At 38.5% G+C, this 288358-nt stretch overlaps 5 protein-coding genes across 8 annotated transcripts; 3 read left to right on the forward strand and 2 right to left on the reverse strand.

Annotated features, from left to right (window-relative positions):
* Positions 1-13674: 13674 nt before the first annotated feature.
* On the reverse strand, positions 13675-160915 carry CDC73 (cell division cycle 73). The gene is made up of 17 exons (XM_063298401.1): positions 160552-160915; positions 149163-149268; positions 147122-147191; positions 145617-145679; positions 145476-145528; positions 144716-144804; positions 141713-141929; positions 127239-127337; positions 125448-125526; positions 101833-101897; positions 30864-30921; positions 27457-27492; positions 27162-27249; positions 21875-22036; positions 20449-20549; positions 16749-16890; positions 13675-15410 (listed from the first exon to the last, which is right to left on the reverse strand). Exons 1-17 carry the CDS (start codon positions 160680-160682, stop codon positions 15374-15376), a joined length of 1596 nt encoding a protein of 531 aa, XP_063154471.1. The 5' UTR covers positions 160683-160915; the 3' UTR covers positions 13675-15373.
* Positions 58255-65004, forward strand: B3GALT2 (beta-1,3-galactosyltransferase 2). Its single transcript, XM_063298400.1, has 2 exons — positions 58255-58860; positions 63300-65004. Exon 2 carries the CDS (start codon positions 63427-63429, stop codon positions 64693-64695), a length of 1269 nt encoding a protein of 422 aa, XP_063154470.1. The 5' UTR covers positions 58255-58860; positions 63300-63426; the 3' UTR covers positions 64696-65004.
* Positions 160916-161020: 105 nt separating the features above from the next.
* On the forward strand, positions 161021-166650 carry GLRX2 (glutaredoxin 2). The gene is made up of 4 exons (XM_063298402.1): positions 161021-161319; positions 163284-163347; positions 164729-164905; positions 166476-166650. Exons 1-4 carry the CDS (start codon positions 161282-161284, stop codon positions 166620-166622), a joined length of 426 nt encoding a protein of 141 aa, XP_063154472.1. The 5' UTR covers positions 161021-161281; the 3' UTR covers positions 166623-166650.
* Positions 166651-174299: 7649 nt separating this feature from the next.
* RO60 (Ro60, Y RNA binding protein) lies at positions 174300-190438 on the reverse strand. Its single transcript, XM_063298403.1, has 9 exons — positions 190301-190438; positions 187592-188195; positions 186412-186632; positions 185727-185873; positions 181320-181457; positions 180758-180874; positions 179973-180086; positions 178518-178664; positions 174300-177815 (listed from the first exon to the last, which is right to left on the reverse strand). The coding sequence occupies exons 2-9, from the start codon at positions 188169-188171 to the stop codon at positions 177663-177665; spliced, it is 1617 nt and encodes a 538-aa protein (XP_063154473.1). The 5' UTR covers positions 188172-188195; positions 190301-190438; the 3' UTR covers positions 174300-177662.
* Positions 190439-192012: 1574 nt separating this feature from the next.
* UCHL5 (ubiquitin C-terminal hydrolase L5) lies at positions 192013-208198 on the forward strand. Of its 4 annotated transcripts, XM_063298404.1 has the most exons (12): positions 192016-192309; positions 193484-193547; positions 194384-194489; positions 196025-196150; positions 196249-196310; positions 196399-196529; positions 197030-197093; positions 197813-197915; positions 199054-199167; positions 202920-202949; positions 204810-204908; positions 207526-208198. In XM_063298404.1, exons 1-12 carry the CDS (start codon positions 192228-192230, stop codon positions 207568-207570), a joined length of 1026 nt encoding a protein of 341 aa, XP_063154474.1. In that variant the 5' UTR covers positions 192016-192227; the 3' UTR covers positions 207571-208198. The 4 variants fall into 4 exon arrangements, with proteins under 4 accessions (XP_063154476.1, XP_063154474.1, XP_063154475.1 ...); XM_063298405.1 differs by lacking the exon at positions 202920-202949 and having other exon boundaries at positions 192017-192309; XM_063298406.1 differs by lacking the exons at positions 202920-202949; positions 204810-204908; positions 207526-208198 and adding an exon at positions 200078-200333 and having other exon boundaries at positions 192013-192309.
* The last annotated feature ends 80160 nt before the right edge of the window (positions 208199-288358 follow it).

The following is a 288358-nucleotide window of genomic DNA, read 5'->3' on the forward strand; positions in this document are numbered from 1 at the left end:
TATATAAAACGCATATTAGATCAGAGTTCCCAAACTGAACACCTTCCACATTAAAAGAGCAAATTTTGGATGCTAAAAGAAAAGAGCTGTCATGGTGGGGCATGTCTGTGCATGTGCATGTGTGTGTTTCTTACCCATTTACAGAAGGATTGCAATAGCGGTGTGACTAATCACAAAATACCAATTTATCAGAATGCAGAGTGGTAGAGAGGGTTGCTCCTTGCTGTCTTCTCTAGCCTGACAAGATACTTAGTTTCTTGATTACCTTTGTACTTTCCCTGTGTAGGTTGCCCCATTTACAAATAAAATAAGGAAGATATTTCAGACCTGGTTATTCTCCCAGGATCTGGAACAGAGTGAGGGCTGAGTCCCTGCCGGATGGGTGTTTTGGTTATATATTCATTTTGGGGGCATTCATTATTTATTTTTGTCTTTTTTTACCTTTTTAATTGTAAGCCACCCAGAGTCTTTGGGATTCAGGCAGCCTATGAAGTTTATAAATAAATAGACAAATAAACACCCCAACAAACTAACAAACCATCCTTCTCTGTGACATCTTAATTAAATCTTTTTACTTGCTCAGTCAACCACACTGAATTCCTGAAATTAGCCCTATTCCTGATTTCTCAAAGAGTAACAGGTCTCCAACAGAGCTTCTATTGCTTTAAAGGCTGAGAGCTATTTGTGAAAATTGGCAAATGCCTGGAAGTACTGTATCTTCCTGAATTTTAGTTCTGAGTGGAAACTATGGATGTACAAAAGCCTTTCTCTCCCCGCAAAACACAGGTAACATAACTTACAAGTAGTCCTCACTTAACAACCACAATTGGGACCAGAATTTCAGTCGCTAAGCAAAGCAGTCATGAAGTGAATCTGACCTGATTTTATCACCTTTTTTGTGGTGGTCATTAAACAAATCATGCAGTTCCCCATTGATTTTGCTTGCCAGAAGCTGGCCGGAAAGGTTGAAAATGGTGATCACATGACCACAGGATGCTGCAACAGTCGTAAGTGTGAGGACTGGTCGTAAATCATTTTTTCCAGCACTGTTGTAAGTCTGAACCAATACTAAACAAATGGTTGGTAAGTGAGGACTATTTGTATAGAATGCATCATTGATTCATTTTTTTTCATTCATTCAACTTTTATCCCATCTTTCTGTCTAAAGGATACTCAAGACAGTTAACCATAAGCAACATTAAGAGTTTTGGAAACTTGTGTTTATTTATTTTATTTACTGTGACTGGTAAGTCAATCTAGTCCAGCAAGATCTGATAGATATATGGTGCTTTAAGTTTTGGCCCATTGATTGTGATATTTCCAGGTTTTTGTTTTCGTTTTTTACAATTGTTTCCTCCCCCCCACTGCCCATATTGTGTTTATATTGATATGTTTAGATGGGAATTACATGCCATTCAGAGTTGGTTTGACACACACCCAGTTCATATCTGTACATGCATGCCAGTTATTATGTAGTCTAAAAGGCAGAGAAAGGAGATACTTAGATCCTGAAGAATCTTCAAGGGTTGCCAAAAAAAAGGTGGTGGGAGGACTAAAGCAGAGACAGCAGAACAATCTCAAATGGATTGGCTATAAAATGCTACCTTTGGGGATGAAATTTTGACACACAGAAGTAGTCAGGTGGAATGGAGCAGCTGGAATCCTGACCCCACTGTCTGTTGCAAGTCCTATTTCTAAGATAGACATGATTTGGTGCAATCATGCACTATGGAATAAGTCCCTCAAACAAAATGGGACTTCTGTTACAGGGTCACCGAGACAACGGTTTTTCGTTCTATGGTTCTACTATACTTCAGTCCCTAGGGAAAATGCAAGAGGAGGGAATATGCACCCAACACAAATAGGATTATCACCAGATGTACCACTATCACTTGCATTAATTGGCTCAGCTGAAGAATTAACAGAAACACCCAGCTTAGCAGAAGGCAATGACTAGAAAGAGGCTGACATTCTAAATAATACAGCAATATCAATTAAAGGTTTTATGACTTCCACTACACTATTGCACAAGAAAAGCAATTACAATGAGCAGTCTCTAAGAAGCGCAGCATTAATTTACTTTCCCCTTGAAAATGCTATTTCATGGGACAAATCTTGCATTTAAAATTAATTACAAAAAATAATTTAGCTGACCCTCTTGTCACTACTTTAAAACAATCTTTTTGATATTGTTTTTGCACCAGATCTGTATGGTTTTGCTAACTGACAATTAGTAAGAAACAGTCAGCTAATAAATGTGATTGCCAGATCCTGACAAACTTTAGTTTGCTCATAACTAAAATTATGCCATTAAATAAAACAATACCCTACTGCGGGGATAAGCTTAAATACTGAAAACTATGTGACTTCAGTGCTTGACAAGACAGCTGAATAAAGCTAAATAACAAAATATTTAAGTAAGCTTTGACATGAAGCAAGAATAAATTCTTCTTCCTCCCATCCCCCCAAAAAGAAAAGAAAACCACCACTTCCTTGAAGGTTGTGTGTGTGTGTGTGTGTGATGTGCATGCCTATCCTAGTTCCTTGGCTATATTCAAACATGCTTAATTATGGAAATAACCCCATTTCTAGGTTATAGAATTACTAAATGCTTACTGAATTAACTCCATTACTTGGTTCACACCACATTGAATTCTATACTAACCCAACAGGATAAGTCTCTCTCTCTCTCTCTTGCACACACACAAGCACACACACATTTAACATGTAATACAATTGCATCTATTAGGTTTTTCCTTCCCTGCTTTAAGTGGGTTCCATGAACACAGATGCTTTTTCCACAGGTATTGCCTTGTGTGACCAAATGGAATGATCTTTTGCTAAGACAGCATGGGTTGAGGTTTTCCACAGCTGTGAATTCTCCAGGCTCTGGTCTTATTTTTCAGAGATTGTTGCTGCCAAAGACCCTTTAAATCTGAGAAGCCAGAGACAGGATTCTTATCTCTGTTAAATATCTGAAATTGCTTTTTATCCTCCCTGAGCCACAATGTGTCAACCCCGCTAGGTAGACCAGACCAAGAAATCAACTCCACAGGAAAGCTAAAACTACTTTGATTGAGATTGGCTACTATAACAGAATCTTGCAATACTGATTGTGTTATACCTCCTTCTCCTTATAGTTCAGTGAATTAGGGCATCTATCTGAGCTGCTTCTGAGTGTTATCTGGATGTTCTGAACTTAAGAAAAGTTTTACCCCTTGTCACCTTGGCAATGGAGCTTGTATGTCTCCATCAAGGTCATCTTCCTTACTCTGTACACCAGGGGTCCCCAAACTCTTCAGCTCATTGACCCCTTCATGAAGTTTCAGATTGTTTAGTGACCCCCAAACATTTATTATATGAAATTAATTTAATAAATTAGTGATTGATTCATTCAAGATACATTTCTGGAAAAAAATAGTCAAATTATTGTAGATCTTAGGACATGTAAAGCAACAGTAGGATTTTTATTTTATCCCAGATCCCAATAATTTAGGTTAATCATCCACTTGAAAAACCACTTGTTTTAGAGTAACAGAACTCAAATGAAAGTAAAAGCACCTGTCCTTAAAATTCCACATCAATATAATTTCATTGTGTCTTACAAAAATAGCACTCCCCAATACCCTGAACCTCCCTACATGAGCCCCCCTTCCATAGTGTAGTCCCTGGTCACCAAGTCCCTTGCTCATTGATAAAATACAGCCACCAGTACTTCATACATAGATTTTTAGATCTGCTTCAGTCACAATACAGCCCATAAATCCTTTAGACACATTTTCATCTCTTGCGGCATATGGATTAGTCATAAAGACCAAGTCACACCACCCAACTGGTGTGTTCAAAATAAAGCTTAATGTGACTGAAGTATATTAGAGATCAGCGTATGATCAATTTGCAACTCAACAGACTTGTTCCTCCAACAGACTTAATCCAGAGATCTACTAATCTGATCAAATCTGTTTACAGAGGTTCTGGCAGCACACAATCAAACTAATTGGGTCAAAAGTTGTCCTTTGTACTCATCAACATTCTTCAGGAAATGCTTATTCCTTGATTTCTTGCACAAATAGAGTATTGGCAAGGCTTCATTACATCACAAACATTTTCTCATTGGATGACAGGTGGCAATAGATGGGTCTAGACTGTTGAAATCAGTGTATAGTGGTGTGCTGTCAAAACTTCAGTGAGTTCTGGAATGGAGAGGTTTGCTTCTGCAGGTGGGCTATGTCAGATTCCACAATCAAATGATTGCTGAATTGTCTGATTGTGTTTGTCTGCACTGATGAGTCAATGCGTGTCAAGAAGGGACATGGCATGGGGAAATGGCAAGGAGTGTGAATTACTGCTGTTTGGGCTAGAAAGGGAGAGTCAAGGTCGTCCTGCCGGAGACATCTGTGGCTGGTATGGCTGACTGTTAGAAACAGGGTGAGAAAGAGACAGGAAGGGGGGCATTGGGCACTGGAATGTTTTACTGAGGAGTTTAGGTGGGAACCTTTCAATCACAGCTTTCTTTTGTCCTGTGCACTTGTATTCAATAAACCTGATTTCTGCATATTCCAATTGTGCATGAGTTGGGTCAGTATTGGGACTAAGGGTGCCAGCTCTTACAGGTTAGTTGTTCTTTCCAGCCCTTTTTTGGAAAGTTAGATATGTAAAACAGGACAATTGACTGAATGTAGATGTTTCTGTAAGTTAAGTCACATACTTAACTGGTTTTTTTTTTACGTTAAATTTACCCTCTGGGGGTTGGTTGACTGGGTCAGTTGACTCCTTTTCTAATGGTTTCCATAGCACACTAATGCCTCCATTCAACCCAGGGCTACCAGTTGGCACTTAGTTAGCTGACTCTTTGGAGGCACTTTGGTGTGGCATGACTGAAGTATACAGGTTCAGTTGGGTTCAAATAGGATGCTGAAATGTGGGATTAAATGGCTCTGCACTTCATCTAAATTTTCACCTTGGCTTTTATATTGCACCCTTATTTAAATACGTAAAAACCTGTTGCCTTTTTGGTCTGTCAGTGTTCTCTCACATGGATAAATTGTGCTTCACAAACAGTATTTGCTGCCAGGAAGAATCTTCTATTCATTTCTAGTGTTTATATTCCGATTGCTGTTATGTAGCTAAAACAGGACCATCCATGCACACTTTGATATCAACAAATGATATCCAATGTTGGAAAACACCCAACATTGTCAGAAATATCCCTGGACAAACCCCCTCCCCCCACCCCCTCCCCCCAAAAAAGACTTTTAATGGAGAGAAGATTCTTTCAAATAACCCAACAAGGACTGACTCTCTTCAGTGGCTGTAGCATGATGAAAACTCAAGTATTTCAGCAAGGTGGTTTGAATCTCATACTGCAGTGCTCCATTACTACAACATTTTGTTGTAGGTCCCAGTTATTTTATTCATTATGAAACTGCACCTAGAAATAAACAGCTGTGAGGAAGGGTTTAGCGATGCTAGAATTGATTCAAAAAATAAGAAAGGAATTGCTTTAACATTACATAGGAAAACAAACAAACACCAGGGAACTCAGAGGCTGAAAGTAGCCTTTCTTGTGAGTTCAGATAATGGGAATACATGTCTACAGATTCCATAAACTTTAGTTCCCAAAGCAAGCTATAAGAAAACACAGTTGCCTTAAGCTACTGCAGACATTCATGGCTTCTTTGATGATTCCCAAACCACTTGAGTTCATGTCTCTCCACACCCTATTCTTATTCTTTTTGGCCATTCCATCTCAGGTCCTTGATGTCTTTGAGTTACTGCAGATTTTAAACGAGTCTTCAGGGTTTCAGAATAAGTCAGTCTCAAGATGTTAATATTCCAGCAGAGCATCAAAGCTAGGAGTAACTTTTTTTAGGAACTCTCCTTTTTTAGGGCCCTCAGCTATTTTGAGAGCTACAATCCTGGGTGAATTAAGCTCATTTAAGCCCCATTGATTTCAATGGCAGAGGTTAGAAGAGGTTTATGGTCTTAACTTTTATGAAAAAGGACTAACATATGTCTCCAAAATAGCAATATTGCATGAGGTGATTTATATTTTTAATACATACACAGCATCCAGCTGATGTTATTTTATATCAAGCTGCCCTAAAAATAAATGGAAGAAATAATGAAGACTAACTGAAATGCAAGTTATTGAAAATGAACTTTCTGATACTGGATTGTGATGAAAATCTGACATTCTAAAATACACGAAACTATAAGGACTGCACTGTACACTGTATGTATTATTGATTTATGTTTCCTTTTTAAAAAAAAAAAAACTCTCCTTTTGATTGGCTGTTATCTTTTGAGCTTTTATTTTATGTACTGTTTTTATTACATTGTTTTATGCACTGCTTATTATATTACTCTCAGTGACTTCATAGGAGCCAGTCTAGAAATTGAACAGACATGGTTTCAAGCTCCATGATGGAAGAAAGGCAGAATATACAGTCAGGACCAGAAATATTGGAACAAGGAAAACTACTTTGGCATTTGGCCTCTGTACACCACCACACTGAAGTTGAAAGGAAACACACCCAGATGGGAGCAAAGTCAGGACTTTTAGCTGTCATTCAAGGTGTTTGACAAAAGTGAGGCACTAACCATTCAGGAAGTACAGCCAGTGGTGTACACACACACCCATCGTTGGTGGCTCATAGGTAATGGAACGAATGGCTGACAAGCAGCTGCATGGCCAGGTGTGGCTTGTTTCCTGGGTACCCCATGACCAATCAAACAGATAAAAGGCCTGGAGGTGGTTCTGAGTGTTACATTTGCATCTGGTAGTTGTTCACTGGAACTCAACATGAGGTCCATGCAAGTGAAGGAGGCCATCATTAGGCTGAGAAAACAAAATAAACTCATCAGAGAGATAGCAAAAACATTGGGAGTGGCCAATGCAATAGTGTGGAACATCCTGAAAAAGAAGGAATTAACTGGCAAGCTCAGCAACAGCAAAAGGCCTGGAAGACCATGGAAGACAACTAAAGTGGATGACCGCAGAATTCTGCTCATGGTGAAGAGGAACCCTTTCACATCTAGCCAGGTCAAGAACGCTCTTGAGGAGGTGGGCATGTCATTGTCAACATCTGCAGTCAAGAAATGGCTTTATGAATGTAAATTCAGAGGCTTCACTTGAGCATTACCAGTGCAAACCACTGGTAATGCTCAAGAACAGAAAGGCCAGATTAGACTTTGCCAGCAAACACCTAAAATAGCCTGCCCAGTTCTGGAATAAGATTCTTTGGACTGATGAAACCAAGATTAACTTGCACCAGAATGATGGGAAGAGAAAAGTATGGAGAAGGAAAGGAACAGCTCATGATCCAAAGCATGCCGCATCATCTGTCAAACATGGTGGAGGCAGCGTTATGGCATGGGCATGTATGGCTGCCAATGGAACTGGGTTACTGGTGTTTATTGATGACCTGACTGTGGATAAAAGCAGCAAGATGAACTCTGAAGTGTACAGGGCTATACTTTCTGCTCAGATTCAGCCAAACACTGTCAAACTGATAGGACGCCGCTTCATATTGCAGATGGATGATGACCCAAAACATACAGCAAAAGCTACCCAAGAGTTTCTCAAGGCAAAGAAGTGGGATGTTCTTCAACGGCCAAGTCAGTCACCTGATCTCAATCCAAAAGAGCATTGCTTTTCACTTACTGAAGACAAGACTGAAGGCAGCTGCCGTAGAGGCCTGGCAAAGCATCTCGAGGGAGGAAACTCAGCATTTGGTCATGTCCATGGCTTCCAGACTTCAAGCAGTCATTGACTGCAAAGGATTTTCATCCAGGTATTAAAGGCAATCCTTGTTTGTAATGATGTTGGTTTGTTCCATTACTTATGAGCCACCAACGATGGGGGTGTGTGTACACCACTGGCTGTACTTCCTGAATGGTTAGTGCCCCACTTTTGTCAAACCCCTTGAATTACAGCTAAAAGTCCTGACTTTGCTCCCATCTGGGTGTGTTTCCTTTCAATTTCAATGTGGTGGTGTACAGAGGCCAAATGCCAAAACAGTTACCCTTGTTCCAATATTTCTGGTCCTGACTGTACATATACGTACTGAGTATCTTAACTGTAACAAAAGGAAAGAGGTCTTTTCTGGATATTGGAATAGCCAGTCCAGGATTTTAGGTGATATAAAAAATTAGCAATACAAATGAAATCTTGCAATAGCATATCCCCCCTGGCAATATGATTAATTACTTTTTCACTTAGGGATTAAAATATCTTCCAATTATTGGAACTAATTTGTAAGCATCATTTTGATGAATCTAAACTATCATGAAAATACTGCTTGACGAATAGTTGCTTTTTACCAATATGGGTTGTTCTCTATAGGCATATTTCATTTCTTTACAATTTCCGTCACTCATCATAGGAGCAAAACCAACATTACAAAATATGTCCAGAAGATTCAGTTCTGTTTCTTGCTACTTCCTGAGTAATGTTATGATGTTGATAAGGTCTTTGTAGCAAAGAGAATAGCCACAGGGAAAAACAAAAAATTCTAATCATCACTGATGACTGCAATTTTTAATGAAATCTGCAGTGTTCATTATAAGGGCATTAGAATAGCCAGAATTTGACATCCACTGAATTTGATTTACATGGTATATTGCACCATTGACAATTGCCGCTGGCATGCTGCGTGAACTTTAACCTGCTAGGCCAACAATTCCTCCAAGCGGGGCTATTTAATTTTTCATGAACACATTGCCTTAATAAAGTGCTTGGCATTAGTTATAGCTTCTGAATTAAAATGAGCACAGCCCCACAACATTAAATTTTAAAATCACTATCTAAGCCATTAATTTTGGCCAGCTTCTGTTTTGTGTATAGAGCGAGTACTAGCAAGTGGAGGCATATTTCATGGAGCAGGAGCCTGAGAAGCCCCACTGTAAAATTTGTTTCTTAGTTGCCACAGAGAGCAAGCGGTGTGTTTTAGGCATTGATTGAAAACAATTATCAAAGACAAAATTGCCATACACACACACATTCTACATACCCACAAGAATTAAAAAAATAAAAACAAAGAAATAGAAACAGGTATATAGACTCAAACATTTCTTTAAAAATGTGGATAAAAGCCATCTGGGGACTAGAGTGCTTTGATTGTTCTGTAGCCCAATTGATTATGTGCCATCAGGTAAGCATCAGCTCTTAGTGACCACATAGATTTTCTCCATGACGATCTGTTCCTAACCTGGTCCTTCAGATCTTCCAACAGAAGCCGAACTAGAGCTAAGATATGTTTCAGTAGTCTTCCCAAACTGTGCAAAAGAAATCTCTCTTGACTCATATACAGGTAGTCCTCAGATTACAATGGCAACTGGGACCAGGATTGCTGTCAGTAAGCAATGTGGTTGTAAAGCACAATGTCACATGAATGTATTGCTTAGTGATGACAAGCCCAGAAGTCCCAGTTGCCATTGTAACCCCAGGATGCACGGGTTGTTAAGTGGAAAGCAGTGGGAGTCCCAGGTAAGGCAGGCGGGGGTGCTGCGGTGGCAGGGGGGAGTGGAAGCCTGGTGCAGGCTGTGCATAAGCAAAGGGAGGCCGGGGGAAGCAGGTGCCATGCGAGCGCAGGGAGGCTGGGGAGACTTACCAAAGCTACTTGCGAGCTTCCCTGCCAGATTCCCCATTGACTTTGCTTGTGAGAAGCCAGCAGGGAAGATCACAAATGGCAATCAGGTGACCGCAGGGTGCTGCAACTGTTGTAAGTGCAAGCTGGTTGCCAAGTGCCTGAATCGCGATCAGGTCACCCCAGGGGTGGTGCAATGGCTGGAACTTTGAGGACTGGTTGTAAGTCTGAATGTGCTCCCCACAGGCCTCTTTATTTTAATTTGAACTAGGGAGGGGCTTGTCTGAGACATTTTCTTAAATTAGTTTCTTGGGCCGGGCTCAAGCCCCACTTATCTAAGCATTGCCTTGGTGGCAGCTCTTCCTTCTGTCCTTCAAGGCTGTTCCCTATTCATTCTGCAGATGGGGATTAAGTATCAACTTTACTTTTTAAAAAGAAACCCTGTTTTAAAACACAGGTATAAGGTGCATTGTCACTTTTAAAGTTTTATTTTAGGGTGACATGGTTTAGCTAGTTTGCTGGTTTTTATTACCAATTCTATTACAAAATGCTGTTGGTTTTTGTCATTTTGGTGCAGTATTGGATTGGTTGCAAATTTGTTACATACTCTTTTGGTGCTGGTCTTTCCTCCCTCCCTTCCCTGTGATATAGGTAGTGGAAGCCACCAGCTGAACTCACCCTATTTTGCTGAGGCAGATTTAATGTGACCTATACGTTCTACTAAACTGATCTAGATTTCTATTTTTTTTTTTTTTTTGAGAAATTATTCCACAGTTTTCCATTGACCAGATAAAATAAGGTAGTGGTTAAAATAATCTCTGAAATATTTACAAAGGTGAACCCCCCAGCACATTGGGAAGCCTTTTTATTTCTGTTCTTCCAATCCAGTGGAATGCCGGAAAGAAATTATCTAAAGAAAATTGCGTATCCTGTCAGTTAGCTAGGTAACAACTTTCCAAAAATAGAACAGAATGGGAACAAAACTGGTATGATGGGAGAAGTTAGCAAAGCAAAGATCAAATTAAAAAATGAACTGATTGTGGCTTGGGACTATGAAGAAAAACAGGGTCAGGGAGTTGGAATGTTGCTGACTGTTCCATTCTAAGCCCACCCACCCCTCTGCATTCTGGTCATGTGACTCCCAGTGGGGAATTGCAGCTTGCCCAGTGCTCACAAATTTATTATTTTTATCCCACCTTTTATTTTTTTTAAATAAATAACTCAAGGCAGTGAACATACCTAATACTCCTCCCTCCTCCTATTTTCCCCACAACAGCAACACTGTGAGGTGGGTTGGGCTGAGAGAGTGTGACTGTCCCAAGGTCACCCAGTTGGCTTTCATGCCTAAGGCGGGACTAGAACTCATGGACTCCTGAATTCTAGTCCAGCACCATTCAGATATATTCAGATGCATCACGTGGGGAAAGCAGAAAGACACACAAGCACACACAATTACACAGAAAAAAGACAGATGCTTCCTATGGCCACTGCTGGGCACCAGTTAAAAAGAATTCCAGAAACCATGCTCTGTCTTCCTTACCTTGAATTTTTACAGAAAGTTGACACACAAAGAGCTGTCTGTGAGAATGAGTTGGATCCTACTAGACATACCACATAATAAAGGTAACAAAATCAGATTCGTAAAATTTTAGCGTAACACTGAACATGTGTTTTAAGATTGGATAGAACTGAAGATGGATACAGCCTTCTCACCCTGCCCTTCTTCAGACTGTGTACTGGGCTACAGTTCCTAACAATGAGCACAAACTCTCATGGAACAAGAAAAATCATCCTGATCCTAAACTAGTGATGGTTGCACTATGAATCTGTAGGCTGAGATTTAAATAAAAGGAGGCCATAAGATGGGATCCTTATGCCACTGATATTCAATTTGGAATATTCTTGTGTTGGAGGGGATGAGTGGGCGATTATATGAGGAAGAAAAAAGGTGGTTTTTCCTTCAACATGAATTTTGTGCATATGGTCACAACTTGTGATTTCATTTTCTTTTTTCCGTTTTGAACCAACATCATAAAAGACTGAAAGCCTGCCAGAGCTTTAGGTAGTGCATCCATTATTGCCTTCATTGAACTCCTGCGCATAGCACAAAATGAAAGGAACTCTTCTGTGTTAAGTATTCCCTAACCTGGAACCCTGTAGATGTGTTAAGTACAAATCCCCAAGTATGGTTATGTTGGCTGGGGATGATGAGAGTTGTAGTCAAACACATCTAGAAGACAGCTGATTCTTGACTGCTGTTTTATACTTTCAGCTTATGTGGGATCTGGGCCAAGCGTATTCTTGTTGCCTAAAATGAATGGAAATTGCATTCTGAGACATGGCCAAACCCCCCCCCCCCAATAATTATATAGGGGGGAAGGGGGCACTAGGGAGATTAGGGGGCAATAGGTTGATGGGCTGCAGTGGTTGAAGGAAGAGAGGTAAGAAGGGGAGGAAGAAAGGGGCTTGGAAATCATGAGGTGAGTCAACAGGATATGCCATGTTGGAACATGGGCAGCAGCTGAAGGAAGTGTGGGAATATTAGGGGGCTGATGGACTATGCCACACAGGGAACCATGCACCAACCTTCAGCTACTTTCAAAGTCATTAGTATTTTCCACCTCCCCGCAAGCCCCTAGGGCAGACAGAATAGCAGGAACCATGGATTACAGCAGCAATGTTTTGGTTTTGCCATAGAAACCTACTCTTGCACATATAGAACATTTTGCACAACTCTCATTAAAATCCTTGTCCAGGTTACATTTGGGGAATTGCTACCTGTTCTGCTACCTTCTCACTATAGCAGCAGACTTTATATATGGACCTGCTGAAATATTCTTGTACAGGTATTTGCAGTTTGTGTGAGGAACCCCTCCCATCGCACTTTCCTTTGGTGGTTTTTAATGACGCAATACAATTCCTAACAAATGCAGAATTGCAGTAACACATTCAACCTATGATTAAACTTGAATGGTTGAATAACTGGCTTACTGTGTCAATGGAGCAGTAATGATTGCAACCACACAGCTTTATTTCATGTGATCACATGGGCCATGGCATATGCATGTATGCGTGCATGTGTATATGTATATATATGTATGTGAGTATATATACGTACATACATACATATGCGCACCAAGCTCGACCCAAGATTTGTTTCAGGGAGTGGCAAAGGCTATCACTCATTCTCAAAAAGAGACAGAAACTCAACGAGGAATGAATAATAGGATACCCTGATCTGAATTAGCTATTTATCCTATACTGACTGAAATGATAGGACAAAGTAATGTAACTCTTAAATGAGGGCCTATTAACAAACTCAACTGCAAGCAGTTTATGTCAGGAGAAAAAGCACTGCACTCTGCATGTGCAGAAATTTGTTTGCTATGGGAGTATATTTATGGCCCTGCCAGATCAAACTAAGGGTTCATCCACTGCAGCGTTCAGTTTCTGACTGCAGGCAGCCAGATGTCTCTGAGAAACTCATATGAAGGCAAAGGTTTCTAGTTTTCAGAGTCATACCAAGCTTAAAGCATAAAGGTTCTCTTTAGCTACCATAATTAAATGAGCGATGCTATCACCTCATCTTCTAATACTGACTTCTACATACTTGTTATAGTATGCAATATGTGAAACAGGGCTTTGCGCTTTTATAGTCTTAAACAGAGTCTTAGGGGCTACAGCTGACTCTTCTTTCTCAAACACAATCAGTTGATATGACTCATATGTGTGTACAGCCTACCCTACTGATTCTGATCACAGGCTATAGAAGTAGAAGTGATTCTTAGATGGATCTGCCTTTCCAATGATGTAACACACTACTTCACATGCTAAGCTCCAATAGCACTCTGAAAAATAACAGCAATAAACTATGGCCTTTTGAATTTCCATTCAGAGGAGTGACAGTTTTTGAAATTACAGTTCTATAAAATGTTAAAACCATCACATTATAGCTTTTTCCCCCATTTGCACAAAATATACTATATACAAACAACTGTTTCTACTGAACTCCAACATTTAAAAGTAAGAGCAATTTTAGTTCTTCATAGTGCTAAATGAAAGTGCTGGAAGACTCAATATTAAATTTGATTTCTGAAGCCCTTTTTTATTTTAAAGACATGTTGCATTCCTGATTTAGTCCATCTAACTAGTGATCTTCTTTCAAAAATAATCCTACTGTGGATTGTTATCACAGAAAAACCTTCCTGAAAAGCTGAAAATTTTATTCTTGCTGTAACTACAATAAAATTGAAATCACAGTCTCAGTGTACCAGAAATAAATATGAAAAGAATTTAGAGTATCCTAAAAATCATTAGAGGGAGATAATTTTAACAGTTCACATTTCATTAGGAAATGTTACATGATAAACCACTTAGAGAATGATCTAAAGCAAAACTAAAGAAGAATATATAGAATATTTTACTTTTGTCAGATACTCAGCATAAAAACATGGTTCTGGATTCAGCCCCCCACCCCCAAACTTTGCAATTTCTTCATCCCCCGCAATCCAAATCAAAGTAAACAATTAGGTTAATTCTGTCTGTGCACTGGTATGCAGCATTCAGCAACTATATTATAAAATACAAACACAGAGAAATAACATTTCCTTGCTCTCTTGTGCTCCTTCTTGATCAAGTAAACATGTTCTTTGGTTACTGATTTTTTTTTTTAAATGGAAATGCCAAGCAGTTATTCCTGGAACTGGTGAGAATCTACATTTTGCCAGCAACTGAGATGTTACATTGAGCAGGATCCTGCCTTATAACCAGATTCACAAAATAACCTGACAAGGAAAGTTCCTGCTGCATCTCCTTTTTATACCAGTGCTAAATCTGGAAAAGTATGTTAATAATGATTGGGTATACAGTAAAATAGGCTCCTTCCATGGAGCCAAGTCTGGTTCCCATACAGTCAAAATCATGTTATAATACCAATGGTAAAAACTATGTTGAACTTCTGGGATTAGAAGAATAGATTTTGCCAATTCTGTTTTTTAAAAATCCCAGATGCCCCAAATATAATATTCTTGTGTATACAGCATTTCATATACACTTCAATATGGGGTCATACGAAGACACAATTTTAAAAGAAATAATTTGCATGGAAAATGTTGTAATTCAAATGTATTCATAATGACTCTTTTTACAGTTTTGGTAAACTATCATAACAAAAGAAACATTTTGATTTTTTTTCCCTTTTTTCAAAGACGGAAAGAATATACAATACATATACAGGTTGACAATTTGATTAAGCTAAAGCGATCTTCACTTAGCTCAGTTCCTAGAGTTCTTTAGACTAGAAGATAATACCAATCAAAACAAAATGTTTTTCACAAATGAAACAATAAAACAAAGAACCAAGGACTATGCTTAGAAGCGAAGTGGTTTAGAACATCTATCTCTATTTCTATATATACAGACACACGTAAGTTTGTAACCTTCCATGAAAATCAACCTATATTCTATTGAAGAACAAAAAAGTAATTGTAAAAAGTTTGCTAATTTAACAAAATGGGAAAGAAATGGCTGCTATCAAAATATACAATTTGAATTGCAGGCTAAAAGGCTTATGTTATTAAAAAATAGTTTTAAGTAAAATCCCTTGCTTGTTATAGAGAAGAACTGTTGGCCTTTCATTGCAACATGGTGATCCAACAATGTCTTATAAAAGATTGAATTATGACTCCTTCTTTATCTGTAATAATGTTCTTGACAAATGCTGACAGGGAAATTTTTCCTTTCTGGATCACAATAGTTTTCAAAATGAAATGGCAGTCAAGAATTCAGAATCTCAAGTGGGATTTATGCTTGACCATATACCTGCAATGTAAAGGGGAGAAAACCCACATTACCAGAGCTGATATCTACATACATCTGCAAACTGAGGCATGAATTCTCAGAAGGTAAAAGTGACATATACAGTCCAAAACACAAACATTCAATTAAAACGATAAAATCAAGAAATTGCACGCATTTGTCTGAGGGAAGAGGAGTTATAATTGCATTCAGGTATCATCCATTCTACTTGTTTCTTTAGCTTCTTAGAATATTGTTTAGAAATGTTCTATCTGCTGAACTTTCTGCAACCAAAGACCTGTATTTCCCAACAAGTTTGTTATCAATTGCCATTTAACTGCATAACCTCTACTATTTTTACTGGCAGTCTGAAAACTGATAAAGAGGGCAGATAAGATGAACAGGAGTAGTAGTTTAACAGGGCTATTTATTTATTTAATAATATTTTTGCAGTTCTTCAACCAAAATTCTCGAAGTGGCTGCTCAACTAGCGATAACTACAACTACCTAGCACAAAAAACAGTGTTTCTATTTGTTACTTAAATGAAATTGCAGATGGCTCTCTAGGAAGGGATATCCAAAACCTGTATTCTATAATAGAAAATTCCATTTACAATCACCACTCTGAGACCAATCTTAATGGCTAAACAAATTCATTCAAGAAGAGGAATAGGTAGAGTGGGGCTTTGTAAGTTAAGCTATTTCTGGAAAAGGACTGGGAGCTAGTATTATGTTTTCCAAGAATGGTGAAACTTAGATAATATACACTGCTATATTTTACTACTAAATGTATTTATTTTTATCAGGAAATTTTGTACATTAGGGAAAAAAACTAGTAGATTCTTGCATAGGTTACTCTTGTATTTAGGATCTGGAATATGATGTGGAAGAGACACTTTTTTCAGATCTACTATTTTTTAAAAAATAGAGATTTAATATAATGCAAGTGAGAGTAACCTGATACAACATGCAACGTTCTACAGGTAGTCCTTGACTTACAACCACTTGTTCAGTGACCGTTTGAGGTTATGGTGGCGCTGAACAAAGGGACTTCTGACCAGACCCCTAAATTACATTACAAGCCACAAAACATTCAAAAATATTAAAATTATCCAAGTGTCATTTTTATTTATTAAATGTATAAAGCCACCTGACTCAATGATGAATCTGGGCAGCAATAAAACACAGCTGTTGTATACAGTTTATAAAGATTTTTCTTGTAAAATGAAAGTCTGGTCTATATGTTTGAAAAAAAAAATCTGTATTTTTAAATGGAAGTTTTTGCTTTCAAGAATCAGTTGGTGACTTCTGACCTTTAGAGAACTATACAGTTGTATTTTTCCCTTTCAAATGGATATTTACCTGTCCAATGTTTCCCAGAAACGCAGGAACACTGGTCTGTCCAAGTGCCGTTTATGATAACTGAGTTCTAAAACTGTTACATCCCATTTCTGGACATTTGGATCTAGACGAACCTCATCATACTTAAGATGAAAGGCTTTAACTATACAAAATGAGAGAGAAGGCAGAAGAATGAACCAATAATTTCCCAAATCCAAATACATTTTGGAGAATTATGACAGAGAAAATAGAACCTAGGGGAAAGATTTTGTTCATAAATAACATATTGCCTAAGCTATTGCTATGGGAGACTGTAGTGATATCACTGAGAAGGCAACCAGATTTGAATGGAAGCTCCATTTATGTAGCAGTAGTGAATTTTTGGCTATCCCACTGTCTGTGAGGGCAGAAGCATCCTAACTTCCATTCCACTGGAATCTAGACAGTTCATTACAGTCCACAAATAAGTAGTTCTTCACACAAATTAAATCCTGACACAGTCCCATTATGAATCTGTTTGTAGTCCCATATACTCCTCATTGTTCCCAAGGCCAGCACAGTATAATGGGTGCTATAGAAGAATAAGACTGGACATATCTAAGTTCAAACTCAAACATACCTTAAGCTTACTGGGCAAGCCACTAATTTCTGAGGAGATAAAGCTTGTCTGTAACAGATTAAAAATAAAACAAAAGGCCCCTATAAGGATTCTAGCTGTCTGTGAAGTCGTCCAGCTCCAATTCCTACATCTGGATTTTGAGAATACTCTGGTTGCTTCTTATGGGATCATCCTTTGATTGGGGCTTATATTTATTTTATCTTTTCATAAAGCAGTGTTCCTTTGTTTGTGAAAGGCTGTCTTTTATTATGGCGTTTGTTACAGATAGTTAAAATATTTACCTGAAGTAAAAGTTACGTAAAATCCTCTGCCCAACTGGGGACATCATTTTATTTAATCAAATTTTAAACAGTTGCATTAAGTGATGAATCGAACAAATACAGATGCTGTGTTCCTTTCAAACATGATCCTCCTTTTAACACAGATTTATTTTAAAAAATCAAATGTGTTTTATTATTAACTACATCCTATGGAAAAATATCCCAAGAAGTATCGTGTAATTCCTTGATCTTCATTAATGATCAATTAACATGAGAAAGTGATACATTGCCTGTAGTGGTTAAACTGTTCGACTAAGAGCAGGGGGAGCAAGGCTCAAGTCCACCCTCAGCCATGGAAATTTACTAGTTAACTTTGAGCTAGTCACTCTCTCTCAGCCCAACTTGCTTCACAGGATTGTTCTGATGAAAATTTGGGGAGACACAGCTATGAATGCAACCTTGAGAAATAAAAAAAACCCTAACACTAATATACATCAACAGTATATAGGGGACTCCTGATTTATGTGGCCATTTTTCACATTCCCATATAGCCAATGAAGGAGCACTGCTGGTACAGAAAATAGCAATGTCAATCAAGAAACATATGAATAATATTCAAATACTATGGCTATGCTATAGTCCAACAGAGGAGGAAGAAATAGCCAAAGACTGTCAGCCTCCTCCCTCCAGCAACAGGAGTATTGGGAGTAGACCTCTGCTTGGAAAGCTCCCACTGCTAGAATCCAAATTCTGGTTCCAGTCCACCTTTGTGAGATGGATCCTGCCCACATGGGAGAATCTGTTAAATGGCAGACTCACTACAGTAAGTTACCTGTGAACTGGATATTCAAGTCACCATGGCAAAACATTTTATCAAACATTTCTATACTTTATACACAGAACAAGAAATGCCTGGTAGCAGGTATAGGAAAAGTGGATTTTCTTCCATTCAAAACTTTGTAAATTGAGTACATCAACTTTATGTATTAAGAACATCCTTAGCATTTAAAAAAAAAAACCCCTAATCTCATATTCTATTATTAGACACCAATTTTTCTTTAAAAATATCTAAAGTATATTAACTATATCTAAATGGAGAATTTATGCAGTTAACAAAGACATCTATGAATGTCAAACAGACATTTTGAGTTAGGGAATTTTTTTTTTTTGAATAAGAATCAGTTCACAAAAAGTGACCTTCAAGTTGCATTAACATGTGATCGTAAGTAAACCTTTAAAAAGGTATTCAAATACAACATTCATGTTGGTTAAAATGCCAAAATATAAAAGTTTCCATTCCAAATGCTAACTTTCTCACAAACATCTGTGAACTGATGGGAGAAAAGAAATTATTCTTTACAGGAGCAAACAGTCCACAGATAGATGGATTAGAGGCTGCAGACTTTTGATCTAGCATAGGATTTTGGCTAGCATAAATGATAATATAAGATATTGCAGATGAAATCTAATCCAGGAGTTGTACAATACATTTAGACTTCTTGCATCTCATTGTAATCCTTGAGGAGTTTAACAGTTAAAATTTTTAAAAAAGATTGTCACAGTTAAGAATTTAATTTTTATGTTTAAATCATGTTTCCTGTGTCAGTAGAAAACTGTATACGACTACGAAAGTTGTTGGAATTCAGGATGCCTTTTGATACTGTAATTCAGTTTAAAGTGACCCTGAGGAATAAAGCAGAAGGAAGATAAAAAAGTAGAGACTTGCATTTCGAGGAAAAATATGAAAAAGTCATATTTTATCATAATATTAAAAACAATGTCTACTTTTTGGTTTAAAAACGTAGATCAGGGTTGACAGTAAAATTGAGGCATCAGCCTCAAGGCTAGATCTGCATGACTGCTTTATTTCTGATATAGAGTTGGGGATTCTTCATGACCGTTCATGAACCTTTTCCATCTACTATACAATTATTTGGCAATCTATTGTTGGGGCTCTTCTTCTGGTTGGCTGGTAGACCAGTGATCACTCCTTTAGGGTATTTCAATAAAGCAATTTTGTTTTAGATCTCCACTGCTTTCGTTCATCTTTCAGTGGATTTTTTTTTTCCCATGACTTCCCCCCCTCCCTTCCTCTTGTTTTTTGCTTGTTTTTTGAAGATATCAACCTACAATAAATTTTGTAGTTTGATATATGTAAACATGCTTTAAAACAATGTTAGTTATCACAGTGGAAAGAAGCCATTTGCCTTTGCTAACATTTGGCTTAATTTCTGAAGGTCAAGAGCTACATATTTCTAGCAGCAAACTGAAGAACTGGGACTGTATTTATATCATTATCCTTTAAACCTTATCTGTGCTCCTGTTTTCTAAAGATGCTTACTTGCTTATGACAAGCAGTGAGAAAGCCCACATAGGTCACCTAGACCTTGGTTCTTTTCTCAGCTCTTTGCCTGACTTGTGACTTCCAGTCCTATTATATTCAAGAGCTGGTCGAAGTCCAAGGTCAACTTCCTTCTCCATGAAAGCTTCCTAGATGGCTCTGGGCCAGTTACTCTCTTCCTCTCAGCCCAATCTACCCCACAGACTTGTAGTAAAAAATGTGAGAGACTGCTATCTACAATGCCTTACACTGATAGAAGAAATATAATATATCATAGTAGAATACAATATATAATATGTCTTAGTAGAATATAAAACCAATGAATGAATGAATGAATGAATGAATGAATGAATGAATGCTGGACTGCAGGCTGGGTTTGCTAATTAACTGAATATTTGATGAGACAACACCAGCTTTGACAGTATCAAAGACATAATACAATAAAGGTAATTTATGATTGAACACATAGCAGAAAATTAAATAAAAATAAAAAAAGCTTACTTTTTGCAAAAATATCAACAGGTGATCCATCAGGTAGTAACCATGGCCAGCCTTTGAATTGCCAAGCAGGACCCTGCACAAACACAGCCACAACACGGTCCCTAAAATATAGATATAAAAAGGGAGAGAAGCACTCACATTTCAGTTGCTAAAACTCATAACTGATTGAGAATAAAAGCAAAGCTGTTACCCTAAAATCATTAGTATTTGTCTTCAAATTTCAAACACAAAAGATTTGTTCATAATTCAGTGCACTTCTTGAATATCCAAATGTATCCTAGTTCTGTTAAAGTTCAGAACATGGCTGAACTACTGACTCAAAACCTTCTTGACAACAACAAAAAAACCCCACAACCAAACCTGTAATCTCAACCCATATGATAAGTGAATTGTTTTTTTTAAATCACTTTGAAATATTTTTGCCTTATTGGATGGGATAAAAATATTATAGACAAACTCTCATGAAAAGAGGGAAAAGTATTGATTTTGGAGTAGGGAAATAATCAGCAGAAACTTTTTTTTTTTTTTTGGTGCTTTTGCAAAAATGCAACCCAATGTATTCTGAAATTTGGGGAAAGAGAACCCAACTTTCTTTTTGCCAGTTAGCTCAAATTGCAGTTGAGGGACAATCTCTATTAATTCAAAGAGAGCCAACAAAATGCCATACATCTTTCAAATACTGTACTTATTTATTTTTATGTATTTAAACCAGGACCTTACAAAGCTCAAAGTTTAACGATACAATCTCTACCACGCTTTGGTATGCTTTTAACTTAGCCAAGTTCCCACTTGATATTGACAGAGGTTCTAGGTAGGTGCTATAAGAAAGCGGTATTATAGCAAAGAGCTAATATATGTTGTAGAAATATAGATTTAATTCACTATGTATTACCCACTTCCCCATATGGGAACTGAGATCTCCATATCTTTTGTTAACAAATGTTTGCATATATATCCCAGCTGACCTTACATGTTTTTGTTTGAGCAATTCCAGCACATGTTATAAAGTACCTGTTTATGATGAGCTGTAAGAAAAATCAAGGAAGAAATTCTCACAATTATTAAAGCAAACATTAAAAGTGGCCCAAACCATTTTCAACACTTCTTTTTTGAGTGGAGAAATGAACTCTGGCTACATAGTTTTTGTGATCTCCAAACAATATAGTGTGTTGCAGATTAGAGTCATCTTAAATAACATTACACTGTCAAGCCCATTGGACCATAAGCATAAGATTAATAAAATATCCAGTAAAAAGGTATTAAGATCAGAGTGATAATTTCACTTATGCAAGTGAGGGAGCAGTAGACGGCTCTGTATCAAAAGTGAAGACATTTAGGATAGTGGCTAAGATTATATACAACTATATTAATTTTATATTCTGGTTGAGGAAGACAACATCATTAGCAACAAAACACTCTCTCTTACCAATCCTGAGCCATGAGTTTAAGAGGCTGGTCAACTACACGGTATGGCACTGTAACACTGACTGTAGTTCCACCAGGCTGCATTTGGTCTTTCCTTCTCTGTATTAAAGTTTCGTTCTCCCGCTGACAGCCTTGCTTTTTCTTTTCATCAGATGGTACAAACCTTAAAAATAAAGATGGTGAAAGAATTATTACTGTAGACTGGTGCTGACTGACTTCATACAGTCAAAGTAAAAACAGACAGCACCTACTGTAGAAATAATTCAGAAATTGGATAGTATTAGACTATAAAAGTGAGCTTCTGAGGTTTTCAAAACATCCCTTGACCAGTATCAAAGAAATCAAGTTACATCATTTCAATTATCTACACCTTACAGAACAAGTAGATATGTTAAGTCTCCTGCAGTACAAGCAATGAAGAATCCAATGCATTGTGACATAGTTTATCAGGCTAAGTCTAGATTCAAGTGAGATTTGGCTTATAAATCTTATGTCACAATGTCTTTAAGATGGCACAAACCACTGTTCCAATAGGGAAAAGGAAGGCTAGGCAGCCCAGCAATAATCACGGTTTTAGGATCCTAATATTGGGGTTTAGTTCAGCAGTAGATTCTGCTCAATGTCTCCAAAAATAAAATCAATCCCTGCTAATGAATAAATATTAATTTATTTAAAGTTATTCAAACTCAGTATCATCCACATTGGCCAAAGTAGTGATAATGGGTCAAATTATAGTTGTTTGTTCCAACTTGGACATTTAAGTGTTCATGAAATTTGTTTAAAGTTGGATACATAGATACTTTATTGATTTAGCCTTTTGCCATATCAAATATGAAATAAAATAAAATAAAAGCCATTATAATCATACATGTAAAAACGAGTAGATACAAATAAAACTGTGATACAAAGTCATATCAAACCATCACCAACTCCAATCTGATCTAAGTAATCTGTCCTCTTTAAGACTGCCTTTGATATGAAGAGTGCTGTCTTGCTGGTAATGAGCTGGTTCAGACTAGGGAAGAAGATAAGCACTACAGTGACAAGGCACAGCCCACCTACGTAAGAATATCAATTATGGAAAGAGTGTGATTCTACTAAGACTTTTTATTGATATAAAATCTTTAGGATTGTATGTGTGCTAAAACAAAAACAAAAACAGCCCACTGCCAAACCTTTAGCTATATATTTAAGTGCAACAATACTAATGATTGAATACAAGCACTTAGAAACAGTCAATAGTATTATAACTAAATGCCCTGTTAATTTCCATCAGTTTGACTAAAGAAACTGAATTTACCACTATAGGTTAATGCTTGTGGACTGCTGGTAATGTTCCCAAACAAATATAAAGTTAAAATAAGAAAATTATATATTCCACACTGCCACTGTTATGATTTCATTCGATGAATGGCACTACTTTGCACTTTTTTAATCGCATTTTAGTATGTTTTAACCTGTAACAGACTTTTAACTGGGAACAAGTTATTTGTGTGCATGTCTAAGGCTCCAGGAAACATATGCCTCACGAAAGTTTGACAGTATACTTCAAAAACTCACAGTGCCTCTTCTAATAATGAACAAGTTTATGGATCAGCTAAAATAGACTTCTACTGGGAGATTTTTTTTTTAATATGGAGTAGTTGTCCTAACTGCCAGGAAACATGCTGAGACAAGGAACTGGTCTCTAATGTTTATTGCTAGTACATAACAGGAATCCTAACAAACTGAAGAAGCGTGGGAAAAACCCAGCCATATAAACCCCAAAGGTTAAGGCGGTCCCGATCTGTGTCTCTTTGAATGGCTGCCCAATTCCTCAGTGCTACACATGCGCTTGACAGTCTGGATGGGAGCCCCCTGCTCGCCATCCTTACTCATGACAGTAGTAGCTCACAAGCTCTTTTAAATCTTTGTGAGAGATTGCAGTGAGTCTGGAAAAGTAATGGAAGGAATATTGAACATAAATAACCAAGAGATAAGAAAGGAGTTCACTGGTGAACAGGAGTTCAGTCCAGGCTGCAAAAAGACCACCAAGAAGCAATTCAAATGGTTTCAAAAGACTCTTCCTTCACGAACTTGCTAATAATTGAGGGCTGGAAATTCTATCACAGCTTTCTATACTTTACTCCTAATCCTGACATTAAAAACTCCTTATAGAAATCTCTATAATTCTTGTTTCCTTGTTTGTGCCCTGCTGTGAGGGTATGAGAATCATCTGATAGAATATTTGCTGCTTTTAATGAATAATTATCCTTTTCTTTCTTAATCCTTCTTTGACAGATTTACAGAATCAAGGTAAGCACATATACATAGGAATGAAATGGAAAATAGTGACAGAGAATAGGAAATGAGGTTGGATTCATAATAAAACAGAATGTGGAATTAGGCTTCTTGTGTTGGTATATGAAGCAATCTAGGTAAATGAATGAAAATTACTCCACCAGAATATCAATCATGGCTGTACTGCACACAGATTCCTCTTACTACAGAGGAAGATTCCTCAATATCTCAAATTTTTAATGGGAAAACATGGTACTTATGGGGTGACAGAAGGACAGGAGTAACAGTAGACAATCAATACAGCCTCATGAGACCCATAAAAAAGATTAGAAATTCAACTGCAAACACTGCTTGATTTTTGATTTGCTTATTTCCCAACAACCAACATGTATTATGTCATTATTAAAAACATATTAAAAACAAAATATGATTTATTACTTTACTGCTTCAAAAGGAAGAGCTATATCATCTAACTAATCATGCAGGCAACTGCTCAGCTCCCTCTATATTCAAGCAAAGTAGTAATGAAAGAGCGTGATCTGCAGCAGAAAAGCAAAAAAGACAAGTATTTAACTCTTTTTCCACTGCCGCTTTTCCTTAATAATTCATTCTGCCCTGTCCTATACGCCCCTGACCAAAATCAAACCCTTATTTGTTACCAAAGTATCAGCCAAAAACCCAGCTAAAAGAAAGGTACATCATTAAAGTATATTTTAAAGTTTTTTTTTTCAGATAAACCAACAATTTTGCTGCTCGTCTAAATAAATAGAATAAAATACAAACAGAAAATGGCTATTATACAGAGACACAGGATAGTAGTTCGCAACCATTTACTTTATGCAGATCACTACACTATCTAAAACTTCTGGAGACCATTACATAAATGATGGCACATGTGTATGCCTATTCTTCTCTTAAAATCAAATTTAAAAAAAAATTGTGCTTAAAAAGAAATCTTGACAGAGAAATACCCCAAACCCAGAAAAAGTCAGCAATCTCAAACTTTGGGTGACCCGCGCCAGGGAGCAATTTCCTTATCCTCCTAGATTATCAGTGATCCCTGAAGTACAGCTAAGGAACAACTGATAAAGGACATTTTCCTAATGAAGAAAGCTAAATGTTTGGTTTGATTATAATTCCTATTTTTAAAAAGCCAGAGATCCCCCCCACCAGCTAATTAGAGATTCAAGCCATTACAATTCAGCAAGGCTAGAGGTCACAGGTCACTTTGCAACTGAAAAGGTAACAGGATAGCTGTCTTATTTTTTTCTTCTAATTAATGAGTTGGCAGTCAGTGAGAGAGATTTATGAAGTGGCATTGCAACAATAAATATGGACTGTTATACCACAGTTGTTAACAGTAAATTGATATCTATCTCTAAAACTCAAGGCAGTAAGCTTGTATTCCACCCTCAATTTTACTTTCACAATTCCACGGGTCAGCCAGTACAATTTTTGGCACAACGTACTACAATTTAGATCTGATAATTATAGTTAATCAGCATAGTACATATGCAGTACTCTTGTGTGTGTTGTTGGATTTGTCGCTAGCTCACTGGGATGCTTTAGGGAAAAAGCATCTGCGTAACACTGGTAATGCAGGTAAGAATGAAGACCCGACTACAGCCAGTACTGGAGTCGTACATATTCAGTTCTTAAGAGTCCCACAAACTCGCCCCCCACTTAAACTGCTTGTAACAAATCATTCCTGACTTTCCATGGTTTATTAAAAATGGTTAAATATGCATAGCATATCCCTTTTTTTTTTTGCTTCTGACACACATACACACACACACAAAGCATATTCTTTGAAAAATAAGGAGAAATCAGTTCAAATCTAATGGTTTCCGTGCTTATTATGGGGAATTATCTGCCAAACACAGAAGAGCAGTATGCAACTGACAATAGAAGAAAACTGTTTTAAACCAGTGAGCATGCTCCTCTTCAGTCTAGGTCAAAATTAGGACATAAATATACAACAGCAAGATGTTCTCAGCCAAAATTATATAGACGGTAGAAAATCTGGGTATAGAAACAAAGTAAATTGAATGTCCAAGAAGAGGATGCATTAGTGAACAAAAGCCACTACAATACATGTCTTACAAAAATAAATCTATATTTTTGTTCAAATTTGAGTGAATTTCTTCATTGTTTGGTTGAGATACAATTTTCATGTACAATAAAAAAAAATGTTATAAAATAGCATCTACTTCATTTGCATTTATTTAGCTACCTGTCTCGCATGAGTGACTCTGGGTGGCTTACATTAAAATAAAAACAATAAAATACATAATATGAAAAAGAAAAAAACAAAAACAAAAACAAAACCATAGCAGCCAAGCTTCATAAATAACCATCAACGAAGTCAAGAGATGGACTCTATCACACTCTTGGGGCCTCAGGCCTGGACACAGAACCAAGTTATTAGGGCCTTACAAAAGGCCTGCGGGGAAGGGGCTAACCTAATTTCAGGTGGAATGATGTTCCACGGGGTGGACACCATGGCAGAAAAGGTCCTCTTGCAGGGCCCACCAGCTGACACACCTTAGTTGATGGCATCCAGAGCATGCCCCTCCTGCCAGACTGAGTGGCATGGGTAGAAACAACATGGGGAGAAACATGGGGAGAGACACTCCAGTAAGTAGCCTGGTCCCAAGCCATGAAGGCTTTTAAGGTAACTACCAGCACCTTCAATTGCATCAGAACACACTGGAAGTCAATGAAGGTTTGGCGCATGCAACGCCATTAACTGCCTAAGCTGTCACATTCTGTATCAGTTGAAGTTTCCAAATGCTCCTCAAGAGCAACCCCATGTTTAGTGTGTTGCAATAATCTAATTTGGAGATTACAAGGGTGTGAGTGACTGTAAGCAGGGCCCCCCAGCCCAGGAATGGGTGCAACTGACACACAACCCAGAGCTGTAAAAAGGCCCTCCTAGCCACGGCTGCCACCTGCTTAATTTATACTTGAAGAGAGACTTTTATCATGTATATCTTTTAGTTACTTACTTGAGATCCTGCAAAAGGTCTTTTGCATTAAGCATAGTTATTAACGAGGTGGTTGCTGCTGGAATAATGATAATTGGTGTTCGAGATCCTATAGAAAGATATATATGTATATATATTTTAAAGCAAGCACGTACAATTTTAATAAAATGCAATTTTCATCATCACAAACCCTTCAAGCTCTGGCTGAACAATAATATAAAAAAATAAGAACTAATTAATACATTATCACAAAATCCATACTAGAAGATGTCAATTATATAAGATAAAAACACCTGTGAAATTAGAAGCAACTCACCTTTTTTTTGGTTTGGAGGAGGCCTTGCTTGGGAAACTATGGGAAAAAAGCACAGAATAACTTTTTATTTAATAAATTCTGTTTCACAGTGAAATTAATCAAATTTCCCTAGAATCTATTTGTCAATTCTCCCTGCACTTCCAACTATATAGGCCACTGAATCCAATCCCTGCTCAGTGCAGGAATCCAAATTAAAGCCACCAATTCAGCAAAGGAAGAACATATGGATAATGAATTCTACTGTCACTTTTATTGTTAAAATCCTTTTTCCAAAATACAATCAGAATTCAGCTTTCCTGTAGTTTATAGTTATTATTTCATGTCCTGAGCTATGGAATGTTGGAGAACCGGACTTAATCTTCTTGTGGTGTATCAGGAGTACTCTTCCCCCTCAGTGTTTATTTCTCTGAGTGAAACATTCCCATTTCCTTCAATCTGTCCCCATAGGCTATTCTTTCTAGGCCCCTGTTCATCCTCATTGCCCTTCCCAGAACTTTTTCACTTTGTTTGAATCATTCTAAAAGTGTGATGCCTAGTTCTGGAAACACTTGAGTGGAGTGCCACCAATGCAATATAAAATATGATTTCCAAATTACTTCCCATAATTTGGAAATTATACTTCTATTGAAGTACCCTAAAATTACATTTGCTTTTTTTTTTTTTACTGTCACGTCACACTGCTGACTCACAGTTCACAATCAACTACTACTCCAAGATAGTTTTCACAAGTACTACTACGTATAACTAGATGGGAATTAGAGTTGAAGTATTGAAAGGACTAGCTCATAATGAGCTGAGAATGGTGAAGGATGCTAAGGATATCAAAAAGGGTATCTTCATATATTCTAATTAAAAAGAAGAAAAAAGAATAAGTTATACCAGCTCATCAGTAAAGATAGAAAGACTAACCAGAAGAGGTGGAGCTACACAACTTTCACTTTAGCTTAGTCTTCTTTGGGAAATGTATGTGTCCTACCAGACAACTGTAAATAATGGATTGAAAGGGCAAAGCTGAAGCTTGAGACTGATAGAAACATTACCATGAAATATCGTTTTACTTTGAATAAATTTATCCCCAGGGACAGATGAGTTGTATCCAAAAATACTAAAGAAATCTATTGATTGTCTGGCTGAATCTTTATGTATTATGATAGGCTGGATGACTGGAAGAGGGTAAATGTATGCCAGTTTTCTAATCGTACCTCATCTTTTAATTGGGTAACTTCCTTAGTAGATTATGGGAATGCTATAAAGTTGATTCACCTTAATTTAAGCAAAAACATTTGAGAAACTACAGCATGGAATTCTGATTAGCAAGCTAGTAAGGTGTGGGCTTGATGAATTGACAATTAAGTGAATGCACAGACTCATCAACAGGTTGTCATCTACTAGGAGTGAAGTTTCAAGAGAGATGCCACAAGTTTCAGTCCTGGCCTCTCTATTTTTTCAACATTTTATTAATGACTTGGATAAAGAGGTAGGGGAATACTAATTACATTTATGGATGACTCAAACTGAGTAGGATAGTTGACTCTAGAAAACAAAAATAAAATCAGAATGACTGTAATAAGTTAGAAAAATAGACTAAAAATAATGGGGACTGGGTGGTGGTGGTCTTTCCAACACTATGTAATTATTCAATTTGCTAAATGGTTTGTGGATTGCATCCACACTAACTTCAAACAGTATGCTGTCTATGAAACTCTATTAAGAATTCATATTCTAAAATGATAGGGAATAAATAAATGAAAATACTAAAGAAGTTCAAGCATTTTTTTCTAGAGAAACCCTGAGGGAATACTTTCTCCAGGTGCTTTCTGGTACTTTGTTTATTTCTTTGTATCCTGCAATATGGAAGGTCAATCATGATACGGGCTTGCCTTTGTTCTGATGAAGCCTGTGAAGGGCTTTCAGTTAATGTGTGTGAAATCGCATCTGGCAGTGTGACCTCATGTGCGGCAGTTATCCAGATGTATTTCCGCTCTTGCTATTTCTACCCTTTTCATATCATTGCTTGTCAGTTCCAAGCACATTCTTATTCTCAACAGCCCTGGTAAGATAACTATGACAGGCAGTATGACCTTTCTAAGCACTTGCACACAACTGTAAAGATAACAAAACCAGTAAAGAAACCCAAGCTTATGCTACTTCAAATACATTAGCATTCTATCCTAAAATTCTTTTTAGAAGAAACTTTAGTAACGCAAGATAACTATTGTAGACTTGGTGTATAAATTTTTTCAGCAATGGCTATTTAACCAGCAGTTTTCCATTATTATTGGGAAAAAATCCTGCAAATACTTTTGTCTACAAAAACTGAAAAGAACGTTTGTTTTTTGGTTTTAATTGGGAAGGTATCAGGGGCTGTTGTCATTAAGACACTGTTATCTAACTCATATAGAACCCTCCTATTTAATTTTACTTTTTTACCATATTATATTACTTTTTAATAATCTATTAAAGGTATTTTCCCCTCAAGTGTTTATAAGCCTGAAGCCAGATAGTCATTCTTCAGCCTTGGAAGTACTTATATGGTATTCATTATTACATTATATAATGGCTATTACATACAACAGCCGCTATCTTCTGAAATGTATCACAAGGAATGAAATACAGTGGGGTCATACAAATATTTCCAGTACTGAAAGATGACTAAGCCTTGTTCAGAATATGCGTACATCATACTTCTTGCTCGGTTGACACGGCTCTTCTCAAGATCCTTGGTACTGCAGATAAGCAAACAATAATGTGATTTGGTAGAGATCCCTAGCATTTTTGCAGAAGTAGAACTTCCACTGTACATAGGAAATAAATGATTGTTAAAGTACCTGAAATTTACAGAATACATGCATTCCTACAATTATTGTATCATGTTATATGTACAGTCAGAAAGGTAGATGCATTCATTTGATTTTAGGAAAAAAAAAACATAATTTAAAGGTTAAGACTTCAGTAGTTTCCATAGCCAGTACCAGTACTATTCAAGTCAGAATGAATTTGAAGCTGGGTCTGCATTTTCAACATAGTACTTGGCACTGCGGGTTAAACCGCTGAGCTGCCGATCGGAAGGTCGGCGGTTCGAAACCGCGCGGCGGGGTGAGCTCCCGTTGCTTGTCCCAGCTCCTGCTCACCTAGCAGTTCGAAAACATGCAAATGTGAGTAGATCAATAGGTACCGCTTCGGCGGGAAGGTAACGGCGTTCCGAGTCGTCATGCTGGCCACATGACCCGGAAGTGTCTATGACAACGCCGGCTCCAAGGCTTAGAAACGGAGATGAGCACCGCCCCCTAGAGTCGGACACGACTGGACTTTACGTCAAGGGAAACCTTTACCTTTACCTTACTTTAAAAAAAAAGTTTATCTTTCATACTATGATAGATATAAAGTAATAAATCCATTGCTTTTACCTGGCCTTGCCACAGGCTGTGCTGCTGGAGTCTGAGTCTTTCGTGCTGAAGCTCCTTCCTATAGAAAGAGAAGACACACAAACACAAACAAACAAACCTGTCAAGAGCATAATGTTAAAACATTTTTTTTAAAGAGACCAAGGGATTTTTTTTTCAGCAAATCATGTATTATATCTTTTTTTGAAAGCCAGAAAGATGTTGCTTTTGTTTGTTAGAAGAGTTAGCTAAAGAAATTCAAAAGCAGTAAAGACATTGAAATGAAACACTGTAATACTCTTTTTAACAACAAGGGACAATATCCACATGTCTGTCTATGAATTTGATTATCAACTAGTGCTAGAATTTTTTTTTAAAAAAAAACCTCCTTATTTTGGTGTTTAAAAATAAGTACATGATTGCCTAAAGTCCAGCATGTGCATTACTCCAGGACACTGTTTACTACCTCAACTGCTGATGCCTGCCTGTGTCGAAAAATGGGGACTAAATGAAGAAAATAGGTGTTTTAGGGTATAATCCAATAATGAAAAGCTGCTGGTTGAGAGGCTATAATTAGTTATTTGATGGAAATCCAGCTTTGCTGCTAGAAAAAGTTCTGCTATAGTATCTGTATTGGCAAAACTCTTGACACAGTCTCAGGACAGCCAAAACAGTCCTGAGGTATGGATAGTGCAGGGGCATAGTAGACCTACTACAAAATCTGTGCCCTTGAAATCCATATCCATGCCTGTGCAAACAGTTGCACATCAAATCCAAAAATTGCAAGGAGGATTTCACTCTTATAACTTGGAGGGGGGGGGGGTGTTGGACACATCCCCTCAGAGTGATGAATATTTTGCCTATCTTGCATGATAGAGCATAACAAATATTACTGTACGTAGCACCCAAACACAGTTTTTGTTTAAGTTATACTTACTTACACATTATAATTTATATGCCACTCAATCCCCAAAGACTCAAAATGGCAAGTTTATGTATGAGATAACCCTTGATGACAGAGGAAGAATGGGGACTGTTTGAAGCCCAACTAGCATCCTCCATTCTGGCACTTTATACCCAGAGATTATCTAGTTATCCTTCACTGGAATGAGAAAGCTAGATTCCAACTCTGGCCCCTATCTACATTGACAACAATATTACAGGGCCCAGTAAAGTCACTCACTGTATCAGGGGAACATATATTTCTTCATTCTCCCATGCAACATATGCCACAATCTATATAGCAACATCCACTATATTCTACTCTGAATAAATGAACACAAGTAAGGAATCCAGCTCAAAACAGGTTCAACTGGTTAACTGCTGTCCCCCAGCCTGTGAGGCAGCACAAAGTATGCCAGCATAAACTTGCTCTGTCCCCATAGCCAAACTCGACTCTGCCTTTTGAATGAAATCAATGAGTACTGCTGTCCTAATAGTTTAGTGCAGGGAAAGTTAAGATGTAGATGTAGCAAGTACTTTCATACTTGCAAGATTCTGTTAATGTAGCTTTACAATAAAGGAGAATTAGCTTATCTGGTCGTGTTTCCTGCCTGGTCTACCTGGTAAGGCTGACATCAATCTTGCAAGTCTGATAATACAATTCTCCTGTCATCTTTAAAGCCCAAGAACCTACGGAGGATCCCTTCTGAGCCTCTTGCTCTACCCACTATGCAACTGTGGGCTATCCTCTCTCTTATCCAACCATTCCCTAGGCAGCATCTCTTCACCCCGTCTCACAAGGTCATTCTCACATACCATTACACTTTCTTCCCAATCTGGTCCTGAACAAAGGTGTCTGAATCATGTGCAATCAGGGATGGGGACTGAATCACTTGGATATTTGGTTCTTTTCCCTGTGATGGTGGCTTGTGTCTTGATGTGTGCAGTGAGGAACTGGGCAAGAAGCCTCTGAGAAGGAGGGGGTTGATAGGGAGCAATGGCATTTCCCTTCCCCCTCCTCATTCCCTTTTTGCCTACTTTTGCCACTATAGGGTGGCTGGTCATTGGTGTGAGCATAATCCACAGAGGCTGCAGCCCATTCAAGATGCTATGACCTTCCCCAACATTTCTGGAAAGCAGAAGGCAGTGGAAACTTTAAGAAAAGAAATTGCCTGGCAAAGCCAGTTAAAGTTTGGAGGAGGCCACGGGGGAGATGAAGCACTTGGCACTGCCAGTTTCTATTTCCTCCATTATCTGGCCATCAAGCATCCCAGAGGAGAGGAGACAGGCTCTCCAGTGATTAGGTAAGTCAAACAGCTTGTGGATGGCATCTCTTGAGATTATTTATTTATTCATTCAATTTCTATAGCTGCCCATCTCAGCAAGTGACTCTGGGTGGCTACGGCAGGAGGCAAAAGGACATGTGGGTATGCTACGGGGGTTAGCCACTGGCTTGGTCCCAAGGGTAGGAAAGATCCTCCAGCATTTCCAGGTTCATGTCAGAATGGCATGGGGGTAAAACAAAAGGAAAGGGAGAAGAAGCCAGATAGAATAGGTGGAGATCTGTAAAGGGAGAGCAGAGCTGACGGCCATACGTACACTTTGGCACAAAGCAAGGCCAAAACCAGGGATGGTGTTATACATTCCCTAGGAAGCATTTTCAGACTCTTCCTGCTTTGCCTCTGTAGCAAGTGGGAGATATTCCAATGCAGAATGTTCTGGCTTTACTGTAGGATAATCCATTAAAATGTCTACATCTATCTGATGGCCACAACTTTCAAAACCAGACAATCCTTGGTTTTGCTCTAAATCTTTCAAGTAATTTATTGGAGAAAGAAGAGAAATTATAGTATGTAGGGGAAAATTAGGGGATAAAAAAGAAATACTGTACATAAGAGATCAGATTCTCACTGTGAATTGCTAGGTACTCAATTGCTTTTTGCTTTTCTGCTGTTTACCTTTCGAATAAACTTTGCCACTGATTACTGTAAGCTTATTCAGAAAAAAATGATTTACACTTCAGGCAAATTTGTCATAAAGAACCAGAAAAAAAACCTTAAGCCATATTAAAAGCATTTGTACAGTATATGTACCTTTAATGAGGTAGGAGAGAGGATAGGTTTGTTTGTAACTGCTGGAAAGAAGACCTGAAATCACTTCTTTATATATCTTTTCTTTTTTTCTACTCATATTTCTTAATCACTTTTCTTAATTTCTCATCTCACACTTTATTTTTCTTTTCTATAATCTTACTTTATATTATTTCATGTTTATCTTTTATCTCTGTGAAAATTTCTAATACAAATTACATATAAAAAAGCATTTGTACAATATACATTTGGCATTTGGTGAGAAGGTGCTCTTCCATTAAACTATAATTATTTTCTTCTGACTTATATTATGCCACATGGTCCAAAACATATGGGAATAAAGGGCCACTTGAAAAATGCATTCTAGTGCCAAAGTCAATAGACAGATGAAAGCATTTGAATCTACACTGCTGCAGAAAATCAGTTACATTTACAAAGAATGGTATAACTCACTGGATTTTTCTAATAATGTCATGCCACTGATACAATGGCATCTAATGGATTTTTGCTTTCAATTCCTCTAATTTATCCCCAAAGACTAAGATATGGGGGGGAAAAAAAGTAAGTATACAAGAAGCACAGGGGCAGAGAGTGAGGGTAAATCCCACTGTGCAAGCTTAAATCTGTATAACACTGGATGTGGTCCACAATGTCTCTCCCCCTTAAAATGGCATTGAAAAAAGAAGGTACCTAGCAGTTGTAACAACCTTGGAGGAGATTTACAGATATAATTGGATTAGCCTGCCAGGTACTATCATGTTTTGGATTGTGACAAAAGCTATGAAGAGAAACCAAAGGAACACAAACTGATGTCAGATCCCAAGATTTAAGAAAAGCCCAAATGCTACCTATCACACTCTCCTAAACATCTTTGAAGAGGGATTACAGTAAAAGTGTGCTTTATTATTTGCATAGATTATGTAGTGATATAGTTTTAGACAGGCAGACAGACAGAGTTTGGGAACATGCATGCATACATATTCACTAGTATAAGTTAAGCATTATGAAGTATTTTAGCAATTGCCAATGTGCTCCATTTCTGGTCATATCAACCAGCTGAAAATTTCTCATTTGTGCAAGGCAAATACAGACAGGCATTCTGTCTGTCTGTCTGTCTGTCTGTCTGCTGCTATAATCTCCAAGGCATTTACCTCCAAAAAAAATTACAAACACCAAACTGGTTATTCTCCAAACACCTTCTGGAAAAGTTGCTTTTTAACCAACTTCCAGAATGTCCTCCAGGTGGATGCCAGCCTAACTTCAAAAGGGAGGCTGTTCCATAAAATAGAGAACAACACCAGAGAAGAACAGGGACTGTAGCACATGTATTACATGGCTATGGTGGTTCTCGTCCATCAATAAACAGGCAGCTGAATTTTGCACAAAGCAATTTCCAAGTTGTTTGCAAATGTGGTACCATACAGAATGCATTGCAGCAATCTACAGTAGTCATGCAGTGATATATGAGCTACCACTGCCAGGCCCTCTTGCTCCAAGTAGGGCTGCTACTGGTGCACCAACCAATACTGACCTCCCCAACCACAACCTCCACTTCTCCATCCAGCTGTTCAGCATCAGCCGCATGGTGTAGAGGAATGTGAACATAACTTTGGTGAAAGTCAATGGCAGAAGCCATTAAAGAAAATAAAAGTCAATTCCGTCCTGGGAAAGTGTGAGATAGAAACTCAAAATAACCCTCCCTTGATTCTATTTGGTATAAGAGGGGGCAGAGAGAAACTGCTATTATTGTCCTAACAAGCAGGAACCATGCTGAGACGAGGAGTAAGTCTCTAGTGTTTTATTACTGCTATATTAGACAGAAAATCCTAACAAACTGAAGAAGCGTGAGAAAACCCATACAGATAAACCCCAAAAGTCAAGGCGGGTCTGTTCTGTGTCTCTTTGAATGACTGCTCAATTCCTCGTTACTACGCATGCGTTTTCCCCCCTGGATAGGGGCCCCCTCCCGCTCACTATCAGTGCTCATGACAATTATACCCTATAACAATAAAATAACATTCCTCTAATCCTTGCAGTATCTGTTTCCTGTTTTAGCCTACCTCAAGGGGCTCGTATTATTAATACTCTCTAACCTCTCCTAGTGGTTTCATGTATATTTGGAAAGTGGGGGGAAGGACTAATCCCTGCAGCATGCCACAAACAGTGCCCACCAGGCTAACCTCTACTCCCCCCCCCCAAATCAACTGCTCAGGAAGGAACAAAACCCATCATGAAACAGTACCTCCAATCCCCAACCCTTGCAGAAGGTCCAGAAGGTTGCCATGGTCTATAGTGTTGAATGATTCCAAGGTATCTAAGAGAACCACAGGGATACACTCCCCCATTCAAGTTCTGATGTATACCCTGGCCTTAACTTGATAGGAAAGGGTCTAGAAAATCTAATTCCTCCAGGGTACTCTGCAACTAATGCCCCACTGCTGTTTCAACAATCTTATCCCAAAACAGGAAGTTGGAGACTGGGTGATAGGCATCTAATATGGCCAGGTCCAGGAAAGATTCCTTGGGAAGCAGGTATGTTGCTTGAAGGAAACATACCGGAGTCTCCTTCAAGGCTGTTGACATCATTCCCTCCTCTAATGAGATACTGACCATTACCTGTTCATTCCCTGAAGGAGTCAGGAGGGGCATAGTTCTAAGTCACAGGTCTTATCCATTTCATCAGAGTCTGCAGGCCAAAAGGAATCTCATTTAATAGTACAAGATTCTGCCACAGTCATCAATTCAGGCCCTGAATTCAAAACTCTGACAAAGGTTTCTGCTTGTAAAGTGTTATGCAAAAAGATAGCGTCACCTAAAAGAAGTGTGCAGCCTGATCAGTGCCACTGTATGACTTCTGTCTGACCCAATTACAATGGAGAAACACTGATGCTTCTCTGTCATCACTACACTGTAGGGCTGAATTTGTGCTCAGATTCACTTTTCATTCTCCTCCACTAGTGCTCCAGATGTCATTCTGTTGCTTTACCCTCAGAGTTTCTCAGAAAACAAAATGATCTCCAGAATTAACTGACAGAGGCCACTCAGAGGCAATTGTGTCAAGGGCCTGAACTGCCTTCCAATTCCAGAAGACAACCAAGCACTCAACAGAACTGCCCATTGGACCATTGAGAAAAGCATGCCTTGGAATTCATCTGAATCTGAGGAGATCTTAGGAGGCAGTAAATCTCACCTAGGCCAAGAACCAATATGCTAGAACAAGAAATTTAATTTAATGTCTTCATATCCAGAACATGTACCAGCAGATCCGAGACAAAGAAATCTAATTTGTGTCTCTACCTCTGTGTGTTGGATCTGAGATTACCTGGGAGAAGGCCATGGTTGCCATGGGGGCTGTGAAACCTGAGTCTTCCGAAATTATGTTCTAGGAGCGTGAAATGCCCATAGGAGAGGGAACTCCAATACCAGTCTGGCAGCATTTGTTTAAGAAAATATATTACAATGAACGTCTACTTCAGTGGCATATAAATCCAACAGATTGGATGTCTGGCAATATTTTTCCAAGTTTTTCTCAAGACACCTCTGCCAATGTAACTATAAGTTAAGAAGATAATCTGCATTAATGATCAATTATAGGGGATACAACATATAAGTTCTCCCAACATTTGTGTTAGATGCATAAATTCTATTCCTCTTAAAAAGTGTTGTTTTGAGAGGACTTCATGGTGCAGTTCATGAAACAGTAATACAGGTATCCAAAATCCAATCTTATTTTCTGTCCACTTGGTTCAGGTGCAGAAGAAGCCACATAAATTGCAACCAGTTTCCTTTTGTCATTAGACATTCAATATCAGTTTCTGGCAATGCTCACAGCAGTCTAGCTCCATCTCCATGGCACTGGCAGAATTATGGAAGGGAGGATGAATGGAAGCCTGAGGCTATTCTTTCAGCCAATGTTGCATGAACTGAACGAGGTGACAACTAAGTGCTCCTAAGCTAGACAGAAACTTATGCCAGCAGCAAGGAGGAAGAGTGTCACAATCATGAAGGCAAAGAGCTGTCTATAGAAATAAATGGAAATTGAGCATGAAGTTTCTAGTTCCCTTCAAGATCACAAAAGTAGAACATGTTTCTACTTCAAAACAGAATGGGAAAACTTAACAAGGGATATTAATTGACTGCTGATCAGCAGAAAGGAAAACCAGGAAAAGGATGGGAGGAGGGAATAGAAGGTAGAATGGAATGTCTAGAAACTTGAGAGAAAGTGCTTCAACATCTTATAGCACTACACTCCCTACAAAACAGAAACTGGTTTCTATATACATGCTGCTCAGATACATTTCTTGCAAGTTTGCTTTCTTTAAAAAGATAAAGACAGGATTCAGATCTTAGAAAGCCAATGTGCATCTAAGAAACCATAGGTTTTTGTTTGCTTAAATCTTTTTTTGGGGACAAAGCAGTAAAGCATACAGGAAATTATACTTTTAGAATATTGTCAGAGAGAATGTTTTTAAACGAAAACTCTCTCCAATATAACTAGTATGTATAATGGCTAAAATCAGTTTTTTCTTATAAAGATATGGAAGCAGCTTTTGTGGTTTTATAGTGCACCTTTGTTATTTCACTTCTTTGGCCCAATTTCACAGAACATGATTAAATAACATTCATTTCCCCTTGATACACTATTCACTTCATTTTACTCCAAAGAGGCAAAAATATCGTTATATTGTGTACTATGGGTATACAATAGTATTGAGAGGAACAATAATCTATGTCTAAAAAGCAGAGTTCAAAAATTGTTCAAATTTATTGACCTATCCCAGGAAGATATTAGCTTGGGGAGAAAGCAGGGAAGAAGGAAAAGAATATTTCACAGTTATAAAAGCTTTTTTTTATCCGATCAATCATGTTCGACTCTCGGAGACTGCCTGGACAAGTCCCTGCGGTTTTCTTGAAAAGGTATTTCAGAAGTGGTTTGCCAATGCCTCCTTCCTAGGGCTGAGAGAGAGTGACTGGCCCAAGGTCACCCAGCTGGCTTTGTGCCTAAGGCAGGACTAGAACTCACAGTCTCCCAGTTTCTAGCTGGATGCTTTAACCACTACACCAAACTGGCTCTCATATGAAAGCTATTCTCTAACATGTGAAGTAGTATGCAATCCATATTTATTCCAATATGTACTGCAAGGGCTTAATTCTTAAGGTTATATAAAATTTACATGGGGAGATGTGATTGCAATATAATTATACAGATATAAACATAATATAAGCTACAGAGTATTACACCAACAGGCCATCTAGTCCTCCATTTTGTTTCCATAGTGTCTAACCAGATGCCAGTGAAAAGGTCACGAGCAAGAGACCAGTTATTTCTGGTCATTTCTGGATTGCTCATTTCTGCCATTCTCTGCAATGTGAAATCAGGAGAAAAGTCACAGGATCTGAGCAATATTTTCTTCATTACCAACAGAACAACAAATTATGACTCTAAAGATTTATCCACTGCTTTATATATGTCATGAAAAGTTATGTATGATAAAAGTTCACTCTTAGTTTTAATCAGAGTGCAAAACAGATGTCAGAATACTACAATATAAATATTACACAGGGCAGTCCAGAAGAAGTATTTGGTTAAAAAAAACAGTTGAAGAATACTTATTATAACAAATTTACACTGGAAATGGGATGATGTTTCTACCATTAAAATAACAGAAATCTGTACCTCTCTGGTAAGACACAGAATTTTTCACTTGGTTAAACAGTTAACATTTTGGCTGCTTCTCTCATAAACACTATCTATAGTGTCCGTGATCTCTGCCAATGGCACACTGCAGTCTAGACCGTGTAGGCTGTTTTGGGAGATGCTACCCATCAGAACCTACGATGGTGTCCCAATGTCAACTATACCATGATTAAGAGACAAGAAGTGAATATGTGTGCGCAAACTCATTCTCTTCCCCCCTATATTTTGATTACTCCTATTAAAATACGGAGAGAGAACCAATTTGCTAAGTGCTTTCTAGTTACCACAGCATATTATTTGCAATGCTAGGTAAGATAGAGCACCAGGATATTTCATCTGCTTTAGAGATTTTAGAAGGCATCACAAATAGCAATCCTTAATTATACTAAAATGTCTTAATTGTGCAGGGCTAAGATTAAAAAAAAAATACACATAAACGATTTTGAGATAGAAACATATATATTTTGGGGACTTATAAAAAAACAAGGCTATTCCTTGCCAATACAGTTTTGCTTTGTTTTATTTACCACACAGGAGGCAAATCTTAATTAATAGAGGGAAGGCAGAGACTTGAAGATCTCCAAATAAAAGATTTAATTGATCCTTGATCTATTCAACTCCACAGCATGAATCTTCATAGTAAATACAGCTGTATTTGTTTGCAGCATATCAACAAATGCGAATGTGAACAATGCATTCAACTTGCTGGAAAGAAAATTAAAGACAACAGCGACACTTGTGGCCATCTTTAAACTGTCACTGTGTTTATATGTTGGGGAGGGAGTCAACTGTTTTATAGTGAAGTCAGCACGTTCTTGGACGAAAGCATAGACAAATCTTGTAATTATTTTGTACTATTGACCAAATGATACCCAAACAACCTAGAAGTTTAAATGCAGATTTCCCTGTTTACTTTTTAAACTCTCATAAAAGACGTATCAAACCAAACAATACAAAGGTTGCACCATTGCTTTTAGATGGCAGATACATTTTCATAACCAGGTTTTCAAGCAACAAACACAGAAGCAGGGATCCAGATGGGTCAGTATTTTGCTATCATGGTTGAGGTGTTGGGCAATGGGGAGGCCTAGGTTCTAGTTCACTCTCAGTCATAGAAGCTTACTGGACAACTTTGGGCCAGGCTCTCTCTCTCTCTACCCAGCCCAGCCCACAGGGTTGGTTTTTTTAGTGTAAAAAAGGGAGTGCAATGCCTTGAGCTCTGAATGAAAAGTGGATGTAAATCTGATGAACTAATAAAACAATCAAGGTTTAAATGCAAGTATTTAGTTTATGTTAATTTGGAAAAGATTCCAAATTACACAATTTTATGAGAGGGCAGTGTTAAACTATGAAAACTGCAACTAGTGGTTGGGAAATCAATCTCTGCAAGGTCAACATGATGCTTTCATCTTGCTTACTGGAAAAGCAATCCAGGTGTTTGCACACAATTACAAAGAATTCTGGAGAATCCTGGTTTATCATTTAGAAGCACTGTGCCTATGCAGAATGTGAAACCGACTGCTGCTTGGCTCCTTCTGCCATCTGGAACAACTACTAGAATAATTAGAAGTTAACCAGGAGGCAAAACTTTTATATTGTATCTGAATGAAGACTGCTGCTCCCAAGATCATATTAGACCATATTAGAGAGCCAGTCTGGTCTAGAGGTTAAGCCAATGGGCTAGAAACCAGGAGACTGAGAATTCTAGTCCCGCCTTAGGCATGAAAGCTGGCTGGGTGACCTTGGGCCAGTTGGTCTCTTTCAGCCCAACTCACCACACAGGGTTGTTGTTGTAGGGAAAATAGGAGGAGGAAGGTGCATTAGGTATGTTCGCCACCTAGAGGTATTTATAAAATACCTCTAAGGCGGAATAGAAAATAAATAAATAAATGAATGAATGAATCTCTCTCTCTCTCTCTCTCTCTCCCCCCTTTGTTGTTGTTCTAACAGTCAGGAATCACGCTGAGACGAGGAGTAGGTCTCTAGTGTTTATTACTGCTACATAAGACAGAATCCTAACAAACTGAAGAAGCGTGGGAAAACCCAGACAGATAACCCCCAGAAGTTAAGGCGGGCCTGATCTGTGTCTCTTTGAATGGCTGCTTAATTCCTCAGTACTACACATGAGTTTTCCCCCCTGGATAGAGGCCCCCTCCTGCTCGCCATCAGTACTCATGACAGTTTTCTTTTAATATCACCATAGATTTTAAGACCCATTGTTCTCAACAGGATGGAATACTCAGCAAAACAATGAAAATATTATACAGCTGTTTCTTGTCTCCTTAAAACCAAGAAATATACTGGGTTAAAGGAAGTCCCTCTTCTCTAAAAGGAAGTCACAACTTCATTTTAGTTTCTGTTATCCCAGTGGAAGAAAATTTCTCACCCCCCATTGCCTTATTCTCTGTGCATTAGCATTTAGGTGGCTTACTTTCTGTCTGGAAAAATGAAATCAATATGGAGAAATATGCTACCTACATCACTTAGCTGTAATTGTAAAAACAATTTATGAGACTACTTCCAATAGAATTAAAAGTGGGATAATTTTTTTTCTGGAGTGGGACTGAGTTCAGATCAGGTTGGGATGCAATTTGTTACTGCTCTAAAGAGAGAGACAGCAATCCTAGCTGATGTTAACAGTAATAATGGAGACACCTCAAGATCTCACTGGTCCCCTGGGACCCCCAAGCCTGATGACATAACCAGGTCTTGAGGGACTTCTTCACTTTGGGGGGGGGAGAATATTCCATAAGGTGGGTGCCACAGTGGAGAAGGCCCATCTTCTGGGACCTTTAAAGCGCTTTAAAGGACAAAAACAGCACCTTGAATTGGACCCAGAAGCAGACTGACAACTGTGCAGCTCACGGAGCAGAGGTGTTCTAGAGGCACATGTAACTGCCCACATCGCTGCATTCTGCATCAGCTGAAACTTCTGGATAGTCTTCAAGAGCACATTACTCTCCAACTGGGAGGTGACCAGGAGCGGGTGCAACTGGCACACAACACAAAGCTGTGCAAAGGCCCTCCTAGCTACGACTGCCACCTGCTCTTTGAGCAGGAATCATGAGTCCAAGAGGACCCCCAGATTGCACACCAGGTTGGTCTGGGGCAGTGCAACCCTATCCAGCACTAAAGATGGCATAGTCCTAGAATTGGCAGGCCCCAAAACGTAAAGCCATTCAATCTTGCCAGAGTTCAGTTGAAGCCTGTTGTTCCCCATCCAGACCCTCACAGCCTCCAGGCACCGGGATAAGCCATTCACAGCATTGCTAAATTTGGCAGAGATATATAAGCTCATCCTCATTCATCACCTCTCCCCACGGCGATGGATGAGCTCACTCAGAAGTCTCATGTAGATGTTGAATAGGAGGGGAAGGAGCACTGAACCCTGCGGCACCCCACATAGTAGGGGCCAAGGGAGGGATCTCTCCTCCCTGAACATGAACAACTGGAATCGAGCCTGAAGAAAGGAGGCGGGTCAGCACGATACAGTGCTGCCCACCCTAATTCCTAGACTTGCTGGAAAAGGAAACTGTCTTTGAGTTGAGCAATGAGGTTTCATATCAGGCAGATCCACTCTGGATCAGGGTTTAGTGCTTTACTATCTGAAAATATAGTCATCTAAAGCAGCTTTGTATGCTGCCTTCACAGATTTTAAACAACTTTCCAGTCTATATCTAGGGGAGCCCTTTGGCATAAATCCAAAGTCTCTCTACACAGATAATGTAGTCTCCCAGACCTCAGGAGATTAAAAGAGAGCAGTGATATACACTACACATCCATTTTGAGAAAACCAAGGCTGTGCATTTTGCCAAACAATTAGGAAAACTGACTTGGCATATCACAGGGCATAGCATTAAACAAGTGGCATACTTTGAATTGTTACGTTTTATGTTCCAATCACAGGTTTTACATCCCATATACCTCACAAAACATCCAAAGAATCTCATCCACTAACATGTTTTTTCTTCTATTCCAGAGGTGCAGAATACCTTCCAGCAGTTCTAAAACTATTCTGCAGCTTTCCATCATGAGGCCTAGCCTCTCTAACTCTGGCCAACAATTACTGATCTTCTTGGGAACAGTGCATGGTTGATGTTCTGCAATGCTTTGGAGCAAGGTCAGGTCAGCACCAGCCCTGTTCGCTACCAACATCTGGGCGTTTTAGAAAGCCTTTGGGAATTAACAGTATGGTGAGTCTCCATATAAACAATGGATCCAAATGGAAATTGTATCAGGCAACTTTACAAATCAATGGTTCTTCCATCCACATTTTTCCCTAAAAATACAAAGATTAATAACATGTTTTTATTAAAACAATACTTCAGCTTCAGAGAAATAAATATATAGCTTTGGGAAATAACACTTTCCCTTTAACACCTTTAATAACATACATAGAGCAGAAGAATCAATTTAGTTGAGGGTCAAATAAAACTTTTCAGAAGCTGTAACCTTAATAGAAGACTTTTATAGCAATATGCAACTTTTCAATAAAGAACAGATAGAGCAATGAATAGGAGACTAGCTACCATGGCTTTTCTGGTAAATCTTTGGTGAGAAAAGTGTTATTACCAACAAAGAACTAAATGCTCCCAGAGTCAGGGTTGTGGCATTTACTTGCACAATTTCAAGCTCAAAAATTATTTTAGTTGTGAACGTTAAGTATAAATTAAGAACACTGCCTACTTAATGTTCACAGCTAAAATAGTAATATCCAGCAATAAAAACCATAGGCAGTCTAGCAAGTGAATCAATACAGGTAGTCCCCAGTTAAGAATGAGTTCCGTTCCCAAGGTCTGTCTTTAAGTTGAATTTGTATGTAAGCTAGAACTTTATTGTATAATGCAGTATAAGTAGTATTGTGTAATGATTTTGTTTTCTATCCCGCCTTTTTAATTTTTTATAAATAACTCAAGGTGGTGAACGTACCTAATACTCCTTCCTCCTCCTATTTTCCCCAGAGCAACCACCCTGTGAGGTGAGTTGGGCTGAGAGAGAATGACTGGCCCAAGGTCACCCAGCCGGCTTTCATGCCTAAGGCGGGACTAGAACCCTCAGTCTCCTGGTTTCTAGCCTGGTGCCTTAACCACTAGACCAAACTTGAACAATTGTGTATTTAACTCAAATTTTGCTACAATAGGCTCTGTTCTTCAGCAAGGGTGTAAGGATTCCACAATTGCCATGCTAGAAAAGGTTATGGGTAAAGTTTAAAAAATGAAACTTAAGAGGCAGGAACCACAGTTCTAAATTCTGGGCAGATTTTATGAAATATCTTAATTATAACTATTGGCAATAATTATGATATATGGTAAATACAAGGGGGTTTATTATCTGTTTTTATTTTTTTTTTCTTTGCCTTCTAATGGATTTTATTTTTGTTTTTTTCACAAATTATGTTTATGTTATTCAGTTACTTGATAATGTTTACTAATTGCTATTCAATACCCACACATAAGGGTTTACTCTTGTGATTGCTTTGGGGGTTTTGATATGTTTTGTTATTATTTCATTTTTTTGTATTTTTTAAAGCTGTTTAGAAGCTTTCTGGAACTGAGTGGCTTATGAGTTGCAATAAAAAATAAATAATATAATATTTTCCTGTGGTGTTGCTAATCTTGAGTTACAAGAAGGTCATAGCAAAGTTTAAGCAAAAGATTCTGGACATGGAATTCCTAATTGAATTTAGCAGAATTATGTGGGTTGTTTTTGGGAAATCATAAGAACTATTTTAAACTCACAGTTCCTACATACCACAGGACTTTCACACTGATATGGACCAACATTTACTTATTGGATGTTCTTCAGAATTTAGTTTATCATTTCAGCATTGTTCAGACCAATTGTACACCAGGTATATAGAACATTTTTTAGGCCAAGGGCCTCACAAGGTCTTCGAGTAACAGTTCAAAGGTGGGTAATGGATGCAAACTAAGTTTTATTTATTTATTTTTTAAAAAAATATTTAGTATTAAATACAGGCAATTTTACTCTCCAGTCATGCATATAACAACTTTCTTCTTCTATCACATTAAAAAAAATGGAGGTCTCGGGATCTCACGTTGTATATCTTTGCTACAGAGCAACAGATATAAGCAATGAGGCTAAGAATTAGCAAAGAGAGGTTCACAGTTCATGGAAACCATGGATATTTGTTAGTATATTTTCAACAAAGTGAGGTATATGAATACAGTTTGAGCCACTTAGTTCACATTAAATTTTTTCTATGCATAGCACCTGTATCAGGGCATCTTTCTCAAAGTAGATGTCTTTTCATGCTCAAACAATTAACTTGTGGCTCTTTTTAAGAGTAAAATGTTATTGAAACTGTGAGAAAAAGGGGGGGGGTCGCAATGTTGTTTTTGCAAAAAGTTATTTCTACAATAGAAAAGAACTTGCTTTTTCAGTAAATTGCCAAATGAAGCTTGCTTTTCTCGTAACTTGCAAAACTAAGCTTGCTTGTCAGTATATTGAGGATGTGGGATATGTAGTCAGGGGGACAAGAGACTGTATCTCCGTAAGGGCAGGAATAAAGGAAATAAGCTGCCTAACCTATGCTGAAAATATGCTCAAAACCAGTTCTAGTGAACTTTGTCTATAAATGAGACTAAAGTGAGAAGTGAGGAGTTTAGATATGCTGCAGCATGGTTAGGAAAACAAACCAACTCAATCATGAAATTGTCAAAATGGGATCCCTTGGATGACTTGCCGCCCTACAATGTAGTGACGACAGCTCCTCCAATGGAACCCTGGTCTGAAAAGGATAATGGAATTCCAAAGGAAACCAGAAATCTCACAGAAGAAAATGAAGAGTTAATAAAGAAAATGGAAAATTGTTGTAGGGAAGGGACCTTTTCACCTATCGGCCAAAGGTTCACGCAGCCAGAAATCACTGCACCATTTAGATAGGTGCCTTTGGCTACTGGTGGTGTGGGTCTGATGACGGTTCCCTTGCATGCAATGGATGTTAGGAACTTTACGAAGAAATTACAAAATTAGAGGATTGGGAGAAGAGGAAGTTGAAGTGTCACCACCACCCTACAATCCAAGCCATGGGAGAGGTAGGTAAGGATGTGGGGGTTGTGGGGGAAAAAAAAAAGGTGGGACCTGGGGGGAGATCTAGTAAATTAGAATTGAAAATTAGTAGTTTTTATTTTATTTTTGAGTGTGTTTGTGCATGCACATGTCTTTTGTTTGTGTGTTTTGATTTTTATTGTCTCTTTGGAAAATAGCTTGGGCTGCCATAGGTGCACATTGGCCCCAAGTTTGTTTTGTTGATGGGAAAGCAACCAAAAACAGTTGCCGTGTTTATGTTTAAATTTTATAACCGTGTATGTCTTGTTTGTGAGAGAGCTGAGGATTGGCAACTGTATGTGGATCGAAGGTTGGATGAAGTGTCAAAGATTGTGATTTAGTTGAGAGTCTGTGGATTGGACTGATGCAAATCCACAATCCAATGTGGCAAGATATTCAGACTTTGTTATCAGTCTTCCTGACATTGGAGGAACAGAGGATGGTTATTGAAATAGGACAGAAAAGGGAAAAGTTGGGAGGATATTGAAAGAAAACTACAAAAGTTGGGGGGTTTGCTGGCAGAGCCCATAAATGAACAGGGTGTTTGCCAGGAAACCCCAGGAGGAAGAGAGGAAGGAGAGAGAGAGAAAAAAAAAGGAAAGATGAAATGCCTTGTTTTTAGCTCAAGGTTTGCGGCCCCAAAGAGGGGAAGGCAGGGGGAGTTCTCAGAAGATTGGGTCGAGGAGGTATTCCATGGAATAGAGGGCTAGGGAAACAATGGCGACAGGCAAGGTGCAGGCTGGACCCTGATCAAAGAAGAAACAGAGAAGAAAACTCACCGTGAAAAGGACCGGGAGAGACGCAGGCTCTCTGGGGAGGGGAGTTGAGTTAAATCACAATAGGGCAGTTGAGTGTGGATTGTCTCCAACAGGCATGGGAGCGGCTAGATTCATCTTGATGGGAGCTATCACCCTTTTAATAAAGCATTCCTTTCTCCTGGCTGAGAGGTAGGGAGGAAGAGCTTCTGTGTTCCTGCAGGGCTGTGATGGATTGCATGTGGCAACAGCCTGTTGAGGCGTTGGTGTGCGGTTTTCTTTTTGAGAGCATATGTCTGTCTGAATGTGTGCGTACATGTAAGGTTGAGAAACTGTTTTGAGTTGTGAAAAGAGAGTTGAGAGATTGTGTGAGTCTATTCCTTAGGAGGCTGCAGGTTCTGGCCATGCCTGCATCCACCATTTATTCTGGTTGTGTGTGTGTGTGTGTTGTGATTTGTGTAATTTGAATGCATATGATGGGAAAGTTGAAAGGTTTTTGTCGATTCTTTCCCATTTTTTTTAATTGTTTGAGGAGTATGTGTGTTTCATTATTTGCCCAGTCTCACCCAAACTCCCCCCTTCAGTCTGCCTCTTGCCTGCTTGTTACAGGCTTGAGGATCGAGATGAGGAGGGGCAGTGCTTTTACAGAAGATCCTTTACTCCCCCATCTTTTTAGGATTCTTCCTTTTGCAATACCTTTACACACATCAGAGAAAATCTTTTAAGTTTCAGAGATGTCTCTTTCTGCAGCTGCTGCTGTAGAAGGATATGATTACTCCAATTGTGAAAAGTGGGGGGGATCTGGGCGGCTTCAGAGAAGCAATGACTCAGAGAAGGGGGAGCACCCCTTTGGTCTCACAGCTCCACTCTGCTCTGCCCCTGGCATTCCAGTTTTAGAAAAGTGTGTGTTTTTATAAATTTTGTATGGATTAGATTTTAATAACTCCTCAATATGGCACATGATGATAAAAATGGAAGAGAGAGAGAGAGAGGAAAAAATTTGGACAATGTATGGTTTTAGTAGAGCTTCCATGGACTGGTATGATCTATCTGAATTTTGGGGGTTTTTTTGTTCTTGTTTTAACAATTTTGGCTATGGAAAGTCCAAACACTAGATAAACTCTTATGTCAATGCTTTCTTTCTCTTTCTTTCTTTCTTTCTTTCTTTCTTTCTTTCTTTCTTTCTTTTTTTTCTAGTTTTACAAGTTTTGATTTTAGGGAAGTTATTGGGGAATTAAATATTGGCAATATATATATATATTAGAGGTTTGGCTGTGAAAGTCTGAAAAAATGACTTTAAGTCATTATATATATATATATATATATATATATATATATATATATATATAATAAAATTAGTGGTCTGGCTGTGAAAGTCTTGACCCAATTTTGGGGGTTTTGGAAAAGACTTATTTTTTAAGCAATTGGGTCAGGTGGCAAAGAGATGGCCAGCCTACTTACTTAGGGTGGTATTTTGCTAGGGCAGGAAAATTAGTTTTATCCAAAGTAGTGCTTAGATATATCCAAAACTACACCTACCAATCTAGTCACATGGGACAAACGCTTTAGGGGATTGTGTGTCTAGAATATTTATTTGTCCTGGAATCTTGTTGAAAGCCAAACAGGTGTGTGTGAGAGGTGTGTGGTATGCCAAAAGGACAACCCAAAGACCAACCAAATTCAACTCCAGGGGAACCTCCAAAGGGGGGTGGCCCTGGGGTGAACTGTTTCTTAGAATGGGTGAAAGGCTTTCTTTATAGGCTGAAAAGACACTTGGAGAGGCTAGGACCAAAGGCAGGATTAGCATGGACACAAGCCTTTTTAGTGACAATACTAAGTCTCTGGATTGCTCCTAAGAAAAGACTAGGAGTCAGTCCATTTGAGATGGGTGACTATCTTGGAATTCTTAGTGGAGAAGTAGGAGACATGCATGCCATGGGGAAGAAATTTGTCTGCAAGTATTTGAAACAGTTCTCTGCGCAAGTCTTGTCCTTGTCTCCCCTATCTATAGGAACACAGAGCCCTACTGTTGGAACAGCAGGCACATCCTTTTAAGTCTGGAAATCGAGTTAAACCAGACGGAGGGAAGTTGGCAACTGAGTTGGGAGAAACCCTAAAGAAGGCACTGAGGTTGCCAAATACTACAGGACACTGGACTGTGCAGCCCCAGGAAGACCAAGAAATAGGGCGCACCATGAGCATGAACTTTTTTTCTAATACCTTGTAGTTTTGATGACCACAATAGTCCCTGGACCTGGAAAAGAGAGTCACAGGGTTCAAGGGAAGCTTTGAAGATGTACTCAACTTAGAACAATGGGGAATTTCTATTTTCATATGAAAAGGGATTAGGGTACAATTCTGAAATCCAGCCTACCTGTAGTATGGAACTATGGTTAATCCACCGGTTTGGATTTGTTAGCCTTATAGGCTGGTGCCTGAGTCACGAGTGGACTGATGAACAACTACTGAAGGGGGGTGAGGAATTTAACACCTTAATAGCTTTAACTCATGAATGATATTCTAGAGGTGACAGATTCGTCCCTGGGGGAGCTGGGGGTGTTGACGACCAACAGGAAGCTCTGGCGGGGACTGGTCCATGAAGCCACGAAGAGTTGGAAGCGACTGAACGAATAAACAACAAGCTTTAACGCAGAAAATAGCTTGTCAGGCTAAATATCTTAATTGCTGGTTGTGTGGGTTTACAACTCTTCATGGTGGACATGGATTTAGAAAAGGCTAATGGGCTCTTAAAGAGGGCAGTGGCAAAATTGGCCCAGGAGGCGAAACTGAGGTGGCCCCAGGCCTTGCCAACCGCTCTCCTGAGAATGCGTATTCAGCCACCCAGAGGACTGGGGCTCTCCCCTTGCAAGACAATATAAAGTCTCAAGGGGGAGGAGGAAGCTCCTCTCCGGTGGGCGGGGAAGGAGCAGCAGAATGCCTTTCAACAACTGAAAACAGCCTTGGTGGAGGCACCAACTTTGGGTTTGCCCGACCTGAGGAAGCCTCTTTTGTTTTGTTTTGTTCACTTCCGAAAACAAAGTGGTTGTAAATGGGGTACTAACTCGGAAATTGGGAATGGCCTGTGGCAAACTTCTCTAAGCAGCTACAGCGCAAGGCTGGCCGGCTTGCTTGAGAGCAGCAGCTGCAGCAGCACTCCTTTTAAAGGAGACAGAGAAAGTCACCCTCGGGGCAGAGATTACAACTGAAACCCCACACATGATTAAGGAAGCAACCGGTTTTATTGCTGTGGTAATAAATGTTCTCAATGGTTTCCTGTAGACGAGATGGGATGGTGTTACGTGACACGCATCATTCGCATCATTCCAGTGCTGAGAGCTGTAGAAGGAACACCCTCGATATCCCCTGATAATACGTTGGACGAGGGGAGTGAGATTGGTCAAAATGATGAAGGGAGGTGTGACTGGGAATGTGAGGTGTTGCTCCAACAGTTAGAAAATTCAGATGAGACCAAATTATAAAGTTGCAAAAAGCGACAGGATGTTAAAAAGAAAAAAGGGGGATTGTGAGAAAAAGGGGGGGGGTCGCAATGTTGTTTTTGCAAAAAGTTATTTCTACAATAGAAAAGAACTTGCTTTTTCAGTAAATTGCCAAATGAAGCTTGCTTTTCTCGTAGCTTGCAAAACTAAGCTTGCTTGTCAGTATATTGAGGATGTGGGATATGTAGTCAGGGGGACAAGAGACTGTATCTCCGTAAGGGCAGGAATAAAGGAAATAAGCTGCCTGATGCTGAAAATATGCTCAACACCAGTTCTAGCGAACTTTGTGGTCAGTCACGACCCCGGCCTACTTACTCCAAGGGGGCTAGCTGCCTTATAAGGAAAAGAATAAATAAGGGACTGGGGGAGGTAAAAAGTGAGGAATGGGAGATATAAACAAAGGCGGGACTTCCTGCAAAATCTAAGGCGTCTCGGATAGGCTGTGAACTCCCAAGTACCTATCCAATGGGGAACAGGAGGAGGGATTTCACCGGCCGGGGGTAGGGAATAAAACTGCATGCTTTGTGTGAAGGGGTGTGCCTATCTTGGCTGGGCACCCGTCCTTGCAAGAACGTTAATAAAATCTTTTTGCTGCTTCTCAAGACTTTGTCAAATTTATGCCGTGAGTGAGTATGATTCTCACAAAACTGCCCTGCAAAGAAATTAATAGACATCACACTTGCTAAACTGAAAGTTTTGCAAGTTGGTGATTCATTTTTTCCCTGAAATACAAATAAATTATGAAAACACTGTTTATATACTGCTTTTCAATCACATATTTCCCAATCCCTTTATATAATAAAACATGACTTGCAAGCATGTTTCAATAAAGGTCTCTCTGATCTCAGTAGGGATGAATTTCACATATAATTCCACCCTTGAGCAAAGGAACAAGCTCAACTCATTTTGTGCTCAATTGTCTATGCAGGTCCTGAATTCTACTCAGGTAACAGCTGCTCAGAAGGAGACAGTAGCTCATGCCAAACGATTCTTCTTGCAGCTGAGCTAGAATCATAATATGAAGAAACTTGAGTTGTCTCCTGTTGCTAACATCAGAGAAAGTTCCAATGGCCTTGGCCTCAGCAATCACAATCCCTCCCTGAAAACATATACCCTTCTCACCATAAATCTGGAAACAGAGCAGAACAAGAAGCAATGCCCAGGGCAAAAGTCAGGTAATCCTGCTCCTGCCAAGTATTTTTTTAATCAAGTAATTTACTAGGGTGAAATTTATTGCAGCCTATAACTTTCAGTATCTAATTAATACTGCAACACAGTACTAATCCTGGTTCATATAATACAGAATAGCTATACCTGTGCAATGATCCACACTGACAGAAGAAAACCCTAACCCATTCAAGGTATTCTTAATTGAGACACATGCTTCAGTTCAATGGCTTACATTAGGCCCATCTATTCAATGATCTGGTCATATTCATGACTATGCAGTCATTTTTCAGATTTTTCTCCTCCCTTTATAGTGGGCAGTATTAAACCTTAAAATAATGTTTTACCTATTTAAGTATACAAATGCATATGCCAAAAACGTTATTATTTTAATAAAAAAATATGGTATATATTACCATATGGTGTACTATGGAGTTTCATACAGAAAGCTACTTAATGAAACCTCAGAGCACTATAAATTTTGAGGCAATAAATACTCTGACTACTATTCAGGACAGTATTATCCCTTGAGTATCCCTAAAGTAATACATGTTTTGGTTACTAGCAAGAATGACCATCTGAAACTATTTTAAACTATTTCTAGGAAATATACTTTTTGGAAGCCATTCTTGACAAATCAGCAAAACCTTCAATCTCCAGTACTTTATCAAACTTCATACAAGAAATACTATCAGTCTGTGAATTCAAAAAAGAAAGTAAGCCAATCAAAGTGTCTGTCATGTTTTTCACATAATCTACTGATAAGCTTGGAAAGATGAGAATAATGTATTTCTCAGCAAGAATATAATCAGGTAATAAAAATATGAAGCTTCTTTAAATGCCTATTCTTATTTAGATATCATCTGAATGTTTTATCAGTGTTCTTTTACCAACATTCACCTCAATTATTTGTCAGAAAAGAACATGCAACTCTTGATTCATGTATATTTTAATATAAATTGTGTCTGATAATTTGTACTCATTCTTTAAAAAAAAAAAAACCCTTCACAATGAAAAAGTATATTACAAATTTAACTCCGCTATACATTTGGACACAGTGGCGCTGCAGGTTAAACTGCTGAGCTGCTGGGCTTGCCGATCGGAAGGTCGGCGGTTCGAATCCGCATGACGGGGTGAGCTCCCGTTGCTAGTCCCAGCTCCTGCCAACCTAGCAGTTTGAAAACATGCAAATGTGAGTAGATTAATAGGTACCACTTCGGTGGGCAGGTAACCGTGTTACGTTTAGTCATGCCGGCCGCATGACCACGGAAGTGTCTACGGACAAACGCCAGCTCTTCGGCTTTGAAACGGAGATGAACACCGCCCCCTAGAGTCAGACATGACTGGACTTAATGTCAAGGGAAACCTTTACCTTTACCTATACATTTGGAATAACGACTGATCTCAAAGATTATTAAGAGCATGAAAAACTTTTCCCCCAACCTTTGCCACTTCACAGTTCTCAATATTCATCTCCATTAATATGGTACTAGGGTGAATTAGAACTTAAACTGAAGGGAAGGGAAATGAAACACTTTACACACACAGCATTTTGATTTAAATGTCCGTGGTGTGATGAAAACCTGAAATTAACAGGACAATAGCTTCATTACCATTGCTGCAAAAGATAAGGCGTAGTTAACTACTTATTTATTCATTCATATGTTCAGAAGAGGGATGAATGAAAAGCTCATGAGTGAAGTAGTTAAATCTGTACAATGTAAGACACTATAAGTCATTATAAACACTAGATACTAAACTTATATTTGTAGTACTTGGCTATTAATAGCAACCCTTTTCTCCACAATCCTGCATTATATCGGATTACTAGTACATTTCATTACTAACCTTAACAATACAAGTTTGTCATTATTAATATGGCTCTACTGTTTATTCCTGTCTTTGCCAACATCAGAAACTAAGTGTGTTTGACCTTTCCTTAGAAAGTCCTGAAATGAATCTGCAAAGAACCCCTGTTCCTTGGAGAACCAAGAAAATAATGCTGCTGACCAGGAAAAGCTAAAAAGGCAAAGAGGTTTGTGTATAAGATATTCAGGAGACGCAATGGATGGATTCCATTTTCAGGTTGATAGTTCGTCTGTAGTCACAGAGAAATAATACGTCAATAAAGAAAAGTGTCATCCCCCCCCAAAAGTGGGGGAAAAACAACTTTTGGAAAGGACCAACTGGGGTTATCATCTTGAATCAAAGATATTTTACTGGGGACAGTAGACTCCTGGTACTGCATATGACCGCGATATAGAAGGATGAGTTTTCAGCAAGCATACAGTACAAACTGTACGTTGACTTATTTGCTTATGATTGCACCTTACACCTTCTGAACAGTCAAACAGATAATACTGGAGTGTAATCTACAGGTAGGGTGCATACTGGCAACAATGATGTAGAGAAATGGGTGAATGAGGTTATTTTGGAACAAGCCAAGTATGAAAGGATAGAGTTTCATCAGCCATGGTATTATAAGAAAAAGGCACAGGACCACTTCAAAAATGAACCCTGGGAAAAGGTACACCTGAGATCAAATCATTCCTAGTTTTGTCAATGTGAGGATTGGTAGAAATAGGCCACAAGCATACAACATGACAAAATAGCCAAAGGACAAAACAACCCAAAGGACCACTGGAAAAACTGTATAAACCAAAAACAGTTGAGAAGGGTTACCATAGACATGTTCTATGTTTTAGCCAAACTTAAAAGTCTACAGACCAAGGTGCAAATGTTGGAATAATTGGCCAATAAATTCCTACTGAATCAACTCAACAAAATGGAGGAAAAAAAAAAAACTTTGTCCCAGGCCAATGTACTATCCAGCTAGTGCCTGGACCACACTGAGTGGATGGGTGTAGGTCATCCTAGGGGGACAGCTGATGATGCCAATGCTGATTTTTTTTAAAAAAAATGTCCCAGAATGTTATTTTGGGACAGGAAGTGATGGAATTTGTAGCGCTAACTATTGGCAAAAATCACATATGAAATTTTAGACAGATAAATGTGAGTGTAGGTGCATGGGGGGGGGGAGTTATAAAGGAAAGAGATGTGCACAAGGAACAAAAATATTTATTTATTTAATTTATGTATTAAATTTCTCCACTGCCCATCTCATGCAACAATGACTCTGGGCGGTTTACAATGAATAAAAGACTAAAAATTCATTATAAAATATAGATAAATATAAAAATATAAAATATGAAGTCCAAGATGGTCTTACTAAAATTTACTGGGACCGCATCACAGTACCAGCCACCTCCACGATCGACTATCCCCTTTCTTGCCCCAAGTGAGGTGGCATAGCCAGGTCTTAATTCCCTTTCTGAAGTCTGGGGGGGGGGGGCTGCCTTACTTCTGGGGGTAAGTTGTTCCAGAGGGTGGGGGCCACAGCAGAGAAGGCCCTCTTCCTGGACCCTGCCAACTGGCAAGCCCTCATGGACAGGGTCTGTAACATGCCCTCTCTGCCTGACCAGGTGGGATGGGTTGATGTAATGGGGGTGAGGCGGTTCCTCAGGTAACCTGGATTTGTGACATGTAGGGCTTTAAAGGTGATAACCAACACCTTGAATTGGACCTGGAAGCAGACTGGCACCCAATGCAGCTCACGCAGCAATGGTGTTATGTGCCCTCCTTGGGATTCCTAAGACTGCTAGCGTGGCCACATTCTGCACCAGCTGTAGTTTCTGGATACTCTTCAAGGATAGCCCCATGTAGAGCGCATTGCAGTAGTCTATGCGGGAGATGACTACGGCATGAGTGACTGTTCAGAGGGACTCCCGATCGAGGAAGGGGTGTAGCTGGCGCACAACACAAAGCTGTGCAAAGGCTCCCCTGGCCACAACTGCCACCTGCTCTTTGAGTCCAGGAGAACCCCCAGGTTCCGCATTGGGTCTGTCTGAGGCAGTGCCCACAGCCACTCCATCTTACCAGCCTGTTGTTCCCCATTCAGACCCCTACAGCCTCCAGACAACAAGAAAGTGTGGTCACAGCATCACCTGGGATGGAGATGTATAGTTGAGTATCATCCGCTTATTGATGACCCTTCCTGAATGCAGTGAACTGATTTCAGCTAATATTAGGCAGAAATATAAAGCAAATCAGTTGCTGGACCATGTCCATAATTATTTAATACTGCATATAACACTGTGATATCACTGCTTGAGATGAAAGACTAGAAAAAAATGTGGGTGAATGGTAAAACATTGTATTTTATGTCTGTAGTGAACTTAGCTGTAAGAACATAATAAATAAAGCTACTGCTGCTACTACTACTATCACTACACAGTTTCTTTCTATATCCTCCCCTTCCTTCATAGTTCCATATTGATTTTCCCAACATGGTGGACCCTGCAGAAATGAATCAGGAATGGAGCTTGTGGAGAATTAAAACACAGTGGGTTCAGATGGTTTTGTTCCCCTTTGGGTAAATGAACATCTATTCTGAATTATCTCATTTCATCTTGTGATCTGGCCTTATGAAATCCAATGTACATACTTTGACATGACAATGCTATACTTTTGAATCCTGAAAATTTCACAAAACCTGGATGCCCATAGATACATGGAAATACATTTTCATGAAGGCCCTTAAATAAGTCCTTTTAGTATTTATTTTTAGCTTTCTTGTCATAGTAAATGAGCTCTAAAGCTATTCTCAGCAATCTGGATCTCCCATGATGACATGTGATTAGCCAGAATCAACCATCATTGTCAAGGAGTTCACTTTAAACCATTTCATTGGCTCAATTACAGAGAATTATTAAGCTTGCAGACTCCACAGAAGATGAATATATATTTCTCTCATTTTATCATGAATTATTTATTATATTTATATCCAGGAATTCAAAGTGGCACAAACATTTCTTTCTCCTAATTTTCCCTACAACAACAAACCTGTGAGGTAGGTTGGGCTGGGAATAACTGGTCCAAAATCACCCAGTGAGTTTCTGTGGCTGAGGTAGACTAGCACCTGGGTCTCCTCACTCTTAGGTCCACCTCCTTAATCACTACATTGGCACCCATAATGCATAACAGACAAAGTACATAACAGAGGAGGAGGAGGAGAAAGAGAAAACAACAAATCAATTTGTCTCTAATGCCAGCCTCTGTAATAGCAGAAAGCAGACAACACAAAGTCAATTTTTTGAAAAAGTGATCAGGAGTGGAGGAGGCTACCAAAGAAATTATAAATCTCTTACTTAAATATCTCTCCTGGGTACGCTGCTGGAAAGCATTATTAAATTTTAAAAAGTATCAGACATACAGCATATTGTTGTTGTTTTTTTAAAGGAATCAAAGTGGTTTCTGAAAAAGTTAAGTCCTGAATTTGTAATTTTTTAAAGCTTTGGGGAATGTCAATAAATGTGTAGAACGCTCTGGTAAACACTGTTTATTTGGACTTTCAAATGGTTTTCAACAAATTCCTTCACAAAAGACTCCTAAAGAAGTCACAAACAATTACATTTGGAGATTTTTAGCTCAGAAAGTGAATGAGGACCTCATTGTTAGAAATGTTTAACCACTAACAACTTAAATGTTAGAGGTGTTTTATGATGCCAATCTTAAATAAAGGCTGAGGGGAAAAAATGTTTCTCCTTCTAACAGCATAAGAACCATGGCTCATCCTCTGAAGCTGAATGGAGGGAGATTTGGAAAGTTTTTTTTTTTAAACTTATTTACATAATGTACAGTTAAATTATTCAATTTACTATCAAGGATATAATAACCCTAATAAAAAGGAAACAGAATTAAATTCATGGAAAACAAAGCTGTCAAGGGCTGCATGTCAAGGTGGTTATATATCATCTCCCTATCGAAGTCAATGTGCCTTTTAATCTTAGTTGAGATGAAGGAATCCAGTAGAGCTTGTATTTATATAATGCAGAACTGTGTTTGGATTAAGATAAGCTAATATCTGACATTAAGAAACATTTAGTAAGTGCTAATGTATAGCACTAAAGATAAAGACAGGCAATTGGGAAAAACATGCTCATAGTCAGTCCCCATCATCTCTCATTTTATTCATTCAATGCTATGCAGGATGCATATTCTCTGTTGAAGAGAAGCAAAAGCACTAAGCTTTCTGGCTGCTTTCAGATTTAGTCCAAATGAATGCAAACTGTCACGTGGGACACAGCCAAGCAATGACGTGAAATTCTGCTCTGTCAGAAGACAGCATCTGTCAAAAGCCCACATTTAAACTGCTGCCTGCCTGTGCAGCAGCTGAGGAACTACGGATTGGATTTTTCAGAACAAAACCTTCAGCTAAATCACTTTTCTTCCTCACATCTTTCAACTCATCCTTTTTGGTTACTGCCTAGCAACAATGAAGAAAGTGGGCTAAATCTTATGATCAAATGCCAGAGAATAGCTCCTGATTCTAGCTCTTGCTGTTTTGCCTCACATCGCCACTAGAAATATGGATACTGAAGAGAGAACACAGTACTGCATTGTCCAAGAAGGGAACCACCAACCGTAAAAGCTTCAATGCTTCTATTGTCAGCAGCAGACAACGTCTGCGAGAATGGAAACTAGAAGTGCTGCTTCCGTCTCTTGAGAGATGACCACAGAAAAATCAAGACAAGCACGCTGGTGATCAGGGAAGGTAGCGGAGCAGGAAGCATACAGATGGACACAGTGGATACCTTGAAAAGCAGTCTTGGGCAGCAGGCTGTTGGGGGGAGGGAGATGAAAGCATGGCTGATAGCATCTTTTTGGCTGAAGGGATGGTGTGCCAAAACTACTTGCAGTGGGCATAATCCTTTCATGCTACAAATGGCCTGAACAAGGAAGGTATGTCAAATTGCTGTATGATATTTCATTCAAGTGCATGATTTGTTAACAGAATAGAGAGCATTGCCATCCACTCACCTAGAAGTCAGAGTTAATGCTTTCATGGATGATTAACTGTGTATGTACATATATATGTATGTATGTATACGTATATGTAGGGCTTTTTGTGTGCACAGCTGGTAAGAATGTGACTGGATTAAAATTTCCTTGTTAACAAAACCATCACTTGTAGTCAAATGTTAAGACCGGGTAGGTTAATAAAACGACAAAGAAAGATGAGGAGAGATTAACAGCAGAGTTATATAAAAAAAATCTCCTTCATCCTCTCTTTGTCTTAAAAAAAATCAGTTAATCAAACTAGGCAAGATTTTTAACTCTTACCTACTGCACTGAAACCCCAAACACCAGTAACACAGCTATTATGTGACATATTCTGAAACCATCAAAGCAGATTAGGCAGTCCAATAAGTTCAACAGCATCTTCAACCTTTTCAAGGTTTAATTCACTCAGTCCCTAACACACAGTGCCATCTGATTATCATTAGCAGCCACACCTGGTTTGATATACACGATCCTCCAAAAAAGGCTCCAAAGAAAAGGATAGTGATTTGGGCTATGAGCATCAGCATCATCTGGATCTGATAAGTAATATCAATAACCATCAGAATCTCAGAAGGAAGCATCAATATACTGTTTCCTTCAAGATGGGAGAATATATCACAGCATTCCAAGTTTTGAGTAGAATGTGATGTTTTGGGCTGTTTAGTAATAAAAAGCTGCTATTAAACAACTAAATTGCCAGCATTTCCAGTGATTTAAACTTGATGGCTTTGTTTGAAATGATTATTGGTGAAAAACACAGGTTACTTATCTGCAATAAATATTTAGGACCTCAATCTATTGCAATTTTAATACCACTTTACTGCCTGGGTCCTTCTTTTCCAAAACCGAGCCAACAAACTATACTAAATCATTAAAGACTATTAAGAATAAATGTGCTTTCATTGCCCTAGGCAAAAGTATCTCATAATAAAAATAGGATGGAGAAAAAAAATGGAGAAAGCTGGTATTGAGAGAATAATATGACACAATCAGAGGTAAATAGAACAAACAGCCTGAGAACACATATTTTCAAACATCTATCATAGGAAACAAGCATGTATACTGCTAAAGAAACCTTAGTCAAAATAATTTGCTTTGCATTCCATGGATTTTTATTTAAGATATTAGGATTTTAAAATGACTAATGAAGATTCCCCCCACCCCTTAGTTTTTCTGGTAGAGTATTAATGCAGATATGTCAAAACTATTATCAGGCCCTGCATAATACAGACATTAAATAATTTGTTCTGTTTGATATATCAGATTCCATTCTCTCCTTTTTTTCTCCCCCCCCCCCCCAGTCTGATTACTGACTGGGGCTCTCAGGAAATAAAAATAAATTATGGACAACTTCAATATGCAACTCAATAACCAAAACAAAGCAACATCAATTTAGTATTCACTGTGAGCCTGAGCAACTGAAACTCAAGGAGGCATTCAGCATAGCTTTTTAATGTAGGCCATGATCCAAAGTGGCCCATTTATGATCAGAGAGCATGCACTAGCTTCCCCGGTTCCATTCTTGTTAATCTCACTTAGTGCCATGGAGTTTCCTGACCCTCAAGGGTAGCTTTTGGGGACCACCTGAAACTGAGAAAGGTCCAGAGTGCGTGTGATGCCACACGTAGTGTTTTGGATAAACACTTTCCATTCTGCTGAGAAACCAACTTTAAAATTTACATATACCTATGTACCTCGGCACCTTATGCTAACTATATTGTAGGCACATTAAATCTTAAAAAAAAAAAATAAGTACCCTCATTAGTTACAAAATTGTAACATGATACATGCAAAATATCAAGTTACTGATATAAGAGCACTTCCAAATTTTCTAACGAAAGCGATGAAATTGTTTTCAGTTAGGATAATGTTAAAGATTTTATGTACTATTTGACTGAAAAATAATATAATAGTAAAACTGGTTAAGGCTTAAATCACCTCACTATAATATAACTGTGTGACGAATGCTTTAAAGAAAAGATTAACCTTTTTTGTGCACTGTTAAGTGTATTGAGGACATAGATGTAATGGACAAATATCATATTTAAATACTTAAATACAGGAGACCTAGTCCAAATAAAATCTAGTTCTAAAAAGAATAGCTTAAAGGAAGTCCTTACAGTGTCCTCCACCTAGCTGTACCAATTAACTGTACCTCAAGTAGTTAATCCATACTTGCATGTACAAATAATTCATCTAAAAATATTATTTTAATTTTATTAAGTTTTTAATTTAAAAGTTTAAATTATACATCATAAATTATTAGAATATAATTTTACCTAACTTATCCAGGGTTTATCTCGTTAATGGTTAGGCTTGAAACCTTTTAAGTCCACAGGGGCTACTTCAATAGGATATATATTGTTCCAGAGAAAACAGCTTTGAGAATTTTAATTCATAGCTCAAGGATCATGTAAGTTTCTCAAAGATGTACAGCATCCTACAATTCAAAGCTAAGCCTACTACTTGCTCCTCCTAGTGGTAGTTTGTATGATTAACTGTAGTGTTTGTTCTGAATGACAGAAAATACTTCTTTTGAGACACTGAAAGATTTGCTATGTGTTCCACATTGTACTGAATTCATCTTAATGTGGTCTACTGGAAAAATTAAAAGACTGTATCCTCATTTATTTCATACTATTTTTGCTACTGTATATTTAAGTTCTAATTTGAGGCAACACCATGTTTAAGGCCAATATAACATCACAGTCCCTCTCAGTGACATTTTTTGAAATGAGAAACTGACATTGAATATGTCATCCATGCTAAACACAACTAACTCTTTTAAATAATTAATCCCAATATAGGCTTTAAGAGATAGCAAAGTCATTAAATATGTTATACATGTACATTTTAAAGTACTATTTCCTATTAAAAATATTCCTATGACTTTTATTCCTGCTCAGATTCCTAGGATTTTTAAACAAATGAGAGAGAGGGTGTGTGGAATCACAAATCAATTCATTTCATGTTCGAAGAGGCTCATTTGACAATGTGATTTGAGTTTTAATATGCAATATCGTGAAACTTCCCTATTAACTCTGTTCTAGAATGTGAAAGTGAAATAACAGTGATAAATGTTTTATAAAATTTTAGTTATAATCTACCAACAATATCTGAATGACTATTGCTTACAGTACCTTATTCATCAAAGTTATGAGCATCTTTTCTATGAAGGCTGATTTATTTTTAGGAAATACTAGTGGTGGACATTGGAAGTGGGTCTGTAACTGCATGTACGTAGTTCAAATCCGCAATGAATCACAACAGCTTTTAGAAATGAACAGGATTCTTATTAAATGTAACTTTTAGACTATAACACAATCATGTAAAGAAAATAATCTCCAGCTCTATTATAATTTTTAAAACATGTTCAAAAGGATCAAAAACACGTGTGAATCAAAATGTTCAATATCTGTTAATTCTGAAATATGTTTTTGTGAGATATCTGGATCCTGAAAATTAATTTTAACAAGTGCATCTTCTCATTGACTTTTTGAACACAGCAGGGGCCAATGGAAACAAGCCAAGCAACATACTGTGACTAACAGAACTCTGTTATAATCAATCTTTTATGTTTGTCCCTCTAACAATATATGACAATTTCCAAACAGACACTGAGACTAGATACTGTGAATCATACGAGCTAATGCATTCAAATTAGCTTTAATTAGTTCTCGTAATCCTTCCACTGGGTACCAAGTTCTTTACATTTGGTCTTTACCAAGAATGCTTCATTTGCAGTACCTTGAGACTTGGTTTGATTCAAGTCATTAATCATCTTGATCCAAGAAAACTTATTTTAAAACATACAGCCCAATAAGTAAGTATATGCAACTGTAACAGCCCTGTTATTAGAAAGTACCTTTTTTAAAAAAGGTATCATCTATACTCAAGAACTTCGAGGGCAGATGCAGAAGGGATTTTTGAGGATAGAAAGTTTGAAAACCACAGGGACATAATCTTCTTTTGTATCGGTGGTATATATTACTCTTGTAGCTTTTAAAATCTGCAGACAATATAAGCTCAAGAACAGCAAACTGGGCAAGTACTGGGATATGGATTTGAAGAATATGAGTTCAAAATCTGCTCTGTTTAGAACGAATCAAGTGACTTTGGGAGCTAACTTACTAACTGTAAAAAGGGAATAAATAACCAAGATGGTTTGGATGCCAGACCAATAAATAAGCAATAATTTGAAACATTGACAGTAGTGTATAATTTAAATGCTGTTTCCTCTTTCTGTAAAAATCCTCTTCTTTTTGCTATGTTCCTTAAAAGAATGGAAAGAGCAACCTTGAAAGCTTATTCACTTAAACCTCCTTTGATTTTTGCAGAGCTCGCCATTCACTAGCCATCTGCCTATAAACGACGTAAGATGAATTCCATGAAATAGCAGTGGATCCCAAACAAAGAAAGCACTTCCTTCAATCATTCTCATATCCATCATTGGATACTTACAACATGCTTCAGTGGAGAAGGCGGCACTGCTGCTTTGCCAAGATGACCTGGAATACCAAACGGTCCCTCTTTCGCACTCACTTCATTGGTCTACTCTCTCTTGTGTTCCTTTTTGCTATATTTCTGTTTTTTAATCACCACGATTGGCTGCCTGGGAGAGTTGGATACAAAGAAAACCCTGTGGCTTACACTACACGGGGATTTAGATCAACGAAAAGTGAAACAAACCACAGCTCTTTAAGGACCATTTGGAGAGATGCAGTTCCTCAAACCCCGAGGCCACAGATGATAACTAATTCCAACGATACAGGATTATCGCCTCAGGGAGTTACTGGTTTAGAGAACACGCTCAGTGCCAATGGGAGTATATACAATGCAAAAGGAACTGGGCACCCAGCTTCGTATTATTTCAAGTATATCATCAATGAGCCTGAAAAATGCCAGGGGTCAAGTCCATTCCTAATACTTCTTATAGCTGCAGAGCCAGGTCAAGTGGAGCCTCGGCAAGCTATCAGACAAACCTGGGGGAATGAAAGCCTGGCACCTGGGATTCAAATAGTTCGGATTTTTTTGCTAGGTTTAAGTATTAAATTAAATGGATACCTTCAGCAAGCCATCCTAGAAGAAAGCAGGCAATACCATGATATTATCCAACAAGAATACTTGGATACTTACTACAACTTAACAATTAAAACACTTATGGGGATGAACTGGGTGGCCACCTATTGCCCAAATGTTCCATATGTTATGAAAACTGACAGTGACATGTTTGTAAATACAGAATATTTAATACATAAGCTTTTGAAGCCAGAGCTGCCTCCCCGGCAAAAATACTTTACTGGCTATCTAATGAGGGGGTACGCACCTAATCGGAACAAAGACAGCAAGTGGTATATGCCACCTGATCTGTATCCAAGCGAACGCTACCCTGTATTCTGTTCTGGGACTGGCTATGTGTTTTCTGGAGACTTAGCAGAAAAAATTTTTAAGGTTTCACTGAGTATCAGACGGTTGCATTTAGAAGATGTATATGTAGGCATCTGTCTTGCCAAACTGAGAATTGACCCAATGCCCCCACCCAATGAGTTTGTCTTCAATCACTGGCGGGTTTCTTATTCCAGCTGTAAATATAGTCATCTAATTACCTCCCATCAGTTCCAGCCTAGCGAACTGATCAAATACTGGAACCACTTACAACAGAATAAGCACAATGCCTGTGCCAACACAGCAAAAGAAAAAGCGGGAAAATATCGTCATCGTAAACTGCACTAGACTCTTCTAAAAATACTGCAAAGTATAAAAAGAAAAATACAGTTGAAAGCATGTACAGTAAAAAAAAATGATGTGCTTAAGAGGGAGATATTTAAAATGAAGCACTTAATGTATGAAAATTATTTTTTTAATTTAAAAAATTATCTAAGTCTTTAAAATATTACAAGAGGAATATTAACCAAAAGGTTTTCAGTGGCAGGAAAGAGAAAGATGGTATCAAGGTATTTGTGTTAATGTGCAATAATAAGCATGCACAGCTTGGTGGTACAATTGCTATTTTATGTGCCAATAAAACTCACTACGCAAATATTGCATATCAATTTAATTTTTAAAATATTTTTTAAAGAAGAATGAAAGAGTGTGAAAAAACGTAATTTTCAAAATACAAATCCACTTCTTCCCACTGACTGATGTTTCATCTGAGTATACATAATTTTCAAATGTGATTTTATGTGGCACCAATGCTATCAGAAGATTTAAAGAATTCCCTTGTTCCAATAATGTCTTGGAATAAAACACTGGCAACTGGAATACAAATCTCATACTGATCACACCTTGTCTCATTAAAATATTCTTAGTAAACTGTTTCATTGTAGAACAAGCCCTTTCAATAGCGAAAACACTTAGATTGCCATATAAGACACACCATTATTTCTTGGCAATTTCTACCAAATATTTTAGTGATCTATCAAAATAGAGAGGAACTGCTTTTAGAGACCATAGCGGGAATATACTATGTTCAAAGGCTGTATTTATACATTTCATTTGGAAAATATGTAACAATGTTTATGTTATATAATGTTTATGTTATATAACATAATGTTTATATATATATATATATATATATATATATATATATATATATATATATAGGCATGTGTCAGTTTTCCTGTGATGCCATCTATTTTTGCAGTTCACACAACAGGACCCACTCAACAAGAATTAGTCTGGTAACTAAAGTATAAAAAAGGATCTGATCCTAAACTCCACTCACTGTTATTACATAGCTTTAGATTCAACTAACAATGTTCTCCATACTGACTCTCCTACTGCAGCTGACAGAATGGAAAATGGTTCATAAAACTATAAATTTAATCCTGACCTTTGGTGAATATGGAGCTTTTAAAACTTATCAATGACAGATGTAGAAGGATTCCTTAATAGTACTTTGCTGCAGCTTTAAATTGGTAAAATTCATTAATATTAATGCTAAATTGTTGAGATCATTGCTTTATTTTTATAACCACACTTGAGGCTTAGAGATGTTATGATCTTAAACTTCAAAGATCTGGCTCAAACAAAACAAGAGCCATCATCAGGAAATTCAACTCAGTCCTTCTAAGCACTAGTGAAAAGCAGATACTATATTTGTAAAATAGGTGAACATTCTCCAGAGGTTTCTCTTCAAGCAATGACACTAGGCTGCCATCAATTTGCATATTATTTTTTTTTCAAATTCTTTGTTTCAATCTGGAATACTATAAGTTTTACTCTATCAATATAATCTCATTGTTTTTGGCAGGGGTTGCCTATGTGCCACGGTTCAGTTGTTCTCAAACTGCAGTTCCTATATTTCTTTGCCACTGGCAATGATGGCTAGAGTGGATAGGAGTTATTGTTAAAAAACATCCAGAGGGCCATATGAGGCACCATCACTGATTTAGAAATGTATTTAACAAACTAGCAGATAAATGAAAACTGGAAGACAGAAAAAAATCGTATTTATCCCATCCAGTGCCTTTCTGAAGAACTGAAATATGCCCATATTTCTAATGTGAAATTGAAAAATTCCACTGGAATTTTGCAATTTCACATTATCAATAATGTGAAATGTGAAACCCATGATCAATCTAATTAATTATGTCTGCAGTATTCTTATTATCTACAAGCATTAAAAAACACAACTTCATGCCCAACTTGGGAGAAATTGCTTTACAGATTTACAGAGCACTTGTGCTGGCTGAAATATGAGCTCTTTAAAAGGAAACCAAGCCACAGAAAGTTGAAAAAGTATAAAACGGGAGCATTCAAAGTTCCTATACAGATGTAGAAGATTTAACAGAGAGTAACTCAGGGTACTATGTTGTCTGTCCCCACTCTCCATCAAATAAAGTACGTTCAGATGATATTCCTTTATAATGCACAAGGGCAAATGGGTTGAGTTTCTCTCTCACAGAAAAAAAAAATTGTACTAGAAAACAGGGAACAGGTGGATAGGCAGTTTCCTTTAAAACAAACAACAAAATCTGTCTGTAATCAGATTTATAGTCATAGATAACTGCTTCATTATAATCTGATTCTTATGTTTCTACAGTTAGCTATGCCACATTTTTGTAAGCATACTGAAAACAAAACAAACTGTTCAGAATCAAAATGTACATAATAGTGGGCAATTAAAAACTAAATCAATATACTTATAACAGTAAAAACGTATTTAGTTTGATGGACTTCTTCTGACAGCAAAAACGGTTAGCAGTACAATTCCAATGATGTTGCTCTCTTAATCTTAAAGAATTATCCTAAATGCAAAACAATGGAATAACAAACTTTGAAAATATAAGTGAAACCAACTGGGGTTTATTTACAACCAGCAGAGAGAAGTAGAAAAGTCACCATCTTTTTGAGTTACTGGGAATTGCCTCCTTTTATTCTCAATGGATTAGAGCCAGACAAAGCCAAAGTTGATTGCACTGAAGTTCCACTGAAATTAATCCGACTGGTCACACAAGAAGTCCCAATTGTTCCAATGGAAGCACAATAAAATTAAAGCAGTGGGGATAACATACAGCAACTTTAATAGGTACTGATTTTTCCAACTATGACTGTAATGACTACACAATTAAAATGTGCATTTTTAAACATTAATATATTTTTGTTTTATGGCATTATATTTTATGAAATGGAATAATTTAGCATTTTTGCCCACAATAAACAAAATGACTGTAGGTCTGAGCTATTAAAGCAGGAATGGACAAGTCATTGCCCATTGGGCCAGTCACTCTCTGTCAGCCCAACTCACCTCACAGGGTTGCTGTTGTGGGGAAAATAGGAGGAGGATGGGGTATTTGGTATGTTCTCTTCCTTGAGTTATTTATAAAAAAATAACAAAAGCGAGATAATAGATAGATAGATAGATAGATAGATAGATAGATAGATAGATAGATAGATAGATAGATAAATAAGTGGCTTCTCTGCATCCACAAATCATGCCACTGAACATCAGGCTTAGAGTGGTCACATTTCAGTTGAGTGTTTTCAGGCTTTTGGAACTGGTCACAGGGTCTGAGGATAAGGATGGGAGTGATTTGCCTCCTAAAGGCATTCCATTCGGATTCCTAACCCTGTAAACTTAAAAAAAAAGGTGGGCTCCAACCCTGCTTTTTTTTGTAATATCACAACATTACTGGACAGCCTCCTGCCACACTCAGTTGGTTAGGAAGCTGAATTGCAGTCCTGGCTCTTCAAGTATTAGAGAATTGGATTTCCAAGATGTAGATTCAATCTACATAAAAGTATTTTTAAAAATTGGGTTGAGGAAGCCTGAGCTTCTAGAATTAGAAAAATAGAATTAAAATAATAAAAGAGGCAGCAATCACAGTATTTGTGTGCTATAAATAATAGTTCATTTCCTGTAATCACTTATTAACTTAACCCAGTTACAGCAAAATCAAAGCCCAACTCTGAAGATTTTGAAAGAGACCCTTCACCAACTGCGTTAACCCAAGCAAAGCTCCAGTCCTCAAAGCCGCAAAACTACTGTGTATTTTGAAAGTACTGTTGGCCTCTTTAAGACTGTCCTCAGCATTCTGGGAGTGGCTGTGCCTACACAGATATTATACTTTCCTGGCGGTCCCAATGGGAGAGTTGTCTGTGCATGCCTATGCAGAAAATCAGGAATGGCCTTCAAAGGAACAATGTAAGCCTTGAAAGAATGCTGGTGCTCTAATGCTTTGAGGAGGGGTACTTCACCCATACCAACACACTTTGTGAAACAGTTTTTTTGCATGCTTTGCATAAACCCACCCAGCCACCCAGCCACATTTTGTACAGCAACCGTAAGCCAAGGCTGTTTTTATCTGTATTAGTAAAGATATAGTAATGGTATAACTATGGGAAGATTGTTGTATCAAGCAATGCATGTCATATGTAGCAGTGGCACTCTAGGTTAAGAACCTTGTAAATAAACCATAGAAACCATCTTAACATCTTCCATTAAAATACATATCCAGTAAACTGGAATTCTAGTTTGGGATACACCAAAATTTACCCTGTTTTTTCTTCTCTCTCAGCTTCCCCTTTGTTCTCCAATTTTTTGTTACTGCATATTCAGGTTTTTACACAGGGAATTTTCCCCTTTTATAAGAGGGAAACTATCCTTGTATTTGAAAAGAGATTTTTCACCAATTCTGTTTAGCCTTTTCCAGCATGGACTCTTCCAGTACTTTTTATGGGGACTGTATTTTATTCACTATGAACTAACCTTCATAACTACCTTGCAACTGAATACCATTTTGCAATCTTTCAGCTGTTATTAGTTATTGTAATATTTGGCAATATTTTCCACACACAAAAAAACCTCTTATATATATTAGATTACAGATGGCTGAAAAAAGAAAGCTGTTATTAACTTCAGCTGCTGTTTATTTCATTACGGCAATTCTGTTCCCAGAAAAAAGGAAGCAGATAAACAGAAGCAATAATGTTCTTAAATTAATTGGAATACAGAATTATGAAATGTTGTTTCTACATATCTATTATGTGTGATTAGTGATAAGGTAACTTATTCTTTAAGGCAACTTACTGAGTCTGATTTCAGCTCAAAAAGATTCTTTCAGTCCATTATAATACTGAGCTTTTACCTAGTAACTAGCATCACAAATACCAGTTTTCACATGAGGGATACTTAACTTTTTGATAGCCGAGAGCCATTTATGACATGAGTTGCAATGGGTGAAAAAATTATGCAAAATGAGTGGAGTGCATCACTTTATTTTTTAAATTGTACTGAAGCTTATTCTGCAATGGAACAGTGCTCAATTTTTTCACAAACCCACAAGTAAAAGGGGCAATTCAGAGTTGGTTTGAACTCATTCAAGACAGAATGGAGGCGTCCCCAATTCATAATTCTCCCTAGAACTCTGCCCCCAACATATAGGATAAGCCCAGCTCAGTATCCTGCATGGAAAGGACAGCGTGTTCTTTATATTCAACATTTAGTTGGTTTCAACTCTTTGTGACCTGATGAACAACAGTTATTTGTTCATACATACATATATACATACATACGTACATACATACATACATACAATTTATAGGCCATCTGGCTTCCAACAACTCTGGGCAACCCAAAGACAAACATACTGTAAACCCAAAATCCATCCAACAGAGTCTTAACCATCCCCTGACCCAAAGCTTGGCAGAATAGCCAGGCTTTTAACAGTGTCCTGAACATCATCAAGGTGGGAACCATCTGGATCCCTGGGGGGGGGGGGTATCATTCCAAATAGGCAGGCACTATGACATAGAAGACCTGCTTCCTGGGTTTGGCTGGATGACACTGACTGCCAGGACCTGAAGCACGCCCACTCTGCCTTACCACAATGGATGGGCAGAAACAACCAGAGACAGGTGGTCCCTCAAATGGTCCTATTCCATTAAGATTAAATTGCACCAAGAAGATAACAGTTTACCAGGATTCTCTATCAGCAATTGCTTCTCTGAATTTTTGTAAGCTCATGCATGTCATTAGTGATAATATCTTGCCTATCAAGTCAGCCTCTTTTGCAATTGCCTTTAATTTTTTCACATTACTGGGGTCTTCTCTAGTGACTTCTGCTTTGGATTTTATGTCCAAAACATTAAACTGTAGCTTCATTGACACATCCAGTGAGCAATCTACTACTGAATGATATGTTCTTCTTGTGGTCCAGTGTATTCTCAACGTTTTTTTCCAGCACCTCTATTCAAAAGTATCAATCTTTCTTCATGCAGCCTTCTGATGATCCAGCTCTGACAGCGATACTATATGTAATAACTGGGAAAAACATGACTTTGAAACTATGTATCTTCATTGTCAGTGATATGTCTCCACACTTGAATATTTTGTCTAGATGTGTTATAACTTCTCCATTTAGCTGGCATTGTTTTATTTCATGACTTCAGTCACTAACCCTATATATATTTAAGTCTAGGAAGATAATGACTTACTACATCAATTTTTTCTCCACATATATGCATTGGGTTGATGTTGCCTGTTGATACAATTTTAGTTTTTTAAATATAAGCACTGGATCAACTTTTTTACTCTCCTTGCTCACCTTCAACAAGAATTTTTTAAAGATCTTCCTTATTTCCAACCATCAAAGTGGTAACATCAGTATATCTGAAGTTGCTAATGCTTTGCCCAGCAATTTTAATTCCAATTTCTATTTCTTCTATCCCAAAATTATTGATGATATAAGTCAAATAAATAAAGTGACAATATACAATCTCTGTAAACTATTTCCCCAGTTTTGAACCATTTAGTTGCTCCATATTCCATTCTAATTGTTGGTTCCTGGTCATAATGCAAATCCTGAGTATACCAGTGCTACCCACAATCCACAGTCAACAGCTTTGTGTAATCAATAAAACAAAAATGGACATTTTTTTGCTTTTTGTATTATTCATTGTATGTTTGCAATGTAATCTTGTGTGCTTATGACTCTGCTGAATCCAGCTTGTACATTCAGCTTCTTTCATATATTGTTAAAGTCTGGATTGGAATATCTTATTTATTTATATGGTACTTATTGCCTAGCTCAATACCAGAGGACCCTGGGTGGATTACAACAAATAAAAACAAACAAATAAAAGAACTCCCACCACAAAAGCATAATCAAAAGCAAAAAGTAAAAACAAACAAAAAAAATCCCACCACTTAAGTATCCACAATTACCTGGCAAGTGCATTGCCCTTTTGTGATACAGGAAAATAAATGGATCTTTTCCAGTCCCCTGGCCATTATATTTTCTTACAAGCTGTAAGTAATCATGCAAGATATTAACAGTTTGGCCTGTAAATTGACTTGTTGGTCAGTGATATTACAATGTGTAATTTTAATACTATTACATTACTTTTAACTTTCTGGTTTTTCTGTGTATTCTATTCTAAGCCACTGGCATTAGAGCAGCATAGAAACATCAGAAAAAATGAATAAAATAAAAATAAAATAATAATCAATTCCTGCATCTTTGTTGTTATCAGTATTTTCTAGGGACCATTTTATTTCATTTTCCAAAATGTACCACCTCTTCCTTATATCTTTTTTATCCAATTTTGCCTTCTTTGTCTTCTATCATGTCCATTTCCCCCTTTATTTCTGTAATTTTTAAAAATACCTTGTTCTTCACATTCTATTGTTATCTTCAATTTCTTTTCATTGCTTATTTATGTACATCTTGTCTCTTGCTATCTTATGGAACTAGGTGTTAGGTTTAGCAATTTTTTATCTGTCATCTTTTGCTTTCTGCCTTTGTTCAGCTATTCTTGGCATATCAGCAGATAGCCATTTTGTCATGGTTTTAAGTTCCTCAGGCACTCTATCAAAACAAATATATTTAACTGATACTTTACCTATATAATACTACATAATCATATTGAATATTGCTAAGATTATATCATGTTGGCCTGATGATTTTGTTTTCTCTCATTCTGAGTGGTAACTTTGCATGAAGATATTTGTGACCTGGGCTATAGTCAGGACCAGATCATTCTATCATTTTTTAGGTTGTATACAATCACTGACTTTGACACCCTTTTTAAAATAATGATGGGTACCTCATTTCTTCCATTATTATCTTGTCAACAGTAGAAGATCTGATAATCCTCTGCTTTGAAGTGACCCAATTCATTCCACTTCAGTTTCCTTATTCCCTTAATGTCAATGTTCAACCTTGACATTTCTGCTCCAACAACCTTGTTTACTTTGGTTCATGGTTTTGACAATCCACATACCTTGGTGTACTTATGCTTGATACTTTTCAACATCAAATTTTCCTTCTGCATCAGCAGATGGACATACTTTTGGTTCTCATCTAGCCATGTCATAAACACTAGAACCACCCATACTTGCTCTCTGACTTTCCCCAGTAGTGTATTGGGTATCTTCTGATCTAATTCATGTTTTAGAATCTCATTAACAATGTCCTGGCTTTGATTATCCATTTGGTTTTCCTGGCAGAATACTGGACTGGGTTGCTACTTCCTTCTCCAGTGATTCACTTTTAAAAAAAAAAATACTGTATGAAGTATTATTTGTTATTATGCCTAGTTGTACCAGTCACAGAATTTAGATATGTGGATATATGGATAGAGAAACTGAGATAGAAGTAATCAGAACTCTTAATTAAATTCCTTGTGTTCACTGCCATTTTACCCCATCCTGAAAAGCTGTGAGAAGATAGCTCTGGCTATCTTAACTACAGTATCTAATTAGCTTAAGGACTAATTTTCTTTTTGAGAATCAGTATATCAATAAACTTACAGTGCTCCACACTATCCCAATACTCAGCGATAATCCATTGATACAGGATATCAATTTTCCTTGCCATTTTCTATTCCCTTTATATAAAATCCCATCCATTTAATTGACTGTAATCTGCGACAGATATTCCTCACTGAAGGATTCATTACACTCTGCATCAAAATCAGAATTTAAAGTTTATTAAATCTGACAGTCTCTACCCCCGATATGAAAAACATTTTGTCCCCTTCAATGAAATGTAGCTCAGAAGCAAACATCCTTTTCAGGGGCATGCTTTTCCATTGAAACAATAATTAGTTCCAATAAGCTTAACACATTTATTTTACTGAAAAATAAAAGCCCATAGTCATGGACATCTGGGGAGGGGGAAAAGGATAAAATATATGTCACAATGCAAACCTTGCCCCTTACATATTTGTGTGCAATGTCACAATGCAAATGCAAAATGGCAGAGCTTCTGTTGTATTATTACATGTTTCATCATGGCTAGCTGTGGACATTTATGCAAAGGGCTGAAAATTTTGCTTCTGCCCCCTCTAGTGATGTTACCACATTATTGCCACATTCTCTGCGGATCTAGGAAACATTCTGGTCCTTCACATATACAGTAGATCACACGTTTCTTCACCTAGAAGATCTACCAAAACTTGAAGATGGCAGAATACCAGGATCTGACTGATAGTCAGGAATAAACTATTATAAAGTAGATCTCCAAGAGAAAACAACAAAACAAGGTACTAGCAGATGTGCCTACCTAAGAGCTCTTCTCCATGAAGCTTGGCTTGTGGCTCATTTAGAGTTTACCAAGTTGTCTGAATCCAACATGCCAGATATTTTTGACCAATAGTGTTTTGATAATCAAATCTGATAATGTTCCCTGGCTCATTCTCACTGGGCTACATTCACTTGGCATCAACCATGAATAAGTCATGATTAGCAGTTTTTAAACCACATAACTATAAAGAAGGGAACGATCTAGCATTTACCAAAACTTTAAAAGTTCACAAATATTGTTTGTATGTATAAGTGTGATCACTAAAACAAAAATAACTGTATCTCATCTAGCCAATGTTGTCTTCATTTCATTTCTCTCTAATTGTTCATTTCATTGTTTTCCCTACTTCCCCAATCATGGTAGCATATGCATTTGTATCTTGGGACAATACTCCATTTATCTGATGAAGTGGACCAGAGTTGTTATTATTATCCATAATTATTATTATTATGGAAGGCTTTTTGGGGGGTAAGGTATCTAAAAACCTGAATAAGAGATTATGAAAACTTTCTTTTAATAAGATAAAATCCTGAAAATATGTATATCCATGTACATGTAAAAGTTCCAAATCCGCTAGGAGAAAAAGAAAAAAAAAAGACTTCTGTTTCAGATTTGGAAGAAACACTGCCATCAATACAAATAACCTGTTTAAATTTAAGAAAGTAATTCTATATTCTCTTGTAGTGATTACTCCAAGGGCCAGATTTGGGATAAAACTACAGATGCATGGCTCACATTTAGAATGGACGTTTGAAGAGGCTACATATAAGAACAACAGAATAAGCTGAAAAATATACTACAAATAAGTAGTTATCCTGATGGAGAGAATGTCCCTTAATATTTTATTTTAAGCCAGTCAGAATACTATGAATGCCAACGAAAACTGATTATAGCAAAAGAATATAGAAACTTTTTTCTTGTCAAAGTCAAATTTATGTTGCAGATTTCTAGTGGGGACATGGCGGACTGAACAGCTGTACCTGCGGGCTCAACAGGCAGAACTGACAATGCGGCAGGTTTTTGGGCTCAGGCAGGTTTTTCCTGAAGCCCAGGAGTGTTTTTACGGAAAAAGGAAAACACCTGGAATCACTCCATCTGTCCTCTGCTGCTTGCAGTCAGAAGATCACAAACAGCATTCACGTTCGACTGGTAAGAGCAGCCAGGAGGCTGCGATGTCACCATTTCCAAGCCACGCTGTAGCCTTAAAGGGACACTAAGACCTGCCACCCCACTTCTAAACCACCCAATTTATATTTCTTTTAAGTACAAGTACCCTAAGAGAGGCTTTCTACAGCAAGGAGAAGCGGATTCTCTTGGTGCTTATCGTTATTTTTGGGATCATTTTTTAAAAAAATCTTTTTAAAGTTTTGGCCTTTGTTTTCCCTCTAAATATTGAGGATTGTGAGTAAATAATTGTCTCCCTATTATTCTTTATGTACTAAATTTGAAGATATCAGCATTTTCCTACAACGTTGAATCACCTGTTTTGATCTTTCAGTTTTCTGCTTCTACGTTCCCTGGAGAACAGTCTGTTATCTTACTTCCACTTATGTAAACACATTCTGGAATTCTTTCATATCTTTGACTTTCTCTGGTTAAACTCCTAGGGAGCGCCATAATCTACTGCTTGAGCCATGGAGGAATGTCAGAGAAAGAGACTTTCTCTGATTTCCAACAAAATGTGTCATCTGGTTGGAGATGTCATGGGTGAACCTGAGGAATTTAACAGCGAAAGAAATATCTCTTCTAACAGGGAAATCGGGACTTCTGTTGAAATGCTAAAGATCTCATAGTCAAGTTGAAGAAATTAAAGGGACAGATTGAGTTGCAAGCCATAAGTGAAATTGATCTTCTGATGGAATGCCATGGAAAAGAAGGGGTTATTATGTATGGTGTTCTGGTTCACTAGTGTTTGACACACGAAGAGGTGGCATTATGTTCTTTATTACAATATTTACAGATATTTACATAATATAGACTGCAATCACCAAGGATCTTGCAATCTGAATTTGATGACTCAGGTTTTACAATTCCAGAAGGCCACTAGAACTAGTGGTTACCAGCTGACAGCAATTAGTAGGTTCTCAGACAAACAGATTAAGACTTAGCAAGACAAGGCAAGGCAAGCAAGACAATGAAAGGCAAAGCAAAGCAAAACAAGGCAAGACTAGGCAAATCAAGATAAAATGAAGTAAAACAAGGCAAGGCAAGGCTAGGTGAATAGGACTTCACGGTTGAAGGCAGATCACATCAAGGCAAGGATTTGGTGGTGACTTGGAAACGCGCAACAGTACAGTCCTCTGTAGATGATGATAGAAAGAAGAGATGGAAACTTGACTTGGTCAGTTGTGAGGGAGAAGTGACCTGACAGGACTCAAATGGCTGGGGTTGAGAAGTGACCAGACAGAACCTCGAAGAAATCTGCAAAGGAGTGGTGAGGCAGGATACAAGCTGCGATGCAGAAGGAATGGTGAGGTGAACTTCAAGCAGCGGTGGCGAAGATAAGGCAGGAAGGCAAAATGCAAGCAGCTGTGAAGGAGGTTCGACGGAGCAGGATTCAGGCAACGGCTGAGGAGAAGTGACAGGGCAAGATGCAAGCAGCAGCGGAGAAGATTTGGAGAGACAGGATTCAGGCAACAATGAAGGAGATTTGATGAGACAGGACCCTGACGACAACGAAGAAGAATCAACAAGGCAAGGATTGTCAGTCAGAGAAAGGTAGCAACGGGATCAGGTTCAATCAAGGGTGGCAGCTCCGACAACAGACCAAGCTGAGAAGGCGATTCCGATGAACAGTTGTCTCCGGCAACCCGTTCTTTCTCAGAGCACCCTTTTATTCTCCTCCCACCCTTTTCTGGCAGGATCCAATTGGGCAGCTTTTTGCTGAGCGCACTTTTCTGCCCTTCTTTCTCTGGCACTGATAGGCAGAGGTGAGTCTTCCCTGTGCCTATCACCAATCAGCTTGAATTTCCTGCCTTCAGCGCTGAGCTACCCCGTCTCCAATTCCACGTCAGACTCAATTCTGACATATGGGAGGTCTCCTGAAGAGAAGTTGGAGTTTTTGAGGGGTAAAGTTGAGCTGTTTGATTTTCTTAAGGAAAAGGCTCTGTGCGCATTGTGGGGATATGTAAATGCTCTGGTTTATGGTGAAGTGGGATAAGAGTTAAAGAACGTTTATCTGGATTCCTTTTAGGGTTTGGCTGATTTCATTTATCTTTAATGGTTTGGATTAAAATTATTAAGGTACAATAAAAAAATAAATGTCTGGTTTTGGGTTTAATATGATTAAGATTATTAATATTGCTGTATTATCAAGTATAATGGCAGACAATATATGTTTTTCAGTTTGATCTTTATTATAGTAGACAGGAATGTATAGAATAGTAGTAGGAAGGACATAATTAAATAAATGTTATCTTTGGGGGGAAGTTGATTAGGAGGTTTATTTATTTTATTTTAATATAAGGGGAGGGAACAACTGTATTTAATGATTTTTATAATGTGCCAATAGAATGATTTATAGAAATAATGTGCTTTGGGTAATATAGAGTAAGGGATTGATTATGGACAATTGTTGTATATCCTTGCTGTTAAAAGTCGGAAGTCACCTCTTTTTGTAATTTTGAAAAGAATTCTGTTGTGTTTCTATACTTTTTTAGTTTTTTCTCTTTTTTTCTTTGTAGTTTTTTGTTTCTTTGCTTGAAACTTAATAAAATACTTATTTTTAAAAAAAGGTCAGATTTATGTTGCTTCAACTGGAACCTGCTAGAATCTGCATTCTTGCAGTTGTCATAATCAGAAGCAAAGTGGGAGCAGACACAATAACTCTTACTAAATGTACATTAACAGTATAATCCTACAGAGACAGGCTGGTAGGCAAACTTGGGTGCTCAGAAAACTGACATTTTAAAGACATTTCAGTTACTGAATTTCAGGGGTGGTTATATGAATGTCACTATGGTTGTACATATCCTTTTTTGACTTGCAGTCAATATCTGTCTGTGAGAGGAAGAACACATCATGAAGAAAATACCCAAGCTTCTCCTCCTCCCATTGTTTTCTAAGGGACTTGCCCTTCCCTTTTTGGTGGGTCTCCCCTTTAAACAGGGTCTGGCAAAATGGGAAGTATGGCGGAGAAAGGAAGAAAAGACGTGGCAGTGATAAGGGACTGAAGAAGGGAGATGGGAAAAAATGAGAAGTGGTTACAGCACCTTCAGATACTCTTCTATATTCCATGGCTAGCTTTCTGAATTTACATGTTTTTGTGACAGAACACAGAGAAATTGGCAAGCAGACAAACATGGGAGTGCAGCAGCAAGAATGCCCTCAGGTGAGGGAAGGGAAAGGAAGGGAAATCTCCCACATTTGGATCACAATCCGGAAAAAACTAACTCTTATCGATGTATCCCATGGGCTGACTACATTATTTTGGCAAACAACCATTTATACCATCCCACTGTAGTGGTGTTGTTAGGTAAAAGTAGAAGACACATCACTGACCCCTAAATTTAACTACTGAAATATAGTTTATGAATGCTTAAACAAGTAAGATAAAATGTCGTATTTTCTGAATATTCATTGCATCCTAAAAAAAAAAAAAAAGCTGTGCGGTTGCTAATTCCAGTAAAGGGAAACACAGCAGACTGAGAGAGGTCAACTTCTATTGCCATGTCAAAATATGAAATGGCTTTGCAATTACCTTGATTGCAGCCATATTTAACAACACTCTGAGTAGATATAATACTAGAGGAGGAAACTGACATGAAAGCATAATAGTAGGTCGATAATTCTAAAGTAAATCTACATAGAAATCAGTCAATGAATATTAAACTACAAAAGAGGCAAGAACATACTAAATGTTGAAGTACATTTTCATTTGAAGGGGAAATGTTAATTGCGGAGTGCAGAGCAACTCAAAGAGATGTAAACTAACTAAAGAATGACACCACCCTTTTTCATAGTTAAAAAGAAGGCTCTGGCCAAACTACCATGTTGTCATCATGTTATCGCCATGGCAACAGTTGTAAGAGTACTCTTGTAAGTGTTTAATGTCTAATAGCTTCACAACAAAGCTAACTAAATGATGTTAGGGACAGAGCTGAGTTGAGGAACTGTAACTCAGAAGTATTGTGTATTAAAACCATTTCCCTGGGCTACTGTGGGAGTCAAGCCTTATGAGCAGAACAATTCACAAACGCCAATAACATGTATTCCTGCCAATTTTAAAAACTATTTATTTATTTATTTAATTTAAAGTCTGCCCTAATCTGTACAACATGGAGTGGTTAACAGAATACACTAGTAACAATAATAAAAATGCAGCCTATATAATAATAATAAAAAAAAAGTTTGGAAAAAAATAATTAAACCACCAAAACATCTCGCAAAGGGTTTACCATCCATTCTAACCCAGGGTCTGGAGACAGAGCTAAATCTTAAGGGCTCATTTAAACAGGGTGAAGGTAGGGACTGTATAAATCTCACAAGGGATGGTGTTCCAGATGGCAGGCACCATGACAAAGAAAACCAGCTTTCTGGGTCTCACCAGGTGACACCATTTAATTATAGGACTTTGACCATGCCAACTCTGTCAGACTGAAACCAAGTCCCATGCGATGAACGCTATTATGGGTGATTACCAGTAACTTGCACCCAGAAGCCTACTTTGCACTCAGAGCCTACTGCTCTCATGGAGCAGATGTGTTACATGTGCATGCTATGGCCTGCCCATAACTGCCCATGCCATAGCATTCTGGACCAGCTGTAGCTCCTGAGTGGTTTTCAAGGGCAGTCTCATGTATAGCACACTGCAATAGTCCAATTGTGACTTGACTAAAGCATGATGACTATCTTAAGGCTTCCTGGTGTAGGTAAGGACGCAAGTGGCACACTAGATGAATTTGTGCAAAAGCCCTCTGGGCCACAGCTGCCACCTGCTGCTCAAGCAAGAGTGATGAGTCCAAGAAAAAATCCATACTATGCACAGTCCTGAAGAGGGAAGTACAGTCTCATTCAGGATCAAAGATGGTTTATATTTTGTGGTTCAAAATTTCAATAATTATTCTATGGCTTATGTCAACCAAAGTGTTACACCATTATCAAGGAATTATTGAGAGGTTTTGGGACATGCTGTTCCAGATTAAAGTAATTTTGGGTGTTTTAATGGAAATATTTTAGAAACCAACTAAATTTATCTCTAGTTTTTAAATTTAATGGATTTTAAATTTCTGGCTCACAGGTGCTGCCCCTTCCTGCAAGGAGGTAGGACCTATTTGATTGCTCTGCCCCACATGACTGATGGACCCAGTTAAGTTTCTGAGGGAGTCTGAGGTTTCAGCAAAACACCAAGTATAGAGCACTGCAATAGTCCTAGTGAATAGGACTTTCAAGAATGTTTCCAGGTAAGGCTGCAACTGGCACACCAGCCAATGCTGGGTGAATGGACTCTGGCTATGGTCTCTACCTGCCCATCTAGCAATACCCTTAATTCCAGAAGATCTTTCAGGTCACAAACCTGTTCCTTCAGGTTTGTCTCCCACACCAAAATAGCTACCCCAGTTCATCCCTACTCCAGAACACATTTGAGATCTCACAGATCTCATAAGCACAGTGAATGGAATGCCTCTGATTCCAGCCTAGCTGGAAAGGATTGAAGAAGTTCCCTCAAAGGCACAACGTAATTCTGAATATGGTGAGATATACTCTTCCTCCTCCTTCTCTAAGATGGAGTCTGCTGGCCCTAGAGCTGTGCTATAATATGGTTGCTAAATGGCCTGGTTGCTCTCCATGCCTGAGCTACTGGAGCTTCCATCATTTGCCAGGAAACACAATAAAAAATTATTTGAGTTAACCACTTGTGAGTCCCAGAACTATGAGATCTTCAACCAGATCTAAACCACTTCTGATTTAATTATTCCCAGAAGGATGACTATATGATCTCCAACAGTGGCTTAGCAAACCCTCCTGCTTCAGTTTAGCAATAAATCCCTAACCCACTGGTCCTGAGACAGCCTAAATCAGTCTCCACTTGAGATAACCTGTCAACACAGAGGAGCCAGGGTCTTGTCCTACAATAGCAGTGCAGCAAGCTTCCCATTATCAGCTTCAAATGCTCCTGGCAGTGGTGCTGCAGCAATCAGCAATGCAATCTGGGGTAATCTTCTTTCTAGAGGGTACCATTCAAAAAGTCCTAATTCAGTTAGGTTGGCTGTACTTCCTGTTCTTCTGGACTACTATCCAAAATGGTTTCTCAGATGGCCAGCTTCCAACAGCAGCAGTAGCCTCCAGCAGCTGCCTCTGCAGCAGCCAGCTCCCAGCTGCAGAAAAAAGTGGCACCACTCTTGATCACCCACCTCCTGCACTGAATGTTCCTCTCCTCTGGAGCTGACTGATTTAGAAACGTTCTAAGAACAAGATCTCACTCTTTAATCCAGCTGCTACCTATGTCCCCAGGGCCAGAAAACTTTGCCTTCACCGCCTTGCCCATCTTCTTGCCACTCTTCACTTGTTAACGGCTATGGCAGCATTTCTACATCTCCCCACAGGTCCTCTTACTGATGGTGCCACCAGCAGAGCCTCCTCTCAGTCCACAAATCATTCACGTTACAAGGACACATGGCTCTTTCCATGGTTTCTGAGTAAAAACAGTCAAAGTCCTTGCCCTCACTTCTCTTCTTCCCAAGTTTTCATAGCCTCCATTTTCACGATCCAAGCAAACAAAATAACTGAACTGACTTAGTATTTTCCAAAGAGGTTGAAATCTTACTGTTGTACTTCTGGCTAAAAAACTTTATTAGACTCTTCTACACCACCCACAGATTCTGTTTAGCTGCTAATCTTCTGTTTAATGGATATCTTCTTTTTTCTTCTTCCCTTATCTCTTCTTCTTTATTCATTTCCTTTCAACTGGAGCTTTTTTAGCTGCTTCATGCACCCAATGGCTCCTTTCCTTCTATTGATTTCTTTTTTATTATTTCAACACTATGTAACTGCCAGGGCTTTTGCTACTAGATTCAACTCTGATCTGTAGGTCTTTCTCAAGGAGGTATCTCAGAATCAGGAGAACAAAACAAAACAAAAAACACCTTGCACTTATCTCAGGGCACTTACACATAGAATGAATTCTGCTCCTTAACCTCTCTTCTTGTGTAGACAGGAAAAATTCAAAAGTGTGCTTGAATGAAAAAAAAAAAGCTTCCTGAGAGATTAGAAGAGGTGTTAAGGCACAATCCAGCATGGCAGCAAGTTTCATGGAATTGGTAGAATCTAGATGAGTAGAGCAACCTAAATACTTCATTCTATGAAAACTATCATAATCATCAGCTCATAAATTCTTAACATAGAAACTAATGCCACATTTTCTTCTATGGTTATTTCTCTCAGTTCTCTGTATATCAGAACCAGCATCAGTAAAGGATACAGATATGGCAAAACAAATATTTAAACCCTGGTGAAAGATTAATAGCTTTAATATCCTGAAATAAATCCATTTGAACTGCCACTGAAACCTACCAAAACTCATTCTTAAACCAGCAAGGCCAAACATAGTGGTCACTACTTGTGTTTCTTTAAAAGCATAGTAGTAATAACAGAAGTATTAATATTCTACTTAAAATCAGATATTTCCCAGATGAAAGTTACCTTCAAAAATATAAACACACTACTATTGATTCCAACCAGAATTTAACAACAGTTGTGTATGAATTCAATTAAACTAAGGAGCCAAAATTAATGGAAAGTGTTAAATAAAGTTGTCGTCCCCACCGCCCCGCAATATTTTCTCATTCAGCAAGAGTAACAAACATGGGACCATAAAATTTTCCTTTCATATTTATAGTAAAAACTAATAATCATTGCAGGTTACGTGTTCGTGACATTTTAGATTGCTACAGCATAAATGGGATACATAAAAAACTAAAATACTTTTTAAGCTTCTTTGTAGAAATACAGAATGTAAGTGTTGGAAGGGAACATGGAGATCATCAAATTTTGCCCATGGCAGAAATCTACTACTGCATCATTCGCAACAGCTTCTGCTTAAATACTTCCAACAAAGGGGCCTCTACCATCTCCTAAAGCAGTCTGTTCCACTGCTGAATAGCTCTTAACATAAGGATGTTTTTCCTGATGCCCAACTGAAATTTACTTGCTTGTAATTTAAATCCATTAAGTTGGAGTCAGGTGGAAACCAAACTGAATAAAAATAATAAATTTCTTGCTTTGTCACATGGAACTATTCTGAAAAATCATTTCCCATTTTCTATATGCAGCCCTTCAGATACTTACAAGAGAGCTAACATGTCTTCCGACAGATTTCTCCAAGTTACACACACCTAGAGTCTCCAACTGTTCCTAGGTTTTTCCTCCCAGTCTCATCATTAGATTGGTTGCACTCACGTGAGCACACTGCAGTGTGTCAATCTCTTTTCTAGAACATGAAGCCTAAACTGGAACCAATATTTTAGGTGCACTCTGATCAATACAGAAAAGAATGGAACAATGACTTCTTTAGATCTTAACACTATATTTCTGTTGATGCAGCTTAGGAATGCATTTGCTTTTCTCAGATCATATTGTTGCCTCATGTTCAGTTTGTGAAACATTAAAAGATCCTGATGATTTTCATGTGTACTGCTGCAGAGTATGCACATCTTCCCCATCCTATACTGATACTTTTGATTTTTTTTTCCTTATCCAAATGTATTTGTATTTGCTTCTATTGAAATTCATCTTACTGGTTTTTGCTGAATGTTTCAACTTGTCAAGGCCCTCCTGAATTTTGCTACTGTCCTCTAAGGTGTTTGCTGTCCTCCCTATCTTTGGGTCATCTGCAAATTTCATCACCATATTCTTAATATCTCACCCAAATCATTTATTAATATGACACTACTTGACATTTCATTTTGGCTTAATGAAGAGCCATACACTCACTAGCTATGGTGGTTCAATCAAGCTGTTTCCATCCAATGTTGATATAATTCAGCCCATCTTCTCTAGTAGAAGCTCATGGGAAATGTTGTTATGAAACCAATACATGAATTCACTGTTTCCATACAAGCACGCAAAGCAAACCTTTAGCATACAAGTGACCCACTCTGTAGAAGTGACAACATCATAATGGAGATATTTGTACCTGCATTCTGACAACTGTGAAAAGAGGTTTGCCCATATAATTACATTTTTTCCACTAAAACAGTTTTAACTGCTTTCCTGCTCTTTCTAGGTTTATCACAGTTGCATGCACTCTTTATATCCAATATGAAATCTATAACGTCAAGTTCAAATCAAGCAGGGCTATTCAAAAAGGCTTCAAAAGGGCAACATAAAAACTGAAGTACAGTAGACTCTCACTTAACCAGAACGCAAGCAACCGGCACTCTCAAGCAACCAGAAAAAAATAGAAGAAATAATACTTTAAATAAAAATTAAAATGAAATCAATTTCTAGCAGAAATGTGAGGAGGAGGGAGGGCTCATGCCATAACCCCCTCCCTCTGTTCTCTGCCCTCACCCCTGCCATCTACAAAGAAAGAGGGGCAGATGCTGCCAGCTCGGCATGATGGGAAATTCAGCTCGTTGGGATGCATGCCTAGAAGGCGTAAGTCTTCTTCCCACCACCGGGTTTGTGAGGGGCTCCCGGGGCTGGGGGCAGGTGAGGGTGTGCTCCCCTGGCTCGGCTGAGCCAACTGCAGCACTGGTGTGCTGGCAGGCAGGCACGATTGGTGCACTCCATGCTCTGCTTGTGCAGCGTCTCCCTGTGCTCCACTGCGGCGCCCAGCTGGCGAAGGGGTGTGTGTGCCTGACATGAGTGTGTCCATGGGGAGTGAGCAAAGGTGGCACAAGTTCCTTGCACACTTTGGAGGCAACCCAGAAAGTGCAGGCTGGGAGGGGGGAGGGGTACAGGTGCAGGGTGGCTGAAGAAGTGCAGATGTAAGGCTTCGATGCTGGGTCGGGGGGGAGAGGGGGTCTGTGTTTTGCTCCTGCGGTGACAGCTGCATGCTTTTGGGGAGGGGGGAGGGATTGTGTGGGGTGAATCTTTCCTTCGCCAATGGAGAGATTCCCATCTCCCCCCCCTCCCTTTTCCTCTGGAGGTCCACGTGAAAAGGAGACACTGGCTTTTGGGGAAGGGTTGCCGCGAATGCCTCCTCCTCCTCCTCCACCACCACAAAAGGCACCAGCCAATGCTCCGGCTCCTTTCCTGGGTGGGCCGGCTTCCTAGGGAAGGAAGGATGTAAGTTTAAACCTGGCGTGCTGCGCGGCACCAATACATTTTTAGCAGAAATGTAAGTTTAAACTTGGCACGCCTGTTTTTAATAGAAACTCTCAAGCAACCGGAAACTACATTTATCTGGCATCTGCAAATCCCCATGGGGGAGTATTGTACAGAACAACTATCTGTTAACAAAACACATAATCTATTCAAAGACTGGTAGCTCAGAATTTTGGTAACTTGTACAAAGTGTACTATGAAGATCTAATGTGCAGTATGCTCTGTGATACTAAGAACTGATGCCATAGGGACACTGCATCTGTTACCCTACAGATTTCATCACCATTGCCCAGGAGTTCCACTAGCTCTACAAATTCAGGTAGATAACAGGTATAGATTCCAGATTTTAAATATCACAAACATTCAGTGCTTTTTGCATGGATAGACACATGTATCGGTTTCACTTCCTTTTATTTTAAGTTAATTTTTTTTAAAAAAAACTCCAAGATCTTTTTCTTCTGAACATGATGGAATTTGCAGAATGGGGTAAGTCATTTTTAAAGCACGCATACACACACCACAAACAAGGAGCAGACCTACATTAAGCACATTTTTGTAGATTAAGAAATGTGTTACATAGGGTCATCATTAATAGGTATAGGCAGGTAAACTGAGTCGGTAATCCTCAAGTTGTAATGCTTTAATATGTTTTGTATTTTATTGTTAGCCTACAGTAGAATGGTGGACTTGCATGTGTTTATGTGTGCAATGTGTTACATGTAGGTACTATATTATTTTTGTACTTTGGGGTTGAATAATTATAGCAAAATCAATGATTGTAGTGATGAGGAGGAGGAGGAGGAGGAGGAAGAGGCGGTGGAGGCTTTGTTAGGGGAAAAATATAAATACAGGAGATTCAAAATTTATGGGTGAAGTTTATCTCCATAAAATAAATTGTGTTCTCCAAGCAAACCAAAATTATAATGACATTAATACAGAATATTTATTTATTAGATTTGTTTCTGGCTTTTTTTTTAAACAGGATCTTGAAGTGATATACATAGTGTTCTCTCCTATTTTTTCCAACAACAATAAACCTGTAAGATAGACTGGCCTGAGATAGTGACTGCACAAAGCTATTCAGTGAACTTCCATGGCTGAGGGTGGAATAAACCTGGGTTGCCACACTTCTAGTCTAACACCTTAACCACAACACCTTTTTGAAGTACTAACTGGAATGTTCATTTTTCAACAATATTCAATATTTATTTAATGTTTAATACTCTAATTTGGGTGGATCATTACACTAACCTGGTCATATTTTTTATTTTGTTCCACATTGTTAATTTTTATTTGAAACAAAAGACCCCAAAAGCTTCAGGATTTCTTTACAGAAAAAACTGCTTCCTTTACTGCACTTTCATTTTCAACTCTTCCTTAATACAATGGCTCCATCAAATAAATACCACACAATGCACTGGGGGTGCTGACAAATGTATGATCAATTCACGTGGTACTGGGGCTGGGAAAACTGTGGATAAGTGACTGAATGTGAGAGAATGTCTGTTTCTAAATGAGAGGCAAAGAGATGTGAACTGGCTGCAGACATTCTACAGATATAAGGCCTCCCATGACTCTGATGTGGCGTAAAGGATCTGAAACCTGTAGGAATATCACCTATCTGTAAACTGGAATAACAGCCTTTTGTTTATAATTATTATATACACATAATGTAAGTCTCCAGTACTCCAAGCGAAAAACAAATCTAAGAACTACTGTAGTGATATCAGTAAAGGGAATTATATGCAGGAAGGGATATCTAATTTTCACTTGTTGATCTTAAAAGTATATAACATTTTCAGTATTGTAATTTCTTACTTTTAAGACTAAATAATCTGAATGGATGGTATCACCAAGTCTTAAAATATTTACAAATAACCCAATAAATATAATTTTCAACTAACACTTTGAACTTGCCTAAATATTTAACTTACAAAAGCGTGCTTTATTAAATTTTCTTATTTCAGCTCTGCCATTTTTGGTTGTTGGAAAAATTATTATAGTGTACTGTACTTAAAACATGGTAAAATCAGACTGATATCGAACAGCTAAAGTTTCCTAAGCTAAAACTTTCTGGAAAACTGTAACAGTGCATACATATACCAATATAAAAAGGTCAAACTGTTTCTCATTTCTGATACATTTCCAGACAAGCTGGAGAAATGCTTGTTTCAGTTGACCTTTTTAGACAGTATCAGAATGTTGATTTGTGCATCTGGTTACTCAATATTCCCCACACTCATTTTTTTTAACATTCTCTATGTTAATACTATAACTAAATAATAATAATAATAATAATAATAATAATAATAATAATAATAATAATAATAGCAGCAGCAGCAGCAGCAGCAGCAGCAGCACCAGATGCCACCAAATTCTCTATTTTAGAGATTCTGTTTCTAGTCAAGTCACACGTTCACCATCCCAGCAGATTTTTATAACAACTATTTGGAATATTTAACTATGGTATACTATAAAGATTTTCAAACAAAGGCTGGCTGCTCATCAGGAATGCTGAATTAGAGGATATTCTGCAACATGTTGCTTCATTGTGGCGGGGTGAGGGGGGTTGTTCTTGGAGGGATAAGGAAGAATGCTGGGAGGGTATGCCAAGAGTATATAATCCCAGCAAGGTCACCCAAGCCATGAAGGTCATCCCAGATGCCCAACTAAAGCAAGCAGCCACTTGTATTGGGCAGCAACAATATAGGAAGATGCTGGAGCCGAAGTCATTCTCACTTTAGTGACAATGACAAGGGCACCACTTCATACTGTGCAGAAGAAAGCAATGGTAAACCACTTCTATATTTTACCAAGAAAACCACATGGATAGACAATATAAAGTGACTGACTATACTGTTGGATGATGGACCTCTCAGGTCAGATGGCATTGAACATGCTACTGAGGAAGAGTTGAGGATTTTTTAGAGTACTAAAGTTGTCAATAATGATCATAATTATTAAGCTTACATTATGTAGCTAAATTAAAACCTTCAGGACATCTAATTCCCGATGTTGTTATGCAGGCAAAGAAAATCTGAAGTGCAAAGACAGAATTACAGTGGGAACATGAAGCATAAGAAGCATGAATGTGGGAAAGCTCAATACAGTGAAAGATGAAATGGAACAGACTACACACCAGTGAATTGAAAAGGACTAGAATTGGGTGCTTTCAGTCAAAAGATCATATTATTTACTGCTCAGGTCACACACACGCGCACACACACACACACAAAGGAATGGTGTTGCTTTCATAGTCAGGAAGGATGTAACAAAAGCAGTAATTAGGTACAATGCAATCAATGACTGGAGAATATCAACTAGACTTTGTCAACAACTTGTTAATATGACAGTTATCTATGCTCCACCACTGACACAGAAGAATAGCTGGTGAGTTAAATCTGAAATCGTCAGAACATGTAAGCAAGATTGGGGAGGATTACCTGTACGGTAATTAATGGCCTAGCTATATACCATACATACATACATGAGAAGAAACAAAAGAAGAATCACTAAAGGTGATCTTTTCCTGGTGCTTGGAGGATCTAGTTGGAGGAGAACAGGCTTTGACTCAACCCTGATAAGACTGAGTGGCTGTAGGTTTTAAGGCCCCCCTGGTTCTAGAGATTTTCCATCTTTAACTCTGCCTGGGGGGTGCATTTTCCCAGTCAGAATCACTGCACAAGCTGGGGGTTGTCCTAGATTCATGGCTCCTACTTGAAGAACAGGTGGCAGTAGTTCCTGGGAAGCCTTTGCGCAGGTTCAGCTTGTGTATTAACTACACACATTTCTGGATCGTGAGGCCTTGTTCATGGTGATTCATGCCTTAGTTACCTCCCATTTGGATTTCAGTAACACACTCTACATGGGACTGCTCTGAAAAAGCATTTGGAAGTTTCTGTTGGTTCAGAATGCAGCAGACAGGCAGTTTTTGGCATCTCTCACTATGTCCATGTAACACCACTGCTCCATCAGCTGCACTGAACCCCAGTAGGCTTCTGGGTGTGATTTAAGGTGCTGGTTCTTACCTTTAAGGACCTGCATGGCACGGGGCCAGGTTATCTGCAGGACTGCCTTTCTCCCATTGTTTCTGCTTGACCCATCAGATCTAGCAAAGAGGGTATGCTCCGGGTCCCCTCTATTAAATAATGTCATCTTTTTTGACCAGGAGTTGTGCCTTCTCTGTGGCCTGCCTTGTGAAACAGCATCCTCCCAGAGATCTGGATGGCCCCAACCATTTTGGCTCTTTGTAAGGCTCTGAAGACCTGACTGTTTCCCCAGGTGTTCAAGCCAGGAGGTTAGATTATCCCTGCTGTTGATAAGTTTTGATGAATGGAAGGTGTAATTTACCAGGGCACTATGGGTTGTTTTAATTGTTGGATTTAATCTTTGTACACTGCCCAGAGTGTTTGCTGTGAGAAGGGCAGCCACAAAAAATATTGAAATAAATAAATTTAATACATATTTTAACCAAATTATACCATCAAATCTAGAGAATGACACAGAAGCCAACAGACTGGAAGAGATCTGCTATCAATACCAAAGAAAGGAGATTTAGCTGACTGTGCAAATTATTGCACCCTATCCTTAATTTCACATGCTAACAAACCAATACTTATGATATCCAATGCAGATTAGAGCCTTATGTGGAAAGGGATAAGCCAGATGTTCAAGATGTCTTTAGAAAAGGCCAAGGAACAAAAGCCATTACTGCTGATGCACACTGGAAGATTGAGAAAGCCAAAGAATACCAAAAAGAAGTCACTATGGGCTTCATTTGCTATAGAAAAGCCTTTGACTGTATTGACCATCTCACTGTCCTTATGTTAAACTTTTGCACATGTCAGAAAACCACAGTCCAGACAGAACATGGTAAAACAGATTTGCTCCTGGTTTGCAAAGGAGTGAGACAAAGCTCTATACTCTCTTATTTATTCAACCTTTATACTGAGGGAAGATGGAATGGAAGAATATGAACGTAGTTTTAAAACTGGATGAAGAAACATCAATAACCTGTGCTATGTTGATGACACTACTCTGATAGCTGAAAATGCAAATGGTCTGCAAACTCTCGTAGTGGAAGTCAAGGAGCACAGTGAAAAAATGGGACTACAGTTAAATATAAAGAAAACCAAACTAATGACAACAGGTACAGCAACCAGCCTTAGAACTGACAATGAAGATGTTGAAGTGGTGAATACCTTCCGCTATTTAGGATTAACTATCAACAATAATGGAACCAGCAGTCAAGAAATACACCACAGATTAGCACTTGGAAGAGTAGCAACAAAGGCTCTGGAAAAGCTATTCAGATGCTATGACATCTCCACACTTACAAGGATCAGAATCATGCAGGCAATTGTTTTCTCTGTGACACTCTATGGAAACAAAAGTTGGCCTCTGAAGAAGCAGAAAAGAAAGTATATTGACACTTTTGAACTTTGATGTTGAAGAAACCTCTGAGAATATGATAGCCAAGAAAATAAACAAATGGATCATAAAACAAATCAATCCAGAGTTCTCATATGAGGCACAAATGACCAAGCTTCAATTAACATACAATATGTTAATTTAAAGTTGACTGTAACTTAAGTTTGGCCATTGTTAAGCAAGGACCACGCGGGTCATGAAGCGAGGCCTTCAAGTGACTGTGACTTCTGACTTCCTGCTGGCTTCCCCATTCCCGGAAATCACAATCAGGTGGCCACAGCTCACTGCAACTTCGTAATTGTAAGCTGGGTGCTGAGCGCCTGAATTGCAGTCATCTGACTGCAGGGATGCTGCGACCGCTGGAACGAGGACCCATTCTAAGTACCATTTGTTCAGAACTACTGTTTACAGTGGTAATGGTTGTCCCACTGGAAGACCAGAAGAGCCAGACTAGAGACACCTACTATAATCCTAGAGAAGGTTACCCAAGTTGCTAAAGAGTTAACACTAACTTGATGGCACATAATCATTCGACCCAATCAATCAATCTGCATCAATCTCAGACTGGGACAAGTTGATATTTGAGGACCCTTTCAAGTCTATGATTCTATGAAGTTTATTCTAAATTTCTCATGTGTCCTGAGATAATATAACAGATTGATTCTTGCAGACCGAAGGCTCTAGAATTAGCTATAATTTTAAAATATAATTGCCATTTACATTCACACACAACAGGAAAGCTAACATAAAAATTCACCCCATATATTTCTTGAATACTGTATCTTTAAACAAATACTCCGAGGCAAAAAAGGAGCTATTCTATATTTCAGTCATCAAAAGTAAAAAATAAATAAATTACAGAATGAGAGAAGAAAGATTTTAGATTTATTATATGAAAAACTGACCACAATGAGAATTCTGTTCTAGTTCCAAAAACCAATAATGCTGGTATACCACTGCTCTACTTACATCCTCCTGCCAGCAATATCAGCTAAACCATTAAAGGAGTTTCCATGGAACTTTTACTAATACATTTGAACCTGTGGTGTACTTTGCTCCAAGGCAACCACAGCTGGTTCCCATATTCTTCTCAGAATTCCAGCACACTGTGACAGCCAACATTTAGCCATTCTTTTAAGATGTAATAATAATTTATTAAACTTGTATACCACCTGACTCTGAATGACTCTGGGCAGCTCACAGAAATCAAACAATAAAATCAATGAAAGATAAAGATAAAAGTTGACAAGAGAGATGAAACGAGGGGTCTCATTCTCCTTTACCAAAGGCCTGGGTAAAGAGCCACATCTTAATGGCTCTTCTTCTTCTTCTTCTTCTTTTTTTACTGTAAAGTATTTTTACTGAACAGAGCAACAGTCCTTTTTTTAGAGTGTATTTTGTACGAGGGAGTAAAACTACTTGCATACAATATCATTAATGGTACAAATCTGACTTGAAAATGTTTTCAGTTGATAACATGAGAAAAATAGAGGAAAAGTATTATTTTATAATGCAAATAAGAACAAGGTGAAAAGAAAACTAATTATAAAATGCAAAAGTAAGTACTAGCTTTTCCCTGAATTCTAAAAAGCCATCTTCATGGATCTTCTAAAGAACAGCAAAGTGGGGGCCATCTGGATCTTAAGAGGGAACCTTATTCCAGATAGGTATTAACATACTTTTTCTAGTTTCCAGCTACAACCTACTTTATTTACACATGAAGAAATAAGGGAAACAAAAAGGAAAAATCAGTTATCATGTAGAAATCAGTTATCAGAAATAAAACTATTGTTGAGCAACAGAAATTCATTAAAATGTAGATTCATCTGACAAAAACTAAGCATGGCAATTAAATAAGAACAATTCCACAACAACCAAGTAAATGTAAATTAACATTACTTTTAAAAAGCCCACCCTTCACCATCTGCTGAGCGAACAAAAATATTTGTCGTGTGAGCTCACTACTGGTAACATACTGTATTAAATGTAGACATTTGCTTTCATAAAAGTGTTGTTTTTTTTTTACTGCAACATCCCATCTTTAAAATGTGAATTAAGTATAAGCATGTTGTTTCCTGGCTGCCATTAATCATAGAAGAGGATGGAGAACAGAAAGGAAAACAGTAGAGGCTTGGAAGAAGAGGAATTTCAAGATGTTAAACTGCCGAAGTGTCATGTTCACTGTTTCAATGTGCACTGTACATCGTAACGTTTCACATGCCATGGTGCTGACGCGCGTTTCTGTTTGGGAGGGGGCTGCTGTGAAACCTTGTGCCAAGCTCTGTATCTGTGTTCATTACAATGGGATGTGTTTGGGTTATGTGCTCTGCTCAAGGACTTTTCCTGCAGACCATCAGAAACCGTTAGGAGCACCTGGGATTGTGAGCTTGGGAAGATTCTATGGGGGGAGGGATCTCATTTGCACCAAGGGTTTTTAGTTTGCGTTTGGCGCACTTTTATCATTCTCAGCTTTCTTTGTGATCCTGCATACTATTCTTTAATAGATCAGATATCTTTGAATTCCTGCTCATGAGTCTGAGAGTGTTTTAGAATAGGCACTCATTACACAAAGATTACTTTGGAGTAATATAATACTACAATGAAGATGAAGAAAGTTGTCAGTGCTATATAGGGATTCTGAGTGGGAAGATCAGTGTCCATTGTAAGGGAGTGATTAGTACCTAAATCAGATTACACAACTCTTAGGAAGGAGAGTTATAGTAATAATGGGAGACTACAACTATCTGGACATCTGTTGTAAAACCAACCAGGAAAGACTACAAGGCCCCCCAAATTCCTCAGTGGTCTCGATGTCTGTTTCATTTTCCAGAATGTTGAAAGTAAGATCAGCTCTTCTAGATCTGATGTAACCAGGATGGAAGAACTGGTTTAAGAACAGCATACTGTAAAAACAGTGGAAACATTGGGAAACCAAGTCGACTTGTGGTTCAAGATGCTATAGGAAGAGAAATGGAGCAAAGTCATAAACACATACACTAGATTTCAGGAAAGCCAATTCCAACAAGCTTAGAAAAATATTAGGTAGGAATCCATTGACAAATATCCTCTGATCAAAGTGAGTTGAAGGCAGGATGGGAACTTCTTAAAAACAAGATATTGGAAACATAATCACACACCACTCCAGTGAGAGGAAGAAATGGTGGGGGGCACTTGGGAAGCTTCTATGGATAAACAGAAAGCTTTTGGCTGCGCTAAGGGTTAGTCATAAGGAACATGGGTAAGAAATGGAAAATGGGTGAAATCACCAAGGAGGCATGCCACCAAGTACCTAATATTCACAGAAAGGAAGTTAGAAACATTAAAGCACTAAAGAAACCTGGGCTTTCAAACGAAGCTAAAATCAACAAAAAAGGCCTTTTGGGCTATGTCAATAGTAAAAGGAAGAAAAAAGGTGGGCTTGATGCTTGAAGTAGATGCCAAAATGCCCAGGGTTTGTGTGGAGAGGTCAGAGTGCCCCAGTTCCTACTTTGCTTCAACATTTTATCCAGAAAGGGGAACTATATTCCACTGGACCAAAGAAAAAATGAGAAAAAGAGGCAGCAGTAAACAAAGATAAACAAAGACATAGTGACAAATTCCCTAGCTTAATGTCTTATAAGGCAACAGGCTAGAAATCAGGAGGCTGTGAGCTCTAGTCCTGCCTTAGCCATGAGAGCCAGCTGGGTAACCTTGGGCCAGTCCCTCTCTTTCACCCCAACTCACCTCACAGGGTGGTTGTTGTGGGGAAAATAGGAGGAGGAAGGAGTATTAGGTATGTTTGCTGCCTTGAGGTATTTATAAAAATAATAAAGGCAGGACATAAAATAAAATAAAAAAAATAAAATAAAATAAAATAAAATAAAATAAAATAAAATAAAATAAAATAAAATAAAATAAAATAAAATAAAATAAAATAAAATAAAATAAAATAAAATAAAATAAAATAAAGTCCCCAGGACCAAATAAGTTACATCCAAAAATCCTGAAGGAGCTTGTGGATGTCATTCTGGAGCCCTTTTCTCTGATCTTTGAGAAATCAAGCCAAACTTATTGCCAGAAAATTGTAGAATGGCAAATGTTGTTTTTATCCACAAAAAGGAGAAAAAGAGTAACTAAAGACTGGCTAACCTGACATCAGTACAGGGCAAAATGCTATAATAGATTATTAAAGACTTGGTATGCAAACATTTTAAAAAGAATAGAGTGCTTGGCAGAACCCATCTTGGACTTAACAAAAACAAGTCATGCCAAGTTAGCTTAATCTCCTTCTTGACAGAACAACCAATTTAGTTTATTACAGGAATGCCTGGACTTTAACAAAGCACCTGACAAGGTCTTCTGTGGATCCTAGTAGACAAGATGGAAAAATATGGGCTGGACTATATTACCATTAGATGAATACAGAGCAGATTGAACAATTGTACTCAGTGAGCATACATGAATGGCTCTGTATCAAACTGGAAGGAGATGATAAATAAATAGCAAACCATGTTCAAAATATTTACAAATGATTTTGATGAAGCACTAGAAAATGATTATCAAATATGTGGATGACGTAAAGATGTGGGGATAGCAAAGACCATGGGAGGACATTATGAAGATCTAGAAGGATTTTGAAAAGCGGGACACTGAGCAAAAACCAACAAGATGAATTTCAACAGGGACAAATGCAAAGTCCTATATTTGAGTAGGAAAAATCAGGCAGGGAACGTATGAAAAAGATCTGGATTTTCTGGTGAATCAGAAACTGAACATAAGCCAGCAGTGTGCTGAAGCTGTGAAAAAAGCAAATGCAATCTTAGACTGCATCAACAGAAGTATAATGTCAAGATGAAGAGATGTCATTATTTCTCTCTATTTCTCAAACCACACCTGGAATGCTGCATCCATTTCTGGGTGCCATATTTTTCAACAGACATTGAAAAATGTGTGTCCAGAAAAACAATAAATAGAGTAAGGGGCCTGGAAGGAAAATATGAAGATCAATTCAAGTGCTGTGTATGTTTAGCCTGGAGGACAGAAGATTGTGGGGAGATAGTTCTCTTCAAGTATCTGAAGGGCTGCCATGTAGAAGATGAGACAAACTTGTTCAAAGTTGTTCTAGAAGCCATGACAAGGAACAATGGGATTAAATTACAAGGATGCAGATTTTGGTTGAATATCAGAAAAATAAATTCTAATTTTAAGACCTATTCAACTATGGAAGACTTCCTCAGGAGATGGACTCTTCAACACTGGAGGTATTTAAGCAGATACTGGATGTGATCTGTCAGGGATGATGTAGTGAATTTCTGCCCCAGGCAGGAGATTCTACTAGATGATTTCCAAGGGTCCTTCCAATCCTTACATTCTACAGAATAGCAATTTCAAGACTTATTTGCAAAATTGGAATTATGAACATAATCATTTGCTGTACTTATTACATATAATAAGCACAAAAAACTAAACCATAACTCAGTCAGTTGAATGATTTGCAATTATGAAATGACATTCATTAGCTACTTCCCAGAGGGAGTTCCTAAATCTTAAGAGAATTATGAGCATGACTTATAGTAACCACTGCCAACTTAATGCTACATAAATTACATATGAACATATTCATATTTCCTTCAGCCTGCATGACAGTTGCAATCTGGAGTTGTAATATCTGTGAAGGTGAGGTATCAAGTTTGAGAAAACTGAATTGTCATATACAATCCTGAATTGGGTATTCCTCATAGTACACAATTTAGACCAAAACTTTGATTTTTTTTTTAGTTTTAGTTGCTTTTTTAAAAGTCTACAATTTGAATTACAGGAAGACTGGGAATGACATAAAAACATATGAAGCTATTTCACAGGACAGGAAAGTTAAGCAAGTTAACACTAATTGGCTCTGAGACCGTCGTATTCCAGGCATCATTTTATGTTTGAATTAGTGAAAGTAAACCAAAAGTAGATGCACAGATTTTTAGATTGTGTAATGGTGTTTATTCATCAGATTTATATAGGCATACAGATGGCAAAACTCTTTAATGAGATTTCTATGCTAGTTCTGTAGCATCTGTCCTACTCGCATGGATATCAAAATAGCATTTGATTGTGAACGCTAAACCCACTTCCATAAAAGCAGAGATTTTAAGACAAGTACAGGCTGAAACATCATTTTTGGGATGTTCTGATTTCAGCTGTTCAGGAAATTACCAACATGAACACGAATTCTCCTTTTGAAAGGATGTTCGTTTTTGTGCAACTGCTTGTCATGTTCTCATTCCAATGTCTGGTTAACATTGTAACGTTTCACATGTCTTTTTCTGTTCCGTGTTCCTTCACCCGGGGTTTTTCCATTCCTTCGCCCTCCGTTGTTTGGAGGGCTTGGAATGCATGTTTGGGTTTGCGCTCCTGTTCAAGGTTACTTTCCCAGGCGCGTCTAACGGCTTCTAGCACCTGGGAGGGGGAGCGTCCTGACGGGCGATGGGGCGGGATCTGCTTACAAGCAAGGCTTTTAAGTTTGTATTTGGCGCGCTTTTGCTCATTCTCAGCTTTCTCTGTATTTGCATACTATTCCTTTAATAAATCAGTTATCTTTAAGCCCGAGCTTGTGAGACTGAGTATTTGGGTTTAGGCAATCGTTACATAAAGCTGAGAATCATTTTATCCATTTTCCGCTAGCCCCATCCAATCATTGGATAAGAGGGAACGCTAGCGATGACAGAACCTCAACTTCGCGCAAGTGAGGGAAGCGAAGAAGAGCGGGAGGCGGCCAAAAGTCGGCCAGTGCTAACCTCGAGAGCGCAAAGAGCAGCACGTCGGGAGTTGCGAGATATCCAATTGGACGAGCTGCTGATATCCATGCAGGAGAGTCTCAGGAGTGAACATAGAACTGTCATGGAAAGAGCACAGGGGAGGGGGTCTCCACAATTGACCTGGGAGCATGAAGTCCCCTTGTCACCGAGGGTGGTGGTAACCAACCAACCCTCGGAGGATTGGGAAGAAGAGCCGTCACAGTACCCCAGGCATAGTACCATGTCGACCCGGGGGAGAAGCAAGATTCGATCAGACCGTCAAGGGGGGGAGCGAGAGGCAAGACCTCCTAGGGATCGACCACCCATGGGGGCTCGGCGCACGCTGACATTCGCGGCACCGCCACAGCCAGCTGAGCCGGCAAGAACCTTCCCACCATTTGGAGTGAAGTTCGATGGGGATCCCACAACGCTCTCCTTCTTTATTACTAATGCCAAGCACTATATAGAAGATTGGGGTCGAAACTTTCGGTCTGAACATGGCAAGGTCAATTTCATTGCCAACAAGCTGAGAGGAAAGGCAGCGGATTGGTTTGTGCAACAAAACCCTTTCATCAACTGGCTGCATAGAACTGTGACGTTTGCAGATGGATTTTACAAAGTACCCGAAAAGGACCTACTGGAGGACATGGAGGGTGGAGGGGTAGCGTATACCACTGTGCAAACGCTTCAACCTCTTGAGGGACTACCCAATCAGTATCAGGATTTTGCTGAAGTATTTGGGGAAAAGGAAGCGGATCGCTTACCACCCCACCGAAAAACGGACTGTGCCATTGAATTTTTACCAAATGTAAAATTGCCTCACCCAAAAATATACCCCATGTCTCCCAAAGAGCTTACCACGCTAAGGGAGTTCATCGACAAAAACCTGGCTAGGGGTTTCATTGAGCCGGCAAATTCCCCGGTAGGAGCTCCTGTCCTATTCCGGCCAAAAAAGGATGGGTCATTAAGGCTTTGTACCGATTTCCGCGGGCTCAATGCGGTCTCAATATTAAATAAATATCCTTTGCCCCTGATCAAAGATATGTTATCACATCTGGCCAGGGGCAAAATTTTCTCAAAACTGGATTTGAGAGAAGCTTATTTTCGCATTCGCATAAGGCAAGGGGATGAGTGGAAAACAGCGTTTAACTGTCCTCTTGGGGCTTTCCAATATAAAGTCTTACCATTCGGTTTGTCTGGGGCACCTGGGGTTTTTATGCAACTAATCAATGAGGTCTTGCATGACCACCTATTTAAGGGGGTACTGGTATATTTGGATGATGTATTGATTTATACTGAAACCATGTCAGAACATATCCACTTGGTGCGTCAGGTACTGGCTAAGTTGAAAAAGGCAGAGTTGTACGCAAAATTGTCAAAATGTGCATTTCATCAGTCGCAAATTGATTACCTAGGGTACCGAATTTCAGCTCAGGGCATTGAAATGGACCCTGCAAAAGTAGAAGCTATTGTGGCATGGGAGCCTCCCCGCACCAGGAGACAATTACAAAGTTTCCTTGGATTCTCTAATTTCTATCGGGCATTCGCCCAAAATTTTGCAGAAATCGCCCTCCCCCTTACTGAACTGTTAAAAACTAAAGGACAGGGGGATACGCGACGTTCAAAGAACCCAGGCGCACTCCTTAAATGGACTCCAGCCTGTCAGCAAGCGTTCGAAGCGCTCAAACAAATCTTTACCACAGAACCAATTTTACAGCATCCAAACCCCTCTAAACCTTTCGTTTTACAAGTCGACGCTTCTGATTTTTCCATAGGAGCAATTCTGCTACAAGCTGACCAATCTGGCGCTTTAAAACCCTGTGCCTACCTCTCTCGCAAATTCACTGAAACAGAGAGAAGATGGCACGTTTGGGAAAAAGAGGCTTTTGCTGTAAAAACGGCTTTAGAAACATGGCGACACCTATTGGAAGGCACTTCAAACCCTTTTGAAGTCTGGACTGACCATAAAAACCTGGAAGCTCTAAGCACCAGTTGAAAACTCAGTCCCAAACAGCTCCGCTGGGCTGAGTTTTTCAGCCGCTTCGACTTCACCCTTAAATTTATACCAGGCAAGAAAAACTTTTTAGCTGATGCACTCTCGCGCAGACCCCAAGATGCTGGCCCAGGGCCAACGGTCCAAGGTACCGTCTGGACCGACAAACAATTAAGTTTGGCAGCAGTAACTCGCAGCCAGACCCGAGCGCAATCAAATCAGCCTCCCGCCGCTTTGCCTTCCAGCCGCTCGCCGCACTTGTCAATTCCTTCCGATTTGCAACAACAGTTGCTTTCCCACCTTCAGACAGATACTTGGTTGCAAACCAATAGACACCTTTTAACTTTCACCGATAATTTTGCCTGGCGCAACGATCGTCTCTATGTCCCCGAGGCGATGCGAAAAACCATACTCCAGCGCTGCCACGATGACAAGCTAGCTGGACACTTTGGCTACGTAAAAACTTTGCACCTTGTTCGCCGGCAATTCTGGTGGCCAACTTTACTCAAGGATTTAAAGGAGTATGTCACTGCATGCCCTGTATGTGCGGCGATAAAGCGCAAACCGGGCAAACCCCAAGGTCTCCTTCAACCTGTTGCCACTCCATCTGTCCCTTGGCAGGACATCTCCATGGACTTTATCGTTGATCTACCCCCTAGTCAACGCAAAACTGTCATTTGGGTCGTCAAAGACTTTTTCTCCAAACAAGCCCACTTTATCCCCTGCGCTTCTATCCCCACCGCCCAACAGCTGGCACGCCTCTTCCTCATCCACGTGTACCGCCTCCACGGTATCCCCGCCCGTTTGGTGAGTGACAGAGGTACACAATTTACGTCACAATTTTGGCGGGCATTTTTAAAACTTTTAGGTACGAAACAGTCGCTTTCCACCGCCTGGCATCCGGAAACGGACGGATCTACAGAGGCGGTTAATTCTACATTGGAACAATATCTCAGAGCTTTTGTTAACTACCAACAAGACAACTGGGTCGATTTACTCCCATTTGCTGAAGTCGCTTACAACAATTCCGTTCATCAAACCACTGGCCAAGTTCCCTTTAAAACAGTTTTTGGACGTGACTTTGTTCCTATTCCTGAACTTCCTCATCCTCAACCGCTACCAGCCACCCTTGCTGACTGGGCAGACTCTCTTAAAGACTCATGGTCTAATATTCTACTGGCTCTTCACCATGCCCAGGCTACCTATAAACGCCATGCCGATGCAAAGCGTTCCCCGGAACCATCCTTTCTGGTCGGGGATAAAGTCTACTTATCAACTAAATTTATCAAGTCCCCACAACCGTCTAAGAAACTTGGCCCTAAATTTGTCGGACCTTTTCCAATTGTTGCTCAGCTCAACCCTGTTACGTTTAAACTTGATTTGCCCCACAACCTTAAACGTTTACACCCTGTTTTCCATTGTAGTTTACTCAAACCCTGCCTGTCGTCGGACCGTTGGCATCCACAACCCATTCCTCCACCTCCCCTCATGATTGACAACCAGCAACACTTCGAGGTGACATCCATCCTCGACTCCCGCCGCCTACGCTCCCGTTTACAGTACCTCGTCCGCTGGAAACATTTCCCTCATCCTGAATGGGTTGCTGCTCCAGACGTCCATTCCCCTCATCTCGTCACCCAATTCCACTCTGCCTATCCTGACAAGCCGGCTCCTTAGTTTCTTCTGGGGGGGCAATATGTCATGTTCTCATTCCAATGTCTGGTTAACATTGTAACGTTTCACATGTCTTTTTCTGTTCCGTGTTCCTTCACCCGGGGTTTTTCCATTCCTTCGCCCTCCGTTGTTTGGAGGGCTTGGAATGCATGTTTGGGTTTGCGCTCCTGTTCAAGGTTACTTTCCCAGGCGCGTCTAACGGCTTCTAGCACCTGGGAGGGGGAGCGTCCTGACGGGCGATGGGGCGGGATCTGCTTACAAGCAAGGCTTTTAAGTTTGTATTTGGCGCGCTTTTGCTCATTCTCAGCTTTCTCTGTATTTGCATACTATTCCTTTAATAAATCAGTTATCTTTAAGCCCGAGCTTGTGAGACTGAGTATTTGGGTTTAGGCAATCGTTACACTGCTGTTATTTAACTTGAGCTGTTTATGTGCCAGAGTATATTAAAAATATCATACTGTTAAAAATTCTATCATTCCAGGAAAAAAATGGTACCCCAAAGAATTGCAGAATTCAAGAATGTCAAAGGAAAGGAGCATATACCCTTAGCTACATACAAACCTGTCTCAGTATAATTTATGTTTGCTGTCACGCAACACAGACTTTTCTCACTGTAGAAAGCAATACTGAACATCTGTAAGAAACATTCTGAATATTTCCTCACACAGCATTGCAACAAATAATCTCAGCCAATATTATATTTACTTACTGTTACAGACTTCAAAGTCATTCCATGGTAGGTGCCCATAGTGTCAATCTTGAAACCTTCCGTCTCTGTGGAATTAAAAAAAACAAAAAAAAACCCTTTAATGAGCATTCTGACATGGCAATCTTACAGCAACTAAGATCGGTTGACAAATCACAATAAAAGAAACGGATCCAATGTGGATTTTGGTTTTGTTTGCAAGAAAAAAAAAGGCCATATAAGGAAGCAATATTCTTATAATGATTAAATATATCTCAAACAGACTAAATGTTCAGATGGTATTGGAACAATCAATAATAGTAATCATTTCTTTGCTTTTCTATTATGTTCCATCTCCAGTGATTGTGTTGGAATTTTATTTTTTGGACACACTGCCTGAAATAAGTAAATAAATAGGGTGCTATTATGCTGCTGAGCAAATTCCAGCCTCTCAAAGCATTCTTAGAAATTGGTAGGTGACTGTCAGACTTCATGTACTCACTTGATTCACTACTCTTCAGATACTTGAGCTCACCCCACCCCCAAACTCAGCAACTAGTAATGGCAGAAATTTCAAGGAATCAGCAGGTTACATAAAAGCTTTATTACAAACTAGAAGATGTCATAACCTTGCAGAAGTATACCTACTACAGAATACAGGAATCCAGCCATACACAAACACACACCCCTCACACACACTCACCCATAGCATACACACAAACATATATGTGTATATCTTGGGTTTTGAAAGGGTAATAGAGATCAATCTCACTAGCCTGATTTCTGGCAAGTGTTTTGCGACCAACCACACCTATCATGGAAGATATCTTGTGAAAATCCCCAGGATATGTTCTTAAAACCCAGATGTGCTTAAATGCCATAAACTGTGATTTATACATCATAATGGATAGGTTCATACATTTTATGAAGCCAAACCAAAACAATGTGCATTATGGCTTCAGATGTTGTATCAATCCAGTGGTAGTGTTGCTCTAGGCCCAGCCTTCCTTGACTTCAGATATTAACAGCAACATGTCTTGCTGCACTACTTGTATCACAATATTACAAACATGACAATATTTTATAACAGGTACAGCCAATTCCATGAATATAAATATTCCCTAGGAAATGAGAAGTTTTCCTGGAAAATAAGTCTCTCATTTCCCAATGAAGGAAAAATGACCACAAGTGGCACTTGTAGTACTAAACAACTTCTTCCCAGCTTCTGGTACCCATTTCTATAATGGAACTACAGTACGAGACATGGTACCACTTAAACCATAGTTGTCACTTGCAAGAAGTATATACCAGCTTAAACAAAACTAAACTAAAAAAAAAAAAATGAACACCACATTCTCAACCTAAATCAAGAAAAAACAGAGCAGGATATCAAACACAATATTTGCAAAGTAATTCTCAGCCTTGAATATTCCTCCTTAACTCTAAAAACCCTCCTTAACTCTAAGTATTACCAACCCTGTTAAAGCACTTTTTATCGCACATCTCTTAACTGAGCATGTTCAGTTATGTAAGCCCAGATGACAGAAAATTTGTACAAGTTATAAAAGGTTCAGATAAATTTCAGTATTATGACTTTATTCATAGATACAAAACTATTCTAGATACTGACAAATAACCAGTTACTGTCCTTATGCATCACAACTGATTTTTCCTTTTGCTTTTAATACTTGCTAATGGGACTAAATTTACAGGTTTATTCATGGTACCATCTAATCTTTAGTTTAAGGCATGCCTAAGAATGTAATGTTTTATACAATGAACATTTGCTACTAAAGCTAACTGATTTTATCTATTTTTAAAGTGCACTCAATAAAACTGTACATTAGCTACACTGTGAACAGAAATGGATTTTAGAGGCAGTTAGTGATTGAACATACAGCTAAGACAAAATATGAACATATGAAGCTACCTTATATCTTTTAAGAAGCAAATAGAGAAGAAATCATAATTAATCCTGTTACTTGGGTTCTACTGTCAGGGGCTTAGCCAAGATTTCTTCTGCATCCGTATGCTCACATCACTGAGCCATGGCATTTTTTTTAATTAAGAGTTTTAATTACAATAATACAAATTAATACAAACTAAACTTAGAGAAAGAGAATAGAAATAATAAAAAGTATAAGAGAAAAAGAAAGAAGAAAAAAAGATAGAATATAATAAAGAAAAATAAAATAAATATACATGGAAGTGACTTCCAACCCCTATAAGGTTAAACAAATCTCTCTTCATCCCATATCCCATCCCTTATCTATAAGTAAATCCATAAAACATCAACTTTTCAATCTTGGTGTCAGCAAAAAGTCCGTAAGGGTTTGCCAGAATATTGCAACAAAATGCCTTATTCCAACCTTGATCAAATAAAACAACTTTATTTATTTATATTTCAAATTTCCATCACCGTGCATCTCCCCCCAAAAAGGGACTCTTTTCTATATATTACTTCTTTTTACTTCTAACAGTCTTAATCTTTAATTCAATCAAATATTGTCATAGGATTTTTCTTTATTATTAATTTTCTATCCTGCCTTCTTTTTTTTTATAAATAACTCAAGGTGGCGAACATACCTAATGCTCCTTCCTCCTCCTATTTTCCCTACAACAACCACCCTGTGAGGTTGAGCTGAGAGAGTGAGACTGGCCCAAGGTCACCCAGTGTCCTGTTAAGGCTATGAGGCAGCCAGGCAGATTTAATATCAAAAAATACTCTTTATTAAATAACTATTTACAATAAATAAGTCCATATGGTCAAGAGGTAGACTGGTTTCGTTCAAGACCAACTGGGTAGCAACAAGGAAACCGGCAAGGTTGCAGGAGGAAACTGTGGTAAAACAGCAGAGCAGGATTCGCTAACAGGAGCTGGAAGACTGGAAGAAACTAGGGCACGTGGCACTACTGAAACTGGAGACTACCGTCCATGATCTGGAACACCACTCGAACTAGGCTGGCACCATGAAACTGGGTGAGCCCAAACTGGATTCACTGGACAAGTCTTGGTTCTAGTGACAGGACTGGACTGGGCTTGGTGACTCAGGCTGGACTGGATACTCGGAACTGGAGACTCAGAACAAGGCTGACAACTTGAAGCAAGGCTAGGCTCAGCTGGAGATACTGGGCCAGGCTGGATACTCTGGACTAGAGACTCTGAACAAGGCTGAGAACTCGAAGCAAGGCTGGACTTGACTGAAGATTCCGGATGGGGCTGGAGACTAGGCACACGACTAGGCTGGACTGGAGGTTCTGGACTAGGCAAAGGGCTTGCAACATGACCAGTCTGGACCACAGGTTCTAGGCAAGGTTGAAAACCCGAATCACAACAAGATAGATGTGAAGTTCCTAAGCAATGTCGGGCAACCGGGGCGCAGCTAGGCTGGGCTGGAGATCCAAGGCAAGGCTGAAGGTTGAAAGCACAACAAAGCTGTACTGGAGACTTTGACAAGGCTGAACTGGAGATTCAAGGCAAGGCCGAGAACTTGAGGCACAATGAGGCTGGACTGGAGACTCTGGACATGGCTGAGAACTCAAAGCAAGGCTGGAAGCGCGTCTGGAACACGCACAAGAATGACAAAGAGGTCAGAAGCTGGATGCGAGACTGAGACTGCTGGGTTCGGCAAGGAGAAGATCTTCTGTGGCAGTGGTTGCAGGATCCACTGATAGGAAACACTGGCACTGATTCCCCTCCATTTACAGACAAGGTTTCCAACGCGGGCAAGGACTCCTCTGCTGGAACTGCAAGCTCGAAGTATTGGCTGTCTCCGGCCACTTGCTCTTTGCGCGCCTGCCTTTTATGCCAATCCTATGCGCACCTATTCCCTTCTGGAGCCAATTGGGCTGCCTTCTTCATCAGCTTTTCTGCCCATTTGCGTGCACTGATTGGAGGATTCAAATCCTCCTCTGAAGACTGACCAATCAGTATCTGTGTCTTCTCCCATGCTGCTGACTCATCTCTGGGTTTTGCTTTCCCAGTTTCAGCCCAGTAAGCTTGTTTCCCCCTCTGACTCAGAGAGAGTTTTGTTTTCTGAGTCAGAGGCTGGCTGGGATCTCACACCCAGCCGGCGTTTTGATTTCTCTTCTTCTTTATCCCTTTGCACAGATTTCTTCGAGGCTTTAACAAGCCTCTTTTGTAGATCCAATAAGAAAACATTTCCCAGGTCATTCTCTTGGTTTATCATTTGTATTTTCCTTTTAATTTTTAAAACTTCAGTTTCTTTTGTATATCCAGTAAAGCATCCTTTTCCAAATCATTCTCTTGGCCTGTCACTTGTAATTCCACATTCTGTACGACTGTCATTTCTGTGGTCATCGGCTCCACTTTCGAGGAGCCACCTTCAGTTCGCCATCCCGCCCCTGGAAGTCTGCTATGGCATTCTTACAATATGTAAGGTAAAGGTAAAGGTTTCCCTTGACGTAAAGTCCAGTCGTGTCCGACTCTAGGGGGCGGTGCTCATCTCCGTTTCAAAGCCTTGGAGCCGGCGTTGTCCATAGGACACTTCCGGGTCATGTGGCCAGCATGACTCACGGAACGCCGTTACCTTCCCGCCGAAGCGGTACCAATTAATCTACTCACATTTGCATGTTTTCGAACTGCTTGGTGTGCAGAAGCTGGGACGAGCAACGGGAGCTCACCCCGCCGCGCGGTTTCGAACCGCCGACCTTCTGATCGACAGCTCAGCGGTTTAACCCGCAGCGCCACCGCGTCCATTTCCTAATTATCCATCTACTCAAATAATAAATCTTACTTTGAAATTTTGTGCTTGACAAACTCTTTTTCCACAATTCTTCTCAATTACTTTATGGGGCAATTTTCGTATTCACTTATTTAACATAATTATGCTGTTATTCTATTATTCTAATTATTATTCAATTATTCTAATGCTGCCAGTATTAGAATATCTTAAAATTTCTCTATTCGTTTTTCTATTTTTAGTAACTGGTACCTTCTATCAAAGAGGGACGCGGTGGCTCTGCGGGTTAAACCGCTGAGCTGCCGATCGGAAGGTCGGCGGTTTGAAACCGCGCAGCGGGGTGAGCTCCCGTTGCTAGTCCCAGCTCCTGCTCACCTAGCAGTTCGAAAACATGCAAATGTGAGTAGATCAATAGGTACCGCTTCGGCGGGAAGGTAACAGCGTTCTGTGTCGTCATGCTGGCCACATGACCCGGAAGTGTCTATGACAACGCCGGCTCCAAGGCTTAGAAACGGAGATGAGCACCGCCCCCTAGAGTCGGACACGACTGGACTTTACGTCAAGGGAAACCTTTACCTTTACCTTACCTTCTATCAAGGTACATAAATGCATTTATTTGCTCATTTATATATAACTTCTAATTCATTACTCCATTTTCCTTAACTACCTTGCTCTATGATTCATTACTCTTCAGATGCATACTCCTCATTGCATCATATAATCTACTGCAGTAAATCATTCAGCTTCTCAGTTGACAATATGACATCACCTGCATAGAAAAGCACAGATAACTTCATGGCCCCAACTGAAGTATATCTAATGGCATTCATTATGCATTTCTCTACAAATACATTTAACACAAAGGTATAAAACATTTCTATGTCTTGATCTCCGCTCAGTGTTGAATCATTCTCTGAACATTTCATTTACTCTCGCACATGTTTTACTTCTATCATATACCCCTCTCACCACATTCAGCAATCAACTTTCAACACAATTTTAATGTAAAATACAGGTAGTCCTTGCTTAGCGGCCATTTGTTCAGCAACCATTCAAAGTTACGGTGGCACTGAATAAATGGTACTTATGCCCAGTCCCCGAAGTTATGGCTGTTGCAATCAATTCCACGGTCATGTGATCAAAATTTGGGCACTTGGCAGCCTTCCTACACTTAAAACCACAGGGGTGCTTCAACTCTCCCCACCTATCTCCCCCCATCTCTGCCCTTTTCACTGCACTGCACAACGGCACTCTTCGGTGGTGGTGGCAGTACCAGCAGCACTGGGGCTAAAGTAGAGGCCTGGGGCCTTCTGCAGTTTCAGACAGCCACTGCCATCCCCGGGCCTGTACTTCAGCCCTAGCACTACCACCACCACTGAGTGCTGCCTCAAGCCCCCCACCATGGCTAGCCACCCCAGCATCACAGTGCAAAGCCCCAGCTGCCCCCATTGCCCTGCACTCCGCATACCCTACCACCCCAGCTGTCCTAACAAGCAGGAACCACGCTGAGACGAGGAATAAGTCTCTAGTGTTTTATTACTGCTACATTAGACAGAAAATCCTACCAAACTGAAGGAGCGTGGGAAAACCCATACAGATAAACCCTAAAACTCAAGGCGGGTCTGTTCTGTGTCTCTTTGAATGACTGCTCAAATTCTCGCTACTACACATGCGTTTTCCCCCCTGGATAGGGGCCCCCTCTTGCTCACCATCAGGGCTCATGACATTTGCCTTCTTCCTCCTCCTGCTGCTGACAAGGCGCTCCTGGCCTGACCCTATGCAAGAAAGCTGCTAGCCACGCCAGGCTTTCTTCCCGTGGCCATGTGTGCTCTTCTCCAAACTGCATGTGCGCTTCTCCAAATTACATGCAGCCTTCTTTCGGTGCTTCCTGCGATACTTCTGAGGCTTTCCAAAAGCTCATGAGAAAGCCACACCCACTCCTCTTCAAATTGCATGCTGCAGCTGCCTGGCATAGGGCCAGGCCGGGCGTGCCTCATCAGCAGCAGAAAGAAGATGACAGTGAAGGACAGCTGGGACACGGCATACAGAGCGTGGGCAGCATTGGCAGCTGGGGCTCTGCACTGTGGTGGCTGGCTGTAGTTCAGGTATTGAGGCGGCACTCCTCAGCAACGGTGGCAGCACCAGTGTTGAAGTAGAGGCTCAGGGCATCGGCAGCTGGCTGAGACTACTGAAGGCTCCAGGCCTCCACTTCAGCCCCAGAGCCACCTGAGCCACTGCCACCGCCGAGGAATACGGTTGGTGGTGGTGGGGGGAGATAAATGGGTGGGGGCTGCTCAAGAGGCAGCAGTCCCTTACCTTATAGAGGCACACACTTAAACTAATCCCCATGTAGTTTGGCTACCTTTGTACATGGGACAATAATGGCATACTTCCCTTTTTTTTTTTTTTTGATTTTCAACAAAATTTTATTCATTAAACATTTCCACAAAAAAATTCTACAAAATATGTACAAAAATTTTTTTCAACAAAACAAAATAACGAAAAAATCAACATACATTTCTACACGTCTTGCTATAATGTACTACGTTAGTGATACATCTTATGATTTTAACCTTTCTTTCTCAAAAAAAAAAAAAGGTGTATCAACATATATAAAATCATATAAGTAAAAGGTTTCCAACTAAACTAGCTAAAGATATATATTGAAAACCCTAATGTAACTCCCGATAATTTTGAACTCTTATTTTACTATTTATTTCTAAATATTTGCTTCTTTACAGTAAGAAACACAATATCATTACTTTATTTTCAACAATTGAATACAGGTAATCTAGAATTGGTTGCCACGTTTCCTTAAATTTCATAATATTATTATCTTTCATTAGACATGTTAATTTTGCTATTTGTGCTAATTCAATGAGTTTTATTATCCATTCTTCCATTGTTGGAATAGTTTCCCTTTTCCAATACTGTGCATATACTAATCTGGCCGCTGTGATCATATAAAGCATCAAATTACTATATTTTTCTTGTTGATCACCATCAAAGAGACCTAATTAAAAAAAATATGTTTTTTTCCCAATCTTTTTCTTAATTTTTTTTCTGAAACATTTCATGAATCTGTGCCCAATTTTTTTTAGCTTTGCTACAGGTCCACCACATATGATAGAACATTCCTTCCATTTGCTGACATTTCCAACATAAATTTGAGGTGTTATTGTACATTTTTGCTATTTTTTGTGGTGTCAAGTACCACCTAAATATCATCTTACAAATTTTTTCTTTTAAATTATGACATAATGAAAACTTTCAATCTTTAGTCCACATTTTTTCCCATTTTTCTAATGGGATGTCATAACCAATATTTCTTGCCCAGTTAATCATGCATGTTTTAACTTGTTCATTTTCTTGATTTGTTTGTAACAAGATTCTATACATTTATGTGATAAAATGATCATTATTTAAATATAATTGTTTTTCAAATTCTGATTCTTCTTTTTTAAACTTATAATTCTTTTTATCTAACTTGTTTGTTTAATTGAAGGTAAGTAAACCAATTGCACGTGTGGCCTTCATTTTGTAATTCTTCCCGAGATTTTAGAATAGGCAGACCACCTTGATTGAATTTTAATAGATCTTTATATCTTAACCATTTAATCTGGTCCCCTAACCTTTCTCTTCTTGATAAGGCTTCTAATGGCGATATCCAATCCAATTTAGTATATTTGGCAGTAATCTTCTTTTGTATTTGTCCCAGGTCTTAAGTAGCATTTTTCTAATAATGTGATTGTTAAATTCTTTATTAATTTTTACTTTTTCATACCAGATATAAGCATGCCAGCCAAATTTAATTTTGTGTCCTTCTAACTGTAAAAGTGTTTGATCTTCCAATGTTAACCAGTCTTTGATCCATAGAAAACAACAAGCTTCCAGATATAATTTAAGATCAGGTAATCCCAGGCCTCCTTTCTCTTTGGCATCTTGCAATAGTTTAAATTTAATTCTTGTTTTTTTTCCCCTGCCATATAAATTTCGAGATGTTTTTTTGCTGTAGCTTAAAGGATTTTTCATTTATCAAAATTGGAATTGTTTGAAACAGAAATAACACCTTTGGTAACACATTCGTTTTAATTGCAGATATTCTTCCTAGAAGAGATAATTGTAACATACTCCACCTCTCTAAATCTAATTTAATCTCAAACCACATTTTCTCATAGTTATTGTGGAATAATGCATTGTTATTAGCTGAAAGTATTATACCCTATCTAAAATTATATCTAATTTTCTTTTCTATTGTAAAGCCAGTTTTTTTCTTTTAAAATTTCTTGTTGTTTTTGAGTCATATTTTTACTCAATATTTTAGTTTTTTGGTTATTGATTTTAAATCCTGCTACCTCTCCAAATTCTGTTCTTTTTTTTCAATAAATAATCTATCAAATCTAATGGGTTTTGTAAAGTAAACACCAAGTCATCTGCAAATGCGTTCAATTTAAATACTTGTTTTTTAATTTTTATCCTTTCTATTCGTTTATCAAACCTTATCTCTCTAATAAGAACTTCCAAAACAAGAATGGATAATAAAGATGACAGTGGACATCCCTGTCTCATTCCTTTTTGTCATGAGTGCCGTTGAGCTAAAGTCATCAGCGCAATGGCACACATGACAATGACAAGGAAATAGGTAAAGGGGTACAAGATAAGTAGCCATCAACCCACAACGACTAACGGCTAACGAACAATAGCTAAACGGATCACGGAGCCACCCAAGCCATCAGCGGCAATACAACGGGGATCGCCCAGCTGAAAGCAATCAGCAGAAGAATGGGAAACCTGATGATGGGCAATCCCGGAAACCCTCACCCACCGGCAGGGCAACGTATTGGACAAAGGGGAGTGACGTGACCGTGAGCGAGGGGGCGCTGACCGGCGCGGGGTATTTAAACCCCGCACCGGCGCGCTCCTGTCACTCTCAGCTTTTTTCTACCGACGCTGTACCTGCCCTGCAATAAACCAGAGCCTGATTCGCAAACCAGTGTCTGAGTGTTATTCAGAGAGAGACAGCTCATGACACTTTTTCTATTTTACAGTTATCTGTTACTTCTTCGTTAACTATTATTCTGGATTTTTGTGATGAATAAATTGCTTTGATCCCCATCATAAAGTCTTTTCCAAACTCCATTTTCTCCAATGCCTTAATCATAAATCTCCAATTCAAATTATCAAAGGCCTTTTCAGCGTCCAAAAATATTAAGGCTATTTGGCTTTCATTATGATGATGTGCGTACTCCAAAATATCTATCACTGTTCTTGTGTTGTCTTTGTCTTTTTGGTAGAAAGCCATTCTGATCTTTATCTATAATTTCTTGGAGGACTATTTGTAATCTTTCAGCTAATATTGCCATAAAGAAATTATAATCATTATTAAGCAAAGAAATCGGCATATAATTTTTAGTTAAAGTGGGATCTTATTCTCCTTTTGGGATAAGAGTAATATTGGCTTCAGACCATGACTCGGGTATCTTAGACCCCATCAGAATCGAGTTCATTAAGTTTTTAAATGGCGTTAAAATTTGTTCCAAAAATAATTTAGAGTAGCCTGTAGATATACCATCAGCACCCGGTGTTTTTCCTATTTTAACTTTTTTTACAGCATCTATAATTTCTTGATTAGTAATCGGACCATTAATACTAAATTGTTGACTTTGTGTTAATTTGGAAAGATTTTGGTTGTTAAGATACTTATCAATTTCTTCTGAAATTTCCTGCTTTTGATATAACTTTGAGAAGGTGAAAAATGCTTTTTTAATTCCTTTGTTATCTACCACATCTTCCCCACTGTCTCTTATTCTAGTAATCATTTTTTTTTCTCTCTCTTTTCTTAATTTGTAAGCGAACCATCCACTTGGTCTATTAGCAAATTCAAAATTTCTTTGTTTTACATAACATAATTTTGTTCCCATGTCTTTTATTGTTGTAAGCTCAAGTTGTTGTAACAATTTAATTTGATATATTAAATTTTTGTCTGATGAATTTCCTTGTAATTCTCTTTATTTTGATTTGATTCATTATTAATTGAACATTTTGTTGATATTGTTTATTTTATAGTTCAAAGATATAAAATGCCCTCTCATTACTGCCTTACTAGCATCCCAAACGGTTCTAATGTCCACTTCATTGTTCAAATTTATATCAAAAATTTATTTTAATTTTTTTACACTCCTCTATTACTCTTTTTTTAAGATACTCTCATTCAATCTCCATTTTGTACATTTAGAGATCCTCTTGAGTATAACTTTCACTGGGTTATGGTCTGAAAATGTTTTGGGTAAAATTTCAGCTTTTATTATTTTATTTGCTAAATTTTTAGATACCCAAACCATATCGATTCTTGAAAAGGATTTGAATCTATCAGAAAAAAAAGTATAGTCTTTCATTAAACCGTTTTTGTGTCTCCGTGTGTCTATCAAAGCTAAATTTTCCATTAATTCAAAAAAGATTTTTGGTAATTTCCCCTGCTTATCTTTGTTTATCTGATTTTCTGTCTAATGCTGGTATCGTAACCCCATTCCAGTCACCCATTAATATCCAACTGGTATAAGAATATTTTAATAATTCTTCCATTATATTCTCATAAAAAAACCTTTGTATCTTTATGGGGTGCATATACTCCCACTACAATTATTTTCCTATCTTGAAATTCAATTTCGATGCCTAAAAATTTCCCTTGATCGTCAGAAAATAGTAAACATGGTTTTAAGTAAGATTTAATGTATAATACTATATCATTTATTTTCTTATCATTTGCTGTTACAAATTCATTTCCCAATTTTCTATTAACTAGATACTTTACATCTTTTTTTTTAATGTGTGTTTCTTGAAGGCAAATAACATCATTATTTAAATTTTTAAGAAGGTGAAATATTTTTTTTTTCCTTTTTGGGGGACTATTTACCCCATTAATATTCCAAGTTATGTAACTAATACCCATCATTCCAGTAATTCTTCATATTCTTTAGAAGTTGTAGCTGCTTGTTTCTCTGATATTTGTCTTAATATGCTCTAAATCCTTTTTGTATCTTTATAGAAATTCATTAACCTTATGCATTGAATTCAACTTAAACTTCCTTTCCTGAAAGATAAAGCTTACCCCCTCTAATTTCTCCCAGCGAAATGGTAAGTTGTTTCTTTTCAACATCTCCATTAAACCTACATATTCCTTTCTTTTTCTCAAAATTCTTACTGGTATTTCTTTGAGCACAATAATATCCTTTCTTTTAATTCTAATAATATCCTTTCCTTTAATTCTAATTCTATTGTCAAAGTGTGCATGTAATATCATCTCTTTAGTTTTTCTCGTTGAAAATTCAAGCAATATGTTTCTAGGTTTATTATGTTTTTGTGCGCATTTTGAATTTATATGAAACATCTTCTCAATCTCCTCTTCCATCTTCTTCCCAATTTAGTAAATTTGCTAGTGTTCGGACTATTGTTTCCTCTATCTCATATTCCTTTCCTTCTGGTATACCCCTAAACCTCAGACTGAATTCCTTATCTCTTAGTTCTAAAAGAGCTATTCTGTCTAGTTCATTTTCCTTCTCTACTTCCAATTCTTCTACTCTTTCAATCATCTTTTTTATTTCCCCATCTATTTTCTCATTTATTTTATCTAAATTTTGTTTTGTTTCTCAAAATCTTCAAAACGTTTTTCCAACATTATATTTACATTTTGCAAGATTGTTTGTGAAGTCTTTCCAGAAAACACTTCAAACTTTGCTCGAAGTCCGTCGTTTTCTCCTATTCCCAATTCTCTTCTGTTTTGCCTCCTGGTATTCAGTGTTATAGTGTTCATATAACATACACAGTATTTTAAAGTTTATATCCACCACGTTATGAGAAGAAACTTGCTATACAACTTTTATCCACCAAGTCCACTATATGGCGACAGATAATATAGTCGCAAGAAAATGGCTACTATATATTAATAATTAACTTGCACTCTGTTCCTGTAGTCCTTATTTTCTCCTTTTAATCTCTCCACAATTCATCCACCCGTTTCAAAATAAAGCGACTCACCAGGCTTCCCTGAGTCGCTACAGCTACATTTAGTCTCTTCTTCTTTCTTCTATTAAGTTGTAAAGTAGTCAACAAGGTAGGGTGGTCGAGGGTATTGTTTTTAACAAGATGTTCAATTGCAGCTTCTGCTTACCGAAAAGAAGGTGCTTCCCAGCTGAATCTCTGCTTCACAAAGAAGCGAAGTCTGCCGTTTTCCTTGCTTGTCAACTGTCCGGAGAACACTTCCGGTATGGGAGCAATGGCGTTGGGTTGAACTCTACTGAAGCTCCGCAGATAGAGTTCTCATTGCAGCTTGATATGACGAGCTGGAAGGTTTTTTCCAGATCAAAAGCAACTCCTGGCGAAAGGAGCTGTGAGAATAATGGCATACTTCCAATCGCCAGGAAGAGGCCTTCACACATACTTTAAACAAGTTGCACAGCCACACCACAAGCAAATCACATCCATATTTAAACATTTCTCCAGTTATACTATCTACAACTTTTTCCAATGTTCTCACAATATTATGACTTTCTGTTCATTACTTTCTTCTACAGAATAAAAAAAGCATTTATTTTAGCCCCAATATTCGGTTTATATAATTTCCATACCTCTAAAATACTCTTTCCAGCACTCTCTTACTTCAATTTCATCTCAAATCATATCCTATTTTTAAATGCTAATTCTATTCACTCTAGTGGAGGTTCTTTCTTTAGCTCTCTTCACTCACTTCCAAAACAGTATTTTATTCCCCCAAAATCGTTCGGCACTTTCTCTGCCTCTTTTACTTTGATCTTGAAACATTCTCCTATACAGGTAGTCTTTGACTTACAACCATTCGTTCAGTGACCATTCAAAGTTACAATGACACTGAATGAATGGTGGTTACAACCAGTTTTTGGAGTTCTGGCCATCTCAACATCCCCACGATCATGTGATCACAATCTGGGCGCTTGGCAACCAGCTCACACTTATGAACAGCTGCAGTACTCCGTAATCATGTGATCACCATTTGCAACCTTCCCTACTGGCTCCCCCAGAAAGTCAATGGGGAAGCCGGCAGGGAAGGTTGCAAGTCGCTGGGGTAAGTCTCCCCCACCTGCATACCCTCCCCAGCCCCTCTGCACTCACACTGACCACTTGTGCACCCCCTGTGCACCCTCCCTGAGCCTCACCGTGCCTCCCTTGAGCACTCCTGCACACCCTCCCCGAGCCTTGTCACACCTCCCTCGCACCCTCGTGCAACTCCCTTGCACCCTCCCCCACTCAGCAGCAGCCATTTACCTGCCTGCCAGCTTGCTTGCAAGCCGCCTGGGACTTGCAATTCTTCCCAGTTTCCCCACTGATTTGATTGTGGGAATCCAGCAGGAAGTTGTCTTGCCTAATGACCATGAGATTTGGTTAATGACAGCAACCAGGACTGCAGTGATTGCTGTCACTAAGTGATATGGTGACGCTTTATGACCACATCCCTTAGCGATGGAAATTCTGGTCCCAATTGCTGTTGTAAGTCAAGGACTACCTGTTATCATTCATTCCTGTGTCTCTGAATGGCCACTTTTTCTATACTATGTCTCATTCCCTCAGGAAGTCATTCTATACTTTTGTCTCATTCACGTCACCTAAAACAACAATTCAACCCTCTTTCCCTCTTGACTAGAAGTTGTAGTTTTGGTCCTACCCATACTATATGCAGCATTCCTGGCTAACAGTACTGGTCAGTTTTTGGCACATTTTGGCTAGTATGCCATAAGGGCAACCTTCAAGTTTTTCCCTAAGATGGTCAAGTTATTCTATGAAAGACAGGATCTCTAATTTAGAGACTACTGTACAGGTCAGTACACTGTTGCCTACATCCTACCAGGGAGGTATAGGCAGTATACTAGCACATACACAGGATATCTTCCTTGAGGTGAAGGGGGGCACACTCCCATCTAATTACAATTAAATTACAACCGACCCAACATTAATTGCAATTATAATTATATAGGGAGGCCCATTTCAGCAGGATTTACTTCTACAAATAGGCTATGATAAGAGAGTATGTGGTTGGCATGGTTAGTATCAGTAATGAGGCATTCTTTGTGCTAAAGCTATGAATAGGCAGGATTTGTTAAAGAGTAATTAACCCAAATCTGGTCATCAACCATAGTGTTGGCCCCCATTTAGTAACAATTCTATATGTTGATATCACAGAAACCTTTGGATAATTTTATTCAAGATTTTAGGAGCACAAATTGGAAAAGAGGGTAATTATTCAGGTTAGATGAGCCTGCAACATGTATACACATTTATTTCAACAATATGGAAGAAATATTTTCTCTAAGTAAGACTAGCAGACCGAATTACTCTTAAGAAGTAATTCTTTCCTACCATTCTTACCAAAGAATAGGCCAGTGTACAAGTAAATTATGATAATAGCTATAAAACTTATAATATGCTAGAATTGGCCATGACGTTTTATAGGATTTAAAATCTACATTCTCTTTGGCTGCATTAACCATTAGTTTCTGGCAGTTGTCTAAAAGCCATAAGGAGAACTCACTTTGAAGATGTTTAACAGTTTAGGTTTTATTTGATTGTTCAGTTTGTTTCCTTCTGTTCTTTGCTTTCTCATCAGCATAATTAAACAATGGCAGTAATTTATCAGGAAATGTCATGGATTGTTGTGATAAAGATCTGTTGCAGTGAACCTTGAACGAACACATTCTACCTCCTAGACACATGTGAGCAAAACATGAAAAGATTGCAATCATGGTTTGCAACAAGTCAGTTTCATCAAACAAATGAAACTATGACCTATAACTATTGTTAACAAATCAAGATTTTATTTGCAACTGGCATAACACACTTCACTGTGAGAACTGAATGTGACCAAATATGTATATCTAGGTAACAACCAAGAAGGTAATGGAAATAAACAAATCCTTCTTTGAAAGCAAATACAGGAATGGCTTCAGCTGCTGAAATAATAATTCAGCACTGTAACAGGCACTTCTAGCAATGCAAGAGTAGGCACACACACTGTGTGGTCCACCAAGGAGCCTTGGGCAGCTTGCCAGCATTTTCTGAAAACTCAACAAATCCACTGCCATCAAACATTTCCACCCCCAGGAAAGATCCAGTGGTCGCCACCTAGATTTTCCCAGCCAACTCTGCCCTGAAAGACACATTGCCCAGTATCTGCAGGCCTCACTGATGCTGCCAACTCCACCACTGCTGTTGTGTTACTAGCTGCCAAACAGATGTTCAGTGTGCCAGCTATTCCTTTGTGGTCTGCAATTATTTTTAAGGTATCAGTCTGGGCTTTGTTATACCACCCTGCTCTAGAGATCTTTTTTTTTTTTTAAAGAATTTTATTAAATTTCAAACAAAGATAAAAGCTACAGAAAAATTAAAAAAAAAACTACAAAGAAAAAAAACAACTAAAGAGATGTGAAAAGACAAAAGAAAAAAAATGAAAGTTACAGAGAAAGGTGACTTCCGACTTTTAACAGCAAGAATATACAACAATTTTACATAATCAATCCCTTACTCTATATTAAACCAAAGTCGCATTATTTCTATAAATCATACCATTAGCACATTATAAAAATCACTATAGTTGCTCCCTCCCATTATATTAAAAGAAAAAGAATACACACAAACATACAAACATAACCTCCTAATAAACTTCCCCCCCAAAGATAACATTTATTTATTTCCTTCCTACTACTATAATAATGATCAAACTAAAAAAACATATAAATTGTGTCTTATACTTAATAATATAGCAATTTTAACAATCTTAATCATGTCAAATCCAAAACCAAACATCATTCTTTTTTTTTTGTTATTATACCTTAATAATCTTAATCCAAATCGTTAAAGGTAAATAAAGTTAGCCCTTAAAGCAATCCAGAAAGATAGACAATCATAGAATATAAAACTGTTAATTTGGCTTTCTTAACCATATTGCTCTAAAATAGTTTTATGATGCTTTCATGGCTGAAAATAAAATACTGAAGTCGGGATCTTCAAACTATCCAGTGATTTATGAAAAACAATTCTAATTAAATTCTTTGACTTTTAAAAATGAGACTACTTAGCTATCATACAATGCCAAATAATGCTTTGCATGTGATTCCAAACAATATTTTGCATATTTGACACATAAGTACTTATTAAAAAAAAAAAGATAGAAACAAAAAGCGATCCCATCCAGCAACTATGATCTAATCATTATTCTTTAAGGGAAAAGTGAGACATTCTTCCACATGGCATCCCTTTGTTCACACTGTTAAGATACCCTAGTAGTCTTAAGAACATCCAAATAGTTTGAAAATGTGGACACCAAAAATTTAGGGTAAATATGAACTATGTAAGTACACAGTTTTAGTACGGAGATCCAGTGGATTTTGGTCTTTTGGCTCCACAAAGTATTCTCTTTGCTTGAAGATGGGCCCATCTTATTTTAAATTTCAATTTAATTCTGCATCATACAGGTAGTCCTTGCTTAATAACAGTAACTGAGACCATAATTTCCATTGCTAAGCAATGAGTTCATAAAGCAAAATGCCATGTGACCGTATCACTTAGTGGCAGTAATCCCAGCCGTCCCTGTTGCTGTTGTTAAGTGAGAACTGAGGGTTGTTAAGCAAGGACCTCATGTGACCATGACTTGTGACTTCCTGAGGCTTCCCACAAACAAAGTCAATGGGGAAGCCGGCATGAAGTCGCAAGTCCTGCATGGCTTGCAAGCAGGCTGGCGAGCAGGTGAGTGGTACTGAATGAGGTGGGGCCTACCTGGTCCCAGAGGGAGGTGTTGCAGCGAGTGTATGAGGGCTGGAGAGGGGATGCTGCTCCCCTGCATGAGTGCGTGCAGTCTGGGGAGAGGGTGCTGCTGCACCATGTGAGTGCATGCAGTCTGGGGAAAGGGTGCTGTGATACTGTGTGAGTGCATGAGGGCCAGGGAGAGAGTGCTGTGGGGCTGCATGAGTGCGTGCAGGCTGGGAAGGGGGTGCTGCTGCATGAGTGTGTGCTACAGATCTCATACTCTGTAGTGGGGCTACGAGGAAGAAAAAGTGGCGGAAGCGACTTGCAACCTGTTCAGACTATGAGGTGGCCAGACAGAATTATTATCAAACTCTTTATTTAAAACAACTATTTACAACAGTAAAGTCCCAGTGAATAAATATAGCAAGCAATTCCAATCAAGACCACCCAGGCAATGACGGATGAACAGGCAAGGCTGCAGGATCAGACTGTGGCAGAACAGCAAGGCAGAATTCAGCTAACTCTCTGATCGAAGCTGTCAGACTTGGTGAAGCTAGAGTGAGTGGAAAGGCAGAAGCTGGAGGCAAGGTTCTGTGAACTGGCATGCAGATAGGACCGGGCTGACATGTGGAGGCTAGGTGAGACTGGACTGGAACCTCTAGGCAAGGCTTGGCTCTGGAGGCTAAGCCTGGCTAGACTGGAGAGTGTCATGTCCCCTGTTGCGATGTATACATACATCACAACGGGGAACATGCCTTCCCAGGGAAGGGGAGGAAGGAGGAAGGAATCAGTGATAATCTCACAAACACTTAAAGACAAATGCAAATAAAGGACAAAAGAGCCATACCTTTGTCCTGACCTGAAAAGCCATCACCCTATCTTCCTGACATCTCTGCATTACCACGGGGGACACACCTGCTCCAGACACAGGAAGAGGACAGAGGCAATCAGCGCTAATCCCCCCGATCACCCATCGAGACTCCGGAATCGCACCCTGATCGCCCATCAAGACTCCGGATCAGGACTTTGGGACAATAGGGGGTGGGGAAGGATCAGGTCCGCACCGCGGGTATTTACCGGATGCCTCGCACACCATGTGCTCATTCCCGTCTTTTTTCGTGTATGCATTCTATTCCCAATAAACCAGAAATCCTTAGCCCTAACTAGTGAGTCTGTGTTTCTTTGGGAATAAGGCAACCATCACAGAGAGTCTAGGCAAAGCAGAGATCTGTAAGCAAGTCTGGACTGGACTGGAGAGTCTAGGCAAGGCTGGGATCTGTGAGCAGGGCTGCACTGGACTGGAGAGTCTAGGCAAGGCTGGAATCTGGGAGCACACCTGGATCACGCTGGGGTGACGCAACGAGGCTTAGAGTTGGACATGAGACTGTGCTCAACAAGGACAGCAAGGGGAGGCTCGACTGGAGCGACTTGCGCAGGAAGTGGGTCCGCGATGGCAGAAGGCGCTGGCACTGGTTCCACGCCGGCTACAGGCAAGGCTTCTGACGCTGGTAAGGACTCTTCTGCAAGTGCTGTGAGCTGGAAGGATCGGTTGTCTCCAGCAGCTTGCTCCTTGCACACTTGCCCTTTAAAGTGATCCCTTCCATGCCTTTTCTCTCCTACAGCCAATCGGGCTGCTTTCTGATTCGCACGCTTCTCTGCTCCCCTGTCTTGAGCGCTGATTGGAGGATTCAAATCCCCCTCTGGAGTTTGTCCAATCTGCATCTGCAAATTCTCCCACTCTACTGAGTCACTTCCTGGTTTAGATTCTCCAAGCCCCTCCTGGTAAGTTTTGTTTTCCCCTTCTGACTCCAGATAGGTTTCATTTTCAGAGTCAGAAGCAGGCTCAAACTTCACACAACCTTTCCTGCTGTCTTTGACTTTGCTTGTGGGAAGCTGGCGGGGAAGGTCACAAATTGTGACCTTGTGACCGCAGGAAGCTGCAACTGTTGTAAGTTTGAGCCAGTTGCCAAGTACCTGGATCATGATCATGTGACAGCGGGGGTGCTGGGACGGCCAGAACTTTAAGGACCAGTTGGAAGTACCACTCATTCAGTGACATCACAACTTTGGTCATTGAATGAGTGGTTGTTAACCAAGATACCTATACTACTATGTATTTTAAGAGTTTTATCAATTTCATTAGAGGTCAGCCTATTTGTTTCTACACCAGTGAGACTACTGTGTGCATATATAATTTAAATGTTGCATATATGAGCAATTTGCTTTTACATTTAGCTATATTTTGGGGTACCTCTATGCATCCCTATTAAACAATGAGGTAGCCTGGTTTTGAGCTAGGGAAATACCCAGGAATCCCAACCATATTTTTTACCAGCTCAAACTATTTTCTCTAATTATTTTCTCTAATCCTAACCCTAAAGTTTTGGGGAAAACTGACAAATGTGTATTGCCTACTTGGCAGAATTCTTGTGAAGAATATGACAGGAACCTTATATATACAACTGTTACAAATCATATATATGTATACAGGCCAATTTTTATCATTCCATCAAAAAACATGTAAACAATTCAGAATGAGGCTGTGGAAACTCAACAATATTGATCTTTAGTAGCTGAGGCCACCAGAGTAGAAAGCAGGCTTCACCCTAGCCCCATTTCAATTTCTACATCCATTTACTTACTCCTACGTAGATAGAGTTGCTTTCATGTATATAGACAAATATAAAAATCTGCACACAAGGACTTTTTTCCAATGAGGGAAAAACTCCATCTTTAAACACTGACAGAGAGAAATCTTAGCTTGCTGAAAGGATCCAACAGGAAAGTAATTTTTAGTATATCTTAAATATACTGCTTTATTCCATTTAGCACATGCAAACATACATCTCTGTGACATCTGATTGATATTCAATTGCTGACTGAAGGCAATATAGCGCTTTTTCTTCCCTTGTCAGATTCTTATTTTCTTCTATTTGTGCATTCATTAAAATACTTGAGCTTCACTACATAACTTTCCATAAAATGAACAATTAAATAAAACCACAGATGAGTGCTCAAATTGGCTTTGAAGATAAAAACAATTTTTTAAGCAGTTAAAAACTATCAGAATTTGTATGAAATGAGAAGATGAGATAAAAAATTACTTAAAATACAGCAAAGCTACAAAACTCAGTACTGAAAAGATACAGAAGTGCCAGGACAGCACAGCAGCAGCAGCAACAACACTGAGGGCAATAAAACAAGACATGATAGTCTGTACCGTTTTTACAACTTAATCCCATTTTCTACTTGCACATTTGGTGTGCTACAGAATGAAAATTATTTTTATCAGATAGTAACCATTTCCAACCCCTCATTTTATTTTTATTTTTTTAAAATGGTGATGTATTTTTCTTAAAGATTTATGTCTGTTAAACTCACGAGTGTTTATTCACAACATATGATGCTGTGATTCTGTTCTACTAACTAGGGACAGAAGATAAGTCTAGAAAGGGTGAGAATATTTTAACAAAGCTATTAGCAACTGGGGAGGAAATATATTGACCAATCCTATTCTCTATTATTTTCTTCCAACTTTGAGAAACTAAACATCACTCCCTTATCAGAAAGGTTATTATTTTTCAGCTTCATATGAGTTGGATGATCCAAAAGTCACAGTAATCTTAAGGGCAATGGCAGTAACCCTAAGGGCAATAGCAAAATATACAGAAAGTATATACAGGCAACAATTTAACTCCATGGCATTAATGGGATGACCTCGTAAGGGGATGGAGGGAGGTTATGGAAGAAAAAGGCTGGGCTCACAATCTTTATCAACTCACAGTTTCTTAAATAGCTTGTTAATATGCTGTAGTGACTTGGTTCCCATATAATATTAATCCATAAATCATGCCTTGCAGAGAGTTGTGTACATACAAACAGTTTTATGGATTAGTGTGCTGTGAGAATCAAGGAGTTCAAGATGGTGTCAGAAGATGACCTGTGATTTTTTGAAAACAGCAATACAAATATAATACCAATGGTGTATTTAGCTGGAGTGACTGCTTATTGATTATAGTGCTATGAATTAAGTTCTGGTATTTCTACATTAGCTAGGAAAGTCATTACGAATGGGTGGAATAGCAAAAAATCTTCGTGGATTTATTTTAAATAGAGTAGACTCTGGAACAATTGAACAAATATGAAGTCTTTTTTAAATAGTGCTTGACTGAACTAGTAAATAAAATTGAGTGGGAAGGGATTTTAAAAAAAATTACAAATTACAGCAGAATTTATAGGCCTTTTTTAAATCAATTATGGAACAAAATCACACCTAACAATATCAGCCAGAGCAGATCATAAAATCCTATAATAGAAAGAAAAGTTACCTATAAAACCTCTAAAGAATGCAAAATGTTTATCAGTGCTGTAAGAATGTGAGATATTACATGACCTCTGATTAAATAAACCATCCATGAAGTACATCAATATCTTAGAAATATATTCTGAGAATCTAATTTCAAGTTGTCACAAGTGTAGCAAGGGTGCACTCAGTACATTGATTAAAGCATTATTTACTTGTTTATTTGCAGCTTGTGCAACCTGCCTGAATCAGAGAATTCTAGGCAGGTTACAATACAGTAAAAATTGAAAACAATAGAAAACAATACGTGAATTCTAAACGCCTCCACCAAGGTGGATGCCTTTAATAGGCAACTGGGGTTAAAGATTGGGTGGAACAGGCCCATTCCGGCTGCTTTTTGAGGTGCCATGAGTGCCCAGCATGGACTTCCAGGGGTACAGAGTTCTTAAGTATGGGGGCCATAACAGAAAAGTTACAATGTACAATTATATCGCCATCACCCAACAGATGAAAAATAAAATACTCAGCAATGAAACTGTTCACCAAAAGAAAATAAACAACCAATATTGTGTTTAAGGGACCTTGAGTAAACCACAGGGTTATGAACTCCTAACTCCAACCACCCTCTTTTTCCACCGGTTTTATCTATGTTTACAAATAATGTTTACAAAAAATCAGAGTTTACTCTTCACAGTTAAAAAAAAGTTAAGAATTTACAGATATTCCAAGCAGAAGAAACAAAGTTATTTATGACAGGCTATGATGCCCACACCAAGTCCTTGCTAGCTTGTCAATATTAGATAATAAGGCAAGGGAGACATTTATGTGACTAGGGCCAGAATAAATTTAAAAATAAATACATTCCTCTGGAGAAACGGTTAGTAGGACAGATACAATTGTTTGTATATGCATACACATAAGCACATAGAACTGGGTCTGCTAGAACAGTACACTGTTTTGACTAAATAGGCATTGTTTTGACTTAAAAGGTGTTGCTTTAAGCAGAAAATCATAAAGTAACTTTTATAAAATATATGCTGCTTGTTTTTGAAACCACTTCTTATTATTTCCTAGCTGCTATGGTGTATTTTTATTTTTTGTATTATATGCATTTTTATCTATTTTATAGTAAGCCACCCAGAGTCACGTATGTGAGATGGGTGGCCGTATAAATCGATAAATAAAACAAAATAAAATAAAATAAAATGAAATATCTATTATGGATATTGTTCCAGAATCACCTTCTTTTTACTTCCTAGCTTTTATCAAGGTTCCATGCACCTCTCAAATAGTGACTGCAATACAGAACCACAAATTGGTGGCATCTCATATATACACATATACATTAGGAAAAATAACAATGGATGAATCTGAACAATTTAATGGTTATGCTTTCTGAAAATTAGAGTGGTATGTGCATGTAGTATAAAGGCACGGTTCTACTTAATAATATAATAAAACATCCTGGATATATCATTTATCAGTAAACTAGGCTTTTTATTAATAGAAAAGTAAAACATAAATGATTACTCCAGTTTTTCTGTTCCATACTTAAAACAAAATCTTGGTTACTCAAGAACCAACTTATCAAAGCTGACCAGCTGATCAATGTTTTCAGCAGAGGTGAAGTATGAAGGTGATGCATCCAAATCAAGATTGTATAAAAGACAGATTTTGGAGAACACTGAGCTCTAGTATCATTATAACAAATAAAAAGTATAGTGAAAACTAATTTGTAGAAGAAGCAAAATGATTAAGATGGCATTTAGTTGTTTTAATTACTTTATTATTTCCTAGAGTCACAACTGGCAGCTCCAAGAATTTCAAAATGTCTGTGTTTCTTTCATTATAATATATGTTCTTACCTTCCTTTCCTTTAAATCTTTCCTGATCATATCTGTTATAGGCAGCTGGAATAGGCTGCTTGTTCCTTAAAGTTGGATCCTGAAAGTAAACGGGAAGGATATTTTGTATCAGTTACATTTGTTTGCAAACATTTTACATTTATGCTTGAATAGTATATATAGTATATACAACAGATAAACCAACATTTATACAGAAAATTAGATTGGAAATGAACCTCCTTTCAAGGAAGGTTCGGAGAAGGTTCATTTTCAATCTAATTTTCTGTATAAACGTAACAATACATTTTAAATCTATGGCTACTCCTTGTGTTACAACAGCAATTGAGACCAGGATTTCCACCCTTAAGTGATGTGGTCGTAAAGCATAATGGCACATGACCACACCGCTTAGCATGAGACCCCGGCAGTCCTGGTTGCTGTCATAACCCCAGGACCACACAGCTCATTAAGTGAGGACCTCATGTGACTACAATGTGGGTAGAGGCATGAGTCCCAGGCAAGCTACAGGCCCAGGGTAGGTGCTGAGGGTGGGCACTAAGGAGCATAGGGCCTGCTGAGCCACAGGGCTTGAGGTGTCAAGCCCAGCACTGCAGAAAACCTGAGCAGCACCTGCCAGCCTCAAGCCCCACATCACCACAAGCCCTGTGCTGCAAGCTCTCACCTGCTGGCCTGCTTGCCTGGGACTCCAGCCTTTTTCCAGGCTAAGACAATGAAGGTCAGCTGGGGGCAGCAGCTGGGGTGGGCGGTGGCAGGGGGGCAGATGTAAATGTGGATGGGCCTTGGGGGCACTGCGATGGCCAGAACCTCAAGGACCGGTCATAAGTTCATTTTTTTCAGTACTGTTGTAACCTTGAACAGTCACTGAACGAATGGACATACCTCGACAGCTACCTGTAATTGACCTGGTATATTTTATTCAAATGAGATCAGTAGAAATGAATACTTTGAATAGGAATAAATACTGTACACATGCTATTTCAAACTGCCTTTCCTAAGGATGCATCAACTGAAATGTACTGCCTTATTAGAATGAGCATCTACACTCTTTAAAGTTTATATAAATTTGCACACCTAAATCAAACAGTGCTTATTCAAAAAAATCATTTCTGCTGAAGCAAATAAATACAGGTAGTCCTCACTAAGTGACCACTCATTCAGTGACCGAAGTTACGAAGGGACCGAACAAGGAGAGTTACGACTGGTCCTCAAAGTTGCAGCCATTGCAGTGTCCCCACATTCATGTGATTGCGATTTGGGTGCTTGGCAACCGACACCCAATTACGATGTTGCAGAATCCCACAGTCACATGATCACCATTCACAACTTTCACTGCCAGCTTCTGACAAGCAAAGTCAATGGGAATGCCAGAAGGAAGTTGCAAGCTGCAGTCTCATTTATTCATTTATCTATCAAATTTTGTCACCGCCTATCTCCCCCAAAAGAGGGACTCTGGGCAGTTTACAATCAAGCTTGCATTATGTTGCATTAATGACTGTGCATGATTCACTTAATGACCGCAACCAGAACTACCATTGTAAGTCAGCGCAGTGATGTGATTTTTCGCTTTAGGATTGTGTTACTTATTGACGGAGTTGCTGGTCCCAATTACAGTCATTAACTGAGGACCACTTGTACCATGACAAAGCATGTAGAAAAGTGTTAAATACATCTATATAATATTAGAAACTTTTTCCTTTGAGTAAATAAAAATGAAGCAAAATGAAAAACATAGAATTCCCGTTTTTCTTCTTTCATTAAATAACAAGATTTTATTTTCTACTGCAGTCTTACCATTGGTGCAGTATTTGGTGCTGGTCGTTGCTCAGGTGCACGGCCTTCTTCTCTAGCTTTGACTGATTGAAGAATTGCAAATATGTTCTTGGCAAAGTTCTAAAATATGCAAACAAACAAACAATAAATAAAATATTGCATTCTCTTTGTTTTACAACATTTCAGAAGCCACTGGTTACACAAATATGATATAAACTTTAAAATGAATACTCTTAATACACCAGAAAATATAGCTTTGAGACTAAAAATAATTAGACATGCAGCTGAAAAAGGAAATGAAACAGTTTTCATGTACGTGTTTCATGGATGAAATGCAAGGTGCCAAGTTTAAATCCTGACATTATTACTGGAGAAAGTAGAGTAATTGCACAAATCCCAAGGCACAAGTTGGTTACAATCTTCATAGCAAATATAAGCTATACCAGCAACTTTGAATACACTGAATATGCCCTTAGAGAGTTCAAACTTATCCTAACCTCCCCACTTTTAGATCCTAAATGCTGTATGTCAACAGCTATGGCCAAAAGGTAGATATGATACTAGAGAACTACAGAATGATACATAAGCCAATGGAACAGTGAGTCAAGGATCACCAATATAAGAAATAATCCTATAAAGAAAAGGTAATTCAACCAGAAAGGCATTTCTTAGACTGTATTTACTGAAAACAAAACACCCGCCCCACTACATTTAAGATTATTCTCCCACCAAAAAGGAAGGTATGGCAGGGAAAAATAAAACCCTCTTCTCCTTCACACCATATTACTAACAAGGCAAATACTCTTCCATTGGGGGGGCGGGGGGAGAAAGTCTTCCTTTCTTGTGAATAGGGTAGCATCTATTGTCAATCATTTAAAGGGTATGACAAAGTAAAGTACATTATAAATACGTAGTTATATGTTAAAATTAATTAGTTTATAAGCTAATTATAAACCTTATTTTAAAAAATTATATTCTGCTTTTCTTCCAGAACAAGAAAAAGGGTCCCAACTCAACGTGCATACAAACAGGTAGAAGGCAAGAAAAAGGGAAGCCTTGAGGCAGGTAAAAACATGTCAGATTTAAACTGAGAAAAAATACTCTTTTAAATATGCTGAAAGAGAAGTTGCATAACTAAAGTGCATTATTCTGTTTAAGAGAAGCTTAAAAATGACAAATTAGCATTTTATAAAAGGCACATATTTAACCAATTTGCATCAACTCTCAATATGCACTTCTTGTTGAATGGCATATGTACACAACAGATGTCCTCTATTACTGATAATTCTAAGTAATAATGAACGTATTCAGCAGCTGAGCTCCATAAAAACATTTGTAATGCTAAATGGCTCTATCTTATTCATTATCATTATGAAAACATTAAAAGCATAACAAGTAGATGCATACTATAAGTTTATATAAACATCAAGGGATCTTGTGTTTGGGAGTCTTGACTATTTAGAGTTTGGACTGCTTGTATTACTTTATATACTTAACCTTCCATTTTTTCCCCTTCTTTAAACTTAGGTAAACAATAGTAAATTATTTACAGTCTGCTATGAACATATATGTAAGATTAAATGAATGATAAGTATTCATGAGAGCTTTTTCTTTCTGATAACAGTAATATTAAAAAATAAATCTAATACATTGTACCAAATTTAAAGTTGCTTGCTATGCCAAAAACTTGCTTCAACTTCTCAAAAAAGTAAGCAAGAATCACATTTGTGGTTACAAATTGAACATCTTGCTCAGGTCAAATCATAAAGTAATTTCCAGAACTAACTGGAATTAATAGTGGTGGCAGAGGAATGAGTCAGTACTGTAATGCAAAAGCTGTGTTTCATTAAGCAGACTCTAAAGGTACAAGACACCATTCATTAAGCCTCTCTGGACTAATGGAGATACAACTATTAATTGCATTTATCAAACCAGGAACCATCCTAAGACGAGCCTTCCTTTTCAGAAACAGATTTCTTTTTCCAGCTTAATTACAGTTAAATTAATTTGGTGGCTCCGATATTAACAGCACAAGAGACTAACCGTTTAAAAAACAAACTTACTTAAGAGATTTGTTCCTGTTCTTGATATAACCTAAATATTGTTAATGCACTGAACATTCGTCACTCATTCATTCATCCATTCATTCAATTTAAGGAAAGCCCAAGTCCAACTGACTCTGGGTGCTTTACATTATGAAAAAGTCAGGACATTAGAAAAAGAGAAATAGAAGAAATGCATCAAGAAAACCCATACAAAACATTAAAAGAAAAAATCTTACCATGGCTCACCCACCATTCTGCCCCAAGGCCTGGGAGAACAGCCAAATTATTGATGCCTTTCAGAACATTATCAGCATGGAAACCATATGAAACTCTGGGGGGAATGCTGTTCCAGAGGGTAAGGGTCACGACAGAAAAGGCATGTCTCTGAGGACCCAACAGGTGACACTTTTTAATTAAGGGGACCCCAAGTATACCTACTCTGCTGGATTTTAGTGGATGGGCAGACACTATTAGAGATGGGTAGTCCCTCAAATAATCAGGCCTTATACCATGAAGGTCATTATAGATAATAACCAGCATCTTGAATTGTACCCAGAAGTCAACTGGCAGTCAGGGCAGCTCACAGAGCAATGGTGTCACATGGCTATACTGTGGCATACCCATCGCTGCTTGCACTGCTACATTCTGGGTCCACTGTAGCTTCTGTGTAGTCCTCAAGGTCAGCCCCATGTAAAGTGCATTGCATTTGTGAGGTGAGTAGGGCAAGAGCGACCATCTGAAGGGACACTGATCGGAACTGATGCATCAGACAAATCTGTGTAAAGGCCTTCTTGGCCACCTGCTCCTTGAACAGAAGTTCAAGATGATTCCCAGGTTGTACATCAGACTCAAATAAAAAGTACAACCCCATCCAAGACTAACATAGAAGATCCCTCAGTCTCAGGGCCCCAAAAACACACAGCTATTCAGTCTTACCAGGATTGAGCCTAAGTCTGTTCATCCCCATCCAGACTCCACAGCCTCCAGAAACTGGGACCATACATCGACACCAACACTGACAGCAGAAATCTCAACTGTTCCCTAATGCCCAACCTCAACCAGAGAGCTTCACATCTGGTTATTTATAGTACAGAGCATCTAAGAGCCTTCAATGACTCATGGATGAAAACAGCCCCTCCAGCCCCTGTTCACTAGTATCACAGTACTACTTTAGATATACTAATTGCCAGGTAGCTGTTATAACAAATTAGTTGTTCTAAATCTTTTTCCTAATCTGGGTACCCTCCAGCCATCCAGGCCAAGGTTGAGAATTCTGGAAGTTGAAGTCTACATATCTGGATGTTCCTTAAGCTGAAAAACAGTATGCTAAATCAACAGTGGGCAAGCTTTTAATTGCTAGGTGCTACACTTTTTTGAAGTTATCAAAGATTACATTGGTAGGGGCAATGACACAATGTAAATGAGCAGAGCTAGGGTTTCATCAAGGTTTTTGTTTCGTTTTGCTTTTTAATGGCCTGAAGCTTACTCTATGGCTTACATACTTTTTTTACTTGCTGTCAAAATCAGAAAAAGAAATCACACAGCCATTAATTGGTAAGACATTTTCGGGGGCCTCTGGGAATCATTAAAAGAGTGTTGGCTTTTCCCAGTCTTGCTGTAAACCCGAGAGCACGCTATGGGGACTCTCACAAATGAATGCCTATTTGGATATGGCCAATCACAGGACATGTCAGATCCCCCGATCAAAGGTTTCACAGAAACCCTTATCAGGGCATCTCCCATCATTACATTCTCTCATGTTGCCAGATGGGAGGGGGTGCAAAGTTGGAGTGTAAAGTGGGTTATTATGGCTATGGAGCACATCAAGGACGCGGGGTTGAGATACGGTAGGAATACCATCTGGATGGGAGGGGGAGTGACATGCTTCGTGGGAAAGGGGACTAACTAAGGGAATGTAGTTTTAAATCAGGTTTGAGCGGGAAATCTTTATTCACAGCTTGCCTTCTGTACCGTTCGTTACGCTTCATTAAAACAGTTCAAAGAGATCCAGCTTCTTGATTGTGTATGTGTGAATGCTTGAATGATCAGGTGCTGACAGGACACTTATTTACTAGGCTGGAGCTTGGTTGGGAATTGGTTCTTTTCTGAGTCCTTTTAAGGATTTCTACTAAAATATTGAAGGTCTATGATTGATTGTCCTCCTGATATTTAAACATTAGTAATTGGAGATGTATAACAAAACATTCTGAACTGTAGTGCTGTTTGTTGTTTATTGGTTTAGTCGCTTCCGACTCTTCGTGACTTCATGGACCAGCCCACGCCAGAGCTTCCTGTCGGTCGTCAACACCCTCAGCTCCCCCAGGGACGAGTCCGTCACCTCTAGAATATCATCCATCCATCTTGCCCTTGGTCGGCCCCTCTTCCTTTTGCCTTCCACTCCCCCTAGCATCAGCATCTTCTCCAGGGTGTCCTGTCTTCTCATTATGTGGCCAAAGTATTTCAGTTTTGCCTTTAATATCATTCCCTCAAGTGAGCAGTCTGGCTTTATTTCCTGGAGGATGGATTGGTTTGATCTTCTTGCAGTCCAAGGCACTCTCAGAATTTTCCTCCAACACCACAGTTCAAAAGCATCGATCTTCCTTCGCTCAGCTTTCCTTATGGTCCAGCTCTCGCAGCCATATGTTACTACAGGGAACACCATTGCTTTAACTATGCGGGCCTTTGTTGTCAGTGTGATGTCTCTGCTCTTAACTATTTTATCGAGATTTGTCATTGCTCTTCTTCCAAGGATTAAGCGTCTTCTGATTTCCTGACTTCAGTCAGCATCTGCAGTAATCTTTGCACCTAGGAATACAAAGTCTTTCACTGCTTCTACATTTTCTCCCTCTATTTGCCAGTTATCAATCAAGCTGGTTGCCATAATCTTGGGTTTTTTGAGGTTTAGCTGCAAACCAGCTTTTGCACTTTCTTCTTTCACCTTCATCATAAGGCTCCTCAGTCCCTCTTCACTTTCAGCCATCAAAGTGGTATCATCTGCATATCTGAGATTGTTAATGTTTCCTCCAGAGATTTTAACTCCAGCCTTGGATTCCTCAAGGCCAGCTTGTTGCATGATGTGTTCTGCGTACAAGTTGAATAGGTAGGGTGAGAGTATACAGCCCTGCCGTACTCCTTTCCCAATCTTAAACCAGTCCGTTGTTCCGTGGTCTGTTCTTACTGTTGCTACTTGGTCGTTATACAGATTCTTCAGGAGGCAGACAAGATGACTTGGTATCCCCATACCACTAAGCACTTTCCACAATTTGTTATGGTCCACACAGTCAAAGGCTTTAGAACAGTCAATAAAACAGAAATAGATGTTTTTCTGAAACTCCCTGGCTTTTTCCATTATCCAGTGGATATTGGCAATTTGGTCTCTAGTTCCTCTGCCTTTTCTAAACCCAGCTTGTACATCTGGCAATTCTCGCTCCATGAATTGCTGAAGTCTACCTTGAAGGATCTTGAGCATTACCTTACTGGCATGTGAAATGAGTGCCACTGTTCGATAGTTTGAACATTCTTTAGTGTTTCCCTTTTTTGGTATGGGGATATAAGTTGATTTTGTCCAATCTGATGGCCATTCTTGTGTTTTCCAAATTTGCTGGCATATAGCATGCATTACCTCGACAGCATCATCTTGCAAGATTTTGAACAGTTCAGCTGGGATGCCGTCGTCCCCTGTTGCCTTGTTATTAGCAATGCTTCTTAAGGCCCACTCAACCTCACTCTTCAGGATGTCTGGCTCTAGCTCACCGACCACACCGTCAAAGCTATCCCCGATATTGTTATCCTTCCTATACAGGTCTTCTGTATATTCTTGCCACCTTTTCTTGATCTCTTCTTCTTCTGTTAGGTCCTTGCAATCTTTGTTTTTGATCATACCCATTTTTGCCTGGAATTTACCTCCAATGTTTCTAATTTTCTGGAAGAGGTCTCTTGTCCTTCCTATTCTATTGTCTTCTTCCACTTCCGCGCATTGCTTGTTTAAAAATAATTCCTTATCTCTTCTGGCTAACCTCTGGAATTTTGCATTTAATTGGGCATATCTCCCCCTATCACTGTTGCCTTTTGCTTTCCTTCTTTCCTGGGCTACTTCTAGTGTCTCAGCAGACAGCCATTTTGCCTTCTTGGTTTTCTCTTTCTTTGGGATGTATTTTGTTGCCGCCTCCTGAACAATGCTGCCAACTTCTGTCCAGAGTTCTTCTGGGACCCTATCTACTAAGTCCAGTCCCTTAAATCTATTCTTCACCTCCATTGCATATTCCATAGGAATATTAGTGAGCTCATATCTAGCTGATCTGTGGGTCATCCCTAATCTCTTTTGTCTGATCCTAAATTGTGCAAGAAGTTCGTGATCTGAACTACAGTCAGCTCCAGGCTTTGTTTTTACCGACTGTATAGATGTCCGCCACCTTTGGCTGCAAAGGATGTAATCAATCTGATTTCGGTGTTGTCCATCTGGTGAAGTCCATGTATAAAGCCGTCTCTTAGGTTGTTGGAAGAGAGTGTTTGTTATGCAGAGTGAATTGTCTTGGCAAAATTCTATCAGCCTATGTCCTGCTTCATTTTGTTCTCCCAGGCCATACTTACCTGTAATTCCAGGTGTCATTTGACTGCCCACCTTAGCATTCCAGTCTCCTGTGATGAAAATAACATCTCTTTTAGGCGTGTTGTCCAGTAGGTGCTGCAGATCCTCATAGAACTGCTCTACTTCAGCTTCTTCAGTATTTATGGTCGGGGCGTATATTTGGATCACTGTGATATTAGATGGCTTGCCCTGAATTCGAATTGAGATCATTCTGTCGTTTTTTGGGTTGTATCCAAGCACTGCTTTAGCCACTTTACTATTAATTATGAAGGCTACTCCATTTCTTCTGTGGTCCTCTTGTCCACAGTAGTAGATCTGGTGGTCATTTGATGTGAAGTGGCCCATTCCAGTCCATTTCAGTTCACTGATGCCCAGAATGTCTATCCTTAATCTTGACATCTCACCAATAACCACATCCAATTTGCCCTGGCTCATAGATCTTACATTCCAGGTTCCAATGGTGTGTTGATCCTCAGAACATCGGATTCGCCATTCACCACCAGCACCGTCGGCTGCTAGCCGTCCTTTCGGCTTTGAGCTAGCTGCGTCATCACGTCTGGGGCTAGTTGAGCTCATCCTCTGTTCCTCCCCAGTAGCATTTTGACCATCTTCTGACCTGGGGGTCTCATCTTCCGATGGTATACCGACATATCTCTGGTTGTACTGATCCATTTAGTTTTCACGGCAAGAATACTGGGGTGGATTGCCATTACCTTCCCCAGGGATCGCATTTAGTCTGACCTCTCTGTCATGACCTTCCCGTCTTGGGTGGCCCTTCACGGTTTAGCTCATGGCATCATTGAGGTGCTCAAGCTCCAGCACCACAACAAGGTAACGATCCTTTGCTGAAGGAACTGTAGTGCATAGAACTGAATTGTCCGAAATGCCTTCTCAAAAAGTGGGATCGAAACCACTGGTTGCTAGGAAAGGGGAAATCATGAAAAACTGTCCAGGGTAATTCTTACAATCTGTTACTTTCAGGACATTCAGAGAAGGGATACTATTTAAGTCCTTCCCCAAGCAAACCCTCCCACTCATTCTCACAGCCTAGAGAGCCTTCCTTTTAAAATTTCAGAAACAATTTGTAAAATTCAGTAAATATCTGTGGGGAAGGGACAGAGGAAAAAATAAAGAACTTTCTCTCCATGATACTTAACATTTTGGGATTCAATACCTGAATGTTTCAGGAGTATTTTGTCAGCGCACACTGTGCTTTTTAGTTGCAAAAATGATTTCTTGGACTGCTTCTGGAAATCACGGTATGACATGAGATTCTAAATAACCACAGAGAGGCCAGTGGTAAATGTAAATCACTTTTACTAGCTTTGCTTTCTAACAGAATGCTACTCTTTGAAATGCCTCTCTACTTTCAAGATGTGTATGTTACTGTCACCAAAGGAAGAACAGAAACCCTATGGTCATAGCACATCAAATATAACTCCTTTGATTCTGGCTATTACTTGGAAAATAAAAACTGAACTTTTAATTCAGTGACAACAATGATGCATTTCACAGGCTACGTGAAATCAGAACTTTTTAAAAAAAATTAAGGATTTTGATTGCAATAGTAAAAACTAATACAAAACCAAACTTAAAGAAATGAAAGAATAAAAAGTGCAAGAAAAAAGAATTAATTAATCCAAATTAAAATAGAATAAGAAAGAAAAGAGAAAGCTAAAGTGCAAAAAGAAAAAAAAGGAAAGAAAAAAGATACAAGAAAAATAGAAAAGAAAGAAAAAAGATATAAAGAAGTGGTTTTCAATCTTCTTTACAGTTGTTATAAATTTATAAATTTACCACTTTCTCCAAAGTTATATCATGACACTCTTCTTTCTATAATCTATCCTACCTAATTGTCAAAACCACAGATCATAAATTCATTTTTTTCTGTTTTACACAAAAAGTCCATAAGGGGTTTCTAGTCAGCGATAAACATATTGTCTTTTCTCTAATCAGACAGATCAATCTGACCATCTCAGCAAGTTCTATCATCTTCACCAACCATTCCTCTCTTGTAGATCTTGTCAAATCTTTCCATCTTTGTGTGTACAATAATCTCGCTGCTGTTATCATATATTAAAAAAAAAAAGTTCCATGACTTTTTTCCAACTGTTTATTCATCAGTCCCAAGAGGAAAACTTCTGGTTTCAGTTGTATATTAATCTTTAATATCCTCTGAATCAGTGTATGCATTTGAACCCAAAATCTTCTAGCTTTTTTGCATGTCCACCAAGCATGATAAAATAATCCTTCTTGTTCAAATAAAGCATCCTTTTTCCAAATCACTCTCTTGGATTATCATTTTGTAGTTCCACTTCCAGTACTTTCTCTGTCTTGTCAGACAAAATTTGCTCCACATCTGTCATTCCCTCCTTAACATCTTTTGGACATAATCTATTCATAGAATCAGACATTACTGACACTGTTGATACTGTAGCTACTAATTTCTCGCTCCATTCTTCAAAGATCTCCTTTAATATTTCCAATGTTATGACATTTTTCTGTCATTCTGTAAGTCCCAGTACTGACACCAAAAGCAGACTTGTATTTTTTTTTCCTTCTGCTTGGAATCTTTAGTCCCCTCTAGTGTCCAGCTTCTAAAATCATAGTTATAAAATCTTTGTTATGAGCCAAGACAGTCAAAATAATTCTGGTTCCCATGAGGAGCTATTTATTCATTTATCCCATGAGAAGCTAGATAATTCCAAAAACTTATAGTAAAAGTCAATATTCCAAATTTAGCTGGACCCTTAATCTGTTCGTAACTTTTTTAGATCAAAACCTTATTTAGCTTTTTGCTGTTTATTTCAAATTCTTTTAAGTTCTTAAGCTTGTAATTGATTTTTCTTTTGTTCAAAGTTGAAGCTAAATTCACCCCGTGACTTTTCAAACTTGTCGTTCCGAAGGTCTCTAACAGCTTTAAGATGGTTAATAGATAATTTCTGACAGTGATTAGAAAGTGAGGGTTGCGAACTTAAGTGTCCTTCAAAAGGCTTTGGAAAGGATTAGCCAAGATGGCTAATCCTTTCATCTCCCATGCTCAAACCTGTGAAAGGTTGCAGTCCTATGGTCTTCTTGCAAGGAGCAGCCATCTAGAGCACATGTGGGTAATTTCCTGTCCTCTCCTTATCCAGAGAGATTACAAAGAACCAGTCTACTCACCGGTTCTTTGGTCTTTGCCACGGTCATCTGCTCCACTTTTACAAAGACATCTTCAGTTTGCCATACCTTCACCAGAAGTCCATGAAATCAGAACTCTCTGAGGCTTCAGAGTCTCTTGAGGAAATACCGCCAAAAATGGCTGATTTTATTTGTGAGATAGGGAGGTTAAGAGGCAAAGTAGGTATAATAAGCATTGTAAAGATTTAAGATACCATTCTACAACTTAAAAAAAATCCCCCAGAAATAGAGTCCTGCCCTATTTTTCAAATGCCACTCTTAGCATATAGCACAAAAACCTTCTACAGTGCTCCAACTAAAAGAAATAGTGTATCTTAGTCTACAGCTGAATTGAACACTGGATTAAAATCACTTTATCAACAGCACAAAACAGCATACCATTTCATATCTACACGTAGTCCTCGCTTAACAACCTTTTGTTCAGCGACTGTCCAGAGTTACGACAGCACTGAAAAAAACAACTTATGGCTGTTCCTTGAATCTATGACCATCACAGCATCCCCTAGTCACATGATCATGATTCGGGCATTTGGCAACTGTCATGCATTTACGGTTTTTGCACAATACTGCAGTCATATGATCCCCATTTTTGACCTTCCCAGTCAGCTTCCAATAAGCAAAATCAATAGGGAACCATGTTATTCGCTTAATGACCACGTGGCTTGCTTAATGACCATGTGATTTGCTTAACAACCACATCAGTTAGCAACCTAAATTCTAGTCCCAATTGTTGTCATTAAGTGAGGACTATCTGTATTAATGTTATTCATTATCTAAGTACAGAAATGTTGAAATTAAACATTAGTCCTGTCCTAACAGTCAGAAATCATGCTGAGACGTGGAGTAGGTCTCTAGTGTTTATTACTGCTACATAAGACAGAATCCTAACAAACTGAAGAAGCGTGGGAAAACCCAGACAGATAACCCCCAAAAGTTAAGGCGGGCCTGGTCTGTGTCTCTTTGAATGGCTGCTTAACTCCTCAGTACTACACATGCATTTTCCCCCCTGGATAGAGGCCCCCTCCTGCTCACCAACAGTGCTCATGACAAGTCCATTCTATAAACAAAATCTGATTTAATTTTTCTTGATGAAGGGTTCTCTCTAATAAATTTCTCCAGGATTCCTGTTACTATATGAATATAGAACTTGGCAGTAAACAGTTCAGATGATACTTTGCAAATAAATTTCATACCTCTTTTAGCTTGCATCATCACATTTAGTCTACCATATTTCATATTAAAAATGTGAAATAAAAAAAATCAATTAATTCTCAATGTAAAATAAAAAATGAATTAATTCCATAAGCAGTATAAGCACTATATCCAAGTAAATCAGGAAAACACTGTATAGAAATCAATACTAATTTCCTTTTCATTTGTACAATCATTATTAAGATTTGTTTTTAGTAACTACACAACTTTAAGCGTATTTGCTCAAAAGTGAGGCTAGCTGAAGGTAATGGGAACATTTCTAGTAAATGTTCTTAAAGCCCAAAGCTTATTTTTTAAAGCCGCTTGAATTCAAGTGATGGATTTAAAATATAATAATTGATCTCTTGAGTTTCTAGTTGTTAGGCAGTTAATTCTTTTCACAAATGGCAAGACCCTGAACCAAGCTTTCAAAAATTATCGTTCCCCCCCCCCCGCACAAAAGTGGTAATTAAAAAAACCCCTTTCATTCAAAACAATGCTTGGGTGCTTAGTGCTTTCTATGAAGGCACCAGCAATTTAAAACATATCTAAATAGTAACAATTTATGTAAAATCGTTAAGCAGTCATCAGAAATACAAAAGCATAGTACAGCTGGTAGAAGAGCTCTGATTTTGCAAATGCTCAGTATGTTTTGTAGTTTGATCCTATGCATATTTATTCAAATGAATTTACAGAATTTAGTCCATGCGCACAAAACATCAGGATTCTGAAAAGCAAAATATAGCAGATTCTTGTCTGGTTTTGTAACGTGACTTATCAATAGGGTGATATAAGCTCTGATAACTGAGCTTGCAGAAGCAGATTGGCATACCTCTCCTCTGCAGAGCGGACACTCCTGTCATAACCAGTGCTACACAGAGGCCCTGGAAGACTGAGATCTGCAATCACACTCCTAGGTATACAAACATTAGCTTCCACTGTTTCAGAAATCAACTAGTATCTACAGTCTGAATTACTGAAAGGCAGAGCTACAAAAATCCGGGCAACCAAGAGAGGGCAGCAAAGACATAATAAAACTCTAACTCTTTGCTGCCATCTAGTAGCTGACCGGATTTTTGCAGCTCAGATCTGGTAGCTCTACTGAATGGGAAAAATGAATTAGATCAATTATTTCAAAATGACGCTTTGTGTGTGGTGTTCTAAATCACCTTGATATAAACGTCCGTACCCCTTTTAATTCAAAATGTTCGAAACTTAAACATATACAGAAACTTGTAGTCAGAATGAGTTGGCAGCAGGAATAGTCTTAGTACTTTAAGACCTCAGAATTACAATGATCACATATGAGAATCATACTGCTGGTTAAAACCTTCACAAATACGTAACAAGGCCACCACCTAGTGGTCTGATAGAAAATAAATGTTAAAAAAAAATCTTTTTATATTTCCTGGGGGAAAATGTAACATTTTTTTAATTATATAAATGGATTTTAAGAAATCATATTTCCTACATAAGCAATAAAATGAATTAATTGCACAGACTTCCAGGGAAACAAAGCTAAATAAATCAATACTTTAACATACTGCAGGTTCTTTAAAAGTCATTTGAAAGATTCCAAACCACAAATCCCAAGTTAAGATAACTTTGCAGTATAAGAATTTAGATAAAACCACAGTAAGCAAAGGAGCCCTCCCTACAGAACCATGGAAAACGGGCAGAAATAGTAACCTTCCTTCACTACTCTGTTAGTAGAGAATGATTAAGGTGAACTGGCAGAAGAATGAGGATACAGCCTTGTTCTGAACTAAAGGCACCCAGAAATAGAATAAAGCTGGAAAATATGCTCTAAGTAATGTCATTCTGAAACAAATACAAATAGTGAACAGAAGTACAACCTTAACTCTAATTTCCAAACCTAATATTCAATGAGCATTAGGAGGTAAGTGTCATGAGTACTGATGGCGAGCAGGAGGGGGACTCTATCCAGGGGGGAAAACGCATGCGTAGTACTGAGGAATTAAGCAGCCATTCAAAGCGACACAGATCAGACCCGCCTTGACTTTTGGGGTTTATCTGTCTGGGTTTCCCCACGCTTCTTCAGTTTGTTAGGATTTTCTGTCTAATGTAGCAGTAATAAGACACTAGAGACCTATTCCTCATCTCAGCGTGGTTCCTGACTGTTAGGACAGTAAGTCTAGCAAGGGGGAAAAAATAAGTAATTATTTTTAAAAAGAGGAAAACAGATGAATGTATACACAATTATCTGCTCTATTACATGCTCCAAAGGCAATCTCTTGAATAAGAAGCTATCACAGTATCTTTTTAAGTTTAGCAAAATGCCTGGACCTATTTCAAGTCTATTTGAATGTAAAGCAACCAAGAAGCAAAAAAAAAAAAAAAAATCATTACAGTAATAAACAATAACACTTATGTATGTACAGTATATGTGTGTAGGTGGATGTACATAAGCCCAAATGAAGCCACATTTACAACCAACCAGGATAGAGCCCAGCTACAATGTATATTCTTTGACAGGCATTTCTCAAGAAGGTATCTAAAGAGTGCAATATTGCAAGTTGACTACTGTAATTGTAAACTTTGTTCAACATTTACTGTTAAAAAAAGCCAGCAGCTTTTTTTAAACTGCTTAATATTCAAAGAATTCAAATGAGGAACAGCAAGACTTCAGGCATATGTTACTTCTTTTTGGGTGATACATATACCTGCTGCAATTGGAATACAGTAATTAGGCAATATCACAGCTACATGGGAGATCTTGTAAAGTCTCTATGGGAAATGGGAGTTTGACAAATCTATTTCTGAAAATCAGTATTTTAAACTCCCACTGATTAAATAATAAGATCTAGCAAAAGGACCACACTTCCTTCCACAAATGTATTTAAATTGTCACTAATATAATTACTGGGTCAATACCTCAGTGATGCTTCTTTAGTAAAAAAGAAAATGTCATAATGAACCTCATGTTCTAAAGAAAAGTTTCTAGCATACTCCCAAATTTACTAGCACTATAACAGATGCCATCATAGAAATAAACTGCTTTAAGCCATTATTAATTTTCATTCACAAGAGCAGTGATACATGTCTTTAAATAGGAGGCATATATTGTATACATTTATTCTAGGATAATGCTAAAGGGTTTAACCAAAGATAAGCCACATGGACTATTGTTTATTTTTCTGTCCACTTAATCAGTCACCCATTAAAATATGAAAAATACGTATTCCAAATCCTAGACAGCATACGTTTTGGTCTTATATTCTAAAGATCTGTCAAATTAGATCCTGAACATTTTTCAGAAACTTAAATCTTTTTTATTTTCATCCAGTTTTGTAATCCAGAGCTTTATCAACTCTCATACTGGAGCTTTAATATGTGCTTAGTTTTATCTACTGCACTTGCTATTTTGCACATATTTTCTCTCATACATTAAAATGTATTGTGCTCTTCCTGAATAGTGATAAAAAGGCATCTACCTGATATTGAATGAAAATGTAATAAACCAATCTTACCTTGCCTGTGCTTTGTAAAATGGTAGTTCTTGTCCTCCACACCCTTTCCCTGCTGACAATATCTCTAGTAACATCAACTTCTGCATCAACAAAACTTCTTTGTTTAAGAGCAGTTATGTCATCATCTAAATCAGTCTTAATTGTGGCCCTTTTCTTGGCCATAATTTTGGCTTTGATAGCTGCGATTTTCTCCACAGACATGGCTTCAGATAAGGATCTAGAAAAAGATGGTTAGAAATTGGCACTGGCAGTTCAATCTTGCTGCTAAATGAATACTTCTCTGGTAAACCAGTAATCACTTAGTTTTACTGCAGAATTTCAATTCTATCAGTAGATAACTGCAGAGTAAAAGCTGTAAACAACTTGTTTTTAATCCTCCTGTGATAATTCTTTAAATACTTTTATTCATGAGTATTGGGAAGAAAATATTAACGTAACTAAGAAAATAAAATAGGAATGAAATAGGAGGGTATTTTATGATCGTTGCTTTTACCACAACACTCTTGTTCTGTAAATGATGAGATTCTCCTTATGCGTCTGTATTTAAATATGATTCCCTACCTCTAGTCTAAAATGGAAAATTCCAGTAATGTTGAATCTTTTTTTTTAAACTGGCTCTAAAGTAAAAGTTGCATAACAGAAGCATACAAGCAGTTGCCAAATCATGCAATTTAAGTAGTGAAAGCTGTATGTGCGAACACGGTTGAGTGCAAGTATTCAAAATCTGGGTGGCAAGAAACACTATTTAAGCATGACCTAACACTGAATTCTACATCATGTATACTGCAAATAATCTAAGTTGGGCAGATGAAATTACTTCCCACTGCCAAGATATTTTTAATGAATTATAAAATAATTGTTCTGTCTTCTTTTAGGACTTCAAGTGCCACAAATTACAGGTAGCCCTCAAGATAGGACCATTCATTCAGCAACTGTTCAAAAGTTGTGATGGTGCTGAACAAATGTACTTATGACAGATCATCATAGTTCTGGAATTACTTGGCACCCAACTTGTGATCACAACATCACAGAGAGCCACAGTCACATGATCACATTTCCAACATCTGCTGCCAGCTTCCCACAAGCAAAGTCAATGGGGAAGCTGGAAGGAAGTCAGAAGTTGCGGTCAAGTGAGGTCCTCACTTAATGACCCGTATGGTCCTTGCTTGATGATGGCAACTCGGACCGCCGGACTTGCCATCACTAAGCAACATGGTCATGTGACATTGTACTTTACGACAGTGTCGCTTCGCAATGGCAATTCCAGTCCCAATTGCCATTGTAAGCCGGGGACTACCTGTACTAACATAAATATATGTATGCATATAAGCAACATTTTCTACAGGCAAATAATTACTTGGAACACTACTATGTCATACAATTGTAAGAATGTTTACTCAGAGGTAAGTCTCATTCAGTTCAGTGTGGCTTGGCTTATAGAAATATCCATGGGCTTACTGCCTCAGGAAGTGAGAAAAATCAGTTATCTTGAACCCCAATTATATAGCAGTAGTAACTATATGTGTAGTCTAGCATTGCCTCATTTTACTTTACTTTAAACTAAAACATGGTACAAACAGTATTCCCATATACTGTTCTAAAATAGATAATCCAATTTCTTTGCTAGCTAGAATGACCTTCCTTTATTCAAGGTCTTCACAGTTACTGGTTTTCAAGTGACAGACTCAGTGATCTGATCCCTTAATTCAAGTTAATAACTTAATTAGCTTATATTAAGTTATGGCATCAACAAAAATTTTAGTGTAAGTTTTTCCTTGAAACGTTTTAATCATAAAAGAATTAATTTACACAAACAGAATGTGAAATACAACTTTCTCTTTTAATATTTTGTAACCAAGTGAAGACAGTTTCCCACACTACTTATTACAGACCTTTTAGGTAAAGGTAAAGGTTTCCCTTGACGTAAAGTCCAGTCGTGTCCGACTCTAGGGGGCGGTGCTCATCTCCGTTTCTAAGCCTTAGAGCCGGCGTTGTCCGTAGACACTTCCGGGTCATGTGGCCAGCATGACGACATGGAACGCCGTTACCTTCCCGCCGAAGCGGTACCTATTGATCTACTCACATTTGCATGTTTTCGAACTGCTAGGTGAGCAGGAGCTGGGACTAGCAACGAGAGCTCACCCCGCCGCGCGGTTTCAAACTGCCGACCTTCCGATCGGCAGCTCAGCGGTTTAACCCGCAGCGCCACATACTAAAAACAATCTCCTTTTTACTAAGCTTTATATTTTGTAGATGAAGCTTAATTTACGCTGACAGGGAAAAGAGCTGTTTACCCAGTAGTGGCAAATCACCTGCCCCTAACTGCACATGCCTAGAATAACAGATGCATCAAGGTAGAACATCTATTTGTGCTATCTGGCATTATTTGCTGTATGGGATATGTGCATTCTCAACAAAGGTGAAATAAGTATTCTGGTACTATTTAGCTTCAAACAGAACTCTACAGCTATTTGTTTAAGCCTCAAGATATTCACGTTTTAATTTTTAAAAAAATACTTCTTCATTTCTACCTCCTTGTCTCTATTTTACTGCAAACAAAACTGAAGCAGAGAAAGCAACTTGCCCAGAGCCGTAAGTTATTTCCTGTGCTTCCTAAGTCTTCCAGATTTCAGGATGCAATCATACTCTTCATAAGAAGAACTGAATCCCATGGGATTTACTTTACAGTAAATATGATATATTCACACTGAACAACCAATATCAGGAATGTCAGGGAATTCTTTTAAATGAAAAATACCTTTTTAGCAGGACATCTTCTAATGGTATTTCTATTTGTATATTCCAGGATGATATAAAAAAAAAGTAAGTTATTTTGTACTTACAAAATTACATGTATCACCATGTTTCTATCCCATGGCATATTGAATTTTAACAATTTGCCATTTTTGCAAGGACTAATTTCAGAAAAATCTAAATACTAATGGCCAGGCTATTGTTAGGTAACTCTTAAATTAGCAATAGCATGAACAGAGCAAAACTTGCCTGATCTGCTCAGTCTGCACAATGCCTTCCTTGTGCCCCTCCAGCCGAGCTGCCAGCCGCTCTTTGTCAAGCCGCACACACTCTTCATCCTTGTAAGGAGAATATTGTTTATAAGATCATCTTTATTTCCTACTAGGATATATAATTAAGAGTCCACAAACATGTGAAGCTGGAACATTTAAATGAAAGACTATCTGTCCACAGTATGCTCTTCCCAATTACTTCTTAATAGCCAATATTATCAATATTTATATTAACTATTTCTGAATAAAGATCCGTTTAAATTTCAAGTGTTCAATCTACCCAGAAAAAGTTCAGAAAGTCTCTTAGAAGTTTCCGATCTCACACTGTGCAATTGATGTTCAATTTTTTCCCGCATCTAAGTGAATATTCCCTTTAGGCTGTTCCAAGAATTGAGCAGGAACCAAAGCACTGGCAAACTAGTTCCATGGCTTTAATCATTTCTCATTAACCAATAGAGCTACTCTACCCACACTGAGTGTCAAACTGAAAAAAATAAACACTGTAATATGGAAAAATTCAATGAGACTCATTCAAGTCCTTTAATAATCACTGGATCTCAAACATTGCCATTTACAGTTCTTAAGTTGTAGATCAAAAGGGATGACTTGCCTTCATATTTACATACAATAGCTATACCCCATAGAAAATAATCATGGAAGAAAACAATCTGAACAGTTTTAAAACTACAAAACAAGCTTCATCTTATCCATAAAAACTTTTCATGAAACCAATTTACCTCTATCCTTGGTTTCTTTGCTTCTGCTAATATTTCATCAGCTGCTCTTTTAACTAGAAGAAAAAGAGAAATTAGTAAGGATTCAGGAGTAGCTTTTAAAAAAATATTCCACTAATAGAATATTTAATAATTAAACTATACCTTGAGTAGATCGTTGGAGACCTATTTCCAATGGTGCACTTCTATCTATACTTGACGATGTTGCTAAAAATTTACAAGTACAGAAAAAAATATGAATAAATGCTTTTAAAATGTTCAAAACTAAAGCAGATAGATGAATATAAAAATTGAAGCAATAATCAGGCTATATTAAAATATTAGAACATGAATCCCTGCATGATAAGCATGGTTACTTAGGTGCTTATGGAAGCATCCCTTACTATCCACCAGGGTCCAAGTCAGTCAGGGCATAATTTTCAATTGATGCCTGATATTTCCAACATCTAGCAGAATATCCTCCTTAGGTTTTCCCAAGTACTGAGCAAGATTGCAAGTACTGTGAGACTACTTCTACAACTAAGAAGTGGCTTTAAGCATTTTTCTATTATCAGCAGAACTCCCTTGGTGCTCACCAGGCTCCATGTTCCACCTGATATTTTAAAAATATTACTTTAATTAAAAATAATGGGGAACCTAGCACACTGCACAGAAAGTGTCAACATCAAGCATAATTGTTAGTACCAAAGAAAACTCCTGGGCCTCACATACATCCTGCTGGAATTCTTAAAACCTAAAATAATAGGGAGACTGCAATCCAATGTTCTGTTTGAGAATGTTCCAATTAAAATGGCAGAGGGCATCCTGGGAAGCTACAGGGAAATAAGGGGAGAGGGCCAGAATGGTGTAGTGGTGAAAGTGTTTGCCTAGATGCAGTGTGACCAAAGTTCTAACCCACCCTTAGCCACAGAAACTTCCTAGGTGTCTTGGGTCAGTCATTTTCTCTTGGCTCAAGCTACCTCACAGGGTTGCTCTTGTGAGGAAAATAGGAGGGAACATTATGCATGCCACCATGAGTTTTTGTACAAAAGGTGGGATATAAATCAATCTCACTCATGTGTATATGTGTTGTTTTTGACATGACAGCCTTTTAGAGTTAGAGTACACCCAATAGGCTCTAAAACTGCCCAATATAATGAAGCCTCAGACTGGGAACTCCTGAGTAAAAACTAATTCTAATACTTGACTGTCCAATACATATCCATAGTAAGAAGGTAAGTAGTATTTCTCAACAAGAATTCCACTAATATGTGCTGCTGACTAGAGTAGGACAAGGGGGGAAAGAAAGTTTTTTTTCTTTCTCCTTTTTTTTCTGGGCCATCATATTTTATTTCTGACTTTTTGACACTGATTTTTTCAGAGGTTTCTTCTTTTGGTTTAAAATCAGGGCCTCAAAAACACTCGGTAGAAAAGAAAAGAACTATTCAGAATCTGTTTTTCATTTTTAACACCAGTTAAGTCTTATCTTTGACACCAGATTCAATTATTCTTATCTAATCAAGTAAAACTCTTGATTTGGTATTTTAATTTCTGACAAAGATACTAGAATTATTTTGCCTTTTAATGTAAGAGAAAATGTTTCATCTGAATTCTTAGTCATATTATTAGGAAGAATACTAAAACTATAAGCAGTTACACTTTTGACTCACATGTTTCTCCATTAAGATATGCAAGAAGATCTTTTCTGTCAGGTCTTCGTACTACAGGAATGTTTTCAGTCTAAAAAGAATAAAAATCTGGATTTAATTCAGTAATCTAAAAGTGTCAAAATTGGTATTTTGCTGTGAGCACACTTTGTATCACTCAAATCTTAGCTAGACTTTCAAATCTACTAATAGAGCAAAGCAAAAATACAACATTCAAAACTTGAAAGACATACTAGTAAATACACTACCATCTACATGATCATATTTTGTCAGCAGGACAAGCTGAATGAAATTACATTCACCAGAGGATTTGATGACACTAGCACTGAGAGTATTTCTGTATTGTTTAGGTATTATAACATTACAGTATTTCATTTTAAAGTACGTTGCAAGAATGCTAGACAAAATGAGTAATTCACAAAGTTCTTCTGCTGTTCTAACGTGTCATTTTTTTCCTCATCTAAAGTTTGCAGCTGAACCTAAATCACTGCTAGCCATGGCTTGAACTAGGTGACCACACGGTAGAGCTGTTAGGCAACTGAGACAGAAGAAAATAGCTTCAACAGAAACAATGAAAACCTTGCATAGCTTGACACTGAGGTAGTTGCAGGACAGCCTCCTCCAAGTGAAGTTGGCATGTCAAGCCTGTGCATACTGGGAGAAACTCCTGGTGATTGCCAATTTCTGTGAATTATAGTGAGTGGAGGCTTGTGGGTGATGCTTCTCAGCAGCAGCAGCACCTATTTTATGGAACAGCCTCCCATTAGAAAACATTAGTCCTCACTGTCCTGGTCTTTCTAAAAACTGAGTTATTTCAATGGGCCTAATATAAGTGACAAGATGCCTAGTTTGACTGTTTTTATACTTGCTGGTTATGCTTTTAGAATACTATGCAATTTTGTTCTTACCATGGACATTTTACAGGTAGTCCTTGACTCACAACCATTTGTTCAGTGACCAATTGAAGGTACAATGGCACTGAACGGTCTTACGACCCCTGCCCGAAGTTACAGCTGTTGCCACACCCCCAGTCACGTGATCAAAATTTGGACACTTGGCAGCCTGCCTGCACTTATGACCACCAGGGCGCTTCAACTTCCCTCTGCCTACCCCCCCCCCAAAAAAAATCTCTGCTCTTTTGGCCACCCTGCACCCTGCCTTGTGAGGCAACAAGCAGCCCCAGAACCACCCGGCTCTGGGGCTGCTTGCCACACTTGGGAAGCCTCAGCTGCCCCAGAAAGCACTAGCAAGCATGTGTTCATCCAGCTGCCTTCTATCCCAGTTTCCTGTACCGCTCTTTTACCTTTTGAGCCCAGCCACCACAGCCAAAGCAGCAGCACCTCGCTGCCTTTGCTGTTTCCTTTTCAGACCCAGCTGCTCCAGCAAATGTTTCCTACACGTGGCTCCCTGAGTAAGCCTTACCTTACTGAGGCTCAGGGCTGGGAGGGACCAAGCACAGAATGGCTTGGGTTGGAGGGGTCCTCGGCAAACAACCAGTGAAATTTGCTTAACAACAGCAAGGGAACATGCTGGGATTGTCATCGCTAAGCGTTGTAGTCACATGACATCTCACTTTACAACTGCATCACTTAGTGATAGAAATTCCAGTCCCAACTGTAAGTCATCTCGGGCAGGAGAATTTATTATGCAGTATATGTTTCCAAAGCTGACCCAAATCTTTTACATGCAATTAGCATAAATTTGAAGATATCTACATTTTCCATAACAATGTACTAAAATATACAATATAATTTCAATTTCATTTTTTTGTATGCTATTCCTACACGTGACACGTAGCTATGCCTCTCTGGCCAGAGGACTGAGTTACAGTTATTACAGTAGAACCACTGTCATCTTGGCTTTAAAGTATGATATGTTGCAAATTTGTTCAATATAAAGAATGTATTGCAAAACTATGATTTGTGATAGTTCAAGTTGTAATCCCTTAGCACAGAAATTCATATTCAGATATTAAATGGATAATTGGGGAAACTGGAAACATCATTAAACAACGCCAAGCTCTTTCTCCAAGAAATTTACTTACTGCTGCGCGACGGACATAAACAGGATGTGAAAGATGTACATTATTCAACAGGAACAAAATTGAATCCAATGTATAGTACTCCCTTGGCTGGCCTTCTTTTCCTGTCCTGTATAGGATAAAATGAAAAATGGTTTACAAGATTCCTGTAAAAAGAACATACACATCCTATGGTTCTGACCATAAAAAGCAAGAAATATGAACTAATTAATGACTATCACTATCAGTCCATATTTTGTTTCTTCAGTACAAAAGCCAAGGAGAATAATCCTTAGGATCTCACTCAAAGGAAAAAACATATTTTCTAGCAATTTCTCTCTATTCAACATACACATGAAATCTTTCAATTTGCATTCAGTGAGATATTTGGCTTCAGAATTTCTCTTCTTGTTTCTTGGATAAAATGTTTCAACTATATAAGGGGTTGCAACCATTCAATTTGGAAGCCAAGGCTGGCATTCTTGAAGAAATAATAAGGTAATCTGGGGTCCACTTGAAATATCAATAAAACTTAAATCAAGTCTCAAGATTACTCTCTATTTCTAGAGTAAGCTGCATGCCCCCACCGTTACTATATTACATTCAGAATTCTTACGGCATTATCATATTCCTAGTATTCTACTGCATTAAAATATTACTCCCAACTTGCCTTGAAAAATGCCCCTGAAAAATAGCTTCAAAAAATTTAACATGCAGATTGCTTATACAACCTTATCTAAGCAATCAAACAGATTAAACAAAATTACCATACTAAGAACAGGTATCTATAAATCCTTGACTAGATCTGTGCCTTGATGACACCATTCTCCACAAAGCAGTTTTAGAACTCAAGAACTAATTGTTCAAATGAATTTGACTGAATTTGATTCAATTAACACATTAGATATGGATAATGAATAGAAATCTATTGTATTTTCTGGTCATAATGACTAAGAGGAGTGCCCTATAGAATTACATACTATTTGACACATGACAATTGATGCCAACACACAAAACTCATAATCAAGGTAACAATTAACAGCATATTAGCACTTCTTAAGACAGAAATTCACAAACTTACAAACTTTGACATACAAGTTTCACAATTCTGCATTCCTGACTTTTCTATTGTTTTAATGGTAGATAGTTCATTTCGTAGATTGTTCATTTATTTATTTTAACTATGCTTTTCAACTGCGTCCTTGAGTTATTTCCTTTTGTAGACTTTTGTTAGCTACTTTGAACTCCCTATGGAAAGACACATAAATAAATAAGCTCGAATGTTTCATCTATGTTTTAAAAATAGCAATAATAGGTTATTCAGATAATGAATAATGGGTTATTCAGAGAACAGATAAGAATGTTCAAAGCCTTACTGATTGGCCACTACATGGCTCTTTCTTATGAAACATGCATAGGGAACCAATTTGGTGTAGTAGTAAAGGTATTGGATCAGGATAACAAAAACCCTGGTTCTCATCCAGATTCATCCATAAGCGTTCACTAGCATAAGTCCAACCTATCTCATAGGACTTTTTATGTGGGGAAATACTAATGATGGGAATGCTATAATAGTGCAAATGAAACAAATGATTTGATGTAGAAAATCTACTAGGAAATAAGAACTAAAATACAAAGGTGAAAACACCATTCCATTATAAAATAAATTTGGAAACAAAAGTAAAACAAAGCATCTTAAAATGCTCTCCTGAAAAATGGTAAGTATTTTATAAATAGTTTACACTGGATATGGCTACAAAAAGATTTGTAAACTGGTCAACAGATGGGTATTGTGGATTTGTCAATAAATCAGCACCTATTTGTAAAAGAGTTTCTATCTAGGTTACAACTGCATATTTTCAGAATTATGGTAACAACTGATATATTGAAAACAAAGGAACGAATTCTATTTCTACATTTTCATAGGAATTATTCAATGGTATCTTTCTAATGACAAGTAGCATCTGTGAGCAGAATGGATTTTTCTCTTTCCACTGATGTGGATATTTGAAGGAATATTACAGCAGATCTGAGAAGGAAGAGGAGAAAAACAGAAGAAGTTTTGTTGTACAAGGAAGTTTATTTACATACTGATTTCTAAGACTACATCAAAATTTTAAAAAGCTAATTCAGTATGTACACATACCAACTCAATTCCAAAGATTTGTTCATATATCTATCATAACATATGGCAACAGAAATAATGTTAGCATATGATTAATGTCAATACATTATCAAATTACAGTTAGCTCATAATGATATTAATAAAGATAAATTATTATATTAAACAGGCTTATCTTCCCAGAGAGAAGCATCTTCAGTATTATATGGTGTACAATGATAACTTAGACAGAGGAAAGAGGACAGTTTTTGCTGCTTATTTTTTCTGTAGTTATTAGCTCTTTTACACTTTCTCCTCACAGAGAGACAGTGATATACAAAAGTCTTGGTTCCAGGAGGTATAAATACACTTCAGACAGGGATTAAAATGTGGAGGAAACATTTCAAGGAAAATTTTACAGGCACTGGAAATATTAAACACCTCCTCACCTCTTCTGCAATCTACTACACAACCTTTCCACTGGAGAAAGTCAACCTGCATAATAACCTATTGTTGTTTATTCTTTCAATCGCTTCTGACTCTTCGTGACTTCATGGACCAGCCCACGCCAGAGCTTCCTGTCAGTCGTCAACACCCCCAGCTCCCCTAGGGACGAGTCCGTCACCTCTAGAATATCATCTATCCATCTTGCCCTTGGCTGGCCCCTCTTCCTTTTGCCTTCCACTCTCCCTAGCATCAGCATCTTCTCCAGGATGTCCTGTCTTCTCATTATGTGGCCAAAGTATTTCAGTTTTGCCTTTAATATCATTCCCTCAAGTGAGCAGTCTGGCTTTATTTCCTGGAGTATCTTCTTGCAGTCCAAGGCACTCTCAGAATTTTCCTCCAACACCACAGTTCCAAAGCATCTATCTTCCTTCGCTCATCCTTCCCTATGATCCAGCTCTCGCAGCCATATGTTACTACTGGGAATACCATTGCTTTAACTATGCGGACCTTTGTTGTCAGCGTGATGTCTCTGCTCTTAACTATTTTATCAAGATTTGTCATTGCTCTTCTCCCAAGGATTAAACGTCTTCTGATTTCCTGACTGCAGTCAGCATCTACAGTAATCTTTGGACCTAGAAATACAAAGTCTTTCACTGCCTCTACATTTTCTCCCTCTATTTGCCAGTTATCAATCAAGCTGGTTGCCATAATCTTGGTTTTTTTGAGGTTTAGCTGCAAGCCAGCTTTTGCACTTTCTTCTTTCACCTTCATCGTAAGGCTCCTCAGTTCCTGTTCGCCTTCAGCCATAATAACCTATACACTGAGTGAATCTCAGCTGTGTAAAATATTATTCCAAAAGTTAAACACACTGAAAAGGTCACGCTTTAAATTCATACATTAAAATGAACTATTATAGTGGATGTAATGTTGTTGCACTGAGGTTAATTAATTTACTTTATTTGTTCTTTATAGCATACTCAATTTTCCAAATTCAGTGTAAACAATTATATTTGCTGTGTTTCAACAAAACTACATTTACACCAAAAAGAACAATATATACATAATTAATGTTTTCTATGACTTTTTCCAATATTGCATGTTGGTTAACTTTTCAGATTAACTTTTCAAATATCAACAGCAAGTTGTTTGCACTCTGAGTATGCAGTGAAAATTTCAATGCAAATTGGCTTTCTGTGTATACCTGCTGAATGTACAGCAAGTTATACGAACTATTTAGAGAAATCAGATTTTTAAAAACTCATATACTGTACTAAGTTTTTTTAAAGAACATTATTTCAAATATAATTAATAATTTTAAATTTATTAAATTTAAATTAGTTTACATTTACTAAACAAAATAAATAATAATTTACTTAAATTAAAAAAAACTGTATGAAAGCATATCAGCCCTACATTTATATACCTAAACTGGATCAATACAAGGGCTGCACACACTAAAATGATTTGGAAGAGGTACTTGGTGGTGGTTGGGATGTTGCAGGAGCATCTTTAAAGCAACTTTTAAGGCAGCCACATACTTTTTTAACACTAATATGAGGTCCAAAACACTTCTCAACCACACACACAGCCTTAATACGTTATGTCATATATGCTAAGTTAACTAGTTAACTATATTAATTATATACAACCTCTTACTGGAGCTCCTTCTCAGGTCTTTGTTTGCTCATGTATATCCTAACTTGCATCTATATACATGCGTGAAGTGAACACTATTAAGATTTTTTCAGGTCAACATAAATACATTATACTGTACATTATACTAGGATTAAAAATCAAGTTTAGCTCAAATACATAGAGGCCTAATCACAAATCTTTAGAAGAAAAAAAGTGATTGTATTACTACACCTCAAACACTGGACTTTTGGACTATTTCTAAAATAAGCGACAGAGAACAATGATAATAAAGCATTATGGCTCACCAAATAAGGAACAGAAAATATGCTAGGGAAACCCATTGTTTCTGCTCAGTCCACCAGATACAGGTAGTCCTTGTGCAGCGACCACTCGTTCAGCGACCATTCAAAATTACAGCGGTGCTGAACAAGGAGATTTATGACTGGTCCTCAAAGTTACAGCCACTGCAGTGTCCCTGCAGTCACATGATAGCGATTTGGGTGCTTGACAGCCAGCTCACAATTACAATAGTTGCAGCATCCTGTGGTCACATGATCATCATTCGCGACCTTCGCTGCCAGCTTCCGACAAGCAAAGTCAATAATGAAGCTGGCAGGAGGTCGCAAATGGCGATCCCATGATGTCACACCTAATGACCGTGCAGGATTCGCCAAACAATGGCAACCAGAACTGCTGCAACAGTCATGTGACATTGTGCTTTATGACCATGTCACCTAGCAATGGAGTTGCCGGTCCCAATTACCACCATTAAGCGAGGACAGCAGAGATGGCATGCTCCTGGTCCTTCCATCAAACAATGCCATCTTGTTGGACCCAGGAGTCATGCCTTCTCTGTGACAGCACCTGCTCTGTGGAAAAGCATCCTTCTGGAAATCTGGATGGCCTCAACCCTGTTAGCCTTTTGCAGAGCTTTGATGTTTCCCCAGGCATTGGGGCCAGGCAGTTAGGTGAGCTCTGCTACAGATGTGTTTTTTCTGACTGGGATGTTTTTTGTTTTGTTTCAACCTTGGGTATCATGGGTTGCATGCAGATGCTGTAGTTGTTGTTTTAATCCCTTTACACCACCCAGAGTCACTATAGTGAGATTAGCAGTCCTATAAATTATTTAAATAAATAAAGAACAAAGTCATCTTTGGACCCCTAAGCACAGCAGGGATCAACTGGATTTTGGTGCAGAGGAAAAACTGAATACCGTTAAAGTAGTCATCTGGAAAAAGAAAGAAAATTAGAGAAGGGATATCTTTTTTCAAAAATAAGACAAAGCATAAAGACTGATTATCATTATCTGAAAATTCACAGTGGACACAAACTAACCTGTCTTCTACCAGCTGCAAAATCACATAATTTCAGTCCCCCCACCCCATGGGGGTACACTTGTAACCTGGGGGATGTGACTGAAAATTTTTAACATTTTGCCTTGGGAGTGTCAATTAAATTTCAATTTTTGAGTATTACCAAGTTTACAAATTGATTTTCCCCATGTTTTGGTGATGGTCTGGTTCAATTAATCATAGATATTTGAAGGATTTGTTATTACCAAGTAAGATTTTAAATTGTACTAAGATGCTTATTTATTATGGCTAGTCTTTCTTCAGTAAGCAAATTTAAAAAGAAAAAAAACTGAATAAGAACATGTTTTTCTAAGTTCCTTTTTTATTTGATACTGTAAGAAAATATGAAAATCCTATTTAAAGAACATTTTTAAAATCCCATTTAGATTGATTTTTTAAAATAACTTATCTTGTATCCCTCCTGGTGGACAAACCAATTAATTTCAAAGCAAATTTTGGAGCATTAGATTGTCAACTCTGAATTTCAAAATAAACACAGAGGACTTGGTCTCTGGGGCAATTTAGGGTTAAGGGAAACAGTGCAAAAGAACCTTTGTTCCTTATTGCCATACTCCCTTACTCATGTATATTTTTCCAGAATAAAAGACATATTACACTAGACATTTTTTTTAAAATTAGGTCTTACTTTATCAGGTCTTCACTCATAGCCATTTTTTTATTTACTTATTTATTTTCCCTTTGTTTTCATTAGGGTATGGCTAGGCCAAAGCAGGAGAAACACTGCAAAGGAAATCAGGCAATGTTGTCCAGAATACAGATTCCTATATTCCAACGTTCAAATCACAACTGTATGTGAATATTTTAAGGACACTACAGGTTAAAAAGAAAATCATCCAAACTATTTATAGTGGTTTGATTCACATAAAGCACTAATTAATAGTTTATTAAATTTAATTGACTGAAGTAACATGCCAAGCCCTAAACCATCATTTATGAACAACAATACTAAAGCTAAGACATTTTTTTTTTAATTTTGAGAGAGAGAAAGAACGTACATGTGCATATCTTGAGATCCAGGCTTACAAGTCCTGGTTGTAAGAATCAAATAACCATGTGAATAATGCTTTATTTATGGTTAAAATCATTCTACTTTGAGATTCATTAACATACATGAAAAAATGGGTATAAGAGTACTTCAGCCTTATGCACCCCAACCAAAATTTTATTCAGCAAAGCCATTTCTACATGAAATCCGTAACAGCTATAATCTAGACTTTTTACTAGCACAGAAATTTATATTCAGGTTTTCCTTTATTTATGGCTTTAGCATATAGTTTTGACAGGTAGAAAAAAAAGACTCTTAGTTTCTCTCAACTTTCTACAAACCAAATTTATAATCTATACAACTTTTATTTATCCCAAGAACTATTAGCAAGATTATCTATACACATCAGAATGTGCATTAGATTAAAACAGAGCAACTTCTGCAGAGAAGTTACTTTCTGGTTTACATAATAAGTCCCAGTGTATCCAATACTAGATCACATCAAGATTAATTTCAAGTTAATTGTTATGGTTTTGGTTTTGTTGAATTTTCAGTTTCTACATCTGATTTTTTTTTCAAAAATGCACACAGAATTTCAAAAAATAACATAATTACATTTGCAGATATAAGCATAGGGCCAAAATTTGAACATGTACTTGACTGTATCAAAATGATATTGGATAAACTTAATTTCTTCCAAAATCACCATGACTTAAATTCTATTGATTTCAAATAACTCAAGTTCAGCTTAATAACCCTGTCAGCATAAAGAACTTTTCCTCAAAGCATTAAACCAGCTACATTTTTAGGAAGGTTTACAGGGACACTTCAAAGACTATTCCTGGTTGTCTGGGTATGTATGTCCATGCATAGTTACTTTGCTTCATTGGCAGTTCCAGCAGAAATTCTGTCTGTGCATGCATACATACAGACAACTAGAACAATGTTCGAAGCAGCCACACAAAGTACATGGTCCACCATGGGCTGTTGCTTAATCCTAATAAAAGGTGAATTTACTGGATGTTCTCAAGTTTGACTATATCAAGGGATGCAAAGAAAGATCAACAACTGAAAGGAAAATCTGACATAGGGAAAAAACAAACAGTGTTTTAATTTTCCTGCCAAGTTATTTGACAAAGCAGTAGAATAAAAAAATATTTAAAGTGAGTCTTAGTAGACAAATTTAAGAGGAATACTACATTAAAGGGGGGAAAAAAACATTGTTTGAGAAGGAATACTGAGAATTTTAGGACCTTTTAACCTTATTTTTTAATTAATCCAAATCAACCTACAGTTTTCTGGGCATACAGCAAAAAGCAGCAGCAGCTAAAAACAAATGTACTTTTCCTTTCTTCCATTGTGAGCTCTGAGTTATTCTACAAGTCCATCGACTAGGAAAGGAGTACATATGACATATGCAATCAGTGATTATAATAAAAATAAAACAAACACAAGTCCAATTAAAATAAATCTAGTGCTTATTAGGAAAGTTCTCCAATTAATATATCTGCCTCTCCCATTACCTTGTCTAAGAACAGAAGGGAAATTAAAATGCAGTGGAACATACTGAAACAGCAAACAACAAAATGGTAAAATGGCCAGAGTTAACACTGAAGAGATTTTAATTCAAAAAATTTGCTCAGTCATGAATGTATTAGGTTGTCTTGGTCCAGACTTCGTATCTCAGCCTAACCAGACTAACTGCTGCAACGATTAAAAAAAGCATGTTTCACTTCTTAAAGACTTACAAGTAACAAATAACTATAATTACACTTCATATTTATATAAGGAACAGCAGCTATATTTTGGTTAACCTCACAAGAGACCTGGGAAATAGGAAGTAATATTATATCTATATCATGAACAAAGAGAATTGAAAGTTAACAGAAACTTCCCAGTGAGTTAACTGCAAAGTCAAGACTTGAATGTAAATCTCCTGAACTCCATATCTTCTCCATAATAGCAAAAAAAGATTAGAATGGATAATAATGAGACTATATATCTAGCTATCTAGAACAAATAGAAAGACGACAGTGAAAAAGAACTGTTGAAGGTTGAACAAAAGAACTGCAAACATAAAAACTATCTAGAAAAAATGTGGGTGTCAGGTAAAGGAGAATAAACCAATTACAAGGAAGCTGCTTTAATTCTTCATAGATAGATAGATAGATAGATAGATAGATAGATAGATAGATAGATAGAATCCTGCGATCCAAGCCACTTAAAGCTGATAGAGACTGCAAAAAAAGTTATTTTAATGGAAAGGGGGGGGGGGAATTATTCACCACATGATTATATTCCTACAGAAAATTATTCATTACATAAACGTATTAACTCTACTTATTTTAGTTAAATTTAAAGTAAAAGGACTAAAATCAAATTTAGTTTTTGTCTTGGTTTCCTCATCTATTGCTTTTTATAGTACTTCTTCCAACCCTGGATAAATAGTGTGTCGGAGAAACTGAGCACCATGCTTGTTAGCAGGATTCCTGATCCAAAGAAAAAGAAACATAGGATCAAGCCCAGGAACCTGGGCCAAGCAGAGCTGTGAAAAATGTAACAGCTCATAAAGGTAAACTCGTGAAGAAAAGGTATTTGAGCTTACAGGCCAGAAGACACAGTGCCTGCTTGAGATACTGGCATGCTAACCCAGAACTCCCTGCAGTCATATAAACCACTAACATGTTTACCAATATGGAGATGCCTGAATCTCCCTATATAAACTGAATTCTTGTAACTTTTCAAGGTTTTCAGTGCCTTGCTTTGCCATGAATTGTTGAAACGTTTCTGGTTTGAGGCTTCAGACTGTTTTTGGATACCTTTGTGTAACTCCTTTGGATTTAAATATGTGGATTTGTTTTGCTTTTTAGGCTTTTTCAACTTTTGAATTCATAATTTCATAATTAGCTTCCTGTAATGTTCTACTGGCATAAAAGAGGAAACTGAAGCTATAGTGGAGACAAGGTATTAAATTCCCAGAGCTTACCAAATTCCCAGAGCAACCAAATCAGGAAATACAGTTAGATCCATTTGAAAGTTCATAAAGCACTCAAATATACAACTGTTATCCTTGTAACAAAATATCTAACATCTTCTAAAGACCACCTATTTTAGAAGAACTACTAGATTTTTAAAAAGGGAACAATTTCCCAAAATTGCAACCCTTAGATAAATCAATGAAAAATGTTATTAACTGTACTAAAAAGAATAAAAGAGAAGTATGCAAGGAAAAAAATATCTTGCTCTCATATTTTGTTGTAGGCTGTCAGAGAGACCCGGCTGACTATTAGTGAAACAGACAGAAAGCTTTAGCTGAATCTAACAAAACTTTTCAAATTGTTTTTAACATTCAAGTTATTAAAACAAAGAACAATGTCAGGTTTATTGGTAAATTACCTTTTTATAGTAACCAGCAGAAAAGCTGTATTAGAACAAAGTGATGCTTCCTTCTATAAACAGTACAACATGAAGTTCTTAATAGTCAGATGGCACAATCCTTGTAAGATGTGTAACACTTCAGATCACCCCCATTTTTTCTCATCTAAATCATATCTGAAAAGTTGTATCAACAAAAAACCTGGCTGTTTCTATGCCACCCTATAGTCTCTTCCTTCAAAGGTTCCATAAAAGTAGTGGGAGTTTTTTCCTGGGTCCTCATCCTAACTTGGAGGGGGGGGAGGGACAAATATAATACTGTCACAATATACATATGTAGAAAGAAGCATACAAAAACACAATTCACCCATTGTGGTAAGCAATGTGTTGTTTGTTTGGGGCTTTGTATGTTGTTTGAACTTGGCCACTGGGCTTTGTAACCCATGGTACATAATTTCAACTACAGTTTATTCAGTAACACGATTAACAAAATTCAGGCTTAGTATGATAGGTTGGTTATTTATTTCTTTTCTTCAGTTTCTCCTGAACAAATTCTGAACAGCCTGAAAAAATACAGAAATCAGGCACTGTTGGCTGTTCATTTGCATTACCTTGCTTGTACATTCATGGGCATTTTTTTTCAATACCCCATCAACTGATAACAATATTTTCAATAACAGGTAACATGAGCTTCTAAGGCTGAAGACCACTTAGTCCCAAATGTACACACTTTCTCATTGCCCTGTCAAATTTTGTTTTATAAATTAACCCAATTCCACCTCAAACAAACATAGAACAAAGAAGGAAAACCTTCTGATATGGAGATTAAAACAACAGAAAGTCCCTCTTTAATCTGAACTCTTGTGCATCTGCATTCTGCTACAGACATAAAACTCCTAGGTAATCAAGAATTCCACTTCTGCCAAGTTGAAGAGATTTACTTCCAGGTGAACACACACAGGATGGCAACCTTATCTGCTCACCCTTTCCCAAGGACCCTACCCCAGAAACCACTTTCATCCTAGCACTCTCATACCTTAACAATTCCAAATAAATACATTATCTCTTGGCCACACTCCATGGAGTCCTACCACACGTGCTTCAAAGCCACTAAGCATTAAGGCTGTCGCAAACTCCACATCCCGGTTCGGGGAACCCCTTCCTAGTTAACCTAGCGGCAGCAAGCGCGGCCACGATCGGCTTTAAAAAGAGGAGAAAGCAGAGGCAACACTGGCTATTGGCCCCCAACACCACCTCCGACGTCCTGAGTCCGAGGCAACACACGGGCAAGCTACCCCGCCTGGCACTCCCGGCCTGCTCGGGAGCAGCCTGCTGTCCCCCGGGGGAACCATCGGCTGGGCAGGAACAGCTTCTTGGTCTGATCCCGCAGGATGCCGCTTTTGGGTCCCTCCCTATTCGGGTGCAACGCGAGCGCTCTCCTTTGCCCCTTCCCCGCCTTGTCCTCACAGCCCCCGGGAGAAGCTTTCGCGGACTCACCCCCAGATGACATAGTTCGTCTTGACGTTCTTGGGCCAGGAGAACTCGCCGAAGATCACTTCGTCTCCTTTCACCACAATCTCCTTCTTCTGCGTGTTGTACTGGCGCAGCACGCTCAGGACGTCCGCCATCGCCTCAGCCTGCCTCGCTCGCTGGCCTCGAGATCACGGAGAGCGCCCGCTCCAGTGACTTCCCTCGCGCCGCCTTCTAGTGCGCCTTCCTCCCCACGCTCTCTCGCCTCGACCGCCGCCTCGCCGCCTGACTGTCAGGCACACGAACCGACCGTCTGACCGTCTGACCGACCGACGGACCAACAACCCCACCAGCCGCCGCCGCCAACACCACCGACCCCGCACGCGCAGAAAGGAAAAGAGCCAGAAGGACCCCACCAGTCCGCCTACGTCAGAGCCTGCGCTTCGAAGAAAAAAAAAGACCCCTTGACCCCGCCCATGATTCTTCTCCTCCTGGAAGGGAACGCCGAGAAACAGAAGAGCTGTCTCTTTCGGCACTGCGTCCCACCTCTTTTCTGCCCTCTCCACCGCTCGCCGTCAGGCAGAGCGTGATTGACAGGAGGAAGAGCTTCTCACAAACGCACGAAAGGAAGTCGAGTTTCAAAGGAACGAGAACAAACAGGCAGTGGAGTAGTTAGCCCCCGTTGTTGAGGGCCCTGGAAAAGTAGCAGACCTGTCTTCCGGGGGCGGGAGTCGGTGCTGCTGTTCTCATTCGGCTGATGGCTTTGAGGGCGCTGGAGAGCCTTTGGGTGCTCAGGTTGGTAAGCGCAGAAAGGATGTGCGCGTAACGAAAGGCAGCTTGGCCTGATCTGGACGGCTTGGTTTGTAGCGATGCTGTAATAATAGTGTACCTTGTTTTATTTTGTGAATTAAGGCGGTATGTATGGGAATTGAACGGTCTCAGCTGTTACCTATTATTGCAACATTCAACTTGGGTACCCTGTAAGGTTTATTCTTTACGCAAGGCACCTTACACTGTCAATTGATCGATGTTTATTCGTGAATAAATAAAACCACTAAAGTAAATGAACGTATTCGGCCAAGGTTTAGCTTTGAACCTCTAGGCTACTTCCTATCCACGGAAAAGAAAAGGTCTTAGGCATGCAGTGAAGTTGCTCAACTGCTGATAGGCAGATACTTTGGCCGAGCAGCCTCCCTTCCAAGAACAGGCTAACAATGAAGATTTTTGGGATGATCGTATATTGAAATCCTTTCCATAAAGGTTACTTTGATTGGGGAAAACTAATGTTATGTTAAAGAATATCCTAACTGTGGGGATGTGTAATGCAGCCATAGATGCTTAGTTTTCTGGACTTCACACTTTTATGTTTGAGCCTGGGGATAGGGGCTGCTGCTCTGGAAGTGTGGCTTCCAGACTGGCTTCCGTGATAGGTCTTTCTGGCTTTTATGTTGTATAGTGTTTAATATTACTTGATTTCATGAGTTAATCATTCTTAATAGGTTTTATAGAGTCTAGCTTGTCTGTTCTTTTTATTGTAAAGTTGTTATCCACTACTCTGTACTTTGCTGTATTCTAATTTAATTGCTATTTCTTTACTTCTGTAGAATGCATAGTTTTTAAATGCAGTATGAAGAAAGACGGTGATTATTTTAGCAGCAGTAGTATATAAAGCTTACTTTTTTTCTTTAGTTTACTAGTTATGTTCTGTTTTAATTTTCATAGAGGTTGAAAACAGAGCTTTGATTGTCAGTGCTTAGACATGTACATATACTCTAAAAAGAGCTGGAAATGTAATGTCCAGATCAGATACTGTTTCCATACTTGGTGGTGATGTTGTGAAGCTTAACAATTCTGGAACATGGTTTACATCAGACTAAAACAAAGTTTAAAAACTGAGTATCATTTACAATCTGCAATATTCTTACTGAATTTTACTAAACCATAAGTTCCCATGAAGTATACTGAATTTGATTTGTACATGCTAACTGCTGCGAAGATACTCTGTTTCTTTCTAGACAGGACATTTGATCATCTCGGTGGAAGAAAGCCTAAGTTGTCTGTTTTGATGTCCAAAATAAGTTCATATCTTAAAAGTACATGTGATACAGAGTTTCATTCAGTTGGAAAACAATTTCTAGATTACAATTTTTATGTGAATTTGTATCACATCCAAAATTTGGGTTTCTTTTTACATATCATATTATTTCAGCTTTATATGATATTTTAAAACAGAATAGGTTTTTAGTTGGATAAAATGTATTGTAATTTATGATTTATGATAATTTATGATCTATACTGTGCTGCTATTCCTGGTATTTGTTCTTTATAAAGCTTTATAGTGATATGTAGTTTTTAAAGATTATATTATATAGTCAGCCATTTATAACTATTGTAATTACAGAAATGAAATGAAAAACTTTTTTGATGATGCTTGTAAATCTCCTGTCTATGGACCCCATACTCCTTTTTATCCCTTTTTTCTTTTTGTTTACTTTTTTCCTTTAAAATGTTTAATAAAAATATATATTTTTCAAAAGGCTACAATGTAGTGATTCTTAATTTGGAATGAGCCCTGTTAACCTAAGACTTTAATCAAAATTAGCCTTAGATGTATGTGTCCAAAAGGATTATGCCATTTAGTTGGTTACTTATGTATCTTTTGCTGAAATTTACAGAGCAATTGGTTGTAAGGCTGATCTTTAAGTACAGGATTGTATTATAAATAGACTGTAATATTCATTGCAATGGCTTTCCTTTAGAATGGGGAACAGTGCATCTACTGCTACAGCTATATCTAATACTGCTACAGCTAACAAGATAAAAGTGAGTAAATATGGTTAATCTAAATGCTGCTTTTTATGGGGCAGGGACATTATTTTTTTCTAAAGTATAAAATGTAACTGCATTATGTTCCTGTTGTTTAAACTGAGAAGCATGTTGACAAAACTGAGTCTTTTGTTAAAATAAAGATTCTGGGAGTGTAATGCATATTGTTATAGCTAAGAAGACCCAAAATATTGTTGCAGCTGTTGATTTTTCACTTTAGAACTCTTGTCATGGTTTCTGACCAGGTATATTTAGGAGTATAATTTTAACCTGAGTAAACTTTTTAAGAGTAAGGCAGTGATAAGCAGCCTTTTTGCTGGCCATGGGCCACAGTGAACATTTTTGGAGTATCTCAGAGCCATCCATCATAGAGATCATCAGGGCAGGATTTTGGTAAGGAATTGATAAGGGTTTCTTCCTTTTACATTATATTATATGGCTTACACAACAGTTTTTCTAAATACCTGTTTCAAAATGGCAGGAAACTCTACTGTCAGGTTTTTTTGCAGTCATAATCAAAGGCACCCCAGGGGCTGTAAAGAGGATTTGAGAGCCACATATGGTCCTAAAACGGAGAGCTGCACATTCTGCACTAATATCTAAACAGTACTGGAAGTGTATCCTAGTAAAACAACTCAATCCAGATAAAAAAGTTCCAATTTGTATTGAGAAGCTCTTAGACTCAAACTTTTGGGGAATAGCAAAAATGCAATAGATTCTAATGATTTTAGTTGGGAGAGTCAGCAATCCCATTCAAAATAAAGAATGGAAGTTTGAATGAAAAGTGAAAAGCCAAGTTGGCAATACAAAAGTACTTTGCCCATGCCCTGCCTTTTAATTGAAAGCATGCTAAACAACTCATTTATCAGTATAGGCTCAACTGGAACATTTCGATTATTTGTTTTTATGCATTTTTCTTTACCACACAAGTATATAGAATGTGTTTCCATGAGAAGTAAGTTGCCTTTTCTCCCTTCCAGTCATCTTACTTACACTTCCTGGTAATAAATATAATGAACTCTACAAGGTTTATTTCTTATTTCTGAGTTGGGTACAATTGCACTATTAAAAGTAAATTAAAAAATGATATGTAAATGAAATTCTGAATTTACACTAAGTTGGGAAGAGGATTAAATCTAAAAATCATCCATTTTACAAATGTTAAATTTAGACGTAGTGCCAAACACGCAGGCTAAACAATGGCCTGCCAAACTTAGTTTAATCACTGTTTGTTGAATAAGCTACAACTGTCTGGATTCATATAAAACTCTAAGCTCTAAATTTGTTTGAGCTTTGAATTCTATCTGAACCTAGCCATAAATTCTTTGTTTCCCTTATGCATACATCTCATCAGGTAAACTTTTACTTCAACCCATAGGATGCTATATCAGATAATTGTGTGGTGATCTTCTCAAAAAGCACATGTTCCTACTGCAAAATGGCAAAGAAACTATTTCAAGAAATGAATGTGAATTATAAAGCCATAGAACTTGATAGATATGAAAATGGAAGTCAGTTTCAGGATATTCTTCATCAAATGACAGGCAGCAGGACAGTGAGTACTATTTTTTATCTTTGATCTACAGTATACATTTCAGAAAGTACTTACACCATTTCTAGATAAAAATGTTTTTTTGAAGCAGCACATAGCTTCTGTAATAAATTGGGTGACATACTGGATGTTTTCAGATCACAGAACAAGCTACCATCTTTAATTTGGATGAGATGACAAAGCCTGTATGGAGGTCTCCCATGGTTTTCTAAGCTGTGCCCTCTTGCAAGAGGAATTGTCAAGTGCAACTGGAGTTTGTCCAGGGTTCTTTTGTCCAGAATTTTAGTGAATGTTACCTTGCCACGTCATTTGAAGTCATTCATAGTATAACATCAGCTGCTACCGCAACTTAGATATTTTTTTTTAAATGAAATTAAATATTTAATCCATACATTTATAATTCAATAGCTGTTGCCTTGTACAAGTTGCTGGGATGTGACAGAGAATATTGCTTCACGTTCTGCTTGTAGTCTTGAAGGTATATGATTGGGCACTTTAAGAAATAAATATATGTACTGAATAGAGCTTTTGTCTGATAAGAGTAGTTTTGTTTTGGGTTTTTTTGGTCTGTTTCTATCAGATATTGGAGAGCCAGTTTCATGTAATGGTTAGGGCACCAAGCTAGAAACCAGGAGACCGTGAGTTCTAGTCCTGCCTTAGGCACAAAGCCAGCTGGGCGATCTTAGGCCAGTAGCACTCTCACAGCCCTAGGAAGGAGGCAATGGCAAACCACTTCCAAAAATCTTGCCAAGAAAACTGCAGGGACTTGTCCAGGCAGTCTCTGAGAATCAAACATGATTGAACGGATTAAAAAATAAAGTCAGATATTAAGATCAGTGTTATTTATTTAAGGGTTGTTCTCATTTCAGTAGGATTTCATTTTGAATCTGGAATGAATACAGCATTTTGATATTTTAGCCGAGTGAACTTTTCTTTACCTAAGAGTATAATCCCTAACCCTGTCAAAACTAGTGAGCCATTATTGTAAAACTGTCACTGTTTGCAGAATGAATATTCATTCTTTGCCTCTCTATGTCCTTGTTCAGTTTTTTTTGTTTGGATTACACCTTTCAGTCTGAACTTGGACATTTGAATGAACCTTGTGAATTCAACCTTTCAATTTTAGATAGTAGTTGAATACTGGCATTAAACAAAAATTAAAGTGCTAAACTGAGAAATTTTACCTCTGTTTGGTATTTGGTATTTCACTTGAATTCCAAAGGGGATATGGATAAAGAATCAGGAGAATGCTCACTGCTGGATCTAGATTGGATTGTGTAAGATGCTGCTCTTGAATTTCAAGGGAAACCACTGTTGCTTTTATCACTTCTTCTTGCAGGTCTCAAGGTTGTTTATAGAGTCTGATTCCTCCAATTTTTGTATGGCTGGCTAGGGAATTCTGGGAGTTGAAGTCCACATGCCTTAAAGTTGCCAAGGTTTAGAAACACTATAATAGATTATCTTAACAGAGTATCTTCCTTGATTCATTGATGACATAGGTAGAAGCAATACAGTGTGTTTCATCCATTTTTGAACGATATGCTGATAACATTCATTTCTTTATATTCAACAGGTTCCTAGAATATTTATCAATGGAAACTTTGTGGGAGGCGCTGCAGATACTCAGCGACTTCACAGAGAGGGTAAACTGCTTCCATTAGTTCACCAATGCCAGATCCAAAGAGAAGGAAATTCAGTACCCTCATATGGTTTTCCTTGACTTCTTAATAAAACTTGACAATCTTCAATTTGTAAGTCCAGATTTGACTTTGGCACCTTATATGTACAAAAATGCTTCAACAACTTTGAATGGCCCCAAAATATATTAGCTGAAGGCTGCAACCATATAGTGTTTGATTGCAGAAAACTAAGCAGGTAGATGCACAAGTGCTAGAATAAACCTTGTCACAACATTAGTTATGGAAACTAGGTTTAAGAGCTATGCCACCTGCACTCAAACTTACAGGAATACTCCAAGGAGGATGTTGGTATACCTATAAGCACCTGCACAATGATCAGCTGCCCTCCATGAGAGTTGCTCATTGATTAGTGTTTCTGAAACTCTGTACTAAGCTTTATAACTCTGTCGTCTGTGCCCGTCCCCTTTCTCTCAGCAAATTGAGCATTGGCAAATTGGTATGTCAAACATAAAAAGTGAAGAGAGGCCTAAAGAACACAAAATTAACAGATGGAGTGCTGGAAATGGATACTGGGAGCAGACGAAACAGGAGTTGGAAAGGGAGAAGCTGAACTCAGAGGAGCACTTTCTTTTCCCTATTACTTAATTCTTCCATTCTTGTCAATGTATCTCCTCCTTTTCAAACTTTTTCTTTGCTTCCTCTCACTTTGCAACTTTTTTTTTTCCAAAACCACAAAAGTTCTCCTTAGCCCCAGCACATGTGCTGGGTTTAGGAGGAAGGGGAATCTTTGTATGTATGGTCAAATATATAAAAAGAAGAAGGCCTCTGCTCCTTTTAAACGTTATATAGAAAGGGAATGCCAGCAAGAGTAGGTTGAGTGTCCTCTGAGAGAGAATATAATTTGGCAGAATATAAAGCAGAATATAAATTGAATGAATAAGAATCCCTTTTGGATGAAATATATATATATACTACAGTAGTTTAATATAGGTTGAAATTCTATAGTATTCACTTGTACCTACATGTAAGTGTATACTACTGTAGTTTGCACTCTCAACTTTGCTGGTCTTGGTGTTTAGCAAGTAGGACTTCTATAAAATTGGTCTTCGTTCTCAGCAAAAGCACCATCACTGTCCTGTTCTCAATTCAAATATGTCCAAGGTTATCTATCTTTGCCTGATGTAATGTTGCAGATTATTTAGGCAGAATATCAGAACTACCCTTCAAGAACATACAACATGAAGGAGTTTTGGTCGGGAATTAGGTATCTAATTCTAATTAGGTAAAAAGGACCTCATCAGCTATATACAGCAGAATGTTAGTAAATGATTCACAGATGGATGAAAACTTTCAAAGAAAAACTTGCAAAAATATGCAAGTCAGATTGAGAGCGTCTTTTTAAAAAGTGCTGTTCTTGCTGTCCTAGTGACAAGAAAATCTTAGTTTTTTGTGAGGTAGAGATTTAAAACACCTAGATTGCTAGATGACACATTTCATCATCAAACCTCTTGAAAATGTGACCTCTTTGTGGCTTGCAATTATATTAGTGTTTATGAAATAGTATTCTATGGGTATATGACAAAGAAGATGGATTGTGACCCAATTAATGCTTTTCCTGTTTGTATAATATAATAAACAAATACCAATTATCAGAACTTTCCATTCATGTGTTATGATTAAGTGTACATAAGCTGTATGCACACATCATACAGAACCAGAATGTGTTTTCTGAATTCCACTTTTCAGCCAAATATTGTATCCTAAGGCAGACTTAAATTTAAAAAAGAAAACCCACAATGGATGTAAGACATATATATATATATGTGCAGAGCAGCTGAAAATTTTACCAATAGTGCAACAAGAAGCATCATTATGTCAACATGTGAAAGAAACATCAAATTAGATAATGGTGTCTCTTAGCAGAAGTCAAACCTGAAAACATTTTTTTTTAATCTAAAAATATGAAGTTGATGAGTTTAGAGCATGCTTTGTCTCCAATTTTTCTTCCTCCCAAATCACCATGTGAGAGTGAACAGGCCAGAAAAAGCTCAGAGACACCGACCGACCTACGCACCCACCCATCCATTCACATACATTCCCCCCCAACAGCAATTAAACGCTTAAGGATTTAGAAGCAAAGTACCAAAAACAAAAGCAACCATGTAGAATTGAACCACACATCCAGCAGTCATAGAACCACAATTCCAGTTCATCTTTCTGACTACATATTACACTAGTAAATAATGATTGTGGAGTTATGAAAGGTAATTAAAATGATGAGGTACATAGAATTTATTTTGCACTTGTTCTACAAAGCATAAAGCACTTAGGAATATTTCATTTACATTTGTATCTAAAAACAGTCACTTATTTTCTCAAAATGAAGGGTAGAATTGCCAACAAGCCCACTGCTCTCTGATAATGTTTCTTAAGAAAGGGATTGTGTCTCGGTTTAAGATGGGCTCCTCCTCAAAAGAAAATCCAAGGCTGATTATTTATTTTGAAGTAGAAATCACATACCAAATACTAAAGTTTGGCAGTACCTGCACTGTTTTGCTTTTTTAAATATAATTATGAGCTTCAGAAGAACATGATTGTAATGAGAGGAGCAGTCTCTCTTCTTTCTAGCAATGTTTTTCCACACTGTCACTCATTAAAATTCTGATACCCAGTGGTAAAAGCATCTGAAGTGAAAGAGGATGAAGAATACTGTGATTTTCTGATTTGGACCAGAAAATCATCTGGTGGAACACAAGATGTTTGCCAAACACAATTGTCAAACAATCCTCTCCTTCAGCTGTTAAGTTATTCTCAGGGCCCCACTGCATCTATGACACATGCAGCTTGGTCCCACAAATTAGTTGCTTTTTCCCTTTAGAATGATGAGCAGCAACTTCTAATTGGATATACAAGCCAAACATTGATACTTATTTCCATCATACATATTTAGATAAGGTTTGTTAGGTTACTGGCATTCTTCCTTTTTATTTTAAAAAGTATACTGTATCTTTAATATCAGAACAGTCATACACAGACAACTGGATAACTGCATTGCTTCCTGCTATCAGAAGAATTAAGTTTTGCAAAATTCTTTGTGACCCTGTTAAGTAATTTTTATCAATCAAATTAAACATTTCACAATATGCATACTAAATTAAAAAATGCACATTTTGCACAATATATCTGCCTCAACATTTCTTCAAAAACTGTCACTGAATCCTCAGTTAAAAGATGTTCAATTTTTTCACAATGTTAATAAATTAATGTAGTCTACGGATTGCCACTTAAGGATTATACAAGTATATAGTGCAAAAAATAGGTGATAAGTACGATATTATCCTGATAAAACTACTGTAATGTGTAAACGTATTTTCAAAACATTACATTTTTAAATCCTTGTTGCACACAACATTATTTCAGCAACTATCAGCCTTTCCCAACATAGCATTGATTATATACTCTCCAATCTCAGAATGGAGCAACTTTAGGCAGAATTATTCTGGGAAAAAGTTACACATCTACAGATTCAAATAATGTGTTTTAAGGCTTTCTAAAGGCAATGGTGACCCTTCATCAAAGTAAAGTCCCCACCACAACCAAAAATTAAATCTCACCCTGTTACAAAAATTCCACCCACTGTTTATTTTAACAGCATAATCTGTTATCTGGATATAAATGTTAGGCAACATTCCAATTGAACTACATATTTTACAAATATGTATAGATACCCAGTTAAACCCAAGTGTTGCATGTTCCATATTAATGTACTATACAATATTTGTCCACAGGAGAATTGAAACATTTGATGATATTTTGATGTTAAGAGTTGCTCAATTTAAAGTATAAATGCAAGGTCAATTTCTTTCCTAAGTTATCACCTTTTAACTAAGTTCTGTCACTCCAGCAAATACAAAATGCACATATTCTTCCTTGGCATTATCTGCTTATAAGAACAATTAAGTTATTAGCTCAGTCTTCTTTCTGAGACACAAGTTTACAGTGTAACTGGATGATGCTTTTATAGTCAAGCATGACCTCATGCAATTTGATATAATATAGCTAGATCATACATTTTTAGTGAAATGAAAACAAGGACTTGATATGGGTTGTTTATCAAATATTCTTGATTACCTATTCAACATGTATCACACAAATGCCTGCCAAACTGGGTGCTCAATTTCTCATTATCTATCCTGGAGTGAGAATGAGAAATCTTTGGTATTGTATTCAACAAAGCACGATACCAGTTTAGTAATGTCATTGAATTCTTGGCATACTGTATATAATAAAGGCTCTGAAAGATCCATAGATTTCCTATAAGCCTATAAGAGATCACCAGATCAGGACATTATGGAGTTATTGTGCAGATGACACTTTGATTCACTGTTCGTGAATACTGAATTCAAAACCAGCCATATGGTCACACATTTCCTCTTTTTTGACACACACTACTAGCATCAACAATAGTCAGAGTTAATAGTCATGGTGAGTGCTAACCAGAATTCAAAGTTGGAAACACTAGAATTTATGATTGATTCAAATTATACTGAATCATGATTAGAGTATGTACCAATATAGCCCCTAAGGATGGCTGAGGCAAGCAGAATATAGAAGCACATAACCCCTTAACACCCTTTAACAATATAGAGAGTGTTTCATTTGCATTAAGCTAAAGGTACAAACTATGACTTAACAAAATGGCACCAAAGATTAATTCTAAAACAAGAACAGTGACTATTGAGAAGGAAAAAATGGAAATACTATCTCCAAGAAGCAAACCTGAAAGAGACAGCAGTTAACACTAATAGAAAAAAAGTGGAGTAGGATTAAGCTGACATGGACAGAAAGTGCATTTGAGTGTCACATATGATTTAGCAGCACTACTAGAGTATGAGGTAATTTTCGGATTAAGTAAAATAGCCACTGTTGTGTAGTGGTTAAACTGGTAGAGTAAGACTAGGAGAGCAGTGAAGCCAGCTGGGTGACTTTGGGCCCAGCATTCTCTCTCAGCCTAAATGGGGAAGTTGAAAAATACCTATTTACCATGTGAAAATAAAAAGAAACATAAAAAGTGGTTAAAAATAAACAATTATCTGTTTATTAATGGTTCAACAAGCTTTGTTCTAGGGTCTTTCTGAGGATACACAATTCTCAAGTGAGACTTTGGAATTTATTTATTTTTATCCCGCCTTCATTATTTTTATAAATAACTCAAGGCAGCAAACATACCTAATACTCCTTCCTCCTCCTCCTCTTTTCCCCACAACAACAACCCTGTGAGGTGAGTTGGGCTGAGAGAGTGATTGGCCCATGGTCACCCAGCTGGCTTTCATGCCTAAGGCGGGAGTAGACCTCTTGGATTAGTACACAGTATTAGAAAAAAAATCAAATTAACTTCAGTATAGTAGTAGTATAATTTATTATGCACTCATAACTTGACATAATATTTAATATCTGCCCAATTTAAAATGATCACATTTATCTGTTTTACAATCATTTTCCTATAAAATGTTTTTGACTTCTAAAGTTATGACCTACAATTTGATCGGCAAACAGGAACTTAACTGGTCAGGATAAAATTTATTTTCCTAATGCTCCATTTGAAGTACACCTAGGTCCTTGCCTTTATGCAAAATTATGTACATTTCTTTTAATGAAACAGCCTTACAAATCTCAATTAATTGGGTAGGACTTACAAAAATTAAAAGCTTATTAAATGAGAGCCAATTTGGTGTAGTGGTTAAGGTACCAGGCTAGAAACCAGGAGACCAGGAGTTCTAGTCCCACCTTACGCACAAAGCCAGCTGGGTGACCTTGGGCCACTTCACTCTCTCTCACCCTAGGAGGAAGGCAAGGGCAAACCTCTAAAAAACCTTGCCAAGAAAACTGCAGGGACTTGTCTAGGTGGTCTCCAAGAATCGGACACGATTGAACAGATAAAAAGAAAATTATATTAAGTATCTATTTTATGGCATATCAGTTTGGATTCAATGGTCTCTGCCATTGCAGGAATAGCATCCACAAATGGATTACTTCTTCCCCCCTCCAATTCGGCTCTGGAAGGTTGAGGAACTGTCTGAAGCAAATCTGGAGTATAGCTAAGAAGGGCAGAGAGAAGGGGGAAGTCATACTCATATCGTATTGGATGTAACCCCAAACTAACTGAAAAAGTATTTCATTGCCATTAAATCCCATAATCACACCCATTTTTAACATAGGATGGCTTCAGCCTTGGAGCATTCTGTTTTTTATAGGTCCCAGTTCATCCTGCAGCCTCTCTCATAGCAACTAGATACCATGCAGGAAAAGGATGGCATTTTCATCCTGCCAACACACAGAGAATCTCTTGTATTCCACATTACTGACATGAAGATTGCAAGAGTGATTTATCCACAGATACAAGCAAGTAGACCCAAATTTTCCTGCCTCTCCCCCTCCACTGCTTTTCCATCAGTAAACATGCTCTGCTCAAACTTAGCAAACTACATTTTCCTCTTTAATCCCCTACTGCCACCCATTTAACAGGTTTCCCTAATCTGCACTGGAACATTTGGGAAATAGTATTATGGATAAAAGGGAGAATGAGACCACCTACCTGTTATTGGTAGATCTCTAGACTTAGGTCAGTCCAGAACATAGAGAAGAATGAAAATGGTCTAAGATAAGGGACCAAAAATGACACCTCATCTGATATAGCTGCTATTCTATTCCTATCTCCTTCCTTACTCTACTGCTGCTTCTGCAATATGGGCTGAAAAAAAATAATTATTTCACTTTTAACAGCAGAATCAGTGTATCTATATGAAAAGCTAATTCCTACATTTTGTTATTTTTAAATACAGCTATTTGCTATCACACAGATTCCTTGTTGAGAAAACAATTCAAAGCAGTAGTTTGAATACATTCAGACTAAATGTACTTTAGCAGACAAGTCAGCATAATTGCTTGTATTGCTCAGTGGCATATAATCAACATTTATTTTTTCAAAATGAACCAATTTATAAAGGATAACCATTCTTTAAATATTAGAATGCAAATATGTTACTGCTGCTATAATATATATCAGGATGAAAAACCAGTGGATCTTAGGCAAAAATTTCAAATCTGCACATGTCCAAGGAAAGCTTTGATTTGTTTACTTCCTAGAAAACAGCTGTCCAATTCTCCTGGGTCAGGAGACCCACAGCCCTTGTAATAGAAGAAAAGTCATGAAAGCCATTTAAAATATGGCAGGAAACAGGTTGTACATTCAGCATTGCAGAAAGAAATACTGCATGACATATCTTTATATTGGTATATTAAGTAATACCCTGGAGCTTTAAACTAAGCTTATGCAACCTGCTGGAGCTTTCCCACAAACCTATGTAAATCATACACTTTGACTTCAAATTTCATTATTCTGGTACTAACATTCCTCCATATAAAGGAAATATAAAAATCACAACTATTTATAAAGAAAGTAGAAGCATGTTTCAAATAAGCTGCGTTCCTTCTAACTGAATCAATGCCAAAAGACCTACAAGGTCACTTAGATCAGTGTCTGCTTACACAATTAGGTTATTCGATAAATTACAACTATAATTAGATCTTTGCAAATGTCTTACAAGCCACACATTTAGAATTAAAATTATGTGTAGCAACTCTTTCCAGGCTCAGCAACCTTTTTTATACTTGCCAGAAACTGTCAGTAGTATCTATAAATCAGTCAAGCATATTACATTATGTTGAACATCCCTCTCAAAAACGAGTCATAGTAATAATATTACGAACCATAATCTTTATTTTTTTCAGTTAAATAGGAAATGCAGTAAGAATCCTCTCAGAAAATAGACAAGAAAACTAATTTAGAATACATATTACCCAAGGTGAAAAGCCTTGGGTGGCACTGTAGAAATCTTTTTTTAGATATTTAAATATTCTTTAATAAAGATAATTTACAGAAAGATCAACACAGCCACAAATTCTTCCAAATACATGATTTTAATACAGCAGCTGTTGATCAACTGCTACTTCTGTAAAGAGCAGAAGAGTAACTACAGATCAGCATTTCCAAAGCAACCTCTTCCTCTCTAACTATGCCAGAATTTGATCATTATTCTGACATTATTCTAGGACTTTTCTAAAATTGTAGCTACATAAAGCAGGCATGCTGCTTCTACCAAATTACTTCCAACTGCATGAAAGGACTTCCATTTTTTTTAAAAAATATCCCTTCTCTATATACCTATCCATTCCATATCTGCTCCAAAAAGCCCCCAATTCTCCAGTGCAAATTTGCTGCAGACAGGAGAGCTGAAATAGTTGGGGGAAGTTTAACCAACAAGTCTTCCAATCAAACAAATATCACAAACCTGTATTATCACTTTTTAATTAGTATCAGATTCTAATATACATAACCTGCAGTGCAAAAGTATAGATAATCTGGGTTATTCTATCAGCATTACTAACTGGATTTTAGGAACTTTCCCCTCTTCTCCTGATGTGCTGTACCACAATTTCTATCATCTCCCATCCAGGTTGGGGAAAACTGAACAAAACAATTTCTCTAGCCTTTTTTTATCTTAAAAAAAAAATTGGCAAGCAATATGTCTGGAATTATGAAAATAATGTGAACAGCTATAGTAAGTATACAATGAGAATCTTTGGGTAAGAAGTAGACAGTCATCACAATCTTGATTACCAACTAGTTTATAAGATTATCAAGTTGAATTCATTAAGAGCATTTGGTTACAGAATGTATGCTACTACAAACGTGCACTATACATGCATTAGCTGAAGGTGGAGAAATAGTTCCCTCCAGATGTTACTAAATTATTATTCCTTGGCTAATGGTGAGGGAATCTGGGAAGTGCACTTTAACAATATAGGGAGGGGACACAGGTTCCCCATTCAGCACTACCATTTGTTTTTTCTCGATTTGCCAAGTCTATTAACAGGTGTTTTTCAAAGGCAAAGGGTATGTTCATTTGTCACAATACCCCATTAACCCTAACAAATTTGTCCGCAAGCACCACATGCTGAACGAAAAAGCAAGTGCAGCTGTTAAGCAATCTGTAACTTGGCTAGCCCAAACAACTGAAAGTTTTCCTCTTCATCAATTCTGCCAACCCTGCAGTACAGTAAACACTCTCCCTACAATAAAAGTTCTCCTGATCTTTCTGCTATGCCGTATGTCATATAGGGCTGCAGCAAAGACAAACTGCCCAAAGCAGGCAGAGTGATTTTGTACCAAGCAGGAAGTTTATGCATTGGGTTAAGAACCCTCCACTTGTAAACAGGAAATTCCCCTTCACACTATTGTCTCATATGACACAGATAGCCAAAATTCAGAAAGGCTTCCTGAATAGGAGGTTTGGTTTACAGGCCTGTAGGATAGGAAGAGAAGGAAGAACAACAACAGTCATGAAGCAGTCTTCTATATAAGCTGCCTCTTTTCTGCTCAATCCATCAATTTACTACTTTATAACTTTTTTTCCTTTGATTAAAAGATAATGTGTTGTTTACATGCACTTATTTTCTAGGGCAAAGATAAGCAATTTGCAGTTCAGCAACATCTGGAATGCCACAACTCCCAGCAGCCCCGACTAGAATGCCAAGAATGTTAGTTCAGCAATAGGTTATCTCTTTGCCAATGGCAGTGTGGGAAGAGCAACAATTTTGCAGCTGGTCTTAAATCTTGATTTGCCATCACTGCTGGTAGTGATGGTCCTTAGTATAAACTGCATTAGGACACAAGGGAATCAAGATAGATTGAGTGCTACTATATTACCTGCCCTAGGAACATGTAACCCCTATGCAAACCAGCCTGGTGGTAAAGGAGGAACAAAAGTATTTTATGGCCCTGCTTCTAACATCCATTCACTGAGCACAGAATTTGGGCAAGGAATCTCTGTGTTTGACCAGCTGTTCATGTACAGAGTCTACATAAATTAAAACAGCATGTAATCGGCTGTCTTGATCTCAGAGACTCTACGTTCAGGTAGACATGCTGACACAAAAAAACTACTCTGCAAATGTCAATAAAGGCAGATCAGCCATCTTATGTCAAGGCAGGGCTAGAAACGTGTCCCTACTTCTGTTTTACTGTGTAACTATGCTGTGTACAAGTAACATATGAGTAGGGCTAGTTTTATTAATAGCCCCTATTCTTGCTTCTTTTTGCCTTTTTGTCCTCTTGCTTCAGGAGATATGATAAATCACATTCTCTGTAAAGAATATCTGAAAATAGCCTTAGACTTGCTTGATGAAGCCTTCTACTCTCCATTGTCAGGAAATAAAACACAAACCAGTTTGACCAGTGTTTCTCAAACTTGGCAACTTTAAGATGTGTGGACTTCAACTCCCAGAATTCCTGAGCCAGCCATGCTGGTTGGGGAATTCTGGGAGTTGAAGTCCACACATCTTAAAGCTGCCAAGTTTGAGAAACACTGAGACCACAATGTAGACAAAATTGCTGATTTTTGCAAGACTTGTTTTGAAACAAAAATTTAAAAGGCTAAATATAACCATGAAGTCAATATCCATGGAAAGAATCTGGTTGTTCCCAAATATCCTAACATTTCTCAATACAAAATCTCTGCTAAAACAAGGAGAGCATCAAGTTGCCAGAGGTAATTGTGCTGTAAAGTAATAGGAACTAATGAGCAATGATAGAAGTAATATAACCTGTAGTGCACATGTGGCTCATTTTTCCTAGGCAGTACAGTAAGTTATTTAATCAAACAGTTGTTAACCGAAAACAGTGTAAAAAGATGAAGTCCTGTCTCATCCTTTGACTCCCTGTGACTAATACAATTCATTCTAGGAAAATTAAGTTTACAGTGATGGAATACCTTGTCATAGTTAAACTAATATAAAAAATTAAAAGCATTCACTATATTCCATATTTAATTTTAAAAAGCAATAGGAAGCCTTTTAGAATTTTGCACAACAGATGTAAACAATATATTCAGAAAGTAGAGTTTGCCACTGCCTGATTTTACATCCCTTTAAAAATGTTCAACATTCCAACTGGGGTATGAAACTTAGCCTTGAATTAGTGAAGTTCATTAATTCAATTGATAGATCCCAGTCAAATCTTCAGGAAGTTAATAGCTTTAGAAAAATGGGTGCTCATAGGTTTAGATCAAATCCAAAATGAAGTTTTGAATGACAATGGGTGTTCCTGTATCAAAACCGCAAATATCCAGCATCCCTCTGTCATCTGGGTCTGCAACAGTAAAGCCACTGGATGTCATTCCACAAACTATTAACTTGGATGGAATACCCATTCTCTAGAAACAAACAAAAAGAAAGAGAGAAACACTTTTTTCAGATTGCACCTGCAAAACAATGAATTGTTTATAAAAGCCAAGTCTTATAGACTTTATTACTGAAGTGCACAATCCATATTCTTGCTGTCTCCCTGAAAAGTGGGAAGGCTCACTTTCTCTCAGTATTTTGCCAGGATTTTTGATCCCAACTATCACTACTACAATTAGGGAGACCTGACTTTGGCAAATGGGGAAAATATACTGGCTTCCTTAAATGTATACTTTCTGTCTTATCTGTGGTAGTCCTTTTCTTTTTACTGCTCATTCCTTCTGCTTTGCCCCTGAATAGCTTTTACTGCCTCTGATGACAAGCACGGTTATGCTCATGGATCACTTATGTAAGCCCAGTATACTTCTAGATGGGATGACTGTAGTGCAGATCCCTAGAAAGCCACAAGTAGTGCTGATACAACACTAATATAAACAGGACTGAACTAGCATGCACTGAGCACAATATTGAAGAAATCACCTTATATATTCGTATTTAATTCTACTTTAGGATAATAATTATATTGTTTACTATCTCGGACACAGCCATTTCTGAAAATGATCTTCTGTTATATATAACATACATCTTGAGAAAGTTGGCAGCTACTTAAGAATGCAGGATTTTATAAAGGAACTTTTTAAAATCTTATTTTGCATTACATAAAGAGTACTTACCTCTCTATACTGCCTCAAAGCTGTGGCAGGGTGAACATCTCCAGCAAAAGTCTCGCTATCCACGAAGATAATAAAAACATCAACTGCTACACCTGTCTTTTGGGCCCACAGCACGGGAGAAGAACAATTGGTGGCACCCCTTGGAATCTATGGTAAGTAAGAAAACTATTAAGTTCCAAACAAGCCAGCAAATATTACATAGCTTTTTCACTTAGCAGTATTTCCACCAGGGAAATAGCAATAGGAATGTGAATCGAAGTTTACATTTAAGAGTTCAAGTTTTGTTGGTTGTCTATCATATTCTATATAATGAATGGTGGTTTCCCTGGGAAGTGATCAGATGCCACCTAAATTATTTTTGCCCATCAAACCAATGTCTCCTGTGACTTGCAATATCAGTTCACAGTTTCAGACAGAGACCTACACTGCTTGCACACTAAGCCTTTCCTCTGGAGATGCCAAAGTGATAGGCAAATGGAGATACATAGCAAAGCAGTTTTAAAGGCAACCCACACAACTACAGAAGCACCTGTTCCCAGAGGAAGGGAGGAAAGTCTTTTCTGGCCCGAGGAATAAGTTAGTGGCACCTGATTACAACACATGCCAGCAACACACCAAGGCCATTTTCATCTCCTACACATGCACAGACAAATCCACAATACCCACAGCATGTAAACAGACATACATACATATGTGTCTGTTCTATCCACACTGCAATGAGGCTTATTGCAGCATAAGATAGGGCAATTTTTATAGAAAGCTGCCCTGCACAAGATGGAAAGGACTAGTTTTGCCCAGCAGTAATTCCATCTCCATTCATATTCTTTCTTCTCTTAAAAAAAAAAAAGTTATTATCAAGAGACATCCTCCGCAAATCCAGTGCTAATTCCCATCTTCTTCTGCATCCACCCTCAAAACCTTATTCTTACCATTAAAGTTCTTCAATGACTTTGTTCTAATCTCTCGTATTTTTATTTCCTTCTATAAACCCATGCACACAATTTGATAATGAAATTCTACTTCCTCGAGCTGATAGACACACTCTGCTCTATTAAGTCAGTTCATTTAACTCTTTTACTCCTTATCCCTGTAACTCGCTATGCAATATAATATCTCTGTGCCTTAAAATAATATAATAATACCCAGCCTCAAGTACAAATCAAAAAGTATCTATGCTTATTACACCTCTTATTATAGTTATCCCTTTTCCATTTTCCTGTCTAATGAAGTTTAGGTACTGGATTCCTCAGGTCAGTTTGCTTTCCTTGTTTGGTATGGTATAAATATTATCATGTGCTATATACATGTGATAAAAGAGTCACTTGAAAATAAAATGCTTCTATGCAAATATTACTTGTCTAATAATTATTAAAATACTTTCCGTAATAAATACATTGTTACATCGTTAAGTATTCTCATATAAAATTACAGAATGACTTTAATAATATTAGATACCTCAGACATTTTCTGTAATACTTGTGGTAAAGTCATATCCTCAGTAACAGGACAAGGAACTACTTCATGGGAAAAAGCAACAATGTGGGAATCTTTTTCAGTGCGTGCAACAGCCTGGTGAAAACGAAATGAGCAAAAGTAAAAACAGAATGTTATTTTCCTGCTTTCTTAAGCTAAAAAACATTTCTCTACCTCAGGCTTTCTATAGTTTTCTAATGCTACATAGCTGTTTCCTCTTCTAATTCATCCCTCTTCTAACCCTCTACAACATCCTGGCCCTTTCTCCAGACTTTCCTAAGTCTTTATTTTCTTTGGATACAAGAGCTGGAAATCTGATTACCAAATCTTGCACAATGGTTCCTTCTTAACTTGTAGAACAGGTACCAAAGGGATGCATCATCTTGGACAAACATATGCAAGGGAGGCATTAACCACTGTAAAGATGCTTTGTTGCCAGTTCTAACTTGAGCAACAGGAAAGTTATATAGAGAAGTGGCATGACCAGACCAGGTAGGAAGGCATGGAATGAATGAAAGGTATCAACATGTCTCCAAATATTCTCCAGCAATAAGTCACTTGCCTGGAGAGGTTTGTTGCAGGTTTTGCTTCAAAACTATATTTCATATTCTGCTTTTATATTTTAAAATCATATTTATCAAATCATGAGGCAGACATCCTAGGTTTGATCAAATTACAATCTCTTCAGGCTTGGAAAGCCAGAACACCACCATCACATCCCAAAGTTTGGGACCAAAAAAATATCATAAAAATGTGATGTTTCTTACCATGCACATTGCTGCAGCAACTGTACTAGCACTCAGCACACTACCAAAAACCTTTTGCAACATAGAATCGCTAACATCAACTGCAAGCAAGAAACGCTTTTCCATTGGTTCTACTGTCTAAAGAAAGAGGCAAATGGGGGGGAAAAAGTCAAAACACATTTTTTTATCATTTTTAATGACTTTTCATAGCATGTGAGTGCTTTCTGAACCATCACTCAAAGAAACTACCAGTCAGTTATAAACAGAAATATAATACAGATATATGAGGAGAGGGCACTAAATGTTCCTCTCCACCACCATCTTTCCCCAAATGTATGTTATAGCTGAGGGAACCCAGCACAACATAATCTGTAGACTAAATCTCCGTGAGTCTTAGGGAAAAAAGGAGGACAACAGCCTAGACTGCTATGGACTGCTCATAAGAACTCTGAAAAGAAAAATCCTAGGAATATTTACCATCCTGCATTTAACCTTTATTACCAAAATCAGAACTTCCCTAAACAGAGATTGCTTAAATTGGAGACTTACTGAAAATAGTTAAATAAATATTCATAACCATTACCTTGAAGGACTTGTAAAATGAAGCATTTAGAGCTTCCAAGATGTCCTTGTCTGGTTGCCAGCGTATTTTTCCCCGATAACCACGTTCTCCTTTATAATTTTCTAGCGCAACCAAAATATGGAATGGGTGTATTCGAGCCTAAAGAAAGTGTTTTGGAAAACATACTCCAGAGGTTAATTTCTCTTTCTAGCTGTAATTTCTGTTAATCAAGTATGCTATAAGATCAGTGACTTCTATAATAGAAAATTATATGCCTTTAGGTATTCTAAAGAATGAAAGAATGAAATAAAACTTTAACATGTGTGCAAAGTATTATTGCTAGAATAACTGCTACAGTATCCCTTAGATTTTTTCTTCCTTCATCTAAATGAGATAAAAAGCCTTTTTAAGTTATTTATTCAATTGTTCATTTTGTTGGTTTTGAGATATTCAAATTTATGTAATGACCTCACAGATTTGGTCTGGGAATCCAAACAGTGCTGCTTCATATTCTTTGCTTTCCGTGAAATTATTTCTCAAGAAGAGAAATCCTTCCAATATGCAGTTCACAGCCAATGTTCCCCACAAAAGGTTAAATTTTTGTAGAGTAGTTTTTGTAGTTTTCACTTTTTCAGCAAAACAGTGATTTCCCCCATCTAAGCAGCAGAGAAAACATGCAAAAGAAAGATGACTGGATTTAAGAAGCTCCCTCATAAAAGGATGAATAGACAGGAAGATTACGAGCGTATTAAAAAATATTGTATGCTGCCCACCTTCCCTCATCAACTAGAGTTGCCAACTTCCTCTGAAATCAATCCCAAAGGTTCTCCACCCTTAACAAATCAATGTGGGAGAGGTCATTCTTCAATAAATAAGAGGGTCAAAATTAAAACTATTAATTAATAACTACTGATGCTATGGGTACAAATGGTGAGCAGGAGCGGGCCCCTATCCAGGGGGAAAAACGCACGGGTAGTTTAGAGGCTTTGAACTGTCATTCAAAGAAACCCAGAACAGAGCCACCTTGAGTTTGGGGGTTTATCTGTCTGGGTTTTCCCACGCTCCTTCAATTTGGTAGGATTTTCTGTCTACTATAGCAGTTAAATAAATGCTAGAGACATTATCCTCGTCTCAGAGTGGTCTTTGCTTAAACCAGGACAACTGATTACTTAATCCACTTAGTTTGGTGCAGTGGTTTAAGGCACCAGACTAGAAACTAGAAAACTGCAAGTTCTAGTCCTATCGTAGGTAGAAAGCCAGCTGGGGGATTTTGGGCCAGTAACTCTCATCCCTAGGAAGGCAAACCGCTTCTGAAAATCTTGCTAAGAAAACTGCAGGGACATGTCTAGGCAGTCACCAGGGGTGAAGAATGATTTGAAGGCACAAATGCATAGACACACAAAAAAAACACCTTAATTACCTATAAAATAAATCACCCCAGCAGTAAAATAGTAATAGCTTTATTTGTTAGGCACATAAAACTAGGCAAAATAGAGACACTGAATAAAATGCAAACTGATACAATAATATATTACAACTGAATTAAACTGAAAGGTCCATGACATATAATAACATTATCCTCTACCATACAAAGGAAGAAAGTCAATAAATAGTTATTCATGTTAAAGCAATTTCATAGGATCCTGTAAAAAAGAAGCTTTTTAGTGTTTTCTTAAATGATTGGAATCCAAGCATAATAGGCCTGGTAGGAGTCTATTCCAAACAACTAGAGGCAAGTAAGAAAAAGCTCTTAACCAGGAAGTGGCTATTCTAGTATGTGGTAGAAACAAGTAACTCTAGCCCAGTAAATTTGGTCAATTGCACAGATAAATGAGTCACCAGCAGATCTTTCAAATAACTAGATGTATACAGGGCACGATGTATCAACTCTATCAATTAGCACTATTATCTTTATTAAATTTCCAATCAATGTAACAATTGGCAATAAAAAGAGGTAAAGGCTAAATAAGGATGAATAGTACAGCATTCTTGACACAAATCAAAAGGCAGAATGAGATCTTGTGCAACCTAGCTAATAATCCATGTACGACACAACAACACATTTGGTGAACATATATTAAATGGAAGCAACAGACCTTAATAGTTTTTTTTCCCCTATAAATAGCTTTAAACATGATATATTATTTATTTTGACTCATGTTAAAATAGGTTCCTCAGTTAAAATTAACTGATCCACTGTGTATATGCATGTATACACAAACACACACACATATACACACATTATTTAATCTACAAACTTGCACCCACATATGTAACACACAAGTACAAAGTATATACCCAGAAAATAAGAAACTGTTCATGGGTATCTGGACTCAACAAGTTCAATATATGCATATTCTAGACCAGACCTTCTCACAGGAGATTCCACAGAATCTAAGGGTTTCACAAGAGATTGTGATTGATTTTTTTTTAATTTTTTTTCCAACTTTGCACACCATGCAATACTAGCACTCACAGTGGTTGGAATTTTTATACACAGGGCCTCAGCTGCTTATGGTTTTTAATAATTTTACAACTGTATTCAATATTGTCAATAAATTTTCATGGCACAGTATAAATAGCATTAATTATAATCAATTTACAATATTCGTTTTTTAAAAATCTACCAGGCCTACCTTTAGAAAAATTAAATCTGATTTTGTCTTAAGCCAGTTATTTAACAGAAATGTATTGTTTGCCTTGTAAGTTTTTAAAAATTATGAAAGGAGAAGAAAGAGATTAATTTCAACAAAGGTAAGTTAAACATAACTATATATTTTTTTTTCAAGTAGTGGGCTAAAAAGTCATTTTTAGTTTCAAACGGGGAAATAAACTATTCTTGCACAAACTCTTCATTAGCATTGTCAGAATCCACAATCAAAGAACTGGTAGAGCGTTTGATCGTGTTCTCTGCCAGTTTGAGCCAACGCCTGTCAAGCACCAGTGGGGGGGGGGGATTCAACGGGAGTGTGAAAGAATGTTGTTTGGTCTAATGATGGGATTCAAGGTCGTATGGACTGGAGACATCTGGAAGTGGAATGCCGGTCTGCTAGTGCAAAGGGGAAGGAATGTGGAGGGGGGTTCTGGCTTGCCTGTTTGCTTTTAATTAAGTAGGTTAGCAGGAAATTTTAGTTGTGGCTTTTTCCTCTATTCTGTACACATCTTCAATAAATCTGAATTCTGTATTCCAATGGATGCATGAGTCACACCATTATTGAGACAAGTGTGTCAGATTCTTACAAGCACCTGGTACAGTAGAAATTTGCTGTAAGACTTTTAGACTACTGGGATGAGTTTTTTTTAAAAAGTAGGATTTTTTTAAAGGAAAAACTGAAGTTTTCCCTGCCCACATTACTGACTTGCATTACAGTTAATGCCTTTGTGGTGGAGGGGGAACCAAACAAAAACAATAGACTAATCAATTGGTTAAAATAGATCCACAGGAAAAAAAAAATCAAAGAGCATTGAAAAGTATTATTGGGTTATTATATCTACAACTTACTGATCATGCTAATGTACTATGAGCTGTAAACATATAATGTTTATGCAGGGGTTCCCTGAGACCTGAAAATTATTTCAAGGATTCCTCCAGGGACTCTGTAACTCACTTTGTTCTGTTGTTCTTACAGGTAAGTATGCTCAGCCCCATCAGTATGCTATGGCCTCATGCTGTTATTTCCCTCCATGCATATGGGCTGAGTGATTGCAATGGGGAACCTCTCTAACCAGAGGGACTCTACACCAATCAATAATTCTAATTTTCCTGATTCCTCATCCTTGTCTTCATGAACAGTGGAGATTCTCCACTGTAGAATCTCATCCTCTACATCTGCAGGATTTACAAGCTCTCCTTGAAACAGCAGCAGCTTCTACACCTCTCCTGCTTTTTTCCAGGCCCTTGCTTTTATTATTTGTTCCTCCATTCATCTGCTTGCTTTTAACAGCAGCATGTTTCCAAAAACCTCAGTAAATGGATCATGATAGCCCCTTACAATTTATACATAACTATCTGATACTTTACCAACCTCTCAACATTTCATCTTTTTCCATGAAGAGCAATCCAAAACCGATTAACAATTTTAATCATGGATTAACCATTTCCTAATATTTTTTTTTTCACATAGGACAAGTATTTTCCTAACACTACTTAAAATAATCCTTAATCCTAATGATATGACAGAAGGGTTCTTGAAGCAGAAACAGTTAATCTTTCTCTCCTTTGACCATTCCCTTTGTAAGTTCAAGACCTAGCACATTAATAAATATCTGTCTTTTGAATATGCTGTAGTAGTTTTGTTTATTAGGCATTTATGCAATGATTTGTTACAATGAAGCTTAACTTTCAATACTGATTTTTATTGAAAGATCAACTAACAGAACATTGCTAGAATACAATGCACACAAGAACAATGCACCCCAAATCCTTACCTTTTTAAGAAGCTTTTCGTTTTTTAGCCTTTCACAAACCATTGCTACTTCTGGGCCTCCTGGTTCAAGAACAGAATTTGCTGTCATTTTTCCCAGGTTCTTCAATATTGCTGTTAAGGGCATGTTCTGTAGCAGTGCTTTCCATACCTTGTACAAAATGAAATTTGAGGATAAAGAAGAGAAAAGTCATGGTGTTTAAAGAAAAAGATGTACTCTGTGTAAATATGCATAACCGTATAAGAATCATGTAAATGTAAGAATACATGTAAAAATGGTTAAAAGTGCTATAAAAACAGAGGACTATTAAAGTGCAAAAAATAACATTAGGTAAAGGTAAAGGTTCCCGTTTAGTTGTGTCCGACACTAGGGGGCACTGCTCATCTCCGTTTCATGGCCGAAGAGCCAGCTTTGTCTGAAGACACTTCCGTGGTCATGTGGCCAGCATGACAGTCATGGAACACTGTTACCTTCTCACCAAATCTATTCACATTTGCATGCTTTCAAATTGCTAGGTTGGCAAGAGCTGGGGTGAGTACGGGAGCTCACTCTGTCACATGGCACTCAGGTCTCGAACTGCCAAACTTGCAAACTTCCAGTCGACAAGCCTGGCATCTTAACTGCTGAGCCACCACGCCCCCTTAACATTATGTAGTGTGATTCAAAGTATTAATGTTAATTTCCTTACCTCTTTAGATTTCAAATGACTTGTCAGGAGGTGCTCTCTAACTAAACTATACTCTTCTATCAAATGAATCACTTCCAGTTCATCCGTTGTATGCTTTACCCTTTCCACTGCTTCCAAATACTTCAACACTTTTTCAGCCTCAGCAGAAAGCCTGCTCTCTTTATATGCCTCTTGGACCTCTTTCCATCCCTTCATTACATACTTAATGACAATGGCCAGGCCTGTTGAAATAGAACAAGCTTTATTTGTAATTTAGAAAATATTTTTAAAAGAAATATGAACTCCAAAACAATTTGAAGTTATCAAATATTAGGCTGAAAAGTGTATTTATTTTGCATTTGATATTTTCTGGCATCTTAGCAAAACTAGCAATCTGTCTGTCTCTTTTACCTTGATATATAAATAGTGGAAGTTGGTGTAAAAGCAAAAGAACAAATAGCTTAACTATTTAATTAAATACATTCACATAAGCACAATGCCTTTTTCACAATTTATTCATTTGGCCCTCACTCTTTAGGATTGTTGGTCGTGGGCAGTCTTTCTGGTATAACTCTCAGTTAAAAAAAAAAATCAAGGAAAGGTAACAATGGTTTTATGCCACCTCCATATCGTCTGATAGATATCGAAGATCTTGTTTGATATAAACAACTAAACTGTCAGTTGGCCATCTTTAGCCATATTAGAATATGCAAAATTATTTAAAACACATGTACTACTTCTAGAAAAATCTCAAGGTTTTCATAAAAAAATAAGGTAAAAAATTAAAAACTCATCTATGAGTTTAAAAACTATTGAAGATTTTCTCTCCCATTCAACAGTGTAATGTAAAATAAAGCAGTACATTAATAGATGTACTTATTTTAAAAAGTGAAAGCTCTGTATTCTGTCCAACATTTAACACTGTTATACATCAGCTTACTTTTCTCCCCACAATTAAAATCATGGCTTAATTTACAGAATTACACTTGCATTTAGGTATATGATTTGTACAGATATACTGTATAATAACGTCTACAAAAATGCCCATGTCTATAATACCTAGGTTACTTCAGACGAAACTCCCTAGCTTTATGCAGGCATCCTTCTTTCTTCACTCCGCTCTCTCTTTTGTTCAAACACACAGACAATTACTTATTGCAAACCATCCTTGTTGAGTCAGAATGTCTGCAATTGTTGTTACCTTCATTTGCAGGCTTTAGATGTGATAACCTGAGAAGATCTTTATGACACCAGCCATTTTTCTTCTTGTATGCTGTCACTGCTAAAGCAATAGCCATGTCATTCTTTCCATTGTACCAAACTGCAACAGCTTTTCTCAGGGCACGGCCCCACATGCCACATTTCATGCCCTCCTTCAGATCCTTTTTAAACTGGATGAAAGTGAAGAGATGAGTTGGTATGTGACAAATTTCAGGGACAGCCGTATAAGCTGCTTGTTTGGTTTTTGCATCAGAACACTGGGAACAAATGGCAAGCGCAAATAATACTGGTTCCTGTTTTGCTGCTCTACCTTCCTGGCTGAACGTCTTTATTTCTTGTACTGCTTCATAACCTTTGCCATCTTCAATAAGCCTCAGAAGAGCATCTACGCTTTCATAGCTCAGTTTTTGTTCCTTGACATAGAAAGCACCTCCTTCAGAACCAAAACACAAGAAACGGCGCAGTCTAGTCATGTCTGTAACTTGCCACGTGCATCCACCTTCAGAATTTGATATCTGGCTTTCATTGCATGGTTGCATCTGACTTCCTCCTTCTTCCATTGTTTCTCAGTATAAAGAGGCCTCCTGAAGAAACACAACAAAATCATTTCATCTATTTATACCCCTGAATTACGGTGAGCTTTACTAAGACAGTTACTCAGTAAAAGCATTTCTTTCAAAACAAATTTGGCAATGTCTTATGAAAGATATACCCAATATTCAACAAAAACCTTGAGAATGAGAATCTATTACATACTAGATGCAGCAAGTATGAGAGATGATCACAATTTCTAGATAACTGTCCATTGACATGATTCTAAAACGCTAACCTAAATGATCCAATTGTCATTGGACAATGCTAGTGACTCAATTCTTGAATTTTTTCTTCAATCCCAGTGATGGTTTTTTCACCCAACAAGCCAATGGAATCAGTTGGTCAGGTATACTAATAAAAAAGCAGATATTGATTTTTTTTAAAAGGTAAAGTAACAGTCATAATTTCTTTTCTATCCTATGCTGGTCTATGTAATTAGAAGTTATTCCAACAATTAAAAGCATAATCACTGTACATGCATCCAGAGACCAAACTATTCTGGCAACTATATGAAATCCATATCTCCAATGTATTCCTAGTAACTGATTGAGATTTGAGATTTTCAAGTTGTCATTTATGGAAGTGATTTACTAATTTGATGTAATATCTTCCAATGTACTAAGAATCCTACAGTTACTTTTACTTTCTGAACTTAATATTTTGCCAATTTTACTTTTTTTCCTTACATTATGCATTATTTAAATATAATAATGGGCATGTTTATTTTACATTACATAGCAAGGATTCTGATTGTCAACATATAATTATTGCTTCAATTAACTCCAATGCAATACCCAATCTGAGATATGTTCTTAGAAAATATGCAACTTTCTGTTTTTAAAAATGTTGCATAAATGTGCTAATGAAATCCCACCCAAAATACATATTTTATCATTTGAAACTGAAATTAAAACCAGTTCCCTCACAGCACACTAAAAATATTTTGAATAGCAAAATTTTAGCATAATTCCTAAATTAAAGAGGCACTCTCTAGTCCAACAAAAATGTACTACTAACAGGTGTGCAATTTAAATAAGTTATTTAATTTGTTTTTTATAAAGTTTCTAACTAGTTTTCTCTGATAAAACAATACAATATTGGAAATACAATAAATTAAACATTTTCTTATTAAAAAATAAAACAGCTTAAAATCCTGTAACATAATTCAGAACCAACTAAATGCATTATGTGCCAACCATTCAGGGAGAAAACAGGTATGAGTGCAGCATTCAGCACACTGCAATTTTTCATTTGTACCCCACCCGTTTTCCAATTTGTTCAGAGTGCTGTATCTTTTTTTATTCAATGTTGTCTGCATAGTAATGCTGTCGAAGAGATTAAACAAAAGTAGTTGCTTATTGGATCCAGCTCAACACGTTCCATAGCTAAGCTCCAGTTCAAGTTTAATATTTTCTGCAGTGGTTTGGGCTGAAGAACCTTTTTGACAGTGAGACTGTTCAGACCAAAATCTACGCTATAATAAAGAATGCCTCTGAGCATATAAAGAATGCATGTTTCTACCCAATGTAATCAGGTAATTACAATATATTCACTTGGGGGATTATGGTATTGAACTTCTCACATAGCTACCGACGGAGCAGTCAAAGAATATTACATGCAATCAACTACCAACCTACTCAGATCTTCCAAGATCTCTTCAGAATCATTAGCCAGACAATATGTGCAGTTCTTTATTCATGCATACTACGGTATGCACATTCCTCACGACGCCAACTTGCACAGTGGCTTCCATTGCTATCCTTTATTAATGTTCAACTCCCATTTCCCCCCTATCAAGGGTGCCCCAGATGGAGGACTCTGGCGATCCCTGGGCTTACAACTGCTTCTTCCCACCCTCACCCTCCTATCTCTCAGTCAATAACCACTGCCTGGATTTCCTCGGCTTGTGCCACCGGGCCGGGAAAGAATGAGCGACTGACAAAGAGAGAAAGGCGGCTTGCTTCGTCGGCGCTCCCAGGCCCAGCCTGAGCTATTCCTGGAGCGCAGGAGGGCGATTCCACGTCCGAGGGAGGCGGCCTCACTGCCGGGAGCCTAAAGCAGATTGGGCAGCATTCCCTGCACGCGCAAGCCGTACCTCTGTGCAACTGGGGCAGCCTCAGCGGCTTTCAGGAGCTCAAGGAAAGGATCCGTTTCTCCTCAAGAATCCTCCCCAGTCACTCCTCCCCAACCCGCCAAGGCTGCCTGACAACTTCCCTCACGCAGCACAAACAAGAGGGAGAGCCGGATGGAGCAGCGGGGCTAGTTACCGTCGCCTTCGCACAGATGACGGGTATCCCAAAGACCCGGATGCACTGCCCCCCCTCCCCGCAACCCGCATCTGTCTCGCGGCGTTATCCCTCAGGTCTCGCGGGCACAGAGAGCCTCAAAGGTGCCAGTCTCTGCTTTTCTGCGGGTTGTGCTCAGTGCAATGAGCGCGATACAACGTTCCCTAGGTGTTAATCTAATTTGGTGCAAAGGCGTGAGCGGAGTTCACCAACCTGAATTGGAATTGCAATAATCCTCGGACATTTTGACAGGCAGCCGTGGTGGCGAGGATTATGGGAACGTAGGACAGCGTATCTGGGGGACAGGAGTTTGAGGACAGGTTTTGAAATTTAAGTTTTTTTTTTATTACTGCAACAGGCTAATCTAGCTACATTGCTGTGATTCAGTGAGGGATCATTTTAATTTTCCGAGAAAAAAGAAGACAGCAGTCATTGTATTGAATTGATCCCAATGGAGTGCGAGAGCCAGTTTGGTGTAGTAGTTAAGGCACCAGGCTTGAAATCCGGAGACCGTGAGTTTTAGTCCCGCTTAGGCACAAAGAGTCTCCGTCTCAGTGAAACGAGGGAAAGGTTCACAGATGCGTTATCAGACTCAGTCACCTAAAACCTCAATTGGAGCCACAGAATGAAGGTACAAAATGACCCAGTTATGTCCGTCACTGGCTGCGTCTACACAGTACTCTTAGCAAAGTTGGACGGCCCTATTAACTTGCTAAATCAAAGAAACCTCATTATTATGGATGAACATGACGATTTGTTCACCCAAGACACTAAGATATAATATGGTTTGGGATTAAATACTATGGTTTTTCATCCCTAATTTATGATTTTTATTTTATTATTCAAATTTCTATCACCGCCCATCTCCCCCCAAAAAGGGGGACTCTGGGCGGTTTACAATAAAATTGACCATTTAAAACCATCAGTGTATAAATTACCAAACAAACAACCAAGATAATAAAATAATAAATATAAATATAAAATCCAAGTGGCGGAGATTACATTTGGTAGGGAGGACTCTACGACACCAGCCACCCCCAGGAAGAGCTATTGCCCTTCCCATCCCAGGGGAGGATCAGCGATTATCATCCCTGATTTATGATTTAACGCCAGGTGCAACACTGCCAGCATAGCATAGCCTGGAAAAGACGTTTTAGTGTTCAGTGTTGTCCGCCCCCAAGCAGTGTGATTAGTTAATGGTTCAAAGCATGAATACAGGAAACTGGATTGAGTAAACCAGGGTTTACTTATACGTAAGAATATCAATGCAAACATAACCTATAAACCACTACCCTCTTAGCCTTTAGGTCGCCAACTGAACCTGCTCCTGTTAACCCAAATGCAAAATTATAATAGTACCATCGCGCCGCTTAACGTGCACTGATTTTACCCTATGCTTAAGTCCCGGCGGTGGCGGCTCTTTTATTGGAAGTCGGAAGTGAAGCATACGAGGCGGTTTAGTCCTTTCCATCTCGTTGGTTAGTCCTTTTGCTCGTCTTCACCATAGAGAAGATGAGACCGCCCCGTCGAGACCTAAGCCGCCGGCCGCTGAGGCTGTCGGGAAAGCGGTGGCGTGCCTTGCCTTGTCTTGCCTCCGACCGTCTGCAGGGTGGGCGAAGGGCGCGCGGTTAGCGCAGAGGGGCGGCGCGTGAGCGAAGCGAGGGAGATCACCGGATCCCTTTGCGAAGTCGGGCGGATCGAGAGGGAGCAGGACGGTGCGGCGGCTTGTTGGACGTCATGGCGGGCGGGGGCAGTGCTGGCGAGTGGTGCCTCATGGAGAGCGATCCAGGCGTCTTCACGGAGCTCATCAAGGGGTTCGGTGAGGTTTGTGGCTGGGCTGCCATCGCGGCCCCTCTCCGAGGCGATGGGGCGAAGGGAGCCGAAGGAGGGATTGGCCAAAGCGTCAGATTCGACCCTCATGAGCTCGATTGGTTCCTAGGATTCCCAGCATCTGTTTGCAAATGTCTCATTGGTTAGGGATGGATAGGGTCTCTGGTCATGTACAGAACACGGTTCCTTGCTTAACGATTGGTTTGCAGTTCAGCCATTCGGGCAGTGTCCACACAGTGCAGCAATTCAGGGATAACAAGCCACAACGACTAAGGCAAAAGCTAGCATACCATATTACTTATTTAGCATCTTGTGTGAACCTTTTTTTTTTAAGGAGTTGGCTGTCCTATGGGCAAGATTATTTCCTCCCACGAGTAGAATCCCTTTTTCCTTTAGTGCAGAGTTGTTGTTTTTCTTTGATATTTAAATACATTTTGGTGGGAAATGGAGAATAAAGGTGATGTTAACATCCTTTTCCTATATCCTTAGTAATTGTTATAGAGGGTAAAATTTTGGTCTGTTGGTAACTCAAGTTGGCATACCTGTGCCCATCACAGGTATGTAACCAAAGGAGGTAGATGTATGGAAATCATAATATGTATTGCCTCCCATTAATTTGGGGATGGGGAGGAGAGATGCGTACACAGAACTTTGTATGTGACATCAAACTGACTTTCAAAAAAGGAGCAGCAGCCAAACCCTGTTCTGTGTCAGTTCCCTCTCTGACATGCATTTGTAAATGTGTGCTGATTACATCAGCATTTTTCATTTTAGTTCCAGTTTTGTCTACAGCCTAGGATTTCCTAGTGGTCTCCCAATCAAGTACTAACCAGGACCCAAACTGCCCCCTTTTTCAAAAGCAGTCAAAATTGGTGGCTGCCACTTTAAATGTCTTAAATCTATATTTCAATTGCATATCTATAATTATAACACGTAATGCTGCAAAAGTACAATATGTGTATGTTCAGAATTTTGTGACTGCAAACATGCAAGGCAGATGCTTGTTGAAGAGCTGGACTGACTTGTAATTCCTTTTTAAATTAATCCTCAGTTTCACCCTCGGATTTTTCCCATATAAAGTGGCCCTGGATGACTTCCAATGCTGCTTCTCAATTTTGCCTAACTTTAATATGTGTTGTGAAAAACTATTTCTGAATTTTCAGGTTGCAGAGGAGCACAGGTTGAGGAAATATGGAGTTTGGAGCCTGAGAACTTTGAAAAATTAAAGTAAGTGCATTGCTTGTGGTTATTTACCTTTTGTTTCCTGTGCTCATATCCTTGCTGTATAAATTAGATCCTGCATTTCCCTCCAGTGGACAAAGGAGCTTTTGTCAGAGATTCAGTCAAGCAATTCATATTATTGAAAAAATGCAAAAGGAGACAACTTTTAGATTCTAGTCCTGCATAGTTACTTTTCTCTCCAATTGTGGGTTCCAGTGGGGGGGGGCACTGAATGCTGCCAAAGAACTGTGGAGTTATTTGCTCTGCCTGTTACAAAGTGCCACAGTCTAGGTCAGGGTTTCACAACCAGGGTTCTGTGGCTCCCTAGGGTTCCGTGAGAAGTCACTAGGGGTTCCCTGGAAGATCACAATTTATTTAAAAAATTATTTCAAATTCATGCAACTTCACATTAAAGAGGTAAGTTTCATTCAATCTATTTTTAGTTTAAGAATGTTGTTAATGCATATATACAGGCCTACACATGAAATAAATATAATAAATTGTTACTTCTGGCCTATATTTGAGCCTGAATGTGCAGGGGTTCCCTGAGGCCTGAAAAATATTTCAAGGGTTCCTCCAGGGTCAAAAGGTTGAGGAATATTGGTCTAGGTACTCCATTGTCCAGTAAGGCACTTTATGTTCCATGCAAGACATAGGATAGTATGACTTGAAAGTATGACTCCCCAAAAGTTTTTAGAAGGCATAATATTTCTTTTCTCTCTACCTGCTAAATCAGTTACTGTTTTATGTTTTAATTATAATACACATGCAGTTAGCTTTCTAGTCAGTATGTGTAATGTTTCAATTTTCAACGCATTTATTGTGTTTTTCTTTATCTATAGGCCAGTTCATGGACTAATTTTTTTGTTCAAATGGCAACCAGGTGAAGAACCAGCTGGTTCTGTTGTTCAGGATTCTAGATTAGATACATTATTTTTTGCTAAACAGGTATGGTAAATCGAGAAATTCTGTGTATGTTCTAGGATGGTTTCTTTTTAAATAAAAGAAATGAAAAATTATGTTCTGAAATATTGTGATGCCCTGTAAATGAAAAGGAAACCTGGCAAAACTGGTTCAGTGAAGTTCAGATAATAATCATTTTGGGCATGGAACCAGAAATGTATATAATGTGAATTTATATTTTAATACTACTAAAGATGTGATGCTTTTTTTTTTTTCTAATCATGGAAAATGTTCCATGATCTGCAAAGTTGTGTGTACTTAGCTGGAAGGAAGTCTCTGAGTAAATATGTGTATAATTTGCCTGTAGAAGCCTTTTTTTTAGCAAATTTATGGAGGACATATTTTTTAAAACTATGAAATTGTCCATATACATTTCTTCAAATATGCTGTATTAGGAAAAAAAAATATTTGTTTCAGAATTCTAATCTCTTCAATATAGACCTCCAAAAAGAAAATCTCCAATTATTTAACATGAAACAAAATTTGTTTGGATTTTATTTAATGTGCTAAGATAGCAAGGAATAGTGCAGTACAATTTAATTCCAATTGTATGATGTATTTTGGGTCATCTATCTTCCATGAGAAGGTGATCCTTGTAAAGTTTAAGGGTGGGTGAGGTAGAATTGGACAAGATGTTTTTCTAGTATTTAGGGACAGAATGAATGGTGGCATTACAATCACCACTGTGATCTGCTTTAAGAATAGATCGCTTTGTCTTTTTGTTTTGCTCTTCTTGTTTGTAATGATTCAAATCCAAATTTATTAACTACTCTATTAACTAACTGCAAGATAAGCAGCAGAATTACCATTCTTACTTTCTGGTTTAATTTGTGAGAGATAATATGTTAACACAGTCACATAAGAATATTCAGTTAACTCAGTTTAATTTGAATAGAAGATTGAGAAACAAGAGTTTTACTTAATTAAAGAACTTGTTATGCACTGAAACGTGGTCTAACATTTAATTTCATAAAATAAGATTTCTTTTCACTATGTACTGATTATTGATAAGTAAATGTTAATTCTTAAATTTCCTTTAATTTCTTTCTATTTGTCTTCTTTTTTTCCCTTTTTTTTTTTGAATCCTTTGAAGGAACAATTTCCAAGTGCAGAACTCTTTAACAGCCAATTGTTACTATTTCTTAAGAAAACTTGTGTATTTATGGTTATCACTGGCTATTAAAGCTTATTAATTAATAAAGCCCAGCAAGTTGAATGGCTCATGCAACCCTTGCCCCATTTAATAATGCAAACCAAAATAATAATAATAATATGACAACTACAATCGAGTGGTACAATATGTGATCTGTTCAGAGCCAGTTAGGGGAATAGATGAACAGCTGTACGTTGTTTATATAAATAAAGCTGAAGAATAAAGCATTGCATCAAATATATTTGACCATGCAAACATAGAATCATGTAAACAGTTCTATAGTTGAAAGCGGGTTGCAGCAAGTAAAGTTAGTAATGTGTACAATTTGATTGCACTAAATTAAATTATTTTTTAATACTCTTTTCAGGTAATAAATAATGCTTGTGCAACTCAAGCCATAGTAAGCGTGTTGTTGAACTGTACCCATCAAGATATCCATTTAGGAGAAACGCTGTCTGAGTTCAAAGAATTCTCTCAAAGCTTTGACGCAGCAGTATGTGTGAAGTATTTTTGATATTTTGGGGAAACCTCTTGAATTACATTATTTTACATTACGTTACGTTACAGTAATTACATTTTTTTCTCTTTCAGATGAAAGGCTTAGCATTAAGTAACTCAGAAGTGATACGGCAGGTTCATAACAGTTTTGCTAGGTAATAAGACGTTGAAATATATCCCTAGTAAAACCTATTTAGAGGGGATGGTTGTAACATCCATTTGTGGGTTTTACTTCTCTTTCAGACAACAGATGTTTGAATTTGATGCAAAGTCAACAGCAAAAGAAGAAGATGCCTTTCACTTTGTCAGCTATGTTCCTGTAAATGGTCGATTATATGAATTGGATGGTCTGAGGGAAGGTCCAATAGATTTAGGTAATATTTTCATTTCACCTGTGTAGTTGTATATTTTTCTTTTAATCTCAAGATTTTTTAACTGTACAGCATGACATTCTGAATGTATAAATAATTTGAGGGCTAATGGGCATGTTTGGAATTTTCAGAGGAGGTTGCTGATACTGTCAGAAAATGGCTGCCATGTTAGATATTGTCAATCAAAAAAATCAGTTCAACAAAATATATATTTATACACTGTTTCCTTTCATTATTTAGCTCTAGGATATTCTTTACCATCCAGCTTGCTTTTTTTTTCCCAGAGTTGGTCAGCATACTTCTAAAGAACTGGCCTACAACCAACCCACCATTTTATTTTTTTATGGATGCTTAGGAGGCCCATATGAGTGCCAGAATCATTACTGAAGATAGTGATGATGGCAGACCTTATATAACAAGGATCAAATAACTTGATTTTATGACTTCACATTGCAAGCCTATGTATGTGTATTGATTTGTATTATTTGTGTACTTCCATTTAGGAGTGTGCAATCAAGATGACTGGATCAATGCTGTAAGGCCTGTCATAGAAAAACGGATACAAAAGTAAGTGTTTATAACTACATATTTTAAGCTGTTTTGCTTATGAAAATTGAATAAACAGATTTAGATGTTGTTCTTGGTAAGCTAGTTGAAGAGAATAAAGCAGTGGCTTTTCCTTATCCAATTGTTTGGAGAAAACAGTTTTTTGGAAACCCTCTTTAATATGTCAATCTCATGATTAACAGGCACATTGTATTTGGCTAATCCAGGAGCAGCCACATGGGAGCTGTTGGCATGACAGAAACAGGGATCCAGTGTAATCATATCAAAAGTGCCTGCTGCCACTTTGCCTAGGAAGGGAATATATGGAGATGATAATGTGAGACATACTATTTCATCCCCATTTTGATTTAAATTAATTAGATTAAAACAATGTTTACAATTTTATTTGACCTGAAATCTTTAAGCATCAAACTTTAAATTGGCTTTCAGGTAAGCATAGCTGACAAATATACACCAAGTGATTGGAGTCATATTACAATGCCCTTAACCAGGAGTGTGTTTTGTATATATTGGCAACTGTTAAATTAACATTTGAAGGGAAAATAAACTGCCCTATTACTGAACTCCTTTTTTTTTTGGTGATAAATAGAAGGCAATATTCAGTTTGAATCTTGGCTTTGCTTGTCATGTATTATGAAGATGCTCCAAAATGATTTAATATCTATGAGGCTCATAATGCAGTAACAACAATATGTAACAACTCTGTTCTTATTTTGCAGATATAGTGAAGGTGAAATAAGGTTTAACCTGATGGCAATTGTATCTGATAGAAAAATGATATACGAACAGAAAATAGCAGAACTGCAAAGACAGCTGGCTGAGGTATTTCTAATTAGATATGCTTCTTTGTAATGGTTGGGATGTGAGGGTTAGTGAATGTTGAGCATCTGGTGAGCATCTGGTGCTACATAACATTTCAGAAGCTAAGTAACAGATTTATGTAAGAGTGATTTAGGAATAGTAAAGGTAAAGGTTTCCCTTGACGTAAAGTCCAGTCGAATCCGACTCTAGGGGGCGGTGCTCATCTCCGTTTCTAAGCCTTGGAGCCGGCGTTGTCATAGACACTTCCGGGTCATGTGGCCAGCATGACGACTCGGAACGCCGTTACCTTCCCGCCGAAGCGGTACCTATTGATCTACTCACATTTGCATGTTTTCGAACTGCTAGGTGAGCAGGAGCTGGGATTAACAACGGGAGCTCACCCCGCTGCGCGGTTTCGAACCGCCGACTTAGATAACATGATTTTTCCTGTCCCTTCTTTCCCCCTCCTCCATTCAGTATTTAAGCATTGCTGTTTTCTTTGGAAACTTGAAAAGCATAAGTTAGCAAGCTGAAGTTAAACACTAGTTTGTATCTTCAGTTAGGTGGAACTTCAAAATGCATCTTCCTGAAACTATTACAATTCTGAATAACCTACCCATAATATTTCTATTATTTTCCTAAGTAGATTCTTCTAAACAAAACTGCATTAAACAGACTCTATGAAAAATGTGGCTTCTTGGGTAGATATCAAGCTGCAAAACGTTGCATTAACAAATTAAGTGCAGTTTGCCAAGCATTAAAAACAAGCACTAGAAGGCAGCAAAGAGCTGGATTGTTATGCTCTAGATAAGAATTTTTTGTTTCATTTGATAAAAAGTTCTGGAAAACACAAAGGATTGCATACAGTCTTGTGGCATTATGATTGGTCCTAAAATAATACTGCCCAAATCAAGAGTTTGGATTTATTTATTTTTCCTATATATTAGTATAGCTTTCTTAATATTTAAGGTTGTAAAAGGAGTAGTGCAAAGGACATCTCTGCTCATTATAACAGAAAGTCTGCATCTGATGCTGAAGCCTGCAAAGTCTGGAGTCAGCTCTTTGGTTCAGCATATATTTTCCATGTTCTCTGTTGCTTGAATGGATGCTGTGTTTAAAATGCTGATATTAAACTTGATAAAACTATTTTTCCCAAAAGGAAGAGCCAATGGATACAGACCAGAGTAGTAATATACTAAGTTCCATTCAATCTGAAGTTGCAAAGTATCAGATGTTAATTGATGAAGAGAACCAAAAATTGAAAAGGTACAAGGTATGTAGGCTGCTCACTTTGAATGGTAAAAAGAGCTAATCTATTTGTTTGAAACATTAACTCTGTGCAGTGTTGTTCCCCACAGAGACATAACCACTTTCAAATAATGGGTTGTTTAGTATTCAAAACAAAACTAATCTTAAAAACAAAATACATCCAAGATGAGGGTCATAGGCTGCCTCTTAGAATAAAAAAGAATAATGTCACTTCACCACCACCCCTATTAAAAATAACCCTGATTTCTAAATTTATTTATTTATTAGTTATTTATTAAAGAGATTCATATGGCTACCCAACTCACGGTGACTCCAGCGGCTTACAAAAATAAATTATTGCCAATTGCATTAGCAAGAACCAAGCAAATGAGGCTTTATTTTTTTATTCTTCCATAGTATGTCTGTTTGCAGCTTTCCCTACTGTCCCTCCTATTTGCTCACTCAGAATAAGTAAAGAGTGGGGAATAAAGGGCAACAGCAGTAATGGCTAGCTGGACACACAGGTCAGAATGCCTTTGTAGCAGCAATATCCATGGTTTGGTGTATGGTTAAGGCATCAGGCTAGAAACCGGGAGACTCTGAGTTCTAGTCCTGCCTTAGGCACAAAGCCAGCTGGGTGACCATGGGCCAGTCACACTCTCGCAGCCCTTGGAAGCAGGCAATGGCAAACCACTTCTGAAATCTTGCCAAGAAACCTGCAGGGATTTGTCCAGGCAGTAGCAGAAGTCAAGACTGATTCAAAGGCACCAAAAAGAAAAAAGAAACACTGAGCAATTGATTAGTTGTCTAGTCCCTGCTTATTGTGTTTTTTTCCACAGGACATTCTAAAACTGCTTGGTACTTGGTTTCCATCCTGTTGTCTTCCCTGATGTTGTGATAAGGCTTCATCTTAGTTTCTATTTCCCACTGAACAGAAGGTGCAGGTGAAGCCCAGTGGGAGTGGGAAGGCTGTGATTCACTGATATGTGCTTTCGGCATACGTATCCTATAGATTCTGTGGTTCACAACCGGTGTGGATCCAGGTCTTTTGGCTAGCTGGGAACAAAAATTTGACCAGTGCCAATAGTTCTGGATGGATTAGTAATATTTGAATGTTAATTTCCTATTTCTTCCTTTTTCTTTGTGTAAGAATGGGATGTGAGAGTTTGAGAATCATAAAGAGAAATCAGGTGGTTTTAATTGTAGTTTTTTTTTCTTTCATTGAAATACATCAATTTTATCTTACATGCAATTATTACTTTTGAGTAATTTATTTAATTATTTTTCCTCCTGGCTCCACCCACATTTTCTAATACGTCTTTCAAGCACCCATGTCAAAGACCAAACACACCCTTGCACCAAAAATATTGTGTCCTTCTGGCTCAAAGAAATGAATTTAGATGTTGTTGTGGACCCAGCTTCACAATGATTTCTCTGAGCATCTATCAAGAGTCATCACTTTACATGGTTTCTTTATATTGCCCTATTGGACCTCCGAGTTGCTCTTACCATGCCCAAAGAAGGACCCTGTTTCTATATTGCAGAAACAAATTGAAATTGATGGGCAAGCAGTCTTTCGCTCATATTTTCTATCAGTACTATATTTCTAATGGAAGAACTCCTGGTTAGTTTCTGAGGAACCAAAAGGTTTCCCAGAGCACAGTATGAAAATTGGAGTGAGGTGTGTATTGAAACAGAAAATATATCTTGGAAAATTACATTAGCAAGCCTATTTATAAAGAAGAGTAAATTGTGTATGCTTCAATTCATTTGCCTTCTGTTTCAAAGCAGTTCTGCAATCTTACTGAAAGTTCAAGGAAAACATTCTCAAAAAACAATTCAATCTTGTGAAAAGTTTAGGCACCGCTAATAAAATTGTATGTTTCAATAAATTCCTAAATGAACAGATGGTGACACAACCTCTGTATGATACTCATTTAAACATGGGACCTTTCTTCAAATGTGTATCTATGCTTAATTATTTACATGCAGCTGTTTACAGATTCAGAATAAAGAAACAGTGAATGTGGCATGTACAAAAGTTTAGACACCCTTCTAGTTGATTCAGTGTTTTGTTTTTTAACTGTAAAATGTTTAGTAAAGCCAAAAGGTGATTACCTTGCTAGGTTCTCCAGTTAGCCCAGTGAAGACAATTCCACACATAAACAAATACCCTGGCTCTTCTGACTTCTCAGTTTGTGGTGGTTGTGCTGTCTGCTTTCAACAACCATGCTTAAGCAGCTCTCTGAGCATTTGAAAATGAACATAATCCATTCTTAAAAAGCAAGGGGAGGCGATAAAACAAATCTCAAAATGCTTCCAGCTAGCAATTCCAAATATGAAAAACATTAAGAATTTAAAGATAAATGAAACTGTTGAAGTCAAGGCAAGATGTGGAAGACCAATAAAAATCTCTGCTAGAACTGCCTGACAATATGACAGACTTGCAAAACAGAACCTACAGTTTACTGAAAACAACTTGCTGAAAAGTTTAGCTGACACTTGAATGGTTATCTGTGGGTCCACAGTGGGTCCACAGTAGAACATCGCTTAATACAACAATTTACGTGGGGGAGTTGTCAGCAGCAAATCTGATTGAACCATTTGGCCATAACCAGCGACATACACTTGGGGAAATCTGTGGGGAGGTCTCAGGTGTGCAGGAATATTCCTGAGCTAGAAGAATTCTGCAAGGAATATTGAGAAAATTCCAAAGCAAGAGTGGAAATCCTCTTAACCTGGCTATAGGAAATAACTGGAAGCTGTTATTTCTGCCAAGTGAGATGTAAAAAAATAGGGACTAGAAGGGTGCCCACACTTTCACATTCTATATTCATTGTTTTATTTTGAATCTGTAGATCTGAATCTGTTATAAGTACTCATTCAGATTTTCAGAAATCTACTGTGGTTAACTTTGTACCACGTGCAGGTTATGTCAGCTTCTATTCAGTTACAGATTAACTGGAACATAGAATTTGACCAGATTGCCTGAACTTTTGCATGCTACTATACCTTATGTTGATAATAAATGAGCAAACTTTTTGATTTGTTCTTTAAGTACAGGAATTTTAGAGCGGGCCTGTAACTAATTTTGGACTACTGTTCAGTACCTCTCTTTTAGACATGAAACAATTTTCTTCTGAAGTTATGTCCAGTAGTGCTTATTGAATGGTTGTCTTAATCTGTTGGGCCTACTGCTGGAGTAGAAAGATGCTTCGTCATTTAAATGCATTCTTAGGACTGTGGAAATAGATAGCCCCCTTGTTCTGAGAGGAGCCTTCTTCAGTGAGCATTTTGGGAGAAGGCTGAATGGATCCTTAATCTGCACTGTTGGCCAAAGTGCTTACAAACGGGGCAGTTTTGCAAATGATTTGGGCAATCCCACAGTCTGTGCCAAATCTGCCCAGCCTAGGGCTCCCTTGAAATCTAGGCCTGCCTGCAGCATGCACTGAAGCCACTTGGTCTAAAGCCCCCTTGGTGGACACCTGGTTTTGACCTCCCAGGTTGGAAGCACTTCAGCCAGACCTGCGGAAGGATATTGAAAGGAACCTTTTCCTGTAACATGGGCCTGAAGTGGTTCCAGGTGACTCAGATTGCTTTGGCAAGATGAATTGTGGTCCTTCTAGGCTTTGAGAAAGAGAATCACATCACCCCCAGAGTGTGAATCTCTTTGTTAGAGAGCTGCTTTGCTCAGGCCTATTCATTATATTTCATGGTTAGTTTTTTAATCTCCCACCCCCGTGCCTTTTTGAAATTTCTTTTCTACCTTGTTTCTAGGGAGCAGTGCAACCTGATCCCTGCAACAAGGTCAGATAGCTTGTAATCTAATTCATGTAGTTGCCGTTTTCAAATTCCTCCTTTATTTCAGCTTGCCTCCATAATTTTGATTATTTGATTCCTAATGGAAAGTGCCCCCTTATATCTCTGAGGTCACTGTGGAACCAACTAGGTTGTTGGCAGAGCCAGCTAAGTTCAAATGGTAACTGCAAGACGTACCTCATGTTAGAAGACTGGCATTTGTACAACGCTGCCTAATGAATGGGAAAATAGTAATTTGAAATGTTCCTGTTCATGAAAGGAAAGCATGACTTTGGTTGGTCATCTGACTTTACACTTCTTGTTCAAAAATCTATGTTGCCACTTGTTAATTGCAGCTTAATTAAGCTGTGTATGCTAATTAAGCTATGATCTTAACTATTTTACCTGTTAAGATTGCTCTCACGATGGGATTGTAATGTATGTAATATGTGTTATTGTTAGATTTGTATATGCACAAGTTTACATGATGGACTGTATGTCATCTCATAAATTCTATAAGATTATAAACTAAGCTCAGTAATACAACTTTTGACAATTTCTGACTTTATAGGTTTATTGTTTTAATCTGCCTCTTCTCTGAATAGATTCTCATTGTATTTTTAAACAGTAAAAACAACAGTTAAAAAGCTAAATTATATAACAATGTAACAAATCAACAATGTACTAATAGTCATTTCATTTATATAGCTTCATCAAGTTTGGCAACATTTGTGTGAAACACCTTAATGTATACATAGAGTATATACCTTTGCATTACCTACTGGCAAAGTAAAATGCAATGCAATACACGTGTAATCCACCGGTAGGAGTTCTTAAGTTCCCACAGCAAAGGTTGTTTTTTTTTTTAAGAGCAGTAATTTACCTGGCAGGTATGCAATTGTGAGCAGTTTTCTTCTCTTCAGTCTTAGGCTTAACTGCTTCTTTCTCTCCATGCTCCATTCCCACGTTGGTGAAAGGTCCCCTGTGCAAGCACCGAGGGGACCTTTGGGGGGGACGCCACTTTCGCGATGTTTTCTTGGCAGACGATAGAGGGGTGGTTTGCCATTGCCTTCCCCAGTCGTCACCTTCCCCAGCAAGCTGGGTCCTCATTTTACCTACCTTGGAAGGAGGGAAGGCTGAGTCGACCTGAGCCAGCGACCCAAGAATCCAGCTTCCGTTGGGATCGAACTCGGGTCGTTGGGAGAGTTTCGGTTGCAATACTGCCGCCTACCGCTCTGTGCCACACCAGCCCAGTCCCACATTACCCACCTCCTAATAGCAGCAGAAGCATGTCTTTTCTACTGTCTGAAAAAAAGGCATCCAGTCACAAGCCAGCCCAGTCACAGCACTCAGAACAGTAGAAACACTCAAAATGACTTGGCTCAAAAGAGGTTTGGTTTCCTACTTGTTACCTCAGAACAAAACTTTTGGAATGGGCATTTTGTCCCATGATGCTCTACCATGATGTCCCTTCCAAACCAAGTCCATATCTGTTGTCAGTCACCCATAAAAGCTGAGCTTAATCCTAAAAAATCTGCATTCATTGTAATTTAGACTACAGTACTGTAAAGAACTGCAAGCATATCCTGACTCTGTGCAAGACTGAGGATAACACTGTTATCACTGATAATTTTTTAATTCTCATGGTCCAAAAGTATTCAGAAGATAAGGTGGAAGAGTAGCTGATACTTTCTATTACATCCATCAGTCATAATGTCTCTCCTCCTCCCTTCCTTCCTTCCATCTCCACCCCAATCCCCCAGAAACAGTGTAGTGCTTTTATCCAGCAGTTTACCTCACAAATTTGGTTCTATATAATGGTAATAGAATCAAATGCTGATTCATGTCATGTTCCTTCTGTGCTTGCAGATTGAAAACATTAGAAGAAAACACAACTACCTGCCATTTATCATGGAATTGCTGAAAACGTTAGCAGAACATCAACAGTTGATTCCACTAGTAGAAAAGGTAAATGTTGTCTTAGGAGAATAATTCTAGGCTTTTACTTTTATGAAGGTGGGGGTTTGAGAATAGCGTCTGCCTGAGTGGAAAATTAAAAATAATCACTTGCAAATTTGTCTTTTGAATAACTGAGAGAGAGAAGTAAGAAGGCTATGATGACAACCTTTGTGGTGGCTTTGCAACCACTAGATGGCATTCACTAATAATGAGTGCATTCCTCTAAAAAGTTGAGATGCAGAATACCTCTTACTTCTCTGATTATTTTGACTTGCTAGTATTTTGCTCTTTCCTCCGTGTTCCAGTTCTAGCTGTAACACTGATTTACTGATATGGCTAAGTTCCAGGCACGTTTGGGGAAGAAAGTTACATGTTTAGCCTGTCCCCTCTCCCTTAGGGCTATTAAACTGTGCAGTGGTTCATCTGACCTGATTTTGATTCTTATCCTGAAATAGCCTTGGACATGTTCCCTGGTGCTCTTGATGTAAAATACAAGATTCTAATGCTTAAAAAAATCAGTTTAAATCAGTATTTTGTCAGGTTTCACCAATGAGATTTTTTTTCACTTTTAAATGAACCACAGTGAATACAATCAGTTACTTACCTTTCACAGTTTTATTAATATATGTTCATGCCAATTCAGCTCTTACATGCTGTCAGGCTGTCATCAGAAGATTTAAACATGTTTGAGAGTAAATTCTATTGACTGCTAGCCGTTGGGTCTAAATGTAGCCATACTTAAAGTATATAAGTGGCATAAGTGACACGTAGACATAACTAAATTAAGTCTCATTGACTTCAGTAAATCCTGTCTGAGTATGAATAACACTGGATCTAGCTCTTCGTAGCTTGTGTGTTGGATTGCAAAGATCTTGTTCTCTGTCAACATGAGCATAATTTGGTGTCAAGAGTCATATTTAACATATAAGTTGGTAGGGGTGGGATATTGGTTTCTTTAGAAGGGATTTTGAAATCATGCTTTGTTTTCTAAAATGATGTTAACCCTGCAGTTTTGATGTTTTCTGCCTCAAAATGGCAGAAATCCACACCACGTATTTTTAGCAATTATGTCAGATGGAGCTACAGAAATGTGCTTATCGTTGCAGATTGGTCACTCTTGTCAGAGATCTTGATGGAGCCAAGATCTTTGCCTGCATCAGGATTAAATCCACTTCGATTCAGTAAGAAGCTGGCTATTTCAGAACAGTATATTAGCCCTTATGAATGCCCCTTGTTGCAATTAGGTGGAATGTTTCCGATCATATTGGTATGGTTTCATATGGAAACTACTTGCCTTTCCAGAGAGATCTTGATTTAAAGAAAGCTTCCTTAATGAGCTCATTCAGATTGCTGCTTTAGCACTGAGCTTGTTACAAACAGGTTCAGCATTTCATCAGCTGAAGAAAATGTCCTTAATTTTTCTGATATCAGTGTTATATCTGGATGAAATTGGAGCTTTCTATTACATTAACAACCAGCAACTGAGACTTAAAATAGTGGGTAGTAAACTAGTATACCATAGCAGAGGAGGGTTTTTTTTTTTTTGCCTGTATTGGACAATCTCAGATGATATGTTGGTATTTTTACCTTTTTATTGAGCTTTCCCATAGCACTATACAGAAACAAAGTAACTCCTTTAAAATTTAGCTGCCTGTTTAGAATGTAGTGATCTTGAGATAATTGTCCTGTAACTGGCATTAATTTATATTGGAGTCACAAACTGGTGAGTTTTCACATTCTACTCCTTGGTTTTTTTAAAAAAAAAGATTTTTATTGGATCTTAATCAAAGTACAGGGAAAAGTTTTTCTAAAGTTGACCAGAGGAGATGTTTTTTGTTAAAAAAAAAGTTACCAAGTTCTCTCTTTGGATAGTAATGCCCAACTTACATCAGAGCATGCAGTTTTTATCTTTATCAAATACTTACTGCTATTTTGCTACATTATACAGGCAAAGAAATGCTGATAATAAAATTCAATGGTTATAGTCTGTAGTTATATAGAACAGTTTGAGAACTGCATATACCATTAATGTCTCATCAAGCTTTCAGAAATACAACATCAATACTTGTGCTCCACTGCCTGGCTCTGGCTCTCAGTGCCCAATGTTGTAATTATTTGGATTTATGTCCTGCCTTTTCCCAGAAGTTCAAACAAGCTTACATGGGGATTTCTGTTTTATCCTCACGACTATAATCATTTGAGGTAGATTACATTAAAAGAGAATGACTTCCTGAAAGTTCACTTAGTGAACTCCTGTGGCAGACACTTAGCCAGTACACCACACCAGCTGCTCTGCAATGCTATTTTGAGAAGTGAAGCAAGCAGGGATTAGCAGAAATTGTGATCCTTAAACAGGGAGCCTCTGCTGCACCCTGGTTCACTCCACAAATAGATGGAGGTGTTCTGCTTGCAGCAGGGCAGGGCTGCATAAGCAGGGATACATTGGCTGACAAGATAAGGTGAAAACCTCAGATGAAAATCATAAAGCATGGTTGATCTGCAGTATGTCCAGTTTCTATATTAAATATTTCAAAAGAATGCAGAATCTTGTACATGTTGAGTTACAGCAAAAAAAAAATGTTATTAAAACAGTGCAATATGCTTTCTATCTGCTTTTACCTTCTAGGCAAAAGAAAAACAGAATGCTAAGAAAGCTCAAGAGGCCAAATGAAGACCAATGTCAAGGGTGGCTGTCTGGAGAGGAAAATGTGCTTCTGAATGTCTTTGTAACCTTGCAAGACTTGTACAGTTTAAATTTGTCCAGCACACATTTGCAAATTTGTAACAGTTTGTCCTATCTCATTTGCACGAGGTCTACAAATCTTCCCCTTTTCCCTGTTGCTATCATGTGCATGAACTACCACTCAGTAATGGTTTTAGAATCTCTGTCCAATTCCACTGATTTCTGACTTGATTCTTCATATTTAATCAGGAAATGCTGCTGAAATTTGTATAGACCCAAATTGGTGCAAGTAATGTAGAACTTTTTACTGTAATGAACATATTTAAAATATCTTGTCTCTTAATGAAGCTGTGGATATATAGTTATGTGAAGAGAGCTTAACTTATTTTTACAAATAAGTTGGTCTATCTTTGCTTGCCACCACTACCTATCTTGGTCTTGGAATTGTTCAGTGACTTGCCCTGAGTTGTTTTTATGGAGTTATGTCTACATTTTCTACACAACTGAAAGTAAAAATTTAACAGTGGGATGATTGACAAAGACCAATGCATAAGCATAAGAGTTTATTGCTTTAGTACAAAAAAATAATAAATATTCCCATTTTTATTTTGGCAAATTATTGTATGGTATGATAATTCTATATACTGTATGGATAATACGATTTGTGTGAGGAAAAAAATTCACTTCTCTTGAACCCTCCCATCCCTCTACAGCAGTATTCCTCTCATATTGGCCCCATGGTCTTCACCTGAGTCACACAGTCTGCTGGTTTCTGCTCTTGGAAGCAGGGTGACATTGCAGGTGGCTGTACTAATAGATATAAACTGTAGAAATGATTGTGGCACGTGGGGAAGGGGTATTGCAGGCCTTCCTCAAGGATTGGGGAACCAGGAAAAGACTCCTAACTGAGGTAATAGAAGAGGATTTAATTAAGTTGCTCTAAATTCCAGAAAATTGGATTCAATGAGTAAGCCATGACTTGGGAAACACGCCATGCAAATACAGTCAATGGAACCCAATCCCTCATTAGGTGCCTCTTCCAATTTTTTAGAACAGATTATAGAGAGAGAGAGAGAGAGAGCGCGCGCAATTCTAAAAATAATTCTCGGTATAGGAATGATAATTTGGACAAATCTTAGATCCAGCAGATTTTGTCAGTTAGTTTGAAATTCCCCTAAAACATGTTCTGTTAAATTGAAAGTTTACTATATATTTTTAAAAAAACTGGGATAAGAACCTGCTCTTACTTTAGAGGAGTGCTGTTTATGACAAAACAAGCAAAAGCAAAACTAGTCAGACAGGAAGTGTCCCTTGGGAAACAGAAAAGTTGGCAAACCCATCTCTTGCTTCCTTCATCTAGGTGAGAGGCCCCAAATTGTGTGCACTACAGATCTTAGCATCCCTGATTCTTCAGCTGACAGTGGCTGCTGAGACTTGAAGGTTGGCAGCATCTATAGAACCTTGGGTTTTCCCACACCTGAACTTGGAGCTTGGGTGCCTTCATACTTCTGCATTGGTCAGAGTCCACCTCAAATAATGTGCCCAGGTTTGAGGCACTACATTTGAAGGAGGTGTATAAATCGGCAACAAAGACAATCAAGGAACTGGAGACATAAAGGCGAGATTCAGTATGTTTAGTGTTGAGGAAGAAACCGAGGATGGGCATGCTAGCCCTTTCCAAATGCCTTAGAAGTCAAACAACAGTCAAGATTTGTTCTCAATGCCCTGAGTGCAGTACTTAGAACAATGGTTGCTATAATAAAGTAGCTTATGATTGAACATTAGAAAAAACTTGATAAAAATAGGTGCAGTTTGATAGCAGAACCAATTATGACAGAGGTGGTGAGCTGTGCTGAATGTGATCAAGCAGATGGACAACCATCTGTTGGGGATGCTTTAATTTCGATTTCTTCACTAGGCAGGGGTTGGATTTAATGACTTAAATTATTCTCTTTCCAGTTCCAATGATTCATCCCTAGGGGCTACAACAACTGTTGCCAATAGAAAAACGTACACCAGAAGTCTCACATTATAAAATGCTGGATATTTCCTTAAATTGGTGAATCAGCTGTCCCCAAAAACGAACATTGGACTTCAGTATAGACTAAAGTTGCACTGGGCAATTTGGGGGGGGTCTTTTGTGTTTATATCCTGCCCTTCTGTTTAGTAATCTGAGATTCTTAAATTGACTCAGCATCTTAAACAACAAACACACATGATAGAAAGAGAAAAATAGACAACAGCAGATTAAAAAGTCATGTCTTTCAGGCCAACATAAAAACGAATTAATTGAATAAATATTGGTTAACAGAAAAAGCTTGCAGCTAGTGTCACATGGCCAAGTATCTGCTGGCTTTCTTAGGATAGAACATTCCATAGGCAGAGTGCTAACAAAGATTTAAGCAATATCCCTGTATGTTGTACCAGTGGTGGTAGCATGGTTGAAATTAGGACTTCCTCAAAAGACATGAGATGGGACGATTGTTTATTCTAGTTCAAGCTAGACTAAGAGAAGAATTAAGTTCTTCTAATTCAAGACTTAGAGAAGAATTAAGCATCACAAATAATCAGAGGCAGGAATCCAAGCTAGACCGCCCTACACAATATCAAGTACTGGTAGTAAAATTAGGTACACCAGGAATTAGCATACTGTGTGACATAACTCCCAGGGGGATCACAAGCAAATCTGGGATAAAATTGAGCGGTGGAGGAGCTCGCATACACAAAACCAGAGAACTGTCAGAACCTGTTCTGTTTGGTGAGTTTTGAAAGGGTTTATGCACCCAAAGCTGGATTGCTGTTGGAACTCTTGCTTAGCCTGGACAAGCCAGCAGCTGGCTCGTTTTGGAGTACGTTCTGACAAGGTTTGTGAGCCTCCTGGGATGTGCACCCAAAGCTGGGTCACTGTCATAATTTGTTCCTGCTCTGCCTGGACAACCCAGCAGCAAAGTCAGGATCTTCTACAATTGCTGCTTTAAAGAATGTCTTTCAATCCAAATTAAATCTGGAATGGAAAATGAGAGTGATGGTCTAAAAAAAAACAATAATAATAAAGTCATTTTTAGAATTTAGACAAAACTAAACAAGCTCACCCTTCCTGTATGTTTATGCATGTGTGGGTGCATACACATGTAGATGATTTTAAATTTGATTGTCTTTATTATTTCCAATAAAAATGTTTTATCTTATAAAGTTACAAGGTTTTATATTTGTTTTATTTGATACATATGCTAACTTTCAATTATTAAAAGTAAATGTTACATTTATTTTTCACATTTCTTTACTGTATTGTCTTAAGACTCAGGGCACTGTACCAAGAATATCAAGGTAATAGTCCTTAGACACATTTTGTACCAGCTTTATCTTTAACGGCAGCCACACATAGAGTAAGTTACAGTAATTTAACCCCAGTGAAATCATTAGTTGCATTCATGGGGTGGGGGGGGGGGGGTTTCATAACATTCATTTATCATTTTAGGGGATCTAACACTGCAAAGGTTGAAAAACTCTAATGTAGACAAATCAAATTGTGTTACTTCTAACTTACAGCCAAATATGTGGTATTTACATTATTTTTAGAGCTATTACATTCTCCTAGTTCCTTCTACAATCTAATTACCCCTTAACATGCCAAGGTAATATTTTACACAGTAATTAAGGCTGATAGTAAGTATCCCTCAAGGTAGATCTCTGCTTTTTCATTACATGATAAAAATGATGTTTACCACAAGGCCAAGCATTTGACCTGCACAACAAATATTGTCTATTAGTCCTTTAGAAAACAACATCAGAAAGACTTGTTTTTCAAATACAATATTTTATCAAAAAAAAATATTTTTCTTCAGGAGTTTATACTAGCAATAATACAGAACAACAATGCACTTTTCAAATTTCACCATAGAAACATATGATAAGTCGTGTGATCTACAGACTCCAGGGATCATAGATTTGAAGGGGCTGGATTGAAGCCGATTGCTGGAATCTGGAAATAAACAATGTAAATCTAGGCTGTCGAGTCTGTCAACAGACGAGGAAAGGAAAGAATTTACAAGGACAATGAACTTTTGAATGACCACCGTTGTGAAAACAGTCCAAAAAACCCCTCCATGATAGGGTTGAATGTATTATGCTCAACCTGGAGATAATGTGTGGACTAATATTTGCACCCCTGATTTTGAAAGTGAGGCTTTGAGCAGAAAGGTATTATACTTCCTACACAGGTGCTGCTTCCTGTGACAAACTCTTCCTTCATAAAGTTTTGGTAACCACACACCCAAGAGGTATAAAGTCATCTCATGGCAAATTTTCCTATCCAGGCCACAACATCGGCTAATAATGGTAGGAACAGTTATATAATGGAGCCAAACACACACAATCAGATGTCTTTAGGTACAATAAGTACACTTGCCATAAGGGTGTCTTTTCTTTTGAATGTGGTGGCCAGTAGACTTTGTAGACTTGGGGGCATTTTTGTGGAATTGCACCATTTATGGAGGATGCAGATGATGTATTGCATATTTAGGTTTGCTCTTAAGATAAACTAGACTGCTCTTCATAGGCAATAATATTTTGATTTCTTGGTAGCTAGCTTTATGTAAACTTGTAAATATGTTCCACATTCCTTGGCACTTATTTCATTGTTTAGATACCAACGCAAAAGCAACATTTTAAAACTGCAATTCTGGCAACAGAGTTATAGAAGTGCCCCCTCGGTTATTAATATGAGAAGAGAATTGTTTGCACAAGACAGCGTGACTTCAGTTATCTTATATTCTCATGAGAACGCCATTTTCCACTGTTCATTTGAAAACAAGAGAGATGAAGTCTAGCAAGAGCTTCAACAATTCTGCAGGGACTTTTTGAGGAAAGGGGGAAAGAAAAAAAAATAATTTGTTTTCTAATTAGACAAGGGTTGGTGACTGGCTTCCAGACAACCAAAAGACAGAAGGGATATCAAAACCATTGTCTGAGTTGTTTAGAATGTAAGTTTATGGTAGTCTCATCAGTGTGTAAGAAAACATCCTACAGCTGAACAGCTAAACTTAATATTCTTCACCTTTAACACTCTTCACAAATAATGTACTGCTGACTTCACACAGTGAAGATTAGGATGGCCCTGACCCAGCTGGCCTTTTGTAAGGCAATAAAGATCTGCTACTTTGCCCAGGCTGGGGATAGCCAGTGTGTGAAAGGACCCATCTCTTGGCCCTACTAGCGCTGTCGATTATGCTGTTTTTCTCAGTTGCTGTGTATTTTAATTGTTGTAATTTATGAAGTATGTAGGGACGCGGTGGTGCTGCGGGTTAAACCGCTGCGCTGCTGAGCTTGCCGATCGGAAGGTCGGCGGTTCGAATCTGCGCGACGGTGTGAGCTCCCGTTGCTAGTCCCAGCTCTCCTGCTCACCTAGCAGTTCGAAAACATGCAAATGTGAGTAGATCAATAGGTACCGCTTTGGCGGGAAGGTAACGGCGTTCCGTGTCGTCATGCCAGCCACATGACCACGGACGGGTCTACGGACAACGCCGGCTCTAACGGCTTAGAAACGGAGATGAGCACCGCCCCCTAGAGTCGGACACGACTGGACTTTACGTCAAGGGAAACCTTTACCTTTATGAAGTATGTAATTGTTTTTTGTTGTTGTTGTTATTGTTCACTGCTCAGGGTCACTTGTTGAGATGGGTGGCTTTAAAAATTCATTAAATAAATAAACAAATCTGTGTATACTGAATGAAATACTGATTGCACCTGTGAGTTAAGATTTATTCAATATGCTGTAGAACAGGCAATAAAGTTTAGAGCTGTCAGCTTTGTGGGTGGAAATCAGTTCCTGGGCCTGGTTGCCCTCTTTAGAATTAAGGAATCTGTAGCCCTTCAGATCCTCTCAACTAAATTGTAGCACCCCTCAGTACTGAGCATCAGCTGCATCTGAAGGGTCATTGTTTTCCCACCCTTATGTAGTCAAGAAAAAAACATAGGATAGAGCTATGAAGATACAGTAAATTGGCCAGTTTATGAAGATTTTATGGTAATTGATTTTTGTGCTGCCTCTGGTGAAGGCAAAGATTCCTTAGTTATGCCTTAGTCACATCCTACAGTGTACTCCAGATGGGGCTGCTCTTGAAGGCTATTCGGAAACTGTGGGGCTTTCCAGGAAGGCAAAGCACAAGTGTTCATAGCCTGAAATAGTTGTTAGGTTAGATGGCTAGAGAAATTCAGGGAACAATTGTGGCTATTAAGGTAGCTAATATATGGAACTGTGCTACCTAAAAGCTACATTCAGGTAACTGGATTTTTAAGGATTAAAAGATCCAATCAAACCTAGACAGGGGAGTTTTATATCAAGGCAACAAATTTCCCTTTCTTCTTCTTATTCCTACTTTTATCAGCCTTTCAAAATCACTCTGTCCTATAATGTTTAACGGAAAACATGTTAGAATGTTTTGGCTAAGATATTGATCACGTCTCACCAGAAAAAGTGTGCTTTCTTCTTTCTTTGTATTTCTCATTCCTCCAACTTGGCCTTTTTCCATCTCCTTTTTATATTCAATCTCCCCTAGCACAGGTTATTGGAACTGTCCATATTCCCTTTTTCAACATTCCTTTTTTGTAAGAAGAGGAGGAGGAGGAGGAGGAGGAAGACTTTTGAGCAACTGCTGAGTTCACACATTGTGTTAAACCAGAATGTGGTTTGGGCTTAGCAAAGGTAAGAACCCAGCCATGGCTTATGTCAGAGGTGGGCTATGTAAGGCAGTCCCTGAATCCTTTTTGCATCATCATTTTGTCTTCCACTCATCAAACTTTTTTAGTTCATCCAAACATTGCATGAACCTAGCCCATGATAAACAGACTAAATTTGTACAACCTGCTAAACTATGATTTATTTAACCATGGCTTATTTAACTATGGCTTATTGAATCAACCACAGAACATACAAACAGTAACCAGGTTTTATCACCTGGGAATTGCAATCCTATTAATCTGGAGAATACCAGGTTTTAAGAAGTTGCCATGAGCCATGATTTACAAATCACCATGACTGGGTTAACACAGCACACTAATCAGTGAATACACAAATAGACTAATAGCTTAACATATTGTGTTATTTATCTTATAAATAGCTCTGAGTTCAGGAGCAACATTCATGGCTATTTCCACTAATTTCCTATTTGGGGACTAGCCAGAGGTAAACTGGATGTTGAACTAAATTATTGGTTTAATCCAGTAAGACTTTTTTCTAGATCCTAAGAGTGTAGTCCTCTGTGTATATGTATATGTGTGTCTGTGTCTGTGTGTAATATATATATATATATATATATATATATATATATACACACACATACATACACACACACACACACATAGTGTATGTATGTGTGTGTATTACACACACAGAAAGACACATACACATATACACGGAGGACTAAACTCTTAGGATCTAAAAAAAAGTCGTACTGGATTAAACCAATAATTTAGTTCCGCATCCAGTTTATCTCTGGCTAGTCCCCAAATAGGAAATTAGTGGAATTAATTTCACTATTTGGTCATGTTGACCAAATTTTATCTTTCTTCATTGTAGATGTTTAAAGTTATTTACACCTTACCATTACCTGCAGGGACTCCTAGTAGATTACAGTTGTATACAAACTATAATAATAATAATAATAATAATAATAGTAGTAGTAGTAATAGTAATAGTAATAATATAAAACAATGCCCCCTTCATTTACCTCAGATGAGTGAATATCTGTCATTCATTTTGGGAGCATGCTGCAGAACATGTGCTATAACACATAGCCCACAGGCTACATGTACCCTGTAAATACGAGTCAGTCATAACAGTCAGTGGGAATTGGTTCTGGAAAATCATCTGAAAAGATCTTTGTCACATTTATGGAAGCAAAATAGTTACCAGGCACCAGCAGTACCGATTTTTGGCAGATATTTTTATGTGGCTTTTCAAAAAGTAACAGCTTCCCCACCTCCCCCATCCACATAAAGGCAGAAAGCTATGCATGAGGTAGAGAAAAACTGTGTCCAAATATAAGGCTCAATTATCGGCCAAATTGCATTAGAACTGGAAGCACATATTTCAGTAATCTGTTTCTGACATGGACAACTTGTTCAGAAGTAAATGTCTAAAGTTATCATCACACATTTAAGCTTGTCTTTGCAGTCATATGGACCAGATTTGCCATTTATACAGAAAACAACATTTCTGGCCATGTTTCTGAGCATACCTAGGCACCAAAATGTTCTATTCAGAGGATCCAACTGAATTCCATGGGAAAAAAATCAGTGGGTTGTCATTGTCAAGACTACTGGAGAAAGAATAATATCTATTCCTGTACTGTAAGTATGACAATATATATATATATATATATATATGTATGTATGTATGTACGTATATATGTAAGTATATATTAATGACCATGGAATCCAAACTGAGGCTCTTGCTGTGGTCAAACTGGTCTAGATGCTGCTCACTGTTATATCTTAGAGTGTGGCAGGAAGAACTGAAACACTCAATTTAGTTGGGGAATGGATTAGCCAAGTTGGAAGCAAGTATCTTTAAAAAGATTATATCTGGAGGGCCCATAGAAACTTAACATCAGCTTTAATATGACAAGAACTCCTTGGCTTATCATAAAGAAAAGAACTCCTTGCTGAAGGAGGTAGTCCAGTAAGAAATCCAAAGAAGAAAGCATTAATGTCAATTCAGTTTCCACTTACTTGCTTTCCAGCATCTGGGATTCAGGGCTATATAATTTCAGAATTTGGGTAGGTTGTTAATTAAACCAATGGTAGTCTTATTCTCCTTGCATTAGTCCAAGCCAATGGTTACATTAGATTTTCTTTTAAATTAAGTTTTGTCTGACAGGAAGAAATACCTAGTTTTGAGTATTCTCTCTTTGTTTGTTCAACGTAAATGCTGAATGTATATTGAGGGAGGCTGGATTGGAAGATGAACATGGTTTTAAAATTGGAGGAAGAAACAGTAAACCTGCACTGTACTGATGATACTACTCTGATACCTGAAAATGCAATGATCTGCAAAGCTGCAGTAATGAAAGTCAAGGAGCATAGTGAAAAAAATGGGACTAAGATTAAATATAAAGGAGACCAAAATAATGACAATAGTACAGCAAGCAGCCTTAGAATTGACAGTGAAGATACTGAAGTGGTAGATACCTTTTAAGATCAACTATCAACAATAAATGAACTAGCAGCCAAGAAATACACCAAGAAATATAATACATACACTTGATAGGATAGCAATAAAGGCCTTGGAAAAGATTTAACAATGATGTCTATAATCATATCATTCATAAATTGCAAGTAACATCAGGTCTTCAATTCACTGAGTAACTGGGGGCATAAAATTGTCTTTCCAATTTTGAATGCCCAGTCTCTTACAATAAGAAATGGATGGAGAATTCATTTCCTTTGTCAAATTATCAATCATCCTATATGTATATTATTTTAGCTGGGAGAACAAAATCATAGGCAATATCCAAAATTAAGCATCCAGAAGGAATACAGATATATATTACTGTGGAATTTATTTTTATTCCTTGCCTAATATTCCCAAACAAGAATTTGCCTTTTTCAGTGTTGTTACATGCTAGATTGATATTTTCAGAGTTATATTCACTACAATCTCCCAATCTTTTTCCTGTTTAATCATTACCAGCCAGTAGTTTCCCAGTTCTTCAGCAAAGGATTGTTACCTTGTCGTGATGCTGGAGCTTGAGCACCTCAATGATGCCATGAGCTAAACCGTGAAGGGCCACCCCAGACGGGAAGGTCATGACAGGGAGGTCAGACTAAATGCGATCCCTGGGGAAGGTAATGGCAACCCACCCCAGTATTCTTGCCGTGAAAACTCAATGGATCAGTACAACCAGAGATATGTCGGTATACCATCGGAAGATGAGACCCCCAGGTCGGAAGATGGTCAAAATGCTACTGGGGAGGAACAGAGGATGAGCTCAACTAGCCACAGACGCAGCTAGCTCAAAGCCGAAAGGACGGCTAGCGGCCAACGGTGCTGGTGGTGAACGGCGAATCCGATGTTCTAAGGATCAACACGCCATTGGGACCTGGAATGTAAGATCTATGAGCCAGGGCAAATTGGGTGTGGTTATTGGTGAGATGTCAAGATTAAAGGTAGACATTTTGGACGTCAGTGAACTGAAATGGACTGGAATGGGCCACTTCACATGAAATGACCACCAGATCTACTACTGTGGACAAGAGGACCACAGAAGAAATGGAGTAGCCTTCATAATTAATAGTAAAGTGGCTAAAGCAGTGCTTGGATACAATCCAAAAAACGATAGAATGATCTCAATTCGAATTCAGGGCAAGCCATCTAACATCACAGTGATCCAAATATACACCCCAACCACAGATGCTGAAGAAGCTGAAGTAGAGCAGTTCTATGAGGATCTGCAGCACCTACTGGACAACACACCTAAAAGAGATGTCATTTTCATCACGGGAGACTGGCATGCTAAGGTGGGCAGTCAAATGACACCTAGAATTACAGGTAAGCATGGACTGGGAGAACAAAATAAAGCAGGACATAGGCTGATAGAATTTTGCCAAGACAAAACACTCTCTTCCAACAACCTAAGAGATGGCTTTATACATGGACTTCACCAGATGGACAACACGGAAATCAGATTGACTACATCCTTTGCAGCCAAAGGTGGTGGACATCTATACAGTCGGTAAAAACAAGACCTGGAGCTGACTGTAGTTCAAATCACGAACTTCTTCTTGCACAATTTAGGATCAGACTCAAGACTTCAGGATCAGATTTCGTTAGGGAAGACCCACAGATCAGCTAGATATGAGCTCACAAATATTCATAAGGAATATGCAGTGGAGGTGAAGAATAGATTTAAGGGACTGGACTTAGTAGATAGGGTCCCGGAAGAACTCTGGACAGAAGTCCGCAACATTGTTCAAGAGGTGGCAACAAAATACATCCCAAAGAAAGAGAAAACCAAGAAGGCAAAATGGCTGTCTGCTGAGACACTAGAAGTAGCACAAGTAAGAAGGAAAGCAAAAGGCAACAGTGATAGGGAAAGATATGCCCAATTAAAAGCAAAATTCCAGAGGTTAGCCAGAAGAGATAAGGAATTATTTTTAAACAAGCAATGTACGGAAGTGTAATAAGACAATAGAATAGGAAGGACAAGAGACCTCTTCCAGAAAATTAGAAACATTGGAGGTAACTTCCAGGCAAAAATGGGTATGATCAAAAACAAAGATGGCAAGGACCTAACAGAAGAAGAAGAGATCAAGAAAAGGTGGCAAGAATATACAGAAGACCTGTATAGGAAGGATAACAATATCGGGGATAGCTTTGACGGTGTGGTCAGTGAGCTAGAGCCAGACATCCTGAAGAGTGAGGTTGAATGGGCCTTAAGTAGCATTGCTAATAACAAGGCAGCAGGAGATGACGGCATCCCAGCTGAACTGTTCAAAATCTGTCAAGATGATGCTGTCAAGGTAATGGATGCTATATGCCAGAAAATTTGGAAAACACAAGAATGGCCATCAGATTGGAAAAAATCAACTTATATCTCCATACCAAAAAAGGGGAACACTAAAGAATGTTCAAACTATCGAACAGTGGCACTCATTTCACATGCCAGTAAGGTAATGCTCAAGATCCTGCAAGGGAAACTTCAGCAATTCATGGAGTGAGAATTGCCAGATGTACAAGCTGGGTTTAGAAAAGGCAGAGGAACTAGGGACCAAATTGCCAATATCTGATGGATAATGGAAAAAGCCAGGGAGTTTCAGAAAAAAACATCTATTTCTGTTTTATTGACTATTCTAAAGCCTTTCACTGTGTGAACCATAACAAATTGTGGCAAGTTCTTAGTGGTTTGGGGATACCAAATCATCGTCTGCCTCCTGAGGAATCTGTATAATGACCAAGTAGCAACGGTAAAAACAGACTACGGAACAACGGACTGGTTTAAGATTGGGAAAGGAGTACGGCAGGGCTGTATACTCTCACCCTACCTATTCAACTTGTATGCAGAACACATCATGCGACATGCTGGGCTTGAGGAATCCAAGGCTGGAGTTAAAATCTCTGGAAGAAACATTAACAATCTCAGATATGCAGATGATACCACTTTGATGGCTGAAAGTGAAGAGGAACTGAGGAGCCTTATGATGAAGGTGAAAGAAGAAAGTGCAAAAGCTGGCTTGCAGCTAAACCTCAAAAAACCCAAGATTATGGCAACCAGCTTGATTGATAACTGGCAAATAGAGGGAGAAAATGTAGAAGCAGTGAAATACTTCATATTTCTAGGTGCAAAGATTACTGCAGATGCTGACTGCAGTCAGGAAATCAGAAGACGCTTAATCCTTGGGAGAAGAGCAATGACAAATCTCGATAAAATAGTTAAGAGCAGAGACATCACACTGACAACAAAGGTCTGCATAGTTAAAGCAATGGTATTCCCAGTAGTAACATATGGCTGCGAGAGCTGGACCATAAGGAAGGCTGAGAGAAGGAAGATCGATGCTTTTGAACTGTGGTGTTGGAGGAATATTCTGAGAGTGCCTTGGACTGCAAGAAGATCAAACCAGTCCGTACTCCAGGAAATAAAGCCGGACTGCTCACTTGAGGGAATGATATTAAAGGCAAAACCGAAATACTTTGGCCACATAATGAGAAGACAGGACACCCTGGAGAAGATGCTGATGCTAGGGAGAGTGGAAGGCAAAAGGAAGAGGGGCCAACCAAGGGCAAGATGGATGGATGATATTCTAGAGGTGACGGACTCGTCCCTGGGGGACCTGGGGGTGTTGACGACCGACAGGAAGCTCTGGCGTGGGCTGGTCCATGAAGTCATGAAGAGTCGGAAGTTACTGAACAAATAAACAACAACAAGTTTCCCAGTTAGCTAATGCCAATTAACCCATTTATATGCTTCCTGGTAATCTTGATGCTGCCTGTTTCTTCAGGCTAATTATGCTCGATAGATGAAGTCCATTTGAGTATCAGATATTCTGAATATCTTTCTTATGTGTAGGTGCTTGGTAAACCACCCTCGCCCCCTCAATTTAGAGTAGGGAGAGGGAGCACTATTCTTACCCTCCCTGAGCATTTTTGAGAATTGTTTATATCCATTTGCTTGAATATCTCCTCAGAAGTAATCTCTTTAACCTTGAATGTATCCAAAAGATGAGCCTCACACACTCTTCTTTTTAAATTTTTTGCGTTTCTAATAATTGACATCTGAAATGTGGCTCAGGAGAGACAGATCTCTCACTGGCATAGACACTAGCAAACACCCGCTCCATTGGTCAAAATCTGCAGCACATCAGGGTTATTCTTATCTGCATGCAAAGCCATTGACCTCATTTCTGGAGGGAAAACAACACTGTAAAATAAATCAGGCCAATTATATCCTGATGTTATGAAAATTGATGCCAGAGACTTGAATATTTCGATGCAACTTCCCAGTAGTTTCTAATACATTGGACTATGGCCAGAATGTGCTTTTTTAGTTCCACAGTTCCAGGATTGTTATTGGAGCTAAATGTTGTTGTGAGGAGGGAGCAGGAGAAGATTTCTATGCATGGTGGATGAAATTTTTGCTTTGTGGCCTTTCATCTGCCCTCAGTTTTCTAGTACATGAATGCAGTCCTGGTGCAGATCTTCTCTTCAGCTCTAGCCCCAGGAGACAGCATAACATTCTTTCTAAATGAGTAAACAGAACAAACCAATGCAACTCATATGCATAGCACTAATGCTTACATACTTAGGCCACATGCACATTAAAAGAGCCAGGAGAATTGAAAAAAAGCTGCATCAGTTCTAAAGGCCCAGGCAGTTTATAAACTAAGTTTTTTTCAATCAAAATTAAAGTTGCAGTGTACTCTATATCTAAAACTCTGTGTCCCATGAATTGCAGTAAGATCAACTTCTTAACAAACATACCTAATAAGAAGGATCTGTATGCACTTTCTTGAGTAGAGAGAAAGAATCACTTATCAGTTTTTCAAAGATGGTTTCTCACAAACTGACAGCTCAGTCATTCTCTTGCTTGCTTCTTTAATATCCCTGATATACAAAATCTGGGCTACAAAAATCCCCAGACAACCTCTAGGTGGCAGCAAAGAGTTATAATTTTCTGAGTCTCTTTGCTGCCACCTAGGGATTGTTTGGGTTTTGCAGATCAGATATGGTATTCCCAAAGAAGCAAATTTAAGAGCCTCTGAGATGAAATGTAAGGGCCACCAGTAGAGATGGATTCTGTAAATCGGAGTGGGAAAATCAGACAAGTGCATGAGATGAGAGGCAAGTGATGAAACATGCATCAAGACACCATGACACAAAACTCATGATGTACTTCTGTCAGGCACTAAAACACAAGTTGATAAGGAAAGCATTTGCATCATGGTGTTACCTTTCACACACCTTGTTTTGACATAATCTTGGTTTACAGCAGGTGTCTATGAGGACAGGTTGTATCTGGGAACACAATAGAAGGCAATAGACTAAATATAACTAAAAGAAATGGAGCTGAAGGAATTACCTTCATGTTGTGCTTGTGATTATCCAGTAACATCTAACTAACCACTATCAGAAACTGTAGAACAGTTTTCCTTGACCAGGTGGCTTCCATATCAATTGGCTGGAAGTGATGAGAACAATATCCAGTACCTCTGGAGTGTGTCAGTTTAAAGAAAGCTGCGGTGATCTGATCCAACAAGGACGCTCTTTTTTTAATGTCTTGTATACACACACACATACACACTCACAACATCTTAATCATACATGTACTGTTCCATCTCAGACAGGAAGTCAGCAGGTGTAATTTAATCACTCCTGTATCTATCGATCCTCCCCTGAAAATATATCATTAAAACGAGATGTTTGACAGTTCTTCTGCTTCCTTGCTCCTATACACAGTGACATTTGAATTAATATTCTCTGCCGGGCCCCCGGAACAGAAATAAGTCCAGTTGAAAAAAAGAGAATGATATATTTTGTTTTAAAAGGGAGTCACTGAACAAACACCATAATATAAACATGAATAGAAAATCCCATGTTTTCCATATAGCTTCTGGTTCCAGATTCAAATGTGTAATGCTTAAATTATTTCTTGACATAAGTTGTAGTAATATTTATTGGTTCAATACTGTATACAAATAGCTTTTGCTTTATCTTTTGAGTCTGCTGATCTTGATCCCCTCATTCTGCAAATATTTTAGTTCCACAAAAAACATTACTTCACTAATTCCACCGGCGGTATAATGTTTTTCTGCATTCTGCTGGTTTCTCATTTCTTAACCTCCTTAACCCTTGAGCATATAAATATATTTGCAGAGTTCAGTTCCATAGAAAAATAAAGTTTCATTTTTGGTTCATGCATGCTACAACTGACACTGATGCAATATTTTTCTCTATTGTCCTATCCCCCATACTCTGAGAATACATAAACATAGGTCTATATGGAGAGAGAAGGTATAGAGGATCAGCTGGAGCAACCTTGGCCATGCTGTTGGATAATTCTGGGGGCTGTAGTTTTAATGTATATGGAAAACATCAAGCTGGGGAAGGCTGAGGTATGGCATTTGGGGTTGGTCCTGACCTCTGTTATACATTACTATGGATCTCAAAGGTGCCCATGTCTTACAACTTAGAGAAATGTATACATTTGATACTTTTCTTAACTGTCATATATTATGTACTTACATACTTAACACATATTTTTATTGTATAGAATGGCATAGATAAGGGAGTTTCTAATTTATACAGCACAGCCATATTATCAAAGTGAAAAATTGGGGCATAAGTGTTTCCTTCTCAAGAAAGCTCTTTTATCCCAGTGTTTTGAATATGCGAAGACAGATTATTACTCCACAGTCTGCCCAAAGGGCAAATGAAAATGGGAAACTTATTGTGTCTCTCCACTATGCAGCTGTTGTAAGATAGTCATTAACGTCTATTGACCTACAATGTTTAACGTCCCAGGTTCACTCTGAATTGAACTGTTGTGGGCAATAAACCATATGGCAAGGAGGGAAATATTGACCTTGATGATGTAAGTGTGCACATTTGCAACCCCCTAATCATGTCAAACAAATAAAAATGAGGCAGGCTAAAGATATGATACTAGAAATCCTTTGGGCTCTCTTGAAAAGGGCTGCATCAAGAACTACAGGAAATTAGCAATAACCAAGGACATACTTATGTTTCAATCCAGAGCTTGTTCCTGTTAGGAAACTTAATTTCTGCTAGACTTAGGTACATTATCTGAATAGAAATATGACTATAAATTGAGCTATAATAGATAAATGCTGATTGTTACCATAATCCTATATACCAGCACAATTTTTGGGTGCTGGCAGCTGTATCACCTAACAGATTTCATGTTTTAGAAGAATATGTCACATACACAACTGAATAATGAAATAAAAAACTGTCTCCTTCTTCATCTCAAGCCAAGTGAAAATTATCATTTCAGTAATTCAGCAACATAAATAACAACTGGAACTTCTACCTCATCATCTGGATATTTGGATGGCCCCTTATGTTCTGTTTTTTTTCGGGAATTCAGGGACTGGAAGGCTGTGATCCCATTCCATCTGCTAGTGGAGACAATGATGATGATGAGATGATGATGATGGTTCCCAACCTTAACCCTATCTGATATAGTCTTGTCAGCCTTAGGAGGTAGACCAGACAGGAAACACAAACAGATGAATAATTCTACTTTATTGTAAGGTTACATTAACAGAATCTTGCAAGTCTGAAAGTACTTCTGTCCCCCCGTCTCCTTTACAGCCCAAGAAACTAGGGATGGTCTCTTCTGAGCCTCTTGTCACACTTACATTCCTGCTGTGGGCTAAGCTGCCTTTTATCTGACCATTCCTTTGGCTGCGTCTCATTGCCCTGTCTCCCAAGGTCATTCCCACATACCATTACAAGTCTTTAGTCCATGAAAGCTCCAGTAACATTCCATCTACAGGTAGTCCTTGCTTAGCGACTGCCTTGGACAGCAACCGCAGTTACGACAGTGCTGAAAAATTAACTTTGCAACCAATGCTCACATTTATGACCTTCACAGCATCTCTCTCTCTCTCTCTCTCTCAGTCATGTGTTCTCCATTACAATAAATTAGCATGTGTTGTCCTGTGTAAAATTGTAAGCACAGTTGCAGTCACATGATTTTTCACTTAGTGGCTGCTTTACTTAACGACCAAATTGCTGGTCCCAATTGCAGTCTCTATTCAAGGACTACCTGTATTAGTTCTTAAGTTGTCCATTGTGCTTTGTTTGCTGCAGCACAGCTACTCCTCTGGAAGATCCCACTTTGCATCTAACTACAGTGATCTCTACCCTTGTTGAGCTGAGCAATAGAGGAATAAGCAACCAAGCTTCTCAAAAATAATCAACCTTAGAAATTCTGGTTAGTCTTTTTTGAACCTTCTGAATTCCTTTAGTTGTCTTGCTATGTGGCTGACGAGTAGAGTATTATTCCACAAATGTTATGGGAGCAATAAACTTTACCCACCAGAAGCAACTACAACATGACAGCTACAAGGGCCTAATAGATCCAAAACAGGCTAAGAAGAAGTAGCGTAGCTAAAATGCCACAATGTTTTGGCAGAACTATGCAAGTGAAAAGCCAAAAGAAAGGCAAATATCTACACAATTCTTTCTTTGTTTCTTTGCTTTTTTGCAGAGTGTGTGTGTGTGTGTGTGTGCATGCCATTCTTAGAATACTCAGGAGAAGGGTTCATATCTCCACCAGGGTCATTCTTCTCACAAAATCAGATATGTGGTTCTGATCAATATATCTAAAATCAGTGAAGAACCAGCAGAGTATCTCCTCTCCATCATTCTATGCTGTATAAATAAAGGTCCTGCTAAATGGCCTTCAGAATGTATTGCAGGAATGCAAATGTATACACCAGCAGAGGATCGGAATATTTTCAAAATATTGCTGGACAATTTGAAGCTTCAGCACAAGCCTGTACAAAGGCTATGTGCCATACTGACATCTTCAGCATCAGTGTGCATATTCAAAAATGGAGAAACACAGAGTCAGAAATGAATGTTATATTGTGTATCCATTGAAAAACATTTCCTACTTTGCTTCTAAATTTTTCCACTCATCCAGAATGATGAAAAGTGTTTTTGTGGAACGAGTCATTTCTCCTTCGCACTGAAAGAAATGTGAAAAAGAAATCACAGAATGGGAATATAAAGAGAAATCTGCTTCTCAGAAAGACATATTGGGATACATTATTGCCGTGATAAAATTTCTTGCAGAAAGAAGAATTCTATTGTATGGTAAGAACCCAGATTATGGAATTATCCCATAATGGAGGTTCCTGGGATCACTGGAATCTATTGCCAGGTGTGATCCTTTTTGTAACCAGCAGTTGAGCAATCATTAAAAAAAGAAAGGGTTGTGTTTCATACATGTTCTCACGGATCTCATGATTGAGCCAAAGGGAAAAGAAGATTATAGGAAATCTCTCAGGAGTATTTTGCTTTGTTAAAGTATTTTCTCTTGTTCTTGATCTTACACTAAATATTTCTCAGTCCTTGGTCTTACACTAGATATTTCTTACATAGATTAGTAAGCAGCATTTTTTCACTATTGCCCCTGTGGAGAAGTACAGAAGAGCTTTAGGGGCTTTGTGCCTATTAACAGGCATACTGGAGAAAACTTATGTGAAGCTGTGATAAGAATTTTTTAGAAATACTGTATAACCTTGATATCAAGAATCATAGGAGACTGATACATAATAATGCAAGGAATATGACTTGGCAATTACAGAGATTGCAAGCTTGCCTAAAAGCATGAATCACCAAAAAGTGCTTCTGCCTTGTGCTAGAAATTCACTGCATCTGTCTGAACAAAACTATATTGATTATAGCTTCTGTAGTGGGAAAAGTGGGGACAGAATGATAAAGGAGCACTGAAACTTTATGATGCAAGCTCTGTCCCTTTTGTATGCAGAAATATATAAAAGGGGAGGATCTTGCAGTGCAATATTGTGACTCCGCTATCATCATTCCAAAGAAAGGAGGAAGTTCCTGCTCTTGCCCATGACCCATTGCATAGTACAGTTGTTTCTGATGCTTGAGGCTTTACATATACATGACTATCAGCTTTTTGATTAGGACTCAGAAGGCAACAGGTAATCATGAAGAAGTTTCAATATAGGGTTATATGGGAAATTTAGGAGGCCACACTCACCAACCATACACCTGCATTCTGGGCAAGCTACAATTTCTGGACTATCATCAAGGGATGCCCCACAAAGACTACATTACAACAACCATCCTTAAGGTTACCAGAACATGAGTGTAAGGATCGAGTCTGATTCTGAGGCTGAGGAAGGGGAAATCAAAACCTATGCTAGACAATGTGGGAAAATCGAAACTTGGAGTGACTCAGCAGTGTGGAAAAATCCTGAGCAGCCAATTGGACAAAACCAAGAGCTGGATTCAAAACTGCCAATCAGCATAAGGGAGAGGTGAGCTGAAAAGCATGCCAAGCAAAAGGAAGCTCGATTGGTTCCAGAGGAAAAACGGCACAAAGGGAACAAAATAAAAAGGAGTCAGTGCAAGGACTGGGTTGCCAGAGACAAACATTCCACTGAGCTAACAGCTTCCTTGGAAGAAGAAAAGCTGGAACTGTTCTCAGAGCCCTGCCCTGTAGCCGCTACAGAACCAAGCCTTCCCAGCCTTCCGGACCTTGCCTTGCCGCCCCACCATGCAATCCAGTCAAGACTTGCCTTGCCATTTTACCTCAAAGCCCAGTTGAGTCTTGCCTTGCCGCCTCACTGTGCAATCCAGCCGAGCCTTGCCTTGCCGTTTTACCTTGAAGCCTGGTCGAGTCTTGCCTTGCCACCTCGCCGCACAATCCAGCCGAGCCTTGTCTTGTCGTTTTACCTCGAAGCCTGGTCGAGTCTTGCCTTGCCACCTTGCCGTGCAATCTAGACAAGCCTTGCCTTGCCGTTTTACCTCAAAGCCCAGTCGAGTCTTGCCTTGCCGCCTCACTGTGCAATCCAGCCGAGCCTTGCCTTGCCGTTTTACCTCAAAGCCTGGTCGAGTCTTGCCTTGCCACCTTGCCGTGCAATCCAGCCGAGCCTTGCCTTGCCGTTTTACCTCGAAGCCTGGTCGAGTCTTGCCTTGCCACCTTGCCGTGCAATCTAGACAAGCCTTGCCTTGCCGTTTTACCTCAAAGCCCAGTCGAGTCTTGCCTTGCCGCCTCACTGTGCAATCCAGCCAAGCCTTGCCTTGCCGTTTTACCTCGAAGCCTGGTCAAGTCTTGCCTTGCCACCTTGCCGTGTAATCTAGACAAGCCTTGCCTTGTCGTTTTACCTCAAAGCCCAGTCGAGTCTTCTCTTGCCTTCCAGCCAAGAAGCCTAGTTGAGTCAAGTCCTGCCACCTTGTTATGAAACCCAGTCATGTCAAGTCTTTCCATCTTGCCACAGAGTCCAGCCGAGCCTAGCCTTGTCACCTCATTGTGATCCATAGCTGAGCTTTGCCTTGCAGTCTTACTGTGTCCTCCAGCCAAGGCTGGTTCAATCACCTTGCTGCCAGTTCCCGCTGAGTCCTGTTGCACCTCCTTGCCTCAGGCTCTAGTTGAGTCCTGCCTAGCCGCCTTGCTGCAGGTCCCACTCGAGTCCCATCCAGCGACATTGCCTGCTCTCCAGCTGAACCTGACTTTGCTGTCTTGCCAAGCTCTCTGCCATTGCCCAGTTGGGCTTGAATTGAACTATTAATTAAAGGGCAATTATTGATTGTATATAGTTGGATTGTAAATAAAAAAAAACCATTTTACTTTCTAGTTGTGTCATAGTCTAAACAGAACAATGAGTCACCAAACCCAGATCCTTCTACTCCAGCTAGGGACACAGTTGGTTTATCAGCCAAACTGATAAAAGGCCCACCTTGCCATTGATGTTTCATGACTGCCCACCATCAATAACTAGCTCTGTATCTGTGAATCATCCTTCTTCATGGTTTCGTATAATTGTTAAATAAAACAGGAGACAAGGTAGATAAAAGCTTAGTAAGATAAACAATGGTGGCTGAAATGATGGGCAGATCCTCATTTGGTTAAAACAGTGTTTTTCAAACTTGGCAACTTTAAGAAGTTGCCCATGCTGGCTGAGGAATTCTGGGAGTTGAAGTCCACACATCTTAAAGTTGCCAAGTTTGAAAATTCTAGGTTAAAAATATCAAGAAGGTGATCAGCCTGTTGGAAAGGCATATGAGTGAATATTTGGGCCATGTAATATGAAGTCTCACATCAAGTAGGCATTAAAAACATTGAATTACTGCAGCAAAATAATCATCAGCTGAATAACAGTAGATACAGAAAATGCAACTTGGGTAATAACTGAGAAATATATGAACATCTCTTTGATTACTCAGGCAAACTAATCCAATAACAAGTTGATCTGTGGAAATAATGACTCAGTGTTACTACCTATCTCCAGTTTTGTCAAATGTCTCATATAAAATACCGGATTAGGAGCAGAGGAACTTTATTAATTAACCCCCCCCCCCAAAAAAAAAGTTCACAAGAAGGAACAGGTAGTAGAAGATTGGTAATTATTTTTTAACATATCCTATTCTAGTGATATGAAAATTAGTATACTAGTGATAATTTCTAACATCTTATATATAAAATACAATAGGATAAAAAATACACACACACAAACACATAGCAGTGCAGTTGAGCAAAACTTTGATACATTTCTGGAAATTTCAGAGGAAAAGTTAGCAAGTAAAAAGCAAAGAACTTTAGTTTCAGACCAGCCTTCACCATGAGTAGGAAGTAGGGCTATGAGCTCTGCATGCCAAGTAGGAGAGGAAGGTCAGTGAAGTAAAACATGGCCTTCTGATTCCACTGCAGAGTTGGAACAGATGCAGAAATGTTCTACATAAGGGACTTTACTAATGTGAATGATTTTCTGTGTGTGGCAGAAACTGCTTTCTGTAGGAATGTGAAAAGTTTACGAGATAAGTCCTTGACATTATAAAATGTCATTCTATGACTTTTTGTCTAGTCCAAGTGAACTTAGGAATGGGGCAGAAAAACCACAGAAGGACAAATCATTGCCAATGGTCTTTTTCTAAGTGGAAGTTGACTGACCTGGCAAAGTAAGCTGGGCCAGCGACCCACCTGAGGGTTTGCCTTAGCCAATATTTCAGGCAACAGTTTTCATTCAAGGTACTATAGAGAGGCATCCAAGTTCTAACTGAAGAAGCACATTCGGAGTGGAGTGGAAAGCTTGCAATAAAGTTGTGATGAATTTGGATTGGATGGTTTCAAAATATGAATGATCAGAATATGCACAGGACTGACCACTGAAAATAGCAGACTTAGCACGTGAGCACTGAAACTTGAATGGTTGCAGGGAGCAATATGTTTCCATTGCAGCTAGCAAATCTGATGATAACACTAGTGGTTTATGAGCTTGGACTATACCCAGGAAACAGATGGCTGGAAATTGATGTCTAGATATTTCAACACCTTTGCACAATGGGATGGCTATTGATTTTCTACATATACTGGCAACATCACTTGGTGAACAGCAACATTTTCAGGTCTGAGTACTTCCAGTCCCACAGTGAATACCATCTCCATTTCTGAGTAATTTATATTTCCCACACCTTAGTTTGGCAGTGTTCAATCAATGTCCAAAGGCTATAGTATATTTCCAAAGGCTACAGTAGAGTCCAACATGAATGAGGGAAAGGACAGCTGGATCATCAGCATAGAAGTGTGAAAATTACTCTCTAATTTAGTGAGGCAGATGAAATTCACACCTGCAAAGGATCTGAACAATTCCATTAACAACAACAACAAAAATGAATAAAAGGGTGGGGGACAATGCACCCTTGCTTAATGCTAGTGGCATGCCAAGTTTGGGGAAGGCAGTCTGCCTCAGGTGAGGCAATAAGGGGGATGCTGCTGAAGATGTATGGGCATGAGTTGTTGCAGTTTGCTATAATTTCCTACGATTCTGAAGTAACGAAACATCCAAACTATGGTATAAACATTAGCTTTTAGTAGAATTGATGATAAAAAAGTGATCTAATTAATTAATTCATTAAACCCAACCTATCTGCCCCCACCAACATGGAAAATCCTGGTCCTGAGGGATATGTGATATGCCTCCGCTGACTTGGTGTCTTTGTCCTTTCAACTGCAGTTCATAGGTGGAATATTTTGCCACTCCTGTTGTAAACTGAGATACTGAGAAGATGAATGATCAGTAAATATTTCAGGATTTCTGTTAGTATGGTGAGGAAAACTGAAAACACTTTTGGAAATAATCTGATGTAGTAGCATGCATTTCTAGTATTTCACCTAATGCTTATCTTTTCTCTTGTCTTACCTTAGTGAAAGTCTTCATTTAATGCTTTGTGCATGTTGTCATAAGGGTATTGCTAGTCACAGTCCATGCTTTTAAAAAAAATACTAGGAAACTTTCAAGTTGGGCTATTGCATCAAATAAGTTTTCATGTTGAAAGATGTGCACAGCATGGCCCTTATGTCTTCTCCCTTCCACAATGAACTCTTGGGTTGGAACTAATAATAACCATAATGAATTGTTAAGCAGAGCTGTCAGCTTTGCAGTTTAAACAGACTGAATTGTTGATAGAAAGTACAGAAATAGGCATTATCTCACCCTCACATTTTCTCTCTTGTTCTCACACACAGCCAATGGAAAAAAAAATGGAAAACTTATTTTTGCCCCAAGTCCTTCCCCACCCCACTACTAATCACTTCCAGAAGGTGACTGCTTTTGTTCAGTAAAATGCTTTGCTTTCTCAGAGATAATAGTGGCTCTGTGTTAACATGTTAAACTAGGAAACCACAATTGGAACTTCCTGGACTAAATCTGGCCATCGGAAAGCCTCCTTACAAGGCAAAATATAGTAAGCCAAAAATAAACTGGTATCCTGGAAATAAGGAGCACTTGCCAATGTGCTGTTTAAAGCCTTTAGGCTGAGGACTTCTGGGAAGAAATGGCAAATTGAAGATGGCTCCACTAAAAGCAAAGCCAACCATGGCAGAATGAAGAGCCGGTGAGTAGACTGGTTCTTTGTAATTCCTCTTCAAACAAGGAGAGGACTTGAGATCACCCACAAGTGCTCCATACAGTTGCTCCTCACAAAGAGACCACAAGACAGCAGTCTCCTGTGGATTTAATGCTTTGGGAGATGAGGAAATAGCCATCTGGCTCAAACCATGGTTGCCTCCTTCCATGGGAAAATGTTTTTGTTTTGAATTTTCTTAAACAATAACAACAACAATGAGACCTTGAAGGTTGGACACCAGAGGCACCCAGAAGGAACTAAAGATTACAATTAAAGGAGAAGAACACTTAAATTTGACTTACTAATACAGAATGAAGCAAAATATTTTAACATCGGACATACTGAAGGATATTTTTGAACAATGGATCCAGAAGTTAATTTTAAGAGTGTCTGCCTCTATATACTGTGTTTAAAAGATGTTATGGAAGAAGAACAAGTTTTACCTAACAATATTGAGACTGATCTGAAAGCGGATTTAAAAATTACAGGCTACAAGAATGATATGGGAAAAGATGCTACACTGGATATATAAAAGAAACTGGCTGATATCTTAATAATTAAAAGGGATATAGAAATAACAAAGCAAGAGTGTGACCTGGATAATTTTCCTACTGTATATTGGATTTACAAAAGAGGTTTGTTAAAGTTTTAAAGAATTTTGTGAGAAGAGACAAAGAAAAAAATGAAAAGAAATCAAGTTCTAGGACATTATTTGAAAGGACTAAAGATCATTAAAAGGAAGGAATATACAATTGGCTTATTTTATCAAGGTTAAAATAGATATGTTGTCATCTCTGGTAACCCTTAATGGAGTTTTGCTGACATCAGGACTGAAATGATGGTGCTTTATGGATTTGTTTATAGTTAAGAAATGAGATATGGGAAGAAGAGATCATTTGTTGTATTTTAAGAGAAGGTGATAAGTTACTAAAATTGTTTATACTTGTTATGAAAGGGGAAGTCATTTCTTTATATATTTCTTTTCTTTTTCTTTACTATATTCTTATTTTTTTTCTTTCTTTCTTATCTATTTTTCTTTCTATTTTTTTCCTTTTCTGCACTTTCTAGTTTTTCTTTTTATTCTTTTCTTTTATTCTTTTATCTTTCTAACTGTAATTTTCAATAAAATTACTATTTTTAAAAAAATAAGTTTTCAGGCTCACCCATTTAGAAATGCCACTAAGGTTGCACAGCTAGGTCCAAGGCTCATGGAGTTGTATCCCATAGCCTAAACACCCCCAAATTTGGTGCTATATTCTACTTTTTCTGTTCTAAATGGAGCAGAGGTTCTGTAATAGGCTACTTCTCCTTCTCCCTCGCCTCGAGGCTTTCTGGAAAAACAAAGTTGTCAAGAACAGCTGCAGTTTTGTTCTGTAGCACAGCCAAACTTTTTCAGATCATAAAAGGAAGAGGCCAATGTCATTGCCTGTCAATGCAGGGAGAAGAAGAGGAATGGGAGACAGAGAGACCCAGGGCTGTTGGGGAAGAGAGAAGAAAAGAATCAGGAAATCTTGGAAAAGCAGGAGAAGGAGGAAGAGGGGAGAGAGAGGGAGAGGGAAAAAAGGAGAGGGAGGGGAGGAGGAGAGAAAGAATCAGGAATAGAACTGGGAAGAAGAAGGAGGGGAAGAGAAGGATGACAGTTTCTCTAGAGGCATATATGGCCTCCATCTGAAGGCAACTTGCCCTCTCACTGATAATTGAATATAGCCATTGATAACTGAATGTAGCCATTCTGATGACATGCAGCATTCCCCCAGGTGATTACAGTGAGGGGAACACCACTCTTACCAGGAAAAAAAAAAGAAAAGGGTTCTCATCTTCACCTGGGGATGGTTAGCCTTTATGAAACTTGGCGTCAACAAGGACCCCAGCAAAATTAGCCTGGGAGTTGATCTGGTGCTTAAAACATGCACACAATAGTTGTTTGATGAGGGTCCCCTCATATACAATCAAAAAGCCCTGCAGATGAGTAGCTAGCATGTTACAGAGATGATCCATGGCCTATAATATTTTTCAGTTCTACTGCATTCTCTATATGTTGAGAAAAACAGGGGTGTCCAGTACATCCATAGGAGAAGGGATAAAGTGGGCCAGAATGATACAAACAACATTGCAGTATCACAACTCAAGTTCCACCCCTTTTATATGTGCATTGTGTCATTGAATGCATGTATGAAAGGAGTGGTGCATGCAGCACAATGCTGCAAAGCTGCTTTTGTCATTTTGTTTTTTTTTACAAAATCTCCTGTGGATGCTGCTACATTCATCACAAAGAAATATGTGATCAAACCAGGGATGTGCACTCAGCTCAAGATTCAGTTGGAGTCCAGTTCAGCACTTTGGAAAACAGCCTGATTCAAATCAGATTTAATCACGGGTTGCCCTGTTTGATTCTGGGCTCAAGTCCAAAGCAAAATTTGCAGCTTCCATCAACTCTCATGTGAAAAGCACAAACGTCTATAACAGTTGTTGTTTGGTTGGTTTCACTGTTTAACAGAGTAAGATGAAGTTTGAAGGGTCGGTTGATTCTTATGAGCAGATAAACTGGGGTGGGGGGGAACTAAGATTAAGACTTCTGGGGAGCCGGGTTTTAAAATAATGTGCTTGTAATCTTTTGCATGTCTAGTTTTGTGTATAATTAGATGACATTTGGGGTGGGTTTGATGACATTTAGATGGCATTTGGGGTGGGTCTGCACAACTCTTAACTTGATTACTAAATAAAGTCATGCTCTGGGTTATATAGTCCATGGAGCCATAAACATAGGCTGGGTTTGCACCACATGCTGCCCCCAACCCCACTGCATATAATGTATGAATAGACTGAATAAGCCCATTGTATAAATCAGTGTTTGTCAACCTCACCAACTTTAAGATGCGTGGACTTCAACTCCCAGAATTCCCCAGCCAGCCTTGTCTTACCTCTTTTTCATTATCTATCATTTTTCTTTGCTTGGGCAAGGTGAATCTCTACACACTTGGGGGGACTACGAGCAGGGTCCTGAATTGTCCTTTTTATTTTTTTGTAAACTGAGGAAGGTAAAAGTGCACTTTGGTGAGAAATGTACCCTATTTCATAGAAACAAGTTCAGAATGTTTGAAAGAAAGTGCTAAGGTTTTGGGGGGAAAAGTACCTGTAAAGTTTTGTCAAAATTACTTTGATAAAATGTGTCAAGAGTCACTTTTCTGTGAGATGGGCAGTCATATAAATTTGACGAATTAATGACTGACTGACTGACTGACTGACTGAATGAATGAAATTAAATGCATTTGCAGAGATACTTGCCCTACCATTGCAATAAAAATGGAGAGAGATTTCAAGCAGCGGCAGCAGTTTCACTATACAAGCAAATCTTTTGGTTTGATTGATAATTAATATTTATCAATGGCATGAGTTCTGATTATAAAATAGTTCTTAAATTTTTTACGTAATAGACCTGTCAGATATTTAATTCAGTTCTTCTTTCTTACCTATTTTCTCCTTTCTGGTATATTAAACTTTTTTTTTTTTTAATCACTACTGTATAGCAATTTTGGCCAGGTACGTGCCTGCCTGTAGCACTCAGAACTGCTGAATAACTTGTGAAATTGTTTTGATCAATTCAAACTGCAGTTAAGGGATCTCATAGAGCCACAAAATCTGTCCATAGGTACCCACTTAAACTCAGGCATGTCTGATACACAATGTTTATGCAGCTGGGAGTCAACTTTTGTGGAGGACCTTCCCAAAGGATGTCCCTGGCCTCATAATTGGCAGTGCTTTTTTCAAGTGCAAAAATTGCTTGGTTCTCGAAAGCATTTTCATACTGACTGGATTTGATTGGTGAATTTGTGTCATTGTTTACTACATATACTGCACTTACTGCTTTGCAAGTTAGTTTTTTTTTTAAGTGTCAGTAGTGTTCCAATCTAATAAGGCCAGTCTTTCACAGCCTTGGCAGCTTTAAGATGGGTGGACTTCAATTCCCAGAATTCCATAGCCAGCCTTGAAGGCCACAACAGGTTTTCTACAAAATAGGCTGTGTTCTTACAGTAGTCCCACTGCTATTTCATGGGGTGGATTTTATAAAGCTGTAATGGGTGGGCCAAAGGTTTTTACCCTGCCTACTCTAGGGCTGCAAAAGAAGTGCTAACTGAGAACAAAAAGTAGGAAGAATCTGAAATATTAGTTTGGAAGAGAGAATAGGAACATAGTGTGACAAACAAACAAAAGTTATCAGTTATTTTTCAACAAGAGAGAACAAGTTAGTTGTACTGAAGACAGAAGAATATGCCACATATATGGAACAACATCAAAACAAAGCCAAGGGAATTATTTGCATGGAAGGTGGGATTTCTAGTGATCCGATGATATAGAGGCCAAGGACTGAAATACACAAAGCAGGTGAAATTCTGTTGAATGGATGTCTGGTCTTCTGTCTCTGAATTATTTTCCTGCTCTTAAAAAAAGCAAAACAGAATGTGCCAACCTTATATTTATCTCCAGAATCATCTGGCTCACTAATTGTCTTCAGGGGTAACTTCATTTTACTTTTCAAAATTAACTGTTTTCCCAGCCCTGTGTTTACTTCTTCCAAATGAACATTCACCCAGAATACCTCATTGCTTATATAGAAGCAGCTTTGTTTATTTGAGTACTACCAAAAATAGCTTCCTGACATAACAATCATAAGACTAAAACATTTCTGTCAATGGTTGAATTGCCTTGAAGAGTTTGATGCCATTTCTGGTGAGGGCAAAGACAGGAAATTTGGGATCTTAATATTTTGTTTCTGTAGAATTAATTAATGTGCACCCATGTTTATAATTACAATGTTTATTACTATTACAATTATTCTAGAAAGACATATTTCAAACAAATTTAGGAATTTCTTCAAGTGCTGTCAAGTGTCTTGAAGAACCATCCATTGTTTAGTTAAGTAGTGTTAAAAATAGCTATATGATATCAGAAGTCATAAGGCTGAAGTAATTTTGCCTGTTTTAAGAGACATGACTGCACTTGGGAAATGGGGGGCAGGTGGGAAGGAAACTGTTTGAGAACTTTCCCTTTATGTCTCACTTATGAATAAAGTATTAATATGGAAGAATCAGTTGGAACTGAATATGTATATATATATATATATATATATATATATATATATATATATATGTATATTCTTACAAAAGTTTTGGTAGACATATGCCAAAGAAATAGTGATTTTTTTTTCCCCCAAGTGCTTTCAAGGATCTTTTAAAAGAATTTTGCATGACTCATATCCAGCTGGCTGTCGGGGCTGCTCTGGAGACATTTTCTAAAATTCCAGCTCAGGAATCTGTAGGATGGTAGCTTGAGATGGAAAACTTAGCATGCAGCAAGCATAAGGTCTTACTCCACTGATAATTCTGAAGAAGAAAGTCAAGCTCTCAGGCTTTACTTCAGGCCTAGACAATTTCTTCTTCAACTGAAGAAATCTATAAGTGAGTCTTATGACCCACATACAGCAGAGGTATCCACAGGAGGGAGATCAAGAAGAGGTAAATGACCAAAGAAGTGTCATGCCATCAGCTTCTCTCCTTTCATGCATGCATCACAATGCTGTTGTCATAATTTAACAAAAGCTTCTAGTTCTGCAGACTAGGCTACCAACTGGAAACACTGTAGGTTTGATGTAGTGGCATAAAAACAAACTGTTTCCCAGATGTTAAGAGGTCTTGTTTTATATACAGTAGTGGGGCAGAGAAAGATGGTGTGCAGCCATGCATATCACTCTAATGCAAAAGGGTGAGCTCAAGCTGAACTATGCCAGTCATGGATAATTACAAACACAATTCAGTCTTCAGACCTCTTCTGATCATCATCTAAAAAGCTGAGTATGATTGAAATTTCTTTTGGCCCTTCCTGTGATTTAATGGACGTATTTGGGTCATCTAAGCTCATATTTTGTGGCATATTAGTGAGTTTGAGAATTAACTAATTTTGTATTTGACAAAAATTTCCTTCATGCTATGTATGATATTCTGTAGCTTTTGCACAGTAATGTGGAGCTCAATTCTGTGTTATGTTGGCACCAACTCTCTATTAATTATTACTATTCAGATAATTGAAATCATGGTAAAATACCTGTACGTTGCAATAGGTGCAGAACCTCCTAAGTGAATCTATACTGCATGTGTTTTCCCAAACTGGTTCCCATCAAAGAATCAACCAACCAGCTATACTTGATTAAAGTTTACAGTCTGACTGACTAGGGAGGATGGGAGTTTTAAAACATCTGAAGGGTTCCAATTTGGGGAAGTCTGCACAAGGCAATTGTCAGAGCCAAGCCTGCCTCTGACTCAGAAAGTGAAACCCCTTCTGAGTCAGAGGAGGAAATAGAAACTTACCGGGCTGAAACAGGGAAAACAAAACTCAAGGATGAGCCAGCAGGGCGGGAAGAGTCCAAGGCGCTGATTGGCTAGGGTTCGGGGAGGATTCAAATCCTCCAATCAGTGCATGCCAATGACAGGCAGAAAAGCACGTGAAGGAAAAGGCAGCCCGATTGGCTGCAGAAGGGTCCAGGCACGCGAAGGATCGGGATAAAAGGCAGACGTGCAAACAGTGAGCTGCTGGAGACAACCGATCCTCCAAGCCTGCAGCTTCGGAAGAAGTGTCCTTACCAGCGTTGGAGACAGCGTCTGTTGACAAAGAGGAATCAGTGCCTTTGCTCCACTCTGAAGAGGACTTGAATCCTGCTTCTGCTGCCATCAATGATCCTTTGCTCACCGAGCCCAGCAGTCTCAGTCTTGCTTTCAGCCTTGAAACTCTGTGATCTTCCAAGCAGCTTCCTTGTGCCTTGAAACTCCAGCACCACCATGTGTCCTCGGTTCTGTCCAACTGCGCTTCGTGTGCTCAGCCGTGTGCAGGTACTGCACACCTATCTTGTTCGAGATCTGTGTTTCAGTCGAGTTCAGGGCTTCCAGCCTAGTCCAGCCTTGTTCTGAGTTCCCAGCCTTGGTCCAAATCTCCAATCCGGAGAATCCAGCCTAGCCCTGACCTTCCTGTCAAGTCCAGTCTTGTTCCAAGTTCCCAGCCTTGCTCCAAGTCTCCAGTCCAGAGAATCCAGCCTCGTCCAGGGCTCTCAACCGAGTCTAGCCTTGCTCTGAGTTCCAGTCTTGCTTCAAGTCTTCAACCCAGTCCAGAGTTTCTAGTCAAGTCCAGTTCCCAGTTCCTAGTCCTGCTTCAAGGTTCCAGTTGCTGCTTCCAGTCCAACACAAGACTCCAGCTATCCAGTGAGCCAGCGCCAGAGCAGCTCTAGTATTATTTCAGTTCAAGACCTGTTGCCTTCAGCTTCATCAGCACCTTGCATTCCAGTCTCATCCAGCCTCCAGTTCCAGTTCAAAGTCCTGTTCTGCGGCCTTGTTGTGGCCCAGTTGGGCTCATTGAACCCAAGTCTTCATATATCAAGGACTTATTTATTGTAAATAGTTTTTTAAATAAAGAGTCTTTTTGATATTACTCTGCCTGGTTGCATAGTCTGAACAGGACAGCAATCACTGTCATAAATTAAAGACAGCCTGGCAAACAAACTAACAAACAATCTTTAGTCGATTATTGGCCCTCATTTCCTCATATTCTTATTAGCCATAAGAATATCAGGAAAATGAGGGTCCATAGCAAAGGTCCACTCAAGTTTGACATTTTGCTGCAACTGTAGCCAATTGGATACATCCAAGAAATTTACCAGCAGATTATAAAGATAACAACCATTCCCAGCTACCATGGAAAATATCAAATATCCTAAGACTTATGGGTTGCTGAATATCACATGCCCTTTTAAGAAGCTGGTCATGAACTTCAAAGGGTCTGAACCTTGTCTATGCTGTCTATTTTCTCTTAACTTTAAGTCTGACCCCAAATAACCTGAACAGCTGAATCCTATGAATTTGGAAGGGGAGTATTAAGGCATTGTTGAATATCCAGTTCATCTCCACCATAAATATTCTGTGCTGGGCAGGGTTCTTTTCACATATGCCAAAAATACCTTTATTGACCTCTTCCTCAAGTTCATCAGATAAAGAGAATGATTTGTGAGAAATCCATGTCTGATTACTTTGATTAGAAAACCATAATAGGCTTTCATAGCATTACATTGCTTTCTTTATAGATTGATTTAATTTTAAAAAAAATTGCCACTTAGGGCAGACCAGTACAAGTGGTCCATTACACCAAGTGCTATAGGTTTCATCAAAAATACATGGGTGTTTATTAAGGGACTAATAGTGATGGGACTGATAGTAGTAAAGGTAAAGGTTTCCCTTGACGTAAAGTCCAGTCGAATCCGACTCTAGGGGGCGGTGCTCATCTCCGTTTCTAAGCCTTGGAGCTGGCGTTGTCATAGACACTTCCGGGTCATGTGGCCAGCATGACGACACGGAACGCCGTTACCTTCCCGCCGAAGCGGTACCTATTGATCTACTCACATTTGCATGTTTTCGAACTGCTAGGTGAGCAGGAGCTGGGATTAACAACGGGAGCTCACCCCGCCGCGCGGTTTCGAACCGCCGACCTTCCGATCGACAGCTCAGCGGTTTAACCCGCAGCGCCACCGCGTCCCTCGGGACTGATAGTGAGTTAACATAAATGGTTAGACTGCATTTAGCTTGGCAATATTTGAAAACTCCACTACAAATCTTTATTTGTTTGAGCCAGTTTTCTTCCACAAGATTTCTAATATGTTAGACTTCAAATTCCACCAGCCTGCATGGAGGACTTTTTTTTTTTTTTTGGTGCCTTCAAGTCAGTTTTTGACTCCTGGCAACTGCTTGTGTTGGCAGAGTGCTAGAAAGCCTTTGGCCCAGGAGAGATCAGAAAAGTCACACACCAGGCATTTCTATAAAAAATAATTTTATTTACAGAAAGCAAAACATATTTAAAGGCTGTTTGCTGAGAGGAGAGATTTCTCTCAGCTGCATACTCTCTGAAAGCCTACACAGAAGGGAAACTGAAACTAAAACAAGTTCAGGCAAGTTCCTCCCTTAGGCAATGCAACCATTAACACGTGAAAAGGGGACAAGTAAATTCAACCTCTTCACCCGGCCAAAATGATTAGTTACCATAGTAACCTTAATCTGTAGTAGAAAACATATTAACACTTCCCTTTTTATACTACAGAATAAGACCAAACCAATTTTCTTTGACAACTCTGTATGTCTTTCCATTCACATTATTTTAACATTGTCTCCCCTTTGGTTTAACAGAAAGCTACCATCCTTCTCCCTGTGTATTTCCAAACCTAGGTAATTTGTTACAGTTCCAAGGCTTTTTTAATGTGAAATGGCTTTTCATGCAGGCTTCAAAATCAAGCTTTTGTTTTTCTGTTGGTGTGAACAGCAGCAAATCATCAACATTTATGCACAGATACATACAGCCTTGTTTGTCTTTCTTCATATATACACATGGATCTGGTTTTCCTTTTTCAAAACCAAAATTCTGCAGTTTTTCATCTAATTTTTGGTTCCAGGATCTAGCAGCTTGTTTTAACCCATAGATTGACTTGTGCAGTTCACAGACTAGATTCTCCCCTTTTTCATAGCCAGGGGGTTGCTGCATGTATAATTTGTGGTCTAAATCACCATAGAGAAATGCAGTTTGAATGTCATAGTGGTGAACTGACATTCCTTTGAGTGCAGCAATTTCTAACAGTAATCTAATTGATTCACCTTTAGTAACTGGTGCAAAAGTATTTTCAAAGTCTAAATCTTTCCTTTGAGTGAACCCTTTTGCGACTAACCTTGCTTTATAGTTTTGGATTTTGCCATCAGCATCCCTTTTCAGTTTGAAAACCCACCTACAACCTAGACAACATTCATTGGGAGGTAGATTTACCAGTTTCCATGTTTTATTTTCTTTCAAGGATGCTAACTCCTGTTGCATGGCAGAATGCCAATTTTGTGCAATCTCTGGTGGTAAAGCATTCACTTGTTCTAAAGACTCAGGTTCTGTGAATATGTGAAAAGCCTTTACTGTTCCAGCCAAAACGTGATGAACACCTTTATTACTTCTCTGAGATCTGCGAGGTAATACAGGGCTTAAATTTTGACTCCTATCACTTTCTTGAGAAGCGTCTGTGTCATCAGACAGATCTTCAGTTTGCTTTTCTGGTTTAATGTCCTCATCAGGCAAAAGATCACCATCAGCAAGTCCTTGCTGTTCTCTTGTGGTGGTCAGATCAACTGGAGAGCTAGAATTTAATCTCCCCCAGTTTTGTTCAGCAAAAGAAGCACTTTTGCTAATTATCAATTTTTCTCCCATTATGAACCTGTAGCTCCTTTGGCTTTGTTCATAGCCAACAAAGATGGCTTTCTTTGTTGTGGGGCCTCCTTTCCTTCTCTGTTGTTTTGGAATATGAACCCAAGCAGTGCTACCAAATACTCTAAGATGGTTTACTTTTGGTTTCACACCATAAAACAAATGGAATGGAGTGTCCTGAATCACAGAGTTATACAATCTGTTTTGTACATAACAGGCAGTAGATATTGCCTCTGCCCAATACTTAAAAGATAAATGTGAATCTTTAAGCATGTATTCCATCTCATTTTTCAAAGTTCTGCCCTTTCTTTCAGCAACACCATTTTGCTGAGGGGTGTAAGGGTTAGAAAGAATTTGTTCTATCCCCTTTTCCACTAGGAACCTTCTGAATTTGTGAGAAAGGTATTCTCCTCCTCTATCACATTGGAGTGCAGATACAGGCCTAGGGAATTTTCCATTTGCCCATGTCACAAAACCTTTAAATTTCTCAAATGCCTCATCTTTATGTTTTAAGATGTAGATAAATGTGTATCTTGAGAAATGATCAACAATGGTCATTGCATACCTTGCTTGTCCAAGACATGGAGCAAAAGGACCAATAATGACAGAGTATACAATTTCCAAAGGTCTAGTTGTAACTCTGTCACTGTGCTTACTCACAGGAGCTTTTAGTGTTTTGCATTCTTTGCAAACTACACAATCTAAGTATTTGTCACAGGGTTTTATCTTTAGGTCAGCACACAGCTGTGGCATTTGTGCTATATACTTGAAATTAGCATGACCAAATCTCCAGTGCATCACATGTACACATTGGTCATGATATGGCGTGTTGCCAACTGCAGCCTTGCAGCTTGGCTTCCTTGCATTTTGCACAATGTACAAGGAGTCTTTTAATATACCAGTAGCACACAATTTTCCATTTTTACGTATCTCACAACCATTTTTCTTAAATGCTATGACATAACCTGTTGCAGCCAACTGTGCCACAGATAAAACGTTTGATTGTAAATTTGGCACATACAACACACCTTTTACAGTTTCTCCCAAGCAGGATAAATACAAGTCACCTTGTCTCATAATTTTGGTCACAGACCCATCAGCCAAAGAGACACTTTGTCCTTCAGTTTTAGACAGTGACACAAAAAAGCTTTTACAATTACACAAATGACAATTGGCCCCAGAATTTAACACCCATACATCAGAATTACCTTTCTCAGCAACCTGTGCAATTTGGGTTGTCTGAAGAGCCTTCTTCTGTGTTGCCCTTGTGTTCTTCTTCTCTGTCTTTCTATTCTTGGGTCTCAAGGCACAGTCTTTCTGCAAATGTCCAGCTGAACCACAAGTGAAGCATCGCTGGCTGGCTAGCGCTGTGGCCTCAGCTTCCTTTCCCTTCTTTTCCCTTGTTTTCTGGTACTGCAGCTTTCCAGAAGAGATGCAGGGGGATCTGTCCTCTCTCTTCTCCCATTCAGCGAGCAAGCGCTGTGTAACATACGATGGGGTGAGGTCTGCTTCAGGCATAGCCTCCAGGGTACAAATCAGCGTGTCCCACATTTCATTCAGTGAGGACAAGAGGATATAGGATTTTGTGAGAGGTGTAAATTCCATTCCTCTCTCCTGCAACTCAACAAACAGCTGGTGAATATAATACAGGTGCTCAGGAAGGCTATCTCCTTCTGCAAGGTAGGCTTTGTACAGCTTTTTTGTCAGGGTAACTTTACTCCCTGCTGTTGCCTTTATATACAAATCTCTCAAAGCATCCCAAAGTTGCTTTGCAAACCGCATACCCCGCACGTGGACTAGCTGATTGTCCTCAACTCCCAGGATAATGGTGGCTATAGCCCACTCATCCTGTCTAAGCCATTCAGCACTCGGATTTTGGGGGGTTTGCTCACCAATTGGCAGCCAAAGATTCTCTCTGCAAAAATACATATCCATCTTCAGGGCACAATTCAAATAGTTGGTCTCTGATAGGTGCTCCAGAGGCATCGCTGAGGGCTGGGAGGTAGCCATGGCTTCTTCCTTGTTTTGCAAGTCACCTTAGCTGGCTTCTTTGTCCTATAGACCGGCAGTTGCTGGAAAATCTCCAGGCAGCTCCAAAGAAAATCTTCACAGGTCTTTGCTACCTGCCTTTAAATTGTGCATGAGGTGTGGAGCTGATCTCTTTTCTCTCTGGGGTTTTACTGGGCTTCCTGGGCTGCTCCTGGGCCCATAACCTGTTGGCAGAGTGCTAGAAAGCCTTTGGCCCAGGAGAGATCAGAAAAAGTCACACACCAGGGATTTCTATAAAAATAATTTTATTTACAGAAAGCAAAACATATTTAAAGGCTGTTTGCTGAGAGGAGAGATTTTTCTCAGCTGCATACTCTCTGCAAGCCTACACAGAAGGGAAACTGAAACTAAAACAAGTTCAGGCAAGTTCCTCCCTAAGGCAATGCAACCATTAACACATGAAAAGGGGACAAGTAAATTCAACCTCTTCACCTGGCCAAAATGATTAGTTACCATAGTAACCTTAATCTGTAGTAGAAAACATATTAACAGCTTGGACTAGTCCCCACAGTTTTCTTGGCAAGATTTTTCGGGGAAAAAAAATTGCCATTATCTCTTTCCCAGGGCTGAAAGGCAGTGATGGACCCAAAGTCACTCAGCTGGCTTTGTGTCTAAGGCAGAACTAGAACTCACAGTCTCCTGGTTTCTAGCCTGGTGCTTTAACCACTATACCAAACAGGAATCCAAATTCTAACATGCCTTTAGAGCACCATTCGGGGGAAAGTTAGTTAAACCTTTGGATATAAATTCTCTGAGGAACTGGGTTCTCTTGAAGGGAATTCTCAGTATCTTTACCAATTTGAAATAGCTTTTGTTCTTTGAGGTGAATCAAGAGTTAAACCAGTTTGTAATTGGTCTGTGTTGGTAGTTTAGATGTAGCCTTAATGTCATTCCTTGCTCTGGGAAACACAACTAAAAAGGTCACTGAAGAGTACAAAATATAAGACTCATCTCAAAGTGTTTTTCCTGTTATGTTTCAACAACACTTTACATGCAGAGCTAGTTTGAACAGATGACTACTGACCTTTACTGTTCTCTACTCACACCTTTTCCTCCATCAAGTGAATTTTGTTCTGCAGTACAAAGAGCATCAGGCAGGGTGAATGCAGACTGAGACAATGTGTGCTATGTAAATATTCAAATTGTGGAATACGCCCTCCAGGTTTGGTGTCATGATTACTGTTCCAATGTTCCTGGAAAACATTGTAATGGGTTCCCATGCCATGGGGCTGACACGAGTTGCTGTACGGGAGGGGGCTGCTTCTGTTCCTTGTACCAGGCTGCGATGCGATGCGAGGAGTGAAGAATGAGGAATGCGTGTTTGGGTTATCTTGCCTTGTCAAGGACGTTTCCCACAGACTGGCGGGAACCGTTAGGAGCACCTGCAGGGCATGGAATTGTACTGACTTTGGGGGGAAGGATTGGGAGTTGCTTGGGGATTTATTGGGAGACATCCCACACTTTCACTATTCTCAGCTTTGCTTGTGATCCTGCATATGATTCATTATTAAATCAGATATCCATGAAAGCCCTGTGTGAGCCCGATGGTGATTTTGAATATGCAATCATTACATAGGGATGGTGGAAATGGAAAATGTTGAAGGATAAGCACATAATTTTGTGTGTGTGTGTGTGTGTGTAGAATCCTAATACAGCAGTTTCCTCCATCCTTTGTAGCTGAGGTTTGACTTTATAAGCAGTTTTAGGTGGGTTGAACACTCCATAAAGGAGAGCTTATGGGTTTATGAAAGTGACTGCCATCTAAATAGCTCAGCGTCTCATCCTGATGCAGGGGGAAGGGGTGTTGGAAGAACTGCTGTTTTAGAGAAATTGTTTCATTTATTTGTTTATCACATTTATATCCTACCACAATCACTAAAGACTCTAAGCAGTTCACAAAATTAAGCAAATACATTGACAATACATAAGAATATCTTATAAATACTTGTGTGTGTATGTTTGTGTGTGTGTGCCTTTGAGTCAGTGTTGACCTAGTGACTTCCTGGACCAGTCCCTGCAGTTTTCTTGGCAAGGTTTTTCAAAAGTGGTTTGCCATTGCCTCCTTCCTAGGGCTGAGAGAGAATGACTGGTTCATGGTCACCCAGCAGGACTACAACTCAGTCTCCCCCAGTTTCTAGCCTGGTGCCTTAACCACTACACCACACTGGCTCTCATAAATACAGTTAAAAGCCCTCAAACAATGCCTGGTGTGAGGTCCCAAAGGTGCTCCAGAAAAGCTCTGTCTTCAAGTTTTTCCAGAATGCGGATAATTTGGGAGACAAACAAACTTCCAACAGGAGGCCATTCCAGAGGGCCAACCCCATCACTGAAAAGCAACATTTCTGGATTTCAGCTACCCAGACATTGCAGAAATGAGGGACAATCAGCTGCTTTTAGATGGGTGGGAGGCAAGAGGGTGACTGATGTTTGTAAAAAAAAAGTTCTTTGTGAATGAGCGTCTACAGTGAAGGACCACTGGGGTAATGGATTCCACTTTTGGGGAAGGTCAGACAGCAATAGAAACAGGGAGTTGAGATTTTATAAATCAAATACATTTGCCCTTTAAAGAAGACCACTTGGTGAACAAGGAAAGGGAATAAAGATAGCCTTTTTTCCCCACCAATATACATATTTCACAGTATCACAAAAGCAAAGGGGCAGCTTCCGTCCCAGTTACCCAGTAATGTGTAATTATGGTTCCTGAGTACAAAATGTTTCTCACAATTGTGAAATTGCCTCTCTCTTCCTCTTGCTCAGAGTTTCTGCTCATTCTGCCAGATCTGGTGGAGGTGGGGGTGGGGGGCATGATCAAGATCCACTCTATTAATCAGAGCCATCTTGCAGGACCAAGTAGGCATGCCTTCTCTGCTGCGGCATCTGCCCTGTGGAACAGCCTCCCCCCTGAATTTCAGAAAGCCTCGATCCTTTTGGCCTTCCAGAAGGCCATTAAGACACATGTTTTTCCCCAGGTCTTAGGACCAGGATGTTAAGGGAGCCCAGTATATGTGTGTCTGCTTGTGAATTTCTCATATGGTGCCTTGGCTTTTTTTTTTTTTTCCATTGCATTGGATTATTTTAGCTTTGGTTACAGGGCTCTCTCTCTCTCTCTCTCTCTCTCTTTCTCTCTCTCTCTCTCTCTCTCTCTCTCTCTCTCTCGTTAGCTGCCTAGAGTTACTGTAGGTATTTAGATGAACAACCGTATAACTTTTCAAAATGAATGAATGAATGAATGAATGAAGGCAGGCTATTATCCCTAAATTCATAAATGTAGGCTGCTTAGATTCTAATTCAATCACTGATGAATCACCAACCTCAAATATGAGCTCTATCAGAATGGTATGTACAGTCTACCTTCCCTTAAGCTTCCGGAGCAAAGAGATACAGATGTTATTAAGTTATGCCCTCATGTGCTGTATGCATGGGTTTTTGCATGAAGTCTACCCTCCTCTTAAGGGAAGGTGGATTGTGTGTACCATTCTGATAGTGCTTCAGAAATACCCCTTCCTGCAACTGCTGAACACCAGGACTTGGATAGCACCTAAAGCAAATGCACTGTATCTAGTCTTCTACAGTGAGATGATCTGTAAGTTCTCAGTAGAGGGTTTGAACCTCATAGAATGCCATCTGGCTACTTATGTCTGAGGAGTCCTAATAAGAATGAAACTGGTCATGTGGTGCCTTCTGGTGGTCAGTGCAACCAGAAATATCACATAGGATATGCACTGCTTAAAAATAAAGAAATCCCTCTGCCTCCAGGAGATCAGATACATCATAATAGGACAAGTGCAACATAGGTCTATGTGAGCCAGTCATTTTTTTTTTTTCCTATTCCTTTTACAATGTCAGTTTTTAATGATATCCCAATCCTTACAGATCGTAATATGCAGTTTTCAGCAAGGATATCATAAAACTCACTAAAATGGAGTTAGAAATGGAGTAGGAGCCCTGGAGGAAAAATACATGTTCCACTTCATCAGATGTATCAGGTGGCATTATAATCTTTATTCTTTTTCAAGTGCCACAGAACTCTGCACTGTTTTTTTGTGGCAGCCGATCTTCCCTGATACTAGGTGTTGGATGTGTATATCTATGCATTTATGTTTGTAGTTTAGTCTGAGGCAGTTGCATGGGGTGAACATGTTAATTCCTACATGTACAGTTTTTGCATGAAATAATAATAAAATAATGTGAGGAGCTCTGAAGAAATCTATTTTGGTATCTTTCGATATCATGTTAATGTTTAAGAATGCAAAGAATGTTTTTGTGGCACTGCAAAGCCTTATACGTTTATTGCAAAATGCATTTTTCTAAGAATTTGAAAGCTAGGGGATGAGGCAACAGAGAGAAAATAGTTAATAGCTCCATGTCCTCTTTCAAAATGCATTCATTCTCTAGACTTAATCCCACTGATTTCAATAGAACTAAATTCCTAATCAATATTTAGATGGCATTTCCTGCATGTTGTGATTTCCTCATATGCAACACCAGAAGCAAAACACATTTTCACACCAGAATATTTTATATGTGATTGTCCAATACTAATTTCAGGAATAAATATGCCCTTTGTACTTCTAATCTGAGCCAGATAAGTGTGGGACACTAGCAAGGGAATTGGAGGAGGGTGGGGAAAGTCACATTTCTCTGATACATTTTTCTGTCTTTCAGCAACAAATAATGCTGCATTAAAGAAACCACAACAGAATCATCAGTGTTTTCTATCCTTTTTACAAGAGAGGGAGACAAAGTGCTGTGAGGAATCTTTTATTCCAGCCCTACCTGTGGCAAACAGGACAGCACAAGGATTGGCAAACAATAATTCTGGGTTGCTATAAATCAGCTTGCACTAAAAATCCCAAGAGCTAGAGGAGAAACCAAATCATTCCAAAGCACCTTCTTTGAGAACCCCTTTTGGTTTTTGATTTTTTGAAAAGAGGGTTGTGTAATTTACATTAGCCTATTCCAGTCTGGTGACCTGTGGTGACCTCAAGAGAGGCTGGGAATACAATTCCCAGAATCCTCAGCCAATCTATCCAATGGAAATTGGGCAGTGATCTTTGCATAGGACCCAAGCGGAGAAAGAGATCATAGTCATAGAATCATAGGGTTGGAAGGCACCTTGAAGGTCTTCTAGTCCTATCCCCAATGTTCCTCTTCACTATGACGAAGAGGATGCTATTGGAAGATACTTGACAAAATAAAGCATTGGAAACTTTACACACTGTTAACATGGTTAGTTTAGTTTTTCTAAAGTGTGTTGGACGAACCCAGACACTCTGGTTTATAAACCACAGATTATGGCTGGACAGAAAGTAGGAACTGAGCCTGCAGTGGACAGCATTTTGATGGCCAGGGGCCAAACGTAGCATGAAGAGGGTCCCAAGTAACAGTGGTTGAGGCAATAATACCAAGTGAGTGAAGTCATTCCTCATTTCTGAATGAGAACAAGAGTTTTTACATTGTTTAGGGCTTTAATTATAGCAAGAAGTTGTACCCCAGAGATTTGGGCTATTAAGGCCAAAAGATTAGGGTGGCCTGACAGATTTGGCTGCAAAAATCCATTCAGCTGCAAAAAGGCAAAATGCTTTTCACTGCTCTCTGTGGTTATCCTCAATCTTGAACTCCAGAGCTGGTGTCCTTAGGGCAGTATTTCTCAACCCTGGTGGCTTGAAGATGTGTAGAATTCAACTCCTAGAATTCCCCAGCCAGCCAAGGTTGAGAAACACTGCCTTAGGGTATAAGAAAACAAAAAGCTTCATGGAGTGGGTGGGTGGGTGGGGGATAAGGGAGATTCTGAGCTGTGTGCAGGCCAGAGGCTCCACCGTCTTGTTCTCCGTGCAATGTGTGAAGCAGACGTTGCTTTTGGAGACTTCTATTTTTTCATTTTAAAGCACTTCTCTTTATGAGGAAAATGGCTGTTCCTCTCTAAAACGAAGCCACAAGTGCTCCTCTGGAGGAATTATTTGCTAAGCTTTGCTGCATGGATAGCCTCCAACAGGCCTGTGTGTCTCTTTGTGTCTGTTTTTGCAATAGGAAGCAGCTGGTCTAATTTTAGACCAAATACCATTAAAAAAAAAAAAGCATAGCAGAGGGGGAAAAAAAGCCCCAAACAATCAGCCAATTTTATCTGATTTTGCAATCTGATTAAGGGAAGAAACTATAATATAGAGGAACGTTTCCTTACCCACAGAAAAAGCTGGCAAGCTAAAGATAAAGAATACTTGTTTTGCAAGCTGACAGAAGCTCTTGAAAGGATAAACATGTGATAAATTAAAATGGATCTTGCATATGGGAATGGAGCATGGAATCTGGAAAGAAAGCAGTTTGGACTTTGGGAAGGGGATTATTTTAATCAGTAGAAGTACTATTTCATCTGCATTCCCCACTTACTGCCAACAGTCTGGTGTTCAGGGGCAAATGTATTAAGTTCCACTTAATGATGGGAAAAACTAAAAGGCTTATGACTATCTTCAATCAGTGACAGCAGGATTGTTCTCCTTCCTCCTTTTCATTATGTGTCTATTTAGATATTGCAGCTTTTTAAAAAGTTCTTTCATTAGCTACCATGCCACACTTAATAATGCATAAAGCTTAGCATTTAAGCTCCCTTCTGCAAATGCTACTACTTGTTAGGGAGCTTTTATTACATGCATCATGCAAACTTGGGTCTGTCATTCAGTGCAGTAATTCTTGCTCCTATAGTTTCTAGACCAGTGTTTCTCAACCTCAGCAACTTTAAGATGTGTGGACTTCAACTCCAAGAATTCCCCAACCAGCCAGGTTGAGAAACACTGGTCTAGACCATGCAAAATAGCAGGACATGATTATAGGTTAAGGAGCTCCAAAAACATGTTGAGAAAAGGTACTTCTAAGAGTGTAAGAATGGCTGTGCTAACACAAATCAAATACTTGTCTAGTTTAGCATCTTTCTGGTTTCCTACAGCAGCCAAGTGGATTTCTTTGGAAGCCCACAAACTGTGTATCACAGTTTCCCAACTTCTTCCATAAATTCTTTACTATAACATGCCCTGTTTACTGGTTAAGTTAAAACATTAAAACAATATGATGACAATGGCTGCATGTGGTTTATTTATCCCAGTTACTGTTTGCATGGGATGCACTTATTCCAGTCAGTATTGCTCAGGGCTTAGATTACTTTCTCATCCATACCTCCAATTGCCATTCTTTGACCTCTTTTCTTGTCCAACTGATGGCATGGATTGTGAACACTGTCTAAAGAAATAGTACTTCTTTAGTACTTATAAAGCTGTAGTGATCAAAGAGGTACATAGTTCAGAGGAGTGATGGAGCAAAGCAAAGCAAAGCACTGTCCTAGGGTCAATGACCATCTTCATGTGCAGTCCTTTGCTTGTTTTTTTATTACTCCATTATTCAATCCTTAATGACTTGTCTTCTTGATATATGGTTTAGGGCACAATGACTTGCAGGCAGAACGAGCTGACTCCTGAAATATGATGTGAAAGTTCTGTGGATCATGCTTAATTTCTGATGGCTGTTTCACATATACAAGTTGCAATGTGAGAGCATAACCATTGAGTATTAAACTTGCATGTGACTATCTCAAGTCATGTGTCAAGATAAAACTGGGCATTTTCCAACTCTTCTAACAATTTTCCTCCTCACTTCCCACTGTTTCATCTATCTCTATTCATTACTAAGTATACAAACAAGCAAACAAACAAACAAATCTTTATTACTTCCAAAGACCAGCACAATAAGTATATTCTCTTTCCTAAGCACTGGAAAGAGGAGGAGGAGGAGGAGGAGGAGGAGGAGGATGACGATGATGATATTCCACTTCATAGATGGAAAGAAAATCAGGCTCCTATTAAAACATTGTTGGGTAAACAAAATAATGGTATCATAGTACTGCATGTACCAAATCAATAACTGTAACAACCTATTAGTCTATCTGCTAATAAAACAGTCCAATATGCTAAGCTAGGTTAGCTTCAACTTTGATTAATTTTTCTGGGGCTTAACATTTAGGCAATTTGCTTAGTTTGTCATTAACAAATTGTGCAAACCCTCAAAATGTGTTAATTCATAAGCTGATTGTGCGTTGCTTGAATACAGCCATAGAAAGAGATAAGCTCCAGCAGAAGAACTATATGTAGGCAAAAAGCAAAAGTGCAGCTTTTGAGATGGGCATAATACTCAGGTGCTTAACCATTCTGTCTATGAGTAGAAGTTGTTGTGCCCTGCTGGCTATTTAGAAGGCATCAGGCATTGCCTACTTTTCATTTAAAAGTAGAAGAAAAAAACTAATCTCAAATTGCAAGGTAGGGTTGGTTGGTTTGATTTTTTACAACTCCACTCCTGCAAAAAACCCTGAAGAGTAATGAAATTTTTTCCAGTCTTCCCAGTTTGCAAAACTGTCTAATTCTCTGAAAATTTTGAGGATCTCTTCAGACAGGAAGCTCTAAATTTTATGTGCCATCACTACTGAAAAAGCTCAGTCACCACTTTTACAGGTATGTGGCCCAGTTTTATGAGTGTTTACTTGGAAATAAGTTCCACTGGATTTGCTTAAGTATCCCAAGTATTTTTAAAGACACTTCTTCAGTTCTTTTTCTTCTTCTTCCGTCTCTTTTCCTTTTTTCTTTTCTCTTGTTTTTGTATTTTATGTTTATTGTTGATATGTCATTGTATGTCTGTATTATTTGTGTAAATAATTTAATAAAGACTATTAAAAAAAAAAGACACTTCTTCAGGAGTGAAGCTGCTGCAGCACCATTTTTTTTCCTAGTCTGCCAATGAACATCTAACTTGTAGATAAGGCATGCGAAAAACTCCTCTAACAGTTCCTTTCCAAGCCAGTGTTGCCATTTATTTATTTATTTATTTATTTAAGTGCTGAAGCAAGAGGATCTCTGTTGCAATGGCTTTCACACCCACATTGCTCAGTGACGACTAGCTTTAATCATGCATGAGTGAATAAATAGAGGGTGTCCGTATTTCAGGTGTCAGTAGCATATCCCTGCCTTTCTTCCCCTCAGAAAGCTGTAGTTAGACAAGATTTTACTGCAATATCCAAAGGCCTCTTTGCACATATAATCAAGATTAAATTTCTAAAATGGAGCATAGGAAAGCCATTTTGGTGATTTATGGGTGAGGCTATAGCGGACTAAGATGCTCCTGAAGGAGGGCGATGACACTGCAGCGAAGTCCAAAAGCAGAGTGACAAGCCTGGGCCAATGGAGCCTCTTGGACAAGGAGAGGCTGGGAGATTGCCCCACTTGTGCTCCAGACAGGTGCTTCTCACGAGGAGATCACAGAATTGCGGTCGACTTGTGAGTTTGTACGCTGGGAGATGTGGAAATAGCAACAAGCTCAAAGCCCCAGCAGACCCTGTAAGGATGCTGAGTTTGCTAAACCCCATTTTCTAAAACACCTTTGGATTATTCTAATGCTAAAAGAGATATTCTGAGCATCAGGTCAGAATAAAACCACTCAGTGAGAGATCCTTTATTACAGAACAAAGAAAAGAGTTAAATAATATTTTTTTTAAAAATAAAGAATTTAAGATTAACAGCAAAAAGCTTAATAAATTCAATCTAAGAAAGTCTCAGATGGAATAAGGAACCAGTCAAATTTGAAATCTTATGATTTTTGCTAAAGTGTTTTTAAAATTAAATAAATAAAATAATACCTTCATGGGAATGCAGACTGTTTAGACTTTCAATAGAGTCAATTGGTAAATTTTACAAAATAAAGAGATTAATGAAATTTGAGACAGACCATGTGATAATAGATACTGTATATACAGTGGAACCAAAAACTTAAGGACCGAAGAGGGTGAAAAAGAAAAAAAGAAAAGAAAAGAAAAAGTAAATGCTAGATTTCCAGGAGAGGCATGGTGAACTAAAGAAGTCTCTGTGAATGTGGATGTCATGGTTCCTGTTCCAATGTTCCTGTGAACATCGTAACCAGTTCCCATGCCATGCTGGTGCTGACACGGGTTACTGTTCGGAAGGGCGCTGCTCTTGTTCTTTTGTACCAGGCACTGATGTAGAGGCTTTGGAATGTCTATCTGGGTTATCTCGCCTGTTCAAGGACATTTTCCCGAAGACCGGCAGGAACCATTAGGAACACCTGCAGGCTGCAGGGAGTGGACTCTTTCTGACTCTGGGGGAAGGGATTGGAACTGTCTAAGCTTTAATTGTTTGAAAGACCCGGCTTTTGCCATTCTCAGCTTTGCTCTTGAACCTGCATACTATCCAGTAATAAATCAGATATCCAGAAGCTTCTTGTGTGAGTCTGGTTGGAAACTTGGGTAGGCGTTCATCACAGTGGAGCTGACAACCACAGCAAAGATCGAAGAACTGGTGAGTAGACCAATTCTTTGGAACCTCTCCACATAAGGAGAGGGTGGGAGATTGCCCACATGTACTCAAAATGGCTGTTCCTGATAAGGAGACCGCCGGACAGCGGTCTTCCACAGGTTTGAACTCCAGGAGATGAAGGGATTAACCATCTTGCCTGCAACCACAGTGGAGCCTTTTAAAAGATACTTCTGAAGTAATGCCAAGAAAACTGCAGGGCAGTCTCCAGGAGTCAGTAATGGCACACAAACACAAAAAAAGTGAGTTACAGTTACATTTTTATATTTCAGAATGTAAAGATGCACCTGAAAAATAGCCATAATAGGATACGGAGAGGGTTTTTGCATTATCTGTATGGTGTTTCTGATTTCAGACAGATCATCTGTATTTGAGCATACAGTAGAAGTTGGAGGAGGATGTGATAGGGAAGAACATATTTCCTAAGATGTACTGGTTTGGACAGCACTGGCACTCTGAATTACTATGGGAGGAAGAAGGCAAGAGTAAGTTTTCTATTGTCTCTGCAGTATCATTCTCTGAGATCATATTGTGAGTTTTCTAGTCCATTTCCTTAGTTGAAATAGATTGATTAAATGTTTAATTTTTATTCCTTTAGTTTACAAAATCAAGCACAAAGAAGCAGAGGCAACGGGTCTGCATGAAATATGGCAAAAAGGTAAAACAGATGTGGTGACTTTAGTAGAATTATCCTGGGCTACATAGGAACAATTACTCTTTGTAAAGAAACCCAAGACCCAGGCGTCAGCTAAACTTTTGTTGCTATAATCTATTCATAACACGATTGAGGAAAAAAGCCACAGTTCCTTCTTTTGTGTAAACTTCTGGTGAATTTTTTTTAAAGGGCAAAAAAATCATGCTGCCCCAAATAAGTAGTTTTGCTGATGGAATTAAGCAATGGGATCCAATGGTGCTTTGGGAGTTACAAAAAGAAAGTTAGGAGAATATCATATCCCAAATCCTACAATGCAATGACTTTTTAAAACCTAATTATTTATTAATTTTTCTTGACATCACAAATTGCTGCCTTGGACATTCGCTTTATCTAATGGCAGGACTGGCCCTGACTACTCTATATGCAACTGAAGGCTGGAATGGAGTCCCCCTTGGTCTTTTATGATGATTATGACAGCTTGCTTAACTGGTGTCTCTGATATCAACACTGTAGTTCTCAATCCAATTATAGATAAAGAACTATATTCTACCATCTGATTGCTGTTCTTTAATGGTTTTACTCACTTTACAGAGACTTGGGATGATAAATTTGGGTCAGAAATGTACAATTCAGGTTGTAGATTTGACAGCAGGTGTTCATGGTGTTCTGTAGCAGAACGTTGCTCCATGTGCATAAATATCCCCTGCTAAGGGAAACTGAATAGCAGGGAAAAGCAAAACAAAACCTTTTAATCTTTGCTTTTCTCTAACATTATATGAACCCTGCTTTACCCATTTGTAGTGCTAACAGTCCAGGTGCAGGTTGAAAATGAGAAATAGGCTTAATGTCCTGTTTGTGAGAAGTAAAAGAATAACCACTTTTTCTCTCTCCTCCACCTCCCCATACCACTGTTCCTCTATTTTTTTGTTTTTAAATTTGAAGTGACAATTTTAAATTATTGCTTCTAATTGCCATCCCAAAAGCTTTTTATTTTACTATTATTTTCCAGAGTAATTGCTTTTAACAAATCAACAATATAGCATCTGAGCTAATTTTAGATTTACTCCCCATCATCAAATTAAACATCTGTTCTGGTCAAAGGCAACCTTGAGTCCAAAATAACTGAGTATGATAGGAAAATATTAAAAAAAAGTGAACGAGTAAAAAGCCAACAGGAAGAACTTGACATAATACAGTATTCTTAGTACTGCCTAGGTCATTATATCAATAGGCCATTAATAGACTGGAAACTACAGGTTAGAAATGAGTTTTATAAATTCAGGATTTAAGATTCCTGAAGAAACAAAATGTATTTCTTTGGTGCTTCTTTATTTAAGATGGCTTCAGAACCAGTAAATGAAATAAAATAAAATAGATTTCAGGGTTTGTAGTCTTTTTTTTTCTTGGTGGCAGAGAAAAGACCTGGAATGAGATATGCTTATAGGGGTGTATTTAACAAATACCTTGTATGGGAAAACAAGATTTAGATCAGGAACATATCACAGGGAAGGGAATTAACACTCTCTTTTATTGTACAGTTCCAGATCCAAACATGTCCCCATTTAGTGATTGTTCTCAAATGGAAAATCATGTTACAGGAAATGCTATTCCCAGATACATTGCTGGTTGTCTGGTTCTCGTTGCCCCTAATTTAACAAACTGTTTGCCTGGCACCTCTTGGCTTCATTGTTCAGAAGATCACCAAGCAGAGAGGTGGATTTTTCCATACACAGCAGACAACTGTTTATTCTCTAATATAAAATACGCTTCAGGCTATTGCACCTTAAATTTTACTACATCTTTCATGCTATTTATAGTAATGACACCAGGTGTCCCATACATTTTATAACACAGATCTCTTATATTAATTGTAGCTGTCAGCATGGGAGCCTAAAAATAGCATACTGGAGCAGGTGAGTTTCACTATCAGTGTACTATGTATTATTTGGATGATACAACTTAAAGCTTGCATTCAAAAGAAAGCAGGAAAAAATATGCTATTTAAGTGAATTAGTTTTTCTACTTGAGCTGTCTAACTTGCAGTGGTTTGATTTTGCTTTCTTATAAGAATTGGAAACCTGTCCTCCAATGGGCTTGGAAATTGAAACCAAAATATGAAATCCATTGCCCAACCTCTGCTTCAACCTCAACTTTGAAACAGGCTATGAAAAGGCTCTATAGGTTCATTTGAGCAACTTGGAATGAATTGTGTCAGGGTATACTGCTTTATCCATTTGAATAGCAAGAAGGTAAAAAGTTGAATGGTTAGCAAAATAGGGCCTTCTAGATCAGGGTTTCTCAATCAGGGTTCCTGGGAGATCACAATTTATTTAAAAAAAAAGTATTTCTAATTCAGGCAACTTCACATTACCAAGGTAAGTTTCATTCTTTATTTTTAGTTTAAGAACACTTGTTGTTTATTCGTTTAGTCGCTTCCGACTCTGCGTGACATCATGGACCAGCCCACACCAGAGCTTCCTGTCAGTCGTCAACACCCCCAGCTCCCCCAGGGACAAGTCCGTCACCTCTAGAATATCATCCATCCACCTTGCCCTTGGTCGGCCCCTCTTCCTTTTGTCTTCCACGCTCCCTAGCATCAGCATCTTCTCCAGGGTGTCCTGTCTTCTCATGATGTGGCCAAAGTATTTCAGTTTTGCCTTTAATACCATTCCCTCAAGTGAGCAGTCTGGCTTTATTTCCTGGAGGATGGACTGGTTTGATCTTCTTGCAGTCCAAGGCACTCTCAGAATTTTCCTCCAACACCACAGTTCAAAAGCATCGATCTTCCTTCGCTCAGCCTTCCTTATGGTCCAGCTCTCGCAGCCATGTGTTACTACAGGGAACACCATTGCTTTAACTATGCGGGCCTTTGTTGTCAGTGTGATGTCTCTGCTCTTAACTATTTTATCGAGATTTGTCATTGCTCTTCTCCCAAGGATTAAGCGTCTTCTGATTTCCTGACTGCAGTCAGCATCTGCAGTAATCTTTGCACCTAGGAATACAAAGTCTTTCACTGCTTCTACATTTTCTCCCTCTATTTGCCAGTTATCAATCAAGCTGGTTGCCATAATCTTGGTTTTTTTGAGGTTTAGCTGCAAGCCAGCTTTTGCACTTTCTTCTTTCACCTTCATCATAAGGCTCCTCAGTTCCTCTTTGCTTTCAGTCATCAAAGTGGTATCATCTGCATATCTGAGATTGTTAATGTTTCTTCCAGCGATTTTAACTCCAGCCTTGGATTCCTCAAGCCCAGCTTGTCGCATGATGTGTTCTGCATACAAGCTGAATAGGTAGGGTGAGAGTATACAGCCCTGCCGTACTCCTTTCCCAATCTTAAACCAGTCAGTTGTTCCATGGTCTGTTCTTACTGTTGCTACTTGGTCGTTATACAGATTCTTCAGGAGGCATACAAGATGACTTGGTATCCCCATACCACTAAGAACTTGCCACAATTTGTTATGGTCCACACAGTGAAAGGCTTTAGAATAGTCAATAAAACAGAAATAGATGTTTTTCTGAAACTCCCTGGCTTTTTCCATTATCCAGCAGATATTGGCAATTTGGTCTCTAGTTCCTCTGCCTTTTCTAAAGTCAGCTTGTACATCTGGCAATTCTCGCTCCATGAACTGCTGAAGTCTACCTTGCAGGATCTTGAGCATTACCTTACTGGCATGTGAAATGAGTGCCACTGTTCGATAGTTTGAACATTCTTTAGTGTTTCCCTTTTTTGGTATGGGGATGTAAGTTGATTTTTTCCAATCTGATGGCCATTCTTGTGTTTTCCAAATTTGCTGGCATATAGCATGCATTACCTTGACAGCATCATCTTGCAAGATTTTGAACAGTTCAGCTGGGATGCCATCATCTCCTGCTGCCTTGTTATTAGCAATGCTTCTTAAGGCCCACTCAACCTCACTCTTCAGGATGTCTGGTTCTAGCTCACTGACCACACCGTCAAAGCTATCACCGATATTGTTATCCTTCCTATACAGGTCTTCTGTATATTCTTGCCACCTTTTCTTGATCTCTTCTTCTTCTGTTAGGTCCTTGCCATCTTTGTTTTTGATCATACCCATTTTTGCCTGGAATTTACCTCCAATGTTTCTAATTTTCTGGAAGAGGTCTCTTGTCCTTCCTATTCTATTGTCTTCTTCCACTTCCATGCATTGCTTGGTTAAAAATAATTCCTTATCTCTTCTGGCTAACCTCTGGAATTTTGCACTTAATTGGGCATATCTCCCCCTATCACTGTTGCCTTTTGCTTTCCTTCTTTCTTGGGCTACTTCTAGTGTCTCAGCAGACAGCCATTTTGCCTTCTTGGTTTTCTCTTTCTTTGGGATGTATTTTGTTGCCGCCTCCTGAACAATGCTGCCAACTTCTGTCCAGAGTTCTTCCGGGACCCTATCTACTAAGTCCAGTCCCTTAAATCTATTCTTCACCTCCACTGCATATTCCTTATGAATATTAGTGAGCTCATATCTAGCTGATCTGTGGGTCTTCCCTAATCTCTTTAGTCTGATCCTAAATTGTGCAAGAAGAAGTTCGTGATCTGAACTACAGTCAGCTCCAGGTCTTGCTTTTACTCACTGTACAGATGTCCGCCACGTTTGGCTGCAAAGGATGTAGTCAATCTGATTTCCGTGTTGTCCATCTGGTGAAGTCCATGTATAAATCCGTCTCTTAGGTTGTTGGAAGAGAGTGTTTGTTATGCAGAGTGAATTGTCTTGGCAAAATTCTATCAGCCTGTGTCCTGCTTCGTTTTGTTCTCCCAGGCCATACTTGCCTGTAATTCCAGGTGTCATTTGACTGCCCACCTTAGCATTCCAGTCTCCCGTGATGAAAATAACGTCTCTTTTAGGTGTGTTGTCCAGTAGGTGCTGCAGATCCTCATAGAACCGCTCTACTTCAGCTTCTTCAGCATTTGTGGTTGGGGCGTATAATTGGATCACTGTGATGTTAGATGGCTTGCCCTGAATTCGAATTGAGATCATTCTTTCATTTTTTGGATTGTATCCAAGCACTGCTTTAGCCACTGTACTATTAATTATGAAGGCTACTCCATTTCTTCTGTGGTCCTCTTGTCCACAGTAGTAGATCTGGTGGTCATTTGATGTGAAGTGGCCCATTCCAGTCCATTTCAGTTCACTGACGCCTAAAATGTCTATCTTTAATCTTGACATCTCACCAATAACCACATCCAATTTGCCCTGGCTCATAGATCTTACATTCCAGGTTCCAATGGTGTGTTGATCCTTAGAACATCGGATTCGCCTTTCACCACCAGCACTGTCGGCCACTAGCTGTCCTTTCGGCTTTGAGCTAGCTGCATCATCACATCTCGGGCTAGTTGAACTCATCCTCTGTTCCTCCCCAGTAGCATCTTGACCATCTTCCGACCTGGGGGTCTCATCTTCCAATGGTATACCGACATATCTCTGGTTGTACTGATCCATTGAGTTTTCATGGCAAGAATACTGGGGTGGGTTGCCATTACCTTCCCCAGGGATCGCATTTAGTCTGACCTCTCTGTCATGACCTTCCCGTCTTGGGTGGCCCTTCACGGTTTAGCTCATGGCATCATTGAGGTGCTCAAGCTCCAGCACCACGACAAGGTAATGATCCTTTGCTGAAGTTAAGAACACTGTTAATGCATATATACAGGCCTACATGTGAAATGAATATAATAATTTTGTAACTTTTGGACTATATTTGAGCCTGAACGTGCAGGGGTTCCCTGAGGCCTGAAAAATATTTCAAGGGTTCCTCCAGGGTCAAAAGGTTGAGAATGGCTGGTCTAGATAGACAATTATACCGGTCATTTTCTAGACAAATTGATTAGCAAAAGCAAGCAAAATGTTGATAAGTTCCATATATCACACTGAAGGCATTTCCATATGTGATTTCAAATCTACTCAGGGAGCAAGTAGATCCCCACCCCACCTCCAGTCAGTTAATTCGCCACTGGAGGAAGACAAAAACTGAACCCGACTGAACACAAGCTAGAGCCGCAATTAAGGCCTTCCTTGTGGTGATTAGAGCGGTGAAGTGTCAGTACTTCTCTGCTCTTACTGTGTCCACAGAATGCCACCCGGCGGCCCTGTTCAAGATTACCCAATCCCTTTGGGGAACGAGGGGGTCAGAAATCCATCTACAGGGCCGTGCTGAGGAATTTTTGGCGCATCTGCAGGATAAAATCGCTCGGATCTGGACTGAGTTGGACTTCAAGCGTGAGACAGAGTCTCCCATCTCCCCTTTTTGGGGAAGGTGGTTGAGAAAGTGGTGGCTTTGCAGCTCCAGAGGATTCTGGATGAATCCCTTTCAGTCAGGTTTCAGGCCCAGTTATGGGATGGAAATGGCATTGGTCACACTTATGGATGACCTCCGGTGGGAGCAGGATGGAGGCAGTGTATCCATCCTTGCTCTTCTTGATCTCTCAGCGGCTTTCGATACCATTGATCATGGTATCCTTCTGGGCCGACTTAGGGAGTTGGGGGTGGGCGGTGTGGTTCTGCGCTGGTTCACCTCTTTCCTCCAGGGTCGGTCCCAGTCAGTGTTGATAGGGAGTGAGAGATCCGGCCCAAGGCCCCTACTTTGTGGGGTGCTGCAGGGTTCGGTACTCTCTCCACCCCTTTTTAACAAATACATGAAACCACTGGGTGAGATCATCCATCACTATGGGATGAGGTATCATCAATGTGCAGATGATACCCAATTATACATCTCCATCCTGGGTGAAGTAAGTGATGCCGTGGCCACCCTTTCCAAGTGCCTGAGGGCTGTGGGGGCCTGAATGGGGGACAACAGTTGTGGCTGAACCCAGGGAAGATGGAGTGGCTGTGGATTAATGGCTCCTCCATTTCTGGGAAATTGTCATCTTTGGTTCTGGATGGGGATGCACTGCCCCAGACAGACCTCGTGTGTAACTTGGGTGTCCTCCTGGACTCACGGCTCCTACTCAAAGAGCAGGTGGCAGCTGTGGCTAGGAGGGCCTTTGTGCAACTTCGTGTTGTGCACCAGTTATGCCCCTTCCTGGAGCGAGAGGCCCTTTGAACAGTAACTCATGCTCTGATTATCTTCCATATAGACTACTGCAATGCACTCTACCTGGGGCTACCCTTGAAGAGTATCCAGAAGCTATAGCTGGTGCAAAATGCAGCCGTGCGGGCGATCTCGGGTATCCCAAGATCAGCACGTGTCACCCCTTTGCTCCGCAAGCTGCATTGGTTGCCAGTATGCTTCCGGGTCCAATTCAAGGTGTGGTTATCACCTTTAAAGGCCTACATGGCATGGGTCCTGGCTACCTAAGGGACCGTCTCATCCACATCATATCAACCTGTCCCTCCTGGTCATGCAGAGAGGGCATGCTACGGACATCGTCTGTAAGAGAACTCCATCTGGCAGGGTCCAGGAGGTGGGCCTTCTCTGCAACAGCCCCTGCCCTTTGGAATATCCTTCCCCCAGAAGTGAGATTGGCTCCCTCCCTCTTGGACTTTAGAAAACAACTAAAGACTTGGTTCTGTTATCATGCCTGGGGCAGGAGAGAGAGTAGTCATTCCTGGGGATGGTTAGTCTCTTAGAAGGACCCTGCTCTGCTTGCAAATCACAAAGAACTTCCAGCCATTGGGGTTTTTATCATATTTATTTTATTATGTATTATAGTATTTTACAGTTTTATATTTTTCTTATTTATATTTTATTGTAAACCACCCAGGGTCCCTTTTGGGAGATGGGAGGCGATAAATCTGATTAATAAAATAAATAAATAAATAATAAATTGTGTCAGCGGACATATTTTGTTGCATCAGGTTCCAAGAAAGCTGGAAAGGGATGGAAATGCAATGGAAAACATCCAGCAATACTATCACCTAATCAATAAGGGGCTCAGCTCACTTCCTGTGTGGATCTGAAGCCATGTTTGGCTATGCTATTTATTTGGTTTTTATTTAGCCAGTTGTATAAACTTAGTTATTATGGTTTATAAATTGTGATTTATGGCATGGTATGCTACATGAATCTGGCCAATTGGAGCATATTCAGCAAATCATGATAAAATACATCAGGGCTTAGCTGCAATATATGAACCAAGTTTTTGATTATAACATCAAATTCCTGCACGACCCAGCATCTTTTCTTTGAATAACTTTCTCATTTTCCAGTCTGGCATTGTTTGGAGAAGTAACCCTCTAAAAGACACCAAAATTAGATGCAGCAGTACATCAGATTAATTTCTGCTTATGCTATTCCAGATAAAGTAGGCCTCTTTAATTAAGTGTAAAACCAACCATGCCTGGGATTATATTTAATTAATAATGACACCAAAATTTAAAATTAGACAGCTCATAAATCCAATTTAATTTTGTATGATCATAATTTCCAAAGGCATAATGAATTCTGACTTCATTCCAATAAATATAAATATCTTTGTAATTTAAACTGAAGTTGATTACAACTCAATTTATAATTTCTGGGAGTCCGTGATGAAGTATCTAGACACTACCATCTTTTCATGTACTTAGAAGTTGATGACTAATCCTTTATTTTCCAGAGGAAACTAGCAACTCCAATTGCAAAGCACAGCTGCAAATGACTGTGAATTCTAGTCCCGCCTTAGGCATGAAGCCAGCTGGGTGACCATGGGCCAGTCACTTTCTCTCAGCCCTAGGAAGCAGACAGTGGCAAATCACTTCCGTAAAACCTTTCCAAGAAAACTCCAAGGACTTACCCAGGCAGTCACCAGGAGTCAACACAACACACACACACACACTTTTTGTTTTTGGTCTGGTAATCAGTTCTCTGAAAGCTGAGGAGCTTTTCTTACTATGGGTCTATTGCATTCTTTTGTCTCTTAAATTTTTAAAGAAAAGGCTACATGATACCAGCCCATCAGAAGGCTTTATATACCTTTCCATTAATCTGATGAGAAATGTCACTACTTACAAAAGAGGGAGTATTGGGTTTTTTTGCGTAAAAGAAAGGAAATCTGGTATGTAAACATTCATTACTGTAGGTTTAGCACACCAAACCTATTTAACATCATCCCCTCCTCCCAAAATTTCCCATGCCCTGTTTTGATGGCATCCACATATCACTCCTCTGCCCATTATAACCCTTGGACACTCAAATTTTATTTTTACAGAAAAAGCACATACATGCACAAACACATACATACACCAGAAGAAAGTTTACCTATCCTTTGTTTTAAACTGCTCTTACTTATATTAAATATTTCACCTCCAGTGGAAGTGAGTTCCCCTCTCTTTCCCAGGGATACAGTAGGATTTCAGAGACATTTTATACTGAGGGGGGTGGGCAGCATTTATGCTTATATTATTTTATCTATTCAGGCAATCTAGATATTTCTCTTTCTTTTTAAAGGGCCACTTTCCCATTCACAGTGATATGGGCTTCTTCTCACATAGATTTGCACTCCAGGAACATCATATGTTCACAATGGCATTTCCCACAGTGTTGCCAGAGTATGAGACTGTGTTATGAGAAACCAATACATGCGGCATTTAGAAAAAGATACTTGGGCTCTTGACTGCATCCTACAACAGGGTCAGTCCAATATCCCTGTTCTGCAAGGTGATTTCTTTGAATTGTTCTCCCTACCTTTCTTTTTTCTTTTTTGCAAGCTTTTTCATTTTGTTCTCATCCCCCAAAAAATGCCAGGAAAAAACTTGGGTACTGTGAGACTAGTCTGAAGCTGCCATTACTAAAAGATGAAGCAGGCGTGGAAGCAGAGAGGACAAAAGCCAGGACACTTGTCTAAAAGATCCCTTCAGAGAGGTAGATAAGAAGGAAGCAAATTGTTAAGGAAATAAAGGAAAAATGTCACCTGAACCAGACATAGGAAGTTGGGCCTGAGCACCCCACCCCCATCCCATCAACAGCTACCAGACTTGTAAATTAACAAGGCAAGAGTAGCTGCCAGTCTTGTGAATCAACAAAGCAATGAGTTTTGGGGATAAAAGGGGTCCCAAAGCCCACCCACTCCTTGAGTCATCTCCGGGTCCAGACTTGGTGGCTTCCATCCCTCTAGCAAGTGCCTGGCAGCCTAGTTGGGAAGGACCTGGGTAAGTGTGGATGAGTGTGTGCATGCATGTGAGAAGGAGCAAATGTACCTTGCAACCAGTAAAGCTTTGCTGTTACCTTAAATTCACCGGGTCTCTGTGTATTTCAAAGAACCTGTTGTGCCTCAGTGTTCAGTTGGAAGTTATTTGTGTGTGTCCCTAATTATTTCCCAGCTGTTGACCAGGGCTGTGTGTCTTGTCTGCTCAAGCCACACCTATCTGGAAAACCCAGGTAGAAAGCAAGGATCTGTCAAGATCCACTTGCCTCAACAGGCTGTGAGTGTGTGAGTGAGTGACCATAAGCCAACCCTGGGAGTGCATGTGTAACAGTACAATCAATGCACTTATTACCATGTCTCATTTGACCCTGTGAGAAAGAAGTGTTTGGCAACCTATGGCCAAACTGAGCCACAGTTCCCAATGGAGCGAGGTTTATTGTTGTGTTATGTGTTAAATGACCCAGTCAGCTTGCAAAGAAGAATTTCTCATAGCTGCAAGTTGGGTAGCTCAGTTAGAATCCTAAGATAATTGAATAGAAGGAAGCTCATGTTGAGTTTCCCTCCCTCCATTCCTTTGGCCAGACATTCCCCTAAAACACAGACCCTCCTTTGCAGACTCAGGAGCTTCTCCTGGACAATGAGGGATAGTTTTTACAGTTCCCCCTTAGCCTCTAGGGAGTGTCAGGAGGCAAGTACATTATGGGAAAGGTACAGGAGAAGCAACATTTTCCTTCCATAAACTTCCTTCAATTCACTTATCTGAAAATTCAGTCCATTGTCTGGATGTACATATTTATTGTGAAGACTATACAGAGGATTCTTGGCAATCTACCTACTGTACTTTTTGTTTAACTCCAATGCACCATGGTCATAGTCAGAGATAATAAAAATGTATTAGTGTGTCTGTATTCTGAAAAGTTTCAAAAAGGTTCTGGAAAATTTCTGAGAATTCTGCCAGAGCAGGAGAGGTGAGCAATACTTATTTTCATTTTGGCAAGAAGCTATATGGGATTTTGCTTCCTCCCACTTCTGCCACAGCCTTCCATGGATTTTTTTTTTTTTTTTTGCAAATTATATCTTGATATCTTTTATTTTATCTGAGATTGCATAATATCTCTGCAGCATTGGAAATATGAAAGGTGGAAAATTAATACAGGGAAAGTATTCAGGGATTCAGTGTCTCTCAGTGCTGCTTAGTTGATGAATTTATCTTTTATCTGATGAATTTATTTTTTAGAGCCAGCGTTTTGTGATTTTATGATTAAGCAAGCTGTGCAAATGTCATCTTGGTTCATAAATCACCGGTAAGATTCTAGAGAAAAGCATAATGTGGCGCTATTATCTGCCAATTTAATTAATGCAAATGAACTGGTATTTGGAAAAAAAAAACAGAGTTGCATTTCTCCCTCAACAATTTCACCATTGAAAATAAGTATTCTTGGAATAACGCTCCATGTTTGAGTGTCCGTTGCTCCCAGTTTTACTGATAAGATTCTACTTTTTAAGTGCCATAAGTCTGAACATCTGTTCTGTACCATCTTTTGATGCTGAGTACCATAGTATTTTAACTCATGCAGGTAATACCTGTCAATCAAACACAGTTAGCAATGTTTACTACCTGTTTAGGTAATTTTGAGGAAATGAAAGAAAAAAAAATACTTGCCCAATTGTATGCACGTGTATCTGAATGCAGTAGAAGATAAAAGTATTCTGTCCCACTTACCAATGTAATTAGTAGGATGGAGCGAAGTGCAAAGCAACTCTAATACATCCTGGGCCTCTTGACAAGGTCTTCCTGTTTTAAAAGAGGTAGGCCAACTTGATGGTGCAGAGTCACACTTAACATTTTTTGAAGGGCTCCAAGAAAGGAAGCAATAATGCAAAGATAATGTGAGTGAGACTACATCATACATGTAGATAGATTTTGGGTTGTTTTTTTTTTTTTTGGAGCCAAAAAAGGAAGAGGCAGGGGCTCCACAGAGTCTTATGTCCACAGGTTGCCTCTCTGTGTATAAGTGAACAATATCTCTTCCACTTGCAACTTTGATTGACTTATCCACCACATGGATATTCTGATTTTAGAAGATCATACTCTTTCTATAGAACGGAAAGCCACGGCCAGAGGTTTTAGGAAGTCTTAAGTGGAACCTTGAAAGTTGTATGATTTTAGGGAAAAATGATAAAATACTGTGGGAACAATCTTATTATCTGTATATAATTAGTTCCAATCCCATTTAAATTAAAAAGAAATCAAATCAGATTTTTGTCTTGGCTTGCCTACTTTTAAGAATACCACCCCAACATGCCTCAGTCTGAAATATGTTGTGAACTGGTCAGAGATGACTCACCAATAACCTTGGTCCCTGAAGCAGTGTTACTTACTTTGCCATTGCTGTTTTTTTTTTAAAAAGGTATGGATTAAAAGTAAGTTTCACTCAAAAGGAAAATGTAGAAGAAGATTACTAAACTATCCCATGCTTCAGATTTCTCTTTAAGAATGTCTGCAGGGGGGCAGGGAAGTGACATCACATGCATCATGACATCACTCTGGCTTGTACCAGACACTTTTGCTTCTCTGTTCTATCCAATGACTATATTACATTTACTGCACATATACTGTATGCATCAGTACACAATTCCAAAAAGTGGGTATGCACTGCAACTCTGAAGCCCTTATGATCAGATCAGATAGTTTATTTATTAAATAGCCTGATTACTTCTGAGAGAGCTCAGTGTGTATGTGGCAGAACATAAGCCTTGAAGAAGAGAGCTTCTTTAAAGTACAATATATACTGATCAACCCTGTGAAAGTCATAAGGGTAGTTTTAATGTAATTACAGTTTTTCCTTTCTTTTTGTTTTTACCCTGATCTAGCAATATTTTTTGAGACCTACATAGGGAAAAAAAAATATTCTTCAGTCCAATTCTAGGAATCTTTAGAGATTTTTTTCCCCTTACCATCTCATATTAAGTTAAATGGCAGCCTTGAAATTTGAGAAATGCATTCATTTTTATAGTCCTTTGCTTCCACTCACACCCTCTGTATACACAATCAGAGAAGGCAAGGCCGCTAAAAGATACTATAGGTTAAGTGAGCTGTTAATCCCAGAAACCAGGTGCAAACTTTATCAACATATAACATGTTTGTTTGGGGATTATCCAGAAGCAAGGAAAGTAAATTAACTGAGAAACCAGAGGCTCCACCATTATTTATTTATTTGTTTGTTTTTTAATGTTGTTAATGCCCAGACTTTCTCCTCTAGGAAGCATTCAAAACAAGGAACATTTAAAAAAACAAAAAACAAAAAGAGAATATTAAAAAAAAATTAAATGTGCAATTTAAAGTTAAAGATGAAAGAAAGATTAAATGCATTTGTTCATTTAAAAGCTGGTGAAAGAAATGTGTTTTTCTAAGTGCTGAAAGAGTGCTGGGAATCAAATCAGATCCCAAGGTCATGCTTTCCATTGCTTGGAGCAATGCAGAAGACCCATTCCCTTGTGACTTGAGGCTGACACTGGGGACATCTTCAGAAGGGCTCTTCCTACCTATATTAGTAACTGGACAGCTTTGTAATAGAAGAGACAATCCATTAGGTAGGCTGTAAACTGTTCAGGGTTTTAACAGTCAATGCTTAAGTTATGCCTGAAACCTAGTGCAAATCTTTTAGTACAGCACAGTGCCAGTTGCATCACTTAATGGCCTAGCAACTGCATTTTGCACCAAACTTCTCAACACTTTACAAGGGTAGCCCCACATAGAGCATATTGCAGTGATCAGGATGGGATGCAACAAGATAGGTATAACCACTGCCAAATCTGATAGTCTCAGTGTCATTTCTTCAAAATAGGCCAGTTAGGGAAACAGATACCATAAGAACGATTGGAACTCTACTTCTTTGTTATAGGGTATAATAACAGAATTTTGAAAGCCTGACACTCAGGAAGGGGAGCAAGTGGTGCTTTAAACCAAACTGTCCAAAGACACTCCTTGCTCACAGCCTCCACCTGCAAATCCAGTGGCAGTCAAGGATTAAGGAGTATTCTGAAGCTCTCTCTGCAATCTTGTCCAAACTGGGCTGAAGCTCAATCCCTGGGTCTATTTTCTTATATACTAGCAGCACCTCTATCTTGCCTATATTCAACTTAAGCAATGTTCAAAGGTTCCAAACGTACCCTTGGAACTGGATGGTAAGGAGCAAGAAAGCTCCTCATCAGCCAACACAGAGATTTTGAACAGTATGAGTAATAAGACTCATTGATCAACAGCCTAAGTATTGAACAGTATTTCCCAAGCACAAAGCCTGACAGAAAGGACTGTAGCCATTCTAAAATGCTGGCCTCAAGGCCCAATCCCACCAGGCAGCCCAGAAGGATGGTACTGAAAGCCACCAAGAGATTCAGGAGAACTAGCAAGGCTGTGTATCCTCTTTCTGATATAGATCATCCACCAAGGTGACTGAAGCAGTTTTTGTGCTATAGTTCCATGGAAGTGGATTTAAATCTAGAAAAAAAAATTAATTTTAAAAAATTAAAATTAATTTAATATCTGAAGCTGCAATATCCACCATCTTTTCAATCTCCTTTCCCAGTAATGGAAGCTGGCCTCAAGCTGTACAGGGTCAATAAAGACTTCTTCAGCAAAGATCTTACTATTCCTTCCTGCCTGATTTAATCAAGTAGAAAGGACAAGGGTCAAGTCAGCAAGTAGTGACCCTCATCTCTCTTCATATCCTGCCTATATCCTCAAAATCTACAAGCTGAAAAGAACCCAACATGACATGAAAGTAATTGCCAAGTTTACATCTCTATTAGCCATTCCAACTCTGGTGTCCAAATCAAGAATCTGGAGTCCAAGAATCTGACTGACTTGGTCTGCAAAGAATAGTGGACATGGTTCAAGTGTTCCACTAGCTGTTCTGGCTCCCTCCAAGTTCTTGTTGAAGAAAATGCCACAGGATAAGGAAGAACAAAGTTGGTCTGATTTGTGTAGATGCAGTGGAGACAGACAAGTAAGTACTCCTAACTGCCTCCACTGCATTGAAGTGCTTCATTCTGTACATGATCTGATGAGCCTCAAGAATCCTTCCACTTGCAGTCCAGCTGATATCCCTTCTACTTTATCACTCTTGGCTGTTATCCAAGGGGATGATTTAATTTCACAAGAAGGAAGAATGGTGCTTATTGTCAACTACTTGGGCTGTATCTTTTTTTCACATATCAGCCATAACATCAACAGTATCACTGACAAACAATGTGGGAAACATCCAGATCTATGGGGAACCTGCTCAGGTGATTTTAATCAATATTCTGATTAAAGGAATAAAGTTCTGATAATTTTTAATCTATTTTACCATTTTATACAAAGTTTAGGTGAGCAATTATATTGTAATCCGAGGTGTGAGCAAAAGGCTCTTTATTTAAGGCTCCCATTTCCTTCTGAAGAGGAGAATGCATCTTTTCTGGTACACATCGCCAGCAGAACTCAGCAGCATGCTACAAATTGCACAGAAAATGTTAATATCTAATCCAGATGTAAAACTTAAGCAAGAATAGTACTAAACATAGTTTCTTGCATTAACTCAGGGTAATATCCATTTTGTGCCATGAAGTCATGATTTAGTTTAGCCTGTCTTACTGGGTAGGGAAAGGGAGAAATCAAAATGTCTGGTGTATCTGTTTGAAAGCTGAGAAATTGACAAGTTAGGAAAATTGCCTTATGATTAGCTCTCTGCAAGAGGGCCAGACATGATGCCATGTTTGAAGGAGGGGGCAAGTAAATTGCTCCCTGGGGATGCCCAAAAGGGAAATCCCAGGGAGGGGAATCTTAACTACTAACACAGCAGACTGCTACAGGGAGACTGTTTCTTAGCCTGGAATGTCTCCTGTGAAGTAGTGTCCTTAAAAGGGAGCAAAGAAGGTCCTTGAAAAGAAGTGAACTCCCATTTTCCTTTTTTGTAAGACTTCAGACTCTGGAAAGGGTATGCATTTTTAATAGCTGTCGTCTTTCATCCTAACATGCCCTTTTGGCTCATCCCAATGTAAAAACACTGTTTTGGAAGGGAGACCCAGAGGCATCAGAGGGAAAAGATGGCAGCTGCTGGAGAGCTATCCAATTTGCATTTAAAACTGTCAGGTCCTTGATATCTTTTCTTTTTAAGTTATTTTTTTTTAAATTGATATTGTTGGTATCTATAGCTCCTGGCATGTGCCTGACCAAACCGGATATTGGTACAGGGTCTGCATATACTTTCTAAATTCACCTCCATTCACCATGAAACACCCTAGTTTATGGCCATAGATTCGATCATGATTTAGGCATTTGAACCAAAAGTTAAAACACAACTAAGAATAGCAAGCCATCATTAACTGTTATGTCTGCAGAGGCCTGATATGGTTATTATACCCTTCCTTTTGCTGGCACAGATTTATTATGTTTGAAACACAGTCAGTCATTGTGTTTGAAGCCTTTTCGGAATGGTAATTTATCCAAGCCCCATCATTTCCCTAATCCATTGGATCAGATAGCACCCAGTTTTGTAGTCCTGCTAAAGCTCCTGAACAGGTCAGTAGGGTTGCCCTATTCTTCACTATTGACAAATCATACCTATACCATTGCTCCAGTAGTACTGACCACTGGGAACAGCCTCTGTTATACTCTCACTGCCATTAGCATTGCTCCTAGCTCAATCTGGAGGCAATAGTTCTTGAATTTTAAATAGCAAGTAATGCATGATGATTAACTTGACAAGCACTGAAAAAGTGGTTGCTTAAAGAAGCATTACTGGTTTTTACTGGATGGTGATTACTATTTAACATCTGAATAATTTGGGCTAGAGAAAAACAGCTGAAATGTACTCCACCCAGCCAAAAAGGAGGTAGCAGTCTGAATTTTCTAGTTAGCTGGCAAAATAATTTTTTTTTAAAGAGTTTGAAAGACATCCCATTTGTAGTTTGGAAATCTAAACTAGCTTTCCTTGTCTAGGTTATGGTGTATTTCTTCCCACTAATTGTGTGCTGTTGTTAATAAAGAAAAATATATACTGTCCCCAGTGCCCATTCTTCACATGGACACTGAGCCCATGGCACCTGTCCTTCAGATTAGTGCCTAGGAGAAAGGAGCAGCACAGAAGAGTATCAAAGAGGAGAGTGTAGTTGATTATTTAAAATCCATTCAAAGTAGCCTGAGTTTGCCCCACCAGAAATTCTTTTGGTAGTAAAATCAAGGAGTTTATGGAGCATAAGAGTAAACATCTTATTTTGTAATCTAGAACTCTAGTCCATTCTTAAATGTCAGAGATTAATTTCCCATTGTATGTTCCGATAAACACAGTTCATTCTTGATTATTGCAGTATGTCTGTGAATAGGTCATTTTTGTTATCAATTATGTCAAGTGCTTCAGCTGAAGGCAACAAGGTGACTAATGCCTTTACTTAGTAGATTTCCAACCAGGGTGACATGCCACTGTTCTGGCTGAAGTGCAGGAAGAGATGTAAAAAAAAGGATGTAATCTTTGTATATACAGCTGTTTGTAAAATGATCTTGGGGATAGCAATATTCCCAAGTGCTAGAGAATAACTCTGAAATGTTCAGGGAGTGGTAAGTCAACAAAGAATGGGAACACCTTGAGGCAGAGATTGTACAGCCTATTACAGTGATGATTTTCACATGCTGACCTATTGGAAAGTCATTATTCCAGAGATGTCCATGATTAACACTTCCCCTGTCTTGCCTGCCTTGTGTGGTGCTGGCAATTCCCCCTTGATACCAATGTTCCTAGAACATTACTGATAGCATCTATTCATTTACAGTATTTTGAATGTTTATAAATCACACCTTCAGCCAAATGTTGATTTCAGGAAAGTATACCTGCAGGTTGGTTGTGCTGAGTGTCATGCAATATAGAAATAGAATAGAAATAAATAAAATAGAAAGTATAAAAACAATAACGATCAAGAAAATAGTACACTAGAAAACATTAACAATCTAATAAAACTGAAAGGAATTTAAAAAATCCAAGAAGCTAGCAAAGCAATTATAAAATGGCTCGATCCCCTTCCTCAACCTGGCACCTTCCAGATGTTTAGGTATGAGGATTTCTAGAGGATACAGTCTCAACAAATCTGGAGGGTGACAGATTAGAGAAGGCGGCCTGAAAGGTGAAAGGTCTCCTGTACAAGCACTGAGTCATACCTGACCCTTTGGGGGGATGCCGCTTTCGTGACGTTTTCTTGGCAGACTATAACAGGGTGGTTTGCCATTGCCTTCCCCAGTCGTCACCTTCCCCAGCAAACCAAATAAAAAGGGAATTCAGTTTGGGTGTTAAGCATAACAGAGTTGTTGCATAAGTACATGCATAGCGTACTTATCTTAAATATGGAATTTGTGAAGTGTCCTCTCTGCCAATTATAAGGCAAAGAGAGTCATTCTTTGTTGCTTGAGTCTCTATCTTTAACAGGAAACATAGGCACCTTGAGTTGGCCTTGTGTTGTAAATAGGTAAACAATGTGCTTGCTTTCATGAAAGAGGGAATCCATCAGCGTGAGGGGTGATCTATGTGTGGATCTCCACTCTTATTGAAATTGCACGATCTATCTTAATTACCTTGGGAACTAGGATATATGTGAGTTGGTTCAATATCTGAAAGGCCAAACTTTGTATATACTTGATCTAAATAAATTAGCCAGAATTCTAGTAGCATAATTATTTACTAGTTGAAACCATGTTCAAGGGCAGCCCCATCTATAACCCATTACCATAATCCAACCTGAAGTTGTAACAACCTAAAGGAATGTTGTTATCTTTAGTAACCACTTTGGCATACGTAGACCATATAGTGTCTTCATTATATAAGAAATTTCATCTACTGATTTTTTTTATGTTAATAAAAAAAGCTAATGTTAAATATAAAGAAAGCTCATATATGGGCAATCTTATTTTTCAACCCCATTTGCATAGTAAGATGTTGCCCTGGAGCATGTGAGAAGACATTAACAAAGGGACCAAGAGTAGAGCTGGGAGGGAAGAAATCATAGTTTTCTGAGAAGTAATATTTTGAGAACCATTGTAATTTCCCAGACTCATTGACTGTTGTCCCTTTGGGCAAGCACACTGTGTTTCAGGAGCTGCCCACTGCTTTCCACAGCTAAACACTCCCGTGCATTTAGAAGCCCACGTTATGGGCACCATACTTTTTATAGTAATTGGCTGGCAAAAATAATAGAGGCATTTTGCAGTACAGAAAACACTAGAGAATGAGTTATATTTAGTTCCATGACCTTTAAAGATATCAGTGGATATGTACAACAAAATTGGCTATTAGCAGGCAGAAGTCTTAAAATGACAGATGATTTACAAATGATTTACAGATGTGCATAATGCTGTTCCAAATCCAGTCATGTGCATGTTCCCCCCATCCTCCCTTTCTCTTGCCTTTCATTTCTTCATCTGGGCTGGCTTCAAGCCAGTTCTGTGACCCTTTAATAAAACAAGTTAAGAATAGATTAGAACATTTCCCTGGTGATGTACTGTATAATATTTGTCTCTTGACTCTGTATTGTTTTTTCATTTTCCCTTTTTAGTCCTCACAGGAGGGGATTCCTTAACTCTCTGGAAACTCAAAATATTTTCCTTCAGCTTTCATGTACTTTACAGCTGTATGCTTTCAACAGGTGACTTTTCTAAGCTAGAACTCACATAACAGTGAACAGATGGGGAGAAGCTGGGGGAAGACTGCTGTAACAGGATTATATATAACTATAACAGGATTTGTGTTATTGATGTAAAGTAAAATTTATAAATTCATCCCTCACCCTAGGAACTTTGGCAACTGTGTTTCCATATAGAGGAGTAGAGAAGAGGTAGGAATTGCTGACAGGAATTTTTAGCATCAGCCATCATAAATTACCCCAGATCAGCAGGGAAGACATAGCAGTGGAAGTTGTTAAAATATGCAGGGCAGGATGGAGAACTGAGTCTAGTCAGAGTCAAAGTCAGCCTCTCTACCTTCCTGTAAGCCTCTCTACCAACCCCTGATTATGACCCTGATTATGACTTCTGCCAGCTTTTGAGCCCTGCACCTGGAGCCATTTATTCTTGGTGCCAAAGCGGACAAGGAGCCATCATTTGTCACCTGCTTGAAAGGTGATGGTCACTTTCCCTCTTGAAAGGAGGAAAGATAAAGGTGCAAATGAAGCTGACCCATTCCTGATGGCATACTTGTAGGAACAGTGACAGGCTCTCAATTTCACTTACTCCCTACCTCCCTTTCCCCTTTAAAGAGGGGTGAGTGTAGCTTGACTCAAGGGAGGTTTTACCTACCGTAAAAGGGGGGATTTCAGCAGCTAGAGCTTATATTTATTTATTTATTTATTTTCTATCCCACCTTTGTTATTTTTATAAATAACTCAAGGCGGCAAACATACCTAATACTCTTTCCTCCTCCTATTTTCCCCACAACAACAACCCTGTGAGGTGGGTTGGGCTGAGAGAGAGTGACTGGCCCAAAGTCACCCAGCCAGCTTTCATGCCTAAGGCAGGACTAGAACTCTCAGTCTCCTGGTTTCTAGCCCGTTGCCTTAACCACTAGACCAAACTGGCTGTTGGCTCCTGGTGATATTCTGCCCTTTTTTCTTTTTTTTTTGGTACATTTGAGTCATTGTTGACACCTTTGTCCCTGCAGTTTTCTTGGCAAGATTTCAGAAGTGGTTTGACATTGCCATCTTCCTAGGGCTGAGAGAGAGTGACTGGCCCAAGGTCACCCTGCTTTGTCCCTAAGGTGGGACTAGAACTCACAGTCTTCCAGTTTCTAGCCCAGTGCCTTAACTACTTCACCAAACTGATTCTCTATTCTGCCCTTCTACACATCTATTAATTTGACAGGAGGTCTGCCCTCTTTTGCATTTAGCCAATCTATTTGCACTGAATGCAGAATTTGATATCTATTTGTCTGTCTCTCAAACATAATTTATATGGAAATTATGTCTCATCCTCCTGCTTACTGAAAGAGGTTCCATTTAGGCAATTCAGTTGGGGATTAGCATTTGCTAACAGTTGGCAACACCCCACTCATTTGCTATTTAAATTAGGATCACAGCTTGCTTTCAGAGTTACATTTTCCTGAAAAAACTTCAAAGCTAGAGTATAGATGCATGCAGCTTGAAGCCCTTATCTCTCATGGCAGCTATACCAGAATTCATATCCTAAGTGAGACAGGTTTCATTTCACTTTTCATCCCAAGAGCACTATGACTTTATCTCGTTAAACATAGACCGAGAGAACCCCACTAGTTACATACTATGTCAACGTTAGGGAGATGTTTTCAAAGGTGAAATAATGGTGGTGATAGAGGGGAAAAGACCCCAAATCAAATGAAATATCTTTAAGCATTAATGCAATGACTTGAAAATCAGTTAAAAGGCATGCATTTGGATACTTGTAGCTGCATACAAGGTTCATATATGATTAATTCTTCATGAACTCTGAAAAGGTGAGGGGGGAGATAAGATTATTTTAGAAGAAACTTGCTTAAGGCCTCTACTTTAAATTAATACAGGCATGTGGTTCTCAGGAAGCTCTGCAAATACGTTTTTCTTTGGGAACCATAAGGAATGAAATAACTGGATTCATACAACATGCTAGGCCAACATTAAATAGTCCACGTTATGGCTCAGTGCAATGTGTGAATCCTCTCCTTGGCTGGGTTCACTCATCATGCTAAATCTTAATATGTTTGGCTGAACTTGTATATCTGAATCCATAAACAATGATTTGTACAATATGATGGTAAGTTAAAAACCCATATAATTACTCAGGACCTTTCTCCATTGCTGAGTTAAAGCTCTATCCACCCATTCTTCAGTTGTCAGGAAACCAACTGGTACGAAATTTGTTGCACCCATTATCAGACCTTGCCATGCACAATTCTGATTGTTGGCACAGCACAGTTCTTTGAGGAGATAACAGAAGGATGAGGTTGACATGGGAATTGTGTATTAATGGGGGAAGAAGCATGACTGAATCAGCCTGAAATGGTTAATAAATGTCTCTCAAATGCCACCAATTACTGATCACCTGGCTTTGCCTCTGACACAGCAGTTGGTAAAAAGTAACAGATACCTTGCAGCTGTCAGTTGCTGTAAACTTAAGAGAAAAACAGTACCTTAACATTAGTGTATCTAAGGATGGCCTAAGCTGGTTTCACTCATGGGCTGGGGACAAGATGAAAACAACATCATGGGACCGTGGCAAAAAAAAAATAAAATGTTGCCAATCCATGTTAGGTGCAAGTGGGGACATGGCCTTAATGCGATGTGTGAACTCTGTGTTACGTGGCAAAAATATGCCTTCTCTTCTCTTCTCTTCTCTTCTTGAATGTAATTTGTTCCTACCAACCTTATTCTTATGCACAGTGATGCATACAAAATCTTATATATATGCAAATACTGCACTTTATAAAAATTTAGATTTATCCCAGTGGAGGGTTTCCCTTTAAAAAGATCAACTTATTAAAATTGTGGTTGCTGTTCAGTTGTTCTGTTGGCCCTGACTGTTTGTGTCCTTATGGGCATCATTATGCTAGGATTATCTGTCAGTAACTGCTTCTTTGAATTCTTGTAAGATTATGCTTGTGTCATCACTGATAATTCTAGCTACTTTGTGTTGACAGACTCTTTTTTGATGACCCTCGATTTTCCCAAGCATCAGGGTCTTCTCCAATGACTTTTGCTTTTCATAATATTTAAGGTTTATCTTAATTATTCATGCTTTCAGGGAGCATTCTGGTTTTCCTTAATCTCATACTGACTTGTTTGTTCTTCTAGTAATCTACTGTATTCCTAATATATTTTCTCTAGCACCACAACTCAAAGGCATCATTTTTTCTTTGTTTAGCCTTTCTGATGGTCCAGCTTAAGCAGCCCTGTATTACAGGTGGGAAAACGATGGCCTTGACAATATGTACCTCTGTTGTTTCTGTGATGTCTCTGCACTTTGATATCTAGATCTGTCATAGTAGTACTCAGAAATAGCAGATATCTCTTTATTTCATGACTATGACACCATCCCTGTGAAGTTTAGAGCTTAGGAACATAAAGCCTGTTACTATTTCACCATCCTCTATTTGCACTAGGATGGCATTGCCCATTGACATAATTGTAGGTTTTTGGTTTTGTTTTAATGTTGAACAGTAGATCATTTTTTGCATTTTTTGCTGTCTTACCTACAGCAAAAATAATATCTTCCTCACTTCCAGCCTTCAAAGTTGCATGTATCACCAGCATATCTAAGGTTTCTGATGTTTCCCTGAGCAGTTTTAAGTCCAATTTCTATTTCTTCTATCCCAACATTTTACATGTTCATATTCTGCACATAAGTTAAATGGCTAAAGTAATATTATGTAACTTTGCTACATTCCTTTATCAATCTTAAATCATTTAGTTCTTCCATATTCCATTCTAACTGTTGCTTCCTGGTCATTATATGAATGAATGAATGAATGAATGAATGAAAAATGTATTATGGTGTTAGAACAGAGTGCACCTAAAATATAGTCAATGTAAAATACAGATTAATAGATAAATAATAGTAGTAATATATTAATTTAAAATCAGTATGCTTAAATTTTTTAAAGTCTTGTCCTAAAATTCCATATAACTATTTCAGCTTTCAGGTTACAAAAGTGTAATATCTTTGTAGTTGTAAAACAAAATTTTGGAATTCAGTGTGTAACTTTGGAGTCTCTGTCTGCTAACATTAAATGTAAAATTCATTTGGGCAGCCTGAGAATTTTTAAAATACTGTAAAGGCTGGATTAGCCTTTCTTGAGAGTCAGAATAAAATTTACAACATAGAAGAACATGTATAATTGTCTCAGCCTGTCTTGATTTACATGGATAGAGCCTGTGGGGGACTGGGATATTATAGTATCTACCCTCTAAAAATGCCAAGGGAAGAACATCAAGGTGAGCTCTAATAAATGCCATTTGATATATGGGATAAGTGAGTGAAAATAATTAGGCTGCTGAAAAGTATCTCTGAGTTTCCTTGAGGGGTCTACCAATGTTTGAGATGCAACTAAGATTGTACTGTGACTCTATATCTGTAAGGTCTGCTGTTCTCAATCCCAAACAAAGTAACTTCACTCATTCTCATTGTAGAAAAGGAAAGCTCTTTAATTAGGGGATTGAAGTACAGTCCAAGGGAAAGCTGCAACTGTTGAATTTGGCAGGCAATTTCTAATTAAAACATTCTTCTCTCAGTGAGTTAATCTTCCCCCTCCCACATCTGGCTGGAGCCATTGCTTTGGCCTTGGTTCCCAGCATTCCGCTCCTGCTGGAATCCACCCCTCCCTCCATGCAGCACAAACAACCTTTTTTTTTTTTGGTCTGTGTCTTCCTTTCCTTTCCTTTCCTTTCCTTTCCTTTCCTTTCCTTTCCTTTCCTTTTTGCTGTTTTATTAATTACTAATTGTTCAAGATATAATTAAGCACCAACAATCTTGACAAGTGTTTAGGCTTCTCAGTCTGACTGGTACTGACAGGAACCAGCAGTCAAATGCACCAAGTTCATTTGATTGTACGATCCTTACAATATCCCAGTATCTGCTGTTTGGTTACTTCTTTTACTGTATCAAGACCTATTAATAATAATTGCTCAAGAGGAAAGCTTTAGGAGAGTAGTTTAGTTATAACACTCTTTTACTAGTTTGACCTATAAATTACCAATCATAGAAATTATTCAGTAGGTAGACAATTCATTGTGATCTACATAGTCAAAATCCTTTGTATAATGTCTGTATGGATCTCCCTTGCCTTTTCCATTATCTATCAGATGTTCACAATGTGATTTAAGATGGCTTGCTGCTTCCTGAATCCAGCCTAAACATCTGGCACTTGTGCTCCATTTATTGTTGAAATTTGATTTGCAATATTTTGAAGATTATCTTACGTATTTTAGATAAATGCAATTGTTTGATAGTTTGAGCATTTCATTAATTAAGCAGTTAATGCATCCAGTAAATTAATTATGCAATTATTGTGGCTGAGTTGATAGGACACACTGAATCACAAATTATACATGTGTCTACATTTTAGCCTAGTATGTTATGACAATCCAGCCAATATGATTAATGGATTAATGTGTCATGGAAATCCAGAATATTAGTTAATTAAGTAAACCATAGTAAACCATAGTAAATATATCATGCATGGCATATCATTATTTACTCAGTCTGTAAAAAGTATGAGTGCAGTGCCATGGAGCATTTGGCTCAGTCAGTAAGGATCTCTGAAAACAGCAGCTGAGATGCCCTACAAGCTTCAAACAAAATGGAACCAAAAAAATTAACCAAGACCCATTCTCATGGAGGAATCTTATCTATGAATGTCTGTTATATTGTGGGTCAAAGCATGTGTGTATAGAAAGCCATTAGACATTCTGGGACAGCTCTAAAAATTTTTCGGCATTCCTATGTAATATGTCAGGAATATAAGCCATTCAGGGGCCTGCTGGATTGGATTAAGGTACCAATATCCTCACTTAATGACCACAATTGGGACCAGCAACTCCATTGCTAAGCACAGTCATTAAGCAAGACATCATGTGACCGTGACTTGCAATTTTACTGCCAGCTTCTCCATTAACTCTGCTTGCCAAAAGCCAGCTGTGAAGGTTGCAAATGGCTATCATGTGACTGTGGGATGCTGTGATAATCATAAATGCCTGCCGGTCGTGAAGTGCCTGAATCTTGATCATGTGACCACAGGGATGCTGCAATGGTTGCAAGTGCAAGGACTGGTCATAAAGTTATTTTCTCAGTGCCAACATAACTTTGAACAGTCTCTAAACAGAGCAGTTGTTAAGCGAAGACTACCTGTATAAGTTCACAAATATTGATCCCAGGGACAGTGACAGCCATGCTGATGATAGGATACAATCTAAAATATATGTGAGTAAATAGCTTGCACACAGGGACCATAGTGCCATTTCCATTTATAAATATGAAATTGATAGTCCAAAATGTTTAGTTATTTATATTTATTATAGATTATTTACAATTTCAATTTCTGAGGTTGTCTGCTCACCAACAACTTTATAAAGTGATTAAAAATTCAGAAAACATTTTTCAGGCAGATGAGATTAAAAGAGCATGGCAGAAGAAAAAGTAATATGAGATATGATGTAATTTCAGAAATGGAGAAAAGATAATTTCTCTTGACACATGAGGTTTTATGGCAAGGATGATAATACGTTACTCTTTGTTTTTAACCATTAGGGATCTGTGAAATACAAATCAGATAGATGGATAGACAGACAGACAGACAGAGAGACTGAGTGCCCAAATCCCCTACCACAGCTCCCACAGCTCCCACAGCCTATGAAATAATGCTGCTAAATTTTTGACAGCTAATTACTGAAAGCAGAAGCGCCCACTCACATCTCTTTTGGGGTATCTGTGTGTGTATGTACATATACATATGAGAAGAAATATGATGTCAGGCTTCACACCAGGTTTATCTGTAAATCTTAGTTCCCCAGACTAATGGAAATTAGCTTATTTGACAAAAAGACCAGAGACATGAACTGTTTTTAACAAGGACCTTTTGCTAATCAAGGAAGCTTTTCACCATTGGTGCCATCTTCTCAAAGTGGTGGAACACCTTATCAAGGTTCAAACTGACCACAAGGTTTTTAAACTCTCACAGTGCTAAGTCATAGGGGTCCAATTCTCTTTTGTATCTCTTACATTCCTAACTCACAGAACCAGCAGGCAAATGCCATATTGTGTAAGCCAGAGTATTTCTTACTCTATGTCCCTCCTGTCACCTCCATCATTTACCCAGAGAACTTCGTCCCCCTGATACCTGCCCTGTAAAAAATTTGAGGCCAAACAGGAGACTCCTTCCCTTCCTGATCAGATATGTTCTCAGCAACAGCAGGATCCATATATGCAGGCTCAGATACATGATTTTTAGTCATCCCTGTTTTGAGGGGGGCAACAAGGAATCAAGGCAGAAACCCTGTTTCCTTCTTACCTCCTCTTATTTCCCAGAGTTAAGCTGATGTTTATTTAACCATTCTTTCTTTAAGTTTATCTCTGTATTCTTCTACACTTAACTTCCAGTCCCTTGATCATCCTTATTTCCTTTCGGTGAATGGTTCCCAGCAAGTAATGTCCAGAATGGAGCAAATTACTTGAGGTGGGGTCTGACCGAAGCAGAACAGATTGCATTGATTTGAAAGCTACACTTCTACTGATGTAACCTTAAAATTGTGCTTGCTTTTCTGGCAGCAATTTTGATAACTCATTTTCATATTGCGAACATCAACAATTCAAAAATCCTTTCTAATGCCAGGTACATTTGTCTTATATCTTTGCATCTGATTTCCTTTTTCTCAGTGAATAATTTTTTTATTTGTCTTCTATCTGTATGGAATATTGTTCATTCAGCCAGTTCTCTAAACCATTGACTCAATGACTTTTGTTTTGATCATCTACAATATTAGCTATTCTGTTATCATCTGCAGATTTTGTAAATGTTCCTTCTACCTCTTCATCCAAGTCATTAATAAAAATGTTGAAGAATAGTGGTCACAAACTGAATTCTGTGGTACAACCCATTTGATATTTCACTGCAGTTTGATAAGGAATTATTTTAAAAAAAGCTTTGAATATGGTTTTCAAGCCAGTTCTGCATCCAACTAACAGTTATCTGTACTTACCTAGCTTGTAATCAGAGTGTCCTGGCATAGTTTGTGTAATGCTTTGGTGAAGGAAAGATATATTATGTTCACAGCACTCCCATAATCTAAGATAAGCCTATCAAAAAATTAAATAAGATTAGACTATGAACAATTGTTCTTGACAGAACTATACTGACATCTAGTAATCACTACATTGTTTTAAGAGAACTAGAGAAATACTGTTTTATTATCTACTGTCAGCCCTGCAGGTAGACCAGACCAGGGAATTAACTCCCCAGAAAGGCTAAATCTACTTTTATTGAGATTGGCTACAAGAACAGAATCATGGCAAGTATGATTACGCTGTACCTACTCCCCCCTCTCCAGTGAACCCGGAAGGCATCTGCCTGAGCCATTTCCAAAGGTTATCTCAGAAATGTTTTAGCCCCTTTTGTCTAGGAAACGGTCCTAGTCTATTTTTATCCTTATTGTCTACATCTGCAGTACTCATTCCAATGCAGCAATGTTAGACCGACTTCTGTAGTTCTCTGGATCCTCCTTTTTCACCATTTGGAAGGAGATTATTTGTCTTTTTCCAGTCATCCGGTATTTCATATATATACATATATATTTAGGATTTTCTCAACAATAATCAGTATCAGTCAGATCACCAGCACATTCCTTTAGTTTTCTAAGCTGCAATCCATCTGCCCCCCTAGAGTTGAACTAATGCAAGGTCAACTGATATTCTCTGACCCATGTTTTTATCAGTCTCAAGTTTCAGTCCTGCCTCCTTCATCCTGCTCTTCACAACTACCTAATGAAATGTATAGCCTCTTCTCAGAAAAGGCTGGGGTGAAGTAGGAATTTGTCAGTGATTACTCTATGGCCAACTTCATTGAGCATTTGGTATGCTGTTTCTTTTTCCTTCCTTTTATTTTCAATATAACTGAAGAAGCCCTGTTGTTGTTGTTGTTGTTGTTGTTGTTGTTGTTGTTGTTCTTAGCAACCTTGACTACACCTCAGCTCATTCTGAGTTTTAGCTTACCTGACTTCTTTTCTCTGATCCAGATTTATTACATACTCTTCTTTAGTGACTTATCACCATCTCATACTAACTGTTAGTTACGCTGAGAGATATGGTGTTATGCTACAACAGTATGAGTGTTATATGCCAAGCAGTAGCAAAGGTTATATCTCACACTCCTTTTTTCATAACAGGACAATATATTAAGCCATCATAGACAACCATGTAATTCCAATAATGGTATGCAGCCAACACATTTGTTGTTCCATCAGCTCTTCAATAGTTTCGCTGCAGTTTTAAACAGGTTGATGGAAAATGCTTAAAAAATGTTTTCCATACAGGAAAAGCCATCCATGTATGTAAAATGATATCTCTATTTCCAAAGCACCATAAGAGCTGACATTAGAATAATAATAATAATAATATTTCCATCTCTTCATAGTCGTTCACCTTGCCCTCAGGGTAAAAAGTAAGCTGAAGTGCGTGAGAGCTGGCTAGGAAAAAAATACAGTACATTTTGCTCAATGTCATTTACTGTTAGTTCTGTTAGTCCTAAGAACAGCCTTCCCCAAGTGGTGCCCTCCAGATGTGTCAGACTATCATACCACACTGGCTGAAGGTGATGGGAATTATAGTCTAATATGGGGGGGAGGGTATAGATATAGAGGGGGTGAAGTTGTCTGGAAAGCCCACACAGTAGTATTCTTTTTTATTATAATTGTTGAACTAAGATTAATAGATATTATAAAATAATTTCAATAACATAAATCCATGATGCACAGAGAAAAAGATATAGAAAATACACAAAATCTACTAAAAAGTAAGCTAAAAGTTGGGTATTATACACATACAAATTTACCACGTATCTAAAATATTACCATATTATCATCTATTGCTATTGAGATAAACTATAAAACCCATCCGAATTGAATAGAATTGTGGTTCTTGCCTCTGATGTTTCATTATTTTAACTTTGTGGTTTTTTTCCTAATGTCGCAATTGAAGAGGCCTTATTAATCCACGTCTCAACTGTTACATTATCTAGAGTTTTCGAGTGTTGGACAATTATTATTTTTGCTGCTAAAATTAAGTAGATAGTAAGCTCCTTATTTTTAAGCTTGAGATTTGGTCCTATAAATACATGCAGTAAGCCTAACTCTGGGGAGTATTCAATTCTTTGTTTAGTAATGGTACTTATATCCCCAGAAATGTTATGCCAAAAAGGTATTGCTTTATTGCATGGCATATTCTCAAAACTATACATTACATTATATTCCCTAGGATTTGCATCCTATCTGGACTGGGACTCAGCCGCTAGTTGGGGAAGTTTAAGCCTTCCCTTCCCAGCCATGTAAGTTAGGAACTCCTTTCCCTTACTAGTGTTGGGTTAAAACATAAAATTCAGTTTCTGTTATGTCAGTGGTAGGTTTTCTTTTTCTTTTAACCTGAGTGCAGAAACAGGGATAAGATGAATTCCTAATGTCAGTGGCTAGAGAGGAAAGTTTCACAGCAAAAACTTTGCTTTTCAAAAGAACATAATTTTCAAGGAAGACATTAGTCTTATTAGCAGAAATGTTAAAGTTCACGAAGGGCCTCTTCTTTTTGAGGAAAGGGTTAGTCTACTAGATGGAATCTCTCTGCACTTCCCCAAATAATCCTTATTTAGGGAACCTGCAGGATGAACAGGGCTTTAATGAAAAAAAAAATGCTACAACACTGGAATATTAATTGAACAAGAGAAAAGAAAGGGCATTTGCTGCTCATGGATGCTTTAGTAGTATAGGTGTGAAAGAATGTAGACCTGGCCTTGGAAAGGGGAAAGAATGAGCAATCATTAAGGGGAGATTTTGAGAAAAGATAACTCAGTTCTGAGAAAGAGGACAACATGAGAAAGGAACTCAAAATCACCTCACCTTGTTTTTGTTATAAGATGGAGCAGAGGGAAACTGACAGGCATTCAAGGTTCTGCTATTCTGTCCTGTAGCCATAAGAGAATTCCTGGAATCCCTGTCATGCCTGTTTCTTGGCCTTTCCTACCTTGATGGGCTGAAAATCAGTTTTTTTTACTTGATTAAATGTTTTCAGTCTTGGCTGCTGATCCATAACCAATAATAAGCACTTCGGGGTTTTTTGTTTTTTTTTAATATTTTATAAGCAATAATGAGCAATGAGTTGGAAACAAGTAAGTGCTGAGTGCTAAATAAAGAATCACTCGTTTCAATTAAATGCTGCTTAAAATATTTCCACCCCAGGATTTGAGAGCATTATCCAGCCTTTACCATGACGATTTATTACTATTGTAGAGCCACTTAATATAACCCCACTGAAGGCTGGGGACACCATAAATGTTCTTGGACTTTTCTTTAGAATGGCTACTCACACTTGGATGGGAATGCTGAGAGCTGTTGAGTTTGATACATCTGGAGGGCAATTGGTTGGCATGGGTGGAATGCGATCAGGTATATGGTAAAAAAAACATAATAATGAGGATAGCATAAAACACCCATATCCCATCTAGGGTTCAGATGTTGAAGTTTATCATCTCTAGGCAGCAGAGTTAACAGTGTCTGGAGAATACCAAGTTTGAGAAAGCTGTTGAGGAAAGCAAGTTGCAATCCTACATGTAGTTTCCAACAATGAGAAAATCAAGGATTGACTGATGTGAATGCAGCCTCTTTTTTTGGGAGGGGGGGAATCTCTGTTTACCTTCTCTCCCCTTTGAAAGCTAATTGTCCCACTGTGATAAGGTGGGCAGGACAGCAAAGACAATTAGTTCCCAAAAAACATTAGAGAGAAGCAGAAACAAATAGTAGGAGTGCTGGACAGCAGCTCTTGGCCTCTCTCCTACTTCGCCTTTAGCTACTTTCTTTCCACAGGATAAGTATGGTTTCCACCAGGCTCAGGGCCCCCTGCTCAGATTTCCTTAGCTATGTGTTATTTGGAGCAGGCATTTGCAGCAGAAGTGTGGCTGTGCTGCTATTTCTTTCCATGCAATCCAGGTTCAGAAAATTTGAATCAGTTTCCTCTCTTTGGCATTGCTACAGATTCTGTGAGAAGTGACCTTAGCATAAAGAGGAACTGCAGCACTGCTCCAGAGGGGATCAGGTCATCTTGTGCTCCCTTTATAATGAGACATAGGAGTCCTGAGCTTTGTGTCAGGAAGTCCTAGTTGCAGATCTCACCTTTGTCCTATTTTTGCCCTTAATGTAAAGAGACTGCTCTTTGTCAGGTTGGATGACCTCATATTTCCTTATGTAAATGAGAAGGATGTAGAATTAAGTTCCAAGGACATTGTAATAAAGAATGTGTTAGCTGTAAAATGACTCTCTAGATGTGTTGTTTTGTATATGTTGGTGTAGAACCTTTTAAAAAATGCAGGTGTCATAAAATTATTGAGTTGGAAAAGGTAGTTTAGGTCACAGAGCTCTAGCCTTTGCTCAGTACAAGTATAACTAATTTCCCTCAAAGTACATGCACCAAGTGATAGAATTTCTCCCATTACTGTTACTACTAGTAGTAGTACTACTATAAATGGCAATAAACAAATATAGTAAAGACTTTATCAAAACCAGCACATATTTTTATTGATGCCTGTTAGAGTTTTTATGCTTTTTGCATGGTTTTTAATGTTCATCTGTATCTGCATATCTGTACCTACCTATCTTCTGTATTTATATCATCCATACCTACAGATTGCCAAGCCATCCAGGCCATTCAGGAGTAAATAAGGTGTTCATCTGTAAAATTTAAAAAAAAAAAAATAAGGTAAATAAGTAATGAAATAAATATGCTAAAACAGAGGATAGAATTCAGCTGCAATACAATGCTTGCTGGAATGAAAACATAGTACTAATTAGATGAACCGCATGGATTGCAAGTAGAAACCATCCCTCTCCATGTACTGGACCTTTTGCAGTATCAGAGAAAGAGGAATGCTTACAACCCTGGCACTGGTTGGCACTTCAAGCAGAATACAAATGAAGATGTCCACCTATAGACACACCTGCTGTGTCATTCAGGCAAGAGTCCCATAATGCATTGCTCTGAGGAAGAGAGATTCTAAATCTGGAAAGGGTAAACAGCTCTGTTGCTGGGCCCCATCCCGCCATTCATAAGCTGAGTATGGACAGCTGCATAGAAATTAGGAAACCTCTACTTAGAGAATATTGTCTGCATATACCCAGGCTCATTGTTAATGCCTGCCTTCCTCTATCACCATATCCCAAGCAGTGCCCTTTCCTGCATGGCAGGGCTAGCATCATAGGAATGCTAAGAGCTGTATGAAGCTCCACCTTCTCCCTTTCCATCACCTTGCTGCCTTTTAACCTCCCCTAGACAGAATTCCCAGACTTTATCAAGCCATGGTTTGTTTAACCATGGTTTATTAAATAAACTACAATTGGCTAGGTTCATACAACATACTAAGCCATATACATTATGCATTTACCATAATTGCTGGATTTGCACAGTCTGCTAAACTGAAACCTAGCAAATCATGATCTGGTTGATCATGATGTGGGAATCCAGCCTCCCATAGAAGTCTTCT

The sequence above is a fragment of the Candoia aspera genome, chromosome 3, assembly GCF_035149785.1.
Source record: "Candoia aspera isolate rCanAsp1 chromosome 3, rCanAsp1.hap2, whole genome shotgun sequence".
NCBI lineage: Eukaryota > Metazoa > Chordata > Lepidosauria > Squamata > Boidae > Candoia > Candoia aspera.

Coding starts and splice junctions, on each gene's coding strand:
- CDC73 (XM_063298401.1), bottom strand. CDS start 160,682: ATGGCGGACGTCCTGAGCGTGCTGCGCCAGTACAACACGCAGAAGAAG. Junction 145,529..145,616: donor TCTCCAACGATCTACTCAAG/GTATAGTTTAAT, acceptor TTTTTCTTCTAG/TTAAAAGAGCAGCTGATGAA. Junction 15,411..16,748: donor TTCTGGGAAACATTGGACAG/GTAAATATCCAT, acceptor TTTACATTGCAG/GTATATGGTCAAGCATAAAT.
- B3GALT2 (XM_063298400.1), top strand. CDS start 63,427: ATGCTTCAGTGGAGAAGGCGGCACTGCTGCTTTGCCAAGATGACCTGG.
- GLRX2 (XM_063298402.1), top strand. CDS start 161,282: ATGGCTTTGAGGGCGCTGGAGAGCCTTTGGGTGCTCAG. Junction 161,320..163,283: donor GAGAGCCTTTGGGTGCTCAG/GTTGGTAAGCGC, acceptor GCTTTCCTTTAG/AATGGGGAACAGTGCATCTA. Junction 164,906..166,475: donor AAATGACAGGCAGCAGGACA/GTGAGTACTATT, acceptor TATATTCAACAG/GTTCCTAGAATATTTATCAA.
- RO60 (XM_063298403.1), bottom strand. CDS start 188,171: ATGGAAGAAGGAGGAAGTCAGATGCAACCATGCAATGAAAGCCAGATA. Junction 185,874..186,411: donor GTCATTTGAAATCTAAAGAG/GTAAGGAAATTA, acceptor ATTTTGTACAAG/GTATGGAAAGCACTGCTACA. Junction 180,875..181,319: donor CATTTTACAAGTCCTTCAAG/GTAATGGTTATG, acceptor CTCTTTCTTTAG/ACAGTAGAACCAATGGAAAA.
- UCHL5 (XM_063298404.1), top strand. CDS start 192,228: ATGGCGGGCGGGGGCAGTGCTGGCGAGTGGTGCCTCATGGAGAGCGAT. Junction 202,950..204,809: donor AACCTGATCCCTGCAACAAG/GTCAGATAGCTT, acceptor CTGTGCTTGCAG/ATTGAAAACATTAGAAGAAA. Junction 204,909..207,525: donor TGATTCCACTAGTAGAAAAG/GTAAATGTTGTC, acceptor TTTACCTTCTAG/GCAAAAGAAAAACAGAATGC.